The sequence below is a fragment of the Leptopilina boulardi genome, unplaced genomic scaffold (assembly GCF_019393585.1).
Source record: "Leptopilina boulardi isolate dan_hultmark-lab unplaced genomic scaffold, ZJU_Lbou_2.1 LbouV2_95, whole genome shotgun sequence".
NCBI classification, from domain to species: Eukaryota; Metazoa; Arthropoda; class Insecta; order Hymenoptera; family Figitidae; genus Leptopilina; species Leptopilina boulardi.
Genome location: NW_026138044.1, coordinates 10,729 through 260,750, shown reverse-complemented (window position 1 = coordinate 260,750; position 250,022 = coordinate 10,729). Strand labels below are relative to the sequence as shown.

General features: G+C 26.8%; 4 protein-coding genes, 1 long non-coding RNA gene and 1 other non-coding gene across 17 annotated transcripts; 3 read left to right on the top strand and 3 right to left on the bottom strand.

The window, feature by feature from the left end:
* Positions 1-9,937: 9,937 nt before the first annotated feature.
* Positions 9,938-127,427, top strand: LOC127290907 (protein groucho-like). 11 transcript variants are annotated; one of them, XM_051319736.1, is made up of 15 exons: positions 9,938-10,169; positions 15,829-16,547; positions 45,388-45,494; positions 46,120-46,198; positions 62,903-62,947; positions 74,815-74,877; positions 74,953-75,039; positions 76,105-76,161; positions 78,804-79,127; positions 108,391-108,444; positions 108,760-108,948; positions 113,190-113,408; positions 114,158-114,225; positions 117,713-118,592; positions 123,140-127,427. In XM_051319736.1, exons 2-15 carry the CDS (start codon positions 16,512-16,514, stop codon positions 123,245-123,247), a joined length of 2,316 nt encoding a protein of 771 aa, XP_051175693.1. In that variant the 5' UTR covers positions 9,938-10,169; positions 15,829-16,511; the 3' UTR covers positions 123,248-127,427. The 11 variants fall into 11 exon arrangements, with proteins under 11 accessions (XP_051175693.1, XP_051175695.1, XP_051175688.1 ...); XM_051319738.1 differs by having other exon boundaries at positions 9,938-10,246; positions 74,965-75,039; XM_051319731.1 differs by having other exon boundaries at positions 9,938-10,246.
* On the top strand, positions 37,532-37,603 carry Trnae-cuc (transfer RNA glutamic acid (anticodon CUC)). The gene has a single exon. It is a non-coding gene; the product is annotated as a tRNA-Glu (tRNA).
* Positions 127,428-129,681: 2,254 nt separating the features above from the next.
* LOC127290920 (integrator complex subunit 3) lies at positions 129,682-147,689 on the bottom strand. Of its 2 annotated transcripts, none has more exons than XM_051319761.1 (10): positions 147,541-147,689; positions 144,267-144,865; positions 140,995-141,556; positions 140,704-140,899; positions 140,123-140,285; positions 136,764-137,309; positions 136,557-136,650; positions 136,126-136,493; positions 135,445-136,021; positions 129,682-131,723 (listed from the first exon to the last, which is right to left on the bottom strand). In XM_051319761.1, the coding sequence occupies exons 1-10, from the start codon at positions 147,613-147,615 to the stop codon at positions 131,646-131,648; spliced, it is 3,258 nt and encodes a 1,085-aa protein (XP_051175718.1). In that variant the 5' UTR covers positions 147,616-147,689; the 3' UTR covers positions 129,682-131,645. The 2 variants fall into 2 exon arrangements, with proteins under 2 accessions (XP_051175718.1, XP_051175719.1); XM_051319762.1 differs by having other exon boundaries at positions 140,123-140,261.
* Positions 147,690-147,797: 108 nt separating this feature from the next.
* LOC127290923 (uncharacterized) lies at positions 147,798-160,901 on the top strand. Its single transcript, XR_007844512.1, has 3 exons — positions 147,798-148,024; positions 158,527-158,756; positions 159,898-160,901. It is a non-coding gene; the product is annotated as an uncharacterized LOC127290923 (long non-coding RNA).
* A 1,381-nt stretch (positions 160,902-162,282) lies between these two features.
* Positions 162,283-166,792, bottom strand: LOC127290922 (uncharacterized). Its single transcript, XM_051319763.1, has 5 exons — positions 166,569-166,792; positions 165,766-165,975; positions 163,975-164,128; positions 163,572-163,672; positions 162,283-163,186 (listed from the first exon to the last, which is right to left on the bottom strand). Exons 1-5 carry the CDS (start codon positions 166,590-166,592, stop codon positions 162,947-162,949), a joined length of 729 nt encoding a protein of 242 aa, XP_051175720.1. The 5' UTR covers positions 166,593-166,792; the 3' UTR covers positions 162,283-162,946.
* Positions 166,793-168,364: 1,572 nt separating this feature from the next.
* On the bottom strand, positions 168,365-237,415 carry LOC127290919 (RNA polymerase II elongation factor Ell). The gene is made up of 10 exons (XM_051319760.1): positions 237,356-237,415; positions 234,945-234,992; positions 183,445-183,569; positions 182,968-183,084; positions 181,953-182,261; positions 181,741-181,811; positions 181,312-181,521; positions 178,924-179,716; positions 178,366-178,543; positions 168,365-177,358 (listed from the first exon to the last, which is right to left on the bottom strand). The coding sequence occupies exons 1-10, from the start codon at positions 237,413-237,415 to the stop codon at positions 177,140-177,142; spliced, it is 2,130 nt and encodes a 709-aa protein (XP_051175717.1). The 3' UTR covers positions 168,365-177,139.
* Positions 237,416-250,022: the final 12,607 nt, after the last annotated feature.

The following is a 250,022-nucleotide window of genomic DNA, read 5'->3' as shown; positions in this document are numbered from 1 at the left end:
AATTAATACAAAATATTAATAATTATAAGTAGTCTAAATTTTTAACAATATAGTTAATTAGACATTAGATGTAATTTTTTTAACAAAATTTTTTTTACATTTTTCAAACAATTACAAACTATCAACAATAACTTGTAAATAGAAAATTTTAAATAGACAATATAAATTATGAATTCAACTGATAAAATGAAAATTAAAAAATGTACTTAAAAAAATTATTTAAAGAATTAGCTAATTGCAAAATTTTACACATAACACATTATTTAAATAATATCTTAATAATTTTTGCAAAAATTTTCATATAATTTTGAAAATATTATTTTATTCGTATGTTTTTAACACATTAACATAAAATAAATTTAACCCAGTAGCAATAAATTCAATTGTTTAACTTAATTTAAAACAATTTATATATAATAATAATGAAATTAAGAGAAAAAAGATGTGAGAAAGTGGTCATTTTTCATGTAATGAACTGCTCAGCGATTCTATCCACTTGCCTACTCGTTGGCGCGCCACACGCGCAATCTTAAAAATTCAATATTTTTTAAACTATTGAATTAATCTATTTGAAACTTTACAGAAAACTTCATTATATCCTAATACACAAATGTCTCACTGGAAGTTCTTTCAACTATGAACTTCCCCACAGACTTTTTGTCGGCGAAGATAACTGAGTATGATTACCGACAGGTATTTGTTTATAATTAAAAATTGGTCAACAATTGAAAAAAATTCAACATTTTTTTTAGACTATCGTCATCTATGGACCCAAACTCGGAAGTATGCAAAATCTCATTGGATTTGATTAATATTTGTCGAAGATACGATGATTTATGTTTAAAAATTGAATGAAATTTGGAAATAAAAATTTATTAGTTTTTTACATTTATTAATTAAACTATTCATTTGACGAGAAAAATCCAGAGGAAAAAAAGATGCGCCTTTTCATTTCCTACAAGATAGAATTTTTCAAACATCAAAAATTTCGAATTTTATTTTTTCATCATTTTTGTATGTTTGACTGGCTTTGTAGCGTGCAGCCGAGCGCTTGGCGAGTTCTTATTTCCAGGTGCTCATTTTAATTATTTAAAAAATTAAATTAAATATCATTCCCAGAGTGTCAAGCATTTTTTTGTTTTTCTAAAGAAAATCTTAAGGAAACTAGAATTTTGAAACTTGATACTCTCCACTATTCTAAGTTAATATGTTTACTTTTTTTTGCGAATATAATACGGGAATAGTTAAATATTGATAATATAAGATGCCAAGTCTTGAAAATTATTTATTTATTTATTTTTTGGTGGGTGCCAATAAAATTGTACAAAAAAGCAATTGCGCTATTCATTGGCATCCCCGTGCCAATAACTACACGGAAAGAAATTTAGTAGCAATATTTGATAAATTTGATAGGAAATTTTAGTATTCTCTTTTTCAAACACGGAACATTTGGGTTTGATAACGAAAATCGGTATATTTTTACCAATAGTCTTTTTAGTAAATATATTCCAGAAATTGAAATTATTATTACGTAAATTGATAAATTTATACGAAAAACTAGAAGTAAGTTAAACCGACGCGCACTTCGTTATTTACTAAATTTATATGAAAATTTGGAAAGATTATTTCAAAATTTGTTAAAACTATACTAAAAATTCGAAGTGGTTCAGTCGTGACAGATGACGACAGAAACACCAATAGATTCTACGCCAAAGTTTTATCTCTTTCTCATCTCGAGGATAGACGAGGATATGAACTTTTAAATGCACACACACACATACACCGCATTGTTTTACATCGATTGGCTTATTTTTATTCCTAACCTATACTAACGATAATACGTATAACATTCGCAGAATAACGCTTCATATACAAAACGCTCATGTGAAAAACTGATGTGACCATTCTTATATACTAACCAGACATATTTTTCACCGCTTATGAGAAAGGTGAAATTATATGAAAACATGTTTAAAAATATAAATAAAAATCATTATTTATTGGGAAATAATTAAATATTTTATTATTTTTTGAAGAACAATTTTTTTTACTGATTTATTGTAAAATCTTCGAAATTAATTACATAAAAGAAATTCAGGTCTGTATCAAGATAATGGTAAAAAGGGGCTTGTCTAAAGAGCTTCGTCAGTCTTCGTTACCACTCGTTGAGGATCGGGCAATTCCGAACGTTCAACTTCGGCAAATTTCGTCGAATCTCGTTAACTTTGATATTTCTTTTTCAATTTTCATATCAAATATATCAAAATCTGAAATAATTATATCATTTTATACAATTCTTATTACGAAATTTGAAATATTTGGTTAGAAAAATTGATAAAGAGCTTATTAAAATTTGACATTTTTGTGTTTCAATAAAAAGATTTCAGATTTCGTAAATATTATATCAAATTTTCTTTCCAACTATATTAAATATTCTTATTTTAATCTCAATCATTCTTAAAAATAGTATCGAAAATCGTTATCATGCCAAAATGTTCCGCAATTGTAACCAAATATACTAAAAAGTAACACCATAATATCAAATATTGCTACAAACTTTCTTTCCGTGTAGATAAGCAAATTTCATTCATGTTCCAGTCATTGGCACCCTTTGTTTTCCGGAGAAAAGTGTGGTTAGATTCGATGTTTACGTTAAGATAGTAATGTCACATATGTAGAAAAGGTGGAAATAAAGTAAGTAATTTTAACATTTTTGTATTAGAATTAATATATCCACTTAATTTTGGAGTGACTGTTAATAATACATATGGACTTGATACAAAAGTTATAATTTGTTTATATTAAAAAATATGATGCGTCGTATATGACCTTTTATATACATGAAGTTCAATTAAAGTTATTAAGAAAATGTACGTTTATGTCAGATATATTTTCTTTTTTCGTTTCTGCAAAATTCTGGAAATGACATGACAAATTAAGAATTATTTAAGATATGTACATATGAATGCATAATATAAAATTATATTTATGTTTTATGTAAAGTGTTTTAATTAAAGTTTATGCAAAATATTACTACGTTGATTTGAATTATTTTTAAAAATACATAAAAAATAGCTTTTTATTTACTTGTAGGTATTAAAAATTTAGTAAATTTGAAGGTTATCTAGAGAAGTGCCAATAACTGGAACATAGGTGCCAATGACTGGTGCTAGCAGTGCCAATAACTGGAAATTTGTGTTAGCATATAATTATTTAACAATTATAAAGTTGCAGTTTTTATATTTTAAATTAATTCTTGAAATCAAAATTTAGCCTTAAGGTGCCAATGACTGGGTCAATTACCCTATCATTGCTTAGAATTTTCTTTCAGATGAATTTTTATTTGTTCGAATTATTATTTGATATAATTTCCATATAACCGATTTTTCATAATACAGAATTTTCACTTAATAGAAAAATCATTTAACAGAATTTCTAATTGATATAGAATTTTCATTTGTCCGAAATTGCAAATGACCGAAACAATCGATTTCGGCGCGATTTTTAAAATCAACCAATCACAATTTTATGGATAATTTTTGATTGGTTGATTTTAAATATCGCGCCGAAATCTTTCTGTCGATTGTTTGTTCGGCCATTTGCAATTTCGGACAAATAAAAATTCAATCAATTAGAATTTCTGTTAAATGATTGTTTGGTTAAGTAAAAATTCTGAAGTATGAAAAATCAGTTATATGGAAATTATATCAAATAACAATTGGAACAAATGAAAATTCATCTGAAAGAAAATCCTATGCAATGAAATTCTACCCATTGAAAATTCTTTAAAATTCCTATTATGTTAAATGAAAATTCGAACAACTAAAAATTTTATAATATAGAAAACCGTTTTGATGGAAATTCTGCAAAATACTAATTCGAACAAATAAAAATTCGGCTCAAAAATACTTAGGACAAATGAAATTCCATAGAATGAAAATTCTAACTAATGATTTTTAGATCATAATCATGCGCCCCAAAACTAATAGTTAATTTATATTAATATGGCTCAAAGTTCTCTCATGATTTGTCCGCCTGTGAGACCTACAATTTAAAAAAAAGTTTATCCCTTTAGCTGTTATATTATTCGAGATATTTATGAAAATGTAGTGCAGGGTAAATGCGCACTAACTGAGGAGCGATTCGAGTCAAAACACCTTTGAAATCGAAAATTCGACATCTCTATTGTATAAACTCAATTTAAGACTTATTAAACTAAAAGCTTATGTTATTAAGATAGTAAAAAAAAATTTAACTTTATAAAAATCGATTATTTAAACAAATATGAGAAATTAAAACTAATACCGTAATTTTCTATTGCGGCGCGTTTGTATCAGTTTCGGTGACCAAAATTATGTGTATTTTGAAGATACTTTGGTGCACTCGCCGTAATTGGTACACTTACCCTATATACACATACACGGAACGACATTTGAAAATCTTTGTTGAGTGTCTTGTTGCAATATATGTCATGAAAAATTTCATTTGCTACAGAATTAACGTTTTTTTTTAGCGAACACACGAATCTCAAGGGTGCCAATAACTTAAACAGTATGGCCATCTCTCCTAATGTCAGGAGACAAATTGACACAACTAAAATTTAAATAAATAAATTTTTGGAATAAATATAAAGTTATGACAAAGCTTGAGTCATGTACTTTACAAAAAAAAACATGAAATTCAAAATTATTCTATAAAATAACATAACACCAGTGAGAAACGTCAACTCATCACTTTTTTCCGAACTAGTGAAAACAGCAAATCAGATTTTTGCTTACTTTTTGAATATTTTTTGTAAAATTTTTTCTTTTAATTGTGTTTTGCCTGAAAACAAAGCGAACTAATCTTTAATAAGCGATACATAGCAGCAAATTCTATAAAATATTTGAATTGGCCATCTCTCCCGCATGGCAAACTCCCCCGGACTTATTCTACAATGTTTCCTCCATGTGGAAGCAATAAATAATTTTAATGATTTTAATTTTCGAATCGTATTTTGTCAAAAGATCATGAAGTAATTAAGAGGAGCATATATATATATATATATATATATATATATATATATATATATATATATATGTTTTTGACAGATTATACACACATTCAAACATGCGTATATTTCACATTTTTTCCGATTCAACACGTTCTTTCGTATCTCTCATTCTTCCTCTTTGAAATAATTGTGTTCACACTCATTCTGCATGAATATATGTCGATTCTCCTCTTTACCCTTAAGTTTTTTAACAAGTAACGCAGTACATACACACACAATTATGATGTCATCTATATATGTATATATGACACTTGAGTTTACGTACGTATATATTTATAAAATTTTACCTCTGTTTATGTATTAAACATATCTATGTATATGTATATTTACTCGATGCATATTATATGTACTTGTCGGTCGTTGATGCATGCGGATTGTATGTACGCACATTTCGAGTCTGAAAACTATAATCACTCAAGGCGTGATGACATTCCAGTCGAGTTGAATCTTCAAGTAAATCCATACTCTCCACCCTCTTTGAGTTGGGCTGAATAAAAAGAGAGAATCAGTCCTCATTTTATTTTATTTTTTTTTGTCTTTGTTTTGTTTTATTACACTTGAAGGGAAAATATGCCGTTGCACCGCATATATATACAAAAATAATTTCGTTATTAATTATATAGTTCTCTTAAAAATTTTATTGCACAAATTATAAATTGATTTTTTTTTGCGCCGAGAGAAATAAGAATATTTTTTAATAAAACATGGGTATTATGTTGTTGTATAATTTAAGAGTCAAGTTTTTAAACATTTTTTGTGTTTAAGTTTTTTTTTCATATTTCTGCTCTATTTTAATTTTTACTTCAGTAGTTTTACGAAAAATTGAAGCAAAAAGGGCGCCATTTTAATTTCTGTTTCCAAAATTTACGTAAAACTGGAGCAGAAATTAAAAAGCTTCGTTTTTGCTCCAAATTTACGTAAAACTGGAGCCATTACGAATTTTAAAAATCTGACGTCTGTTTCGTAATCCGAATAAGGAGTGTCAAGTGAATACAAATAATTTTGAAAACATTCCTACTCAGAGGTTTGCAATAATCAAACAATATTTACAGTAGGTGGCTTATTTAACCCTTTAACTCACAGTGGTTTCGATCGATACCACTTTTGACTTAACCCTTTCATCAGTCATATATTTTTCTGTTCAACAAAGTTTATACGTATCATTGTACCCTTAAGAGTTTTTAGGATCACTGATTACAAATCTGAAATCCGTTTTTGAAAATTCAAAATGGCGGATCCAATATGGCGGACGACTTTTTATAAAATTGATCCGATTCGTTTGAAGTTAATCGGAGCTTTTCGGAATCGCTGATTACAAATCTGAAGTTTGTTTTTAAAAATTCCAAATGACCAATGAAAAATTAGATTTGGCAAATTTTTCGTTTTTTGCAAGTTTTTTTAAACTTTTTTTTATTTTATCAAAAAATCAATAAAACTATTGTTTTTCTTACTAAAAAACCAATAAAGATTACTATATTTAATTCGTTTTACGTCAAATAGAAATCTTTTTACACAAGTTTCAAGTTGGGGTGTCTAGACACCCCAGTTACCCTTTACAGGGTGAGAAAATTCAGTTACTCCTTCTAGGGTTCAAATTCAAAATGGCGGATCCAATATGGCGGACAAATTTAAAAAAAAATGATCAGATTCGTTTGAAACTCGTTATTTGGGGGTTTTCGGAATTGCTGATAACAAATCTAAAGTTCGTTTTTGAAAATTTCTCTGAAACTTGTTACTTAGGGTTTTCCCATTCGTTGCTTACAACTCTAAAGTCGGTTTCCAAAAATTAAAAATGTATCCAATATATCGGACATATACATTATTAAAAATTAGTTTGTAATATTTTTAATTTCGCAATTACAAACAATGACAAACTAAATTGACAATAGGAGCACAGATTTTCAATTGTTTTCATTCATGATAAAATTTTTGTTACCCTTGCGTAATACGTAGTTTAATCGAATCTGATAAATTTTTTAAAATTCGTCCGCCATTTTGAATTTTAAAAAAACTAACATCAAATTTGTAATCAACGACCCTTAAAACCCCCTAGTAACTATTTTTAGGCAAATTGGATCAAATTTTAAAAATGTCCGCCATTTTGAATTTTGAAAATTGGATTGCTTTAAAAAAGTAGGGAGTTAAAGAGGATTAAATATTAAAAAATAAAAAATTTAATCATTAAAAACTTTTGAGGGGTATTATAGCCCCTCACAACATTTATTTTGATCCACTTAAATTTAAATTATTAAACGAGATTATATTTTTTTTCTTGCGTCATTTGGGTCCTAAAAACATATAAGGTGGTTAAAAACTGAAAATTTTAATTTTTGACCATTTTAGAATTTTTATTTTTTGAAAAAATTAATATTTTTGAAAATCCATGCGAGAAATTATAAAGAATCATTAAAAATGTGTTAAAAAAATTTGACGATGAAAAATACTTAAAATTGTAAAAAAAAGGATACATATTTAATAGAAGAGTGCAATGATATTTTAACTGATATTTTTCTTCCTTTTCTTGAAAAAATTTTGAATATCCATGCGAGAGATTCTTAAGAATCATTAAAAAAGCGTGGAAAAAAATTGGCGGATGAAAAATACTCAAAATTGAAAAAGAAGATAGATATTTAAAATATTAATTTTTTTTAAGAAATTAATTTCTAAAATAGTGAAAAATTAAATTTTTGTTTACCATCCTGTATGTTTTCAGGACCCAAATGATGCAAGATAAAAAAAAATATCTTCCTACGATCATTAAAATGTAAAGGATACAAAATGAAGGATGTGACTCCCCTTAAAAAGCGTTGTATTTTAGAAGTAATTCAAATAGCGCTAGTAGTAGTGTACAATTTTTTTTAGTTTTACTGGACCTATACATAGGTTTCTACACGAAGAAAAAAGAAAAAACGAATAAAGTAACTTTTACTACTTTAAAAGAAAAACCACAACTGTCCGCAGTTTCTGCGCATTTCTGTCAATTTTTACTCCAGAAATAGTAAAATTTATTATTTTTAGAATAATTTTTACTATTTCAGGAGTAAATTATACTATTTTCCAAGTAAATTTTACTATGTTTGGAGTAAGAATTTCTAGAAATGCGCAGTAACTGCAGACAGTTCAGGTTTAACTTTTAAAGTACCCATGCAGAAATTGCCTGCCTTTGCCCTATTTAAAGTAAGGCATTGGTAAGGGCCTTATCAGTTTTCCCTGTTTGAGTAAAATGTGAACAAATTAAATTTTTAAAGTTTTTCCTTCATAAAGTGTTATTAACAATAAAATAAAATCGTTTTACAATAATTTTAGATATTTTTTTATTTTAGTGTTTTGACCAGAATTCCCGACCAAAATCCCAACTAGGGTATTCCATATATGGCCCTGTCAAGGGCCTTTTCAGTTTTCCTGGTTTAAAAAAATTCAAATTAATTAAGTATTTAAAGTTAACATTTCGAAAAATGTTATTGTAAATTAGTTAAATGATTTCGATTTTAAATAATAATTTATTTCTTATTACTAAATTTTCTTATGGGTTCCTGTTATGTAAATTCCCTAAGTATGGAACTCTCCATAGTTACCACGGTATTGACACATTTTTCAGAACGATGGCGCAAAAAAAAATGTTTATGTAAAGTTTGAGAAGTATTAATTAAAAGAAGATAATAACTATTAAAAGTAGCAAATTACATTGGATAAAATAATAATTTATAATTTTTTTTAAGTTACATTGGATAGTAAAATTAACTGGATAGTGACAAGAATGTCCTTAAATATCATGCAAGCCTTCCTAGCGTGCGTGCGTGGTTAGTTGGTTAAGTTGTCGGCTTGCGAATGTTAGGGTCGTGCGTTCAATCCCCAGCGTTTCGGGATTTTTCTCTGTTAGGTATATAAATTTAAATATTTTAGGCATGTACAAACGAAACTAGTAGGGGAGAGGATGAAAAAATGGATCTCAATACTAATACTTATAATAATAAATTTACTACTTTGAATAGTTTTTTTTTACTAAATTTTACAGTTAATTTTACAATTTTTACATAGTTGTTTCAACTATTGTTTGTTATAGGCGCCCCCTGGAACTAGGAGAAATGTAGTCAATGTCAATTAAATGCATCAATTAAATGTAGTCAAATATACCATGAATTTTTTTGAGTTTATATAATATAAAAAAATAGGATATGCGTATGGAAAACTGGTAAGGCCCTCACTAGTTTTCTTTACCTAGGGCATTGGTGAGGAAAATCATTACACCCTTGTGAGGCTCTGATCAGTTTTCTCGACAAGGCCCTTATTAGAGATCGGGAAAACTGGTAAGTACCTCATGAGGTCCACATCACGATTTCTGCACGGGTAGTAATAAAAATTACTTTATTTGTTATTCCATTTTTCTACGTGTATAAAAGTACAACTACATATTTTCTATTTTTTTTTTGTTACACAGTGTTATCAAACTATATTTACACCAGTTATTATCAAATCTAAATATTTTAAAATAAAAATCTTATTCATCAAAAACTATCAATGGATATAATAGCCCCTGGCATGGTATAATTACCCCAGTTGATGGTATATTTGGAGAAAAAAATTTTTTTATTTTTTTTATGTGATTCTACCTTACTGGTCCCTGTATTCTGGCGCCCTTGACTTAAAACACTAACAAGTGAAACGAAGAAAGAGCGAGAGATGAATAAAGATGGAACGAGAGACAATTGTGTATATATGGGGTGGAGTGAAGAGAAGAAGAAGAAGAAGAAACAGCGAGACACCCGTTGCGTCCCGCGAGTATTTGTTCGCGTTGCGCGCTCAATGGTATATCAGTGTGGATGTTCTCCTTTGGTTAATAGTATTGGTGTGGACTTTCTCATTGGTATTGGCCGCGGCGGCAAGCGGCGTTCACACGTTTCCCGTCATCCACTTCGAAACCGGGTCCCTCAGTCGAGCGTCGTTCTTCGCCCGGGGTGGTTGTTATCACGCGATTCCATTAAAAAAAAAAATAATAATAAACCCCCGTTTATAATATTACCAAAAAAGAAAGAAAATATTCTTATCTTGTTATCAGAAAATTTTTCATTAACAATTTTTTTTTTTTTTGACACTCGTCGACAATAATTTCAGACAGGTGTTTAATTATATGTGTTGGTGATTATCTGTGCGCAACAAATTACTTCTAATCGCTGTCATTTACTGTGTGACCTCGTGAGTTTTTAACGTATTGGGGTAAACAGTCATGCCAAAGCTGAAAAACGTATTTTATATTTAAAAAAAAAAAAAATGATTCGTACTCTTTAAAAAGGACCACCCTTTCAAAACAGGGTTTTTAAAGATTTTCTTATCCAATCCTCAGCTGATTGTTCATTGATACTTGCTCTCAAAAAATCTATTTCAAAAAGTGTATTAAAAAATCAATGCGGAAATAACAATATTATTTAAAATTGACATTTGATTGATAAGAAATTCTCATTTATTTGATTTCAATGAACAGATTAGCACTAAAGAACAAAAAAATTTTGAAATAGAGGCAAAAAAAGTGGTCTTTGGGGCTAAGAGCTTAATAGGGGTGAAAGCGGTTTTTTTTTCTTCATATCGGTTTTGTTATAATTTTTACGAAAAATAGCATGTCATTAAATCTATTGGAGCAGGTTTCGTTTTTTAGATAAATGATAGTGCTCCTAATATCTCAATATTGTAGAAGATAAAAATTAGATGACATATAACTAAATTTCAAATTATTATTAAACTAATCGACTAAATAAACGACGTTAATTGGTTCTGTTTTTATCGGAGAAAATTTTCATTAGTCATTGACTCTATAGTTAAAGAAGAAACAATATTCTATATTGTCCTAAAGATTAGAAAAAATGGATTGCGAAAGAGTAATACAGTGTTGGAATAATACATCAATTGTCATCAAAACATTTCTTCTAATGGTTATTATGGTTGGATTTTTTCTTTTAGCATTTCGACAAAGTGTATTTGACTTGGATCCGTAAATTGAAATGTGACAATAATGTTTTATTTTTCCAAATAGCAAGAATGATATACCATAAAAAAAAATTTTGTTACTTTTTAATTAGTATAATTTTACAAACTTACGTTAGCTTTAAATTCTTTTAAATTTTTCCCATAACGTAATAATTTGGATCATAAAAAAGCAAACAATAATAACTATTAAATTTCAGATTTACGATTCGTGTTAATTAAAAAATAGGACAATTTTTGTATTTCGAAAATAATATCATTGCTGTATTATAATATAAGAGGAGTGTGGGTGGAAGTATAAGAGCATATAATCGCAAATCGACATACTCACCTCGTTAAATCATCGAGAGACAATGGACATCGACAAACCGTAGTAGAGAAACTCGCAGTTTTATTATTTTCATTGATTTATTATTATTATTCTGTTTTTTCTTCTTTTTTTTCTCTCTTTTTATTAATTCTCTGTTAGATATATATATATACGAAGCTGCAAAAAGGATCGACTCGTGAGAGTCAAGGGAGAGAGAAATAACAGGAGGGTGAGAGTTCGTAGGCGGCGACTAAATAACTAAGCGCAAACGATCCTTGGGGCGTGATAATACGATTTTTTTTTCGACCGGGGCTATTTGTTTCTTGCTAATGATTTTCTTTTCGCATTTATAATGCAATTGAAAATTTTAAGTTAAAAGAAGATTTTTTAAAAAAAGTACAAAGTTTTACTATTAAAAAATAAATTTTAATACATAAAAAAATAAAATAAATATGTTTTTTAAAGTCTGATTATGTAAAAAAAAAATGATTTAAATTAAATTGTCAGGACAATAGAAAAGTTGTTTTTTTTTAACTTTCAAACACACTTATTACTTTATTACTTAACTCTACTGCCGACGCTATAACTTTATCTAGAGTTAGGAATGTGTTTCCGATACTTCCCACTTCGATTTGACGTTTTAAATCATAATTTAAATTTATTGTTCTTAAAATCTTGAAAATTTAAATATAGAATGAGAAATAACAGTAATTTAATTTATTTAGAAAAATTTTGAGAATTGATCATTGTTTTTTTTCCAATGACGTAAGAACGATATTCAAAGTTATAAACTTAAACTATACTCAATTTTTTGGAGTTTATGTTGGAAAATAAATATTGATTCAATTGTTTCTTTTTTCCACACGGAAAAAAAGGAATTGCTTACAGATGCTCGTTTACTATCGGATCTATCAAAAATTAATAACCACAGCTAAATTTTTTGCTGTGATAAAGAATATTAGTGTTAATATTTAAAAATTTACCGTCACAGCAAACTTTTTTGACCCCACAGCAAAATTTGTTCGCGGTGCCTATATTAGCTAACGTAATATTTGCTGTTACAGCAAATTAGTTCGCTTCTACAGCAAACTTTTTCTATGCGTGCATCGAAAAGTAAAATATTTGCTTCTATTTGAAAATGAAATAAATCTTTTATTTTAAAATTAATAATTAATAACTAAGATTATAAAGTCATTGGACCAATTTATCTATTTTTGTGTATTAGTTTTATAAACATCGAAGATTTTTTTTTGTAATTTTAACACTAAAGACATGAATAAATCAGATTCAAATAAAATTGACGTATAAATAAAAAAAAAGTTAGGTTATGTTACATTTTTATTTATTTTGATTTTTTCCCTTGTTTATTATATACATTTTGTATATATTGTATGTACTTAGTTTTCTCATAGTATAAAGTAAAACAATTTATTATAATAACATTATTATAACGTTATGAAAATTTTCGTCATACAGTCGAGTTAATTCAGCTGTACGAAATAATAGACCTTTTCATTTCAATTCGGAAGTTGATTTTGCGCATGTCCGTTTTCCATTCTTTTCGACTCTGTTATGAAAGAGGAAAAGAGACACCATAAGATATCTGTCTTTTTTGCTCTTAGAGCCAAAACTTTTGGCGTCTGCGCACTAAATAGTAAGTGAAATAAAAAGGTCTATGCGCATGTCTGTGCTAACAAAATACACGGCAAACATAACATTACTTTTTTTGAACAGAATTCTTAACTAAAATGTAAGAAAATAGATCTTTTAATTTACAAAACAAAATTGTAAAAATGAGTTAATTATTTACACATTTACTTTAAAAAAAATATTTACTATTTAAATTTGTTTTTCTTTTTAATAAATTCACTTCAACGTTAATTGTTCATTATATTAATGATCCAAAAAACTATTTTACGGTTACTTGATTTTACTATAACATTAAAATGTTAACATATTAATTAAATGCAAATGGAGTGAAGCAATCACCACTGAGAAATGTAATGAAATTATAGTAATATATTTTTAGAGGTTATGTCGAATAACAAATATTGACTCAATTTTTTCATTAAGAAAGAAAAAATTTGCTTTCATTTGAAAATGAAACAGTCTTCTTTTTTTACAATAACCACATTTTTTTCCATAACTCGTCAAGTGTAAAATTTTCTTTCAAGAAATAATTTTCCATTTTATATTTTCTTCTTTGCTGAATTTGTATATATATATATATATATATATATATATATATTTATATATAGAGCTTGGATAAGAATCTTTCATGTCCCAGCAGGAAATACAAAGGAAAGGGTAAAATAAGTTTGTGCGCAGAACTGCGAAAGTATATAGGTTGTTGTCTTGACGCTCGTGCACGATATCGATTTTGTAAACGTTTCATCGTCGTAAATTTGTAGCAGACATTCTCACGCTATTTATCGCAGCTCATCTTGAATTTTGATTGTTAAGCGATTTTTTTTGTCGCACGCTAACCATGTAGGATGTCTGATTATATTTTGAAAAAAGAAACCGTCTTTCTGTCTGTATATGTGTGTGGCAATCAGCGAAAAAATGGAGAAGAGATAATGAAATGAGTATGTATATATATATATATAGCGAAAAAAAGAAGGCAAGAAAAAGAAAACGTTAATGGAGATGACGAAACTGAACCCCTCGTCGAGGGTAAATGAGTTAAAGAGTCCGCCAAGAGTGGAGATTCTGCCTCATTGGAAAGTAAACGAGAGACCGTCAGAACAACAGAGGGGAAGCAGCGTTGCATTAATATTATAAACAGCACTTTAGGATCGTGTTGAAAATCAATCGTCGAGGGGTGCTATTATACTGATGTAATCCGAATTAAATTATTCTTCCTGGAAAACCCTCTTATTAACATAGATATAAGGTTAAATATAGAGAAAACATACAATTCGGTTTATATATATTTTTGAATTGTAATTTTTGTTTTCTTTTTTTAGATTTTTTTTTCAAATTTTAAGGTTATGTGATTTCACATGTTAATACACCGCAGGTTTTTTTTGCGATTGAGCTAAAATTTTGTGGAGAACTCAAAAATAGGTACAAGAAATTACCAGAATGTTAATATTTTGTTAAAAAAAAAGTTATTTTTAAAAATAATCATATTTCAGAAAAGTTCAATATAGCGGCAGATATTATAGTCATTTCGACAAATATGTAATTTTTTAAAAATAAATTTAATAAAAACTGATTTTAATTTTACAAAAGTAAAAAGAAACTTTCATCAAACCATAAACATAAACTATAATTCGTTTGCTTCTAAGATCCCTTTCTTCAGTGTCACAGGACCTTAATTTACTTCTTTTTTAGAAGTTCTCGTAGATTGAACTTAAATTTTAGTTTAAAAACATGATTTTAATGAAAACGAATGCTTGATTTATTTTCATTATTATTACTTTTTTGTTTATTTTATTCCTTGAATATCATGATTTCTTGCTTTGGAATGAAGAAAAAGAAAACTTACAAAAAAAAGTATAACGTTTTAAAAGTTTTAAGAAAAAAATGTTAATCTCAATTTAATTCTTTGTCTCACGTATATGTAATAGAAGATAGGTATATTAGGAAGGAAGGAAATAACCGAGAGAGAGAGAGAGAGAGAGAGAGAGTGAGACTCGGTGTGCGAAAACGATTTTATATACATGCTCGTAAATCGAACGATAAATCGATAGGTCCAATACCTCGTAAAGTCTTATTCACACGACTATGCGTTTAACATCAATGCTCTTAGCGGGTAAACATTTACTCGCGCAATGGCCCCCTTGCATTTAAAGCCACATATAGTATCTTACAAATCACTAAAAGTGTCACTAGAAAGAAATAATGATTATGCAGAGGGTAAATTATTTTTCTTTTTTTTTTTTTTAACAAAAATGATTCGATAATAATAATAATAGACGACGTAATTTGTAAAATAAGTGACTCACTGCTTCAATGGTAGTTAGCGATATGACTCGTATGTAATTTATCGTGTATTATAACAAAAGTCACGTTAATAATACGTATTACTTTTTTTTTACGAGATAAGCTTCTTCCCTAAAAATTGTATTACTGGAAAAATTGATTTCTAGCGGAATTAAAAACAATTTTTATTTGTAAATACAGACAATAACTAAGAATTATCAAAAAAATAGACAAAAAAGGAACTTAAAAAAGTTACAAGTTTTGTGACTACAAAACTCTTTTGACAAATTGTTGCACCTATAAGGTCCAACATAAAGAGAAATATTTTCTTTTGCGTATACGTCTCTTCCAATTTATCGTAGAAGTAGCTACAATCGTGTAAATACAGTAGATAAGGAATTTAACGGCTTTGGCACGACGGTAGGGAGTTTACGAGTTGAAAACTTTGGTGAACTATAAAAAAAAAAAAAAAAAGTGGGGTTCGGGAGTGAAGGTGGATAAAAAGCACTGGGAAACGACTTTTCCATGACGAACTTTTTTTTTCTTTTTCTTCTTACAGAATATCTTATTATAAAGAGTGAAGATTCACTTCTCGTTTAAAAAAAAAAAAAAAACAGATTCCCCCCCCTCTATATTAAGAAGAAGAGCCTCGCGACATTAGACTGGATATTATAATGTAGTCGCGCGATTATGTAATATCAATGTGGTCAAAAAACCATTCGTTTTTAGAATGCCTTTGTCTCCGATACACGAACTTGTCGGAATGCCGTCGTAACTTTTTTGGGGGAAAAAAAGGGGGGGTCGAAGGATACAGTGAGTTTTAGTTTTGTGAAAGAGGTATATATACATATATAGAGAGAGAAACAGAGAGAAAAGAATAAAGGAAGAGAGAAAATAAAAAAGAAGGAAAGAAAAAAAGAAAGAGAAAAAAAAAAACGAAGAGGAGTATTCTCGAGGTTATAGAGGAGTGGTGGGCATCTCTCACACGTGTATTCAAGAGTGGTGGTGAAGAAGAAGAAGAAGAAGAAGAAAGAAAGAAAGAAAGAGGAGGAGGAGGTGGACCGTCACGTTCCCAATGTTGGTGTGAATTTGAAACCATAAGAAGGTTAATACTTACGGTGTACGGATCTACCGTGAATTTTGTTTAAGATTTTAAAAAAACAGAATAAAAAGTGAAAGATGGTTCGGGAAATTTTTTACCAATATTCATAACCATGAAGTGATTTTACTGATACAATTAAGATGTACCCCACGCCGGCGAGACTTCCAGCCGCTGCCGTAAGTACTTTTTTTGTTTATATTTTATATTCTCTGTTGTTAAATACTACAAAAATATAAAAATATTTTTAAATTTAGCTGAATTGTAAATAAATTTAACAAAAATTGATTTGGACTATTGCTGTACTGTTTTATTAGCAGTGAGAGGTTTTTTTTCCCGTTGCCGATATTGGCGGGAAGATAACCAAACTTGATTATTTAGAGGAAGTAAAAGTCGAAAAAAGATTTTTAATCTACGGAATGATTACTTAAATGTAGAAGCATTGTTTTTTTTTACAAAAAATAAAATTTAAACATTTTCTTTTACCTCAAGATATATATGTATGTAATGCTCGACGGTAAAAGAGACAACTGTAAAAAATTTTACATTATGTTTTAAAGTGAAAATACACAAAAAGCATTAACTTTTAGTACAAACCACTTATTTTTAAGTCTTTGTTACATCCAAAATATTCAATAACACTGTTTTTTTTTGAAGGTATCAATTTGGTACCAAATTATAACAAATTGATACCAATATTTGGCTCAAATTATATTTTGATCTAAATATTGGTATTCGTTGCAATTTGATACTTTCAAATTATCACTAAAAAGCTGATTTGGATTTTATATAATTAAAAATGAACATTTAATCCATGTAAAACTATCACTAAACATAACCAAAAACTTTTTTGCAAGTAAGGTCCCTATCACCCTTAAACGTCAGATATGAAAATAAAATAAAATTTTACTTAATTTATAACCTATTATCGATGAATCAAAGCCTTGTTGGAAAAGTCTTCTAAAATTCATATGAAGAGTTTAAACTCAATAATAACATAAGAAAATTAGGATAATTTAATTTTTGTGGTGAATTTTATTATAGTAATCTAAAACATTATAGTTACACGTAGACTTTGACTTGATTTATTAAACTTATGAACAAGCCCTTAAGGTGTTGTAAATAAAGTAGTTGACCTCTCTATAGTAATTCGCTGTCAGATTTTGATTTCCATCAATTACATTTTATTTTATTTTGTTTTTTTTTACATTTCAATATTTTCATTTAAGAATTTTTAAAAGGTAAAAATTTTAAAAGAAAAGCAAATCTTTTTTCTTGATATTATATACATATATATTTAAAGAATCCAACATTGAAATATATTTAATGTTTACCAATTTTAGAAGTGAAATAAATTATAGGTTATAATATTTTCTAAGAAGAATCAAGTTCAAGAAGAATCAAAATTTTGATATTTAATGAAAATTTGAACAGATCTTAAGTGCGATATATACAGAAAAGTCCCCTTTAATTTTGCGCATTAAAAGATCGATCAAGGTTTGCTCTGACCTTGGGAGCCTATTTTGGCCCAACGGTCTACGAAATCATTATAGTTTTTTTTTTTTTTCATTTTTTTTTCTTATTCGGAATATGAATTTGGATCTTTCGTTCCTATTCCTAATTAATGTTATAATATTAATTTGTGAAGTTGGGATTTTTTTTCACAATAGAAAACGTTAATTTAATTCCAAAAATGTATATTTTTACAATTATTACAATTTTCTATTCTAATATTCCTGATAAAAATTAAGTAAATTAAGTCATTTATTGGTTAAACAATATACGTTCAATGTAGGTCGAATATAGGTTCAACGTTCAAAGTCAGTTCATATTAGGTCAAAGGTAGGTTCAATGTTCAAAGTAAGTTCATATTAGATCGAATATAGGTTCAATATAGGTCTAATATAAGTTTACATTTGGTTCGAATTATCTCTAATATAGGTTTAAACTATAGATAAATATAGTTTCAACAATGTATGTACAATATAAGTTTAATGTATGCTAAATATAAGTCCAAAGGTGATCCAAATGTACGTTTTATTGTATAGGTTCAATATAAGACCTATGTAGAATCAAAGTAGGTTCAAACAAGGTCAAATATAGGTTCAAAGTAGGTACAATGTAGATCCAATCTAAGTTCTATTTAGGTTCACACTATTCAAATATAGCTTCGAAGTAGATCTAATATAGGTTCAAACTAAGTCAAATATAGGTTCAATGTAGATACAATTTAAGTCCTATTCAGATTCAAGGTAGGTTCAAGGTAGGCGAAATATAGGTTCAGTGTAGGTTCAATATAAGTCTTTACCTATATAGGATCAAAGTAGGTTCAAACTAAATCAAATGTAGGTCCAATGTAGGTTTACTGTAGGTTCGAAGTAGGTCATATATAGGTTCAATGTAGGATTAATATAGTTCCGAATTTGGTCTAATGTAGGTTTAATGTAGTTCAAATATAGGTTGAATGTAGGTTCAATATAGGCTCAGACTAGGTCAAATAAGGTTCAAAAGAGATTTAATGTAGATCCAATTTAAGTCCTATTTATGTTGAATGTATGTTCAAACTGGCTTAAATATAGGTTCAGTGTAAGTTCAATATAAATCCTATGCAGGATCGAAGTAGGTTCAAACTAAATAAAATATAAGTTCGAATTAGATCCAATGTTGGTTGTCACTAGTTTCAATATAGGTTCAGTGTATAGGTTTTAAAGTAGGTCCTGTATTGGTTCAAACTGGACCAAACTTAGATTCAACAATGTAGATTCAATATAGTTTTAATGTTGGCCTCATATAGGTCCAATGTAGGTTTAACGTATGTTTAATGTAGGTTTACTGTAGATTCGAAGTAGGTCAAATACAGGTTCAATGTAGGCTTAATATAGCTCCAAAGTTATTCTAATGTAGGTAAAATCTAGTTCAAATATAGGTTGAATGTTGGTTCGAAGTAAGTCCAATATAGGTCAAAAGTAGGTCCAATGTTTCAATGTAGGTTCAAATTAGGTCCAATCTAGATTGAAACTATTCCCAATATAGGTTGAATGTAGGTTCACTTGGTATTTAAGTGAAATAAAATTGAATGAATATAAAGTTTACACCAATATGTCGCCGCATGTCTTTCGTAGACTGTCGGACGTTTTAAAGAGTAAATCTCGCGAACCGTTCTTCCGGTTTCTCTCTTCTTCTCTCTCTCTCTTTCTCTCAGCGCCGTCGAGAAAAGCAATTTCTCTTTACGATAAAAATAAATCGCCGTATAGCTTCGGGAAAGCGGTAAAGAAGAACCGCGAATAGGAAGTGAGAGAAAAACAGACACGTGCGAAATCGGTGGCACTACCACGCCACGTCCGGTACGTAAGACTTTGAGGTCATGTGGTGCGTGAAATTACGAGTGTGGTTATATATATGTATACACAGAAAGAGAGCTCCAAAAGAATATGACAAAAAGTATAATACAGAAAAGGGTTAAAAAAGAAAATGTCTAAATCGATAGAATAGAAAAATATTATATCGAAAATAACGAAATGAAAAGAAAATTTGAAATAGTGTGTATTGGTTATAATAAACAAGCAATTATCGTTTTTGCCCTACCTTTATATATATTTTGTATAATATGTATATAAGGCTCTTCTTCATTTTTTATAAAATGGGCAAACATATATACCTAATGTGAAAAGAACCCCTACTTTCTGGTGAAAGAGGACATCGAGCCCACCAATTAGTTTTTTTTTATATACACCCTATATATGACTTAAGGGGAAGAGTTTTTTTTATGTATTCCCTTCGCTTATATGTACATTTAATCCCTACATATAGATAGAATATATGTATATATGTATATTTGTAAGAGTAAAATACGAGACTCATTGGCACGCGTTAGAACGTGCTGAATGACGAATCGCTCCAAAAACCCGTCATACGTTTCCTTTCGGATCTTAAACATGAAAGAATATCTACCAGGGATTATATATTTCCATTCGTGCGAATGTCAAATGTGCATCTAATTTATAAATCTTTCGTGTATGCGTATATATAGTTTATTTTTTATTCGGTAACTTTGTAGAGAAAAATTCTCTAAAAATAAATATTATTATAATTTTATTTGAATTGGTTTTTTTAGGATATACATTTGAAACTTAAAAATAGTTTCATTTAAAAATTTTTAATTTTCACTTGTTATAAATGTAGGTAACTATTAACGTCTTCCGTTCATGCTCTTTATACCCATCATGTCCAAAAGAATAAAAGTTTAAAGATTTTTGTTTATATTTTATTATAATCAAATAAAAATGTTAAAAAAAATTGAGTCGTGAATTTCGAAAAGGGCTCAACTCTAAAAACCGTAAGAGTCATTTTCACTGTCGATTGTTATGCTAAATGATATACTTACGCTTTTTTGAGTTGAGGTTGAATAAGGTTTGAATAAGGTTGAACATCGAATGAGTATATTATCCCACTTGGAAAGATTCTCCGGAAAATGCCCTCTGGAGATTCCATCAGAATTAAGTCGGAATTTCATCGGAGTTCCAAAGAATTTCCGATGAGATTCCGACGGAATTCCAAAGGAAATCCGATTTTTTAAACTTTTGAGTTATACACTTAATGTAGAACTCTAAAAATTAATAAAAAATTAATCGGAATTCCGTCGGAATCGCATCGGAAATTCTTTGGACCTCCGATGAAATTCCAACTGAATTCCGTTGGAAGTTCCGACGGAATTCTTATGGAATCTCCATGGGGCACTTTCCGGGGAATCTTTGCAAGTGGGATTTTTCACTTAAATTTTGGTATATTCTTTAAATCTGAATTGGTTACTTTTGACTAATTCGCCGATTCGTTTATGAAATAAATTAGTATAACCGTTTTGATTATGTTTTTAGTCAAAAATTACTAATTGATAGTAGTGCGTTCTTTCCGCTAAAATATATCGACCAAAGCGACAACGTCGGTTACCTAAGTTTTTACATCATACGCCAGAATAAATGATTGTTATTCTCTATTTTTAAATTAAATATTCGTATACTGGTAAAAAAATCTTCTATATTAGAAAAAAATAATTGTAATTCAATATCACTTTGCAAATATGCTGCCAACTTGGAAAACTGAAATTCCTGCCAAGAAAATTTTAAGGTATTAAAATAAGCTGCAACGCTTATTATTTTAATTCCTTTTAATTTTCTGTGAGTATTATTTTGACTAACTTGAAGTTTGGCGCTTATTCAATTCAATACCCAACTTAAAATGAATTTGCAACAAAAATGAGACAGTTTTTTTTTGATGATACATTGTTCATAGTACACAATTATATTATAAAAATATTGACCCCGAATTTTTTCAACTTAAAATGCAGAATACAATATATAATATATCATTAAATGTCTTTTTTAAAAAATGTGAAAATTAGAATTTCTCGATATATTTGCTATTAGAGTATGCATTTATATGCAAACATATAATGCTCTTCATTCAGTTGCTATAATCAGTGCACTGTTCAGACAATAGCAATAATAACTTATACAGTAATAATCATTTTGACAAACACTAGTATAACACATCCGTTCATTCAGTCGATTCTAAAATTAATTTGCGTATTTTACCAATGCGAGACAATCATACTACTACCATATACTCTTTATAGTATACATACATATATATATATACTGAATCAATACAAAATAGTTTTCACGTTACGTGCATTGGATTTGAATTGAAATAAGTTTATCTCACACTTTCAAATATCATTGATGTTCCACGGTCGCTCCTAATATTTTGCATGTGGAAAAACCGATTGTGTCCATCATTGAAATTCGGTTGATCAGCAATTGATTGAATAATTTCAATATGTGACAATTAATTTTTGTTGCATGCATTTTTTTGTTATATGTATTTTGTACTTTTTTTTACAGTAGTTTCGAATTTTTTTTTCATTTACTAAAGACACATAGAGTCAATTAGTTAACGCATGCAATAGTAAGTAGGCGTTAACCAGACGGTTATCAGCATGAATCATAGATTGGTGTCAATGAACGTTTATATGTATACAAGCTAACCATACGTGCATATCAAACACTAGTGTAAATGCACTCGGCAATTGTATGAGGCTGGCAAATAAAGTTTCGTGTCTTGCTTTGTTAATGTGTTCACTTTCTCTTGTATAATCAACGTATATATGCATATTATCGAGGAACAAAAGAAAAAATATTTTTCCATTTTCAATTTAGTTTATAGAGGCTATAAAAATAGTACTTTACAATATGTATTCTAACCTCCTAAACAAGAATCTAGTAAACGTATAGCGAAATAATTAATGGAATCGGAACTAATTCTGTGAAACGCAAGATCAAAATTTGAAAATACAACTTAACACAAGCTACGTAAACTTGACAGCACCAAAGCATCAGATCTAATTTAATGACACAAATAAAAATTTTCGGCTCTATTATTAAGGCTACAAGGTTCGACACATATTAAGTCAAATCTCTATTTATAAACAAAAAGGGCTAAGAAGGGACAATAACTATTGTAAACCAGCTTTAAATTTTCTATACATTTTAAAGTTTCACTAAAAATTGCTCAATTAATGTTCACATCAGAAGCGAATTGAATTTGAAAATTTTGGGCTTTTTTTTAAAAAAAACTTTAAAGGTTCTGCTACAATTACTTATTGTCAATAGCACCACTTCAAAAAAGGGTTGAAAATTTATTTATTTTTTGTGTTTCTAACTTTGCAAACAATTTCGGCTCTACTAAAGCTACAAGATTGTCAATTTTTTTTTACGCCCTAAAAAATAATTTAATTCATTACACCGAAAAAAAATCCTCTTGTTCCAAGAGGATTCCTCTTATTTCAATGCATATTTTTCTCTAGTATATGCTGCAAAAGGATGTCCTCTAGGTTTAAGAGGATTGCCCTCTATGTAAAATTATTCCTCTTAATTTAAGAGGATATTCTTATTTTAAGAGGAAAATATCATCTTAAAAAGAACTCTGAAATAATAAAAACGCAATCATCTATAGTTTGTATGTCACATATATAATCTATATTATAATAATAGATATATAATATTTTTATGCGCAAAACATATAATTCATTAAATTTGAAAATTTATTTTAAATAAATTTTAAATAAAAATCGTAATAAAATAAAATTTTAAATAGCATAACCTCAAAATTATTTAAATTTTCTTAAAAATTTCTTTCACCTTCAAAAATGTGTAAGTGTAAGTTGCTACTCTATCAAGATATTTAAAAGATTATTATCCATTTTGGTTTATTCCCTTTTTTCACACAGAAATTAAAACTTTTTCACGCATGATATGCGATTTATGACGCGACGTAAATGATATGACGCAATCATCTGTGCGCATGAGCGATTTTCTATGGGAAATCCTCTTAGAATTTAGAGGAATATTCTTAAACATAGAAGAGTATTCTAAATTCTAAGAGTATTATTTTTATTCTAAAAAGATTATTCTGAATATAAGAGGAATGCTCTAGAATAGTCCTTTTGTTTCGATCCTCTTGAAATTAGAGGAAAATATTCCCATTTAAAGAGTAATACTCTTGTTTTAAGAATAAAATTCAAGAGGATTCTGTAAGAGGAAGTTTCCTCTGAATACAAGAATATTTTTTTTCGGTGTAGGTGAATTACATTCTGAGATACTGGAATCACATTGGGGTCATCGATTAAAGCATGTGATGTATTTTTTCGAAATTTTAACTTGCCTTTCCTTTCGTGATACTTTTTTCATTAATAATTAACATTTTGAGTATGATATTTTGTTGACCCCCGCCCCCCCCTCTCCCTCTAAAGTATTACATGCTTTATGGATGACCCCAATCATATTTTCAACCCCTCAATTTATTGTTTTGAAAAATTAACTTTATGTGACAATAACGTTTTAACAGTTATATAATTTTTGTTTAAGAAATATATAATTCTGTTGCGTGTTTCAAAACAAATATTAGAAATAAATTACTGGTATATATGAGTTTCCAATTATCTCTGCGCAGTTGTGTTAGTCTAATTCAGTAATGGAATAAAGTTTTATGAAAATTAAATTTCAAAATCCATTATATTTATTGTATTGTATATTCTTGATAATTTAACACTTATTCCAGACAATAAAATAAATTATCTACGTAGTCTAGTGTTTAATGATGAAAAATGATATGACATTTACCATTTTTATTATTTTTCCCATATATTTTCGTGTGAATTAAGTGTTACTAATTAATATAGAGCTATTATCTTTTCTTTGATGAAAGTTTTCATATTTATGAATTCAGTTAAAATTGAAACTTTAAAAAAAAAATTGGGGTAAAGACCACAAAAAATATGCTAGAGACTTCTATATAGGCTTAAATTAAAGTTCAAACTGTATACTTTAAGATCCATATGCGCAAGATAAAAAAAATTTTGAAATTTTGAAAAATATGGGTGTAATGACCCCAATAAACTTTTTGGGTCATGGTGCACCAGAAGGAGGTTTAAATAAAAATGAATTTGCACACTTAAAAATTCTTTTTGATTATGGTTCTAAGATGAATAAAAAACTTTTCTCAATAGGTTTTAAAATCAGCTTACGTGCTCAATTTAAAACAAATTATATGTTTTAGATTTGGGTTCATATAAATTTATTAACAATGAAGTTATTTTCTTGTTTCGTTTTTATATTTATGCATTAAGAGTGTCGAACGGTATCTGAAATTCTTTGGCAAGAAGAGAGCTTTAATTATCGTTCTGAACGTGAATTAAATAGTATTGATTTTAAAATACTTTTTTCTCGAAACACGAACACTTTTAACAAAATCAGCCAAAATCCTCATCTTATAAATTTCTTAAATCCAAAAGATTGTACGAATCCATAGAAAAACATGGTTGCAAAACAAAAAGTAGAAAAGTAATCTAATAACAGCTGCGACTTTGTGCGCCCTGCATGCTGCTGCCATCTGACGGCGGCAGGAGGTAATGAACCTGTCATATTACTTTTCGTTTTGCAATCGTGTTTTTGTATGGATGCGCATAATCTTTCGGATTTAGGAAATTTATATAAGATAACGATCTCTAGCTGCTTTGGTAAAAAGTGTCCGTCTTTCGAGAAGAAAGTATTTTAAAATCAATGTTTATCATTTTCACGTTTAGTGCCGTTTTTATAGAGCGATAATTAAAGGTCTCTTCTTGCCAAAAAATTTCAGAGATCATTCGACTCTCTTAAATAAATTTTGCCACTTTTAAAATCGTTCTTTTAAACATTATAATTTAATTTTTTTTAATCGGACACAAACACTACAGCAATATAATTATTTACATGTAAAATTGAAAATAAGTAATTATTTTATCATTTATTCCAGTATTTATTAGATTAAATAAATTCTGATTCCCCATAAAACACTGTTTTTATATAAAAACTCAATTTTATTTAAATCGGGCACGTAAACTGATTTTAAAAACTATTGAGAAATGTTTTTTATTCATCTAAGAATCATAATCAAAAAGAATTTTTAAGTGCCAATTCATTATTATTTAAACCACCTTCTGGCGCACCGTGGGGTATCTTGAAACTAACTTTTTTAAAATTCAAAATATTTTTTTATCTTTCGCATATGAGTCTTAAAGTGTACGATCTACTCTCTAAATTTGAATTAGTGAAAAAGTCACTGGTCTCAAATCAGTCGCTAAATTCTAGCTATTTGAATCAGTAACATTTCACTGATTTTCAGTCCAAAGTAATTAATTCTCCAGTGAAATGTCACTAACTGTCAGTGAAAACCACTGATTCAAATAGCTAGAATTTAGCGACTGATTTGAGACCAGTGACTTTTTCACTGATTCATATTTAGAGACCCAATGGGAAACTGCCACGAGTAACCATTGGCGTATTAATGGCCCAATGATGGGAGCCAATGAAAAAACCATTGGCACCCAATAATGGACCATTATTGGTAAAGTCATGGGCTGTCCACGCCGATGCCAATGATTGGCAACCATCATTGGCAAATTATTGGCAACCAATAATTAGCCAATATTAAAAATTTTAATAATAATTTAAAAAATCAATAATTTAAAAAAAAATTTATATTTTTATTATTTTTTAATAGTTATTATTATTATTATTTTATTTTTAATAATTAAATTAAAATAAAAAAATGGTCATCAAAGTATTAGTGAAACTATTTCTTCCAAAAAAGAGTTTGTCTCAAATCCAATTAATAGGAGAGACATCGGGCAGAAAAAAATTTCGACGAGAAAAAAATTTTAGATCATTGCTTATATACCAATCAAGTGGCATCTCAACTGCGAGAAACAGTGATGTTCGCCCTCCCTTTGCGGCGTTGAGTGAACTAAAGTCCAGAGCTGAGCCATCAGCGCAGCGCGGGAACATTTAAAAAATTTGATTTTATTAGATATTTTATTTTATAATAATTAACGAATTATTAAGTATGACATTATGTTATTAATAATTATTAATGACATTAATTATTTATTAAGTTAATTATTTGTCATATTTAAAATAAAATAAAATATCTAATAAAATCAAATTTTTCAAATGTTCCCGCGCTGCGCTGATGGCTCAGCTCTGGACTTTAGTTCACTCAACGCCGCAAAGGGAGGGCGAACATCACTGTTTCTCGCAGTTGAGATGCCACTTGATTGGTATATAAGCAATGATCTAAAATTTTTTTCTCGTCGAAATTTTTTTCTGCCCGATGTCTCTCCTATTAATTGGATTTGAGACAAACTCTTTTTTGGAAGAAATAGTTTCACTAATACTTTGATGACCATTTTTTTATTTTAATTTAATTATTAAAAATAAAATAATAATAATAATAACTATTAAAAAATAATAAAAATATAAATTTTTTTTTAAATTATTGATTTTTTAAATTATTATTAAAATTTTTAATATTGGCTAATTATTGGTTGCCAATAATTTGCCAATGATGGTTGCCAATCATTGGCATCGGCGTGGACAGCCCATGACTTTACCAATAATGGTCCATTATTGGGTGCCATTATTGGAATTATATTGGCATCCCTGGCTCCCATTATTGGGCCATTAATACGCCAATGGTATTTTTCCCATTGGGGAGTAAGCTTTAATTTAAGCCTATATATAGCAGTCTTTAGCACGTCAAGTTAAGGAGAAAAAAAATACTGAAAACCCTTAAAATCAATACGGTTTTTGGAGACTTTACCCCCACTTTACTCAAAATCCTGACGTGATATGCAATTTTGAAACCCGGGATCGTGTTTAGCATTCAAAAATACATTGAAAACCTCTCTGATATTTCAACAAAAAAAAAACCCTTGTACACCTGAGTTACTATTCTTCATAAAATGTCTTGTTATTTTGTAAATTTTGTCATATTTTTATAAATTGTCAGAAATTAAGTCAGCTTTAACTTTTCCGTTGACTAATTATTCGAAAAATTTAAAAGTGATACAAATGCAAAAAAAAAAAATTCAAAATCAATTAGAGTTTACCTTGAATTTAGTATTTAGAGAAGATATATCAGTTTTAGACGAATGAGTGCGGATCGTACAATAATAACCAAGTTATAAGTTGAAATTTCACTATATGAACTAAGGTTTATTGAGATTTGTCAATTGAACAAATGAACGTACAATTGTAAAGCAAAGTTATCTTCTCTCCACATATATATGAAATTGTGAGAAGAGATGTATCGTGAATATTCAGGAATTCAAAAAGCCGGAAGCGAGAACATTTTGGATGTATATATATATATATGTAGATAGTGTGAGGTTGAACTGAACCAAAGCGTATATAACAAAACTTAAAAAACTAATATAGTATCCGCCGTGTCGCGTCGTTTCGGACAATATTCGCGAGAATGAACGACTTTTTTCCGTTACCTTTTTCCTCCCCCCCCCTCTCAACCTCCTGTACCCCTGAGGCGAGCTTTCCAATTTTCATCCCATTCCAATTCCCTCGGACGATTCAACGAACAATTAGCCGGTGCACAATTTGATTAGCGATTGTCATCGTGCGAATTTTTTATTGAGCCTCCCCCCACGCGCTATATATATATGCGCGCAGAGATCCCAGGTTCATATTTTTTCCTCTGATGTCGTTGGATCCTCTACTGCGCGTCTTTTTTAATCGAACGCACATACACGTAGAAAATATCAAAGTTACATTTCTCTTTAATATATATGGGGCATTCCATTGGAAATTTTCATTAAAATTTTTTTTTGCCCGATACATTTTTTTCGAAATCTATATGAAAAATAAGAAAATACGTAATTTATTTCATTTGTCCGAAATTAAAAATGACCGAACAAACAATTGACAGAAAGATTTAGGCGCGATTTTTAAAAGTAACCAATCACAATTTTCTATGGTGATTTTTGATTGGTTGATTTCAAAAATCGCGCCGAAATTTTTCTGTCGATTGTTTTTTTTAGGTCATTTGCAATTTCGGACAAATGAAAATTCTATCAATTAGAAATTCTGTTAATTGATTTATCGGTTAATAATAATTTCTGTAGTTTGAAAAATTAGTAAAATTCTGACCTTACACTCAGAGAAATGGTATATTTGTCTCCGAGCCTACTAACTCATTTATTTGTTGCAAATATATTTTATTTCATTGAAATAAAAAATTTATTTGAGGCAAAGAAAAATTTATTTGTTACAAATAAAACTTTTATTTACGCCAAATAAATAAGTTAGTAGGCTCTGAGACAAATATACGTTTATTTAACTCAAATATATTTTATTTGGTTCAAGTAAATCATTTCTCTGCGTGTATAAAAATTAATTAAAATGGCTTTTATGTTAATTCGAGTATAAATAAAAATTCTGTGAAGTGAATTTTCGGTTATTATAATTATAATAATCTGTTATAAAAGAAATCGGTTTAATGAAAATTTTGCAAAATAATAAATATCAATAATTTGAACAAAAATCAAATTCGGCTCAATGACAATTATATCTATAATAAAATTCTATTATAAACGAAAATTCTAACAATTGATTTTTTTGGACTTATTCATGTGCGTCCCTACATTTTACTTATATATATATATATATATATATATATATATATATATATATGGTAATAATGATAGTTTTGAAATTATGAAAAACTTATCAGGAAAAAAATAGTGTTTGTGCTCATATATAAAACACCTATCATAGTCGCGTGTCGGACTCTTGAATACGCGTTGCGTCACACTTGGATAAATACCAGCACAAAAAACCACTAACGACAATAAGAGGGAAAAAAAAGTCATAAAACACATGGAAAAAGCAAAAACCTGTACTACTTTTACGAGGATTTGTAGTATCTTTGACAGCTGTCTAATATCGAAAAAAAAATTTTAACAATTGTTTATACGATACGAAAAATAAAATTTTAACTGGAAATTATAAGGATTTTTGAATTTTTCATTTAAACTGGAATTTGTTACACTAAAAAAAAAAATTTCTTAGTAGATTTGACGACATTTTAACTACTCTGCATAATTCAATGGGTCTTTAACTGAAGTTATTGACTTGAATAACATTACAGTAGTTGAAGCAACTAAGAATGTAGTTGGTAGAATGAAATTTTAAAGTTAATTTAATTGAATTTGAAGAAATTACACTAACTAAGATTTAGATAGTAGATTTTACTATACTTGAAGTAATCCAATAGGCTAATTACATTTTTTGCCGAAGAATTAACAATCTTTTGGAATTAAAACTATTAATAAATAGATTTTACTATATGTATAAAGAAGTAAACTTTTTTAAAGTTTTTATTTCTAAACTCAACAACAAAAATGTTGCACTATGACTTATTTATTTCCAAAAGGTATAGTAAAAACTAAGGATCGATATTATTTTGATTTTTCGTTACAAAAATTTTTATAAATTTGGGTGATAATAATAAAAATTGTTGTTAAGTAAATTAAAATTATTAAATTTATTTTGCTAATTTAATTTAATACACAACTTGAGAAAATAATAGAGAATCCACTATATATAAAAAAATGGTTACACCAATTAAAAAAAGTAATCTCTTTTACCACTTTTCATATATATAACTGACAAACGGTAGTTAAATTTATTGCTCTTCAAATGTTGAGTTAACTATAATCATAATTGTTCTTACTACCTTACTTTAGTCAATTTTATAATTTACCTGTTGTTAAAATCTAACTACATATTTCTGTAAACTCAACTATTAGTAGACGCATAAATAAGCTGTAAAATTAATCTGTTCGAATTTACATAACATATTACCTAAAATTTACTTTTAGTTGAATTTTTATTTCTTCGAATTATTATATTTTTACAGAAATTCCATTTAATCGAATTTCTATAACAAAATTTAACTAATTTTCATTTTACAGACTTTTTACTTTATTGAATTTAAATTAATTATTTACTCAAATTTTCATTAGACATCAGATAGTTATTTATCCTAGACGCTTTATGAAGTTGAGTAAAAAGCCTAATTAAAGCGTTAGGATAGCTGCTAAGAAGCTGTTAAATATCAGTGGGAAAGCTATATCAAAAAGTATTTTATGCCCGATTTTTCGCTTTCTAAATACTTCCATTGTTTTTGGAATATATTATAATTCGATTTGAGTAATTTTAGGTTTTGTTTTCCGTAAACGCTCATTGGTAAAAAATTTGCCATTTCTCATTTCGCATTTTTTTTTTCAACCAATAAAAATGCTTTCCCTTAATTCACACTTTCCAAAGGCTTTCCGGACTCTCTAAAGAAGTTTTGGATTTTCGATTGATAAATATAGAAATGTAGCAAAATCGAGTTAATATTTTCCAGTAAATATATGTTAATTCCTAATATTGCGATTTTATTTATAAAATTGGGTTCAATTTTGGCCAGAGTCTTTGACAATCTAAACCCTCTCAACTATACTCTTCGCAAAAAAAAAAAAAGATTCTCATTTGAAAGTGTATGAATAAAGATTAATATATACACTCACATGTGAAAGTAGCGTTAAACCAAATCGAAAGAGGATCACTATATGGCTAGCACCCTTCTGCCATAATTGGTGGGTTTTAGCGGCATAATTTTTGGCCCTGGGGCATATCACGAGACTGGGCTTTAGTCGTACTTGCGAGTTATGAGGGGTAGATTGTGTAAAAGAGAAGAAGAGAAACAGAGACAGAGAGAGAGAGAGAGGGGGGGGAAGCAAGGATGAAGGTGGGTTAGAATCGTCGACAATGTGTACAGGGGTGGGTCAGGCTTTACGGACTGTCGGGATATATAGGCTCGAGGTTTGAGGGTAAGAACGGGTATGACAAGCATTTGATGAGGGGAACACCACCACCGCCCACTCTCAAATCCCGACAGAGGCTTTCATTCGTATATACTTCAATTCTCTGGAAAATATAAATGAAATATGGGAGATTACGCCAATTTCCCATCAGGGCGATGACTAAGAAATCTCTAATATAAAAGCAACGTGTGATATATATCACATGTACAAATTTTTAGGGGAATTATTTTCAAATTGCGCTAGTATTTCTTAAAAATTTTCCCCATATTGATTTTTGTTTTGTTGATATTTCATTTCTAAAATTATATGCACATGGAATCAAGTTATTTGTGAGTATCCGTATTATGGGGTTTATTTGATTAAGAACCACTGGTGACTGTGTGCTGGGATATCCGCAACACTCTTGCCGCACAACAGAGTCCCCGAATATCACAGCAACAGTGATTCTCTCTGGTGGTCTCACCAGGGAAGAGAAATAATGTCCAGATAATTGGATACTAGGAGACAAGGTTGAGAGACTGTGGAGGGTCTGCTTCAACATTTACATTTACATGTCAAACAAGTACCGATCCTTGGCCCTTGTTAGTGAGGATAGGAGAGAAAGAGAGAGAGAGAGAGAGAGAGGGGGGGGGGAGACAACCGAGTCGAGGATTTCATTGGTTGACAACTTATGTATATACATGTATATAGAAGATCTTTGGTCTAGAAGTGTTAAATTTCTCATAAAAAAGGAGCGCGAAAAATAAGAAACTTGTCCTTTTCAATTTTTAAAAAAAACCTAATCAAAGTTAAATGTTAAATCTGTAAATGGATTTTTAGAGGTGTTTAAAAAATATTCATATACGAAACAATTTTGCAGCAGGTGATGTACCTTTTGCACAAAATAGATGATGAATTCTGAACGTTAGTTTTGAACGATTGCTGTTCTATACTTTGGTACTGATATATCATACCAATCTAACTGCAATACCAACGGGAACGTCAAAATTTCTTTTGTTTGGTACAACTAAAGAAATGCTTTATCAGTTACAAAAGTTTAGGGTGTTTTTACTCTAACCTAGAGGAATCTTTCATTTGCTATACCATATTTTTAAGCCATATTATGATGAACTACTTTTTAAAATGAAAACCTCTATCAATTCGTCTATGAACCATAATTTTGTTTCAACTCAAATACGTTACAAACATCAAAGTAGGTCAAATTTAAGATCAGTAATGACTCATTTATTTATTAATAAATTGATATTTCTATATATATATAGTTTAAATAATACATATATAGTCACACATCTATAATAATCGGTAAAAATAGAATAAATAAGAAGTAGATTGTTTCGATGCAATGAAAAGAAGTTTAGGTTTAGAGCAACAAAAACAGAAAATGGAAGAAATAACCTGATGAAAGTGCATGTGTCACGCAATGATAAAAATGATAAAACATTCATGGTTTACACGTTCTTTTTAATGCTCGCGTGCCATTCAAGCTTTATAGAAGAGGACGAGCTTATTTGCTTTTTTTTTCCTTTTATTTCATGGCAGATAATCGATATACAGTTCATTAATTTCACATTTATTGAAAGAACAAAACAATCTAAAGTAGCACTATTCTTCACACTTTGGATATTCATATTTATTTTCTAATCAGTCATTATATTCAATATTGTTATTTTATATTTATGATTGCTATGTATATAGTTATTATTGAAATTTTATTACAATTTCTATTGTAGCATGTGTTACTTTTGGGGTCAAGGATGTGTAGTTTGGTTTCGGTGCCCTAAGAGAGAGAGAGAGAGAGAGAGGGGGGGGTGGTTAAGAGGACGTGGTCGAAACCCCGAGATTAACTGCCCATTGTTGCTGCACTTCATACACTATATACATGTATGTGCTTAATACATAAGGTCAAGCGTACGTAGAACGTATTCGAACATGCTCTCACTTGCTCTTTATCAAAGTGCTGTGAGATAGTTTACAACACCATATGTGCGCCGAGACTTGCCGACAGAACACAGTCGAGTTATATCTGCTATATTCCTGATGTATCGCATTTCTCCTATACATATTGTGTGTATGTCATATCTATACATGCATTATATTCCAAATCAAAATTACAACTATAACCGAACTATTACTATTGTAACTGTACTATGGTACAGTTGTATTAAAAAAAAAATTATCTCAGCTAACATTTAGCTACCTTACCCTATATCAAAAATTACCAGAATTTACTACTTTGCTGTCCAAAGTAAAACCAAGAAATCGCTGATGTTTTATAATTTTGAAAGTCGATCTGACCAAACGGTTTTTAACCTTACGGAAAAGCGATTTACTAGGTTTTTACTTTGTACAGCAGTACTGCGTTAATTTTTGATTGTGTATAGCTAATCCCAATTATGTCATTTTGTTATTATGTTATTAGTATAATTTTAAATATACATTGTTTCGATTTTTAATCATACCGGGTCGTTAAATACATGTAGCATTCGAGAACTAAAATCTGTCTCAAATAGGATAATAAAATATTAATAGTAACAATTATACAATAGAGCTCTTTATAACACAGCAGGAGGGTGAGAAATATCTCCACGGGAGGTGTAAAATTTTGCAGTGAAGGACTACAAACTTTATAATAATAAAAATTCATTACCATGAACCAAGAATTTAAATTTATAAACTAAATTTTTGATTAATTTAAAAATCTCGTAGCAAATAGCGATTTTGTTACAAAATTTGTAACCACTCTCGGAGCAATAATTGTATAAAAATTGTCCAAGAATAGAATATAGGGATCATTGGTCGTGTCAATAAGTCAAGTTCAATGCTGTATATTATTTCACCATTGTTGTATATGTGGCCTTTTGATGCGTCTTATATGACAGGTATTGTCTGCTTGAATGATGTTGGAAAATTTTCTTCATCTAATAATAATGTTATCTTATTCTACTCGTTCTTTATGAAATAATAACATATTCAATTGGAGATTCTTAATTTTTAGAGGATTTAGGGTCCATATTCATTTGTATACTAAGGAAGAACATACACTGGTAAAAAAATTCTAGTTAGAATAATTTTGATTATTCCAACTAGAATTCTGGTTAGGGTATATTTAACATTGTGATTCTGGTTAGGTTAATAAATGCAACTAGAATTCTGGTTAACTCAACTAGAAAGTAATGTTAAATATAGCCTAGCCAGAATTTTTTTTTCAGTGTAGACGTTACCAAATCTGTTAAAATTTTCAGAAAGTTATTTGAACAGACATTAACTAAAAACGTTATAAGTAAATAAATATCAATAAAAAAGTAAAATGTGATCAATATAAAAGAATTGGTAGAAGTTTTTCTCGATATATATATATGTACGTATATCTATAAAAATGTGTTCTAGACCAAACACACGGCGGTCGATCTTCGTTCCCCTCTTACCAATGTGTCGCGAATGATGGTTCTTCTCTCTTGTTCTTTCTTCATGTTCTTTCTTTTTGATTTCCTTTGACTGTCTTCTTCTTTTTTTTTCTTTTTGCTTGTCGTTGCCCTTCTCCCTGCAATATGATTTATGGCGCCGGTTCAAAGGAGGTAGTTACAAGAACCTATATAGGAAAAGGGAGTTTGATATTCTTTGGAAACATAGCCCCACACTGTACAATATAACCCATTAGGAGTAGTTTTTTTTTTCTTACTTTTATACCACTTGATAACTTTTTATTTCAGTCTAATGCTTTGTAAAATAAAAAAAATTAATGCATTTGTTGCAATAAAAATTATAGCTTTTTTGTGCTTGTTTCTAAAATCAGTTTTATCGAGATTGGATTTTTAATTTTTAACAACAATATTTAAATTTTTGTACTTTTTTGTCTCTTAATTTCTTCAGTGACACAATTAAGAACAGCCGAATGTAGCTATTGTACATTAATTGAGGATCCGGATTTTAAAAACTATGCTCGAATTTGCATAAGAAGTTTTGGTATACCTGGTGTTAAAATTTTGGAATTATCATTATTAAATTAACGATAAGAATCAATTGTTTTTCATATTATGAAAAATTTCAAAAATTTTATAACAAAAGGTACCAAAACTTGTGATGCAGATTCGAGTCTAGATCCGGAGCCTCAATTAGGAGTGCTAATTTTTAAACCAGCAACGAACTTAAGTGGAAAGTTTTTAAGTTTTCTTGATTTGGATTAAAAAAACTTTACATTCTCTTAAAATTCCTTTCATTGAGAAACAGATGGGTACAACTCATAACGATATAATTTGCTAGCTAAATTAGAATCAGTATCACCACTAATTCCAATCAGAGTAAATATACGTTAGTGAATATGCTAAATTCCACTTAGTATAGCTAAAATTCTTGATTAAACTGTTAATTTAAAAGTTCCTATCAAATTGCGATGAATTGATATCACTATTTGGATCTAAACATAATTTGATCCAAATACTGGTATCCAGAATAAGCGAAATTTCACTGATTTCCACGTGTACCATTGATTGCCATAAACGAATATAAAGTTAATAACACTTTTTCTTGATGGTATCAATTTGTTACCGAATTGAATCAAATTGATATCATCAGGAAAACAGTGTTATCAACTTTATATTCGTTTATGGCAATCAATGGTACACATGGAAATCAGTAAAATTTCGCTAATTCTGATTTAGAGATTGATAACATTTGTATTGTATATTTACTGTATGTATTTTGTGTACTGATGTTTCTAAGCGTTCTGATTTTTAAAACAGTTGTAACAATTTAATTCTGTTCATTAAATTAGATTTTGTAGTCAAAATCGTTGCTTAAAAATCGACACTGAGAAAAATATGCTATTGAATCAACAGTATTTTTGCCGTAGGCATAAAAATTTATTGATTCAAAAGCATATGCTATAAAATTTGTAAAATATTATATATATAGATTCTATAGCATATGCTTTTGAATAAATAATTTTTATGCTTTTGGCAGAAATGCTGTTAATTCAATAGCATATTTTTCTCAGTGGATGTAATAAGAAGTGTTCTCGATCTCATCTAAGTGGCAATTAATAGTGATTGACTTAATAATAATATTAGTCAAATAATTATAGCGCTTGGTATTTGATAAGCTATTCCTTAATTATATTGTATCAAGTGCGATTATAATAAAGTAGAAATTAAGAATACAGTGGATGGTATAGAACACATATACCGTGACTGCAATAGAGGAAGGAAGGAAGTGTAAGATTATTTGTGTATGAGTGAGAAAGAAGTAGTGGGGGGTGAATTATCTGTGGTAAGAAGTGAGGGGGAGTGATGGGCGAAGATTCCGAGAGAAAGGGAAGGTTCTGAGCACGCGATAGAATGCTTGTCAGCCAGAGGTGCGCAATCGGTATTTCTGAGGATCTGCGTCTGCGACTCTCTCTCTCTCTCTCTCTCTCTGTTTCTCGTTCTCCTTCTATCCTCCATCCCTTCGTTACCACGCGTGAAACATCAAAGGCCCCGTATATAAAACGAAAGGTCACTCGTTTACCACTGTCACGATCTTCATGGATTGTCCCTCCTTTAGTTCTTCTATTTCTACAACGTATATAAAAGTCACTCCTCTCTATATCAGATGTACGTGTTTTGGTTTAATTAAGTTCAGACCGTCCTTTACCGACTGGAACCATCTGTCTTGAAAATAGAGGGGGACCATCACACTTGGAAAATCAATTCTGGCATAACATCGTAACTCGAATCTATCGGCAGAGTGTATATGTTGTGTATATATATATATTCAGATGCTCTTATAGTAGTGGATTTGTTCAATGAATCAGTTAAAGAAGTAATTTGTTCTTTATCATGATAAATTGTTTTTTTTTACCATTTAGAACTATTTCATTGAATAGAAAAAGTTGAATAGATCTTAGTCGACATGATGATGACTACTCTCTTATCCGATATGGTCTAGTGGCTAGGATACCTGGCTCTCACCCAGGAGGCTCGGGTTCGATTCCCGGTATCGGAATTTTTTTTCTTTAAATAATATTTTAATTGTTTAGCAAGTTAGAGTGGAAAAGTTAATTTTTTTTGGATTTAACGGTATTTTTTCGCTATGATTCAATGCGAAATAGATACACTGTTAATTTGATAACATTGAATTGTAACAAATTGATACAAATATTTGTATTCAAATATTCGTATCAATTTGTTGCAATTCGGTATCAATTTGATAGCTTCAAAAAAACTGTGTATTGATTTTGTTTACAGGGTCTCTTGTATAAATTTCTTAAGCAGTGAACATTGCTGCAGCAAGAAATTGGGTATTTTTAGTAATCCTCATACTGTTTATACTTCCTTTTTATTTTGTTATTTCTGTTTTTGTACTATTTAGTTTAACGAATTAGTTTCTAACCAAATAATACTGAAAATTAATATGGTTCTAATTTTCATTATTATTTGATCAGAAACTGGTACGTTAGACTGAATCATATATTAAAGAGATGTATTAATTTTGAAATACCTATATACATTATAATTAAGGGAAGGCAACACCACTAATTTTGACCCCCTTAGAGGGGCAGGCCATGTTCAAGGTTTAAAAAAATCGATTTTTTTGTGCTTTTAGGACTTAAATGATGCAAGAAAAAATAATAACCTCCTTTGATAATTTAAATTTAAGTGTGGGTTAAGATTGGAGATGGTGCCTTCTCTTAATTTTTGAAATAAAAAGTTTTTCAGTGCATATACAAAAAAAATAACATAATCGCTTTAATAAATGTCTATGTTTTAATAGCACTTCATCACATACAAATCCCTTGAGTGCATGTTTGTAAATTTCGAAATCGCATCTCGTCTATACACGTGTTAACATGTGAGCACGCATGTTCACGTGTTTCATTAAGTGGAAAAAATGTGTTAGGAAAAGTGTTTTTAAGTACTTATTCACTATAGTGATATTTGTTGGATGAAGAAAATACAATATAATTCTCCTATTTTTATAATCAAAATTTTATTTTTTTATTGTATAGCATAAAAAGTAAGGTACTTTTAAAAATTTATTTTATTTTCTCTAAATAATTCAGAGAGAGAGAGAGAGAGAGAGAGAGAGAGAGAGAGAGAGAGTCCGTTTCTTTTGTTTAATAAACATGTTGGTCGTTAACACACGAGATGTCATTCATATTTAATAAATACACGCGCGAAGAAAATTGAGATTCGCGCGGGGGTGCGAACTTTATATATACATATATATACCTCCCAAGTAGAAATATCCGTAGCTCGCCGTAATTAAACACCGGCATGGTACTGATCCAATACTGGCTGTCGGTATTGACTTTCAGTACTGGCAGTGTACAGACTAATACACCGAATCAGTACCATGTCGGAGGTAAAAAAAATATTAAAACCAGTACTGTCAGTACACTGTCATTCACACCGAATCAGTACTATGTCGGTGATAAAAAACATTAAATGAAAAAATCTTTAAATTATTTCAATAGGTAGAAAACGATGATTTTTTATTTAAAAAAATGTATATTAATTTCTTTCGAATACTTTCCCTCAAAATTTTGGATGTAATTGTAATGTATTATTATATACCTATATAAAATATATTTATGTTTTTTTAGTTATTTTAGTACTCATTGAAATATGTGCATTAAGTTATTTATCATGCATACAATAACAATAAGTTGAGAATTTTTTTCTAATAGTTTTAAAAATAAAGCAAATGTAATTTTTTCACTGTAATTTTTAAATATTATTAATAATTAAATATTAAATTTAAAAAATTTTTCACCATTCATATTTTACAGTCGTCTTTTATTAACTTATTTTTAATTATGTAATTCATCAATCATTTTTGTCTGTTTTAATATTATTTACGGTAAAAATAATTTATTAAAAATATTTAACTGAAATTGATATCCAGTTTTATTTCATTAAACCTTTGTAAAAATTGAAAAATTTTTATGAGTTTAAAAAATTTAAGAATAAATTCATTTTATTTTCGTGATCAATAGATAATACAAACTTTGAAATCAAAACTTTTGTATTAGGTGAACTACTTCAAGTCAGCACTTCAAGCCAGCGCGGCTGTGTGGTATGCGTATCTGACTTGCGTTCTAAGGGTTTAGGGTTCGATCCCCCATGCGTGCGAGATTTTTCGTTCTTAGTTTTAAGTGTTACACTGAAAAAAAAATTTATTTGATTCAAATACCGGTGTATTTGGTTATTATCAAATAAATATTTACTTGAATCAAATATTTCTTATTTGAATCAAATAAATGGTATTTGCTTCAAATACTGAAATATTTGATTCAAATATTATATATTTGATTCAAATAAGAAATATTTGATTCAAGTAAATATTTATTTGATAATAACCAAATACACCGGTATTTGAATCAAATAAATTTTTTTTTCAGTGTATAAGTACAATATTTGTTCATGTGCAATATCAATTATTAAATAATTATTAAATTAAGTATAAGTGCAAAGTAAAAAAAATTAAATATTATGAATTTAAAAAAATAAAAAAATTTACAACACAAATTATTTTTTGTAAAATAATTTATTAAAAATAAAATAATTTAATTAATATAAATGATAATTATTATTTTAATTATTTATTGTTAATAATATTTTATATATTCTAAATAACATTAACTATTATTGGCTTCACATTACCTGTTCGTGGTAAAAATGGGAGTAATAAGTTAATAAGGATGAAATTTGCATTGGAAAGCGTGTTTTAGCATTTTGTAAAAAAGTGAGATTTTAAGTCCGGATGAGTACTTTGCCAGTATTATGCCAGTATTATTCTAGTACTACGTTAGTACTGGTGAGCGGGACAAAATCAGTACTGGACAGCGTTACCAGCCAGGGTTGGTCCACTACTGGCCCAGTACGGCAGTCAGTACCGTTTTACTGACTGGCAGTGTTGGGTCAGTACTATGCCAGTGGCACATTTCTACTTGGGCTAGTATAGAAAGAGAGAGGTACGTGAAAACTGCTGCGTGAAGGGCAGTATTCAAATATCCAATTGAGTTAACTGTTGAAACAACCTGTTCGATGACTATTTCGTTTGATGATTGCAACAAGTGAAGCGACCCCGATTTTACCCCACCTCTTCTATAACATTCCTCCATATCACCTGAATTCAACAAGTGGCCAAATCATTCTTTTCGTGATTGTTAAAAATTTTCAAAAAAAAAAAAAATATTTTTAACCCTAAAAATGATTTAACTGTTTTTTTAAATATTTTTTCACAATAATTACGGCGGAATGTTGAAGATAATTTTTTCGCAAAATTTAAAATCTTCAGAAAATGTATTCATTTGTCAGTCACAGTATTAAATTATCATGATGAAAATTTCAAAAATAAGTAGTAAGCTACAGATTCTTAAACTTTAAATAAGAAAATTTCTGCAATTAGGTATTTTAAAAAAGAAACAATTATGTAGATAAATAAATATATTAAATAAATAGAAATCCTAAACGTAAAATTAGATAAATAAGTTTTAAAAAATATACATTTGATAATTATAATATTGTTGGTCTCATAATATTTATAATATCCAATAATAATAATATTAGAAATGTGTGTGTGTGTGTGAATGTGATGAAATTATATAGATGTGATTTTAATGATCGAGTCCATTACACTAATTTACGAATACGTGACCAATGTTGTACTACGATGCTTTATATAAATTATATTGAAAAAAAAGAAATACATTCCTTCGTATATATGGTCTCTTTTCATTGCTGTAGGCATAGAGCACGAAATTCTCGCAGTTATAATTAATTTCCACTGTCGTGACCGTTTATCTTACTCACGCAGTTCTCTTGCAACCGCGAACGAATCGTTCTTCCTCAGGCGAAACGAAACGACGAATCACAATAATAATTGTCATTTGAAAAAATATCTTAACTATAATAATAATTTTTACTATATATTTGTATATAGTGAAATAAATCTAAGAGTATGTGTTCTGTGACGATGCTTTTTACATAATAATTATAATTAATTAATTAATTCGATTATTTTTTTTAATATATTATTTACATTAATTAATTTATATTATTCTCACTAAGTTTATTTATGCTTTTTGCTCGAATATTTTTAATTCGAGATGTAGAATTTTTATAACTAAAAGTAATTTATACGTATATTAAAATAATATTCTGAAATATTTGGTAATTGGTTGAAGCTATTTTGGAATTTTATTACCTTTATACCTGCATCTCGAACTGTATGTTTACATTGAAGTAAACAAAAGGCACCATTTAAGCCAGAGATTGTAAGGGTCTAATGATAATTAAATCAGTTGCAATTCGTGTATTGACCTGTTTAGACGTGACTAACGTGAACGTGAATTTTTCTAATTTTCTCTATCGTCTTTTATTTTTTGATACTTCTTTTATTTCAATTATAAATATTGCTTTGCGGAAATGCTTAAATCATTTAATTCGCAGACGAACAAATTTTAGACTATTTTTTTCAACACTAGTATTTTTTTTTGTTCCGAGAGTGTTCGAAATTTTTAAAATCACGATTACTTGAATCTTTACGAAAAGTATTTTGTTTTTTTTATATATAATTAAAATGTTGTTTTCGGAAGTGTGTGACATTTTTTTAAATCACTTGTTTTCCGGCACGTTTTATCGTTCAAAAAAAAAAAAATTATACATCGATAACAAACGAAGGTTAGAGATTTATATTCTTTTCTCATATAATAATTACATGCAAAAAATACTAAACAATTTAAAAATATTTCGTATAATATTTTTCTACAAAAAGTTTAATATATCATTTTAAGGCTCACGAAATCTTTAATTATTTGTTATAACCATTAATTAAATTTAATTTAATTATTAATAAGTAATTAGGTAATTATTATTACTAATATAAGTTTTAAATATAATAAATTTTAATTAATAAAATGGTATCCTTTACTAATAAATTAGCAGCAGCATATTGTTCTCACATACATCAGAGTGTGATATAATTTGATGAATATTATTTGAATAATATATTTAATTTATTTGAAAAATATAAAAAGGGATTAAAATAGGACCGAACAAAGTTGGTTTCCAATTTAAATTTGTATTAAATTATTGTTATATACCTATGATCATTTAATATATTATATTATTATTCAATAATAGAAATGCCATTATTTCCAATCTCTATGCGGTAAATTGTATATCATTATTTTCATTATTAAACTTTGATAATATATATAATCTATTTTATTGTCTGGAATAAGTGTTAAAATATATCAATAACATATAGGTATCTAATAATTGTAATGCGTTTAAAATTTAATTTTAATATAACTTCATTCTTCATATATTCCATTACTAAATTAGTTACAATACGAACACAAAAATTTAATATTGTTAAAAAAGTTATTTTTATATCTAGTTCTTTTTATATATGTGGCAGTCCACGTGAAGTGATCCAGGTACAAATTTGAATATAAAATAAATTTTTGGGATTTTTGTAATTTTTTGACCATACTTTTGATTTTATCAAAAAATAATAAACATTATCTTCTTCCTTATAAAAAACGAAGAAAATGACTTATTAAAAAGTTATTTTACGTTTAATATGAACATTTTAGTAGCAAAACAATTTTGGGGTAGTTTTCTACCTCAGTTATACTTCTACGTATGCTGTAGTGTCAAGGGTTAATAGAGTCAAATTTTAAAATACGAGACCGGCCGCGCGCTTGTGTGCGCATGTTAATTTTTTGTAATTTAATAATATACAATTTTGAACGAATCATAAAATTTATTTATTAATTTTAAATGTATAATTTTGTATATATACAGAATTTTTAACAATATTTTATGTTTGTTGATTTCCAAGAAAAATTTGAGAGATTCCCAAGACCGAATTCGTGAAAGTGCAACATATATAATTGACCATGATTCAATACATCTTTGCGTAGATCGAATCAATTATCTTAAAAGTTTGCTTATCAAATTAGTAAACAGATAATTTCAATTAAATATCACAATAACAAAGAAAAAGAATACAATAAACAATACATTTTTCTTGTCCAGTTCATAACTTCTTTAACACAAAAACTGAAATCACTGTAAAAGTACAAAAAATTATTTTTAATAGTGATCTCACTGTAATCACTGATAATTAGTTACAAATTATCACTCAATTTTTTTTCACCAAAGAAAATTATCATGTATACTGAAATCACTATAACAATTAATTACAAACTAACACTCTTAATTTTTTCTCACTAATTAATATTATTATGAATACTGAAAACACTGTAATTAGAGGACATAGGGGTAAAATAGGATTGTTAACGTTTAAAGCTCAATAAAACTAACATTACTATATCTATATTTTATTATTTATTACAATAATCATCTTTGGGAATCAGTCTTCCATGGCACAATCTTATTAAGAACATTTGTTACATAATAAAATATAAAATTAACAAAACGTAGAAAAGTCAAATATGACCATCTTGCCTCCCCTGGGGGCAAAATGGGATACCCTAAGAAGCAAGCTGGGGTTTACAAAAAAATTCAACCTATTATTGCTTGAAATCTTCAAAAGTGAAGGTTGCATCTTAACCTTTTTTCCAAATTGATTTGAGGGACAGAAAATATTTTTGCTGATAAGTTGAAACCCATTTTTCGCCCACCGCATTTTTCATGCTCTCTTCTGACCAATTTTTTCTACTTGTTTTTATTTTATAATTTTTTTTACCCTTCTACAAGAAAAATGAAACATTTATACAAAACTAATTAACTCTTGTACTTACAATAATATGGTTTTAATTATGTGATAAAATAAACTCCATATCCCATTTTGCTCCCTCATGCGAAATGACACTAAAAAGTTAACCAATAAAAAGTATGATTGAACAAACAATTAAACAAATGTTTACCTGCTAGAGTAGTCAGTGACAATTATGAAAAACAAAAAATGTTATGTAAAATGCTGTTATTTACAAAATAAATACGTTCTGAACAAAATGGATAAGTTAGAAGAAAATCACCAAAAACAGTTTTTTTCATAAAACAACGTGGTAAAAATAAAAAACGTGATATAATCGTTCAATGTTTTTACCACCTGAAAACTGTCATATTGGTTTCACGTTATGTGTAATACGATAATTATTGGTCCATTAATGTGTGAATAAAGGCAACTATCCCGTTTTGCCCCTATTTCTATCCAACCTTGACAAAAGCGAATCGCACCAATTTATAAGTTTACTTATATTTTTAAAGGACTTACATCTTTATTTGTAAAATATTTATTTCAAAGAATGTTAGCTTTATGTCATTTAATGCTTCATGCAAAATATTAATTTTTTTAAAAAATATGAAACTTTATTTTCAAATTAGAAAAATTAACCAATAAAAATTAAAAAGAAAGGTGTCTACACTTGAAGTTAGTTGCAAGTATCTGATGAAAGTATGTCGTCAGTTTTGACCAATCACAATTCATAATTTTGAATTGTACCAATAAGAATAGGTGTCTACGCTTGAAGTTAGGCAATTACACGTTTCGTTTTTAAGATAGGATACATTTCATTGGTGCACGGAAAAAATCTTTATCTAGAAAAACGATATGTTTATCTAGAATAGCGAAAACTTTCGTCTTTTAGTGAAACATATCGCTGTTCTAGGTGAAGATTATTTCCGTGTGGAAAGTAAAACGTTAATATCGTATTTTTTAGTGACATTTGTGCTTGCATATATATATATGTGTGTGTGTGTATATATACATGTGAATACTAATCGAATTTTTCTTTGGTCTTGTTTCAGGGTGGCGGAGGAAGCGGTGGGGCTGCGGGAGGGCTGAAGTTCACGGTGGATGCCACTTGTGAGAGAATCAAAGAGGAATTCAATTACATGCAGCAACAGTACCACTCGTGAGTTTTCTTTCTCTATATGTATGTATCTCTTCTTTCTCCGGTCCGTCTCTCTTTCTTCGCACTCTGGGCTCACCGCCCTCTCTCCTCCTTTCCCCCTTCACCAACGGTTTCGCTTTGCTTATTGACGCCAACGTTTCTCATCCTCTTTTAGCCTCGAAAGCACCTTTACCTCCATCACCGTTCACAACACCCCACCCTCTGATACCCTTCCTCTGCAACCTTATGCAGTTTAACTTTTTCCATTTTATATATATATATATATAGTATGTATTTCCCTCTCTCTCGTTTCGTAAATTTCTTACTCTTTCTATAAAATTTCTTTTTCTATTTGTCATATACTATTTCTGTCTTTCTTTTTCCTCGTGTGTGTGTTTTCTTCGTTTTTAAAAAAGTACTTTCCAACCCCCCGTTTTCACTACCAGTTTCTCTGGTACATTCACCAACGATCACGTTCCCAGGAGGTTACTTCTCTTGCTTTCGAATAATTCGAAACGTTGAAAATCCCCAGAGCAAAACGCGAAGGAACGAGAGAGGGCAAACAGCAGCACCACCAATACACATACATACATATATACTAACCTTATAATACGCGTGTCACTTATCTTTTCTTTTTATGTTCTAGGTTGAAAATGGATTTCGAGAAGCTCGCAAACGAGAAGAACGACTTGCAACGGCATTATACAATGGTTAGAGATTACGTCGTGAGTATTATACATTTTTTAGTACCATTTGTTTCAACAGATTACAGGAAAATATGGTATATATAGAAATTTTTTTTGTTTTGCATTTTGAATGAAGTTGGGATTTATCTTTGAAACGTATTTTTACACTTTGTTAAAAACTGATTTATATAGTTGTATTTTATATTTTTCATATACAAAAGTTCTTTACACGGAAGTTACCGTGTATTTATTAAAGAGGGATATTGAATATTAACGAGACGATAATGAATATTTTCTAAAATTTAATTAGATTGAATTTACATACCGAATTTAATGAAGCGGAATTCTTGTTTATATCTGAATTTTATAAAGTAGAATTAATCTTTATAGTGTTTCACGATGATACGAGAAAACCTCGAATCTCAACCGATATTACCCTGCAAATACGAACTATCAATGAGTATGATATAGTGACAATTCGATCTCGAAATAGTTAGCATCAAAATGTCGAAAAGAAAACAAACTTCAATCGATTTAGAAACAAAATTAAAGATTCTTCGTGTAGTTGATAAAGAAAGGTGCAAAATAGATATTGCATCGCAATTTAATATTCCTACGTTAACACTGTCAACGATTATTCGACAAAAATCTAAGTTATTTAATAAATATTCTTCTAGTGCAGTAAATAGAAAAGTGAAAAGATTAAGAACCTCCAAGTACGATAAAGTAGAAACTGAAGTTTTGGAATGGTATCACGAAAGTGTATATTTTATTAGCGAAACCCTAAAATCCAAACAAGTATAAAATCTCTCTTTAAAGAAAAGTACTTTAATTTTTTTATTTATCTATTAAAAGTATTAAGACATTATTTAAAACTATCAAAAACCTTTTTCAACTCTTCGCAAATAACAAAAACAAATTTACAGAAGCACAAAACTCAAATATTATATATATACAATTCCCTGTAAAAATTCTTCTGTTACATCGAATAAATAAAAAGATTTTTAAAAAGCAGAACACTAAAAAGAGAGTGTTAAATTAGAGCTGATTTTAGGTATCAATATAGAACCAAATGACGATTTAGTACCTAAAATCGGTATAAAATTAATACTTTTCTTTTTATATAGTTACATCTCATCTAGGGATGCTCAGCTGTTCTCCAGTAATCGGTTGGATGTTTTGTTACCAGAAGTTTTATAAAATGTGTCGCAGCTTCATAAAGTGCATGCGCAGTTTAACAACTCGCTGACAAAAAAACATTGATTATTTTTCTAATTACAATTAATTTAACACTTTCACTGTCACAAATCACTTACAATTCCCGAAATTACTGTTAATTAATTAAACGCATTATTACACACCTGAAACGCATTTTAAATTATATTTACGCTTTTGGGGATTCGAACCTGCCTATCATTCTATTTACGACAATAATTTTAGTGATATAGAATGTCTGTCCTGTAATACGTATTCCTAGCGTGACTTTCGATACACCCTATATAAAATTTTACAAATCTCTGCTGGACTATTCACGGCAGACACCGTTGTGAAGACTTTAACCACCTTTTATTTAGATTCTACGAGACATTTATCACCATTTTCTCATACAATATTTTCCAAAAAGTAAGAAACATTTATACAGTCTACTCTCGATAAGACAAAGCGTGATAACTCAAATTTTTCGATAATTCGAAGTAATTCTTGGGTCCCGTCCATATCCTGTATGCATTGCGTGTTAATTTTTTCGATAACTCAAATTTTGATAACTAAAATTTTTCGATAAGTCAAAGTTTTTAGCCGACCCCAAGTGTCGAATAACGTCTCGATAAGTCGAATTTCTGTTAATTATATTTCTAGTAAATAAACAGTTTTATATGAGTCACGCTTCATAGTGTATAGCCATTTAATTAATGAGTCCTTTGTATATTCCTCGAGTACAACTGTTTTCCTCAACTTTCATTTAGTACAGTCAGTCTATTTGAACTATCAATATGGAAAGTAAAAGAAAATTAAAATCTCTCAGCATTACCGAGAAATTAAAAATTATTATTAAGGAAGTTGAATCGGGTGTTAAACGAAAAAAAGATATGTTACCTACAACCTACAACGGCAATACAAGCAAATAATTATTTGTTAGGGCTACAAAAATACTCCCAAAAGCAACAGAATGTTCCTGATGAGATTTTTTTAGCTCTATATGCAATTGAAAATTTTGTTGCAGAAACCTCATCAAATCAAAAAAAAAAAAAACAGACAACTCTGACGAAATACTTTTGTAAACCAGTTTAATTTTAAACAATAAAATTGTAACCTAACGTTAAAATATAAATACATATTTAATCATTTCCAAACAAATAAAAAGTGTTTCAATTTTTTGCATGTACGACCCGAAAATCATCAATATTCGATAACTCAAATTTTTCGATAACTCGAATTTTTTTTGTCTCCCTTCGACTTCGTCATATCGAGAGTAGACTGTACATCCAAGCCTATATCAGAAATTACAAAACTCCTTACAGTTATTCTAAAATTATTTCGCTTAAACTAGTGAATGTTTCTGAGTTTACGAAAAACTTGGTCAAGGAATCATTAATATCCGCTCATCCTAAATTAGTTTTGTAAAATATACTGAAATAATTTTTTCCGTAGGATTGTAACTATAAATTCTGTTAATGAAAGAAAAGATAAAGAAATATTTTCAAAAATTTATTTATCACTTTTTTAAAGTCTTATTCTTCTCATAATATTATCACCTTCTAAGATGTAAAGAAAAAAAAATTTAATTTTTATGAATTTTGTATGCTAAGAGCTTCTTTATTCATCAAAAAATGTGTGGTCTCTCAATTCTGACTGGTAGTGTATTTTTTGTAAAATATAAATTTGTAAGAGGTGTTGAAAACTTATTTTTTAGCCAGTAGAAAATATTTTTCAAAAAACTCATCATTCAAAATATCATCATGATTATATGACTATCTTTGTGAGGGATTAAATATTCCAAAAATTATATTCTGATCCTTTTTCGTTAACATAATATATTTCTTTTTTTGATTGAAAATAGTTAAACGGTATATTATTAATTATCCTATATACTGTTAACTATGACCACAATGTTCCAATTAGATCTTCAAGGTTTCTCCCTGTTCTCTGTGACGTTTCACAGAAGACAGAACTAATTATGTCAACCAATCTTTGATTATTATCAGACTATGAGTAGGTTGGTAAGCACTGTCAGCTATTCAATTAATTTTTTTCGATACCACAATTAACTACTAATTTTCGTTTATATTTATTAAGTGTAAATAACAATATACAGCCTAAATCTACACCGCAAAAAAATTAAATCTCAAAATTAGAATATTCCTTTTAAAAATTAATTTTACATTTTATTTTCAACTTTTAAATCAGGTAAATGCCCCAGTATTCATTACTGCATTAGTTACCGTCAGTTTGGTTGAAAATCACCTACAAGAAATATTTTTAAAAAGGAATAAAGATTACGTTTTTTTTTAATTATAATCTGGATAATACAATTAGGATAATAAAAAATAGTTAATACAGAGTATAATCTGATTAATACCCTTTATAATCTATTAACCAGCTTTTATTATTAAAAAATAATACTAAAAATAATAATAATTAAAAAAAATTAAGTTATGTATAATAGATTGTAAATTTTAAATTCCAAAATCAATAAAATCTATTATTCGCGATTATTACCACAGTAACGGTTCTGTTTGTTTATTTTTTCAAGACATTCAATGACAGTTCATAAATTAAAGTTTTTGAAACCAGTCTTTTGAATTCCTTTTAATATTAAATTGAGATAATTTCTAAAATTTAAAAAGCAAAAAAATTCAAATTAAAAAACTATAATTTATAGTTAAATTACTAATTTTTAATGTAGTAAAAGAATTATAATTTACAATACTCTAACAAAAAATAACTTGACGCATAAAAATTTTTTTTTAAAAATTATTGTCATAAATAATGATAAATTAATTAATAAGTTGATATTAATTATAATTTTAATTTATTTAATTAAGTACAATTTTTTATTTGTATTTCAATTAATTATTTTTTTTAACCTTTCAAAATCATCCGTTACATTTCTCTAATGCAAAATGTTAATATAATTAATGATTTGATATTATTAAATATAATTTTAAATACTTAACCACAACTAGACTGACATTTATTTAATAATCCAAATTAATACCAGGATTAATCTCAAAAGTATATAATTCTTGGTTAATCAGTTTTATTAACCTGGTTAATTGTCCTATAGTCAATGTGCAAATATCATAAACGGTATTAACCAGTTAATACTCTGTATAATCCAGTTGTCTCAGTGCATTCCTGCAAATTATTAAATTATTTATGTGAGGATTATTCTATATATATTTAAGAATCATTGAATATTGGAACTAATGTTTTTTTTAGGGAATATTCATGAGTCTCGTATTTTCATTATGATAGCAGATGTGATCATTTCTCTTTCATCTGGCAATATTTTACAAAAAAAAAAGAAAAAAAAAGATGGGAGTATACGTACCGCGACTAAAGGATCTCTCTAAATCCGAATTAACTCTTTGCGGCAACGTGGACAAAACCTGGGTTAAATGTTAATACCTGTACGGGATTCTGGACCCGCTAAATTCGAATTTGAATTCAAAAAACTGAACTTTCACATTTTGATGCTACTTTTCCATTTGAATAATATAATGAAAAAAAATTTATTTCATTTAAATGTAACTTGGCAATTATTATCAAATAAATATTTATTTGTACCAAATAATTTTTTTTTAAATTAAATAAACAATATTTGGTGCAAATAATAATTATTTAGTACAAATAAATATTTATTTTGATAATAGTCAAGTTATCGATTATTTCAATTAAATAAATTTTTTTTTCAGTATCAAAAGAAAATACTCTTAAATTGAGAGGGGATTATTTTCTTAAAGAGGGGTAAAATTTACTTTTACCACTGATATTAGAATTTTAATAACTCAAGAGTTTTGCCTGACCATAACGGTATTTTACTACTGAATCTAGTCTAGATATAAGAAAGGTGTTAAAAGAGAATCTAACTTTAGAAAATAAAACTCCCTCACAAACGAAAAATATTATTTTCGGTGTGAATTTTGTTTTTCGAAAAAATATTGTACTTTTATGAGTATAGTTTTGTAAACTTTTGATGAATACAATTTAGCTTTGTGTAAAAAACGTTTCAAAATACATCAACTCCTGATTTCTATTTTGTAATTTTATTGAAAAAATTAATGGTGATGGAATACAATTTTTTAATAATAATAATAAAAATAATCATTATTATAATAAACTCAATTTGATTACTATTTTAACTCAATGTAAACTGTTGACTATTGGCACTACTATGTATAAGCATACGTTTAATACTTTTCACTTATGTATGTTATAAATCTATCTTACCTGACATATATATATATATTTTTTTTTGCCTTTTTATATGTAATATATGCATGAAATTTTTTTATTTTTTAGCATGCTCATGTTGTTTGCGGATTTGATTTTTTATAATCCTGCAATATTTTTTTGTATTTCAATCTAGTTAAATTCCAATTCCAAACTCTGATTTTTAGACGCAAAATATTTATATTTTATTGAGAGAAAAATGGTTAAAATTAAAAAAATTTAGAATTTATTTTTATATGGATAAATTTAATTTTATTCGAACCAAATAGTGGTTGAATTAAATGAAAATAGATTTATCTCACAAAAATAAATTTACCCGAAAAATTTTTATGGTATAACTTATAACAAATAAAATTAGAATTAATTGAATATAATATAATAAACTGTGAGATAAATGAATAAACTTTAAAATTAATTTTGTTAGAATTTTAATTTTCACAGAAAAAAGCTGGTGTTATTTTTGTTGCGGGTAATTTTCTCCAATGCTAAAACCCATAAGATTTAACCCAGATTTAGGGTAAAATTTGTTGCGTGTTATTTTAACACCAATTCTGGTGTTAAAATAACACTTTGTTTTTCCTGTGTTGTCAGAATTTCATAGAATTTATTTTTAGTCTAATTTTCATTTTCTCAAATTATTATTTAATAAAAATTCTATTTAATAGAATTTTTATATTAATTGTTACTTGCAAATTATCATTTTATAGTTTATTTTTTGCTTTGAATTTGAAAGAATTATTATTTCTTTCAGTTTTTATTAGACAAAAATAGTCATTTAATAGAATTTTCATTTTACAGAAAAAATATTTAGAATTAATTCTTTTATAGATGAATTTTCATTTGTTCGAATTTTTATTTGACAGAATATTTAAAACGTCGAATTTTTATTTTATGGTACTTTCATTTGTCCTATAATAAACATCCAGCAAAAAAAAAATCGGACGCAATTTTAACATTAACCAATCAAAACTTCGTTCATAAATTTTGATTGATCAATTTTAAAATTTGCGCCCTCCAGATTTTTATTCGGACAAATGAAAGTTCCGTAAAACAAAAATTCGGCGTTTTAAGTATACTGACAAATCAAAATTCAACTAGAAAATAATTTGTTTTCATATTTTTGTCTGTAAAATAAAAATTCGGACCTTCGTAATAAAGAAATTCGGTTCTATGGAATTTATGTTATATAATAAAATGAAAATTCGTCGGCTAAAAGTATTAAATTTTAGATAATAAAATTCTGTGAAATGAAAATTATTCTAACAAATTCATTTTCGAGCTTATTCATACATCTCATTAATGCAAGAAAAATTTTAATTTCAATCTTATCTGCAAAATTTTTATGGTTAAACTTTTGTAACAAGTGAAATTTGAGTTAATTGAATATAGCAAACTATTTTCTGTGGGTGTGTATGTCTTTCCCAACTCTGACGCGGTTTCACTAAAATATTCAACAGGTAATTACCTACAAGTATTTAATATAAAGCAGTTTCGTATAATTAATTCGAAGCAAATTGATTCTTCCAAAATCACAAAATTGTTCTGGCTATATATAATAGCTATATATATATATATACATCTGCATGTGTGTGTGTGTTTATATACAGAATGTTAGAGTCAAGTATTCATTGAACTCTCTCGTGACAGAAAAATTGTTGACCTCGATAAAATACAAGTTGCGTGGGAGAGAAAAGTAATTGAAATTAAGAACTCTGTAAATTGTATCACGGCACAATTTTTTATAAATGACATAGTTTAGAGAAAACATCAAAAGTTCGAAATAGAAGTTAACTTTAAAAAATTTTTAGTTGGTACATATCTAGGTAAGTTTTTGTCATTCTGATATAACAATTTGGTTGAGGACTATCAAATGATTTGTTTATCGTAAGATTGTTTAGAACTATACCATCATATTTTGATGCGGTATTAATATCCTATACAAATAAATTCTAATTTCTAATTTTAAACAAATTAGAAAATTCTACATCGTTAACTGTACACGAGGAAATTCTCAACAAAATGAAATGAAAATTTATTCTACACAGTTAAATGCTACGTCGTAAAACCCTACAAAATAAACTGTAAAATTGAAAACTTTTGTAAAATATGTAATAACTCTACAGAAATAGTTATAAAAAAACCAATTAATTTTTTTTATAAATCTACGCAATTAAATTCTTATACATATAAGAATCAGAAAGAGAAGCTGGTGCAAAGCGCCTTTATCTGCGGTTCTGTGTCTTTTAAAATTCAGGTCTTTTTTTCTTTTGTTTTAAAATTAAGGTCAAAAATTAGTTTGTACATAATAAAAAATAGTTAATGGTTAAATTAAGAACAATTTGGTTGATTCCAACAAATTATTTAGTGGATGACATCAAATTTGGTTGATACTAGCAAATAAGTATTAGGTTGAATCAAAAATCTTGTACAACATCCAAATTTTGGTTGATGCAGTCAAACTGTTTTTTGTTTTAAGATGAACAATTTTTCACTGCTATACATAATAAATAGTAGAAATATTATAATATAAAATAGGTTGATATTTGAAAAAAAGAAAGTTGAATGGTTATAATATTAAAAAGAGGGTAATATTTTCCAAACTATTATTCAGACTTGACTTACCGAGGTTCGAGCTTCGATTTCACGGTGTCGCTTGAAAAGTGCTAATCCCGGAAATTGAATGCTCCCAATGAAGTATTGGATTGGTTGGTGCAGTTCGTTTCAATCGATTCGATCGGAGTGTAACGACTTCTCTTGCATTCGCAGGATCCATCCTCTTTTCCTATATCCTACGATATCTCGTGAGCAAATACAAATGTAAATTCACATCCTCGTATTCTAAATATACACACATGTGTCAGTGTGGCACTTACGTAAGCCGAAGTAGTCTGACAGGATGTTATATATCCATGCTCTATGATTGAAACCATGTACACGCAGAAAATACCAAACACGCTTCAAGCTTATGTATCTCAACCAAATATATATATATCACATCAGCAACATCAATGAAAACTTTAAACAAAAGTAGAATTTATAAATACATGTTTTTTTTTAAATAATGTAAACATAGAAAATATTGGGACCGATTCTTAGTAATTCTAATTTGATCCCTTTTAACTTTTCAACTCACATAGGGTAAGTGTATCAATTACTGCTGATGTCCCAATTACTGCGATTTCTATAAAATTAGTAAAACTTAGTAATTGAGAACATAAAACTGTTTGAAAATGACTTTAAAAATTATTCCAAATTATATCCACTAAAGATGCATATTTCGACTATTATCAAATTAGTTATTCAAGTTTCAATTGAACTTATCGCAATAATTAGAGCATGCGTATATTTTTCTCATGCTGCTATTACTGTGGTCTATCCAATCAACGTAACCTCTAAATCAACGCTATTAGCGATTCAGTAGTTGGTGCACACGATGCGCAGTAATTCATGCAAACCTGCAATAATACCACCAGCATATGCAATTTATAAAAAGTTAATATATTTATTAATATTTTTTTTTTAAGTTTAAAGTATCGTTTTTATTTCAATATAATAGTGAATTAACAAAAAGAATTAAATCATTATTTCAATTACACTTCTATTATTTTATCATTAAAGTCGATCTTGGGTTGTACATCACAGTAATTGGGACCTTTACCCTATAATAAAATAAAAGTTATTTGAATCAAAATAAAATTGATTTAATATATATATAAATATTTGTTTAACTTTGAGACAAATACATTTTCTCCCCATGTGTAAATATTTGTAATAATGTATATATATATATATACATATATTGCTACATGTATTTAAGACATACAATATTTACACAATGGAAAGTAACACAGGCGTACAAAAAAAATTCATGTTCTGAGGTTGGGGTAAAACCATGACTACTTTATATTTTTGTAGTCGCTGAAACTGAATCTGAAGTCACGTCAACATAATCTCAAAAAACCTCAAAATTCGTCCTTAAAATATTAAAATAAAAAAAAAATCAGATCTATAAGTCTTTCTGTGACAGCATTATGTTTTTGGGGTCGCTAAAATCGAATTTGAGGTCTATTTAATCGATTTAATCTTAAAACGTCGGGCTTTTGACTTAACCTCGAAAAAATACCAAAAGACCCCAAAATTTTTAAATAAAAAAAAATTCTGAATTATAAGTCTTAGATGTTTACTTTACGTTTTTGGGGTCGCTAAAACCAAATCTGAAGTCTATTTTACCCCATCACGTCAGAATTTTGACATAACCTCGAAAAAATTCCAAAATTATATTTTTTAAAAGTTTTTTCTACTCTCTAAATCTGAATTAGTAGAAAACTACTAATTAACACTAAAACCGTGAACGAATCGGCCCTATTTTAATTAGTAGAAAATAACTAATTTTTAGTAGAAAACAATTAATTTAACAGTCAAATTTAACTAATTACACTGTAAAACAAAAGGTATTAATTTAATACCTAATAAAGGTATTAATTTAATACCTAATTTAGGTACTAAATTGTCATTTGGTTCTATTTCGATACCTAAAATCGGTACTACATATTTTAGTATTTTCTTTTTAGAGTGTATTTGTAAAAGAAATCACTAAAATATTTGGTAGACATAAATTAACTAATGAATTAGTCATTTTTGACTAAAAATTAATCATTACTGTTACTAATTGCATTTAATAAACGAATCGATGCTATTGAATTAGTCAAAAGTGACTACACTAGAACGTCGGTTATTAGGACAGCTCGGGTGTGTGTCCGAATAATTTGGAAAGGTCACCTTGACAAAAAAGCATAAACTTACAGGGCCGTAAGAAGTTTTTTTTTGCCTTCAATTGAAATACATAACCAAAGTTTGACAGTTGAACAACAATTTTGAGGTTAGGCGTATGAGACGTGAGAAAAGAAAATATTAATTATGTGAGAAATATTAATTGTTTTTTAGAATAAAAACAAATTTTACTTTGCAAAATTGTCACACAGCTTATTAATTTTTATCATATTCATATAACACCAATGAATAATTGCAAAATAATACATTAAATCAAGGCGGGGAACGGACTCTTTAATAGATGCGCTACTGCGTGCAGAGATACTTCTCTTTTCTCCTCACCCCGTTTTAGCATCTAAGCTTTCCAAATAATCCAGTGTCCTAATAATCGGCGTTCCAGTGTAATTCAGATTTAGATATGTATATGTTATGTCAAAAGCCTGATGTGATGGGGTTAAATAGACTTCAGATTTTGTTTCAGCGATTCCAAAAATAAAGTATACTCATGGTATAAGAATTATAGAACCGAATTTTTCTTCAATTTAAAATTTTAATGACAAATTTTGAGATTTTTTGAGGTTATGTCAAATACTTGACGTGACTTCAGATTCGGTTTTAGCGACTTCAAAAACATAAAGTAGTCATGGTTTTACCTCAAGCTCAGAATATAAATTTTGTTGTGTCTGCCTGTGTAATGGAACACACACAAATAGTTAAAAAGACTATGGATCACAAATTTAAATATAGGTATATGTTTAATAAAAATTATTAGATTCAGAGGAAAAAATATAAGTGAGTACACTCCAAAATGTACAGAAAAATATTTTTGAGGCTATTTTTGAATTTTGATTTTACGTATTAGGTTAAAATAACACAGATTCTTTTTCTTTTTGATATTTTAAGATAAAAGAAGATTTTTAATCAGAAGGGAAAAAATTAAAAGTTATCTTTTAATCAGCACACTCTCATGAATCGAGATAGAAAATCTTCTCTCTCTATATATATATAGATTTAGATCCTCTTTTATATTTCGAATAAGAAAGTAATTTTTTAACAGAGTATTTCTCTCATGAGATTGTTTTTTAACCAAACTGTATTTCTGATGGTTGTACAGCAAATTCTATATACGGATCTGTACTGTGGAAGCGATTCTCTTTTAGGAAATAAGTTGAATTCGAGTTCTGAATACCGTCGATGCGATTATTTTCAAATCGACATTTTGCTTCTCTCTCTCTCTCTCCTTCTATTTAAGGTTAAAGGCGTAACTTTAGCGAGTGGTTTGTCCCTCCTCAAAGTATATAGCTCGACCTCGACTTTCCCAAGACTCAGCGAACGAGGACCACGATATAACTTCACCTTAGCCAAGAAAGTACCCTTATGCCAGCGGCTTGTGTACATCCCTGTAAACTACTACACTGATGTGACACCAAGCAAGCAACCAGGCAGCAAGCTGGGTGAGTGGGTGGAGAATAGTGCAGGGGGCATTTGAGCTGATGGTGTGTGGGGTGGGTCATGGGGTTGGGAGTTGAGCCGGTAATCGATATCTCCAAAGTAAACGAAGAGAGCGTTGAGTGAGACTGAGAGAGAAAGAGAAAGAGAGAGAGAATTCAAACCCGGGGACAGACGTAAAGTGGGTAGCACTGTGGAAAGGGGAAGGGTTAGAGAGAGGGAATTCAGCCAAGAGGGGGATAGAGAAATAGATGTTGAGGGTTTGTTAGCCACCGGCAACTAATATACTTGTAGAAACAGTATCTATCTATAACATCTTTCATATACATGAAACATCTCCGATATTCTAATTTTGGGATCAAGTGCAGTCTACGTTCAAGAATTAACATGAATTTAATTAGAATTTCCTCATTGTTCGTAATGTGATTATATATGTTTTTCTATTTTAAACTTGAGTTAAATTGATTTTAATCTGATGCACGTAGAAGAATATTTTTATTTTTAGAGAAGTGTAGGCATCGGTGGGACAACGGTTTTTTTTTACATTCGTAGTGGTATTTTAATTTAAAACAAGTTCTTTTTACATCGATATAAATGTTATACACACTTTTTTACACAATGAAAAAAGTAGCATTTATTAAAAACAAAAACACTTGTTGGTATTTGATCCACCAATTTTATTAATTTGATGTTAATTTTCAAATTTACTGATTTTATTAATGGTTACCTACCGATTTTTTAAATTTTATTTTCCTAATTTTAGAATTTTCTAAATAAATATATATCATTCTAAAAATATACATTTCTGATACAATTTTCCTACTCTAAATCTGAATTTTTCACTTTTGACTAATTGAACTGCGTTGATTCGTTTTTAAATGAGTTAGTAACTGTTTTGACTCATTTTTAGTCAAAAATGACTAATTGATGATATAGAAAATTATTAATTAATTTATTAAACTTTACTAATTGAAATAGTTGCCTTACTAAATGAATTAGTTTTCTACTAACAGTTATAGTTATTTTTTACTACAAATTAGTCAAAACGGTTACTCATTCATTTAATTTCAAACCTAGTCAAAAGTGAATATAATTCAGATTTATAGAAAGTTTAAAAATAAACTTAGTTTTTCAGCTCTGAAACTAATATATATTTTTATGTAATTCAAATACGTTTTATATATATATATATATTTGGTTGGGATAAAAAAATGTCTCTAGGTGCGTTATTAAAAGTAAAAAAGCAATTTATGTGACATCCTTGGAGAATTTAATAAAATTCAATCTTTCTTTGATCATTAAAGTGAAAGAATTTTCAAATGCTTGAATTTTATTGTTATTACTTGCTTGATATAAAAAAAAGAACAAGAATTAGGAAAATTTTTATGTCTGCAACTGTATTTTACTACTGATTGGTTAACAAAACTATGAATTTTTTTATCATTCTAACCGAATCTAACACTAATTTGATATAAAAATAATAATAATTAAAAAACATTCTTGCCTGACTGACACTCTATAAAAGTTCCACCCTTTTTTGGAGTTGAAGCTAAGGAAGTTACCCCCACAGCACCGAAACTTTCCTAAAAATTTATTTGGAATGTTCTGAATATTTAATTGCAATGTTTAGTGAAAATTGTGTAAAGATTTAAATGTCCCGCACTTGAATAAATGTTCAGGAAAGTTTCACACTAAACATTTATTTAATCGGGACATTTAAATCTTTACACAATTTTCACTAAACATTGCAATTAAATATTCCGAACATTTCAAATAAATCTTTAGGAAAGTTTCGATTAATACTCTAAGGAAGTTAATTTAACATTTACTCACTTTTGGAGTTGATATAAAATTCCAAAATTTTTACTCCCAACTCCGATTGTCATTAAGGAAATTTTTTACAATATAGAGTTGTGTTTCTTAGTTGGTATTTTATTTGTTAATTCACAAGATTCCTAACCTAAAAATTCAACTATTTGAATTTTTGTTCTTGAAAAATACACTGGAACATTTAGTGAGTTATTAATGACAACCAGAGTTGGGAATAAAATTTTTAGAGGTAAAAATCAACTAAAAATGTAAGTTAACATTAGATTAATTCCCCCTTAGCGATAATTTCCTACACGGAAAAATTTTTGGTGCATCAGATGCACAATCTACGGTAGAACTGTTGTACTATGGGTTGCGGGCAACTGTTATCCTGATTTGGCGCGTCAGAAGCGCTGTAAGGGACATCAGACGCACTGTACGGGACATAAGTTGCACCAAACCGGGATAACTGATGTCCGTTTTTAAAGTACAAAAATTTTTTAACTAACCAGTACAACCGGTGCACCAAAATTTTTTCCATGTAGGTATAAAGTTAACACCCTTAGCAACCACTTTCTTTGCTTCAAATCTAAAAAGGTGCGACTTTTAAAAAATCCCATTGGTAGTTAAAATATAACTCCTAGACTTTTTTTTTTGACAAAAATTGTCACAGAATCGTGAAAAAAATTTTGAAGCAATTTTCCAGTATTGAATCATAAAATTTCAACCTGGAAGTTATACCTATATATGAATTGGAAGACTGCAGGAGCAGTAGCAGCAGGCAAAACACTACATTGAAATTTGTTTATTCCCATTGACAAACTATAACCTGAATTTCCTCTGGCATGAGGCTCTCTCTAGCTACCTTTTCATCCGCATCATCGAACAAGCACTATGTTTGAAATTCCGAAAAAGCCGAAGCATCATATAGAGAAACAATATTGAATAGAAAACGTATCAAGCTATGCAGAGCTGGTTTGAAGATTCACTTTGGTCTATATTATCATTTGTGTATATCTGAATTTGTAAATATATACATATATATATAGGTATGTCGAGATCTTTTTACAAATATACCTCGGCGAGTGGAATTCAATATAAGAGTACGCGCGTTATTGAAAGGGGTTGTGCTGCTCTGCTGATAATTCCACTCTTTTAGTTATTCAATGAAGATTTCTCTGCAGTGTTTGATAAGGTGATTGAGTCGCTTTCTCCCTCCTTCTTTTCTCTCATTTTTTTGATTTCTCTTTTTTAAATCTAAGAATTTCATACAGTATTCCAATTTTTCTGTTGATTTTCTGCTTTGTTTGACTTATGTGGCACGTGTTTTATATGTTATGCGGATGGTTATTATAAAAACTTGTATGTCCAGGTGGAAAAGTTCACGGTAGTGACTACCGGTAGTAGCTACCGGTACCGCTACCTATACAGTCACTACCGGTAATCGCTACCGGTAGTTATTACCGGTAATTTTTCCGGAAATCGCAACCAAAATTTGTTGTAATTCCCGGAAAAATTACCGGTAATAACTATCGGTAGTGACTGTACAGGTATCGGTACCGGTAGTCACTACCTTCAACTTGTCCACCTGGGTGAGTAGAAGAAATTACACAGACAAATAAAAAAATAAAAAAGTTCTAATTTGGGAGTCTAAGTGAGTATACAATTTACTGTATGTTTTTGTAGCTGAATCCGAATCCAAGGTCTGTTTAACCCCATCAAATTAGGATTTTGACATAACCTCAAAAAACTATTGCTGAATACTAATCCGGGGCCCATTTAACCCCATTACTTCGGAATTCTGCCATAACCTCAAAATCAAAAATATGTTTTTGAGGTTCCTGAAATCGAATCCGAAGCTCATTTATCCCCATCACTTCAGAATTCTGCCATAACTTCAAAAAAACACATTAGAAACACATTTTTTTGAGGTTATGTCAGAATCCCAATCTAATGTTAAATTTTCATCGAATTTGGATTCAGCGACGCCAAAAACAATAGTAAACATAAAGGCCGTTTTTACCGTGTGGATAAATTTAATCTTCCGAGAGGTTAAAGGCAGTAGATATATTCTGCGCAGAAGCTGCATACAAACATTCTGCGCAGACGCAGAATATAACTTCTGCCTTTAACCTCTTAAATTTATCCACATTGTGAAAACTGCTTCATAGTTCAGAATTTTTTTATTTTTTTTATGTGGCTGTGTTATATTAACGAATAGAAAATGACGTTTACACTTATTTTGAATGAGATAAAAAAAATTTTATTTTTAGGAAATTAACAAGAATGTCAGTATTAATTTTATTAGAGATAAATTACTTACTTGCACTTATTAATTCAATCTACTTTTAATTATTTTATCCTGTACTTATTTTAGAGAGAAACATTTTAGAGAAAAATACATATGTGAAGAGTTCTGAAGAAAGGCGAACCTAAGAAGCAAAAATTATAGATTATGTTTGTGATAGTTTTGAATGAAAATACACAATTCTCATTACAAACAATTAATGTTATAAGTCTTCAATTCATCCAAAAACTGATTTTAATTTTACATAATTAAAAAGAATTAAATTTAATTTTTAATAAAAGGTAAAACTGTCATAAACACAAGCTATAATTTTCTGCTTTTTAAAGCCTTTTCTGCAGAGCACTTTACACAATGCTTATGATCAACGATCAACGAAAACAAATTATTTTCCAAGACGGAAAAATTAAAAATTTTGTATCTAAAAAAATATTTTTTTCATAATTTTTTGATCAACAGACATTGCAAGAAATATATTTAAAAAAAAAAATTTATAAAAATATTTCTTTAAAAATCGTTGATCATAAACGTTGTAAACTGGTCGTATTGAAAGTGCCAAAAAATGACTTATTTTAAAATACATTTGATGTTTTAGATGTTTTTTGATTTACCTGAAGTTCTAAAAGTTCAAATGAACGTAATTAGTTTTTTGGTCTATAAATTATTGAAAAATTACTATAGCAATTACTTTATAATGAAATTTGAAGTTAAAAAAGAGTAAACTAATTTTTAATTCATTTGAACGTTCAGATCTTATAAGGCATATGTTTTTTGTACTTTTAATACGGACAATTTTTTGCAATCATTTCAGCCTCAAAAATTGGTTGAAATTAATACTTTTGTTAGAGAGTCTAAATTCCAGAATCTAAATTAAACTCTCTACTTTTATATTTCTCATATATACTATATATAATTAAAAAATATAATGTATTAATAGAACATAATTATTGTTTCAGTATTACGAGATGTCCTGTGGCTTCAATATTGAGATAACAAAACAGGTGAGTAATTTTTAGTATTATTTTTCTAATTCTTTGTATATCGCTAGCAAAATAAGTATAATATAAGTTTTATTTGCCTCTCAAATAACATTTGATTTAGCAAAAGAGATATACAGTTACGATGGAAATTGGAGAAGGGATAATTGGTTGTGTTAAAAAGTGTATATATATATATAAGTATACACTCACACACACTGTTTAATGATCAGGTGACAGGAGATTCGGGTTCAAAGTGTCGGTTATAGCATTGGTCAGGAAATCGTGTAATTTTGGCTAATTAACGACGGTCCCTCGTCAGCAATCTTCTTAAAAGCAGCCTACGACCCTCCAACCCATTACGACCCTATTGCCATATAAGCGCGCAAGCTAAAACTGGAACTAAACCCCGAACACCTTCACCCCACCGTATATATATATATATATATATATATATATATATGTATACACTCTTAGCTGATATTCATTAGCATTAGCGGACGATCATTTCTCACTCGTGTACCCCTGGGGCGCGTTCTTCAATAGGGTGAGAGGAGCGGTGACGAAAAGGGTTCCCCTAAATTCCACTAAATAGTCACAAAAATTATATATATATGTATATCGCTCGAGGGCATCGATAAAACTTTTCTTCTTCATCATCTCATTCTTATTTACATGTAATCAAAAAGATAAAATTTATTTCAAACAAACGAATCTTTATTGGGTCAACCAAATATAAAAGCTACTAAATTATTTAAATTCCATTTACTTCTGTTTGAATGAATCATAAATATATATGTTACCGTTAATGACCGGGGCTATTTTGATGTTTCTCTTAAACATAAAAAAAATTGGTGTTATTTTTGTTGGAATTCAATTTGAATTAGGTTTCGAATTGAGTAAAGGCACTCTCACACCTTTTTGGCTGCCTGCAGGTTACCATGGCAACGCACGAGTGTGAGTGAGACAGAAAATTTGAATATTCAAATTTTTAAATTTTCTGTCGCACTCATTCTCATGCGTTGTCATGGTAACCTGCAGGCAGCCAAAAAGGTGTGAAAGTGCCTTAATAGGGACAAACTTCATGTTATGATATTTAAAATAATTTTAACCGTAATTTCTAATTTATAGGTTGGGATCATTTGAATCACAGTTATTTTTTTCTAATACTATTATTACACAGGCCAACAAACTTTGACCTCAGAATGGACCCAATACATCAGATTTTCGAGGTATTCTAACCTAAAAGTTCAAAAAAGACGTTTTTTTTGACTATATTTTAGGTCACGTAACATCAAGAGATAATTTTTTTTTCAAAAAGATAGTTATAGCATCTGGAAGTACTATTGTAACCCTTTAAAATACATTTTGAAACTTGAAAAAAATCTTATTTTGGCTCTGAGTTATCGTCATTTGAATTACAGATTACAAATCCGATGTTAGTTTTTAAAAATACAAAATAGCGAATCCAATATGGCGGACTGTTTATTCTAGATGAGTTATTTTTCGAATTAACACAGAAAAAACCTGAATTCAAATTGAGTATAGATTCTATACTCAATTTGATTCGCAACAAAAATGAAACTGGTTGTTTCATTTCGAGTTCTAAGGTAAAAGTATCAAAATGAAACAGGCAAGTTTCATTTTGAGAAAAAGAAAAATCGAAAAATATTGTGAAATAACGAATAATTTTGCACAAAAACATGAAATATAATAATTACAAAGAAGTAAATAACACGCTAGACTTAATATATTTGATTAAAAATTGCTTGTAATCGCGTAATAAAATAATAAAGGAAATATGTTTTTAGGTTAGAAAAATGAAAACATGTGTTTTGACAACAGGAACGGTACTGCCAACTTAAATAATAGCGGTAAATTTAAAAACTTATGAAATTAATTATTATCTACGTAAATAATAATAAATAATTTTTATTTAAAAACTTCTAAATATTCGTACTGGTCAAAATAATCTTTCTGGTGTTGTTGAAATATTAGAATCAATAATTGAAATACAAAATTACTCTGCTTATGATGCCAACTTAGAAATCTGAAATTCCAGCCAATATCATTTTGAATAACATGAAGTTTGTCCCATATTCATTTCGATACCCAAAAGAAAATGAGTTGCAACAAAAATGAGTCCAAGTTTTTTCTGTTAACATTTTATAGAATTTCTTTTTAAACGAATTTTTATTTAATCATAATTTTAGCTAACGAATTTTTATTTAACCAAATTTTTAGCTACCGAATTTTTGTTTGGAAAAATTTTTATTTTACAGTCATTTAATTTACATGATTTTTTATTTAAAAGAATTTTAATTTAAGCTAATTTGAATTTAACAGAATTCTCATTCAATCGAATTTTAGGTGATTCAAATTTTTAAATGACAGAAATTCTAATTCACTGAATTTTATTTTTTCCGAATTTTTATTTGTACAAATTTTTAATTAATAGAATTTTTAAGACGCCGAACTTTCATCTGTCCGAAATTACAAATGGACGAACAAATAATAGACAGGAAGATTTTAGCGCAATTTTTGAAAATTGACCAATTAGAAATTATCAAGAATATCCTGCGATTGGTAAATTTTCAAAAATTGAGCAGAAATCTTTCTGTCGATTGTTTGTTCGGTCATTTGTAATTTCGGACAGATGAATGTTCGGCGTCTTAAAAATTCTATTAATTAAAAATTTGTACAAATAAAGATTCAGGTAAATTAAAATTCGGTTTAATTTAAAAATTGAAAATTCGTCTAAAAAATAATTGTTTCTAATAAAATACTTTAAAATAAAAATTCTAATTAATGAAAAAAAAATAATATATAATATGGTAATTACATAAATGACTATATCTAATATGTAGTTTATTTGCTTTAGCACATGAAATTTACTTTGTTGAAAAAGATGATGTTCCTATAGTGCTTGACACACAATTAAAAAAATGAGGGCAGAATTCACTTTAAAAAAAAGAGAGAAAAAAAAATGCGAAGAGGCAGTTGAAAATTGTGTAATTAATGCGCAAGATAATTGTTTAATGACATTTGTGGAGTAGGCACTTGCTTTATATATATATATATATATATATAGAAGGAGGGGTTGAAATGTGAAAATGTTGAAAGAGAGTGGTTGTCGAGACAAATATAAATTTTCGTGGCGCATTTCTGTAATCCTTTTCAATTTAATTCCCGAATGAAAACAATCTTCCCTTGCGAAGTTAGACTTTGCCCTTTTGTACCTTTTTACTCTATTGCAAGTTCCCTCCTCCAACCCCCGCGCGCTAACAATTCTCCGTTTTCTACTCTTGGGAATTTTTGCCACCCTCGTCTCGCTTCATTTCGGCTTCTCCTCTTATTCTTCTTCTTCTTCTTCTTTCTTCTCTTCTTTATCTTCTTTGTTCTCTCATTCTCTTTAAATTTTCTCGTAGTTTAGCTTTTTCATGTTTTAGTATACTACTATTTCTCCTTTTTTTTCCAATTTTCTATTTTGTTGCGCTTTATTTGACATAAAATTATGTTTCAAACGAAATTCACAAGAATGAATAAAATAGAATATACAACTTATCAAATGAAATACAATCCTGTAAAGTTAAAGTTTCTTGATTGTTTGAATTAAATTATTTCAAATAAGCGCGCACTATTCACTTTATTTGATTTAACAAAAACAGTTTATTTAATCTACATTATTTGAAACAGTAAAAAAGTTTTGTTAATACAAATTATTTGATGATATTATATTAAAGTGAAATAAATACCTGTGGAATTTATTTGGCTTCTAAAAGTTTATTAAGTCCAAGTTGTGAAATGTAAACAAACATGAAAATGAGACAAATATATTATTTCAAATAAGCGCGCGCTATTTTTTAAGAAAGCATTACCTATACTTACTTTTTTCACTTTATTAGTTAAATAAGATGTCATTCTGTAGTTTTATGTATCAATTTTCCATTTCCACAGAGAGAAATAAAATTTTTTATTTTGCATTAAAAAAAAGGCGGCTACAAATTAATCAATAATGGCTTACATTTTCATGTTTGTTTACACATTTCACAACTTGGATATACTTTGATTCATTTAACATGATTAGTGTCATTGATTAGATGTATTGTTTAGTTGAGAATAATTTACTTTATACACAATTAAATTTGTTTCGTTTAACTAAATTATTTAATTGAATTTAAATGCTTTACATATAGTTTTAAATAAGTAATTAATTTGATTGTTTTGAATAAATACCAGAGTTATTTGAATTAACCAAACACTTGGTTAAGTTTGTATCAGTGCATTTATTTCGTTTAGATTCATGTATAGCATTTCGAGCTTTTTCGAAACCGTAGAAATTCCCACGAATTCAGTGTGGAAAATATATTCATGCTTCCCAAAATGAAATTTTCAAAGTAATTTTCTAAAAGATTTTTAAAAATCTCTCTTTTTTGAAAAATATTTATTTTTTATAGAAAATATCAGATATAATTTTTGTTTTATATTACTTGAAATTTTCAATGATAGATTTTGAATTTTGTTTCACACTTTTTAAATATTTGACAATTATACCGTGTGACATGATCGTTTTTTTATCAGACTGTTAACAGCATCATTGTATTGCGAGAGTTTGCTTGATATATAGATAAATATTAAAAAGCAACTGCGTATATATATATTGAGAGTTTAATCTCGTATAACGCACGATGTGAAAAACAAAATATAAGAGGATTATATTTTATTGTATTAGTATATAACAAATAGCCACGTTTCGTTATTCAAAGATGAAGGAATAAAATTGAAATTTGACAAAAACTATTTATACGCAAACTAAAAAACAGAAAATTTAGAAAAAATTATCTGGCTAAAAAATTACGTTACTATACTGATACACTAAAATTTACAAAAATTCTATAGTTTTTTCTAACATACTTGACTTATACTGCTGATTTAAAAATAATAATTCGGAAATTGTTGCCTCATCGAAAATGATTAACACCACTGATATTAAAATTAGGAAGAAAAAATACGTTTTTTTTCTAACTAAAATACTGTTTTACTACTGATTTTCAAATTCAATTAATATTATACTTCTTCATGAAGGAAATATTTAGAATATACTGTCTATTTGAATTTTACTTTCAATAATATATATATATATATATATATATATATATATATATACAATAATATAATAAATGTTTGAAAACTTCTTGTCGATTGTTACTGGTATTACTATTGATAATAATATTACATTAATTTAAAACTCATTATATGACTGCAACTGCCTTTTATTACTGACAATAAAATGACAAAAATTTATTACGTTTTGTCCGACCAAAACTTTTCTTTGCTATACCGTCATTGGAATTACAAAAATGTTAAACGTTTTGTATGACTGAATATTTTACTTTTACTACTGATATAAAAATACCAAGAATTCTTAAACTCTTGTCTCACTAATAAATACTTTCCTTACTGATGCCAAAAATAAGAAAATCGTTTTTTACTATACCCATATCAAAATGATGAATATTTACCTAATACGTTTTGAGAATGTTTGAAAATGTTTTTTTATTACAATGGGCTACTAGAAATTAAAAATATCTTATAAATTTTCTAAATCCCAAAGATTGTGCGAATTCTTAAAAAAAAGTAGGAAAGTAGTAGGTATAATGACAGGTTTATTACGTCCTGTCGCCGTCAGATGGCAGCAGAAGCATGCAGGGAGCACAAAGTTGCTGCTTAGGAAATTTATATGTTAAGGATCCTTGGTATTTTTATCGATTTTGTAAAAAGGGTCCGCGTTTCGAAAAAAAGTATTTTAAAATCAATGTTTATCATTTTCACGTTCAGTGCCGTTTTTATAGGGCGATAACGCTGACCAAAAAAATTTTGGTCTATTTCAGAACCAAGAACCAGACTATACTTTTCCAAAGCATTTTGACATGTTAAATCGGAATCTGGCCTTAGAATTGATCTAGCACGTCAGGTTTTCGATATATTCTAACCTAAATATTTTTTGGACATATTTGAGGTCGCGTAACATTAAGTTATAATTCTTTTTCAAGAAGGTCGTTACAGCATCTGAAAGTAATATTCTTACCCTTTAAAATATATTTTGGTTAAAAAATCTTTATTTGCCTCTGAGTTATCGTCATTTGAATTTTTTAAAGCATTATCTGCTACATGAATATTGAAACATTCACCACTCAGAACATTCAAGTAACGATAACTCAGAGGCAAATAAAGATTTTTTAAAGTTTCAAAATGCATTTTAAAGGGTAAGAATAGTACTTTTAGATGCTGTAACAACCTTTTTGAAAAAAAAAAAATTATAACTTAATGTTAAACGATCTCAAATATGGCCAAAAACAGTCTTTTCTGCACTTTTAAGTTAGAATATCTCGATAACATGACGTTTAACTTATGATATTTTAAATTTTGTTATTGATTACATTACCTAACAGTTAGTAAAACAAACTGCTAAATTGATTTAAACATTATTTAAATAACATTTATAAAGTTACTAGCTACAAAAAATTGAAGTTGTGAGTTTTACGACAAAATAAACTGTACGCGAAACTGACTAGGTTCAAGCTATGATACAGCAATAAAAAAAATGTTTTGCAAGCTGAAACATTCTGTATCAAACAAAATAGATATAACAAATCATAAAATCGCCAAAAAATTTGTTTAAAGAATTCGATTTTCTGACTTTTGACCAGCTAGACTCACGTTTCACTCTGTAAAGGACTCCGCACTTTTTACATTGAAAATGGAATTCAGCCAAATCTTTTGAAACTCTGTAGTTTTGTAGTTTAAGGCTTCCTGAACAAAAAATCCTTATGCCAAAATTCAATCCTATGAGTAGTTTTTTAGCTACAGCACTTTAAAGTTAAAAAATAATAACGTAAAAATAATGTATTTATGAATGTTGGCACGCTTTCGAAAAATCACTTGAATTCACCTCAAAATCATTACTCGGGGCTTTTCGGGGTTTTGAGCGATTTTGATTCATTTGTGAAAAAGAAAACATTCATAAATACATTATTTTTACGTTATTATTTTTTAACTTTAAAGTGCTGTAGTTAAAAAACTACTCATAGGATTGAATTTTGGCATAAGAATTTTTTGTTCAGGAAGCCTTAAACTACTAAACTACAGAGTTTCAAAAGATTTGGCTGAAAGCCATTTTCAATGTAAAAAGTGCGGGATCCTTTGAATCAGCGAAAGCTCGCTGATTCTCAGCTATAAGTATACCGCTGATTCCAATAAGCATACTGATGAATTAGTAAAATTTCACTGATTTTTCAGAGTATATACGCTGATTGGTAACAGTGGTATTCTTATCACTGATTCAAATTTAGAGGGCAGACCACTGTTCAGCCGGCCTTAAGCTCGCAATGTTAAATAGTAAAATCTATATAATCATCAATCGGTAAAACAGATTGGACTATTTTAATCCGTATACAGAATTTTATAGATTTTCAATGAAACATGATTAAATTTCAGTGAAAATATTTCACTGAAGTAATTTAGTTTCTAAATACCAGCTATTTCATCAGTGAAGTCTCAGTGATTCAAATTTAGAGAATAGCTTAAAACACTATAGACTAATTCACAATTATAGAGAATAGAAAATTAACAGTATAACGCTATGTGAACATAATGAATGAATTCAGATTTCGAGGGTAATATATATATATATATATATATATATATATAAATGCATCCTCAATTCCCTGCGATGTCACATATGTTTCACAGTTTACTACTACACACAGAGAAAAACTACGATCGCAATCATCGCAGTAACGATTGTTTTCCAGTGTTAGAAACTATTACGTCCGGTGACTATTAAACAACGTATATATATACACGCACAAGTTTTCTCTGTTTTCTGCCAAAGCACAAAGGCCAAACGTAAACATGCTAAGCTCGAAATGGTGCGGCCGGAAAAGTAACGACTGTCATTTCAATTTCTCTTTGCAAAAGCATATATATACATGTATATTCATATTTGTAGTGTTACATATTTCCCTACACAATAATACATATATATATATATGTATGTAGAGGGTGAGTCAGAGGTTGGAGAAAAATAGAGAAAAAGATGAAAACGAGGTGGTAAAAAAGTCATGTGCTCGCGCAAGTATTGTCCGGAAAAATGGTTATTCCTTCACGAATGTGCCCGATGCACATGCACATTACCCGCAGAACGGATGGTGAATGCTTGGTGGGAGAAGAAGGTTGGAAGGGAGAGAGAGAGAGAGAGAGAATGAGAGAGTGAGGTGGGGTTGGTTGGCGGATGGGTGAAAGGGCGGATAAAGGGGGTAACATTGAGATTAGCAACGGGTAAAAAATCGATGTCATCGCTCCAAGCCCAACAGTAACCCCCCTCACTCACTCTTTTTTTTCTCTCTCTCTCTCTTTCTCTCTCTGCTCGACTCACTCACTCACTCACTCACTCACTCAACCCTCTACTGCCATCCCTGGAGGGCCAAATAAAAGAACGCGAGAACACGCTCTCTACGTATATACGAGTGTGCTCGCGAAAGAGAGGAAAAAAAAAGAGTGAAAACTGTCGAGAGAAATAAAGACAGAATGAGAGTTGGAGTGAGGGAGAGGAGGGGGGCAGGAAAAGCGACCCTCCCCCCTTCCCAACCAACCACCCACTCACCCACCTACCCTTAACCGGCCGGCCACCAAGCCCGGACAGATAGATATAGTCAATGTATATATGCATGACAGCAAGAGGAACGAAAAGAATGAATGAGGAAGAGAGAGAAAGAGAGGTGTGGCGGAAAGGTGGGTTATATGCAGCAATTGGTCAGTCCACGAATTTTTTAATCGAGGCTTCTCTCTCTCTCTCTCTTTCTCTCTCGGACTCCGCGCTTATAGTGGAAAAAACCTACATATATATGTATATAGCAGAAAGACATCACCTATCGCAATTTAGCTCAATCTTCAAAAACTGAAATTAAAAGCAATACATTTTTTTTGTCTTGATTTTTGTAAGAAAAATTTAGTAATTAAATTTTTATTTATATATTATTATATACATAATGAAAAATGGAATAATGAATAAAGTAACTTTTACTATACTTTAAACGTAAAACTGGAACTGTCCGGAGTTTTTGAGCATTTCTAGCAATTTTTACTCCAGAAATAGTGAAATTTACTCCTGAAATAGTACAAATTATTCTGTTTCTGTAGTAAAAATTGACAGAAATACGCAGAAACTGCGGACAGTTTTGGATTTATTTTTAAAGTAGTAAAAGTTACTTTATTCGTTTTTCTAAATTTGAAAATTATCAATTCAGTCCTACTAATTGAAGAGTGCGAATTCACGATGAATTTTAGAAGAAGAGTCCTAAAGTTTTGTATTTAGAAGTAGAAACTAGGAATGTAAACCAGTAGGGTTAGACTTAGTAACAAAAAATTATAAACGTAAACAAGTGGCGATTATACTGTTTTGAAAATTTTTGTACTGAATCCCAAACAGTTTTAGAATACTTGATCAAATTTCATCCTGGATTCGCATTCGTAGACTTTTTTAGGACACGATACAAAATTCTAGTACTCAATATTTAAATTTTAATATAGAATTTTAAAAATCAATTATTCACCTTAAAATATTTATAGTGTTCAGTACTTTTCCTGAAAATTTATTTTTTCTTCATTGACATTTTGATTTTATTATGTAAGGAAAAAGTTCTGAAGTGATCAAATTTAAAAATAAAATTTTCTTTTAATCGGCCTGCAATTTGCAATAGTACTTGAGAAAAACCCATATATTTTTATGATGTTTCGATATTTTTTATTATTATTATTATATATTATAATATTATATATTATATTATTATTATTATTATTATTATTAAAATTATTATATATATATATATATATATATATATATATATATATATATATATATATATATATATATATATATATATATATATATTTACGAATAAAACTCCATTTCATTAAATTTAGATTTAAAAATAATTATAGATCTTATTTAATTAAATTTTACATAAATACTCTCTCTATCTATCTGAGGGTTGTACAAAATTTTAAAAGTTTGTTTTTCCTCATTTAGAATCATTAATTTTTAAATATCCGCTTTTATTTGCCCACGAAATTTTATCTCTGAGTAAACCATTAACAAATATTGTAGGAAAACGATATAAAATTAATAAATAAAATTAATAAATTATAAATTTAATTAATAAATTTTTAAATTTTCGCTTTTTCTACATAAACCTAACCTATTAGGGATCTGAAATTATAAAGAATCATAGAAAATTTGACTACGTTGACATCTTAATTTTTTATTACTTTCTTAGGGAGAATGGAGACTCTAACATAACCTCAAAACTGAAACATTGTTTTTAACACAAACAAAAATTTAATTTAATTTTGTTTGCGTTAAAAATCATTTTTCAGTTTTGAGGTTATATTAGAGTGAAAAAGATTTCCGAAATTCAACATGGCGGATCTAATATGTTGGAAATTTTTTTGAACAATTAATCGAATACACTTGAAACTATTGTTACTCTCTAAATTTGAATCAGCTAAAATCCGCTGATTGGCAGCGAATAGTTGCTGATTGAAAAAGCTATAAGTATGCAGCTGCGAATCAGCGACTAACAACTATTTCAATCAGCGGAATACTCCATTTTAAAATTAAATTTATCTTCCGACGAAAAAGATCGACGTTCGCCGATTCATGCTTCGCTATTTTATTAGCTGTATCCGCTGATATGCAGTAAAAACTTTATTCGCTGATTCAAACGAATTGATTACGAATTTAATATCAGATTCGTAATCAGCGACATGAAAAAACTTTCAAGTAGCGAATTTCAAGACAATCTGATGAATTTTTAAAAAATCTTTTGACATATTCAACACAGTTTTCCTAAAAGTCTCAAATTGAGACCAAAAATTGCATCAAATCTTTGCAACGTTTTGATGCACATAAGTTATATCAAAAAGAGTTCGTTTTGTGTATAATTTTTAGAAATGATACACGAAACGGTCTCATTTTTTGATGCAAAAAATTTAATCAATTTATATCAATCATGGCCGAATTGAATCGACTCAAAATTAAACGAATTTTTTTCAGATATTTTGATAATAGTACAATTGCGGAGACCATTTCACTATTTAATTTGAAAATGAAAATAACAGAAAATCAAAGACAATGTGCAATTCGATAATTAAAAAGTGACAGCTTATAAACATAACCTAAAATGCATGAGAAAAAATTTGTCGATAAAATCAATATAGCCGAGCTTTTTAGAAGGTAGATGGCAGCACTCATCTATTTTCTTTCTTTAAATTTTTTCTGAATCGTTTTTTTTAAAAGCAAAACTGTAATTGAAACATTTTTAATATTTCCATTGGCTCCAATTACGGTGGGCAAAGTATCTTCAAAATACACGTAATTTTGGTCACCGAAACTAATACAAACGCGCCGCAATAGAAAATTACGGTATAAGTTTTAATTTCAAATATTTGTTTAAATAATCGATTTTTATAAAGTTAAACATTTTTTTTAACATCTAAATAACATAACCTTTTAGTTTAATAAGTCTTAAATTGACTTTATACAATAGAAATGTCGAATTTTCTAATTCAAAAGTGTTTTTACTCGAATCCCGCCGCAATTAGTGCATTTACCCTATAGGAATATTCTTGTTTTGATAGGGGAAAAAAAATAAAATCCAATATGTATATCAAAGGAGGGATTTTCATCTTAATTGAGGAATTATTGAATTAATTATATATTATAATATTGAATTACAATTCCTCCCATTTGTGATTATATAATATTTTTCTGTTTGTTTATTAAATGTAATATTACATATAAGTGAGAAAAATTTAATTTCTACTTTCAGACGGAGATCGCAAAACGTTTGAACGCTATTATTGCACAATTACTTCCGTTTTTAGCACAAGAGGTGAGTATATAGCTTTATTATTTTTATGATTTTAATTTACCCCGATCGAAAGAGACAACAACGCGATAATAATAGCATGGCTTGCAGCATCAACAACAAGTGGCACGAGCTGTTGAAAGGGCTAAGGAAGTCACTCCCACGGAAATCAACGCCATAATTGGGGTAAATTTTTTGCTAATTTCATCAAAATTATAATTTGAAAATTAAAAAATTAATATTATTATTAAATAAAATAAATTTTTTTATAAACTTAAAAATTTCTTTTGCTTTAAGAGCGTTTACTTGCAGTAAAACTTTTCGACTTTATTTTATCAATTCTTATCACTATTACCGTCAACAGGGGAAATTATGGATAAATAAAGGCGATTTTTTCAGTTTCATTAAAAAAGAAATTTTTTTGACGGAGCTATTTTAAACTTAAACACTGTTCCATAATTACCTCGCATTTCGGATAATTATAGATTATTTTAATTCTAAAAGCAAGTATATAACATATTTTCTTTGTCTGTATATTAAAAAAACCATCTAAAAATATTAAATGACTTAAAATTACTTCTAATAAGCTCTTCAATTAACTTATGAAAAAAATGTTATAAATTAACATTGAAATTGGGTAAATATTAATAAACTGATACTTTTTTTAAGACTAAGTTGAACCCTAATCGAATTAAAATTTATTTTACGTTTTCTAATAGAAAAACTTGATAAAAACTACACAAAAACAAATTGTTCTTTCCTCGTTAGAAAGTGAATTTTTTGTTAATATGCAGTTTTTATTTTGTTCCCTAATTACCCAGAGAATATAGGTTTTTTTGGTTTTAGGCGTTTTATTTTACTCATTAAAAATATGTAAACTAAACTACTTACCGTTAGTATCTTTTAATAACTTTTATTAAATTCGGAGAAATTTATGAATTTTTGTACTTTTAAAAAAAATTACCTTTTTACTTTTTTGAAGTTTGACCATTTTTTTCTTGTTGCCAGTATCAATAAAAATAAAAAAAATTTAAGTTGCTTTGCAGACAAAATATTAAACTATTATTTAAAACCAGAACCAAATTGAAACAATTTATTATCAAAAGTTTACATATTTACCTCTGATGATGTTCCATAATTACCCTTGTCAACAGTATAGTTCTTTGTTAATAAGAAAAGGTAAAAAAAAGGCACGCTACATATAAGAAGGTTTTTGTTAATTAATTATAATGAATTTTGTTTTCTTTTCAGCAGCAACTACAGCAGCAGGGTTTGCAAATGCAACAACAAGGTCTGCAACAATTATTGGTAAGTGAAAATAATTAGAATAATTGATAAAAAAAAATATATTAAGAAGGAATGTGCCATAACAAAAAATAAAGATTTTTTGATGCTTTTGAAATATGTTAAAGCTGAATTAATTTCACGTAATTTTGTAAAGTTTAAACAATTTTCATCGTCTAGTTTTGAAAATATTTGCAATTAAATTTTAACATTATGTCTTATGGAGTTAACATCTTTAATTAACCTATAAATTTAGCTTTTTTAACACTTTCAGTAAAGATATGTGACGCTCCACGATGAAATAGTGCTTAGCTGTTTAAAATTTTAGGTTATGTTTATGGTAGTTTTTGCTTTATTAAAGATTTATTTTTGATTATTTAACATCAAAAGCATTTTTTACTGAAATATTGCATCTAACAAATAATTAAATAATAATAGTTTGTACCGAAAACTATCCACACATCACATAATATTTCCAAAAATAATTTTGAAATATTTCACTGAAATTTTGGAATATTTCAGTGCAAAGTCTTTGAAATATTGCTACAAACAGGAAAATGTCCGCTTATGAGGAAATATTTATGGTCAACTTGAGAAAATTTTTCACTGAAATATTCTGAAAATTTTCAACTTAAGGCCAGGTCCAAGTCGAGTCAGCTGTTCCTTTGAAGTTTCAATGGAACAGCTGACACGACTTGGACCTGGCCTTAAGGAGGGTGGCGGGTCAACATAACCTCAAAAACCTGTAAAAACTAAAAAATTGTTTTTACGCAATCAAAAATATAATAAATATTAATTTCAAACAATTTTAGAAGATCTAGATTTACTCTTTTCAAAAAAAATTATTTTTTTCCAAAATATTTTGTCAATAATTATATTTTTAACATTTAGTTTTTTTTTCTTTTAAATCAGACAAAAATTGTAATTTTTAACCAATTTTTATAAACAAAAGTTCTTATTTTTACTGCAAAGTTTAGTTCTGTCAAAAATAGCTATAAGCACCCTTTCACCGTCGAGCGTGACATGTAGTCCTAGAAATATGATTTTTTAATAAATTAAACCTCTAAAATATTGTAAAAAATTTTTAAATGAGACTTCACCATCGATTAATATATGAAAAATATTTTTAACCTTTATGGGACTAAGGGAAAAAACATCTTCTATGGGGGAACGAGGTACCCGGGTACCTATGTTTAATTTATTGAAGATTTTACATCAAAATGAGCAGTTGAATTAACTTTAAGTGTAGTGGACGTTTCAATGACAGTAGTAATCACATAATATGAATACAAATTAAAAAGAAGTCTTATTTTAAGGCCGAAAATAGGTCTTATTTTAAGAGTCAACATTTTTTAAGCAGCTCTGCTGAATTTCAGCAATGCAATTTCCATTATAACTACTAGCGCTGATTTTAAGACTCATTTTAAAATAAGATTTTCTTTTGCTAATAAAACATTACCATATTAGTTGATTATTAAAAAACTGTCCATTACATATCGAATTAAACATAAATTATTAGAAAATTACTTACCTAAATTTTTAAATTACTAATTTTTATTTAAATTGCTGTTTTAATCCTTTTTTGTACAGTAATAAATTAACTTTTTCATTTTCGAATATCTTCTAAGGAGAAAAATAAAAAGGTAAAAATCCATCTGTATTTATTTTGTAAAAAAAAATTACAATTATTATATTCCCTGTAAAATTTTCATACGGGATCTCGTCTCATTAAAATTTTAAAAACTTTGAAAATATTACAAATTTAATCTAATTTACATTCAATTTCTTTTTAATGTCAACATTGAAGTTAATCAGTTTAAACTTTATTCTATATATTCAACAAGAATTGAATGTAAATTAGATTAAATTTATATTATTCTCAAAGTTTTACAAATTATTAATAAAACGAGATCTCATGAAAATTTCATAGGGAATATAATTGTAATTTTTATACAAATTAAAATCTAATGGATTTTTTAACTTTTTATTTTTCTCCATAGAAGATATTCAAAAATAAAAAAGTTAATTTATCACAGTACGAAAGGATTAAAAACCATAAATTAAATAAAAACTCATAATTTACCAAATAAAAAAAAAAATAAAAAATTTATCAAATAAATGCATTGCTATACAGTTAAATAAATGTTTGGTTGATTTAAATAAATTATACAATTGAATATACTTTTATTTGAATGAACCAAATGATTTATTGCATTTGATTAAATTTTAATCTTAATCGTAACAAAAAGTTTGTTACTTATAAGAAAATGATTTGGTTAAATGGAACAAACACGTTTAAATAAAAATTTTGTTTCTGTTAACTAAATGAATTTTATGCATTTATATTGGAAAGAACCAAATTTTTATTTGAATTTACTAAACTTTTTAATTGTATTAGACAAAATAGGTTAATTAAACTGTTTTGTTAAGTCAAATTAACTTTTTGTCTAAGTGTACAGAGTTTTTTTTTTTGAAATAATTAATCAATCCAGTATAGATACACAGAAAAAACCTAGTCTCATTCTGAGTTGAGTTTTTTTCTGTATAATTTTCGTTGGAGTGACCCATCAGTGAATATTTTTAAAAAGCAGCATTGAAAAATATTATTTTGACTTTTTGAGTAACGCAATTTTGAAATATAAATAATATTTATTGATTTTATATAGCAACAAATCCAAGCTCAACAAATGGGAGGAATGTCGCCTGTTGGATTTTTGGGATTTGCGGGGGCAGCAGCGGCAATAGCTGGGGTGCCACCACATCTTGGCCCCCCTGCTCATCCGGCGGCAATAGCCGCTCAAGCACAGGCGCAAGCTCTTCTTAAATCGGCGGATTTACAACATCGAAGCGCTGCCGCGACGCCTGAGGATCGTAAATCAATTACTATTACTGAACTAAGGCGATCATCTTCACCTCCGGAAAAATTTCGCACTCGCACCCCAGACCTTGAAAGTGATCCTAAAAGGCGGAAAGAAGAGAAACTCACTCACGTAAGTCACTATAATTTACTTGTACAAAATATGTCTTTTTATTGCTATACACTGAAAAAAAAGATTTTGTGTTTGCAACAAAATCGTTTGACTAAGCAATTTTGATTCTTCTAATCAAATTTTGGTTAGCTGAAACAAAGTCGTAGAGTTATCTCAACCAAACATTTGGTTAGGCCAACAAAATTATTTTGTTGAACATTTTTAAATTCCAACCAAAATTTAATTACGACAACAAAATAATTTAGTTAACACAACAAAATATTTTGGTCTAGAAAACCAAATGATCGTTTGTTGTTCTAACGAAAATTCGGTTACGACAACCAAATAATTTAATTCGCTCTCGTACTTTAGAACAATTAGTTTAAATCTCTCACAAAGATGATGGTAGTCCAGTGGTCAGAGCTCCCGACTCGCAGTTTAAAAACAGAGGTTCGATCCCAGGAGATGAAATTTTTTGAAGTCCACAAATATTTCAATTGGATAAATATGAATTACACGTTAAATTGATACTAAATAATAAAATAAATAAAAAAGATAAAATGAAAAGAAAGAAGCTAGAATAAAATTTTTAATTAAAAAAAAAAGTTGGTTTGTTTGATCAATCAAACATTTTTGTTGACCTAACAAAAAAATTTGGTTGCGCTAACCAAACATTTTTGTTATGACAACAAAAAACACTCAACCAAATTTTTCGGTTGACTCAAACAAAAAATTTTGTTGTTTAAATACCGAAAAAAAATTTTTTGTTGGCCCAACCAAATTTGAGTTGCTCTATAACTAAACATTTTTCTCATACGATATTTATAAAGTTGAGAAAAAAATGATAAATTAAAATTTAATATTTGAGAAGAATTAAAAAAAAAAAATATGCCCCAATCTTTTTCTTTAAACATTATTCTATAAAAATATAGAAAATGGAAATAATAAGTTTAATCGGATTTTAATACAAATTGAATGTATACATAAATTATCATATGAAAAGCGATTCGAGCAAATATGAATAAGAGTTAAGTGAAAATGAATGGATATAATAAAGACAAATAGCAATCAGTATATTAATTAGATCACTAGGCTAATTGGATGCTAATACAAGGAACATATTTTTAGATATTAAATTTAGAAAATACAAATTCATATACATTAGGTTATTAATAAATATTTAGTAAAAATGAAAAAATTAAAGAAAAATTTTATTTTTAGAAATAATACAATTTTTTTTAGAAATGAACTAATTTGTTTTAAGGCCTACTTTATGTAACAAAATTGGAATAGTGATCGATTTTTAAAAAATGCAAACATATTTTTTTTTAAAAATGCTAAAACGACGACCCTTGTCAGAGAAACTGACTAGCGCCCGACCAGGTTGTTACGCTGCTTAGAACCAATGTCCTATTTAGAGAAAAACTAGTCAGGTCCTTGTTAGTTTACCCATCAATTACCTTATTTTGTTTGATAATGTTTATTTTAAATAATAAAAATAAACAATTCAATTTATTATAAATTTAGAATATTAATTTGTTCAAAATAATTATCAATTAAATTAATAACTAGAAAGTGTCAGGGTAAAAAGAATTTTTTAGTTTGAGGTTATGTTACAGTCATCATACACCTTAACAAAAGATAATTTTCAAAACTTAACATTTTTTTCAAAATAGGAAAACTGTCGCGACTCAGGCCAAAGACCTATTTTAAATTATAATTGTAATATTATTGTCAAATTATTATACAATACTCTCTAAATCTGAATCAGTCATTATTTCACTGATTAGCAGTAGAAATCTACTAATTGCCATAGCGAGAATTGAGCAACTGATAATTAGTAGAAATTTACTGATTCAATTAGTAAAATATAAATTACTGATTGAATCAGTATATGGTACATATGGCAGCGGCCGCAAAATTTACTGATTTAACAGTTAATTTTAAAGGTTAAGGTTTTATACAAATTCTATTGCTTGCATATTCACTAATTATATTAGTAAATTTCAAAAAATAACTGAAACTTCAGTTAAAATGAAAAGTACTGATTGAATTAGTAAAATTTCTACTGATTCAGATTTAGAGAGTATATAATTTTATATATTATTTAGGGAAAAAACTCACAGATAAATAAATTATTATAAATAATAAAATATAATATATTTTTTGTAAAGCGCGAAAAAATCAAAAAAGTCTAAATATACTGTTGTGGTCAGAGACCCAACACAGCAAACACTTTATGTTTAAAATCGTCAGCAAAGAGTTAAACGAGAGGCAGGAAAATCAGAATGAAAAAGTCGTACCGCATACATATATACATATATATATATACTAGGGAAACGAAAAGGAGCGACGGGACAAATAATCTAATTTAATTCGAGGGCTCCTGGGGCGCGGCCGCCTGTTTTCATGGTTTTAATTATACGTTTTAGTTGATGTGAGCTGCGCACAGTTTGTCGCCTCGACCCGTGTAAAACTGACAAAGAAACCATTTTTTTCACTTTTTTTTTTGTTAAAAAAGAAGATATTTCCTTACATTCTTTTTATCATTTTTTTCACTATAAGAAAAATGAATTAAATTATGAGAAATTGTAATAATAAATTTCAAATAATGTGTTTTTAAATTGTTCTCTTAAGGTACGAGCTGAGAGCAAATTAAATTATTTGATTGTCGTAACCAAATTTTGGTTGGAATTTAAAAATGTTTAACCAAATAATTTTGTTGTCCTACTTTCTAAATCTGAATTAGTAAAAATGTTTACTAATTTAAATTAGTGACTCTCTTTTTGCTTTAGAATAAAGTAAAATTTTACTAATTATTAGTAACTTTTACTAACAATTAGTAAAATTTAACTAATTCTAAAGCAAAAAGAGAGTCACTAATTTAAATTAGTAAACATTTTTACTAATTCAGATTTAGAGAGTAACCAAATGTTTGGTTGAGATAACTCTACGACTTTGTTTCAGCCAACTAAAATTTGATTACAAAAACCAAAATTGCCTAACCAAATAATTTTGTTGTAAACACAAAATCTTTTCAGTAACATAATATTTTTGCTGTTTAAAAATTTGGTTAAATGATAAATTCAATTATATATATAAAAAATATGTCTGTGAAAAGTTAAATTGGCTAAATTAAACAATCAGAGAGTAGTAGAAAGAAGTGAAATACAGAGAAGTGACGAGAAGAAAAGAAAAGAAAAATGGATGAGTGAGTGAAGAAATAAAGTGAAGCAAAAGGTGTGTATGTGTATAGAGTGAGAGAGAGAGAAAGAGAGAGAAAGAGAAAGAACGTTTACCGGAAATGAGTTCTCGCGTGTCCACGCTCGACTCTTGGAACTACCCCCCCCTTTTTTCCACCTATTCAGGGGGTAGCTATAGTCGTAGTTCTCAACCCCTCAGGAAAACATTAATCAAAGGAGCAGCGGTGCACCCCGTTACCGGTACGACGAAAGATGGAAATGCCAAGCCAACACGCTCAAAGTATTGCGGAAGTGAAGTTAGGTCAGGTTGCCTCCTTCTACCAAATAGTTTCCCTCTTTGGATGCTAATGTTATACACCGACATTGAATCGTTTCTTAATGGTGTTATTTCAAAACAAGTTATAATTATTAGAACATTTTGCATCATCTCTGCTTTTCATTTATCGTTAATGTCGCAAAAGGCGCATTGAAATCAAGAACACAATTATAGTTTTTTTATTTTCAAAATATTTACAAATATTTTTATTCTCTAAAATTAGTAAAATTTTTTAACTATTTTGAATTAGTAACCTATATTTTCTTTTTTACTTTTGAACTTTTGTTCAATTGTACTGATTTGTTAGTAAAGAAATTTTTTTAGTACTAATTAATTGAAGATTACCAATATTTTTTAGTAAAAATTTTTTTTAATTAAATAGTTAAACTTTACTAATTCAAAGGCTACTTATTCCAATTAGTTACACTGAAAGAAACGATTTCTTACGATTACCATTTCGTAAGAGTATTTTTGCTAATTTATATTAGTTACTGTTACCATTTATTTAGTCAGCCTAACCATTTTGTTAGTAAGGTAACTAATTTAATAGTTATTCCAACAAACTATTCAGTTAAACCAAATAATAAAATAGTTTTGCTAACTAATAAAAATGGTAACCACTAGTAATAAATTAGCATAAGTATAGTTTACTAACTAAAAATGGTCACCTCAAAAATGGTAACCCCAACAAATCTTTTCTCTCAGTGTATACAATTTTCACTAATTATACCGTTAATTACTCTCTAAATCTGAATTAGTAGTATTCTACTAATGAAAGAGTGCGTGTTCGTTTACCAATTGAATTAGTAACAGTTTTGACTAATTTTTAGTAAAAACCTATTAATTGCTAGTCGAAAACTACTAATTCATGGAGTAAATCGACTTACTATAATTTAAAATAGTATAAAAAATATGACTTACTAATGAATTAGTAGTTTCCTACTAGCAATTAGTAGTTTTTTACTAAAAATTAGTTAAAACTGTTGCTAATTCTATTGGTAAACGAATACGCACTCGTTTATTAAGAGAAAACTACTAATTCAGATTTAGAGAGTAGTTAAATAATTAAAAATAATGATAGCTCTTACAGTTCCCGAGCCTTTTGAGCTTTTACATAGAATGGTAATAAATGACACTCTACTCTCTAAATCTGAATTAGTAAAAGAGTTTACTAATTTGAATTAATGACTCACTTTTTGCTTCTGAATAAGTAAAATTTTACTAATTATTAGTAACTTTTACTAACAATTAGTAAAATTTACCTAATTCTAAAGCAAAAAGTGAGTCACTAATTTAAATTAGTAAACATTTTTACTAATTCAGATTTAGAGAGTATGTAAAACCTCAAAAGGGTCAAGTTTGAGAGACTGTATCTCGGAAACTATTAGAGCTATCACGTTGTTATTTTTTGCAAATTGTCACACTCTAAATCTAAATCAGTGAAATTTTCACTGATTCAGTTTTAGAGTGCAGGAATTTAGTCAGCTTTAACTATCATTAGTTTCAAAGCTATATTGGAAAAACTGAAAAATACCGAATTTTGACTAAAATCACGAAAAAATGAGTTTTTTTTTGCAGAATCTATATCTCGATGAATTTTTGAGCTACATGGTTCATTTTTTTTATCAATTTACTCAGAATTTTATACACTTTCTTTTTTATAATACCTATATTTTTATGCTAAAATGTCATGTAAGGCGGCAATTTGCAAAAAACTGATTTCTAGCACCTATTTCTTACAAAATTTTTATGTTACGGTATAGGAGTTCCAAGTACCAAATGGTACTTTATTTTTACTCCAAAATAAAAGGTTTAAGTAACAAAAAATTAAAGTCCTGAGTTAAAACATAATATGCCTTGTTTTTTGACTATAATTCGACTGGACTAAGGTAAATGTCCCAATTAGTGTCCTACTAAGAATGTAACTTTAGTTAATAAAGAAAAAACTCGATTTATATTCTTCCATGGAGATAATTTTTCACATTAATATAAAGGTAATCATTTTTTGAGCAGAAAATAATTTTTATTTGAGTATTATTATCAAAATATTTTAAATTTTCTTTTTCTTTAAAGTGATGTTATTGTACCAATTTGTGTCCGACGAATTTTAGGTTGCCCCTATTTGTGACCTGAGGTGTACCAATTAGTACTCAGCAGCCATATTTGTGTCAAGAAATGTAACTAAAGGAAATAGATGTTCACTATTTGGTACACAAACATAAAAATATGCTTTGTCCTAATTAGTGTCTTTAAAAAATACTCGATGTTCTTACACTGTCACATTTTTCACATATTTAAATAATTTTAGGTTAAAATATAAAAACTCTCACAATAATTTTCAAAATTAAGAGTTATAGAATTAATAAATGAAGTATTTTTCAGAAAAATGTAATAATTTCTTTAATTAAAGTTGTGTTATTGTATGTAAACACAAATAGAATCATTCTCATTTTAGTGTACGTATTTGTATTTTTAGGTATACATAAAAATTAACTTACCTTTGCATGAAAAAAAACCTCCAAACAGTAAAACTATATTATCTTGAATTATTTACTTAACAATTTAATTCAATATTAGACGTTAATTATCCTGTGCTAACAACATTCTGTTAACCTGTCTAATGACAATCTTTATAAGATGGCGGCATACTTTCCTCGTTTTGGCAGAGAGGGCGGCAGTACAAATTTTCAAAATTTAATTTATAATTATTAAAGAATACTAAGACCCTAAATGCAAATCTACACGAAAGATATATTATGTAATATTCAAAAAATATTTTTTTGAATATTTTTCTAAATTGTTTTTTATTTTATTTCGTGCATAAATGTGCAAGTGGACACAAATTGGGACATTTACCTTAGATACCAAAAGAAAAAAACTAAATTTTTTCCAACAAAGTATTTCTCTTAAAAATTTTTCTCCCCATTAAAATTGCCTTTTTTTGAATTATTCTCCACCGCTGCTATAATTACCAAAAGATAAAAAAAATAACACCCTCCCCCCCCTCTCTCTCTCTCAAGTCTTTTCGGGAATCCGCGCGAAAATATTTCACTATCTTGGCAGTAATTAAAGACCGATCTTATATCTTGAAATCGTTGGAAAATCTAAAAGAAAAGTATCCGCGATTTTCTATTTTCAATTGTAATTCACGACGCGGCCACTTTCTCAACGATTTATGCGTGATATCGCACCCAAACTCCCGAGGCTCGACAGACAGAAAAAAGGAGAAAAAGAGAGGCAGAAAAAAAATCAAAAGAGAGAGAGAGAGAGAAACGAGGGGGCTTTAGGCGTCAGTTTTGTTCGGTGGTAAAGCCGGCGTATAGTAATCGAAAAATGCAGGACATATCCATCAGGAAATCCAGAGTTTTTAATATTATATATAGACACACTGGACAAGTCCTGGATATAGGGTTGACTGTGTGTATGTGTGTGTGTGTGTGCGGGTGAACAAAAAGAGGCAAAGAGGAGGAGAAGGAGAAAAAAAGAAGAATATACACGTCGAGAGACCGAACGACCAACCAACGGTGTTGGACAGTGACGAGCGCGGGTAGGTATAGGACCCACAAAATAAACTGAAACCACCCCTTCTACTCTTTGCCCCATACCCACCAACGTTCATCCAGGATGCTTCAACCGAACCCTACCACCCCTTCTACTTCTCCTACTACTCGGCGGTGGTAGCTCGACCAAATAAATTACACCGCTTCGTGACGCGAAAAAATCCAACGAGTTGCAAGAGCGAGCGAAAGAGCATATATATATATATATAGAAAGAGAGAAAGAGAGAGAGGAAAAGAGAGAAAGAGAAAGGGTCGAGTGCGTGAGGAAGTGAGAGAAAAGAAGCAGCACACTGAACAAAGTGTAGATGAGAGAAGAACAAAGATAGAGATAGGGCGGAAATAAAGGGAGAGGGATGTATATACATATATATATATATACTCTGTGTAGGAGGAGGATACCGTGGTCCGCTTTAATTGGTTCGACGTGGTCAGATGAAAAATTCAACTCCCACCATTCGAGATGGTATCTCTGTCGATGTAGACCAACACCGAAGAGCAAATACATACTATAAATGAGTTGACCTCTCACTATATATTGAGAATAATTAAGGTTTTCGTCTTTTTATTTTTTCACTTCAAATTTTTCTTTTCCGGAGAGAAAGAGATTTCCACCTATATATATATGGGGCAAAATTTCATGCAAAAATAACCACTGTTCAACATTTGACTAAAATTTTAATCACCTTCCCCCGGTCTACAGTCCCAGGTAGAAAAATTAACATTACTAACGTTACTAATATTACTAACGTTACTAATGTTACTAATGTTACTAACGTTAGTACCTATAAAAAAATTAAGAAACTGTTCGTAAATTGTATTTTTGCAGAAACTTGTCGAAAATCGACCACCAGAAAGTATTTAATGTTCTTACCCGCACTTTTTATAATTTTCATTCCTATTATCACTTCCACTTTTTTATTTTCATTACCGTTTCCACTTTCACTTTTTCTAATTCTCATTCCCACTTCCATTCCCACTTCCACTCTTTCTAATTCTCATTTCCACTTTCACTTCCACTTTCACTTTTTTATTTTCATTACCACTTCCACTTCCACTTTTTCTAATTTTTATTCCCACTTCTACTCCCATTTTTTCCACTTCCAATTTTCATTAGCTGTTGCCATTTCGACTAAAACTCTTTATAGTTTCCATTTACATAACCATTTCCACTTTTTTTAATTGCAATGGATGGAAATTAGAAAAAGTGAAAGTGGTAATGGAAATGTAAAAAATAGGAATGGAAGTGGGAGTGAAAATATAAAAAAGTTGTAATGAAAATAAAAAAGTGGAAGATGAAATGGGAGTGAAAATTGGAACAAGTGGAAGTGGAAGTGAAAGTGGGAATGAGAATTAGAATTAGAAAAAGTGGTAGTGGCAATGAATATAAAAAACTGGAAGTGGAAATAGGAATGGGAATGAAAATTAGAAAAAGTGGAAGTGGCAATGAATATAAAAAAGTGGAAGTGGAAATGGGAATGAAAATTAGAAAAAGTTTAAGTGGAAGTGAAAGTGGTAATGGGAAAGTAGTGGCAAAGTTTCCGTGAAAATATATTTTAGAAACTCTTAATTTTTTTATAGGTACTAACGTTAGTAATATTAGTAACATTAGTAACGTTAGTAACGTTAATTTTTTCACCTGGGGTTTTTGATAAGAATTAATAATAATAATTTATAGATGAATTACTAACACTTAGTACTAAATGTTATGCAAATTGCAACCTGATATTTATAATTTTTTTTTTAAATTGGATCACAGAAATTTTGCCTCATGTATCACCGTCCAACACGTTTTTTCACACACGAAAAAATCAATGATTTTCGGAAACTGGGGGCCAAAAAAAATACCCGTGTCTATCCGTTTTTGTCATTTTTTGCTTCTAGGGGTAAAAACAACCCTTAAATGAAACGTGAGAGGACATCTGTTATAAATTAATAATTTTTAATGAAACCTGGTATCTTGAGGCAATCTTGGAAATCGAAATTTATAAAAATTCATCGAACTCTTCACACTGTTAAAAATCGGACTTTAACTTTACACTAGAAAGATTAAATTTATTATAGTTTTAATCTCGAACATTGCGAATGTTTTTATTTAATTAGCTCAAAGTTTTTTGTCCAACCAATGACATGCAAACATTCACACTTTTCGAGATTAAAAGTATTTCAATCTTTTTAGCGTAAAGTTAAAGTCCGATTTCTAACAGTGCAGTTTGTACTTTAAAATTCTGACTTTTGATTCGTATTTAGCGACCCAAAAAAGCCCTAAATACCAAGTTTTATAAAAAATTAATAACTTTTTAAATTGTTGACCGCCATATTGGATCCGCCATTTTGAATTTTGAAAATCTGACATCATTTTTCGTAATCAGTGACCTCAAAAACCCCAAGATACCAGGTTTCATAAAAAATTTTAATTTGTAATAGATGACCTCTCACCTTTCATTCAAGGGTTGTTTTTAGTATTTTAAACCCCTAGAAACAAAAAATGATCTAGTATAACGGACAGACGGGTTGAATTTTATCAAACGGTGTATATGTACTGCGTTTTTAAACATACGAAAGAAAGTATAACTTTTGTCTCAAATTCGAATCAAAATTTTGTGTAATTTCAATCTGTATATTTTTTTAAAATAAGAAATATTAATGGACAACTTAATCTAAATTAAATAAACAAGTAAGAGTCTTTCAGTTTTGCACGGCAGATATAATTTTTTCGAAATTTATTTTTTTTTCTTACTTTTTAAAAGTGAAAAAAAAGAAAGATTGTTAGAGATAAATAAGGTTGTTAGTTTCTGTAGTTTTAACAGCAGTAGTAAATAACAGTTTGCGTCAGAATTACTAGTTTCTATTCCTTTGGAATTAATCGTAAAATACAATTGCAGTGAGAAAACGTTTCAATTTCTTGTAATTATTGTACCAGTAGTAAAAGTCTGTTTTAGCCAGACTTCTAAATTCTTGTTATGCCTCGATATCAGTAGTTACAGAGAGTTATCGTCAGACAACGTTGTAAATTTTTGTAATTTTTCATGATTCAGTAAAAGTTAGTTAGTTATTTTGGTCACAAATACATCCTCAAACACTTAAAATCCTCAACCAAGGCGAGGAAATAGGTATTTAATCTTAGGGAAAAAAATTCTTTTCGTCGAATCAAAATACTGAAAAAAGGGTTTGGTTTTGATAACAAAACGTTTGGTTGGTATTTAAGCAACTGAATTTATTTTGTTGCCTCAATAAAATTTTAATTGTCCAAATCAGAATTCAGTTGACACGACCAAAATAAGAAAAAAATTTTTATTTTTTAACTAAAGTTTGGTTGGGCCAACCAAGAAAAATTTTGATTGCTTAAATACCATAACCAAATGTTTTGTTGTCAAAACTAAAACCTTTTTTCAGAGAACGTTTGTAACTTCAGTTGACCCCTTGTTAAACTTTACACAATTTATTTTTTAAATTCTACACATTTCAATTGTACAATGTTAAAATCTACACAAATTTATTTCGTAATAAAAAATTAATTTTATTAAATTCCACACCGTTAAATTGTGTTGAATTTAACATAATTAATTTTTTCATTAATAAAATACAGTGTAGAGTTTAACATTGTACAATTGAAATGTGTAGAATTTAAAAAATAAATTCTGCAAAGTTTAACGGTGTGCAATTTAACTGTGTATAGAATTTTACGCGTAGGATTTTAAAGAGTTGCAGAATTTAAATCTGTAATATTTGAACCGTCCCAAAAGAAGCTGATTTTTACCATCACGATACCTATACTAAAGATTTTAGATTATGTAATATAAATCTCATCATTGCACCTTCAATATATTATAAATATAAAAGTGTCAGAAGAATGCCCAGATGAAAATTCGATGTAGAGCCCTTGGTGACGATTTGCCGAGAAAAAGATGGGGAGCTGAGCAAAAAAAAAAAAATATATATATATATATATAGTCTATGCGAAATGGGAGCAGAGTATGCAGATCGTCATACAATAAATGCGATATTTGCGCTCTTTTTCGTTTCGTATACAGTAGCTGAAGAGCGAGGAAACGTAGCTGCAGCAGCAGCCTGGTGCTTTCGGCTTCAGAGTGTTGTGTGCGGGAGTGAAGGGGTTATCGGGGTGCTCCTAGGTGCACTGGGATGAAGGACGCTACACCCCCCCTCCCCCTCCTTCCGCCCAGGAGGCAGAGAGGATAGCTCGGGAATGGTATAGATTTTTATGTCTGCGAGAAATACAAAATGATGGATATAAACCTCAACCCCTCACGCCTCCTCGCCTTTCGAACCACCGCGCGCTGTCTCTCTCTCTCTCTCTCTCTCACTAACCCTCCCTCCTCCTCCTGTTGCCCCCCCCCCCGAGCCACCCATCCAACTCTACTCTTTCCGCCTGGCGCTCACGTTTCCCACCCTCACCCTTACCCTCGAACTCACCCAACTCTGCTGCCTCTGACGCACCCCCCCCTCGTCGGAAGCTCAGAGCGAATGTTTTGTCATCATACCAACCCACCAAAGCCTCATCTCTCTCTCTCTCTCTCTCTCTCTCTCTTCCTCTTTCTCTCTTCATTCCTCCCACAGCATCACCGACACCCAACGCTCGTCAAGCGACTCACAACCCCCCGCTCTACTTTTACACTATGCTTACTCCAAGGCCTCAACAAATACCTACGCACTTGTGCCCCTTTGACACTCACCCTTATATACAATTTCTTCTTTACGGCTATCCAAACAATATGATGTCTTTTTTTTCTTTCTTTCTTTCTATCACTATACACATATACATATATAAATATATTCACCGAGATTATTTTTGTTTGCAATTTTCTTTAAATCTGCTCTCGAAATTTAAATCAGTGAAATTTTTAATGATTTTCACTGTGAAATATATCACTGATTGTAATATAGGTGGAATTTTATTGATTTAGATATAATCATCACTGATTGATTCATTCATTAACCCCTTGGCTGTCGACGAGATTTTCTTTGCTTGAGCTAAAAGTGTGTTGAAAAAAATTTGAATGGATTTTTATAAAACTTGGCATCTTAAGCTTTTCTGAGTCGCTGATTACGAATCCAATGTCAGTTTATCAAAATTCAAAATGGCGGATTCAATATGGCGGACAGATTTTTTAAAATTCATCATATTCGCCTGAAACTCATTACTGTAAGCTTTTCGGGGTCACTGATTTCGAATCTCACACCAGTTTTTCAAAAACTAAAATCGGATTCGTAATCAGCGACCCCGAAAACCCCTGAGTAACAAGTTTCAGGTGAATCTGCCCATTTTTAATAATTTTGATTCGACATTTTGAATTTTGAAAAACTGATGTAAGATTCGTAATCAGCAACCCTGAAAACTCATGAATAACCAGTTTCCTGATGATTTAAGATAATTTAAATACTTTTTTTAAGTTGCTAATATATGCGTAAAGAGTACTTTTGGTCAATTTTAGTTTTACGCATATACGCGTAAGCGAAAGGCAACGGGTTAATAAAAATCAGAAAGTAAAGGGAACTCGTGAAGCACTATAATTAGGGGAAACCTAAAGAGAACCCCAAAAAAAAGATTCTCTGTTTCAAAGAAATTTGTGCATTATTGTTATAGGATCAAAGAAAAATTTCTTTGATTTAGAGAATTTATTTCTTTACTTGTGCATTATTGTCATAGGATTAAAGAAAAATTTCTTTGATTTTTGAGAATTTATTTCTTTACCTTTTTTTTAACTCAAGCTTGAGATTCTCTTTTTATTTTAGGAATTCTTAAAATTTATTTATCATTTAATTTTTCAATTTTTTTTATTAATAATAACACAGGCATACGAAAAAAAAATTCATCTTCTGAGCTCGAGGTCAAACCACGACTACTTTATATTTTTGAGGTGTCGCTAAAACCGAATTTGAAGTCTATTTAACTCCATCACGTCAGGCTTTCGAAACAAACTCAAAAAATTCCATTTGACCCCAAAATTTTGAAATAAAGAAAAATTCTAATTTATAAGTCTTACCATGTCTACTTTATGTTTTTGGGGTTGCTGAAGCCAAATAATATGAAGTTTTCTTAACCTCATCACGTCAGGCTTTGGACATAACATAACATAAAAAAATTATTTAAAAAATAAAATTTTGAGATTTTTTCGAGATTATGTCAAAAGCCTGACGTGATGGGGTTAAATAAACTTTAGATTTGGCTTTAGCGACCCCAAAAACATAAAGTAGACATATGGTAAGACTTATAAATCAGAATTTTTCTTTATTTCAAAATTTTGGGGTCAAATGGAATGTTTTGAGTTTGTTTTGAAAGCCTGACGTAATAGGGTTAATTAGATTTCAAATTCGGTTTCAGTGACCCCAGAAACATAAAGTAGTCATGGTTTAACCTTGAGCTCAGAACATGAATTTTTTTGTGTGCTTTTTTAGTTTTAAAAAGATAAAAATTTTTTATGTAATTAAAATAAAGTCGGGGAAATATTTGCAATTAGTATAAGTCAGGGAAAAGTCAGGTAAATTTTTTCTTGTGAAGTTGTTAGACACCCTGTAACAATAAAATTGTTGAGAAAACAAAAAAATTGTGTTTACATTAAAGTGTATACAAAAGGCAACCTTTAAGACAAAGGTAATAAGATCTCAAAAATAATTAAGTTAGTTGCAATTCGTTTATTGGCCTGTTTAGATGTTGTTAACGTGATTATATCAAATCTTTAATTTTCTTTATCGAATTTTATTTTTTCATATATTTTTTTATTTAAATTGTGAATAGCTTTGAGAGTGCTCGAATATTTTAATTCGCGAACAAAAAAATTTGTAAAGTGTTGAACTTTTTTTTAGCATTTTAGTAATTTTTTTATTGCTTCGGGAGTGTTCGAAATTTTTAAAAACGCAATCGCTTAAGTCTTTAGGAAAGTATTTTTGTTTTAAACATTATTTTCGGGAGTGTTCGAAATTTTTTAAATTGCGTATGTTTTCTGCACGTTTTATCATCCAAAAAAAATATTATACATCGATTACAGACAAAGGTTAGAGATATATTTTTTTTTAAATAACAATTACATATATTAAAGTTACTAAAAAAAATTTTTAATATTGTACTTAATTTTTTTTCTACAAATAGTTTAATACATCACGTTTTGAAGCTCATAAAATAATACTCTTTTATGTGCATTAATTGAGGCGGACAGATTAATATTACTATAGTATTACATCGACTTCTGCCAATAGAAAATTATAGCAAATTGAATTTGGGAAAAATACGCTAACCCATAGTAGGAGCAAGTTCTTGCTATGTACTCGATATAGTCGTTACATTTCTTTTATTTCTCCGTCCGATTCGAACGACGAAGTTTATGCATGTATGATTTCATGTATTTGCTGCAGGGAATTTTTTTCCCCCTTTTTTTCCAAATCAAATGGAAAAGGTACGATTCTTTTCTGATTATATCGCTGATATGAACCTTTTTTTTCACTGAAGTCGCATGGTAATCGAGAATATCGCAAATATATATACACGCACTTATAAAAAAGAATTCTTAATTTAAATAATATAGAGATCTGTTTGAACGATTTTGTTTAATTTAAAACAGTTTGTAAGTTTTATATTTTATTATATGGAATATATCTATCACTTTCATTCAAAAATATTATTTGTTTGAATGAAAATTGTAATATATTTAATTTAAACATAAAGGGGTTAGGTTAGAATGGATGCATGTAAATTCCCACTGTAATTCCAGTAGAACATCCGAAATGTGCCGTATTTCTATATTTTTGACACCTGCCTCACCCTGCTTTTTTCTATTTTAGTTCCTCGCCCTGTATCAAAACAAAGCTACCATTCCCTGCAAAGTGTCACAATTCGGATGTTCTACTGATTATTTTATATTTATTGTCAATGAGATTTTGCCCACGATTCTTAACCTAAAAAATTATTTTTTGTGTATTGTTCGGAGATGATTATAAGTTCAAGTTTATTCTGTGTGTATTAAATTTACTGTATTTTTATTTAAAGTGCGAAATATAATACAAATAACAAAATATAGGCAAATTGAAATCAAACGAGCTTTTACAAAAAAAAAATTTAAACAAATTTATAAAATCAGCAAACTAATTTTGAATTATATTTACGTTACTACGAGTCACAAATGCAAAGAATTTAGGATAAATATCGTAAAATTAACGAGATATTGACAAAAGACAATTGTTATACCGAGTGACTCACAAAAATTCATTTAAACTAAAATCATTATAAAATTATAATTATTTAAACGATTTTATGTGTATTAGCTATCGGTGAAGCACACTATCACTAAAAATAACTAAAAGTAAAACCTTTATCAAAATACATGAAGCATTATAGATTCTATCCAAATTTGAAAAAAACGAGAAAAATTTTGAAGAAACGTTTATGTTTTACTGTCACAGATGACATCAGATAAACAAATATGGCGTTAGAAATTAATTTATTTAAAGCTGTTGTGTAGCAATTTTTAAATTTCGCACCAAATTGCGTTTAATTAAAAAAAAATGCAATGTTGCCATGTTTCACGGAACTTTTGCTGAAATATTTATTTAGTTCACTTTAAAAATATTTTTGTATTAATTGACGGTGAAGTCTCATTTAACAATGTTTTACATTATTTTGGAGGTTTAATTTATCAAAAAATCATATTTCTAGGACTATATCTATACTGAAAGTGTTTAAAAAAACTAAATTTATAGGTTAATTGGAGAGGTTAACTTCATAAGACACATGTTAATTTAATTGCAAATATTTTCAAAACTAGACAGTGAAAATTGTTTAAACTTTACCATATTACGTAAAATTAATTCAACTTTAACATATTTCAAAAGCATCAAAAAATCTTTACTTTTTGTTATGGCATAACCCTCATTAACTGCATATCAAAAATTTTCAACAAGTAATGAATTTTCAATGATTAATTGTTGTTTTTACTTCTATTGTGATCAAATTATTCAATTATTACATAAATAATAATTTATTAATTAACTTTTTTCCAATTGATTGTCATTTATTTCAACGGTTTTATATTCAAAAATAAATGTGTAATATAAAACAATTTGTAAATTTTACATAGGAGATGAAGAAAACTATTTTTATTAACATTTTATAAATAAACTATTTAAAAGAAAAACTGTTTTAAAATAAAAATTATTTTTAAATACTATATTCAAAGACCAGAAAAATCTAATTTTTTTGGCTTTTTTATCAACTGGATCTCGAGAAAAAATTATTTTTTTTATTTAAGATAGCTAAAAATTTCAATTATTTATAAAATCAAACAATTTTTTTAGTTCTAATATTTTCAGAAACTTATTTAAATCACAGTAGAAGTAAAAAAAAACCATTTAACAAAAAAAATATTTTTTTTCTCAATTCAGTTAAAACTTATTTCAAATATTTATAGTGAATAGTATAAATAATGAGGTAATAAAAGTTTGTTAAATTTGCAGAGGATTAAAGATGGGTTAATATTACTTAGTATAATTATTACGAATTAAACTAAATTGAGAATTTGATAACTATTTTGGAACTCGAGTGCATCATTATATCTTTCTACATTATATATACACCTATTATTATATCAATACGTTTAGGTAATTCCATATGAAACAGATTTCATACGTTAACGCATCATTAAATATATTAAATCATAATATATGCCACAAGTAATAATACTAAATTCCCCTAATATTTGTAAACTTATACAAATTGATTTTTTACACAATCGAAGAAATTTCAACTTTTAATCATTGTGATAGGGTAAGTCCGGGGGAGTTGGCCGTAGTTTTTTTAAAGGCCTGTAAAAATAAGAAGAAAGTGATTTATGTATTAACTTTTATTGCTAATTAAACATTGAACATTTAACTTACACAACAAGTCTACAAGGTATTTTTTTGAGATATCAGAGTGGTTTCCACTTTATTTTTGTGTCCTGAACACGATCCCGGGTTAAAAAATTTCGTATCACGTCAGGATTTTGAGTAAAGTGGGGGTAAAGTCTCCAAAACCCGTGTTTTTGAGGGTTTTCAGTATTTTTTTTAGCGAACACATGAATCTCAAGGGTGCCAATAACTTACTCTCTTAATTTGAATCAGTGAAATTTCACTGGTGAAATAGCTAGAAGTCGGTTACTGAATCATTTAGTGTAATTTTCACTGAAAATCAGTCATATATCACTGTTTTCCAGTGAAAATTTCACTAAATGAATCAGTCAATCTGTATTATCGGTAATGGGTAAAACAGATTGACTGATTCATTTAGTAAAATTTCCACTGGAAATCAGTGATATATGACTGATTTTCAGTGAAAATTTCACTAAATGATTCAGTAACCGACTTCTAGCTATTTCACCAGTGAAATTTCACTGATTCAAATTAAGAGAGTAAACAGTATGGCCATCTCACCTCGAAAAAACATGGCCATCTCTCCTAATGTCAGGAGACAAATTGACACAACTAAAATATAAATAAATAAATAAAATTTTTGAATAAATGTAAAGTTATGACAAAGCTTGGGTCATGTACTTTACAAAAAAACATGAAATTCAAAATTATTCTATAAAATAACATAACACCAGTGAGAAACGTAAACTCATCACTTTTTTCCGAACTAGTCAAAATAACAAATCAGATTTTTACATACTTTTTCAATATTTTTCGTGAAGTTATTTCTGTCAATTGTGTTTTGCCACAAAATAAAGCGAACTAATCATTAATAAGCGATATCTAGCAGCAAATTCTATAAAATATTTGAATTGGCCATCTCTCCCGCATGGCCAACTCCTCCGAACTTAATTTACATATAATTTATTGAAAAAAAATTACTTCACGACATAAAAATGCATTAATGTATTTTTATTTAGATTTCATGAATTATTAATTATACACAGTTTTCTTGAAAGTATCAAATTGATACCAAAGTTTATCAAATTGAGACAAAAATATGTATCAATTTTTTATTTGATCCACATTTTGGGTATATCAATTCGTTAATGCAATTTGATACTTTTAAGTTAACAATATTATAATTATTTATTATTGAATTTAATATATTAGTTGATGAAAAATAATTCATATCAAAATTAAAATTTTTTTTATAAAATATGACGCTATTATATTTTTATTCTCTATAGCTGCATAGGTACATATGAAAATTAATATACCGTCCTTTAATTTTTCATATTTACTTTTTATTTATATATATATATATATATATGCAATTGAATTTTTCTATCTCAATTATTTCTATGACGTTTACTTAACTAAATAAACAAACACAAAGTATCCGTGGAAAATTAAACAGAAAAAAAAATTTCTCTTGAATTAAATGAAAACACAGAGGATATTTTGATGAATTTTATTGGAAATGTATTTTTCAGTTATATTTGCAGCTGTGCGCTTTCAATGAATCAGGGGAATTTAAAAAATTTTCAAATTATTGAAATCTTATACTGGAATGTTTATATATTATATAAAAAAGTTATTTTAACACGATTTTTTACTCTACATAGAGGAAAAGCGACGAGAGAATAAAATGAAAATTCATAAAAGTTAAATTGCAAGGTTGCTTTTCTCAAAAGTCTTTTACTATTATATCTACTCTTTTCTTTTTATTCTGAAACATTATAATGCACGTATGTGTCAAAAAAAAGTATATAACAATAGTGTTTTAAAAACATACACATATAATATACTTTCATTTATATATATATATATATATATACAAGATCTTGAATTATTCTGTCCCTAAAGTGCAATACCATTATATGTTCCTTTTTATGTCTTTTTATACCTTTCGAGAAAGAATTTTGAAAAATTCATATTTTCACTTTGTTATAGAACAAAGCAATTTACTACTTATGTTTTAGTATCGCTTTAGTGACTTTAAAAAATATATAATAAATATTGTAAAACAATTGCGAGAAAAAACCTCTTAAAGGTCGCATAATTGCTTTAAAAAAAAATTACGACATGGAGAAAAATGGAAAAACGAATAAAGTAACTTTTACTACTTTAAAAGTAAAACCGAAACTGTCCGCAGATTCTGCGCATCTCTGTCAATTTTTACTCCAGAAACAGTAAAATTTACTATTTCCGCAATAATTTTTACTATTTTAGGAGTAAATTTTACTATTTCTGGAGTAAAAATTGCCAGAAATGCGCAGAAACTACGGACAGTTCCGGTTTTACTTTTAAAGTAGAACCCCGCACTAAAAGCATGGAAAAAAGTTCCCGGCTAATTTTTTTTAAACTCTGCACATTTGTAGCTTATGACCTCCTGAACAAAAAATGTTAATGCCAAAAACCAAAAAAATGGACAGTGCAAAAGAAACATAGACTTTTGATGTAAATACAGATAAAAATATCATAGAACATGTATTTAAATATGGTAAAAGTACATTAATGATGATTATTGTTACAACCATAACATTCATTGATCATTTTAAATTCTTTATTCTAAAGTAATGAGCAATTAAATGATTAAATGATTAAAAATGAAAAGGCATAAATATTACACATATGTTATTGGTTGTTCGTGTCATAATTGTAGTTATCATAAAAAGTCCACTTATAAGTATTAATCTTTCTGCGTCATTAAAAACAACTTTCAATACTTTAGTTTAGTCCGTTCACAGAAAATTAAAAGGCATTAAAATAATAAGCGTTGCAGCTTATTTTAATGCGTTTTAATTTTCTGTGTTAGTGATATGAGTCCTTTGAAAACTATAATAGTTAATCAAAACAAAAAAAGTTGATTAATAGTTGTTAATTACAACTACAATCACCATTAATGTACTTTAATCATTTTTTTAAAACAAGTGATTTACTTGTGATGTATCAGAAAAAATCGTTCAATGTATGAATTGTATTTAAATATCTATTATCCAACAATGGTTGTTAAGGTTGTAAGCACAATCATCATTAATAACCATTTTTTGGAACAAGTGATTAGGTAACAGAAAAAATCGTTTAATGCATGAGTTATATTTAAATGAACTGCGAGTCACTATTATCCTACAATGGTTGTTATGATTGTAACCATAATCATCATTAATGTACTTTTACCATATCTAAATACATGTTCTATGATATTTTTAGCTGTATTTACATCAAGAGTCTATGTTTCTTTTGCACTATTTACTGTTTACGTTTTGCCAAGTTTTGTTCGATTTCCGTAATTTTTAGTTTTTTAATCGCATATTACTAAAAAACTGTCCATTTTTTTGGTTTTTAGCATTAACATTTTTTATTCAGGAGGTCATAAGCTACAAATATGCAGAGTTTAAAAAAATTTATCCGGGAACTTTTTTTCTATGCTTTTAGTGCGGGGTTCTTTTGAAACAATTTTGTTCTACGAAAAACTAACTCCGAATTCGTAATCAACAACTACAAAAACCTCTTCATAGGGTGACATATGTACTTTTGATTGTAATGAAAAATCCTTGCAACAAAGGATTTATCGTACACTTTTTCCTGGGTGTGAAAGGGTTAACAATTTAAAAACAAATTTATTTTATTTTTTTAAATAAATTATTTAAAAGGAAAAAATAAATAAAAAAATATATATTGGTATAGTACGCGCAAATTAGGAATATAATTCAGTTGGAAAAATATCTAAATATATTTTTTTTTGAAAAATAAAAATATGCCTTTATTCACGAAGAGCAAGTATATTTTGGTCCTTTTTCTCTCATAATTCTTTTTTTTCTCTCTCTCTCTCTCTTTTTTTTGTTATTCAGAAACGCGACAGCGCATTAAAGCTGCTCAACTGGACGATCGCGAAAGGGGAAAGAGTGGGGAACAGGTAGAAGTTGACGAGAACGTGAAGGGTTTAGAAAAGCAGTGTAATGGTGAGGGAGAGAGAGAGAGAGAGAGGGAAGGGGTGTATGAGGGTTGAAAAGGGATGCAAAAGTGGAATGGGTGAAAAGGACTGCGGCGCTTCACTCAGAGAAAAACGGTAGCTGTGCAGGAGGAAAATAAAGGGAAAAACGGTTCGTATGAAAATGTAATTAGGGGAAGTGTGGAAGCTTGGTTCATTGCGGCCTCTATACCTTTCCCGTACTCTCTCTCTCTCTCTCTCTCTCTCTCTCCTCTCTCTCTCTCTCTCTCTCTCTCTCTCCTCTCTCTCTCTCTCTCTCTCTCTCTCTCTCCTCTCTCTCTCTTCTCTCTCTCTCTCTCCTCTCTCTCTCTCTCTCTCTCTCTCTCTCTCTCTCTCTCCTCTCTCTCTCTCTCTCTCTCTCTCCTCTCTCTCTCTCTCTCTCTCTCCTCTTCTCCTCTCTCTCTCCTCTCTCTCTCTCTCTCTCTCTCTCTCTCTCTCTCTCTCTCTCCTCTCTCTCTCTCTCTCTCTCTCTCTCTCTCTCCTCTCTCTCTCTCTCTCTCTCTCTCTCTCTCTCTCTCTCTCTCTCTCTCTTCTCTCTCTCTCTCTCTCTCTCTCTCTCTCTCTCTCTCTCTCCTCCTCTCTCTCTCTCTCTCTCTCTCTCTCTCTCTCTCTCTCTCTCTCTCTCTCTCTCTCTCTCTCTCTCTCTCTCTCTCTCTCTCTCTCTCTCTCTCTCTCTCTCTCTCTCTCTCTCTCTCTCTCTCTCTCTCTCTCTCTCTCTCTCTCTCTCTCTCTCTCTCTCTCTCTCTCTCTCTCTCTCTCTCTCTCTCTCTCTCTCTCTCTCTCTCTCTCTCTCTCTCTCTCTCTCTCTCTCTCTCTCTCTCTCTCTCTCTCTCTCTCTCTCTCTCTCTCTCTCTCTCTCTCTCTCTCTCTCTCTCTCTCTCTCTCTCTCTCTCTCTCTCTCTCTCTCTCTCTCTCTCTCTCTCTCTCTCTCTCTCTCTCTCTCTCTCTCTCTCTCTCTCTCTCTCTCTCTCTCTCTCTCTCTCTCTCTCTCTCTCTCTCTCTCTCTCTCTCTCTCTCTCTCTCTCTCTCTCTCTCTCTCTCTCTCTCTCTCTCTCTCTCTCTCTGTGGAACTATAACTTGTTTATTAATGTTTTGTAACTCCACCTTAACGTTGAAGGATTTTTGCTTGCTCTATATAAATATTTTACTATTTATTATTCCAAAAAAATGTATATATTTTTAAATTTAATAACTTTAATCTCTTTAGATCAAACTGAGAAAACGATATTTTTAGTTCAATCATATTATGTTTAATTCAATAATACATTTTTATTGTTGAAATATATTTCATTTAAACATAAATTTTGTTTGATTCAGTTAGTAGGGGAAAGTGGGGGAATTGGAGCCCCTTAAGGACAATGATTAAAAATACCAACTTATTGTTATAATAAAATATTGTTCTGGTCATTTTTTACTCCTTTTGTTATTTATCTTTAATTATAATTAATTAAAAATTAAGAACAAAAAAGTAAGTTTGCAAAAAAAAAAAATGTTTTCTAAAAAGATGCATTTTCTCCCATTACCACACCTGTGGGGTATTGGTAGCTTTCACTTTAAATTCTAATAAAATAATATAATTTTTATTTTCTTTAGATATTTTTATTATTTTGTCAATAGTTCTCGACAGATGAACATTTTACAAAATATTTAAAACATAAAAAAGACCTACAGCTTCTTTAGTATTAGAATATCCAATAATAACACATTTTAGACAATAAAACACAAATATGGATTCTCAGCAATTAAATATGCAACAATATCAAATTTTATAAATGAATCTTGTTTAATTTTTAAAAAAATAAGAAAAGCCATATCGAGGTAACGAAACTCTGCTGGCTGGGTGAGGCAGGTGTCAAAAATATAAAGATACCGACACATTTCGGACGTTCTACTGGAATTACAATGGGAATTTAAATGCGTCCATTCTAACCTAACCCCCTTAAGTTTAAATTAAATATATTATAATTTTCATTCAAACAAATAATATTTTTAAATGAAAATTATAGATAAATACACTCTATAAAGAATTAGTAAAAAATTTTAACTAATTTTAATGAGTGACTCATTTTTTGCTTTCAAATTAGTTAAATTTTACTAATTCCAAAGCAAAAAGTGAGTCACTAATTCAAATTTAAAAATCAGTGAACATCATTCTTATATATAAAAGAAAAAATGTATTTGTTTTAAATTAATTTTTAAATCTCATTCAATTTCCCTCGAATCAACGATTAAATATTGTTTGTACAGTACGCGCTATAATGTAAAACATATATGAATAACATTTTAACCTTTCAATTACACATGTATGTCAATGTTGAAGGTGAATATATAATTCCAAAAATTAGACGGCTTTGAACATCAAAGTAATTATATAAAATATAAATCGATAAGAGTCGCGATGACATATATATAATAATTGACACGTGCGTATAAAAGTTGAAGTTGATTATATATATGACTAGAAATTTGACAGCTTTTTACATTTAAGTAGTTATATTATAATAAATAACCCTTATGGCGCTTATATTGATTTGTTATATTATATAACTATACTTTGATGTTCAAAGCTCTTGAATTTCTGAAATTATATTCATCCCGTTAATTTTTACATGTAATTGAAAAAGGTGAAACTTTTATTCATACATTTGTTTTACATCTAGTACCTCGTATTTAACAAATATTTAATCGTCGTCGATTCAACAGCAATTGAATAATTATTCTGGGAAAATTAATTCTCTCTTTGAAAATAATGGAATCAAGTGGAGTGTTTCATTTTTAGTTTTTTTCAATTTTTTAATTTTGTTTTTGTTTTTTAATTAATTGGTCAATATTGAGTTACAAATGAAAAATGATAAATTTAATTAATATGAAAACAAATTATTTTTTCTCTAAAACAACTTTTATAATGAAATATAATTATTTGTTCTTTTTTATATAGAAAATTTTCATTTTTCTCTAAAAGTAGAGAGGTTATAAAAAAAAAGTTCTTTGAAAAACAAGATTCTGAGGGTGAAATTGATTTTCAGTTCCGACCATGTCCAGTGTCTGATTTGAAATGAATTTCCTCAGTAGTAAAGGACAGTTTCAGTCAGACAATATATTAAATTCTTCAATGTAAGCCGTAGTGTTAGTACATCCAGTAGTAGAAGTCCGTTTTAGTCAGACAATAGCTTTTAATCTTTGTTTTTGTATACTATTTTTAAATATTACAATAATTTTTTTTAAAAAATCATTAAATGAAGGAAAATAGATATGGATTTTACAGTAAAAAATGTCGTTTGACATCATTATATCTTTTACGATCTTTTTAAATATTTTAATAATGATCGAAAAGTCTACGAAAAATTGATTTAAAATTGATTTTTCAATTTTCGTATTTCAAATTAATCTAAACTTCAAAAAAATTAATAAAATGAAGTCACACTGAAAAAAAACAGATTTTGTATTTGCAACAAAATCGTTTAGTTAGGCTATTTTGATTCTTGTAACCAAATTTTCATTGGCTGAAACAAAGTCGTAGAGTTATCTCAACCAAATATTTGGTTGGGCCAACAAAATTAGTTGGTTGATCATTTTTAAATTCCAATCTTTGACCTGCCCTTAATAAAATTGTAATATTGAAAAATAAACCAAGATCGGAGTTATCAGCTTTTCGTAAAATTCTCCATATTTTTCGGACCGTGAATTTTGCAATAAAACATATTCTATAGTACACTGAGAAAACGATATGTTTGATTCAAACATAATATGTTTAACCCAAACTTAAAATAGCTTTGTTATACAGTCAAACATATTTATGTTTAAATTAAATATATTCTCTGGTTGATTCAATGTGAAAATATATTTAATTTAAACATAAATTATGGTTGATTTCAATTTTTTCATAATAAATTTTTATGTTTAAATCAAACATACAAATTTTAAACATATTTTCAGTTTAAGCCAAACAGAAAATATGTTTGAATCAAACATAATTATTCAAAGAAATAATAATTTTAAGCCAAAGTAGAAAATATTTTCTATATATTAAAATTAAACATAAAAACTGTGTTGGGTTAAACAAAAACTTTTAAACTGATCTTTATATTTGAAACAAATAATTCTTTTTCTCAGTGTACTTCATATGAAGGGATATTAATTTCATAACTATTTTGAGTGGAAAATATCCTTTGTTTTTTGGATATAGTGTTAAAATGGGGTTTTTGAGGGGTTAAAGTATCAAAAATAAAATATGCTTCGAATCGCCTGAAACTTTTTTCTTGGAGGATTTTGGGGTCGCTGATTACGAATCCGGTGTCCGTTTTTCAAAATTCAAAATGGCGGATCCAATATGGCCGACAATTTTTGAAAAAATTTAACGTATTCATCTGAAAATAGTTACTCGGTGGTTTTCGGGGTCGCTGATTGCGAATCCGATGTCAGTTATTCAAAATTCAAAATGGCGCATTTAATATGGCGGCAGACTTTTTTTTAAATGCTCAGATTCGTTTGAAACTGGTTACTCGGGGGTTTTCACACTCTAAATCTGAATTAGTGAAAATTTTACTGAATTCAAATCAGTGGCTCAGTTTTCTTTAATTCACCAGTGGAATTTCACTGAGAATCAGTAAAAACCACTGATTGTCAGTGAAATTTTACTGGTGAATTAAAGAAAACTAAGCCACTGATTGATTTCAATGAAATTCTCACTGATTCAGATTTAGAGTGCAGGGCCTTTGATTATGAATCCCATGTTAATTGTTTAAAATTCAAAATGGATGAATATTTTAAGTTCACTTTAAAATCACTGGAAACTACTTTAATAAGTTTTAAATACGTTAAGTTTATTCGAAATTCGTCTGCTATATTGGATCCACCATTTTGAATTTTGAAAAACTGACATCGGATTCGTAATCAGCGACCCCAATAACCCGCGAGTAAAAACTTTCAAGCTATTCGGAGCATATTATATTTTTGGTACTTTAACCCCTCTAAAACCCCATTTTAACACTAGGTATATACAAAGGATATTTTCTATTCAAAATAGTTATGAAATTAATATTCCTTCATATGACGCATTTTAGAATATCTTTCATTGGAAAATTCGAGGTCCGAAAAATGGGCTAAAAACAGATATTTTTAGCGTCATTCTTTATTTCAAAATTTTCTTACATAGTCAATTGATTACAAGGGGAGGGGTGGAGTTGTTTTGAAATAAAATTCCTTTTATATATATATATATATAGTATTAAGTAAAATTTTATTTTGTAAAATTGTAAAAAAAAACAATAAAAAAATATGAGGCAAATCGTGGTATGTATATATATATACAAAATGCCGCATAACTGGAATTGAAGCTCTGCGAGGTCAGGTTGCGCTTGTTTACAGAATGAACGAGGCGATGTGATGCGATGGAATAAAGAAGTCGAGAAGCATAGTGGTGGTTGTGGGAGATGAAGCGGAAGGGAAGGGAAAAAATTAGAGGATTCTTGAGGCGGAGAGTCGAGTGGTAGTGGTGAAGGTGGTGGGTAGTCGAATAATAGAGCTGCCCTTAATACCGCGTCGTCCCCGCGCACTTCTCTCTCTCTCTCTCTCTCACCCCCTCTCTTTGTGGGGTTCAGAGAGTATAGAGAAAAAGAAAAAAAGAAGAAATGAAAGGAGAAAAAAGTAGTCAGTGGTTTTTTTTTGAGCGGGAGGGAAGGATGAGAGTTTTAGAGGGTGACTCGTTGCCTGTATACAAGAAGAGAGGAGGAACTGAAATAGAAGAGATGATAACATTTGTATCATATTTAACGCAAGAACGAGCAGGTTAAAAGAAGGGAAGACACCGTCCACACTTCTTGCAGTTTCATTTACTGCGCGTATATATATATACTTTTTCCTCCGTTTTTTTATCTATGTATTTCTAAAAAAAAAATCAGGGCGCATGATTATCCCATTAAAATCATTAGTTAGAATTTTCATTTCCAACAAATTTTATTAGATATAATTATTTTTTAAACCAATTTTCATTTTTCGAATTTAACACTTGTCAAAATTTCTTTTTTAAAGAAATTTTAGGTAATTTTTATTTGGTAGAATTCTTAAAACGCCGAATTTTTATTTATTCGAAATTGCAAATGGCCGAACAAACAATTGTCATTTGCAATTTCGGACAAATAAAAATTCGGCGTTTTAAGAATTTTGTACAATAAAAATTCGTTACATAAGAATTCTGTTAAGTGAAAATTTGTTTAATAAGAAATTCTTCCTTCGTTCGAAAATGGTATCAAATAAATATTTCTTTAAATCAAACAAGTTTTGTTTGGAATAAAAAAAAATTTTGGTTAATAATACCAAAAGAATGGTATATTTGATTCAAAAAAAAAAATTTCTCTGAGAAATACAAACCAGTAAAGAATTTATAATTGTATATTTCTATCTCGAATGAGCTTAAACTGTATGTACTAATATTTTTTAAATAAAAATATTTTCATTCTGATAACCAATGTACAACGTTCATCATCGCCGGGGAGTTATTTTATATACAAACTGTAATTTCGAAATGTGTCATTGGATAGTTAGCTTGTTATATAAATTTGATATAGGTGTGAGAGAAATCAATACCTACTATTATAGGTTTCTATTTACCCCAGGTTCATCGTCCGTGTACAAATTTATTGCGTGTCTCTCGCACATAATCTCTAATCTCTATCGATGAAATCGACGGAAATGTACCGAACAGAATTTGACGAGGGATCCGCAAAGCACCTTGGATCCACATCTATACAATATTATATATATATATATATATATATATATATATATATATATATATGTAGTTTGAATGTTAAAGGTTCTTAGCGAAAATAGTGCCAATATTTCTATTGCAATGTTTAGTTACATTTTTTTCTTCCTAAAAATTAAAAAAAAAAATTTCAAAGTCCTGGGATTGGATGGTGTAATTTCACTTTGATTTTCAATTTTAATAAAATCTTTCCTAAATCCGAAAGATTTGTCGAATCCATAAAAAAAACGCGATTTCAAAACGAAAAGTAGAAAAGTAATATAATGACATCTGTATTACGTTCTGCCGCCGTCAGATGGCAGAAGTATGCAGGGAGCACAAAGTCGCAGATATTATGACATTACTTTCCTACTTTTCGTTTCAAATTGGCGTTTTTTTATGGATTCGAAAAATCTTTCGGATTTAGGAAATTTCTACAATAAGGATCCTTGGTGTTTTGGCCGATTTTGTAAAAAGTGTCCGTGTTTCGATAATTGAAAGTCTCTCTTTGCCAAAGAATTTCAGAGACCGTTCGACACTCTTAGCAGAATTTTCATTTAACATCATTATAGGATGTTAATATGGATTTTAATATTTGACATTATAATGAAAATTGAAAATTGTATTTTATGGTTTGGATAACTATCATATTTTACAATTAACATTAATTTCCTTTGAGCCTGATACATTAGACTTCTGACACAATGAAAATAATATAATTTATCAATGCCATGCATTTTTTTCAGAAATGTGAGTAATAAATATTAAGCTTATAAGGACAATAAGTTCTTAATAGCAGGAAACGAGATTTTCTTGATCCAGTGTTTATAAGAGATTTAAGAGTTTATTTTTTTTACTATTTTCCTATAATAACAATAGTATAAGTTAATCATTCGAATTATTTCCCGTAATGCAGGTATAATAAACAAAATAAATTCCATAAATTGTAATCTTACTTTTTTCCAAATCGTTCCAAATGTTTCTTATGTAATTAATCTTTTATGTCTTTATTTCTTATAATTAGTCTATATATATGAATAAAAAGATAATTAATAATGTTGAATACTTTAATATACAAAATTGCTTATCTAAATTAATAAATTATTAATAATTTGAACATCCGTCTGCAAATTAGTTTTATCAAAATTTGTCTGCGAATCGAAGTCGTCTGCTCAATTTTGAAAAAAATACAAAACAAAAATTAGTACGCAGGTTAACCCACGTATATCGGTCCACCCGCATAATTCGGATTCCCGCTACTCTCTAAATCTGAATTAGTAAAAATGTTTACTAATTTGAATTAGTGACTCACTTTTTGCTTCAGAATTAGTAAAATTTTACTAACAATTAGTTAAATTTAACTAATTCTAAAGCAAAAAGTGAGTCACTAATTTAAATTAGTAAACATTTTTACTAATTCAAATTTAGAGAGTGACATCGGATTTTTTTTCCGGTCCCTTGAAATCCGATATAGGTGGGTTTCACTGTAGTATATATGAATAAAATAATTTTTAAATAAAAAATTGTAAAATAAAAATAATTTTAAAAAATGTTTTCTTTTTTTTTCAGGAAAGTGATGGGGAAAAAAGTGACCAAGACCTTGTGGTAGATGTTGCCAGTGAGGTAAGTTTTTTTTTTATAGTATACGTAACTTTGAAGTCGAATGATTGATTTATATACGACTAATTATACTTTTTTTTGAAAATTATTATATTTAATAATAATGATTTGTTTAAATAAAAATTCAAGCTAATAAATTTCGAAATAGAGAAAAATTTAACTAATGATTTTTAGAAAATATTCATGCCTTTTGAATGATAGAAAAAAACTTTTTTGTTTGACACTCCCTTTCTTTAGCTTTTACCAAAAAAAATTCTGACTACAGAGCTTATATAAATACATATATATATATGTATATTGATATAATTATATACTTAGGAGATAACGTCACCTCATGCAAATGGTGAACATATAGAGCCACGTGAAAATGGTACACTGGAGAAGCATGGCTCTTCTGGCCATGGAGGTCCAACTTCCGGTTCCGGTACAACCTCTGTTAAGGACAGACCCCCGTCGCGAAGCGGAAGTTCTTCAGCACGGAGTACTCCCTCTCTGAAAAGTAAAGATGTAAGATCTTGCGAAAAGCAAGCTATATTTTGCTTACTCAATAATACATATAACATTATTATATATTCTATATTTCATTTCTGCACTGAAAAAAAAATTTATTTGATTCAAATACCGGTGTATTTGGTTATTATCAAATAAATATTTACTTGAATCAAATATTTCTTATTTGAATCAAATAAATGGTATTTGCTTCAAATACTGAAATATTTGATTCAAATACTATATATTTGATTCAAGTAAATATTTATTTGATAATAATTAAATACACCGGTATTTGAATCAAATAAATTTTTTTTTCAGTGTGTCACATGCATAATACGTGACATGAATGTTTTTGATGCGCTTTCAAGAAAGGGACCCAAGGGGTAAAAAAAAATTATAGAGGTTATGTTTATGATAGTTTGGAATAAAAATACACAAAAAAAGAATCAACTCTCAATAAATCTTCATTGAATATGAAATATTCAATAAAAACTAATTTTGATATTATTAAGGAGGGTGGCGGGTCAACATAACCTCAAAAACCTGTCAAAATTAAAAAATTGTTTCCCCACTGAAAATTTCCACATAGGCTCCCATATGGGAAACCACATGGGTCCCTATATAGGAAGCCATATGGTTTCCTATACAAAATCGTATATGTAATTGGAACAGGAATTTGAATAGGAAATTAAGTCGGAATTATTATATGAATCCACATCCACACAGGAATGTACATTCCTATGTATATTCCTATTTCAATTCCTATAATATGAATTTTTTTTCAACTCTAAGATATATATCTTTCAATAGTAGAGGTTCCTGATAGACTACAGAGATGAAAAAAATTTATTGCGCAGCCGAAAAAGTTGAAGAAAACTACTGCGCATGATATTAAGATATAATGTGCATTCATATGATAATTCCTACTTAATTTCCTATTCAAATTCCTGTTCCAATTACGTATACGATTTTGTATAGGAAACCATATGGCTTCCTATATAGGAGCCTATGTGGGGATTTTCAATAGGGTTTTAACGCAAACAAAAATATAATAAATATTAATTTCAACCAATTTTAGAAGATCTAGATTTACTCCTTTCGAAAAAAATTATTTTTTTCCAAAATATTTTGTCAATAATTATTTTTTTTAAATTTAGTTTTTTTTTCTTTTAAATCAGACAAAAATTGCAATTTTTAACCAATTTTTATAAACAAAAGCAAAAAGTTATTTAATAAATAAAATTTTAATTGTTTATAACTTTTTAAGAACATACTTATTACAATATAAAAAAGGTAACAATTGTAGAGAATGTTTCACTGAGTAAAATGAGCTTTTGTTTATAAAAATTGGTTAAAAATTGCAATTTTTGTCTGATTTAAAAGAAAAAAAAACTAAATGTAAAAAAAATAATTATTGACAAAATATTTTGGAAAAAAATAATTTTTTTCGAAATGAGTAAATCTAGATCTTCTAAAATTGTTTGAAATTAATATTTATTATATTTTTGTTTGCGTTAAAAACAATTTTTTTAGCTTTGACATGTTTTTGAGGTTATGTTGACCCGCCACCCTCCTTAAAAAGCAAATTTTAGGCAAGATTAAATTATCATAAACATAACCTATAATTTTTAGGGTTTCGTGACTTAGACACTAGTATGGTTGCCATGGTAACATTTACCAGAACAACGTTTCCATAACAACCGTTGCCATAGCGACCATTTCCATAGTAACCGTTTCCATAGCAACTGTTGCTAAGGATTTTTTTTTCATTAGCAACAATAAAATTACTTCTCAGTTTCCTTTCTTCAAAACATATCACATTTATTTAATTTAATTTTGAATTTGAATAATTATATAGTTCTCTGAAAATAAAAATTAAAAACATTTGGTTATGAATGTATTTGTGTTTTAAATAAAAAAAAAATTCATTATAACCAAATGATTTAGTTGGCATAAAAAATTCTTTGTTTGGAACAATCAAAAAATTGTTTAAATATTTAAATAAATTTTGATTGATATAATTAAATCATTTTATAACTGAATTAAAAAAATTTGTTTGATGCTACTAAAAGATTTTCTGTGAAATTTTTCTCTTGCTTATATCTTATCTTATGAGAACAATTATATTCATTGTCCCAATAAAAAAAAAGATTTTGCCAATCAAATATTCTTGTAATGCTACAAAAAAAAACCAATACAATTTGGTTGCGTTTTACGTATTTGGGAAAAAAGTAAATTGTATATACTTTACAATAAATAAAAAATGCTATATAAAAGTAATTAATTATTTTGAAATTTATAAAATTATAAAATAAACCAGAGACCACTGTATATATATATTCTGCAAAAAAAAATCTACAAAAAATATTGATATATTGTAAATTGCACAATTTACTTTTTATTTGTGTTCATATATATCCACATCAATTGAGATACCTGTTTCGTCGATTCTACATTATACCAGTTTAAGAAATTATTGAAAATGGTTAAAAATTGTTTTAGAACAAAAATAATATAAATAGCCGAAAAAACAGTTTGGTTTAATCTATCAACTATTTAGTTATTATGTTCGTTTATAACATTTACTCTCTAAATCTGAATAAGTGAAATTTCACATGGAGTGTTTCAAAAGTCTTCCACGTAAAAAAATAAGTGTATTATGCACTTAAAAATAAGTGCACTGAAAAAAAAATTCTAGTTAGGGTATATTTAACATTACTTTCTAGTTATGTTAACCAGAATTCTAGTTGAATTAACTAGAATTCTCGTTAAAATAACCAGAATTCTGGTTAACCTAACCAGAATCAAAATGTTAAATATACCCTAACCAGAATTCTGGTTATTCTAACTAGAATTTTTTTCAGTGTGAAACTTCACTTATTCAGATTTAGAGAGCAAATTATCTGTGAAATTAAACAAAATTTAATTAATTTCATCAAATTATTAGTTTCTAAATTTTAATTAGTGAGAATTCGTACATTAATTCAGATTAGTAGAAATTTTTAATAATTTTTAGTAATATTTTTTTACTACAGTTATATATGGGTGATTATCCTGAAAGTGACGCAATTGATCTTCGGTTTTTCAATTTATTTTTTATCGAATTTTTTATTTATTCTTTTTATTTTTGTAATTTACTTTATATGATATTGAAAAGTCAGTATCTAAGTTACGTAAAATTAATTCTTAAAAATACAAAAGTTGCAGCACATTTATTAATTTGTGTTTTGGAAGCGAAAAAGATTTATTTTAAATGAATTTTTCTAGAAGCGATTTTTAAAACTAAAAAATATTTTGTTGTATCATATTGTATTATATGCAGTGAAAAAAAAAAGATTTTGTGTTTGCAACAAAATCGTTTAGTTAGGCAAATTTCGGTTCTTGCATATAAACAAATTTTGGTTGGCTGAAACAAAGTCGTAGAGTTATTTCAATCAAATATTTGGTTAGCCCAACAAAATTATTTGGTTGAACATTTTTAAATTCCAACCAAAATTTGGTTACGACAACAAAATAATTTGGTTAACAGAACAAAATAGTTTGGAAAAAAAGGCCAAATGATCGTTTGTTGTTCTAACCAAAATTTGCTTACAACAACCAAATAATCTAATTCACTCTCACTCTCTAAATTTCAATCAGCTAAAATCCGCTGATTGGCAGCGAATAGTCGCTGATTGAAGAAGCTATAAGTATGCAGCTGCGAATTAGCGACTAACAACTATTTCAATCAGCGGAATACTCCATTTTAAAAATAAATTTATCTTCCGACGAAAATGACCGACGTTCGCCGATTCTTGTTTCGCTATTTTATTAGCTGTATCCGCTGCTTTGCAGTGAAAACTTTATTCGCTGATTCAAACAGTGAAATTTTAGCTAATTCAAATTTAGAGAGCAGCTCGTACCTTAAGAGAACAATTAATTTATAAATCTAATTATTTTAGTAATAAATGACAGTTGCAGTTAGACTTTTTAAATTTTTGTAATTTAAGTATCAGTAGTAAAAATTAACTTTAGTCAGACTTGAAATTTTTTATCCCGATAAGTAGCAAAAATTATTTAAATTAAAAATCTTTTTTTAATTTAAATAATTTTTTAATTAGAGTTTGAAATTTTCGTAATTTTAGATTAAGTAGTATAAAAATTAGTGTAACAGTCAGACAATATATAGTTCATATAATGAGATTAAATCAAACTGTTTTCCATTGGTTTGTAAAAATTGGAGAAAAATAGTATTTACATTTGTGATATATGTTAAGATCGACAAACCGGGTACTCCGTTAGTGGGTGCGAGGGGCTCGCGCAGCTGTACGCCAACTTTGGGTGCAATCCCTGGGCCGTTGGCGTCGCGAGTCCATCAGCCGCCATCCTCGCAGCAAACTCCACCTCAAGGTTTTCAGGGCTTGCCGTCCCGAGGCAATGAACCACCGCAATCACCTTCACCATACAACAGTTTACCCTATGGCAGGTCCACGATGGTAAATAATATTTTATTTTTTTTTTAGAAATAACACTTTTTTTGTTTACTATTAAGTAAATTAAGATTAAAAAGGATGAAGGACCTGACATAACCTCAAAATTGAAAAATCATTTTTAAATTTTGAGGTTCTGTTAGGGCCTTCATCTTCCTTAAGGCAGACAGATGTTCGATTCACTTTGGCGCCCTCTCGAAACATTTAAAAACAAAAAAAATTTGCAGTCTTACGTATGTGACGCTCCACGAGAAAATGGCCCTTAAACGCAAAAAATTTTAGGTTATGTTTAGTGTATTTTCAATTCAATAATCACAAACATAACCTAAAATTTTTTGCCTCTAAGGTCCCTTTTCTCGTGGAGCGTCACATATACAAAAAATTAGTAAAAAAAATTGTTCTCGAATATCAATTTTGTTTTTCAGTAGTAAAAAATTAATTTTAGTCAGACTCGTGACATTTAATGATTTCTCGTTTTTTTTTTTTTTTTTTTTTGTAAATAAAATATTAAAATATTTGCATGAGGCAAAATACATGATTAGAAGTTGAAAAATAATAATTAAAAAAAAAATGAAATTACTGCGCTGGTGATTACTATATATTGGAGAACGTTCCATTATATGACTTATACCGTGCGCGCACAGTTTCTTATCTGACTTGTCTCGAGTTGTTTACGCTTCAACGTGCTTATATGTGCAGCATGTTTCATTACCCAAGTGTATACATAGGAAGATTAAATCTCTTGTGTTTTGCAGCTTGGATTCGACGGTCACGTGCGACTTCCTTCGAGCAATGGACTAAGCAATATTCCAGGCGGTAAGCCGTAAGTGTCACACACTGTAATTAACACGCACGCTGCTCCCGTCTAATTACATACAACATTCTTTCAGTCATTCGAGTCAAAGCGTATATTATTATATTTCATTTTCATTATCCATATTTTTTTACTTCGCCATCTAGATTTTCTATATAAAAATACTACAAAAATTAATGGGGATTTTTTTTTTTAATAAACCTGTCCCTGTTTATAAGAAAAAAAAAACAGGATTCTTTTCTATTTTGTGTCATCATGAATTCCGTGTCAATTTGAATTAATAGCTAAAAGTATTTAAAAATTTCGTTATATTAATATAAGTCTATTCATTAAAATAGTTATAGTTTTTTTCAACAATTTTTAAATTTTGCGCCATTATTCATAGTTTTGTGTTTTATGGTTGGTACACTCTTGGCCGTATATGCCTATACTTTTTTGTCCTTTTCTAACTCACGTGTTGTCATGACAGCACGTGCGTTAGAAAAGGACAAAAATGTGTAGGCATATTTGGCCACAAGTGTACTTATTTTATCAATTTACAAGATTTCTAACTTAAAAATTTTGCTATTTATAATTTTTTTATCCTCTGGATGAAAAAAAAGATTTACCTAGAACAGCTTGTTTTCGTTAAGTTGCAATATTTCCCTCCTTTTAACTCTTTCTAAATCTGAATTTAGTAGAATTCTAATTAATTTCACAGGATCACGAAAAATTGATAAATAGTACCTTTGAGAAGAACGCATGTACTATTTTATGTTATTGGGGTCGCTGAACATGAATTTGAAGTTCGTTTTGCGCCATTACGTCAAGATTTTTTCCTAACCTCAAAAAATATGTCGGATTTTTTGTGGCAGACGATGTTTTATAAATATTGACGGATTTACTTTAATCTCAGTATCTAGGGATTTTTGGGGTCGCTGATTACGAATTTGAAGTCAGATGTTTGAAATTCAAAATGGCGGATCCAATATGGCGGACAATTTTTTTTCAAAATTGTTCGATTTCCATAAAATTTGGTATCTAAGGGTTTTCGAGGTCGCTGATTACGAATCTAAAGTCAGATTTTAAAATTTCAAAATGGCGGATATGTTTTTTAAATTTCAACGAAATCGTTTGAAACTAGATATTCCTGTGTTTTTATGGTTGCTGATTACGAATATGAAGTCAATTTTTTAAAACTATGAAATAGCAGATACAAAATGGCAGATATTAAAAAATTAAATCTCTCATCGAATTTACTGCTATTTGAACGATTCATTATTTCAACGAGTTCTTTTTTCTTTACGCATGAAGCGTGCTTGAAGTCGTTCCTAATATGAAAATTACAATAATTTATTTTTAATTTCTACACTCATTATTGAAAATACATATTTCTGTATTTTGCAATGTGTCCAATAAAATCACTTTTTCTCGAAAAATCGCAAATATTCGCAAAAATTTCAAGCAGATTCAGAAACTTGGAATCAAAACATAATAAAAAATTCAAGAATTAACGCTTGGACTATCTTGGAACATAACTAAAATGATTAATGTTTACAGAAAATTTTTTCAATTTTTGAATTTCAAAAGCACGTTTCTTTTAAGAATTTTAATAATTAAAATGTTATAAAATACGATTTTATCTTTTCTATAATATAATTAAATACCTGAATTTGAAGATTCCATGATAAATAATTCAAAATCTGTCACATTGTACGTTTTAATCAGGTTACAAACCTTACCTTGATAAATAAACAAAAAAGCGCGAACATAACTGTTGAAAATAGGTCGACATTAAAACATATTTCTATGAAAATCCGCAGTTAAAAAGGGCTAAAAATTATATTTCATCAAACTTTGACTTATTGTTTATTGAAATAATGTAATTAAAAGTTGGAATTGAATTTTTCAATTTTTCATTTTTTGCCAACTTTTTATGCATTCTGCCCCACTGTGCGTGTAGTAAAATTACACTGGCATTTTTTGTGTGTGTAAAATTCGCTTTTTTAAGGTTAGTAAAAAATTCTGACGTAGATGTGGAAAAGGAACCTCAGATTCGTGTTTAGCGACCCAAAAAACATAATATACCTGGTCTGGTCAAACAAACTTTTAACCCTCACATGCCTGAGTTCATTTTTTGATGTGCGTGCCTAAGTTGGGTCCGAGGGACCCAGCTGCTTAAATTCCATAAAAAACAACATTTAATTGCAGGATATTCAATATTTTAATTCTAAATTATAATTGTAATATTTTGCAAAAAATATTTAATCTTTTGACACTCTAGGGTACATAAATAGCCCACAAAAAGTCGCGTCGTGACACCTTTTTCGACAGGGCGAATTTGCGTTTAAAGTACAAAAAAAGTAATTAATTTAATTTATGTATTACTGGGTATTCTTAGCTTTTGGGGTCGCTAATTACAAATCAGACGTCAGATTTCGAAAAATCAAAATGGCAGATCCAATATGGCGGACGAATTTAAAAAAATTAAACATATTTGCTTGAAAATTGTTACTCGAGGGTTTTCGGGGTCGCTGATTTTAAATCTGATGTAAGTTTTTCAAAATTTAAAATGTCGGATCCAATATGGCTGACAGGAAAATTAAAAATCAATACAATTTACTAACATCAGATTTGTAATCAGCAACCCGAGTAACGATTTCCAAGCGATATCGAACGATTTTTTTTAAATTCTTCCGCCATATTGGATCGGACATTTTGAATTTTCAATAACGGACACGAGATTCGTAATCAGCGACCCAGAAAACCCCCCGAGTAACTATTTTCAGATGAATACGTTAAATTTTTTCAAAAATTGTCGGACATATTGGATCCGCCATTTTGAATTTTGAAAAACGGACACCGGATTCGTAATCAGCGACCCCGAAAACCTCCGAGTAACGATTTTCAAGCGAATATGAAGTACAAGAAAAAAAAGTTGTCTGGGCCCGAGGGACCCAGCTCAGGCGCGTAAGGGTTAATCGATTTTCTATTTAAATCTGTCAAATTGCAATAATTAAGGTTATGTTCCCTTTTAAATACAACACTTTTCAATTTACGGTATTTTTATCACTTTCAAACTATATTTTTGTTCGTACAATGTGTCAATATTATTACCTCAGTTTTGAAAGTGATAAAAATGTCGAAAATGGAAAAATGCTTTATTTTAAATATGAACATAACCTCATAGAATATGGAAATTTTACAGATTTTAATTCAAATATAAATGATCATAAAGATTTTTTATATAACGTTCATATAAAAAGTCTCTCTTTTGTGGCATGAAAAATGTGTCGGCCAAAAAAACACGTTTAACAGCAGACGATATTATAAATACTAGCGCGCATGCACAAATAACTATTAGTTCTTTTATAATCAATTTACACCAATCATAAGTAAAAGTTAATAAATCTACTAATTCTTTAGTAAAATGGAGCTAATTTGAAAAATAAAAATTCTACTATAATTCAGATTTCGAGATGTTTTCAATATAATAAAGCAAAAAATTGAATTCCAGTGCTTATTCCTTTCACGTAAATGGCGAGGGTCAACTGCAACCAGTGCCATTTCCTTCGGATGCACTTGTAGCTGCTGGAATACCACGACATGCCCGACAAATCAACACCTTGACACATGGTGAAGTTGTTTGCGCTGTAACAATTTCAAACCCAACAAAATACGTCTACACTGGTGGCAAGGGTTGTGTTAAAGTATGGGACATTGGTCAGGGTATTAATGGAACGGCAAATCCTGTTTCACAATTAGATTGCCTTCAACGTGACAATTATATAAGATCAGTGAAATTACTTCCCGATGGTAGAACACTTATTGTTGGTGGTGAAGCGAGTCAATTGAGTATTTGGGACTTGGCAAGTCCCACGCCTCGAATTAGGGCAGAACTCACGTCATCAGCACCGGCATGTTATGCACTTGCAATATCGCCAGATTCCAAAGTTTGCTTCAGTTGTTGTAGCGATGGAAATATTGCCGTATGGGATCTTCAGAATCAAACTCTCGTCAGACAATTTCAAGGTCATACAGATGGAGCCTCTTGTATAGATATATCAGCCGATGGTTCCAAATTGTGGACTGGTGGTTTGGACAATACTGTGAGATCGTGGGATCTCAGGGAAGGTAGACAATTGCAACAACATGACTTCACATCACAAATATTCTCTCTTGGTTATTGTCCCTCTGGTGAATGGTTAGCTGTGGGAATGGAGAATTCGAATGTTGAGGTTTTACATGCCTCGAAACCTGACAAGTACCAACTTCATCTTCACGAGTCTTGTGTATTGTCTTTAAAGTTTGCTTCATGTGGTAAATGGTTCGTTTCCACTGGGAAGGACAACCTCTTGAATGCGTGGCGTACTCCCTATGGAGCCTCGATATTCCAAGTAAGCATAATTTTTTTTTTCATTTAGTTTTATTTTTTATATATTTTCATTTACAGTTTGATAAATTACTGCATTTTCAATTCGCTAACTTTAGATGGTTGCGCTCAAGGTGGCAATTTTCTGAATCAATATTTTGTTCAAAATCAAGCCCTACTCCCACCACTACAGTTGTTAGAAATTTTTCTAAACAAAGTTACGATTGCATACAATAACAGAGGAATACCCAAGATATTATAAAGAACAAGACAAAATTGTAGAATATTTAACTAATGTTTCATATAATATTCAAAATTCACAATAAAAAATTATACATTTTTGGGGATAATTAATAGAATTCGGGCGTTTGGATACGGAACGTTTATAAACTACGTAGCCTGCTAAGGGTTAGGGGGGGGGTTCCAGCAAAATTCTACGGGAGGGGAGGGGGGATCAAGTCCAACTACGTAATTAATAACTAACATTAATTTGTTTGTCTTTTTTAAAATTTTGCTCTAAGTACGTATAGTCCTATCGAAAAAGACAGAGGGAGCCCCGGACAGCACCGAAACTTCCCTGAACCTTGACTGAACCTCGCTTGACGAGGTTCGGGAACTTGAGTCGCGAGGTCCAAACGAGGTTGAGTTGATGTTTAAATGTCAGTCATAGAGGTTGGCTGAATATTGGATTTGAATTTCTGTTAAATATTAAAATTAAAGATTCTTGGCATATTATGAGGGGATATTTAAGGAAATTAAAAATTCAAGATTTGTTAAATGTAATCGTTAAATATTCTGGAAATTTAGAAGGAGCATAAATAAGGAAAAATAAAAAGAAAACAAATGAATTTAAAAAACTATTGAAAATTGCATTTTCTATGACATAGGAAAGCGTAAATAAAACAGAAATTAATAGACAATCATAAATACAGTTATATTTATTAGTAATAAATTATTATTACATTAAATTACAAATAGTGTTTAACTCTTTTGACAAGAAATATTTTCAAATATAAATGTTGTTTACAATGTGTGGTGAAACAAAAACTCAAATAAATGAACGATTTACTTAAAAAGAAAATTTTGTTTATTACAAAATTTGTACCTTAGACAAAAAAAATACATTTTCGTAATGATTTACTCACAAGAAAATTCTTTTGGATGAATTTTTTTTGGCTCAATAAAATTATTGTTGAGAATATTTACTAGGATTTCTGCCAAAAAAAATTCCGATAACTCGTTTTAATAGAATTTGCATTTAATTTTAATTTTATTTTTTTATTAGCACATGAAATGTGCCTGCAGACTCTCAAAAAAACCTTAAAAAATTTAATTTTTATGTAACTACTAATAAATATAACTGTATTTATGGTTTTCTATTAATTTCTGTTTTATTTACGCTTTCCCATGTCATAGAAAATGCAATTTTCAATAGTTTTTTAAATTCATTTGCTTTCTTTTTATTTTTCTGTATTTATGCTCCTTCTAAATTTCCAGAATATTTAAGATTTTTAACAAATCTTGAATTTTTAATTTCCTTAAATATCCCCTCACAATATGCCAAGAATCTTTAATTTTAATATTTAACAGAAATTCAAATCCAATATTCAGCCAACCTCTGTGACTGACATTTAAACATCAAGTCAACCTCGTTTGGACCTCGCGACTCAAGTTCCCGAACCCCGTCAAGCGAGGTTTAGTCAAGGTTCAGGGAAGTTTCGGTGCTGTCCGGGACGTAATTAATAACTAAAATTAATTTTTTTGTCTTTTTTAAAATTTCGCGCTTAGTACGTAGTTCTATCGAAAAAGACAGAAGGAGCTGAAATTGTACTTTTCAAGAAAAAATTCGAATGATAATCATTCACGGTCTTAGCACTTCATAATTATATAAAGCAGCGCCCGAAAAAAATTATTTCAAAGCGAGAAAATGAATTACTCTGTAAGGTAGACATGCCGGAACCAGTAATAGAATGATTTCTTGAGGAGGAAGTTGAAATAGGTCTATGCAATATACCTATTGACAAAGAGGAAGAAGAATTCCCCGTAATTAAGGATTTTCACGACTGGATAGTCGCGTGCGTTTACTAAAGATTATTTATTTATGTACATTTCCCCGCGGACCATTTGTTGGTCCATAAATGGGTAACAAAAATAGTATAATAAAAGTATTAATAGTATATATATATTATGAATAAATTAGTGGTCCGCACACAAAGAGATGACGTAGTCATTAAGAATTTCAAGGAACCAAGACTGAGATGAATTAAACAGATCTAAATCAGGTTTAAATTTACAGAACATTTGATTTATATGGTAACACGCAAAAAAAAATTGGCGCATTAAATAATGTTGGTGATTGAAGATCTTTTAAATTTGTATTGAAAATTCTATGCTAAAAATAAAATAATTTTAAATTTAGAAATAATTTTGTATAAATGTATATAATAATATTTAAAGTTAAAAATTATAATTTCGAAATATTTGAAATGGGTAGAAGCGATTTTGAAATTTTATTACCTTTCTACCTGCATCCCGAGTTGTATATGTTTACATGGAAGTACAATAAAGGGCGGGCAACCTTAAGCCATATAACAATGTGAATTGAAAATACTAGAGATAATTAAATCAGTTGCAATTCGTGTATTGACCTGTTTAGAACTGGACAACGTGAACGACAATTTTTTTTTTTAATTTCATTTATATTGTCTTTCATTTAATATTTTTTATTATTTAAATTATGAATAGTTTCTGGAATGCTCAAATTTTTTAATTCACAAACGAAAAAATTTTTAATTATTAATTTCTTTTTTCACTGTCAATTTAATTAAATTTTTTGTTCCGGGAGTGTTCGAAATTCTTAAAACCGCGATCGCCTAAATCATTGTATAGAAATTAGAAAAAGTATTTTTTTTTAAACACGTCTTTTTTTAGTGTTCGAAAATTTTTTAAATTGTTTGTATATTTCCGAAAGATCTTATCGTCCTAAGTATATATGATACATCAGTTGGAAGCTAAGGTTAGCGATATTTTTTTACAGAATAATTACTTGTAATTTTTTTTCTACTAAACGTTTAAATGTTTAAAAAATATATTAATTTTGTTTACAAAAAGTTGATTCTACCATTTTAAAGCTCACGAATATACAATTTAGTTACAGCTAAATATTATTGAATTATAACTAGGAGAAATATTTTTTATGTCGAGAAAATCGAAAAATAATCGAATTTTATTTTTGATTTAAAAACTCAAACTTTGATTTTGATTATATATGCATATATGAAAATTGCTAATCTTTTATTATAGATCTTTTTCAATTGAGGGCAAAAGTTTAGTTTACTTTAAAATTTAATTCTTGATATGTTTTTCAATTTTTTATGACCCACATATATCTATTTTCTTGAAGTAATTTTTTTTCTATGTTTCCATTTTCTTATCGCGGTTAACTGAGGGTTCTTCTTTTTTAAAAAAAATAAATAAAATATTGAAAAACAAAAAGAATATAAACTAGGTCGGAAACAAAAATAGAATGAAAAAAAAAATATTTATTGACTTTAAAAGAGACATGAAAAATCAATAAAATTATACGTTTCTTTTAAAGAATATTGCATTTCTTTTATTTAATGGATAGAAAGTTTTTACTTAACACACATCCTATGATATATTTATAGGAATTTTTCTGAGAAAAATAATTTTACTATAGTGAAAATCAAAAGTCACAAGGAAAAAACGATTTTTTTAAAATGGATTTAGATCAGGTTTTGTGAAAAATAAATATAACGAATCATAAATATGATAATAATAATGAATAGTAATTATTCTTGAAAATTTTTTATGGAGCATTTTATGAGGGAGGGAATTCTGCAAGTTGAATTGCGATCAGTTGATGGAAAAGATTTTTTTTTTAAACTCACTTTGCGCTCATATATAATAGATAAAGCCAGCTTTAGTCGGTCAATTGGCTGGAAGATATCGTCTTTACCTACTTTCATAATATATATATATATATAACACATTCACATTCACTGGGCCTGAATGTCTTTGTCATTCTTATAAATCTTATGCGCCTATTTTTTTAAAATGATGCAGATAACATTATCAAAGTAATGTTCCCACAAAAGATTAATCTTTCTTTTTATAGTATTATTATTATTTTTATAACGATATATAAATTTTATTTATTATTTCCTCAATTTGATTATTTCAGTTTTCAAATTTATTTGCTTTTTTCACCTGAATAAATTATTATTAAATGAACTCTCGTCTCTAATTTTAATGTTATCTTTATTTTTGTCACTATCAATATAAAATTTATTTTGAATCTTTTTTTTTTTTTTTTTGAAGCATTTTTCATGTAGTATTAAAAAAAATGTTTTCAAAAATAAAATCCTAACTCCACTTTTTTTCAAAATTAACCTTTTTTCATTTTTTTTCGTTATTTTTATTAAAAAGCTGAGATTCTTTTTTTCAAAAAACTATATTTTCATTGTAATAAAATTCAAAGTATTTGCAGCAAAATTTATTGATTTTATTTTTTTTTGTGATTTTTAAATTGTGTTTTTTTTTTCATTTCAGTCAAAGGAGTCCTCGTCAGTGTTGAGCTGTGACATTTCGACGGACGACAAATTCATCGTGACCGGTTCAGGTGATAAAAAAGCAACAGTTTATGAAGTGATTTACTAGACTGAATTATTCATTTTTAAGATGTGTAAAAATTTTTTTTTATTTTTTAAAAATTTGTTTTCAAATGTTACAATTGTTTAAAATATGTATCAATATTATTTGTTTGTTGATGGAATTCCAAATTTTCAACGCTGAAAAAAAAACAATATTCTAAATTTAAGACTATTATTTAAAAATATAATCCATATGCATTTTATTTTTATTTAATGTTATATAAGAACCAATTTTTTAATCAAATTAGAAAAAAATTATTCTTATTTTAACAGAATTTTTTTCTTATTTTAAGAAAATTATAATCTAACTGCATGAAAGTGTATGAATTATTTATTCTTAAATTCAGAATATCGGTTTTTTTCTTTTGTTTCTTTTGGTGAAGGAGAAGACTATATAAATTATTTGAAACTATTGTTTATAAAACTAATTTGAATTTGTTTCTGTACAATTGTCATTGTAGATCAATTTCTATAATGAAACAGATATTCCTACTATGTCCGCACCTTTACTGCGTTGTATTATTAAACACAATAGTCGTTTTGTAATCAAAACAATGACCATCGGCCTATTTGGATTCAATTAATAATATTGTTTGAGGAGTGAAAAATCACTAAAAAAAAAAAAAATATTTGAATTTTGAAAGATTGTGTAAAGTTTTCGTAAAATCTCTTTTTAATAGAATAAATTATAACTTGTACAAATTCTGAATATAGAACATATTTGTAATTGCGTAAAAGCTTTACTTCATTAATTTGAAAATTTTCAACAACTTCAATATTGGAAAATAATTATCAAATTTTTCCATGTAATATTTTATTTAGGGAACAATTTTACTGAAAAGTATAATTTTTCCCAAAATTGTAAAATAAAGATTAAATTTTTGATAATTTTTTTTTCTATTGTGTAAAATTTGTCTTTGCGAACATTTCATGTACATGCTATTTCGACTGTTAATAAATTTTTTCAATATTTCTCTTTTTTTTTGTATTTGATAAAATTAATAGACAATAGAAATTATTGAGAAAAAATATAAATTAAAAACTGTTTTTCTCAAGTGTTATTGAAAGTATCAGCATTAAGGGATATAATTTTATTTTATAATAATTCTTGAAATCATAATACGAGAATGTAGAAAATAATAGTTCATAATTTGTTTCTTATTAAACAGTTCGAAAATCACAAAATACATAAATGTTCATTTAGCAATGACTTAAAAAGGAATTGATATAAGAATGCAAAAAATTGAAAAAATATTTTTAAATAATTTTTGTTTTTATTTCATGTTATTGATTTTCAAATATTTTTTTAATTCCAAGAAAGTATTTGGTAAAAAAGAAGTAAAGAATTTCAAATTGTGCATATAAATAAATAAATAAGAAACGAGAATGAATATTTCCCAAAAAAAAACATGTGTCTAAATGAAAATTCTGTTAAATGAAACTTTTCTAAAATGAAAATTGAAGTTAAATGAGAATTCTGTTCCGAAATTCGGAGTATTAAGTAGATTAAATATTTCATTTTACATTGTAAAATTCGGCTTTTTAAAATTTGATGAAATAAAAGTCTCGTGAGTTTCAGGAACTTTGATCCGTATCAAAAATAAGTTAATTAGTGATAGTAAAGCGGCAGTTAAGAGAAAATGAACAAAAAAATTAAAAAACTCTTATATGTCATTTGAATAATATAAACGAATATATTATTCACTTATAAGATGTGATAACAAGACTTCTTGTTGCCTCGCGATTGTATAATAAGGATGTGTTAATAGAACAAAAAAAAAATATATATATATATATATCTGTAGTCTTTGTATGCAATGAGTGATGATAATATTTACACTTTTGTTGCATTAAAACGCAAAAGAAAATGGCGTACAAAATCGAATATAATAAAATTGAAGAGTGTTATGAGTGCTTGTTTCATGAAAGCGGTGAAGTATGCGCTAATATGTGAGAATATATCTTTGTATAGAATTTATTCATTATACATCCGAATTGTACACTGACGAAAATGTGTAAAGGCTCTAAAATGAAAACATGTTTAAATATGTATAGTAAACAAGTGCACATAAACAGACAAAAACGAAACTATTTCTCTACTCTAGCTAAATCCACTTTCCACGTAGTCTATCATCAGGGGGACAATCATTTTTATTTTTATGTTTATTTTTTTAATTTTACACTGAAAAAAATTCTCCATTATCCAAATAATCGATTGTTTTAAATAAATATTTTCTATTGAACCAAATAATTTACATATTTCGTTTTTTTTAATATTTAAAAAATTTTTTTTATACCTTTTTTATAATTTTAAAATTTGAATTATTATATTTTTTAAACAAAGTACATTCAAGGTAATAATTTTTGTTTTTGAAATAAATAAAATTTAATTAATGAGAAAATCAATTTATTCTATTGAAAAATCAATTAATGAAAAAATTCCACGAATTTAAAAATTGTAACTTTTTGTTTTTTAAAAAATTCTAAAAAAATTGTAAACTATATTTATTTACTTTTTTTAGTTTTTGGGTTTTTTTTTATCTAATTTGAAACTGAAGGGGGTAAGAAGATTTGAGAATTTCAGTAAAACGTGAACATTATAAAATATCTTGTTTATGTAATAAAATGTTGTATTGTAAATATATTTTTCTATACAACTAAATGATTCTTTGTGTGAACACGACTATAAAACATTTTTATGCTTTTTGCTCTTCTGTTGAATATTAAACTACATATATGTATATGTGTGTGTGTGTATAGGGAATTGAAAAGAAAAGTTTCTTTCGACTGACACAAAATCGATTGTCCCTCTAATAATACGCTCCTCGATTTGTAAAACGAAAATTTCTATTGAAGAAAATTAAACTCATCTGCTTTATAAAATATTCAATTGAATTTAAAGTTACAAATTTTTATTGTCAAGACTTTTGAGTAAAACACATACAAGACATATGTGGCATTCTTTCTCAAATGTCACAGTGAAAATTGTGTAGTTATTGAATTCACTTGAAACTTTGGGTAAATTTTTTATGAGAGTAAAAAAATTCCTAAAATATAAGCTCAATTTTTCAAAAATTTGTAAAAATTAATGAACATTTTAAGTTTATGCCAAACTTTTTTTTATTTTAATTTGAAAAGCTGAGATTTTTTATCGAATTTATAAAGAAAAAAAATTAATCCTGAATAATTTCGACAATTTTTTTTTTTAATGAGATAATATTCTTTAGGGTTTTCTTTTTACCCTGAAATATTTAATTTACCAAAGTTTCAAGTCAATTCAAAAACTTTTAATTTGGAGCATTGGAGAAAGAATGTATCATTTTCTACTTTTGGGATTAATTTTCTTCATAACAAACAAACAAATAAACAAAAAATTGTGAGCGTGAAAAATGTTTGTCTTAACCGATAGGCCAGTAAATGAAATAAAAAAAAAATAATAAAATTATATTTATTATTCGCGAAATATACTCTAATAAAGAGTCTTGAAGGAATTTTAAAAGACATTTTGCGTACCGAAAAATTTTTAATTGAAATTGTGATACATATAATATTATATATATACATGTACAGATTTGATGTTTGCTGCTTTTCACTGATATTGTATTCTTTTTTTTTTATCTATTCTCCAGCTTCAATAATTTTTGTCTATTCAATTTGAAAAATAAAAATGAAAAATACCTTTTTTATTATTATTGAAAATATTGCAAAATAAATTTTATTTTAAAAATGACAACAAATTTTTGAAATTTTACTACTTTTTTTAATGAAGAAAAAAGAAAGAATTGTTACAATTTGTTTGTTATAAATAAATTTATTCATAAAAAATTGTTGACCTTTACAGAATAAAATATAATTTTTTTTTTGTAATTTCCATAGCTATTGAATGGACTAAAATTATTTATAGCAAGAAGTAAAAATAGAACAAGAGACTTTACATATAATATATATATATTTAATGTTTGCGAATTTTAAATTTTCTTCTTTACGATAAATCTCGCGGTACGCAATGCGTTTAAATTCTAGGTGCATCCTTGTGTCTTTAGTAAATAATACATGACAAGTGATATTGCAATTTTATTTATCTTCTCGTAAACAAGCCAGTCTCTATTTCTCTCTCAGTGTGAAGAAAAAAAATAAATCCATTTATGCCATAAATAAAAATTTGTCTTTGATGTTTTTTTGTTCCTTAAATTTTATTTAATTATGTGTCTGAAGTTCTGAACGTTAAAAATGAAAGTAAAATTTGTTTTCTACTTCTTTAAATTCTTTATTATAAAATATTGCTTTCTATATCGAAAAATAAATTAATAAATTATTAAATTAATATAATTTTTTATTTCTGTAGTAATTTTTTAAAAATTTATAGAAAAAAAAAATTATTTCGTTCATTTCAACGTTCAGATATTCAGGTACATATTTAATTTGCCAACGCAACATTTTAAATTACATATTATTGTTGATACTTTATAATACAGAATTGTTTATTGAAAAATGCAAAATAAAAATAATAATAATAATAATAATAATAATAATAATAATAAATGTTTATGTGGAAAACAATCAATTTGATACATGCTAAAATATGGTATAGTGACATTTATAAAAACAAATAGTAGATAAAATCAACAAATTAATTATTACAAAAGGTTAAATTTTGATCTTTATTCCTCATTTTAAAGTAAATGAAAATTTAATAATAACTAGTTGTGATTTTTGATTTTTTTAATAACAGGCCTTGGATTATACGACTTTTTTCGACTAATTTTAATAAAATGCAACTTTTTCGACTTTTTCTACATTTTTTTTTTACAAAATTTTTTAAACTAAAAATACGGTCTTTTAGTATACAATGCAGATTTTTTTCAGATCTTCTTTATTTCAATTATTTAACAAATTTTTAACTAAAATTCTTCACTAAATTAATTATTTTTAATAATTTTAATGAAATTTTTCACAAAGTCAATTATTTTAAACTATTTTTCAATTACAATTTTTATGAAATTTAATAATTGTTTATAATTTTTAAAAAATTAACAAATAAAATTACCAAAAATTTTTAATTCAAAATCAATTGAAATTTAATTATTTGCAAAAATTTCAATTATTTTTAATGTTTTTCATAATATTCTTTAAAATTCAATTACCATCTGAAAGCAATTTTCAATTAAAATCTTTTGAAATTCAATTATTTTTAAAAATTTTAATTTAAAAGCTTCTAAAATTTTCCATCTAAAATTTTTTGAAATTTAATAATTTTAATTATAGCTCTCCTCAAATTCAATTATTTCTAATGATCTTTATAATATTCTTCGAAAATTCAACTATCTAAAACAATTTCTCACTTAAAAAACTTTCAAATTATTGTATTTTTGTCTGCAATTTCTAATAAATTTTTTAATGACAGAAATCATCAAAAATTTTCAATTAAAAATCACTTGAAGTTGAATTAATTTCAAAAATTAAAATTGCAAATCAATTAAAAACTTAATTACTTTTAAAAAATTTTATCAAAAATTATTTGATAAATTATTTTTAGTTCTGTAAAATTTAATTATTGTCTGAAAATTAACAAAATCTTTTGAAATTCAATTATTTCTAAAAATTTCAACTTTAACTCTTAAAAAATTATTTTTGAAAAAAAATTTTATTTAAAAATCTGTAAAACTTGATTAAGTATTGCCTCAAATTTCTTGACCATTAAAACTAAAAACTATGACAAAATTTTTAATTCGAATAAATTGCTTAAATCAGACTTCAAAAAATTATAAAAATGGAACTTTAAGAATATTTTTTAGAAATTTGTCCTACCTAAATAAAATTTTGAAAATTTGTCTTACAATTAGTTCGATTCTGAAATATTCGAAAAAAATTTTCTTGATAATATTGTTATAGAATTATTCTCATTACAGAATTAATAAAATTGAATTTAATATCTAATAACATTAGTTATTTACAGTAAAATATTCATTAACCAATTAAATTTTGTTAAAATAAAAAAAATTGACATGTAAAAATCGATTTTTTTACACTTAACGTTTAAAAAAACCATAATTTTTGTTCTCAAAATTGAAACCATTATTTAAAAAAATATAATCCTCACAGTGATAGAACCTTAATTACTTTTTGGTTGTATAAAATAATTTACATATAAATGAACATTTTTACGAAAAATGATGATGGAAATTTTTAAGTTTTTAAAAACATGTTACATGTCATCAACAGCTACAGAATATCAGTTAGCGTTTTGAATATAATTTTTTTTTCTTTTTTTAATCAATAGAACAAATTTTTTCTATGCAAACAATCCCTGTTTTAATTTTATTTTTTAATAAATTAACAATAATATGTAATAATAATTAATAATGGGAAGTGATAGATATAGAAAAACATTGTTTAAATATTAATTTTATGCGATTTTAGGAAAAAATGAAAGAGACAATATTATTTGGTAATCTCTATATATTTACAATTACGTGTATCCTGTGTACAAGGTCGTTAAAAACATTAAATGTTCATATTCGATAATCTATCCATGTATTGAATTATTTACATGTATATATGAATGTGTACAAGATCGTTAAAAACATTAAATGTTTACACTTTTTTTCGGTACCGCGAACTATTTAATTTTTTTTTTTTTTTTTTTAAGTTTCTTGCCAAATGATCATGGCCCTAAATATCATTTAATAATATCGTCGATATTTACATTTAAAAGTAAAAAAAAAAATAAAAATAAAGAAAAATCAAAATTTGTAATAACGTTCATCATAACTACAAGGTTTTTTGCATTGCGCGTTTACGAATAAATTGTACACAGACTCGCGATCGATTAAACGCTATCGATCGTAGTATTTCTTTTTTTTCCACTGTTCCCTATATACTGTATAGTTTCAAACACATTATATTTTCTTTTTTCTCATTCATTCTCACGCTCATTCTTGCAATTCTACAACTGTCAAAAAGTATCATTTATAATTTTTTTTTTTTTTATTTTAAACTTCAATTCGAGAAACGTATTTTCAACTTTTTTTTTTGCAATAACACAAACATCGAAGATGACAAAAAAAATCAACGGGAGATTTCCCTTTATTTTATTTATTGTTGATCTTAGCTTGCGCAATCTTAATATTTAAATATATTTATATATATAATATATATATATTTATTTATTTATTTACAACTTACATAATATATAAATGTAACTGTCCAGTTTGGATTAACTGATTTTACAGAAAATGTACAATACAATTTTTCAAACGTAACTTCAACAGTGAAAGCTCATCAGATCAAGATCAATGTCAAAAAGAATTTTACAATTCATAAAAACTTTTTATTCCAAAATCAATATCAAAAAAAAAAAAAAAAGGATATGTGATTTTTGGGAGACAATTATTTAAAAAAAAAAAAAACTAAAATCTCTATACAAAAAGAATCTATACATTTAAAATAAATTTTCAATAATTTAAAAATAATGTATAAAGTATAATTTTTACAAAACAATATTTAAAAAAACAAAAATGAAAATAGAAATCAGAAAAATTCTCTTCTCTCGACTCGATCGATAGCTTTTCAAGTTTAAGAATCAAGGTACATCGGTGTTACAAAATACAGTTAGGGGACCCTTTTTTTATTTACTGTTTTCTTACACAATAATTTTTTTTTTTTTATAGAAAAAAAGCAACGGTGTCATTAAATTGCGAGATTAATTCATGAGTATGATAAAACATCATTAAAACATTAAATTCTCAATTAATTAACTTGAGATTGTTGTTGTTGTTGTCTTTTTTTTACAAAACAATTTCACTTTTATAATAATTCAATAAAAATTTACTTTTTTATGCTACTTTTGATCGACATTTGGATTTAATTTATTAACGTTATTATAAATGAAATTGAAATTTATTTATTAATTTAATATATTTTCAGTCATAAGAAAAGATAGCGACTCCTAATAAAAAAATTTTTTTTTTAAACAGTTTTGGTATTCAATAATACCAATCTGATAAATAATATTCAAGTCAATCTTTTCGTTGACAAATTCATTTTTTTTTACATTCAATTTTTTTTTAATTTTTATATTTAGAAAAAATTGAAAATAAGTCTTTCTTTTTTTTTAACACTTAAAAAATAAATGGACAATAGTCGAGAAATTCAAGTTGATAATCCAAGAGTTTCAATAGACAAATTGTTTTCCATAATAATAATAATAATAATTAATAATAATAATAATAATAATAATAATTGATTCTCTAAACCTTTCATGATCGAATTCAACATACGTTATTTACAAGATTCACTACATTGACCTATTTATGTATATTATACTACCTTATCAATCTTAAGGCTAGCGTAGCTTTCTGCACACACTTCAAGTGGTCCATGTGACATTTCAAGACACTAGATGGTCAGTCGCTATCCGAATCTATCTTTTTCGTTGTCTTTCTTCTCTTTCTCGCTTGTTTTGATTTCACAATTTCTTCTTCCTGCAATTTAAAAATAATCAATTAATAAATTTACTAAATATAGGCCCTCATTTATTTAATATTTGTTTTATTTTGATCTCCCTTGAAATTTCTTTTTTGGTATTTGCTTTTAGTTTTTTTCGTTAACACCCTATTCTCAGATTTTTTATTCGAAACTCAAATTTAAAAAAAAAAAGTTGATCTAATTCTTTTATTTTTAAAAGTAAATTAATTGTTTCTCGAATTTCACAAAATACAATTAATATTTAATCGGATTTTTACGCGGTAGAGATTTTAATTATTCTTATTTGTGTTTAACAGAATTTTTATTTAAGGTCATGTGATTTTTGCGATTTCCCATGTAAATATAAAAAAAAAATTAAAATAGTATAAGCAATCGCTGTTATGTGACAGATTATTAATATTTTAAAAAATTAATATATTTGACGAAAATTCAATATTGTGGCAATATGATTGTAATTATTTCATAAAATTTGTAATTTTTGACGAAATATAAATGTACTCTGGCACATAATAGCGATTTCTTATACTATTTTTTAGTTCTCCGCAAAATTTCAGTTTCTATTTTACCAAACTTTCATTTAACAGAATTTCCATTTAAAAAATGTTCATCTAACTGATTTTCTATTTGACCGAATTCTCAATTTACAAAATTTTTATATGACGGAGATTCTATTTATCTGAATTTTTATGTTATACAATTTTTATTCAACCAAATTCCCATTTTACTAAAATTTAATTTAAAATTCAATTTTAAATTTTAACCGAATTTTTATTTCACAAAATTTCCATTTAACTGAGTTTCTATATTAACGTTCTGTAATTCATTATATTAAAAAAAAAGATACAAAACTTCGTAGGAAAAAACTTTATGGATTTTAATTTGTCATCAGGGTTTTTTGTCCATTTTTTCATGTACTTTTTAACCCTATTTTTTTCAAAATTAACACTTATTTTTTTATTTTTAACCTCCTTTTCCCCCTAAAAAAATTTTTTTGTTATTTTTATTTGAAAGCTGAAATTTTTTCCAACAAAGCAGTATAACGGCGATTCCACGTTAGATTTACATAAGACATTTTAAATTCGGTAAATATATTTTTTTTCGATCTTTATAGAAAAAAAAGGTTTACGTATTTTTTTATAAGTGCTCAAATTTTCGAGTTATGAATTTTTAAAAATCTGATTTTTTCGAGTTTTTTTAAAATACACCTAATTTCAATGACATCTAACTCTAAAAGCATTGAATTTAGGAATTATGACCAAGATACAAAAAAGTTTCAGTTTTTCATCGACTTTCAAAATATGTTAACGAAATAAAATTTTTGAATTTGTTTATAAAAAACAGCGATTTTATTTAAATAAAAAAAAACGAAAAAAAATAATTTTTTTTTAAAACAAATTATATAAACAAAAGGAACATCAGGCCCACTCCAAAACTTATTACAAAATTTTCCTTTTATTTTAATGTGTGTAAAAATAAAAAAAAAATTTTAAATCGCCCCTAAATTAAAAAAAATTAATTTGTTTATAAAAAATCGCTGTTTTTTATAAACAAATTCAAAAAAATTTTTTTCGTTAACATATTTTGAAAGTCGATGAAAAACTGAAACTTTTTTGTATCTTGGTCATAATTCCTAAATTCAATGCTTTTAGAGTTAGATGTAATTGAAATTAGGTGTATTTTAAAAAAAACTCGAAAAAATATGATACTGAAGTTACCAACGTTGAATCGACGAAAAGAATTTTTTTTTTCCTCAGATTGAATATTTCCCCGTCTTGGTTAAGGATTTTTAGTGTTTAAGGATGTATTTGGGACCAAAATAAAGAAGTTTAAATTTAAAAAAATTGGTTCTTGGCCTTTAAACTAAACTGAAAACGAAAAATTCGTTCGTTGATTCGTCGAATCAACGTTGGTAACTTCAGCGTCATGAAAAAATCAAATTTTTAAAAAATCCTAACTCGAAAATTTGAGCACTTTTAAAAAAATAAAAAAATACGTAAACCTTTTTTTTCTATAAAGATCAAAAAAAAAAATATTTACCGAATTTAAAATGTCATATGTAAATCTCACGTGTAATCGCCCATAAATATAATAAAAATAGGACAACATTGTGTTGTCGAGAAAATATAAAAAACAGGGCAAAAAAATAGGTTTTATTTACATTTTCTCTTAAACCTAATGTTGTCACATTTTTATATTTACATATTTTTTTTTTTTTTTTTTAAATCTCAGCTTTCAAAGAAAAATAAAATATTTTAAGGGGGAAAAAATGGTTAAAAATGAAAAATAGGGTTATTATAAAATTTTTGTTGAAAAAAACTTTTTAGACATTGAAAAGTACTCGAAAAACTGAGCAAAAAAACCCTCATGATAAATTAAAATCTATAAAATTTTGCAAAAACTATACGAATTAGAAAATAACCGTGTTACCTGAATAATAATCAAAACTTCAATCCCCTCTACTTTTTATACTGTTTTGAAAAATAAGTTTATATTTTGAGATTTTGATACTTTCATAAAGGACAATAATTTACCAAAGTATCAAGTCAATCCAAGAACTTTTTTTTGGGGTGGCTGTTTTTAGAGAATGCCTCATATATATAATAAATTAACTGTTTCTTGTGGAAAAATTGGCCTATAATATTTACTTAATTAATATATTAATAAATTTTTAAATCGTTAAAGTGGATATAACTTAATATTACTCATTTTTCAAAAAAAAATTTGTTTTTAAATATTAAGTGGAATAAAATTTTTAAATTTTTATGACTTTTCCAGGTTTTCCAGCTCCTGTAGCAATCCTGAGTAAGGTAAGTGTAAGAATTTAATTTAAACTGAGATTTTTGTAGTATTTTAAATTATAATTATATTATTTTATCAAATTTGAATAATTCAAGATTTTGTTTTAAAATTCAAAATGATTTAAATATTTTCAATGTGCCACAAGTTCTGAACGTTCAAATGAACAAAAAATTTATTTACTATTTTTTTAAATTCAAATTTTATTATAAAATGTTGCTTTCTGTATTCAAAAATAATAATGTATTAAATGTCTAATGTACCTTAATTTTTTTTTTCATTGCTGTAGTAATTTATAAAAAAAATTTATGTCGTTCATTTGAACGTTCGGAACTTTAGACGCTTTATTTTCAAGGTAAAAAAATATATATATATTCAAGGAGAATTCAACTCAATTCAATTGTTAAAAATTACTTTTTTTCATTTTTCATAGTGAAATATGATTTCAGGTTTTAAAAAAATAAAAAAAAAATTGTTACCCATAAACCAAACCAATTATGTTTGGTTTAAATTTTATCAATTAATCCTTAAAAATTCAACTTCTTCTACAATTTTTATTATTTTTTATCGGTAATTTTTTTGTAGGCTTTTTTCATGGTTCTAAACAATCAAAAACATTTTTTTTTTTAAATTTGATAATTAACAATTATTTTAGATCCCAAATAATGACAGAAAAAAAATTGATACCTCTTAACAACATTAATTTCGATGAGTTGAAATTTCACCGGTCTCTCTTTTTAATACATGAACATGTTAGATACCTAATAATAGCAAATCCAGGTTTAAAACATTTTTTCAAATTCCCTGACTTGTAACAACCTTGCTTTATAAAATCAGTTCCACGGGGTAATTCAAAATAATGTTTTTTTTCCTCTTTTGATGGGGGGATATTTATAATGTATAAAATAAAATGAAACTCACTTCACTGCTTTGCTCGCTACTCTCAGAATTTCTGTCACGTGGTGGTTGTCTCTTGAATGCATTTCTTTCCCTTGTACTGGCACCAGCGCGTCGATAATTTTCCTTGGCTGTACTACTTCCAATTGATGTTGACGTATGTTTTCTCGATGAGCTTGTTGGCGGTGGTGGTGGCGGTGGTTGATTTTCTTCATTAACTTCAGCAAGAGCAAAAAGATCACCATAACTTTTTCTCAATGAATCACTACTTGCAGCTTGCGCTTGTTGTAGTGCACGTTGCATTCCCTCCGATTGATATAATTGTAATTCCGTCGCTGACAAACATTGCTGACGCAATTGATCCAAATGACCAAGAACTTGTTCACCAGACGGTGGACCCGACTGTTGATTTTGCTTTGGTCCTGTTCGCTTTCGTTTATTTGGACTTGTGGCAGGATATCGTGTACTCAATAAATTTGCCAAAAGTTCACCAAGTTTCTCTTCATAATCACGACACCAATATCGAAGTGCCGACGCAACAAACATATCACCGTCCGCACTTTGACGCGTAAACAATTGCTTCAATAATTCCAACGAAGGTCTGAGAAAAATATCAATTTTTTAAAAATTTTGTTCTTTCCATTTTTTTTAATAGTAATAATAATATAATAATAAAAATTGATATTTTTTTAATTGAAAACTTACTTTTCTTGTTTGAGCATCAATAGAATTGAAGTGAGTGCTTCGGCATTTTCCTTAAATTGAAGTTTTGGTAAAATTGGAAGTACATAGTCAATGGGAAAATCGTGTGCAAATATTAATTGCCAAAAACAATATTGCTCGAAAGTATCCCAATTTAAGCTCGCTGTCAATAGAGATGAAAAGGATTCTTTCTTAAGCATTTTTAAATGTCCCTGCATTATTTGACACACTAGATCCTGTAGTTGACATGGATCAACAGTCGATACAACTAAATGTAAAAGATTAACATTTCCCAATGCTACATTTTGAAATTCCGTATAAACATCAGGTACAAGGTAACATAGTAATGGTATATTATCTTCATGACAGAGCTGAAAAATAAAAATCAAATTTTATTATTAACATCAAATCTTCAATAAATAATAAAAACTTACCTTTAAATCAGTTACTAAACAAGAATCCAATTTCTTCTCTCGTTGAGAACAAAAATCCTTGTACACCGACGCTTTCACGTCATTCAATACGTTGCTGCGAAAAAAACCAAAAAAAAAAAACAATGAATAAAATGTAAAAAGGCAAAAATTTTCAAGATTCTCTAAAGATAAATAAAATTCTCCACTCTTTTCTTTATAAATATTTACCTTGGTTCGCCTTCTCGTTTCTCTTCTTCTCTACCCCAGACTTTCAAAAAATACAAGAGAAGATAACCTATCCTAGGTTGAATCAATTGTATCTCGGCTAATACTCTCGCTAACAATTTTCTTCGATTATCAACTTCTTTGCAAAGTTGAAATTGATTTCTAAACATAACAAATAGTGGTGTACTTATACTGTCGGCAAAAGCTTCTTCATTAAGATTATCAGCGGGAAATATGTCAGCTGTTATTTGCGTTGTAAGAATGGAAGAAATACAAGTAGCTAATGCCGGTATTGTTTCAGTGTCAATTTCATCTTCAACAATCATTTGCACTATCCTTTCCATTGTTTGGCATCTCGATTCATTATCACTTTCCACATGTAAACTTTCTATTGCAGTCTTCAATTCATCGGGCTCTAAAATTAAATTTAACTGCGTTGTTATGTCTTCTTTTTTTGAAACACAATTCACGTTCTTTTCATTTTTTAATGGTTTCACTTTTGCCAATGGGATGTCAACGTCATGAGTATCTTCAGACTTTGTCACTATCCTGTAAATAAAAATATAAATACAAAATTAGATATTTTTTCCAGGATTGCCATAAGAATACATTTTTTCAATTTCCTGATATTTCCTTATTCGATTTACATTCCGGAAAAAGTTGAAAAACTTGACTTTTTTTATTTTAACCAATTATAATTAGTTGCTAATTATTTTATTTTAAATAACTAATGTTTGTATATATTAAATTCATTTCATTAATTCGAATTAACACAAATTTTCAAAATTTTGATTAAGTAGGACAAATTTCTTAAAAACATTTTTAAAGTTTCATTTTAAAATTTTTTTTAAGTATGATATAGGGTCAGTTGGGGTAAATGGGGATAAAATCGCTATTTTTCACAAATTACGTAAATTTTTTCCTTTAAAAGGTAACATTTGTGGGTTTATTTTTTTTAACTTGTTATTTACGTTCCCAGAATTAATTTTATGCAGCAGAAAACAATTTAGATAAGCTTTAAACGCATGAAACTGACTGTCTCCATTTACCCCAAGATTTAGAAAATTTCATAAAATTTGGGGTAAATGGGGACAGCATAGTTAATAAGAAAGTTTTGAGAAAAAAGTTTCCTTAAGTATATTACTGTATTAAGGGATGAAAAAACTTGAAAAAAAATTTGTAGTAGATATATAGTAGTTAAACCAATTGAAATTTTTTTTATTTTTTTAATTTTTTTTTATTTCAGTATTTTGTCTCGCATTTGAAAAAAAACAGACTTAAAAATCATACCAAATTTTTTTCTTATTGCTTACGACTCCTATAACAGAAATTCACTTGAATTTTTTATTTTTGTTAATTTGGTTAATAATGACAAGCTGTCCCCATTTACCCCAAAAATTTGAAAACTCCGGGTAAATAGGGACAGCTTGTCATTATTAACCAAATTAACAAAAATCAAAAATTCAAGTGAATTTCTGTTATGGGAGACATAAGGAATAAGAAAAAAATTTGGTATGATTTTTAAGTCTGTTTTCTTTGAAATGCTCGACAAAATATTGATTTTCAAGTTTTTATGCATTGAGCGATAATTTTTTTTATCTTGCTGCCAATTGTCAAGATAAAAGCTTGGCAATACTCAAAACCTCTTGCAGGTGATCTGAGGTTAAAATATTGACGTTGAACTTCATTTTAAAACTGTAAATTAAGCTCCAAAACCTCTTGTCCCCATTTACCCCAATTGACCCTAAACAATTTATTCGGGTTAAAAATTTTGGCATACTTTTTAGTTTTAATGGGCAAAAAAAATTTCGGCCAATAATTAAGTTTTACAGATTTTTAAATTTATTTTTTTTAAATAATTGAATAGCAAAAGATTTTAAATTTTAAAAAAATTGTCTGTAAATTTAAACTGATGTACCTAGTGTTTTTTAAATTTCTACCAATAATTCAATGTTAGAGATTTTACTTGAAATTTTTTTAAATAATTGAATTTTTAATGAAATATTAAAATTATTTAAAAATAATTGAATTTTGGAAAAGTTACTGTTAAAATTTTTAGAAATAATTAAATTTCAAAAGATTTTGATAAATTTTAGACAATAAGACAATAAAATTTTGGACAATTTTACAGAATTGAAAATAATTTATAAAATAATTTTAGAAAACATTTTTTAAAATTAATTTTCAAACATTTACAATTGATATTTTTGAAAATAATTGATCTGGAAGTGATTTTTAATTGAAATTTTTGGTGAATTCTGTTACTGAAGAATTTATTAGAAATTACAGATAAAAATTGAATTTCAAAAGTTCTTAAATGGAGAATGCTTTCAGATAATAGAATTTTCAAAGAATATTATAAAAATCATTAAAAATAATTGACTTTGAAAGAATTACAGATGAAATTTTATTTATAAATAATTGAATTTCAAATGATTTTGAAAAAGTTAACTATTTAAGACAATATTTAAATTTTACAGAATTGAAAATAATTTATCATATAATTTTAAATAACCTTTTTTAAAAAGAATTGAATTTTCAAAGATTTACAATTCATATTTTTGAAAATAATTGAATTTTAAGTGATTTTAAATTGAAATTTTTGGTAATTTTATTTGCTGTTTTTTTTTAGTTTTAATCAATTATTGAATTTCATAAATTCATAAAATTGTATTAAAATTATTAAATATAATTAATTTAGAGAAGAATTCTAGTTACAAATTTGTTAAATAATTGAAATAAAGAAAACCTGAAAAATATTTGTATTTTGTTTAAAAATTTTCTAAAAAATGTACAAAAAAAGTAGAATTTTATTAAAATAAGTCGAAAAAAAATCGTATTTTCGAAAAAAAGTCGTATAATCCAAGGCCTGCCTTGGCATTACAAAATTTTTCCTGAGAAAAATTTTTCTTAATGAATTTAATGAATTATAATAGAAATCTAATAATTGAAAGTTAGAAAAACGTGTTTTCCTACTATAGTTTACTCTTTTTACCGGAATAGCGATCGCAGTACCTTTTTTCTCTTGAAAACAGGTGACAAATAGGTGATAAAAAAAAATTTTTTCATCATTGATTGAAGCATTAATAGTTTTAAATTTGGTATAAATTGCATTTTACATAAAAAAAAACTTAAGCCAATCAAAATTTGGGTAAATTAAAATACAAATAATAATATAAAACTTAAATCAATTTAAATTTTAGATAAATTAAAATTCGGTTAATTTGAAACTAATTTGAATTTGATAATTTGAAATTTAAATTCAGATAATTTTAAACTCAAATCAATACCCTGTTTTAGAAAAGAAATGAAATTTAATATATAAAAAAAAATAGAAAACAATTTTTTTTTTCGTTACACACCTCAAGGGCATTTCTTCTTCTTCATCGCTAAAGGCGGGTTCGGCTTCACCTCCCACATGATTGTTTTCCGTCATTGCGTTCCCCGTATTCTCCAACATCAGTCCTGGACTTAGATCTTTACTAAGTTCCTCCATTTTACCTGAATATATTTGAAGCTTATTACCTGTTTAAGAACATCGTGCAAAAACCAAAGTTAGTAAGCGTTGTGATGGTGCTCAATAATGGAGGTGCTAAAACAATTTCTCCTAATGCACTAAATATTAGTTGTGGGTAAAACAAATGAAAGCAATTGATTAAAAAACCACCAAAATGATTTAAGAAAGAATTGAATAAATAAAATCCAAACAAACGTTGGTCCAAGTTATTTTTTTTAAATAAAAAAAACTATCCAATTCTTTCTTAAAATATATAATAATGATGTACCACCAGTGCAGTATTTAAAAAAAAATGATAGTTAACTAATATGACAAGGCTATTCTAATTCACACTCTACACACAATTTTTTTTTTCGTGTCAATTTAAAAACAATATACCACGTGCAAGTGTAAAAAACATTAATTATTAAGAAAAAAACATCTCACCAATATCAGCGTTTGGTGGTAGGCAAAATTCTTTAAACGTTTCTCTAATTTTAGTCCGTAATTCTCGATCCAATTTTGGACTGTCAAACAATGGATTTAGTGTAGGCAAAACTCTTTTTTCCAAAATTTGTCTCAATGATGAAAATATACCATTACGCACTTTTTCCGTTAGCGCTGGATAAAAGCTTGGTATTATCTGAAAAATTAATAATCATTTTTTATTGCTCTTCCAATTACTTTTTTGTTTTTGCCAAAAAAAAAAAAAAAAAATGAAAAATTCTTTTTTTTTACCCTGCATAAAAAGTCTAAAAGTGTGGCAGTGACAGCAGGATGTGATCTCATTGAATTGTGCATAACCAAAATTGCCGGCTCAATATTCATGATATTATCTTTCTCGGGATCGAAAAATAGCCAATCATAAAAGAGAGCCAATTTTGCATTACTTGCTGCAACGGTTGATGTGCAAGTTGTAAAAAGCCAACCAATAACTGCCCATCGGGGAATGATGTCCGAACACAATAGTTCATTCGTGGGATGAATGACGCCAACGATAAAACGTATGAGGTCACATCTTAATGATTGAGATTCGGGGGTGGCGAGATATTGCCTTTGAAACCAGTCCTGATATCGTTTATGATTGCCGAAACGCACCTGACTCGTTAGGAATACCAACTTTCTCTCCATGTCGGGTGTGAGTCGCGACTGTAAAAATCGACGCGATGTTCTTGTTTGTAAAAGTTGTAATACACCTGTAAAATTTGGACAAAGCGACTTCGGATTAAGCAGTAGATCCTTCCATAATGCTTCGAATTCTGGTATTCTTGCGACATTTTGCAATAAGCGTACTAGATCCCTGAAGGAGAAGAAAATTAAATTATTATTCAGAAATTACAATTTAACAACGAAAAATTATTTTACTTATTGTTAAAATCTCTAATATCAATTTCTAAATTTATTATTTCAGGCTTCGAAGCGTAGTAAGAGATTAAGAAAAGTATGAAAAAGTATAATTTAAAAAAAAAAGTATCAAAATAGTGTCATCCTTAAAAATGAAGTAAAATTTAAAGTATAAATATTTTCTTGTCTAAAAAAATTGAAAGAAAAATTCTGAGAAATAAAATTAACATCATTTTTCTCCTGATTATTTAAAAAAAACTGCCTATTATTAAATTTCAATTAATCGTATGATTATTCCATAAATATGATTTCTCACATAAATTTTTATTTTAGAAAATTTTTTTAAACGAATGTAAACGGAACTTTAAAGTACCGAATTTTTATTTGATAGCATTTTTATTTTTACAAAACCCAACTTTTTACCCAACTGTTTCTTGAAAAGAATTCTAATTTAACCTATTTTTAATTTATTAATATTCTCATTCAGTAGAATTTTGAGTAATTTGAATTTTTAAATCCTTGAACTTGGAATCGGAAGCTTCTATAAAATATTTAGTATTTTAAAACAACAATTTTAATTAAAAGTCCTCCGAAAATTCAATTATTTCTAAAATATGTATCTAAAATTCTTTGCTAAATTAATAATTTCAATCCAATTATTCAAAAATTCAATGAAATAAAACATTTTTTATTTAAAAATTCAGTAAAATTCAATTACTGTTTGAAACTTTGTTAATAATTTTCAGCAATTCTAATTTACAAAAATTTTAATTCAAAATCTCCTGAAATTCAATTATTATTAAAAATGATACAAATTTTTTGTTGAAATAATTATTTCTAATAACTTTAATCAAGATCTTGGCATTTCAATTATTTAAAACATTCAATTAAAAATACTCTAAAATTCAATTATTATCTGAATTTTGGTTAAATTAGAATTAATTAAAAAAAAACAGTTTGGTAAATATAGGTAATTTTGCAAAATAAAAATTCTGCCAAAAAAAACTTTGACAAATTTAAAATTCTATTGAGTAAAAGGTCGTTTAAAAAGAAAGTATGTTAAATGCGATTTTAAAAAATGAAAATTCATGTAAAAAATAATTATATAAAGCAGTAGTTCACGCGGCCCATAATAAATCATCAACTGTTAGAAATCAAAAAATTCGCTAAAATTTAAAATTCTGTCGTTTTTAAAATTATTTTTTGAAAAATTTAGCATTCAGTGACTTTTGGCCAAAATTAGTAGTAAAAAAGTATAAAAAAGTGTGTTACTTCGACGCCTGATATTTATATAACAAATTAAATTAGTTAGGTAATAAATATTTCAACATTAATTATTAATAAAATAATTTAAAAAGCCATATAATTGAATAAAAAGTTATTGAATATTAATTATAATTATTAAAAAATAAATTACTTAATTTCATTAATTTAAAAAAAACAATAATTCATACGACAAAATTTCCAGGTTTAAAATTCAGTAAAATAGATATTTAGTAAAATTTCAATTATTTTTTTCCTAAAAACTTTTTCAAGTATTATTTATAAAAATTAAATCATAAATAAATTTCAATCTTATTTCTTTATAAAAATATCCAATTTTTCTTCAATTAGTCAAACAAATAATAAAATTAATTAATTAAATTAAAATTTAAGGTTTTCTCTTGCTAGATAATTCAGAAAAAAAATTATATTACCTTTCAAGGAACTAAAATACTAATTTATATATTTTAGAAGAAAAAATGTTTTCCTTGTAAATCGTCATTTTTTTCTTCTAAAGTATATAATTTAGAAAAACATTTTAATTCTTCGAAAGGTTATATAATATTTTTTTCTGAATGCAAGGAAATACCCTAAAAAATAGAATAATTAAAATTATCTTCAAATATTACCCTAAATCAAAGATAGTAATTATGTTTTTTAATTATAATGAATGATTAATTAATTATTCTATGTTATGCAATATTAAGAAATGAGTTTAGCTACTCCATTTTAATTTGCAGGCCTTGGATTGACTTTTAGGCGCAAATAAAGTCGTTTTAGTCAATTTACTTTAGAAGAAAAATCGAAAAAGTGGAATTTTTACCTTTAATAAATTCAATCAATTAATAAATTAACTTAGTTATTAATTATTATTTTTATTAAAATTATTTTTAAATCTCACTTATGAAAATTATTGAAATTAAAAATTTCGGCAAAGTTGAGCTCAAATGTTAAAAAAAATTCAGTCACTTTTTAAAGCTGTTGTCTAAAGTCAATGTTTGGAAAATTGTTGAGTTCAATAAGATAGAGAAAGTTTTGTGTTAGAGATGAATTCTCAAGATTTGAAGTTACAAACATTTTTAAAAGAACTCGTCAAAACAAAATAATACTGAAGTTAACGATTATGATCAACAATTTTTAAAAAAGTATTTTTTTGAATGAAAAATTTCTATAAATTTTTATCTCAAAGATATTTTTTGCAATATTTGTTGATCAAAAAATTGTAAAAAATATTTTTTACATACAAAATTCACAGTTTTTAAAAACAATTTGTTTTCTAATCGTTGTGGACTTCAGTCTTGTCAATTTTTGGTTAAATTTAAAAATTTTCTAAAACAAAAAACAGTGGTTTAATTCTTTTTAAAAAAAAAAAAAAAAAAAGTTTTGATATAATAAAATAATACCTTCCAATAACTAGACAGTCAATCAATCTCTCTCGAATGAGATTCACCATAAAGGTGACTTCCTTTTGCCTAAGACTTGATAAATGTGCTGCACTGTGATCTTCTATTAATCGAAGATAAGTATAAACAATTGATGCTATTAAAATGGGAAATTTGTCCAACCATGGTCTATTATCTTGAAAAACATCTAAAAGAGCATCGACGAGAAATAAATTACGTGGCGATGTATCGCCTCCGGCCGCGTGCCTCAATAAACTTAAACACAGCGTATCAACACTCACAACACTATTTCTTATCATTTCTCGTAATAACCAAAGTAATTGATTTCTGGCGACATCATTTAATCGTAAATATCTTTCCAACACTAATTGATTGAGATGGCTTAAAACAATATTTAAGCCATCTTTTGAAATCAAATTTAAGTCCCTGTAACTTTTGGCAGCATTTTGTGGTTCCGATAGAATTACCACGAGTAATCCCAATGAAACCTCCTCATATGTTTTCTCCTTACAAACGGCATTATTTAATGTGTCGTGCGCTTCTTTCTCTGATAGTCCTGCAGTTAAATTTTGCAGTACCAAATAGCATCTTTCGAATTTCTGAAAGTAGAAAGTAAATATTGTAAATATTTATCTTTAAAATAAATCATTTTTTTTTCTTTTGGAGTGTAATTGAAAATACACTTTTGTTAGTTTTCTTTTTTTAAAATGTACTTTACAATCAAGGACATTTAAGTGACTGACGAAAAATGTAAAGTTATTAATATAACACACTTAGCAAATTCGTGTAAATTTACACAGTAATCTTTACAGCTGATATACAAATTTAAACAGGCCTGTGACTAAAAATTATCATCTCAGTTCGCTTTACATTGTCACTTGATTTAAAATAAAAAAAAAATAAAATACTTATAAAATTTACCATTTACTAAATCTGAATTATTTGATCGAATCTGCTTTTTAGTTTTTATTTACGAAGCTGAAGTAGGCAACGTTTATGATAAACGATTTTTAAAGGAATAATTTTTTAAAATCAAAAATTCTATAATTTTTCGCCTAAAAAATATTTCTTGTAGTTTTCATTAATCAAAAAATTGTAAAAAAATTATATTTTTCAGACAAAAAATTATAGAATTTTTCATTTTAAAAAATTGTTTCTTTAAAAATCGTTTATCATAAACGTTGCGTACTTCAGCTTCGTTTTTATTTATTAAAAGTTTTTTTCTTTACCAGGACGCGATATTAAAATAAACTTTAATGAAAAAATAATATTTAAATAAAAAACAAAAAAAAAACAGCCATCTTCTTTATTGAAAAATTTGTTTAAATAATCCAAAATCTTTGAAAATTATTTTTGAATATGGAAATAGGAAGAATTATATAAAAAAAATAATAATTCCAAAATAATTTTACAGTATTTTCCTCTAATTATTTTCCTCTCTTGTCAAAAAACTAAAATCATCTAAATTTCTCTAAAAATTTATATTTCAATGGTAAATGTTTGATTTGATAATAGAATTGAAATAGGTTCGACCGATAACAAATAACTCAGTAAAATTTTGGTTAATTTCTTATTATATCAAAAATTAGTTGGCAAAAACCGACTTATTAGTAAATAAAAATAATAATAATACTAATAAAAAAATAAATGAGTAAAAATAGAACAATTATATTTAAATTTGACTAATTGATCTAATTAATAGAAATTTACCGAAATTTCCGTTATTTTGACATAACCTAAAAATGAATTTAACTGACAGTTATTTTTAACTATAAATAATTAGTAGAAATACTATTTAAGTCGGTGACTAAAATTTTCTCATCATATTAGTTATTTTTAACTAATTTAAATTTAGTAAGTACAAAAATTTTCAAACTATTATCGCAAAAAATGCTTTTCAAGTAATATTTTAATAGTATTATAATAGAAATTTCCCCAAAAATAGAAATCTAATATAAAATGTTTAAAGGATGTATTATAATGATTATTTTACACTATTTATTAAAATAAAAGATATTAATCTTTTAATGACAATTTCATTAATATCTTTAATACATTTTTAAAGAAAAAAAAATCGCCTTTAAACTTTTAAAGAGGTTAGAATTATTATAAAAATGTTTTCAAATTTTATTATTAAAAATTATTTTGCAATTAAATATAAAATTTAATGCAAAAGTATTTTTAAACGCAACAATTTTTGTTTAAACAAAAACATTTTCTCTATTTTAATAACAAAACTAAACATGACAGAAATTGGCTAAACTTTCGAGTCCTTCAATTTACATTTTTTTCATTAATTACAAATAAAAGAGGAATTTAATCTTCTTCAGAAAATTTTTATAAATAAAACTAAACTTTTTTCACAAGTTTTGATTATTACAAATATTATATTAATGAGTCATTTCAGATATGATTCAGTAACTATTAAAAAAACAATATCGTAAATTAATAAATTTAATTAAATTACATTCAATTATTTAATTTTTAATGTTTTATTAAAAAGAAACATCGTTTTTAAACAGTTTTAAAAAAATTAAAAATGCTGCAAGACATAAAAATGATTAATGTTTTTTTTTCTTCAATGTTTGCCTATATTTACAAGCAATAATTCAATAATAATCTTAAAAAAATTATTATCTAACATCTTTTTTTATGTCCATGAATGGAAAAAGCACTTTGAAAACAAAATTTAAATATTTAGTTATATATATATATTTATTTTTGTTTAACTGTCAAAATATTATATAAAAAAAACTTTGTGTTTAAACAAAAATTGCAAAAAGTCTCATAATTATATTAAAAATAATTTTCAAAACATTGTTTATCGTATCATTCTTAACCTCAAAATTGTCTAAAAAGCAATTTTTTTTCTTAATAAAAAACTTTACCCAAAAAAAGCATTGAATAATAATAATTATTATTAAATAAAAAATATTTTCTATACATTCAAAAAAAAAAAAAAAATATTGCCATATCTTTCTGGAATGACCCATACACTTGAAAAAAAATACATCCTTTACCACAAAAGTAAATACACTGAAAATACAATTATTTCAATGTTGAAAAACAAAACAATCACAGAAAATGAAAGAAACCACTTTTTTTTGTTTTTAACATTATAATTAACACTTGGCAAATATTTTTTTTATTTAATCAAAAAAATTCAAAGTTCCCGCACGACAAAAAACACGTGGCGCCCCCGCACTATAAAATGGTGTCGCCAAAACAATGGCGTACATAGTACTCGATACGTTATTTATTTATTATTTATTACCTCTTCAAGATCGTCCTTATTCTCAACGCAGGATGTGTTGAGAAGCCGAGAAACTGGCGTTTTCGTTTGGTCCATCGCAGAAGCTTCTTTCTGCCCGTCCCAAAGTACTAGACGAGGCTTTTTAAAACGTCACTGATGCATTCTGATCGTCTCTCCCTGGTCTCTCTCTGCGTTGTGACGACGCGGCTCAAGCGTAGAAATCGTACCGCGTGCGCATGCGCATATCCGATGCTTACCCGCTTTTCTTTCTCCTACCGTTCGTTCGCTCACTTGCTTTTCCGTGATTTCCATGCTGTGCCCCTCGGACTTTTCATATGTCATGAATGTTTTTCCGCGAACATGAACATTATATACCTGTTTACTGCGGTTAGTGACATCGGAAACTGCTTTTACATCAACGGAAGATAACCTAACCTCTTGTATATTAATTAGTTTTTTTTTTCAAAAAAATATTTCTATAATTTTCTTTTTTATAGAATATATGGTAAAGTATTTTTTATTACTTTTATGTTTTTATTAATTTATTAATTGACCCTTTATGGTGATATTCTATACTTATTCCTATGTAGATATGATAATTTTTTCTATACATTTTTTGACATGATTTTTTAGTGATGTGATGATATATCTATGTATATTTAATTATACATTGTAAAGCAGTATTATTTTTGTATTATTCTATGTATAATCAAGATAAGATTACAATCATTGGATGTATTTTGATATTAATGAAGTCAAAGTGTATGGTGAAAGTTCCTATATTGAAGTATAGATATATATATATAGGTATATTATAGTCATTGCAGTACATTTCGTAATAAAAAAAAAAAAAATGTTTGCTAAATAATACATAATACAGAAGAACCCACATAAATCGGATTCCCGTTTACTTTAGATATTTTTAATATCCCCGGATAATCAGAATAACGTCCTCTTAATCTTTAAAAATGTTGAGGGAAAAAAGCTAAATTAACACCTATAAATATAATTAAAAAGTAATAAGATAAAAAATAATTACTGGTGAATGATCATTAATCCAAATGATAATTATGCTTTAAAATAAATAAATAAAGTAAAAAAAAAATAATAAATACATCCCCCCCCAGCACCGAAACTTTCCTAAAGATTTATTTGAAATGTTCGGAATATTTAATTGCAATGTTTAGTGAAAATTGTGTAAAGATTTAAATGTCCCGATTAAATAAATGTTTAGTGTAAAATTTTGTGAAACTTTCCTGAACATTTAAATGAAATTTTCAGGAAAGTTTCGCGCTAAACATTTATTCAAGTGGGACATTTAAATCTTTATACAATTTTCACTAAACATTGCAATTAAATATTCCGAACACTTCAAATAAATCTTTAGGAAAGTTTCGGTGCTATATGGTGGCATTTTATATCAAAGTGATAATTATATGAAATGCAAATTATACTAAATGAACATTATGTAAAATCAAATTTATAACTATAATAATAATTAAAATAAATATTATAAAATAATTATTTATTAATAATGTTATTGTATGTGTACAATAATAATAATTATATTAAATTAAAAATATACTTCGCGTTGTCTCAATCAAATGATCGCATTTATCGATTAAATTTTTTTCTGTGACAAATCGTTTGTATATAAAATTTCAGTTTTTAAAGAATATAACTAGTCATCATTTTATTATCAATAAAAAAAAATTTAATGAAGGGTTTTTAAACTCACTTGTAAACTCTTTAAATATATGTATGTACTTCTAAAAAATCTACCATAAAGCTGAAAATATGAATAAAGCATTTTAAGTTGCATAATACACTACAAGTAATTTTATGAAAATCATAAAAACAGTAATTAATTAGTAAAAAAAAAGTAGGAGAAGAATTTAAAACTGTTTTATCCATTAATATGATTTTCATTTTGTTCTTTTCTATTGTAAAGTCAAATAACAGAGATAATGTTGGAGAAGTGTAATTCAATTTGTAGAACGAGGAGAAGGGTAAGCGATCCGTTAAACGAGACAGCAGATAAAGTAATCGACGTTACGTTAATTAGACTATTAAATTTCAATAAGTATTCAGGATTCGATCACCTGCAATATATACATACAATTAATAAATAATATAACATATGCTATAATTTACGATATAATATGGTCATAAAGATTTTAACACATATAAAATTACTTTATTATTATTATTATTATTATTATTATTATTATTATATTTTATTTATTATATGAATTTAATATTGTTTCATTAAACATAAAGTGAAACAATAGCATTCCGAGAACTAAATTCCATTTATTATTCATTTACCTGAATGCACATGAAAGCAGAGTATTTAAATTTTATCACGTACCTTATTGGAAATTCTAAAATGTTGCATGTGATTAATAATTAATTGATTAATTTAATGAATAAAGTGCATGGATTATATTCTATAATTTATGTACTTTATTTTTGCAATTGAAATATAACTATATATATACTCTAAATTCGAATAAATAAAACTTAGTAAGGTAGGGATTAGTAAAAATTTTAACTAATTTGAATTAGTGACTAACTTTTTGCTTTTGAATTAGTTAAATTTTACTAATTTAAAAGCAAAAAAAGAGTCACTAATTCAAATTAGTTAAAATTTTTACCAATTCAAATTCAGAGAGAAAAAGTATAGACTTATAGAGAGGATCGAGGAAAAGGTTCTTAAAAAGAGCGAAGTTTTTGAGAAGAACACGTTCAGTTAATGCATTAACCGAACGTTAAAGGCCCTACTGGATATTCCTTTAAGGATTCCTTACATTCTATACATAGGATCCTTTAGAAAAAACTTACTGGTTCTTCTTATGATAAATATAACGTTTTTAAATGTTATATACTGAAAAAGAAATTTATTTGATTAAAATACTTTATTACTTGAATATTATCAAATACACATTTACTTAAACCAAATAATTTTTATTAGAATTAAATAAATTGTATTTTAACCAATAATTTCTGCACAAAGAAAAATGGAAAAACGAATAAAGTAAATTTTACTACTTTAAAAGTAAAACTGGAACTATTCGCAGTTTTTGCGCATTTCTGTCAATTTTTACTCCAAAAATAGTAAAATTTACTATTTCCGGAATAATTTTTACTATTTTAGGAGTAAATTTTACTATTTCTGAAGTAAAAATTGCCTGGAATTCGCAGAAACTGCGGACAGTTCCGATTTTACTTTTAAAGTATATAGTAAAACTTACTTTATTCATTTTTCCATTTTTCTTCGTGCAGAAATTATTGGTTCAAATAAAATTTTTTTAATTCTAATAAAAATTATTTGGGTCAAGTAAATATTTATTTGATAATAGCCAAGTAATCGAGTATTTGAATCAAATAAATTTTTTTCAGTGTAGACTCTTAGAAGTCGGACTATAACTTTATACCATAAAGACTGAAATTGAGGGTCCCGATCAAATAACTCGACCAACGCTTGGACGAACGCTCTAATGGTAGTCGGGTAGCAGTGAGTCGCCCACAGGCTATTACTGCTACTTGACTGGTAATAGAGCGTTCGCCCGAGCGTCGGTCGAGTTATTTGATCAGGACCCTCAATTATATATTTCCAATCTTGAAAAGTGGGAATGCTTGCATTTCATTTGGCTTTAAGTTTTCAATTAATCCGCAATGAAATGCAATCATTCACACTTATTGAGATTGAAACTATATAATTTTAATCTTTCTGTTATAAGGTTATATAATCCGATTTTTAATAGTGATACAGAATCCTATAGACAATTAACAAACATATTCGATATTATTATATCCTTTATATATAAAGAATATAATAATATCGAATATGTTTGTTTTAGTAGGATTACGTAGTTTACGTAATCTATTCTATAGAATCCTACGTAGGTAATCATTAAAGGCGTCTCTTACATTTTTTATATATGTGGCATCTATAAAGGATCCTATATACTATCCTATGAAGGATCCTATGCATAGGATACCTGTAAGGAATCCTTAAAGGAATTTGCAGTAGGGGGACGAGGTGAAGAACCTTCAAACCATTATTGAGGAGGCGAGCGCTAAACATCAGGAAGCCTGCATAGTGCACTATAGGTGCAGCTTGAGAAACCACGAGATGCGAAACGAAAGGAGAGAGAGAAAGTCTTCAAACCAGAGCAATAAAGGGTTCAGCCGTGAAGACTAGGAAACGCGAAAGGAGCCCTAGTAGACCAGAGGCAATAGATGGTAACTGAAGAAGCACCTTCTGAAATAAGGGATGTCAAGGAAACGAAGACACCGAAGTCACAATAGAAAGCGTCAAGAGAATCAGCGATGGTGATTAGATTCGCCGAACGCTAACGTTCTGAACAAACTTCATAGTACGCTAAATCAAAACATCAACAAAAGAGTGTGGTAGAAGCGAGACTTTAACAAAATCGAAAACGATTCTGAGAAAGGTGCTTTCACTGCGAAGATCGCAAAAGTGGTTGAAGAAGGTGTAGTACTTGAGATCCACGATTTATAAGTTTTATTACCTAGGAAAAATATGTCTACACGAAGAAAAATATTAAGCCTTTCTAGTAGAAAACTACCCTATACTTATTTTGCACTCACTTTGCCGTCAATTTTGGGTACCACCGAGAACTGTATTTGCATGCCTCCTTGCTATATTTTAAGACGGAACCATGCAAATAAAGTGTTTAGTTGTATCAAAAACTGACGACAAAGCGAGTGCGAAATAAGTATAGGTAGTGTTCTGCTGGAAATGGACATTGAGCCAATGCTAAACAACATAAAACGTGGCGCCACCTACTTGACTAATTTTTTCTGCGGATCAAAATGATCCTGCTAGCTGGATCATTTTGAGCCCGGGTTTTTACTGTGTAGAACCCAACAGTCGAGGGATGAAGCACACAGATTTACGTTTACATCATCTGGCGTAAAGTATAGAGAAAGCTTAAACTAAACCACTTCAACAGTTATAGCGAATTCGATTTACTGCTTTTCATTGCTGCGAGTAGAATCATTCAGTTTTACATAATATGTAAACCAATATAAACTAAATGAATATATATATATATATATGCTTCTGCGCAAAACAATGCTGTGCTTTAAAGTAGTAATCAAATTCGTTATTACGCCCAACGACGGGTAGTACGAAAATGAACACAATTGAGCTTCCGGACGAAAAAAATTCCAAATTTCTACAGGGCGAAAAAAAACACTTCTGAATTCTTCGGTGCGAATAAAAGCCTTGTTCATTTCTCTGGGACAAAAACTAACACTCCTTACTGATTTTCACATTAATTATATGACACAAAGTTAGTCAAAATATGAAATATTTAATATAATTATGTTATTTTTTGGTATCTGACGAATTTAAAAAGAATTTTCGATATAAAAATCGAACGGTATTAAAGAAATTAATATATACATTTTTGTATTTGCCTCTACTAACCTATTTTTTAAGTATAAAACTAAACATTTATTTTATTGATGCACTTTTTATTTTGAAAGAAGAAATTCAAATTTTGACTAGCTTTTGTCATTTAAATGAAGTGAATGAGACAGGTGTGTTTTTGTTCGCACCAACAATTTTTAGAATATTAGTTTTAAACCTTATCATGTTAAAAGTATTTTTTTCGCGCAGACAATTTTAAGAATTTCAGTTTTCGTTTTGATCATTTTAAAAGTGTTAGTTTTCACCCGCAAGTACCAAAAGTGTTAGTTTTCATAAAATCAAAAATTTGCAGTGTTAGTCTTCGATTCACCCGTCGAATATATGTTGTCCTTCCGGTTTGATGGCATTTTGAAAAGTACAGTGATACTTCAATAATTTTATTAGTTCATGGTGTATGGCGTACATATACATTAGTTACACCACCCCTACAGCGCCGAAACTTTACTAAAGATTTGTTTGAAATGTTCGGAATATTTAATTGCAATGTTTAGTGAAAATTGTGTAAAGATTTAAATGTCCCACTTAAATAAATGTTCAGGAAAGTTTCACACTAAACATTTATTTAATCGGGATATTTAAATCTTTTACATAATTTTCACTAAACTTTGCAATTAAATATTCCGAACATTTCAAATAAATCTTTAGGAAAGTTTCGGTGCTTTGGGGGCATACGCCACGAACAGATAAAATTATTATAGAAATACTTATCGAGACATTTTAAAGTGCCGTCAAACCGGAATAGGACAGCATGGGACGCATGATTATGTTCTAAAAATCATTAGTCATAATTTACATTTTATCGAATTTTATTTGTCCTAATTAGCTTTGAGCCGAATTTTTATTTGTTCGAAATAGCATTTTTATTTGTCAGAATTTTTATTTGCTCGAATTTTCATTTAACATAATAGGCATTTTAAAGAATTTTATTGGGTAGAATTTCATTGAACAGAATTTTCATTCAGATGAATTTTCATTTGATCGAATTATTATTTGATATAATTTCCATATAATCGATTTTTCATACTACAGAATTTTTACTTAACCGACAAATCATTTAATAGAATTTCTAATTGATAGAATTTTCATTTGTCCGAATTTTCAACTGGCCGAACAAATAATCGACAGAAAGATTTCAGCGCGATTTTTAAAATCAACCAATCACAATTTTGTGAATAATTTTTGATTGGTTGATTATAAAAATTGTGCCGAAATCTTTCTGTCGATTGTTTGTTCGGCCATTTGAAAATTCTATCAATTAGAAATTCTATTAAATGATTTGTCGGTTAAGTAAAAATTCTGTAGTATGAAAAATCGATTATATGGAAATTATATCAAATAATAATTCGATCAAATGAAAATTCATCTGAATGAAAATTCTGTTCAATGAAATTCTACCCAATAAAATTCTTTAAAATGCCGATTATGTTAAATGAAAATTCGAGCAAATAAAAATTCGAAGAAATAAAAATTATGTGAAGTGAATTTTCGGTTATATAAAAATTCTGTAATATAGAAAATCGCTTTGATGTAAATTATGCCAAATGCTATTTCGAACAAATAAAAATTCGGCTTAAAGCTAATTAGGACAAATAAAATTCGATAAAGTGTAAATTATGACTAATGATTTTTAGAACATAATCATGCGTCCCGACAGCATATATATGCAGTTGGGTTTACTTAAATTCGAGTTTGCGAAAAAAAAAAGTAAACGTAGTATACTTTATTTTTTTTAATCAAGTACACACGTTGTCATCATAAAGAAGAAGAAGAAGAAGAAAAACTGGAGAAGTATTTTCCTTGACGATTTTGTTTATACGAATGTTCTGCGTAAACCCGAATTTAAGTAAATAACTGCGTTTAAGCGGCTTAGGTCAAGCTTTTTTTACTTTACGCCAGACGGTTTAAACGCGCTCACAGTATATAGTTGCACAGAAAATGAAAAGGCATTAAAATAAGCTGCAACGCTTATTATTTTAATTTAATTTTGCTTATTTTAATACCAAAATGGATTAAAATAAGCAAAATTGGATTAAAATAATAAGCGTTGCAGCTTATTTTAATACCTTTTAATTTTCTGTGTGTATAGTCATTAATCAAGAAGAAGTGGATAGGTTGAAGAAATTGGAACGTATAAAAATAAGCTTTATGTCTTGTTCAATCAGGAAGAGTGTGTTATTGGTGCCTGAAATATGGCTTCATACGAAAAGATTGTAAAGCGGAGGACCCAGATCTACCTGAATTCGTTTCAAGTGCAAAGAAACTGATCATAAGTTCGCAGATTGTAAGAAATATTAGTACAGAAGAGTCACAAAAGACCTCACCAGCAAAGTACAGTAGAACCCACAAACTTCGGATATTTTTTATGTTCGTCTGAAATCCGATATTTACTATGTAAAGCCCGACTGTAGTTCCGAAGGTGAATCAATGGGGTTTAAGGGTACAGTATCACACAGAGTAGATTAGTGGATTAGCGGATCATACGTTGATCAATCAGAACACAGTCTCTTGCGGTAAGTGATGTTTTCCGCTAGAGACTTAATTTTTATTGGCTGAAATATATTCTGCTAATCTACTAATTTGCTTCTTGTATCCTTAGTGAGTCGAAGCCAACAAGGGCAGCATATAAATTCCCTGGTTTCTAACTGCTCTCGGAGCTGTAATTACCCTCCAAGGGTTAAAGCAAATTTTTTACATGATACGAAAAAAATACCCAAGTAGCACGGAAAATTGGTTGAACGTCACGGTGATATCAAGTAGGAATATTCCTGTGACATTCAGACGATATCATAATGTCCGCTTTACGGGGACATTCCACGGTGATATTTTTGTGACATTCGTATGATATTGAGGGAATATTCCCGCTTGATATCACCTTGACATTCAAGCAATATTCCGTGCGCTACTTGGGTAGTTTAAGGAAGGGAGAATTATTAATAAAGAAGGAAATGGGTAAAAGTAAAATAAGACTTAAGAGTTATATTTACAATGAAAGAAGGAGTTATTAGAGTTATACAGAATTTTAGTATTTAGGTACAGAAGGTATTAGTTATCAAGAAGATTAGACTTAAATTTATATAAACGGATTGATAGGATATGTATGATGATAATGCATAAAGATATATTGGATAAGTCATGGACATAACGAATAATTTATTGGACTAAAAGAATCAATAAGTATGAAAGAAATATTTAACGGATTACATCGAATATATCAGAATTGAATAAATACTATATACTAACTTTTTCTTTGTTTCGAGTCGAATTTAAAAATTCAATATTGGATTTGTTAATTAGAGAAAAAATATATTTGTCCTAAAGCTAATGAATACATATATTTGTTATACAAATAAATTTAATAAACAGTTATTTAGCTCCGAAACAAACATATCTTAATTTAATTCGAATACATTTGTATATTTATTGGTATACGAATAAAAATTTTCTCTGCTGGTGTATGAGACTTTTAATAATTAAATTAATAATAATAAATTATATATATACAGTTAAAGCGGATAGATCAGATAACGGAAATAGAATAATTGAAACGCTTTAAAATTGTGCATCAAAACGGATAGAAAATTCCTGTATATCTGCTTGAATGCGAGGATACAATTATGAATATAATAAGATATAAAAAAAATCATTTTTCCAGTCAAATATTTTTTTATAAATGAATAAATTATTATTCCTTATATAAAACCTTTTTACCTTTAACTAGTGCGTTACCTAATTGAATTAAAGGCTCTACATTGTCCTCAATATAACCAATATTTATACTCCAGCAATGTCTATAAATTCCGGTCGATAGGCATTGAAAGCTGTTTAAGTAATCCATTGGAAACAAGTTAATCAGAACGAGAGTAAAAAAGATATAAATATAAATATCTATATTTTTTGATATTGAAATCATTTTCTCTGAAAGTAATGATTTTATAAGAAAAAATAATAATCTTTGGCTTTTTTTTATAATATAGGAAAGAGATCTATTTTATATATTAGTTTTATACAAAATAAGAAATTTCCTATAAATATTTTCTAAAGGTATACAAATTTTGAAATAAACATTTTAGTTGCTGTAGCAAAATTTTGTTAGCTGGGTAATTAATTTTTTTCCATTTTGAGTTAATATTTCAAAGATTGCCTTAATATTGCCTGAAACTTTATTGTACAATTTGTTTAAAGAATTAAATATTTCATTAAATGCGGTGAAATTTTAATATATAAATTTAAAATATACGTTATACGAATTTGTCACTTTAAAAGTAATAAATAGCATCATATGTATATAGTTAGAGTTTTTTGAGATTGTTGAGTGTCCTTAAAAAATTTTAACGAAAGCTAAAACCAAGTCTCTTGAATGATCTGTGAAATATATGCGTCATCCCACTCTTCTCTCTCTCTCTCTCTCTCTCTCTTTGGCACCGTCTCCTCTGACACTCAACACAGATTCGCACAATCTAAAAATTCTTCAAGAATATTTGAAATTCGATATAAAACTTGGTTTGAAAAATATTTCTCCAAAAAAAAATTCTCAATGATAAATTCTATTCAATGCAAAACGTATTTAAATTTTGAAAAGAATTTATCGTTTTCAGATTTTAAATGCATTTTTATATTATATATATATATATAGTCTGTGAATACCATTAATATTATATAAAACGACTCAACAGTCGCAAAAAATATTCAATAAATTAACAGTACTTTAAACATGAAAGGTTAACGTGATAAGCATGGAAAAAAAATGAAGAAAAAAAATGTTAGAAATAAGTCAAGTTGACATGATTTTCTTTTAGTATGCGGAAACATTAAAAAGTTTATTGACGGGAAAAAATAAAATGTTATATATATATATATATATAACTAATTCTTAAGTCGAGCTATTAATCCTTTGATTTTATAGATTTTTTTTATTATCGAGAAAAAATTATTATTATTATATTATAAATTAATAATTAATTAAAATTAATAATAATTATTATTATAAATTAAAGAATACACTGGGACTCCAATTTAGTGGTTTTCGAAAAAAAAAATTTGTCCACTAAAATGGGTTTCTAGTGTGTAATCTTGGTTCTTATTTAAAAATATAATCTATACAATTTGTTATTAGTTTTATAATTGTAAATTTTTATTTCTTTATATTTATGTATTTAATTATTGTACTTATTATTATTATTTCAATAGTATAATATTTTTATATATTGGTACAGAATACAGTTTCTTTTGGTGAAAATTTTGTAAGAAAAAATATAAACGGATGTGGTTTACTTCCGCCTTCTTTCGTAAATTCTTATTTAGTTTTTTTTTTTTTTATTTTTATTTTCAAAATACGGATAAAAATTCTTCTGTTATAAAATATTTATCTACAACATCACGTGTTCTTTATTGTTTTGTAAAATAAAAACAAGAATATAAAAAATTAATAATAATAATAAATGAATACTAATAATAATAAATAAATAAAAATTATTAATAATAATAATTTAAATAAAAGAAAATTGTTTATATTTAATTTCTAATATACTGATCCGGTTTTCCAGGGTGGCTCGCGCTGTAAAATACGATGAAAGTTTGATCAAGTGGAAAATTGTCGATGTTCCGTGAAACTGAACGATCCCCGATCCTTCTTGTACGAGGCTTCAGAGAGAAATGAAGCTCCAAGCCAACTTTAGCAAATATGTTTCAATAACAAAGTCGAAGGTTTGTTCTAGACTTGTATAGAGAACGAAGTGACGCATGCGTTTCAACTTACTTCATCAAACACTGCTTGGTACGGATTTTTTTTTTTTAAAACCATTTCACTTTTTTATAATAAGCTTTAAACGAATTAATTGCACAATGTGCAGTGTTAGACGTTTTTTTTTTTTAAAGAAAATATATAATATCCTTTATTCTCTCTTTCACTCTCATCCCAATCACTTCAAAGTTCAAACGACAGATTATATAGAGATTTTAAAAGAGAGATTTTTCTATTCATTCAAGCAGCTGGTGTAAGCATTTTTTTTTTTTACACTTTTTGACAAATCTTTAAAACTAGTTTTTTTTATATAGATATTTTTATTCTTGCAAATTTTAAACTGCCAAAAATATGTTATGGAAAATTATTATTTTTTTTTAGAAAAAAATGTTTATTTTTAATTTTTTTTACAAGAAAATTGCTGGTATATTTGAATTTTGGTTTTCTTTATAAACATAATTTCCTGCAAATTTTAAACTGCCAAAATATATTAATGAAAAAAAAATTTTTTTTACCTAATTTTTTTTTAATTTTTAAGAAGAAATCTAATAATTTGTTTATTTTTCTGGTATTTGGTTTGCATAGCTGATAATATTTAATTTTTGTTTTTTAAAAACAAAAAAAAATACAAATTTTGCTTGGCGCAAACGAAACTTTTATTTGAACCAAATTAAATTTATTTGAAACAAGTAAAATTTTTATTTGAATCAAATTCAATTTATTTGAAACAAGTAAAATTATTATTTGAACCAAATTAAATTTATTTGAAACAAGTAAAATTTTTATTTGAATCAAATTCAATTTATTTGAAACAAGTAAAATTTTTATTTGAACCAAATTAAATTTATTCGAAAGAAATATTCATTTATGAGGCAAATATATATTTTTTTTTTCTCTGAATGTAATAATTATTTGAAAGTCGTAAAAGTTTTAAATATCCATAAAAAAAATACCAATAGAATATTACGTCAATGTCAGATTATTTAAATTTTATTTTATTTAATTTATTAACAGTTGTCAGTTTAAAGAAATGGAAAAACTATATTTTATTGATTTTATTGTATATTGTAATTTTTTTTTTTTTATTTGAAAAGTCGAAATAAATTTTGAATCATCATTTTTTATGACGTATACGCAAAAAAACATGCTTAAAGTGCATAAATTTGTTTGTTAGAATTTCATTTGAAATAGAAAAATGAATATGAGGGACATTAATGAATCATACAAGCATGAGAAAAGTGGCGATAAATGCTGCGATGATCAAAATTGATGGCTTCAATCAACGTGGAAGGTATAACATGATAGTATGTAAATTTAATGAAGTTGAATTTAATTGATTGATTTTCAATGATGAAGAGCTCTCTCTCCCCTCTCTCTGATTTATCATTAAAAGCTCGAATTGTAGCAACTGGTTTTCAAATTACGGAAAATGAAGTAGTTTTACAAAAAGCTCGTTTGATTTCTGTGAAACGTATCATGTAGACATTGAATTGAATTTTAATACAATTCTCTCTCTCTCTCTTTTCTCTCTCTTTTCTCTCAGTACGAGTTTTACTGAAGCGTAAATTCGTGCAATCAAAACTGTTTTTTTTTCACCATATTTTCTCCACTAACGTCAAAAAAAAAATCTCTTTAAAAAAAAATCGAAAATTTTGAAAAAGAAAAAAAAATTATGTTATGTTTCGTTACAAAAATAATTGCTAGAAAATTATTGTAAATAAATAAAATACATATTTTTTACTCTTTAAAATATTAGAAGCCACCATGTAAGTTAAAAAGGTAGTAATCAGGCTTTTAAAGTTTTTCTCGTAAAAAAAATAGACCGTATATATGTAGTCTGATAGCATATACATGGGAAGAAAAACGTTGATCGATCAAAGAAAAAAAAAAAAAGGAATTGAATAGAAAGGAAAAAAAAGAACGACTCTTGGAAAAACTTGAAAATGAAGTTCTATTCAGTGTGTCAAAAATTCAAAAGTTTTGATAGGAAAAGACTTGTTAAAATTTTCGAGTCGACGTTTTATGGGCTACAAATTAAAATTTTTCATGAAAAATGATACTCGAAAATGCAAGTAATTAATTAATTAAAAATTACACTAGACTTTTCGCTAAAATCAAGATTTACAATATAAGTAAAGTAAATATTGAAACTATCAAGAGTTGCAAGCACTCGATCTTTTAAAGTAGGTTATCCTTATTCAAATAAATTTAAAGAATTACAAAATTCATTATTTTATAAGAATTTCAAATATTTAAGCAAAAATTTTTAAATTAATGTAATATTGATAGTTTATTTTTCTCCTTAAGAAAATAGAAACTATAAAAATATATTATGAATAGTTATGTTTTTTTAAGACAATAAAATGTTAATATTCATTCTTTTTTTTTAAGAAAAAGGAACTTTCAAATTCATCTTTTTTTCTTATAATTTTTTTCATAACGTAAATATTAATTGTATTTTTGACTTATGAAAAAACTAAAGTATTACCATTTAATGCAAACAATTTTTCGATTTTTTCTTTTAAGATCGCGGGATTATTATTTTACATTTTACAAATTTAGTAAATGTTTTTTTCTGTTAATCGAATTTTTATTTTTAGTCAAATTGACATTAGCAGAATTTTCAGAATGTTATTTCAATTAATTTTTTATTTAAAAATAATTTCCATGTAGTAGAGTTTCCAATTAACAAAATTTTCTTTTACTCGAATTTTTATTAAATAGAAGCTAAATAAGTAGAAATTGTGTTCAACAAAAAATTTATTTAAATAGAAATTCGATTCAAATCAAAAATTTTTTTAAAAAAAATTTCAATTTACGGCAATTAATTTCTGACTAATGAATTTTAGTAAAAAAAAAAAATATTTATAAAAACTGTTGATAGTGTTCCTGTAAAATTAGGTACTAAAATAAATTTAGAATACTAAAAAATGTATAGCTTCAATAAATCGAAGCCACTTTTAAATGATGTCCAGTTAAAATTTCACTGACTCTTTTTTTTATTAGCATTTTTTAAATTTTGTGTGCATAAGAAGAAAAATATTTGTAAGAATTTTTAATTTTATATCTCTGGAACTTTTAACTTTTCAATGAAAAAAAGAAAAAATATTTTTCGGAGCACGATATTGAAACTGTTTACATATAAACTTCAAATAACTTGCTTTTTCATTTTACAAGTTCTCTCTCTTTTTTCATTTTATTTTTTTCTTTAAAATTAATTTTTATTCATCTATTTTTTCTATGCAAATAAACACTAAAATTTAACCATAAGTTTTTAATGGATTTTTTAATTTTTAATTTTTAAACATTTTTTTTTAATGCATGTTTTTAGTTACTTAATTTACAATAGTTTTTTTTATAAGAAACGAAGCACCTTAATTTGACGTCTTAAGGCCATGTGGAAAAATATATATTTTTTAGTACTAAAAAAATTTCTCTAAAATGAAAAAAATTTTGGGATTAAAATGAAAAATTAAAATTAAAAGTTCCAGAGATATGGACAAATATTCTATATATAATAATATTCTTTAAAGGCAGGCAAAAATAATAATAATTTACATTCAAAGAACAAAAATACAGTATAATTTTTCAACAAATAATACAAATTTTGTTATTAGCATTCCACATATAATAAATAATAATGTATTACATTTATATTTTCCTTCCTCATGGAGGAAGTATTTCTAATCTTGTTCCGGTCCTAATAACTAAAAATAATTGCCAACCTTTGCCAGTGAAATACATGTAATAATAATCCTATCTTTATAAAATAATTATTATATTTATAATTTCTAAAATTATTATTATTTTAATTACAAAATAATTATAAATAATTATTCTAGTTAAACAAGCATTTTATCTTTTTTTTATCGTAGTTATCGACAGAGCTCGCTAGAGAGATGATAATGCGAGAATTTTGTTAACTAAAGATAAACTTAGGTAATAACTTTTTTTAAAACAAATTTACAGTTTATATTATTTAAACTATAATATATTACTTCAGATTTGTCGATTAATTTAAATTAAAAACTAATTTATAAAATTTGAAAAGTGATATACACGCGGATAAAAAGATCAGTTCTTTTATAGAAGATTATACTTCGAATTATTGATTTTATGATGATCATTATATGCATTCAAACGGTTTTAATGAATTGGTGCAACTTATGATTTAATATATATATAATTATAAGAAATATGTCAAAATTTTAGTCAATAATTTGCTATAATTTCCCTTTCTTAAATCTTTGTCGAGCTTGCGCTTTACTATATTTTGGATGTTTATCTTTTTCTGTACTTTTGTCTGAATCGGACGGTGTTTCTTCTTTTTCTTCATCATATAAATCCACCGGCGGTTCAAGCAACGATTTTCTCTGACATTTAACGAAATAACGAAATCCTTTTGCTACTCCAAAGCCAATTATTGCTATTGCCATTGTCAATAAAACCATTAAAATTGGATGCTGTAAAACCATAAAGAGAATTGGACAATGTGAATATGTGACTAATTTAATTATTATTGACAAATTAAATTGATAATAATATAAAAATATTATACATAAGTCAATAATAATATATGTAATTATTAATTATAATATATTATTAATCAATAGTCATGACAATAATTGAATCAGAATTTAATTAACACAATCTAATTGTTAATTTTAATATTTAACTTTATAATTTTAATAATCCTAAACAATTGCTTTTCCATTACTGATAAAAAGGAAAGAAATTTTTTTTTAACTTCTTTCTTTCGTAAAAATAATGTTGAAAAATTCAGGAAAAAAAGTAAAACTGTCCTCTTTTCAATTAATTATAAATAAACGTTTTTGCAATATTTCTCACCGATAGTGTTGGTTTGTTTGTGAATACGTAATCAGCAATTACGACTATCACTCCTAGTATTATTCCAACACCGGCACCAAGCCATGGAATTTGTTGGTCAGCTAAAAAAGTTTTATAATATTTTTTTTTTATTCGTAACCACAATATTTATGAATTTTCAATGATTCTTATAATCTTAACTCCTATATTTATAAGAATACAATCTGTATTTTACTTTTATATAATATATTTATTAAAATAAGAAGCAATTTATTAAATTTAATTTTAAGAATAGAATGAATATATATTCTTTTTAATAGGCAAGTTTGTAATTTTTAATCAGAGAAAAAGATTTTATGGAGAATGCAATGCAAATATTAAAATAGAAAATAAAAAAAAAAATTCATCGAAAATAGAACAATACCTCTTTTATCTTGTATGAGTGACCTGGAAGCTCTGTTCATTGCGTCTATTATGCTAGGATCATCTGGTTGCAATTCAAGAGCTTTTCTATAAGACTGAATTGCTTCACTGAATCGAAAAGTATGAAACTCAACTTCGGCTTTTCGATAATAACCCTGCGAGAAAAACATTTATTTATAATAAGTTTTATAATATGAAATATTTAAGTAATTTATTATCTAAATCTGAATTAGTATGATTTTTACTAATATATCAGTTATATTTTATTATATAAATCAGAAATCATTTCATCACACTATTTCGAAAGAGAATTTAATGCTCTTTTTATTTTTCATTTCTCTCAATTTCATAAAGAAATTCTAGTTTGAAATTTAAAATAGAATAGAAAGTTTAGATTTTCTAGTTTCTAGTTCCATACATTTTAGATGATTCAAAGATAAAAATGATCAAAAAAAGCAGTTTTTGAAAAATTTCATTTTAATATTTCCAACTTACATCAAAGTCGATTTTAATTTTTTTTTTTTTTTATAATTTGGAAGCAAAAATAAAAATTTACAGAAAAGAGAAATATGAAATCATGTTTATTGCAATATTGTTTTTATAGTGATTCTGCTATATTTAATTTCAAATTTAAGGTCAAAAAAGAAAAAATTAAATATCCCGATTTGACAAAAAGTATAAAATTTAAAAGATTTTTTTTTCTTAATTTTAAGATAAACGACTATTCCGACTTGAAAAATTAAATTCGTTGTAACTTTCTATAAAAAAATTTTTTCAACAAAAAAAATACATTTCTAAAAAGCATCGAAAAACAACATTTTGGAGAAAAAAAAATCGACTTTCACCTTCGATGAAATAAATTCGGTCAATAATAAATATTATTTTATAATAATAATAATAATAATAATAATAATAATAAACTTGAAAAAAGTTTCACTAATTTATTAATTATTTTCATTAAGGGGACTTTCTCGTTTAGAATTCAAAAAAAATAAATTTTTTTTTTTCTTGAAAATGTTCCTTAGTATCATAAAATTAATGTCCGAAAACGTTTTTTAAAAAATATGTAAAAAACAAAAGTTGTAATCAAAAATTGCTTGATAGTCCTGGCTCAAAGTATTAAGTTATGAAAAGTTTAAACGCGTTTTTCTCGAAAACACATTTTTCAAACTGGTACACGGCTTTTCTCGAAATCTAGTGAACCGATTTTAAAAAACTAAAAATCATTCCATTCCTTAGTTAAAAAACTAGAGAATAAACCTTTGAAACTTCATTTTTCTACCCCCTGTTTTTTTATAAGAGGGTAAATTGCCCCAAAAAACGCGGTGTTTTTTCGAATTTTTAAGAAAAATGTTAATAAAAAATAAAAGAAACCTTCTAAAAAATCGGTTTTTAGGTTTATTGTCTAGAATAAACCCTTATAAAGAGATTCGCGTTTGAAATTTGAAATTATATATTACAGGTTGTCCGCAATCACCTGTACTAAAAAAAGGCACCTTTTAGAAGACGCAACCAGCAGCTAAGAAATTGAGCTAAATACACTTAAAAATATTTTTTTTAATTTTCTCTATGTAATGTGCAATCATGTCCAAAAAGAATTTTTGCAATTTATTTAATACTTTTCTCACAACAAAAATTTTAAAACGTGTAATTTTTTGTCAATTCTAAACCAGAAAGTCCCCTTAATTATTAATTTCATATTATAGTTTCCGTAAAATGTAGATTGTGAATTTTTTTAGTTAAATTTTTTATTAATTCAGATTTAGATCAGGGTTAGAAGTGAATTTCTTACTTTGGTCCAATCGGGTTTTATCTGAATGGTCATAAGAGCATCTTCCATTGATAAGTGATACTGTTGCATTCTTAAAAAGACCAGTGATCGATTACTGTATAATGAATAATTTTGTGGATCCATTTTAATTCCAAGTGTATAATGATACATTGCTTCTTCATATTTATTCTCCCTTACACAATTGTTACCCTTCTCCTTTAGATCTTGTACCTAAATAATAATATTAATATAATAATAAATAATAATAATCTCATGTTTAAAAAAAAAAATTTCGACGATAATTTAATCGATATTTAATTAAAGGTATAATCAACGAATCAAATTATTTGTTTTTTCTTTTATGTTTCTAGAAAAAAAAGAAGTTTCTTTTTTCTTCGAGAAAATATTGAATGAAAGTAAAAAAATAAATTAATTAGTTATATTAAATTAGGTATAGATTTCTGATATATTTGTAAAAAAAAAAAAAAAATTATTCCTTTTTTTTAAATCATAATTTGTGACAAAAGAAACAAAACATTTTAATTATAATTAAAATAAAGTATTAGTAAATAAAGTATTATTGTATTTGTTAAAATTATCTTAGAAATATAGTTTTACCGATATGGATATAAAATACAAGGACAAATAAATATAGTTTTTAAAAAATCATTATCTGTACACAAATTAAAGAAAATTGCTTTGCAAACAATTTAAACAATTTAATCTTCATTTTTTTGATAATAACTTCCAATGTTTTTTTACATATAGCATAATAATGTACGGTTTCATTATATGTCTTCTATACATGCAATGAGGTTACTTACCGTACATTCACGTTCTGCAGCCATTTTCACGTTATTTTAATTTGTAATTGTTACAATAAATAATTCTTAATCACTATTGTTTTTACATTCAACATTTTCTAGTAGGATTATTTTTTTAAAAGAAATACTTTATTTTCATTATTAAAAAAAAGACAAGCAGACGAATTTTAATCTCACTTCATATTCCATTATCTGTCATGTCTATCACGAGAATATAGTGTATGACCGGCATTTTTTTGCGCATGCGTAACAAAAAATACGCCAAGTTACAAGTTGTAAGTTACAATTTGTAATACAATTGGTGAGGGAAAAAAATGGTTACTTTATTTTTCAACATGGCTGATGAATAATGAAGGAAAAAGCAAATAATTTAATATAAATAAAATAAGACATTGATATTTGTAAAGTTTTTAATGAAATTTGTATTATTTTAGAAAAACGAGAAAATAAAATGTAAATATGTCTGTATCTGGACAAGAAACAAATATTTTATATTGTCAAAGAAATAAAATTCTATTCTAATATAAATAATATGTACTAAAAAGAAGAAATTTTATTTTTAAATATATTTATAAAATTCTTAAATAATAAAAAATAAATTAGAGAAAGTAAGCACCAATTACAGTGCGTTTATAAAAAATAACATATTTATTACTATTATATTTAATATAAATGTTGCAAAATGATTTTAAAAAATTATTTTAATCTCTTTTTTTGACACAATTACCAATAAAGATGCACATTTAAACAATTATTAATTATTAAATGAATAATAATTTGAAAGAAATAAATAATAATATAATAAATAGGGTAAGTGTACCATAGTTACCGATGGTGCTCCAATTGTCGATGGTCGTAATTTTCTTTTTCCGATAAATAGTATATTGTAGAAAATTTAAAAACCAAAATAATTTGTAAATTAACCTTATATTTCCAATGACATATTTACCCCATTAAATTTCATATCGATGGCACTATAATAATTATTCTTTTATAATTATAATTCACTGCTGTCAAATTTACTCGATTCGCCATTTTCTTAATACTTCAAATTGATGGGAGTTGAATTTTAAAAATACAAATTAAATGTATTTCTAATAACTTTTTTTGTATTTAATTATTACTATAGAATTGTAGAAGAACTGTATTAAATTTTTATATAAATATATTTGTTAAAATAAATTTTTTATATTTTTTTAAAGCAAATTATCGGTATCTGGTTCCATATTTTATCTCAGCTCCATTTTTCGAGGTATTGACTCGTTTTTTAGCTGATGTACCATTTGTCGATGCTTCGAACGAAAAAAAATGCAAAATAAAGTTGGTTAAGTTTTTGTTTATTAAACGTCAGTGATGCAAAACTTTTATAGGTTAGTTATTTTTTGTATAAACTATAAACTTATAGTTAAATATAAGTAAAATTGTTTCATGTCAATGTTTTATAATATTTTTATTTAAAAAAAAAATATTTATTCGATTTTGTAAATACTGTTAAAGGTTAATTCATTAATTGTCAGGTTATATGTTAAAAAAATTCAATACCATCGAGAAATTGGTACACGACCATCGACATATGGTGATTTTGCTCAATTTACATTTAAAAACAATTTTTATCTAACACTATAATTTATTTTAGAAAAATAAATAGGAATATTAAACATTATTAAATTCTTCGTCCAACTGCACAAAATTAAAAATTTTAAGTACATTTACTCCTGAGAAAAAACAGCAATAAACTAAAAATAAAAAATTAAAAATTTGGTATGGTTGAGGAACAAAAAAAACTACAATACAAATTTGTTTTCATCATCATTTTAATGATACTTCCATTTCATACAAATTAAGTGGGGAGTTATAATACAAACTTAAGATATATACATCAATATCTCATGAAAATTCTCAATGTCTATATACGTCTCATTCGTTAATCCTTAAAATCTTTCTCGAATTTATCTCTCGATATATACTGTGCAATGAACTTGGCAAGTCGTTTGAATAAATAATTGTATAAATCCTGTCGTTTGCGATGGATGTTTCCATTATAATAATAATAATAATATTATATTCTGGAAATTTTTTCACCGCTCACAAGCTGTGATTTGGAAAGAGTAATTAATCGAGAAATCGAAAATTTTCTTTTCTCCCAAGAGAAAAATTATTTGAATATTTCTTTAATCACAGAAATAATTCTTTTTTAAATTTTATTTTATATCAGAGAAATTTTGTTAAAAATTATTTTTATTTAAAACAAAATATGATTTTAAATTATGGGAGATAAGTTTTCGATGATAATAATAATAATAATTTCACCATTGATTTTTGATTTAAATATTATTTATCAATTTTTATTTTTTCTCTTCGTATATTTTTTGGGGGAAAAAAAAACAATTTTTTTTTTTGAGAATTTCAAATAATTATTTAGAAATGCTCTTAATAATAATCAAAATTCATTTTTAAAAGAAAAATACTTTTTAATTTTCTTTTGAAAAATGAAAATTGTTATTTCAAGGAGAGTTAGAATGTTTTTTTTTTTTTTTTTTTTTGTCTTTGGTGTTTAGCAATCTCAAATAAGAGATTTCACGATTGCCCATTATGGGACGGAAGTACAAGCACAATTGGCATATGAATAAAAATTATTTTATTTTACTGGTCATTGATGAAAATAAATTGTTCTTTAATTGTGTGTGTTTCTTTTGAATTATTCTAACTCAACTCAATTAATTATTTTTTTTTTTTTTATAAAGCTATATACGACAAGAGAAATAAAATGGTATTTCTTATTATTATTCTCGATAAGCTCTAACCAAAACACGTACATACGTATTTTTTTATGCACAACCCACATATGTATTTGTTACTCGTTACCGTTAATATAAATGTAAATTGTTGCCTTGCTTAAAATACATATTATACATACTCCTTTATTTTTCTCTCTCTCTTTCTTTCTCTCTCTCTCCTACATCAGCATTTCATTTCGTTTTATATCAATTAACATCATCATCGTTTTATATTAAATCTAATTATAACTTCATCGACTTATTCACTTTTTTTTCGTGTTTTTTTAATGCTTTTTCGAAATATGCATGTTCTCCAATATTAAAAACAGAAGCGAGTAAAGATAGGAACGTAACAATTGATTGTTAAAATTAAAACATGAGCACCTGTCAGGTAACAATATTTAAATTTCCCTTACTTATTTGTGATTATATAATATAGCAGTCACATTTATTTTTCAGGGCAACAAAGTCAACTAAAATTATTTTTCCCACTTTACGAGTACTTAATTATTATCAATTATCTCTTCACTCCTTTTTTTCTTTCTTTGTCTCTTTAATATTCACCAAATGAAAATTATTTCCATTAACAAAAAAAAAAAGATAAAAAACTGATTAAAAATAAAAATATTAAAGAAACTGGAAAAAAGAATTTTTTTTAAAAAACGATCGATTTTTTTTCTATCAGTACTTCTCCCCCGCCGCCCCGAGAGGGCTTATAATTTTTCGAATCATTCATATACGTTCCTTTCTTTACCAAATATATATATAATATACTTTTTTTTTTATTTTAATTAATGAATATAATAATATATAGATAATAAATTGCAAATACAACTATATAATGGATATACGAGCCTTTGTCAAGGGGAGCAATGCAGTCGTCGTCAATAAAAGAGTCACGGGTACATTTTTTTTTTTTTTGTTTTTTTGTTATTTTTTGTTTTTTTGTTTTATTGTATACGATATAATGTAACTTATTTAAATCGCCTTAAATTTTTATTTCCTTTCAAGCAAATCGACGCCTTAAGGAAATTCGCTTCACAAGGCCCTTTTTGTTTGTCGCACACTTATACAGTCATCCAAATATTACACGCCTCTTATAAAATAATAATCGTCGGTATTTTTTACGCGTGTTCACAATGGCCTATGGATTTCGTTTATTTTTTATCATTTTTTTTTTAATATTTATTAAATTAGTATATATATATATATAGGTAAATATTGTATTTTTTTCCTCCTTGTTTCGCAAATACATATATTTGATATTGGGAAATATTGATAAAAAACCACGTTATTTTGCTATATAAACTGACATTTTTTTTTTGTTTCTTATTTATATATATTTATATATATTTTTTTAAGAAATCCGTGCAAAATAATCACATTTTGAAATTAAAATTTCTTTTTTGCAAAACTCTAAAAAATAATTTTGCACAAGTTTCTTTTCAATATTTTTTTTACTTTTGCTCCTTTTTGTTTTTTTGTCTCTGAAAGATTTATATAATTTTTCTAAAATATAATATTATGTAAATTAAAATTTAATGACTAGGAAAAATCGATGAAAAAAATTTTGTTTTTCGAGTCGACTTTTCCTGGACTTAATGATAAAAAAATTATTTCTTTTTTCAAGTACTAAAAAATAAATTTCCAGCCACACATTCCAACATATATAACAATTTGCTTTTCCTAATGATTTTTTTTTTTTTTTTTTTTTTTTTGAAAATATTCGCATTTTCATTAAAAAAAAAAAAACATTGTTCGTACTTTTTCTCTAATATCATTATTGAGAGAAATTTTATCAACAAAGTAGAACAACGCGACTGAGCTTTAAAAGTTTTTATACAACCAGAGTCGGTTTTTGAATCATAACAAATATTTTTTTAATTTCAACTACAAATCTAAATTTCATTTTCTTTTTATAACATTCATACTTTTCCTAATTTTGTTCCACAAATTCATTGCTTTTTTTTACAACAATATATATATATTGATTTTCAAATAATAATAATTAAAAAATTTATTAAACATAAGATACAAAATGAAAACAAACAAAAAAAATTCTGAAATTGAGCTGCATTTTATTCTTAAATTCCATCGATACGATTTTTAAAATATTATTTAAGAATTAAAATATTCTCAATTTTAGAATATTTTTTTTTGTGGCATAAAATTTGAAACAAATTTTAGTGAAAAATGATCGAAATTTAATTGGAAAATAAATATTATGCGCATCCAACTCTGCCAAGTGACCGATTGAAATTAATTTCAATATGTGTAGAGTAAAACAAAAAACAAAAAACGAAAAAAAACAAAAAAGGAGAAAAGGAAAACAATGTATGAGAGCTTAATATCACATCTAAGCAACAAAATAAAGAAATTATTGAATTTGGTGTCACGGCACAAAAAATGCAAACATCGTTGAAAAGAAGTATTTACGAACGTAATATATGAACTATATATATATATAAAATGTAGCATCACAGTCAAAATTGTAATATTACAACAACGAGCATGCATAATTTGTCTGCCGTCTTTTTCATTTTTGTAAATTTAAATTTTTTTTACATTTCTGAAAATCTTTTTTTTCTAAAAAAGATAAATAAAATTGTTGATGACGAAAAAGTTCCAAAAAATATATAATAATAATAAGGTATTTATTACTTTTCAAAAATAACGTTTACTGATTTTATAAAAACTCGAAATTTCTCTGAAAAAAAAAGAAAATTAAAACAAAATAAACAAAAAATAAAAATTAAATATAAAATTATAATAAAATAATAAATATTGAAAATATAGTACAACCAATATTGATTTTAAAAGGAACTAAATCCGTTTGCTTCTCATGTTAAAATCCATCGGTACTGCCGACCGATTTTGATTTTGAATCTAAAAAGCAAACGTAATTATTGCACTAGATCTGATTGTAAATATTTTCTAAAATATAAATAATAAATATTTTGTTTCCTATACCATAATGTTGGTAACTGTGTGTGATTTAAATATATAAAGTTTTCTCCCTGACATAATTTTAAAATGAAAAAAAAGATAAAAGTTCTGCCAATGACTTTGACATTTTCAGAAAAATAAATACAAATAAAAAGAAATTTAAGTTCAAATTGAAGGAAAAAATTCTAAAAAGAGAATTACAATAATTCATTTAGGAAATTATTTATAAATCCTAACATGCATATTTCCAATAAAATTCATTAAGAAAAAATTGTAAAAATATATGAATTATGAAAAAAATACGTTTTTCATTTTAAAGTTATGTAAATGGATCAAAATTGTATATTTAGTCTCATGAAGTTGGCTATATAAAAAAAAATTTTTTTCGAGTAGAAATTTCGAGTTTTTTTTTCACGCAAAAAAATTAGTAGGACGACTTTGACTAAATTCGCACGCGCGATTATTTAAATTTATTGTTGCTTCTTGTGTTATTTAGCCCTCGAGAGTGAAAAAGTTCTCATTATAATAAGATATAGATATATATGTATTATTGTGCTATTATATGTATATTATGCATGTGTATGTACTAGGTAAAGCATGTATATATTATAATAAAATTGTAGCATTATTTTTGCTATGATTGGCACTTGGATTCTCTTAAAACAAAAAAAAAAGGTGATTATTCTTTTTTTTTATTTTTTCTCGCGTTGACTTTAATGATAAGAAATGCACCGGAAGAAATATGTATTATTAATACAATATAAACTGGAAATTGGATCTGTGCGAATATAACTGCAAAATTCAAAATTAGTTTGCTAATTTTGTGCATATCCAGAAATAATTCTCAGTTCCACATAAAATTGAGAATAATTAATAAATTAATGAAGATACATAAGTATTTTTTTTTTAAATTTGTCGTGATTGCTTTTGATTGCCATTACTAAATCAATTTTTTTTCCACTTTGGTCTTTTGATCCATAACTGTTTTTGAGACTTATTTTTTGATCATTTTTATAATTAGAAAAAAAACAGAAGAATTTTGATTTATTATTTTTGCAAAAACACCATTTTTTTTACTGTGTAATATATGTAGTAAATTATACAATTTTGTAGTTTGTAAATTCATAATATAGTATAAATATGATTTGCCATATATATTATATAAAAGAGTCGCAGATATGTTACAAAAGTGATTTATTTGTATTTAAATAATTATTACATTATATAATTCTTGTCACGCATTTTAAAATGGAAGTTGAAATATAGTATTAATAAGAAACAAAAGGTACTGACTGGTATGTAGTGGTAACTATAAAATTTGACTGGACTGTGTGTATTCAAGAAATAAAGCATTAATAATATTTCAAAATCGAAGACAATATATAGCACAGTGACATAAACAAAAAGAAAAAAAGAACCTCCAATAATTGCAAACAAAAATTTTATTTAAAAATAATTCAGCAACATCTTTTTGTTCTTTTAACATTTTTTTTCCCTTAAGCGCAATTTCAACTTCTCAATTTCTTTAAATTTTTACATTACTAAGCAATTTTTTTATTATTTATTCCTAAACGATATTTTCCATATAGTCAGTGATAATATATAATAATAATAATTTCTATATCTGTTAGTATAATATATATAAGCGAATATAAATATCACTGTGCCATAAGAGCCCACTTTTAATTAAAGTGCGATTTAAAAAAAAGTTAAAGGGTTTTCGAACTTGAAAATAGAAAAAAAAAATTCGCGATGATTTTTTTTTATTTCCCTTTTCCTTTCGCTCTTGGCCCTTTTAAAAAGACGACAGTCAACATTATTATGCTGAGCAAAATTCATTCATCATTTAATTATTTAATTGAGCAGTATCATTTTCATAATAAAACGCAACAAGCTAATATCTCTAATCGTGCAGCAGTAATAGCAGCAGCAACAACAATAGAATCATAATACTACGATATTTTGAATAATAATAATAATAATAATAATAATAATAATAATAATAATAATAAAAACCAAACAACTCGAGAGATAAATAGAGAAAAATTTTTTGAAAAATGAAAACACAAAAAAATATGACTTTTTTAACAATCGAATTTTCTTCATTTAATGAAATTTTTCTAATATCTTTTTCCTTTTTTTTCCACTCAATTATCACTATTCGAGCAAAAATTTTCAGTAGAAACAAGATTTTTGATTTATTTATTTATAGCGATTGATTAAAAATTTAAATCAAAATTTGTTTAGGACATTTTTTTTGCTATATAATTTCTTATTTATTCTCTCTCTCTCTCACTTTCTGAAAAATTTGCAGAAAGTTTTCATTTTTTAATAGTAGCAAAGGGGTAGGGGGGGGGGATTAAAATTCTACAAACTATCTCTGAATGGCGATAGTGAATGATAGTTTGATGATATTACTATGATTATTGCATTCTTAGAATCATAATATCAATATCATATTACATGAATAATTTTTTTTTTTAAGCGAAATATCGCGAGCCTGTACATTATTTTCGGTCGCTTTGAATAGACAAAGACCTTGAATAATTAAGAATTCTGGCTTAACTTGTTTCATTTATTTATTTTTTTTTTAATACAAAAAACCTGTTACGATAAGTATTTTTTCCTATTTATTATTAACCATTAATAACGTTACGTTAAAAGCTAGTGTGTTAAAATTCATAAAAATTTTTTTTTTTATATATACTCTACACGATATACAAGAATTTTGGACACAAGAGTATCCTTTTTTCGATCATTGCCGTGATTTTTTTTTTTTTGTTAATCGTAGGGCGATCTTGAAAAGTAACACTCGAATACATCAGTCGTATTGTAAATTATACTTTTTTTTCTCTCATTACATTCAACATTTTTTTTTTTAATAGCAAAATTTATTTGCTTTTTCGCTTTCTACTCTGCCATTTCTCGTCTTTGCTATACCGACTCTGGCTAGCTTTTTTGAAAATTTTCGAATTTTCTTTTTACCCTTTCTATTTCATCAGTTTATTGATTGAAATTGATTTCAATTTTTTTGATTGAAATTTTTCTTAATGAGACAAAGAAAACAAATTTTAACACAACAAGAGCGAAATATATATACATATATATATATTGTCAAAATCACAAACTCTCGCTAAAGTAATACACATTGTGTTTGGAAATTATGCGAAAAAACAATTTTTGGATTATTGAAAAATAACAATGCGTAAAAGAAAACTTCTTTTTTATTTCAGTTTCCAGATATTTTGGAAAAACGTTCAAATATTTAATTAAAAAATTAATATCAGTTTTTTTTAAGAAATAAAGAGGAAGAAATTTTAAATTTAGTTTCTATATTTTTTTACGTTCAATGTTATTTTACAATTAAAAAAAAAATTAAAAATATAAACAAACAAAATAATCGCATAATGATAGTGTATACTTTTGTAGCTAGACGAGAATTTTTTGTTTACCCCCCTTCCCTCCTTTAAAATTCAAAAGCTCAGATGGAATTTGATATTAAGAAGAAGAAGAAGAAGAAGAAGAAGAAGATTTGAAAGACGTGATATGCAATAACATATTAATTTTTAAGCAAATCGCAATAAAAAAATTTTCTTCTCTTCTATTTAAGAGATGTGGACGTGAAAAAATGTGAATAAAAAAGTTCACACAAAAACTCAAATATTATTGTCTAAATTTTTGTTTTAAAATTAAAAAACAATTATTACTAAAATGTATAATAACCACTAATAAAACTCAACCCTTCTCCTGTAGCACTTCTTCTTTTTTTTTTTGTTTTTTTTTAAAACGCACGGAATCTTTTTTTTCACATTTACGTCTCAAGAATTTCTTTTTTTTTTTTTTTTTTAATAAATTAATTATTTTGTGTGTGTTTTTTTTCTCCCTCTCTCTCTCTCTCTTTCTCTCTCTCTCAAAAATCCTAAGTAAAGATTGAAAAAGAAACTGCCTTGGAAAAACCTTGAACTAAGGCAATACAACTAAGATAAATATCTGGACACGTTTAACATTTTCAATGATATGACGCATCATACTTTCGCAATTATTTCATATAAAGAAACAAAGTGCTCCACTTTCGAGAAGTTAACTTTTTTTCACACTTTCGGAAATCACGAAAGCTTTTATTTTTTCTTTTTCAGTCAAATTATTATTTATTAATTTTTTTTTAACTGGACGAGACACTCTGGACGTGCGCGATGTAAATAAACTTACGTACATAAGACTTAACAATTTTCCTTTCTCTTCTTTTTGCTTTACGTTTGGACAGTCTTTTGGACGAGACGCAGCTTTTTTTCAAGGATGGAGTGTTCCAACATGATAACGTCGGCTTTCTGATTGTCATCAGACTTTTTTTTTTTTTTGCTAATTGCACGTGAACGGACTGATATTGTCGAAGGATCGGTTACAACGTCCAAAGTAAAATTCTTCAGTTTTCTTTTTCTTTTCTCTCTCTCACTCTTTTTCTCTCTTTCTCTCTAAAAAAATTATTGTTTCCCAAAAAAAAAATTTCTTTTTATCGAAAATTATTTTTCCTTCATGGCTGCAGGTTTTCTATCAAAAAGTGAATTCGCCGTCACTTTAAAATTGCACACTTTGAATATTATTTTATATCGGAAAAATAACGTGAACATTTTTTGTTTTCAGTCAACTTTGAAAAATATAAAAAAAGACACATTTTTTTTCGACTAATTTTTTTTTTTTTTCTTTTTTTTGGAATAATTTTCAATTGAATTCTTTTTATTCATTATAAAGATGCCAAAAGAAATGCGAGTTTTGCATGAACATCATTGAGACTGTGGTACTGACAATGGAGAAGAAGCGATGGACGAGATGCGATTTTTTTAGTTTGTGTCAGTAGTTCTGATTTTCTTTGCCATGAAGAGTCGTCTTGTTATTACTACTACTAGTACTACTATTATTAACACCGAAATGCTTCGCATCATATTCTTCAACCAAATTCTTTAAGTGACGCAATTTTCCATGTAAATAATCGTGTCTCGTGTTACGTTGCTTGAAGACCGGGTCATTATTCATTATATTGTAATCTTTCAAAATGTTTATCTTTATTATCTGAAAGCAAAATGAAAACAATTCCAAATCAGCAAAAATTTATTATTTTCTTTTTTTTTAAATAAAGTAAATAAAAACAATATCAATATTCATTGTTAAGAAAAAATTATAAAATTGCTCTTAAAAAAGAAGGGGACAAACAAAAATTGCACAAAAAACTTTTTTTTAAAAATCCTTTGTTTTAAAATCGAAAAAAAATTCTAGAATATTTAAATCGAAATTTTTAGAAGAGTAATTTTTTCAGAAAATAGGATATTTAAAAAAGTTCTAAATATTATGTGAACAAAAAATATTCAAAACAAGTTATGCAAGTTATTTTTTTTATAAACGGAATTTAGAGAAAAAACAAAAAGTTTCGTTGAATAAAATTAAAGAGAATAAAAATGTTTGTAAATTAAAAATTTGATTTTGTTTGAAAGGAAATTTTTTCTTTTTTGAAGAATTTATGTTTAAAATGTTGGTTAAATATTTTGGAAAAATTTCAGTTTTACTTTAAAAAAAAAACTGTTGTACTTCAAAAAGAAAAAGGAACAAATCCAGTTCGTTTCAAAAATAGGTCCTAGTAAGGTAGCATCGAAACAAAAATTTCAGAAAATATTTTTACAATATTTAATTGAAAACAAGAAAATAAAATGCTTTGTCCTTTAGGATAATTGATTATTGTCAAGAAATTCAGCTAAAACTTTCTTTAGTTAAAATAATGAAAAAAAAAAATTAAAAATTAATTTCGAAATTAAGTTTTTGAAAACTTTTAACATATTTTTTCGAAAATAACATGAAATTTTCATTTGGAGAATTAATAAACTTAAAATTAACCTCAGAGTTGAATCATAAATTTACAAATACAAAAAATATCCCAAATTATAAAATTCAAAAAAAAAATATAGGTTTTAACACAAAAAATGGGATTCTGTTTTTCACATCACGTGTCAAAGGATTAAGAAACATAAATGTCTTGAAAATTGACTCAAGTGAAGGAAAAAAAAAAATATATTTCAAACAATTACCTCGAGTTCCTGCAAATTTCCCTGAGCTTTCACTTCATTAAATTGCTGCTGCCACTTATAATATCGACTCTTTACTGGGTTAACGAATTCGTATAATTCTCTATATTCCGAATAAAGATTGTTGAATTCCTCTTTGTAGCGTCTCCTTTGTTCGTCGCTGCTGACTTTCGTATAATAACTGAAAACAGAAAAAAATCAAATCACAAAATTAAAAAATAAAAATATTTTATTTATATGGTTATTTTAACGAGATTTTAGCGTTCGTTCGTTTTTCATGGCAATTGAAAAAAAAGTCCAAAGTCTCTTGTATCGTTTTTTTCATTAATGAAAACTACAAGAAATATTTTTTAGGCGAAAAATTATAGAATTTTTTATTTTAAAAAATTATTTCTTTAAAAATCATTCACTTCAACTTCGTAATTTTTAATATATTCAAGAAAAATCGTTTTTTGTGTAAATAATTTTTGAAATTAACAAATTTTATTTTTACTTGAAAAATAATTATTTTGAAAAAATTTTGAAAAAAAAAATGAAATTAAAGATGGGAGAAAAACTTACGTGAGGTAGTCAGGATATTCTTCATGTGAATTGGAAGCGTTAGCCGTTTGGGTTGAAGCGTTGTTGGTAACATTGTTGGAAGGATCGGGACTCATTGGCGATTCAGTATAATTAATTTGAGAATTTGTATAGGTTACATTTCGAAGTTGGTCACTACTATTCATCACATGGCTGTTGCTACTACGTTCGTCGTTCTTGGGATGTTGCACATGATTTTGATCATCATCGCTATCACTATCTGATAGGCACAAAACTGAAGTGGCATATTGGCCACCACCACCACTATTATTACTACTATTATTATTACGAAGCACTTCGTTATTAGTTGTTCTTTCGGCACTGTTGAGGCGATTCTGTTGCCTCTGACTCCAATTGCTGGTTTCCCCGGCAAATAAATTGCTTCTACTATTGCAACTAGCACTACCACTACTACCACTATTACTACTACTATTAATATTATTATTAATATTTCCGCCGAGACTTTCGACACTATTAACACTATCGGAGACTCTGTCAGCACTATTATTATTATTATTATTAAATCGATGATCGGCACTATTCACACGACTATCGCCACTATTATTATAATTTCCATCAGTCGTCCTTCGATTGTCTCCGTGATTCACAAAAAGAGGTTCAGGTTTTCGATAATGTGATATTCGTGGTTTCTTTGTTTGTAAGCCATCGTTACCCTCATAATATCCTGGTCGTTTTGAATTTAAAAGAGCCGGTGGTGGGGCTGTTATTGCCGGAGGTGATCCTGGATGAACTGAGCTTGGCGACTGACCACTCCCTGAATAAAAAGAAAAGACAACATTTTCTCTATTAATTATCTCTTCAACTATATGTCGGGAAATGACAAAGTTTTTTTTTTTTTTTTTGCTTTTTATTTTCTAGGTGAAAACAAATGAAATTTTAAAAAGAATTACAATTCAACGAAATTAATTGTACGTTTTTGACATTTATATATTAAAAAAAAAAAAAAACGTTTAAATAACCTTTCTTTTTATTTAACGATCTTGTAAAAATTTCAATGGTATTTTTCTGTACAATTGAAATTATTGACAAGAATAATGTTCTCCGTTACTATTTGTGAAAGTTGAATAAAAAAAAAAGTAGAAAAACACTTCTACAAGAATAATTTTTAAAAATCAAAACAAAACTGCATAATTTGAAATTTAACTGAATTTTTCTAACTTTAAAATTTACATTTTTGTTTTCAGAATTTTATCAGTTTTTAGAAAATAAAAAGAAAAAGCTTGTTTTTATATTTTTTTACGTTTAAAGTTATATCTTCCAATTAAATTAAATAATTTTAAAGTAATTTCGTTGCAATTACATATATTTGAATTTCTATTAAGCGAAATTTTTATTTATTTATATGTAGAGAATTTTTTTTTAAAACAAAATTAAATTTAACTTTAAAATTCTAAAACAAATTTCGAAACTAATGAATTTCTATTCTAAACGTATTTTAATATAATAGAATGTTTAACAAACAAAATTTTTATTAAATAGAATTTTTATTTCATAATATTTAAATTTAAAATATGCCCCAAATTTCCAATTAGTAAAATTTCTATTTAAATATTCTATTAAAATACGTTAAATAAAAATTTGACGTAGTATTTAATTTTCCAAGTAAAAAAATTCAAATAGAAATTTTACATTAAACGAAAATTTGATAAAATAAAAATTTGTTAGAATAAAAATTTGCATTATTCAAAATTTCTCCTTTATAAAATTTAGCTAAATAGAAATTCGAATTTTTTAATTTTCTACAAGTTCTGAACGTTTAAGTGAAAGAAAAATTTGTTTACTACTTTTCTCTAAGTTGAAATTTTATTATAAAAAATATTGATTTTTGTATAAAAAAAAGTAAATTAATACATTAAATATTTAATCTATTTGTTTATTTTTCATTGTAGTCAAATTTATGGACCAAAAAAATGAAATCCATAACGTTTACCTTACAAGAAATATCTTTGAGATAAAAGTGCATAGAATTTTTTATTCAAAAAATTATTTCTTTAAAAATCGTTGATTATAAATGTTGAGAACTTCAGCATTGTAAAAAAAATTATTTTGTTCATTTGAACGTTCAGAACTTTAGGCATACAATTTTTTATTTTAAAAATATCGATATAAATTTACCGAGAAAATAATTTAAAAAAATCAATTTTCAATTCTAATAAAAATTGATGATTAGAAAAATAATAATTTTTATCGTCGTGAATAATGATTTTTTTTTCTAACAATTTTCAAGTTTGACATTAGAATAAATTAATTATTTATGTTAAATTCGGGACATAAACCCAATTAATTAAAATAAATTATCGAATCACTTGAAATGATTTTATATAAAGTATAAAATAATAAACAACTCACCACTAGAACCACCGTCACTTGAACCAGGTGGTGTCAAGTTCTGAGGTTTCCGTCTCTTGAGAATGGCTTTTTCCTGCTCGGAATAGTGGATCCAATTGTCCTGTACGTCATTCCAGTTGCTCCTTTTCAAATGATAAGCGTTATCTCTGATGAAGGAAATTTCCTTTAAATGCTCAAACATTTTGCTGCGATCTTTATCCTTTACACCCTCTGAAAAATTCAAATGATAAATGAATATTTATATATGTATGAGTAATTCATTAATATTAATAAATAATTCATTACAAAGTATAGTAATTATTAAAAAAAAAATAAATAAAAATTAGTAAAAACTAATAATTAAAAAAATTAATAATTAATCGAATAATTAAATAAATGTCGATGAAGATAGAAAAAAAAAATGATTGTGAAATTGAAAATACAACTTACCTTTATTTATACGTTCATAGAGTTCAGGTTTCTTGTATGGCCTTAACGCAAGGAGGTGAATAAGTCGCTCTCTATATACAAAAAATAAAAGTATATATTTCACTATCGATGTCATAATAATAATTTTATCAAATTTGTTACACTTTATTTATTCTTTTTTTAAATTTGAAAAAAATATATATATGAAAAATTCAAAAATTTCGAAAAATTACCTAATTGGTGTACGTGCAATGTCTGGAACCTGCTTGTCAGTTTTACTTCGGGAAATAGATGGTGGATTACGAGAAATTGATTTATACGAAGAGGTTGAAGAAGAAGAAATTGTGGTTGTTGTTGAAGAAGAATTAGAAGAAGAAGAAGAAGAAGACGAGAACCTGGACAAATTTATACCGGAAGTTGAATTGCTCGTTGATTCACGTTGTTTAACATTTGTAGATGTTGTTAGAGGTGTTGTTCTAACAGTTCCTTTCACCTTGACTTTACGTCCAATATCCGGTCCATTAGGCTTGATTATCCTTGTACTATAATAATTAAAAACAAAAATTAATCACAATTTTAAAAATCTCACTATCAAACATTTTTCAATAGCTATATATATATATGTACATAATATGTCTTTCAAACTCTCTATTAATGCATTCTTGCAAGTGAAAGTCAATATAGAAAATGTTCTTTTCATATATATATACACCTCAAAATAATTGAAAACCTATTAATTAAGACTATTAATTTTATTTATTATCAATAAATTATAATTTAATATATATTTACAATATAATAATTAATAAATAATAATTTTAATTAATTAACTAATAATTATCTATTTAAATTTATACGAATTTTTTTCGAAAGAAAAAATTTAGGGTACTTTCACAATGAATATTTACAATATTAATTCTTTGGATTTTTAACCTACAAATACCTAGAGAAATATTTTATAATAATAATGATACAAGTAAAATTTATTTCAATCAAATAAAAATATATTTGTCCTAGAGCCTAATAATTTTTTTTATTTTTTTCAAATAAAAAAAAATTATTTTAAACCGAGGCAAAATTTATAATTTCTCTTGAATGTACTGAATATACTCCAAAAAGTCCACAAAATTGGTATTTTATATTATTAATTTTAAAATATCGTTTTTCTGATTTAATTAATAATTTCATTGATATTTGTTTTTCTAATTAAAAAATTATAATTATTTTTTAATGCAATTTTCAACTCACCATTTATTTTTATTATTTTCTTCGGCAACAGCCATGCGATGCCTGGTAGTTTCGTAGACATCATCATTTGCCTGTATCCGCATTTTACATTGTAAGGCACCCAAACTCTCCAAGCTTCTAAAAAATTTTGAAAAATAAAATTTATTAATTATCCAAAAATATTATAAAAAAAAAAATGAGACAATTGATAAATGTACATTTATAGATGAAAATTTATTTTGTAAATAGGGAACCATACCAAAATTTCCTTTTAATAAAAAAGCTAAAAATATTAAATATCAATAAAAATTGTTAGTTATAAAATTAAAATTATTTGTAATTCAATAATAATTTTAATGTAATTAATATTTTTATTAAAAAATTGTTGGTCTCGGTAAGTGAATTATTTCCAACAATAATAATAGATTGTTAATTGGAATGGAATGATAAAATCGAAAAAAAAAAAACTTTAATATTTCGTTAAATAAAACTACTTACTTTTGCCCAGTTTGTTGAATGCATTCAAATCCGCCCTGAGAACCCTCAATGTCCTCACTTCCAGAAAGACTAAAGGTGAAATTTGTGGTTCCATGGCTGGATTGTGATGATGGGAAGGATAATTGCTGTAAATGAAAAAAAATTGACATATTAAATTTCAGTGACATTTATTTGGAAGCATAACACTATTTTAATATTATTTAAAAGAATTTATTTATTTTTATATTAAGTAATTATAATTGTGATATTTCAGTAACAATGGTATGTGGTAGATTTTTTTTTGCCTATAAAAGAAATTATTTTTTAAAAATATTCTTATTTACTCTATTATTATTTAACAGATATATATATTAATAATATATTAATAATAATTTTTTTTAATTTCTTTAAAAAAATTTCCTCTTGAAGTGGGAATCGATCACCAGGCGTTTTCTTTGACAGTGAGGGGCCTTTACCACGGAGCCACTTCATCAATTCAACGTTATCGATCATTTCAAAAATGTTTTATCAAATAAAAGGTATTGTTTCTAACGAATACACTTTTTTTTAACAATCACGCTTTTTTAATAGTACTAAACAAAAAAAAACTACTGTATTAAAATATACTTATTTAATAAATTATATAAAATAAATAAATAAAAATGCAAAATAAATAAATAAAAATATAAAATAATACAAAAATAAATACATTAAAAAATTTTGCTCCCGTGTATATATAATCAACAAATTGTACAAACGAGAGGAATATACATCTTGCTTACAAGAATAAACGCACTTGTCATTCGGTGTGTGCAGAAGGGGGGGAAAAAATGGTAACGCGGTAACCCGATATCTGCATATGGTTTCCACAACGACAATACAACATGCATATAAAATACATTTTACACGTGTGTGTGTATCATTATACACGTGTAATACCATCAGCTGCATATAGATATAGGCTTGTGAAAATTCATATAACTCATATCGCTATCGTGTCCCTTATATATATATATATATATATATATATATATATATATACACATACGAATATATAAAAGGGTCCTTGGCTCGTGGATTTCAAAAGATAATCCACAGGGCTTAAACTAGAAGTACGTAGCGCGTGCGCTACGTCAAAAAGGATTGCAAAGAAAATCTCGGTAATAATGTATGATGTAGTAATGCGACATCAACCAAGCGCTTAATTATCACCACTCTTGACATACGTGCACATTATAAAGGACAATTAATTGAGAGAAGCCGAGGTAGACTGTATATATATAAGGTTGAAAGCAATTTACAGCGCGCAGTAATTGCAAAAAATAATATTCACGTAATATCCACTTAAATATATGTACAATTCTCCCCTCTCTCCCTTATTAATTCCTTTTTTCCTATTTACCAAACCTTTATTATCCCATCAACTAATATATCTTTATTTGAATTTATAAAAATTAATTTATATGTTTGGTGATAGTTTATATAAAGTTTCTATACAATTAACCCCTTCGCAGTCTAGTAGAAAAATTGTTTGTTTGTTTCCAAAAAAATATCATATCATCGTATTAAAAGTTTTTGGGTACGCTGAATCAAAATTTAAGGTCAGATTTAAAGAATTCAAAATGGCGGACCTAATATGGCAGAAAAATTTAAAATTGATTCGATTCGTTCAAAATTCGGTACTAGGGGGGTTTTTTGGGTCTCTGAATCCAAATTTGAGGTCAGATTTAACAAATTCAAAATTTTGATTCATATACTCTTAAAAAAAAACCCCGAGTACCGAATTTTAAACGAATCAAATCAATTTTAAAATTTTCCTCCATATTGAGTCCGCCATTTTAAATTTTTTAAATCTGTACTTCACTTCAAAAATCACAAACATAACCTAAAAATAGTTTGTTGAAATATTTTACATCTGCTTTTAATTATTATGTTGATTAAATTTTTACCAGGCCTTTTTTTATGGAAACCATATAGGTGTTTAAAAATTTTTTTATATCATAGAAATTTTTTGTTTAAGAACAACATGTTTCGACAGCACATACTGTCAGCTCTTCAGGTCCAATGGCTTTTTATGAAAAAATAGATCTTAACAATTAACAATTAACGAATGACAAATAACATTTTCTGGTAATGAAGATGTTTTTTTAGAATCGCTGAACAAGAAACATTAAATTTGAAATTTAAGAAATTTACTGTAAAACGGGGTTATTTCGCTCATTGCGGTAAATACACTCACCCACTTTTATGCTTCATTTCATCTTTAAAATAAAGTTTAATACCTTTATTACCAGGTGAAAATGTTAAATTTCTTAATAGAAATACCAACTTTTAGTTTAAATCAAATTTAAAGCAAAAAAAAAAAGGTAAGCGAATTTACCCGCACTGAGCGAAATAACCCCGTTTACAGTACCCATATAAAGAGGAAATGTGTTTTTAAAAATGTGACATTTTGAATTATTTTTTTTTTAAAAAGAGAAGAGGAAAAAAATAACACGTGACTTCAGTTCTAAAAATCAATTAGGTTAGATTGAAAATCAATTAAGGCCTGAGCAGAATAGAAACGTATAACCGAAATCGTAATCGCAAACGCAACCGGAAGAATGAGTTAGAGAAGGATAGACATATTGTTTGTCCTTCTCTAACTCATTATTCCGGTTGCGTTAACGGTTACGATTCCGGTTACGTTTCTATTCTGCTCAGGCCTTTAGGTTCGATATTACTTGATTAGATTAGGTTAGGTATTACTAAAATTTCGCGGTAAATTCAAACTTGAATTTCGAGGTAAATTTAAATTAAAAATTTGAAATTAAGAATGAATAAGAATTAGAGTCAGTCAAACTGTTTCAGTATTTTGTCTCGTATTTGAAAAAAACAGACTTAAAAATCATACAAAAATTTTTTCTTATTCCTTATGATTTCCATAACAGAAATTCACTTGAATTTTTTATTTTTGTCAATTTGGTTAATAATAACAAGCTGTCCCAATTTACCACCAGTTTTCAAATTCTTGGGGTAAATGGAGACAGCTTGTTATTATTAACCTAATTGACAAAAATCAAAAATTCAATTGAATTTCTATTATGGAAATCATAAGGAATAAGAAAAAATTTTGTATATGATTTTTACGTTTGTTTTTTTAAATGCGAGACAAAATACTGAAAAAAATATAGTAAAAGATATAAACCAAGCAAATTTAATCAATTTATAAGAAAATTTTAAAGTTCGTCCGCCATATTAGAAATTTTTTCAAGTTTTTTCATCCCTCAATACAGTAATATATACTTAAGGAATCTTTTTTCTTAAACCTTTCTTAAAAACTATGCTGTCCCCATTTACCCCAAATTTTATGGAAATTTTCTAAATCTTGGGGTAAATGGGGACAGTCAGTTTCATGCGTTTAAAGCTTATATAAATTTTTTTCTGCTTAAAATTAATCCTGGAAATGTAAATAGCAACTTAAAAAAAAACCCCGCAAATATTACCTTTTAAAGGAAGAAACTTACGTAATTTGTGAAAAATAGTGATTTTATCCCCATTTATTTTTCAAAGATAACTTTGTTCAGTAAAACAAAGTAAGTTTCGAATATATATATATATATATAAATTAAATAATCATATCACGGGATATAGAGTTAAAAATTCAATCAGGTGCAGTTATGAGACCGGAAGACTTTCAATAATACATATGTGCAATCGAGAAATCTAAAGGAATAGAAAGTAACTTTGATAGTCGAAAACTCAATGGAGCTTTTGTATGATCAATCTAGAATCATGTGATCTCAGAAGAATGCAAGTATAGGTGTATATATATATATATATACATATATAGTTGGCAACTCGAGCTCGCGGATATTCCTGCTTTCGCAACGTCGCGTCGCGTCGAGTGCATCGAGCAAACCCGTCATTAAAGTCCTTTCTTTTTCGTTCAAAGAGAGCCGGTTTTGTAATATGTTCGCGGGCTCGTTTCATCATGACATTTGATGATCTGTTTCGAGGACTTTTTTTTCAACCACCTACTCAAACTTGAAAATATATTGGCCTCCTTCATTCTAAGAGGCTTTCATCAAACTTGCAAAAAGTCCTTTTGCTAGAAATCAGATATATAATTGCCCATGGCATTCATTTTTCTTTTCTTATAATAATTAGAATATAACGACTTTGATTTCCTGGATGCGTTTTAATTAATAAATTAAGTTTGCGATTTCACTTTTATAATATGAAAGTAACAGTTGTTTCTTAAATGTTGAAAAAAAAAACCGTCATTGATCTAACATAACCTCAAAATTTACTAAATCTACATTAAAATACATTAAAACGAAAAACCAACAAAAAGAAAAACTTCTTTTCTCTAAGGTTTGAGCGAACATAACCTCCAAAAATTAAATGAGACGAACATAACCTCATTCTTGTATTTTATATTAATTTTAATTAATTAAAAAATTAATAATTAACATTTTTTGGGAATAAACAGTGAAAAAAAAATGAATCGCGACTTTTGCAGAAAGAGAAGGAGAGGGGAGGAGGTAAAAAATAAGAACTCGACTAAACGTCCCTGGCTAAGGATAAAACGCCATTTGGCACAAGGTCATCCACATTGGTACACGAACATACTTATATACATTTTATTTATACGTATATACAGAAATGGATATGTGCTATGGGAATGCGTGTTTGTGTGCACATCACAACAAGAAAATTAAAATACTGAAGAGACCTATACAAGATTCGCAGCATCCACATATATCGTTAAAAAAAAAGTTGTCGAAATAGTCTATGTCATATATTTATTATATTCATCTATATAAAAAAAAAAATCTTGAGAGTTTTACAAAAAAAATTGTTTGCTCTAAAATCAATATTTTATAAATTGTTTTTTTTTTAAATATTCGATTTTTGAATTTCGTTTTCTTTTTTGTCATATAAAATTAAAATTATTTATACGAAATAAATAAATAGAATTGTATATACAGTTGTTGAAAACTAGAACGACTATTGAGAATCTGACCTGTAAATGCTTAACGTTGATATATTGCGCCCACTTAGAAGCCCTTCGAGAACGGCTTACATCGGTTGCTAGTAGTGTTTAGTGTAACGAATTGATGTTCTCAAGCAGATAACAACGTTCAATAATTTAAATATTAAATTCATATAACTATAAGTGAACTTTATAAAAATACAGCGCCACGAAAAAAGATATTTTATAACATACATTTTTTGTCTCTAATAGGCAAATAATTTTAGGTTATGTTTAGTGATGGTTTTAGCTTGATTAAACGTTCAGTTCGAAGTTTTTTTCGGAATGCTCTATGATTGGTTAAACTATACGTTTTTTTTTAAATTAGCGCGTGCATTTTTCACCAATCAAGCATGCAGAGAGCTACTTCGTAGAGAACAGACGTTGCAGAAACTATTTTTGAGGTTAGGTACAATTTCAAATTTATCATTAACAATTCAATTATCTTTATACAAATCAGTTCTGCTCTTTAGTTTTATTTTATCATTGAAATTAAATATAAATAACAATTTATTCCACAAAATTTCGTTTTTTCTTAAACATTAAAATAAAAAATTGTAATATTTGGAACGTTAAGTCTCTTAGTGTACTATCGGCTCCCATGTAAATCTTTACAAAAAACTTGAGTTTCCATCATAATCACTATACAATATATACTCTTTCCTTCGTGTAATTTGCCAATTAATTAATTTAATTTAAATGCGTTTACAAAAAGAAAACTGCGTAAAATTGACTAGAAATCACAAAAGTGAGGTTAAATTTAAATTAATTAACGTTACACACATAAAAATTAAACATGTTTAAATTAGAAGATATGGGAGAAATTTATAAGCACATTAAATTCGATTTTAGGTATATTTTCATCCCATAATATAACACCCTATGATTCACAATAAGATTAAAATAACAAAAACCATAATTTAATCTTTGATTACAGGAAGGAAAATTTAATACGTTAAAGGATCGATGGCCAAGTAGCCACCTGCGCTCAAATTACAGGATTAGTGTATTAAGCATATATATATATATATATATATATATATATGGGCGGCGACGCATTTTGGTGATGCAATCAATTCTCCTCGATTATGAAAGAGGCCAACCTTTTCCATGGTGGTTGCCAGTTCGGATTTCTAATTTTTTTTTTTTTTTATTTTATTCGTCAATTATAGCCCCAGTCTTCACGGCTCCGAGTCTAAAGCACATTTTCAACGGTACCAGCACACAGCATGAATCGGTGCGCGATGCGGTATGGCGCACAAGAATTAAATACCTCTCACTCTTGTCTTCTATATATATATATTGTATAAAAAAAATAATATTCAAGTGTATTGCACCTCCTGTGAAATTCATGTTACGTATATAACTACCGCAATTTCACAATAAAAATCCCCCCAAAAAAATAACAACTACTGAAATTCATATTAAATGTTATTGCCTCATTATAAGCTTTCAAATATCAATTTATTTAAAGTATTGTAAAAATTTATAATTTATTTAGGGTAAATGCACTAATTACGGCGCGATTCGAGTTAAAACACCTTTGAAATAGACAATTCTATTGTATAAAGTCAATTTAAGACTTATTAAACTAAAACCTTATGTTATTTATAGATATTAAAAAAAAAATTCTAAACTTTATAAAAATTGATTATTTAAACAAATATGAGAAATTAAAACTAATACCGTAATTTTCTATTATACGGCGTGTTTGTATCAATTACGGTGACCAAAATTACGTGTATTTTGAAGTTACTTTGCCCACCGTAATTGGAGCCAATGGAAATCTTAAAAATGTTTCAATTACGGCGAGGAAAAAAATTTGATCTCAAATAATTAAATTAATAATAATTGTTTAAAATGTGCATCTTTATTAGTAATTGTATCAAAAAAAAAAGATTAAAATAATTTTTTTTAAATCATTTTGCAACAATTATATTAAATATAATAGTAATAATAGTTATTTTTTATGAATGCGCCGTAATTGATGCACTAATCCTATTTAAAATTAATTAAATTTTCTCTTAACATCATTTTTTCTTAAAAATATTTTCCAAAATTGATTAAAATTTTACTTGAGTTTGCGTTGAAAAAAATAATTTTTTAATTTGATGTTATTTTATTATTTATTATTCATAGTTCACTCCTTTCGTCTTTAAACAAACTTCGGGTACACGCACAAATAAATTTATAATATAATATTAAAAAAAAATTGAAAAATAAATACAAATTTAATAATTTGAGGTTATGTTACTGTCGCCATTCGTTAAGTTCATACTTTAAATAAGTAACTTTTCTATTTTTTTTGATATATTTTTAACCATATATTTATTAGAACCATGTGTCAATTATTGTCTAGTTTGAAAGTGTAATAAAACATCGAAAAAATGGAAATGTGACTTATTTAAAATGTAAACATAACCTTATTGAATATATGTTAATTTTACAAATTTTCATATATAAATACAAATCATATATTGATATAATTCCAATATAAAGGTTTTTTACAGTAATAACAACATAACCTATTACTTTTTGTTATTTTGTGAACCCTCACTAATCGCAAATGAATTCTATTGGTCAAAATAAGGCGCGCTTAATTTAAAAAAATTAAATAAAAAAATATAATTTTCATCATTATAAGAACTTACTGAATGAATATTTTGCAAATACGAGTGCATCAAATTAGTATTCTATTTGTATAAGTTTGGAAAAAGCCTAGACCCACTATATATAAGTATCAGTGTAGAATTGCCCAATACCTGTATAGTAAGTAATGTTTCGATTGAAATTAGGTTACACAATGACTAATCCTAACCTTCGATTCAAATCGTCATACAACTGTTTTTATTTAATGATTTTACATTTCCTTATGTAATGACAATTACAAAATTATAATATTTTTGTCCCTTCCCCTCCAGTATATTTATAAAATGGACTCTATTTTTATATGTTTTTAACCCTGATTTTGTGGATTTTTTTTTACATAATTATTACCCAAACAATGATAACTAAATATTAATTACCCATTATTAATTAGTATTTAGTTATTAGTTATTAATAACAATTATAATAGTAATTAGTTATTAATAATAATGGTAATAGTAATAATAATTAATTGATAATTAATTAAATAAAAATACAATAATAAGTTAAAATAAATACTTTAATTTTAATACAAAAATTAGTTATAATTTATATTATTTTGGAAAACAGAGGTTGTAATTTTCATTATAGTGGTCAGAAGTTTTTATGTATATATACATATATACCGTTATTAAGAATTCTTGCGGGAGGAGGATGGGACATGACGTCTTTACGATGCAATTTATTGGAAACCTTGGGGAGAAAAAATACATTCTGAATAAAATATAGCAACAAAGTTGTTGTTAATTATCCAAACAAAATTCAATGTCCTTTGTCACATTGCGTACAGCTCAAGAAAAAGGGAATAAACTTTTTTATATACAGGGTAATTTTTATGTTCCGGACCACTAAAAAAGTTTTTTCCTTTTAATCTCATTTTTTTTTTTCGTTTTTTAAACAAAAAAAAAAAAGTGGAATTAAAAAAAAGAACTTTTTTTTAGGGGTCCGGAACATAAATATCACCCTTTGTATAAACAGAAGAAAGTCATTTTTAACACGAGTAATTTTTAGGATGATCTGGACTTCATAGTGAGACGATTTTTAGTCGCACCTACACATTATTAAATCACTTTTTAAGATGCGATGTAAAAATTTATTAGGGGCATATTTTAACTTATCACACAGAAAATTATATATATAAATATGTGCGACAAAGTAATGATTTAAAGTCCAAAGTGTAACACAAAATTAAAATTTATATCTATACATTAAATTGTTCCCTTTTTTTCCCAATGGCTCAAGGTCACAAACTACGTAAAATTTAACCTCGATATTTTTTTTTTTTTTTTAATCGAATTTAGAAAAAAAGAAACATTTTTGCACATGGATTCTTTTTAATATCGTCTCCATTTGTGAAGAAAGAAAGAATATTAAAAAAAAGAACTTAAAAGAACTTTGATAATTTTAATATAAAAAAATATATTTCATTCATATAATTAGTAAATTTTTTTTATTTAAATCAAATAAATATTTATTTAATAATAAAGTAACCAATAAAATAAATTTTTTTTTCAGTGCAACAATAATAATTATTATTACTATAGGAATAATTACTATATAACTATAATAATATGATATATAGTAAATAATATACTAAGAATTAAAAAATAATTATAATAATTATGCATTTAATAATAATAATAATAATAATTGTTTATAATAGTTAGTGTGAAAAGAATGTTATGCAAGTAAAGTTTCAAAGATCTTATCGCATTCGTTTTACAAACCCGGAAGTGATCGTTGCAATACGGAAATTAGCATTATATCGGTTGGCGATCGACATCCAGCAGTGAAAATCGCTAAAACATTACTTGATTAATTTTATAATAAAATACAATTTACTGTTTCAAATATCTCCATGAAGATGGCATTGACTGTTAAGAAAAAAAAAGAAAGAAAACAAAAATTCTTTTTACACTGACATTTTTTTTTTTTTTTAAGTAGAAGTCATTTTTATTATATGTAGAGGTGCAGTTCATATTGGAAAAGAAAATCACAAAAATAGTAAAATGGTTATTAAGAGAAAAAAAAATTGTTGTATACATTGTGAAACATTATTTGAACATCGATGTGAACGATTAAAATAACTTTCTTCCATGTGATTCAGACACAAGTTCGTTTAAATAGCACTTGACTCATCACATCCCTTCTATATTCTTCTTCCTTAACAGTTTAAATACAATTTTTTGTTATATTATAGATTTTTAATTTCTGACTACTAAATAGCATTACTTTTCAATAAATTTAAAATAATTACAATATATATTGACGCTCTACGAGAAAAAGGATGGTAGATGCAAAAAATTTGAGGTTATGTTTGCTTTTTTTCTATGTTTTCATTCCAAAAAATTCAATAGAAAGTAATTTTGATTTTGTTTAATTAAAAATAAACGTTTAATCAAGCTCAAAATCAAACTTTTAAAGTTAAATTAATTAAAACTTAAAATTACTACACATAACCTAAAAATTTTTGTCCTTTAAGGTCCCTTTTCTCGTGCTGGAGCGTCACAAATATATATAATTCTATAATAATAATAATAATAATAATAATAATAATAATACAACTCTCGTGTAAATAAAAATATATTAATATATTGTATATTATACAAAAGTATATTTTAAATGATTTAAAAAAAACTCGTAATTTTTGAAAGCTACCGAATTTAAATCGCATTCCGAAAGTGGATGCTTGTTACAACTTTCACGCGACGAATATTTTACCGAGTTGCGAATGAAATTATCGCAGGACTATTTGCACGTTTATATTTTCGAAATTTATCGAATTTTTATTTTTTTTATCGATTGTTTCTTTGATCATTTGAAAATTCGGACAAATGAGAATTACGACAAGAAAGAAAAACAAATAATTTTTAAATTTCAATAAAAAAAAAAAAAAAAAAACGACAGTCGAAACAATCATATTTCTCTATTTAAAACAATACCGTTTAATTGACAAAAAATAATATATTTATTTAATACAAATAAATGTTTATTTGATATAAATTAATATTTATATAAATAAATATGTATTTGATAGAAAATAAATATTAATTTAATAATAGTCAAATAAACTATTATTTAAATCAAATTAATTTTTTTTTGCCATTAGTGTACATGTCTATTAATTTATTCATAGCCTATGTACAGTCCTTGTATAATAATATAATAATTCTGTCTAGACTATATGATATTTAATTCGTGCGTGATTATAAGCAAAGAATGTCAATGAATTCAGATAAGAATTTTTTTTCTTATCTGTCTACTTTGTCTCCTCTAGTATAGTTCTTCCATTGAGCACGATTTCGTGAAGGTGTGCTCGATAGTGTGTCAGTAGGTTGTTGATGCCAATTGCAGGCACCCAAATTTGGCATTCGATAATTGAGGCCGGGCGCACTATGCTCCCCATACGGCACTGGCGATATTTACATTATTTCATTTAACAAATTTTTTTTTTTATTCTTCTTCGTACAAATAAACAATTTTTCGTATTTAAATAAAGTTTTTAATAGTGAATAAAATTTTAAAAATAAATAAATTTTAGATAAATTTAAATAAATAAGGTAAATGCACTAATTACGGCGCGATTCGAGTCAAAAATCACCTCACTGTAAAAAGAAAGTACTAAAACAGTACCGATTTTAGGTATCAAAATTAGAACCAAATGACAATTTAGTACCTGAAATCGGTATTAAATTAATACCTTTCTTTTTACAGTGCTTTAAAATAGAAAATTCGACATTTCTATTGTATAAAGTCAATTTAAGACTTATTAAACTAAAAATTTATGTTACTTAGATATTTAAAAAAAATGGAAATCTTAAAAATTTTTCAATTACGGCGAGGAAAAAAATTTGATTGCAAATAATTAAATTAACAATTGTTTAAATGTGCATCTTTATTAGTAATTGTATCAAAAAATGATTAAAATAATTTTTTTAAATCATTTTGCAACAATTATATTAAATATAATAGTAATAATAGTTATTTTTTATATGAATGCTCCGTAATTGATGCACTCACCCTATAGTATTTTTTTATGTCTTCAATATGACAGAGAAAAACGTGTTTTAAAAATTACAATCTGCTACTGACGACGTTAAATTTAAAAAAATCATAATTTGCATAATTTTTATAAAATAAAAAAATTCGTGTTTTCTTATTTTTCGTAAAAATTTGAAAAAAAAAATTTTTTTTTTGAATGAAAATTTCACGTGGAATGCTCCATAAATCTTTGTTGGCTCCTATAATATAAGGTTATGAGGTCGCATTGCAAACAAGGAAGTAAAGATTACATATAGAGGAGTAAATGTTAAAACTAAGCAAAAATGTAAAAAAAAGAGAAATTATAGACAAAGATAAAATATAGAGCAGCGTAATTATGATATGTCATCTAAAAAAAAATTTTTCTTTTTCGACAACTAATTTCTAAAATTAGGAAAAAAATCCTAATTTCCTACTCTTAAAACGCAATACCTATTCAAATTTTTTTTATTTATAAATAAAATAAGTTATTTTATAGTAAATATTCGCGAGAAGAAATTTAGTGCAAAAAAAAAAAGATGAAAATAAATATATTTTAGCGTTACAGTGATTCTGATGTGGGGTTAAACAAATTCAATATGAATCAGAGCTTACTCTATTATATGCTATTTGCAATTCAATAAGTTTTGACTTGTGTTCACGATTTTCCCGGCGCGAGAACACATTTTCAATTAACTGTTTGGAGAAATTAAATTAAAAGTATTTAAAAAAAAAAAAATAATATATTAACTAGAACAAATGGGAAATAACAATTTTTGGTCTTCTTTGCAAAATGTAAACAACATTTTTTTTTTTTACAATGGTTTAAAAAATATCACCGAAACTCGAAAGAAAAAAAAAACTTTTTTTCCAATCGGATAATGGGGAAAAAATTATTAAATTATAATAATATAGATTAAAATTCTAATTATATTAATTAAAAATAATTATAATGCTTAAAAATCTGAAAATTAATTGAAAAATGTCAATAACTTGGCTATAATTATAATTATTGAATAATAGCATTAATTAATTGAATTATTAGAAATTTCACCTAATTTGACATAACCTAAAGCTGAATTTAACTGTGATGAGTTTTTTCTATTTTTTGAATTATTATTTAAATATATGTATGAATATAAAGAATATTGTTGTAATTATATTTTCATATACATATGGATTTATTAAGAGGCATATTTTATCAGAGTCTTAACCAAACATATTTGTTTTCGCTAAGAGCCTCGCGATACCCGCAGGCCCTCTTTTCACCGTCTCTCTGTCCCGATAAAATGTTATTTGGCCCCTGTATTTTTTTTTATTTGTTCTCTGATATCGAGTATACTGCAAAGATATCATTTTCCTTTGTTAATATTTTTACATTTTTTTTTTAATTTCGTTTAATTTTTTCTTAATAAAGTTGTACTGAGAAAATTGGAAAAGAAAATAAAGTAACTTTTACTATACTTTAAAAGTACAACCGAAACTGTCCGTAGTTTCTGCGTATTTCTGTCAATTTTTACTCCAGAAATAGTAAAATTTACTTCTGAAATAGTAAAAATTATTACAGAAATAGTAAATTTTACTATTCTTGGAGTAAAAATTGTTAGAAATTGCGGACGATTCCGGTTTTACTTTTAAAGTAATTTTTTTTCTCCCTCAAAGAGTTTAGAGAAAAAAAATCATTCGTTAAACAAATAAATAATAAAATATAAAGTTCAGGCCTCGGATTATACGACTTTTTCGACTATTTCCAACTTTTTTTTCAAAAATACGACTTTTTTCGACTTATTTTAATAAAATGCGACTATTTCGACTTTTTTTTTACATTTTTAAAAAAATTTTATATTTTATATTATTTTATATTTTTTTTAGTATAAAATGCAGATCTTTTTCATATCTTCATTATTTCAATTATTTAACAAAAATTCTTTACTAAATTAATTATTTTTAAAAATTTTAATGAAATTCATCACAAATTTAATTTTTTCAAATTATTTTTCAATTAAAATTTTTATAAAATTTAATAATTGTTTATAATTTAAAAAAATAACAATTAAAATTACCAAAAAATTTTAATTCAAAATCATAAATCAATTCAAAATCAAATAAAATTCAATTATTTTCAAAAATTTCAATTCAAAATCAAATAAAATTCAATTATTTTCAAAAATTTCAATTCAAAATCAACTAAAATTCAATTATTACCCAAAATTTCAATTCAAAATTAATTATTATCAAAATTTTCAATTAAAAATCAACTAAAAATGAATTATTATCTAAAATTTCAATTATAATTCAATTATCTTTAAAAATTTGAATTTAAAAGCTTTTAAAATTTAATTATTATCAAAATTTTCAATCAAAAGTCAACTAAAGTTGAAGTATTATCCAAAATTTAAATTATAATTTAATTATTTTTAAAAATTTGAATTTAAAAGCTTCTAAAATTTAATTATTTCTAAAATTTTCCATCGAAAATTTTTTGAAATTTAACAATTTCCATTATAACTCTAAGGAAATTAAATTATTTTTATCTATTTTTATAATAATCTTTGAAACTTCAATTATTTCCAAAAAATTTCAACTTTAACTATTCCAAAAGTATTATTATTTAAAAAAAAAAATTTATTTAAAAATCTGTAAAATATTTTTGTTAAAATAAAAAAAATCGACTTTTTTTGGAATATAAATCGATTAAAACGACTTTTTTTGTGCCTTTAAGTCGATCCGAGGCCTGAGAGTTTCTAAGACATTGTAACGATAATGTATAGTGTTTTAAAATTAAGCCATATAACTTGTCACTAAGTATTTAAAGAACAAATACTAATAAATTTAAAGTACAATTTGTGTGTTTACATAAATTTTTTTTTCCCCCAACATATATATATATAGAAATTTTAAAATCATTGTAATTTAAATAACATTCACTCATACGATTTTCGAAAATATATATATAAAAAATATTTATCACCATTCAAACTGTATACACAAAAAAGCTATATATATATATATATATGTTGCATTCAATTTTGTTACTCGAATAATATTATTAACTTGGAAGGCAATAGGTAGAGATATTTAAAAAAAATCATCGTAATGGTAATAATAACCACAAAAACAAGAAAATTATATTAGTGTATGATGATTTTATCTTAGTAAATATATGTATTTAAATATACGTATATATGAATATGTGTATGGCCTTCGATTCGTGTCATCGTGTATTTGCCAAGTCGTGCGTAATGTCAGAGAAAACACTTTACCTCCTATATATAGGTATATAGTTACAAAAGAATATTTTTTTATATACACTAAACTAACAAGCAAGTTGTTAACAAAGTCATCTAATTTGTAATTACTTTTTCCTCGTATTTATATTGTCATCCTGGGCCACTTGTTACAAAATAACAATTAATATTGAAAACTATTTTTGCATCATTAACATTAACAGAAGAAAAAATTTTAAAACTCAATGGCATATTGTAAAAGGTTATCTGAAATTTTTACTGTACCTTTTAAGGAGGAACCAAATAAAGAATCGAAACAAAAGTTAGTGTATTTTTTTAAAAGAAAAAGATAATTTCATTTTTTAAAAAAGCTTCGGAGAAACTTTAAATAATTCAAAAAAATTTAAAACAATTTTTTAAACATTATTTTTAGGTTATGTAACCTAAATCGTTTCCTATGCATAACATTTTTTTAATTTGAATGCAATTTCTAATTGTATAAAATGTTAAAAATTATTTAAATTTTCACCGAAGCATTTTTAAAATTTAAATTATATATATATATTTTTAAAATATACAAAAATAAGTTAGACTAACTTTTCATCCGATTCTTTGTCTGATTCTTCCTTAAGGAGGTTCAACCCCCATTAACATAACCTCAAACTTAAAAGTAGTTTTTAACAGAACTAAAAATATATATTTAAAATTTATTACACCCAAATTCGACAGATCCAATTGTACAATTTTGGAAAACAAATTATTTTGAATTAAAATTTGTTGTTAAATAATAATTAATAAACATTTTGTATTTTTTCTTAAATTTTAGTGAACAATTCTTATTTTTATCCAATTTTTATAAACAATTGCTCATTTTTCTCTTTGAAAGATTCTCGACAATTCTGATTTTGTCTTTTTGTTAAATAATTATTTTGTTTAAAAAATATATAAAAATTTTATTTGTTTATTAACTTTTGAACAAAATATTTTTAATAAAATTCAACAAACAGAATTGTAGAAAATCTTTCAAAGTGCAAAATGAGCTATTATTTGTAATTATTTATTATTATTTAACAACAAATTTTAACTCAATTTAATTTTTTTTCAAAAATTTTACAATTGGATCTGTCGTATTTGGGTGTAATAAAATTACAAAAATTAATTTCCAAAAGGAAATTTTTTTCGAACTGTTTGTAAAAAAAAAAAATTATTCCATTATTATTATTATTTTTTTTTTTTGAGGAACCGTATAGATTGTTTAATTTTAGATTTAATTATGAAAAATATTTATAAATCAATTAATTAAATCTGAAATTATTAACAAATATTGTTCATTGGTATTTTTAACAATGCTTGAATTCCCCGTAATCTAGTACGATAAACAAGAGAGTCGATTTGGGTCGTTTGTCTTCAGCGATAATGAAATGTATAAATTTTTTTATTAAAAAATTGCGCTATCAAATGTAAAGTATAATATAATGAATAGTAATGAAAATTTAATAAGTGATATAATATATATTGAAATTGTGTATATCAATGAAAAATATTAGAACTACAAATCTATTTTAAAAAAAAAGTCTTTCTCTCCACTTCCCAATAACAACGTATAAAAAAACCAGCAGATTATGATAAGCAATAAGTGAATTTCCAATATATATATATATATATATATATATATATATATATATATATATATATATATATATATACTGTAGTTTGATAATGATAAATTTACTGTTTATGACTAAAGATAATCTTAAAACGAAGAATAGCGTATATAGTTATAATTGAATAATAATGATTTTAATTTAAATATATGCTTTCATATATACATATATACAAGCACATAAATTAAATAAGACACGTGTGGAGGTGAAGTCTTTGCAAGGACAAAAGTAAAATTCCGTATATTCAAGGTTTCTTTTTAAGGAAAATAATAATAATAATAATAATAATAATAATAATAATAATTGAATTATAAAAATAATTATAGATTTTTCATTATAAAAGTCTCATATATATGTGACATTGATCTTCATTAAAATGATTGTGTAATATTCCCAACTTTTTTTTTTTTTAATGATATAAGGATAGGTACTTTCTAAATTTGAATTAGTAATAAAAATGTTGACTCATATAATTTTAATTAGTGATTGAATTTTTACTGTGAATTTATAGATAAATTTCCCTTTATAAATTATAGTTAAATTTATAGATATAAAAATTTTATAGAAAATCACTAATTAAAATTTTTTTAAATCTTTTATTTTTATTTCTAATTTAAAGTTTGCGAGTAACCTTGGATTTAAATAATTAAAAAAAAATTTGTTAATATAATTTATATATTATTCATTAGAGAGATAATATTTACGTATTAAAAGAAAAAAAAAGACGATTTATTGTAATTTTTTTTTTTTTTTTTTTTTGAAATCATTGTTTAATTTTTCACATCTGTCAACCTACGACTCAATTATATTTTTAAAATGCCGATACAAATTTTCATGTCGAAATATGTATTTCATTTCAATTTCATTTATATATAATTAATTCATATTTGTAAAAAAGTAAGTCACTTATTTAAATTTAAATTAAATAAAATATGTAATGTTAATTCGAATTTTTCAATATGTTTTTGAGGATAAAATTTATATTGTAAAAAAAAATAAAACTTCAGTAGCTCAAAATTAAAATAAAATAAAAAAATAGAAAAAATTTTTGTAAACTAATTTTGTTTATCAAATTCTTGTTTTTTATACTGAAACAACATTTAAAGTTTGTAAAATATAATAATTAAAATAGTAATATAAAAATAAATAAAATAAAAATAAATTGCGTATAATAATAATATAGTAAATAAAGTAACGTAAACAAACATCGTAACGACATATGTTAATTAACAGTCGAAATAAACAAGGTTGCAAATCTTATAGTTGCGCATGTGTTTGAAATTCTGAACGTTCAAATGAATAAAAAAAAATTTGTTTACTGCTTTTTTAATTTTGAGTTTTATTAAAAACAATATTGCTTTCTGTATCCAAAAATAAATTAACAATTTAATAAACTTTTTTTTATTTTTCATTGCTGTAGTATTAATATATTAATATGTGCAATGCTTTTTAATACCTCATAGTACCAAAAAAATAGTTAACAGTGATAAAAAATTGTTTTAAAATTATTTTTATATTATTAATTGGATTCTATTAATTGATATCGAGAGTTTGAAAAAAAAGGTTGATAAAAATTTTGATAAAATTAGGTTTGGTAAAAATCTGTTTTTGGTAAAAATGTCTTGGGAAAGCATTATTTCGGGAAAATAAATTTTGGGTAAAATGGTCCTTACTGGTATATTGGTAAAAGTGATCCCAATCCATAAACTGAGGTTCCGGTTTTTAAAATGGTCCTAAAAACTCGAATTTGCATCACAAGTTTTGGTGCCTGAAGTTAAAATTTTGAAATTGAATTTTAAGTGTTGATTCTTATAGTAGGAATTTGTTATTGAAAATTTAAAAATTTTAACTCCATTCAAAACTTGTAATGTAAATTCGAGCTTTTAGCACCCTTTTAAAAAAAGGAGCCTCAATTATAAATCCACTGTTTCTATAAATGGTTGTTATTTATTGTTTCTAAAACAAAATTATGGATGTAGGGTCAGTTGGGGTAAATGGGGACAAATCCCTATTTTTCACAATTTACCTAAGTTTCTTCTTTTAAAAGGTAATATTTGATGTTTTTTTTAAAAAAAGTTGTTATTTACATTTCCAGAATTAATTTTATGCAGCAGAAAAAAATTTAAATAAGCTTTAAACGCATGAAACTGACTGTCTCCATTCATCCCAAGATTTAGAAAATTTCTTAAAATTTCGGGTAAATGGGGACATCATAATTTCTAAGAAAGGTTTAAGCAATACTCAGAACCCCTTGTAGGTGATTTGGGGTTAAAATATTGCTTAATTTTAAAATTGTAAATTAAGCTCCAACACCTCTTGTCTCCATTTACTGTTTCTAAATAGATATATTTGTTTCTAAAACCAAATTATGGATTTACTGTTTTTTTAAAAGTAGGATTCGGATGTAGTGTTTTCAAAATGAATCTAAAGTTACCAATGTTGATTCGACGAAGAACATTCTTTTTTTCTCCAAAATCTGAATTTTTCCCCACCTTGGTTGACGGGTGTATTTGGAACCGAAATAAAGAAGTTTCGTTTAAAAAATTCTTGGTCTTTAACCCTTCGAGGTCAAATTTCGTTTTTTGATTGCAGAGGTCACACTGGGTGGTTGCCACCTTTAATCATTTTTAAGTGGTTGTAATTTAAAAATGGTTAATTTACAGAAACCAACAAAATTTGTGGATACATTTCAATGCTTTAAAAATCTGTTTTCTTATGCTCTGAATAAAAATCTAAAATCCGTGTCATCGAAAAAATTTCATAAATCTTTCAAGTTTTTCAGAAAAATATAAAAAGTTGAAAATATTGATGGGTGACATCCACCCAGTGTGACCTCGAAGGGTTAACGTAATTTGGTAGCAAAAAATTCGTAAAAATTTTCATCGAATCAAACGTTGGTAACTCATTTTAAATTCATTTAAACGTTTTGGATGTATTGTCATTAAACCACCGTATGATTTTATTTGCATTTGAAGATAAGGTATAAAAAAAAAACAGTAGCTGTTTATTAACGATTGTCATCAAGTCTTGGGATCATAAAAAAGGCGAGCAAGGCCAGAAACAATATGCGTATACTATTTCATATATATATATATACTATTACAACTACTGTTTATATGTTACCACCTCTCCTCTCTTACAGGCGCTCCTTTTCTCTCATTCCTCTTATTTGTCATCGACTACGCAACAACTAAACAGCATGTATACATATATACAGTTGACGATTGTGCAATACTCTTTTATTTTAGAATTAGACTAGAAGAATTTGGGCCAGAGCGCACCTCGTATAATTAAATCAAAGAAAGCAATGATCGTGTCTAGGTCGTATCTATTTTATAAATTCACCGATATCAAAATAATTCGGTCATTGCCCGATAAAGTTTCTTTGTTCCTTTAAAATTATTGCGTTATTTACATAAATAGTTGAAAAAATTTTCATTAATGATTTTGGATGTATTTATAGAACAATGAACTGAATTTTTTTTTATGATTCATTCTTGATAGGTGACGTGTGCATTTATTTACAATGCATGTGAATCGCACTTGACTTGATTTTTCCATTCTCGTCTCGTTGCCAGGGGGCAATGTTTCTTGATATTGTATATATATATATATATATATAAAAGAAGGGGATCTTCTTCTTTTTTTTTTCCTTCACAATATTCCAATATTTGACCTGCCTCAATGAGACAATTTTCACCGGAAATTTATTCTCACTTTCCGGCTTAGAATAGAAGAAGTTCCTTGATGATGATTGTGATCAAAGAATGGGTTCAAGAAGCAACACGTGTTCTTTATTTCCCTTCTTGGTTGCTATCGTTGGAGCCAGTTGGTGAGTGGCTGATTTGAGCCTCGATCCGGTCTGCTTATATATCCGCGAGTCTATGTCACGTGATGTCTTCCTCTTATACTCGGATTGCCCCCTTCTAACCCTCTTCCCCTTCCCCCACACACACATATCCGCCTGACACGACAATTCCACTAAACAACGCCCGCGCGCCTCAACCTCGACACCAAAGGACCGCGAAGCTTAATATATGTTGCCAGCGCATGCGTTTTATATTCTATCTTGTTAACTATATACATACTATATAATATTACATGTCGAGTTTTTTTTTTCTTCACCTTTTAAATACCGGAAATGAAAAAAGAATACGTTGTTTTTTATTTTCAATGAAAATTTTTGTTGCATTTTCTCATATATAATATCGAGAGAGAGAGAGAGAGATGAGAAGGGATTTAGAAAAAAAAAATTATATAGATAATAAATAAATTTATTGATAAAGATGACTAATATTGTAAATGTCAATAAAATTTATATTTGTACGATGGAAATTTACTGTAAAATAAATCTACAAGAATCAAAATCACAGGAATAAATAATAATAATAATAATTTTTAGACAGAAAAAAATAAATGATAATTTATACCTGTACTTAAAGGGGAGAAAAATATGCATTTTTTTTTTTTTTTTATCAAACACAAAAGAAATTTATATTTGGCTTCTGAAAAAATAAAACAGTTGCGGTTAATGCAACCAAAATAATACTTTTTGTAGTGAGAATAATAAAATTTTTGTTATCGCAATTTTAAGCTTTCTTTTCGGTGAATTTTAAAATAAACAATGATAACAGTTTTAATTTTAAACAATTTTATTTTAATAATTATTTTTAAATAATAATAATATTTTTAAGTATAATTTATTTTTTTGTATTTCTCTCTTTTGTAAGACCATTTATACAATAAATAATTCAAATAATCGATTAATTTATTATAGTAAAATTTAACTAATTTCTAGAAAAAAAGTCAGTTATTAATTTAAATTAGTGATAAAAATAAAAATATTATTAAAAATTTTTTTTTTGTCACTAATTCTTTAGAGGAATAGAGAATAATAATGTTTCGCTCAATGAATTAAATATATGCTTCTAAAAGGTAACGAGAGTAATAGCTTTTCCAGTGTATTGGTTCTGGGTATTTTTTTTTTTTTTTTTTTTTGTGAGCAGAAACAAATTCTACATTTGTTCTTTAGAAAAAAAATAGCACGAGGTCACTGACAGATACAAACAACCTTCAATCTTAACTTATACCAGTTGACAACATCAAATAAGTCACTACTCAAGCAATTTCATCCAAAAATGACTATTTGACATCACACACCTAGAAATTATTTTTATTTTTAATTCTCAAATAAAATGGGGTTTATTTTAGTTTTATGCCATTTTTATTTTTTACAAATAAAATAAAAAACAAAAAAAATTTTCTTAAAAATAAAAAAAAAAATTTAATTTGAAAGAATTTAAATTTCAAATAAATACAATATAAGTAATTAAAACAAAATATTAACAAAACAATTGTGAACAGAAAGAACAGAATTTTTTACATTTTTCCTAAAGTATTAAAATTATTTTTCAAATTTCATATATGTACGAGCCTGTGGCCTGTGTTTTAAATAAAAAAAAAATTTAGTTTTCGCGAAAGCAACATTTAATTTCTTTCCTGAACAGTTTGTACATAAATATATATATATATGTGAAAGACGAAACACACAATGCGGTGGATGTATATTTCTCTCTCTAACGTATTATTTCTTTTTCTTTTTCGTATAGGGGAGACCGAGGAGGAAAGTAACAGAGGAGGAAAGTAACAAAGCTTATAACTTTTAAACAAATTATCGGATAGACATGGTTCAAACATATTTTTAGTCGGCACTGTTCCCCCTTCCTCCTCCATAGTGTGTCCGAGCCTGACAGAAAAGGCTAGGTCTGATTCCGGTGTGACGTGCAGAAAAAACGTCAAAAGTAAGTTTTCGTTCAAATTTTCAAAGTCTCGTATTTCTTTAATTTTATTGTTTTTCAAAATGTGCCTTTCGTTATTTTGTAGCCTTATTATCTGTCTTTAAGTTGTGCTTAAACAAACAATTTAACATTTGTGTAGTTTTAACTTTTTTGTTGACATACAAGAAAAAAGCGACCGAGGAGGAAAGTAACACGCTACTTTTCTCCTGTTGTCGATATTGTCCATGTTTTAACTAATGATTGAAGCAAACCGTATTTAATTTTACGAATAACAGAGATTTATTTAAGAAAAACCTGTGATCTAGGTAAGCATAAAATATCTTTAAGAAAAAAAATGAGCTAAATTCATAAAATGTTCGAAATATGTGCTAAATATGTGCCAAATATGTGCCAAATAAGTATAAAGTGTACTTAAACTTTTATGTGTTCCTAATAAAAATATTTCTAATTAATAATAGTCATTAGTCTAAAGAATTTTACATAATTTTATACTGTTACTTTCCTCCTAGGAGCTTGTTACTTTCCTCCTCGGGGTGAGGAGGAAAGTAACAGATGAAGAGCTTGCGTAAAAGTTATACTGTGAACTGTCAATTTATTATAAATGTTTAATTCAAATTTTATTTAAAAGGTGAATGTCCAAGCTTTCATTTAATATATTGGACAAATTTATCCGACAAATATTTTTAATGTTAGCATAAAAAAACTGATTTTTGTTACTTTCCTCCTCGGTCTCCCCTACACTCACACATATAGAGACAGCAATCGTAATTTATTGTTTCGTCGTTAGTTCTAAAGCGCTACATTTTCCCATATTGCATAAAAGGCTAATGCGATAAGAGTGCTATGTCAGTAAGCACACGATATATATACGTAAATGTAATGCCTCACTTAAATGTGAAAATGCGAAGTAATTGCAGATTCCCATACGTGAACGTTCAATAGAAATAAAGTCAATTTTTACAGACTTTACAGACTATATATATAACGGCATTGAAAAAAAAACGGAAATTAACAGAACCGTTTCAACACACACACATACACATAAAAGCTACAAAAGAAGGACCGAAAGCCATTGTGTATATTTTTCAACATTATCAGTTTGATACTTTTTTAAAAATACCAAGATGAATATTATAACCCTTTGATCTTTGATAACAATTTATACAGAAAATAGTTTGGATAAATAAACTAAATATTTGACGGAATTTATTAAACATTTAGTTGAATTAACTAAATATTTAGAGGAATTTATAAAACATTTGGTTGAATTAGCTAAATATTTAGCGGAATTTATAAAACATTTGATTGAATTAACTAAATATTTTGTAAAATTAATCAAACGATTGATAGAATTAACCGAACAATTGATGGAGTCAACCAAACAATTGATAGAATTAATCAAATATTTGACAAAATTAATCAAACATTTGGTAGAATTAACCTAATATATTTAGCCAAATTATCGAAATATTTATAGTTTAATTAAGTAAATATTTGATTAAATTGATCAAATATTTGATTAGAAAATTAACCAAACATTCGAATAAATCAATAAACTGAATATTTAATAGAATTGCCAAATTAAACTAATTAATGATATTGGTAAAACAAATGGTAGATTTATAATTAAAGATTTGAGTAAATATAATCAAATATTTGGTAGAATTAACTTAATATTTAGCAAATTTATCCAAATATTTAGTTTAATTAGCTAAAAAATTGATTGAATTAATCAAATATTTGATAGAAATAACAAAACATATAGATAAATTAATAAACTGAATACTACTAGAAGCGACTAGCTAAACTAACCTAACATTATGGTCAAAACAATTTGTAGATTTAATCAAATCTTATTTGAAATCAAACATTTGAGTAAATTAATCAAATATTTAGATTTAGCCAAATGATACAAATATTTAGCTTAATTAGGTAAATATTTGCTTGAATTAACCAAATACTTAATCAAATCATCCAAGTTTAATTAGCTAAATATTTTATTGAATTAACCAAACATTTGGTTGAATTAATCAACTACATACTCTCTAAATCTAAATTAGTAAAAAATAATTTAAATTAGTGACTCACTTTTTGCTTTAGAATTAGTTAAATTTTACTAATTGTTAGTAAAAGTTACTAATAATTAGTAAAATTTTACTAATTCAGAAGCAAAAAGTGAGTCACTAATTCAAATTAGTGAACATCTTTACTAATTCAGATTTAGAGTGTAGAATCTATTTTCATGTATAGAAAAAAGATCCTTTGACGCACAGTAAATATATGTGACGCACTCTAAAGAAAAGAACGTAAAAAGCAAAAAAAAAAATTCTAGGTTATGTTTATGATTGTTTTACCTTTATTAAATGTTTCTTTTCAGTTTTGTACAAATCAAAATCAATTTTTGGATAAAATAAAAATTCCAAACATATAAAATAGTTTGTATTTTAATTGTTGATCCTCTTTCTGTATTATCAGAAACATAACCTACAATTTTTTGCTTTGTTTATATAAATAAATAAATATGTTTACTCACGTGATTTTTGCAAACAAAAGATTATGAGTACTCACCTGAAACAAAAACAAAGACATTGGAGATTAATTATAACTAAATAATAATAAAATATATTTTTTTTTTCATGGATTATATTGTTTATGAGATGGTATGCGTATGCATCATTTTTACGTTTAAAATCGCATTTTTCTCTAAGTATGGAAATGAATCAATTTATGACAGCCTTGTACCATATTATTACAAGTCGAGGCATCTTGTCAGATATGCATATAGCAAACGATAATATTTTATTACCACCTTTTTAAAACAAGGAAAAATTCCCTCTGAATCGCATTATAACCCGCTTAGTCACAAGTTTTACTGAAAAATTTTATATGGAAACTTTTAATTACAATAATTTCTTACAATTAATTCTTTAAATATTTATAATTATTTCAATATACTGGATATGTATATGAATTCTGCATTTTTTATTTAGGTTATTTAGTTCGGTCACAAAATAAAGTCAAATTTCACATATTTTTTTGCAAAGAATCTAAAGAAAGGGATCTAAGAAGCAAAAAATTGTAGGTTATGTTTTAAAAATTTTTATGAATAAAAAAGAGAATTAATTCTCAACAAAACCAATGAGCATTGATTAAACTGATTTTGAATTTAACATAAATAAAAAGAAACTTAATCAAAGTAAAACTATGGTAAACATAACCTATAATTTTTTTATTACTTTGATTAAGTTTCTTTTTATTTATGTAAAATCAAAAACAATTTTTATTTAATATTTTTGATGTAATCAATGGTTTGTATTGAGAATTGATTTTGTTTCTTAAGAATTTCCAAACATAACCTACAATTTTTTGTTTGTTAGGTCCCTTTCTTTAGATTCTTTGCAAAAAAAAGAAACTATGTGAAATTTGACTTTATTTTATGTATATGTATAAAAATGACATAACCTATCAAAATGATAATTAAAATGATATATTTTATAAAGTTTGATATGATAAATGATGATTATAATAATATATAATAATTCTTTTACATAATTTACAGATAGTGAAATAATTATAAAATTTATTTAAAATAAAAGAAATAAGATGCGAATATATATATATATTTTTTATAAATTACTCGGAACATTCTTAAAATATTTTTGTCTTTTTTTTCGTTTTTAATGTATATATATATATATATATATATATATATATATATATATATATATATATATAAGAATAATAATAATTATAAAGAAATGAAAGAAAAGTGGGTTCGGGTTACGACCTTCTTTAAAAGAAACAACATGAACATGGAGACTCTCAAAGGCCGTTGCAATAGTAACCTACATCCAGAGAGGAGTAGAAAGACATCGATGATTAAGTCTGTTTACAACTTGGGAACGATGTCGTTACGATTATGAATCCGCGAAACGGTTATAACTGCCACATCACAATCTGCATTAATGAAAATACTATGAGAGGAGAAAGGATATTTATACACAAAGTAAATTCCGCAAAAAAAGCAAGTAATCTTAATTCAAACATTTGTAATATATTAATATTCACCAAAAAAAAATCTTTACCTGCAACACCGATAAGTTTCTTTGGAATAGCGATATATTTCTCTAGAATAGCGAAAACTTTCCCTATTTTTGTGAAACATATGGGTAAAGATTTTTTTGCGTGTTCGATTTTTGATAATGAATTTTTTTTTTTTTTTTTTTTATTTTCTTGCTAATGACAATTTGAAAAAAAATTTGTAACTACAATTTCTTTTTTTTATTAATTCATTATAATATAGTAAAATTTAATAAAATACAGCAAAAATTCAAAAACTAAATAAAATTAACAATTTTCACTATATTATTTTATATATTGAGAGAATATTTTAAATATGTTGTGTCAGGGGCAGCTAATAAAAATTGCTCTATCGGAATCACGTGACTTAACCTCAATCTTCACGTCATAATGACTTAAATACAGGTTCTATACACATTGCTCGACTAATTTCCGGTAGCCATATTGAATTCAATATTTCGAAATTTACTGTTTCGTTCAAGTTTCGCTCACTTTACTTTTCTATCTATTGTCAAAAATATACATTTTACTTTTCTTAATTAAATTTTTAATGACAATTATTATTTTACTGTAAAAGTATATAATATAACAATATCTAGAAATAAGTTTTTAGAGATTTTTTTCATTAAAATTTAAATATTTTTTAATCGAAATTTTTATAAAAATTAAAAAAAATATTTGAATTTTGTTTTCAGATAAGAAAAAAAATTCAGCTTTCAATATATACGGCATTTATAAGCATTTAATTAATGAATGACAATGAGTAAAATTATAGAAATTTCTACGCAGGTGTTTTGTCATCAAGAATTACGTTTATATGAAAAAACAAACAAAACAAATACATAAAAGTGTTAAAAAAAAAAATATTACAAAACATACATATTGATATAAAAGTGAATTTGTTTGTGTTTCATTATTATTTGATCCGACGCTTTATATATGTAATATAAATTTTAATAGCTGACAGTGAAAAATTTCAAAAAAGAAAAAAAAAGTTTAGAAATGAAAGAGTTATAAAAAAATAATAAATATAGATTCCTTTACTTGAAAAGTCCACCTAGAAATCTCATTATTTCACTTGCAGAAATGAGAACATGCTCTCGTTTGTATGACAGCAGCAGACTGCAGACGCGCAATACGTAAAGTGAACCAGTCAATGAATTTAGTTATTAAAATAATTATAATTATCGCAAAATTTATATTAAAAAAAAACACAATGAAAATAAAAAAAAATCTATTTCATTCAAATAATCGAATACTTTAAATAAATATTTATTTCCAATTGTATATCATTTTGTGTTTCAAATACAGAAATTATTGGTTCAAATACAATTTATTTAATTCAAATAAAAATTATTTGGTTCAAGTAAATATTTATTTAATAACCGATTATTTGAATCAAATAAATTTTTTTCATTTCTTCAAATTAGGCATATAATTTGTATATATATTTTTTACTGGAAGAAAAAATTCTTAATAATAATTTATTCTCATTTTAAATAGAAAACATTTTGGTTCAATGAACAAAAAAAAAAAAGAAGTTACGAAATTTTGACGTCAATCTACTATAAAAAAAATTTTATACTCGCCATGAAATATTGGAAACAAAATTTTGTTGAATAATCAAATTTGCATTTATAATAATTATAATCCTCAGAATAAAAAAAAAATATAAATAAATTTGAAAGTTTTAATTGGTGGAAACGAGACTTTATATAGTTTCGAATGTAAAAACTTAAACGCTCTCTAAATTTTAATCCGCATGAAAAACACATTAAATGTCACACACACACACTGAGAAACAATCAAAATTGATTACATTTGAAAATAACCAATTAATTTTGAAGATTTAGATTGGATTTAATAAAGAAAAATTTAATTTTGTCACATTGTAAAATTTATATTATTGAGAAAAATTTATTTTCTTATAAATATTCGAACAACGTGTTATATATTTTATATTCGCATTTATAAAATGTACAAAAGGAATTCTCTCTGACATATACAGGAATAAAGAGACAAACGTTGAAGACAACTTACAACTCGTGTACCTAACCTTCTTTTCCAGTTTCATCTTCGTCTCTCTTTATTCATATAAAAAAAATTTGTATATACATATATTATGCGTGTATAGACATAGAAATAGAATAATAATATGATCTCCGTTGACGATATACACGTCTAGAAAGACGACCTTGGGACGATAAGATGAGAAATGAACTGGTTTCTAACAGGATTTCAACTGTTATAATCATATTGCCAACTATACAGAAAAATATAGAAAAAAATTATCAAATTTACTTGACAATCTCTCTTTTTTTTTTTTAATTAATATCTATTTTTTCTTATTTTTTTTTGCGTATATCTCATTTTTATATTTATAGAACTAACCTTCGGAATATTTTTTATATTCTAATCCAGTCAATTTCAGATTCCAAACATTCGATTTTCAGTTGAAAAACATTTATTAGTTTTCGAAAGAAAAAAAAACGTTAATTTGTATTTTTTTTCAAAATGTCAAAAATTCTAATAAATTTTTAGATATATTCTTAATAGAAGAAGTTTGCTGTGGCAGCGAACTATATTTGCTGTCACATTAAATTATTACAATTATAATATTTTATTTTACTATTATTATTATTATTATTACATGGACAAAAAGGAATTGCTGTCAAATGATAACTGATGTTTGCTATCGGATCTATCAAAAATTAGTAACCACAGCTAAATTTTTTGCTATGACAACAAAAAATTTTGCTGTGATAAAAACAATATCAGTCTTAATTTTTTTAAAAATTTACTGTCACAGCAAACTTTTTTGACCCCACAGCAAAAAGTTTGCTGTAAGAGTTAATTTTTAAAAAATTTCAATGATATTGTTTATCACAGCAAACTATTTTGTTGTCATAGCAAAAAAAAATTGTCTATGATTCCACAGTTTGATAGATTCGATAGCAAACATTAGTTAACATTTTTTTCCGTCTATATTTACATATATATATATATATATATATATACTTAGTAAATACATACAAAAAATGTATGTCTCAAAGAATTAACAAACATATATTCCAAATGTTCAATTCTTTAAAAGTTGCTCATAAAACTTGAATAAGAATCTAATAAATACATATCTGTCTCATTATCGATAAAAAAAAAAAGAAAATCAAGCAAACAGGTTTTATATAAATGATAAAAATGAAAAACGAACAAATAAATGCCTGAATAAAGTTGATTAAACGACCTCTATGATTGACAAAGAAATGTTAAAGAAAAGGATGTGCAGTACACTCGTCTGAAACAAGACTCGATTATGTCGCATCTGACTCAAAGAGGTCGACCTTGACTCACCAAAAAAGAAACAAGAGCATATATATACAAGACATACTCATTCTATGTCCAATGATTCTCTCTCATTCCACAGCAAGAATATAAGAAGAGTCAAATGAACTTTTAATTAAATATTATTTTTTAAATTTTTTAATATTAGTAACGCAATTTTTATTACCAAAAAAAAAATTGTTCAATCTTTTGATAAAAATCTATCAAAAAAAATTTGACAGAATTAACCAAGCATTGGATCGAGTCAATACAAATAGTTGGTTAAATTAACTAAATATTCTGTAGAATTTATCAAATTAGCCAAACAATTGATAGAATTAGTCAAAAATATTTGACAGAATTAAACATTTTTTAAAAGAGATAAACCAAATATTTGGTAAAATTAATCAAACGTTTGACAGTATTACTGAAATATTTGATAGAATTAACCTTATAGTTAGCCAAATTATCTAGATATTTATAGCTTAATTAGTTAAATATTTGGCAGAATTAACCCGAAAAAATTTGACCAAATCGTTAAAATATTTAAGTAAAGTTTAATTAGATAAATATTTGATTAACTTGATAAAATATTTGGTAGAATTAAACAAATATTTAAATAAATTAATAAACTGAATATTTAGTAGTATAATTGACAATCGATAGATTAAACTAACCAAATATATTGGTTAGACTAAATAATTGGTGCATTCAATCAAACATTTTGTGGAATCAAATATTTAAGTAAATTAACCAAATATGGAGCAAAATTATCCAAATATTTGTAATTTAAGCAGCTAAATATTTGGTATAATTGATCAAATATTTAGTAGAATTAACCAAACATTTGGTTGAATTAATAAACTGAATATTCAGTAGAATCGACAAGCATATTTAATTAAACTATAACCAAACAGATTCTTCACAAAATTGGTAGATTCAATCAAACCTTACGTGGAATCAAATATTTGAGTAAATTAATCGAATATTTAGCCAAATTATCCAAATATTTGGTTTAATTAGGTAAATATTTGTATGATTCTATCAAATATTTGGTGGGTTCGAACAAAAAATTTTTGTAAATTAGTCAAATATTTAACTAAATCCAAACGTTTGATTTAATAAGACAAATATTTGATTGAATTAACCAAATTTTCTGGTGGAATCTTTGAAAAATTTTTAACAGAAATAATTTACTTGTGGAAATTATTTCAATCAAAAAATTGCTGTATCAAATATGGCTCAATTCAAGCTTGTTTTAAAAATTAAACCAAATGTTTGGTTCATTTTACTAAATGTTTGATTGTTTCTACCAAACTCTCTGATGGAATCGATAAAAAAAATTTGGTAGAAACAATCAGACATTTAGTAAAATGAACCAAACATTTGGTTCAATTTTTGAAAACAAGATTGAATTGATCCATATTTGATACAGAAATTTTTTGATCGGAATAATTTATATACTTGTTGCAGCAAGCAAATTATTTTTATTCAAAAAATTTTCTTTTTTTTTTTTAATGAAAATTCAGTTTTAAAATAAATTACAATTTCACCTATACATATATGTTTATATGAAAGTTTGTTGTATAAAAATATATTTATAAATGTTTGTATGTATGTATGTAAGTACACATATTTATATGTATATACATTAAAGTGAGAGCAGTAACGGGTTGTGCGCGATACGGAACTTACGTCAGCGGTATGTGAAAATAAAAATAAGAAGGAAAAAAAAAGAACATTGAATTTATCTATCTAGGTGTAATAATGCGTGTAGCAGTTGTTACGTAGGAGTATTGATACAAAGTGTCCGCCTACGTTCAACAAATCTGGACGTAACATGAACACAAAATCCTTCCCTTATCACAATCACACATATGTATATATATATGTACTCACCCCAAAAAAAAAATTTATTCAATAAACAATTCACGAGTTATCTAACATGAAACAATGAATTTAAATCGAAACGTATTGAATTCTATATATATATATATTCTATTTCCGGTTGGACATTTTCTTATAAAAATAAATTCTCTCTCTCTCTATTCTCTTTATAGATTCAAATTCATCAATTCACTTTATATAGTGCAAGATTATTTATAGAAATTTATAAATTCATTCAAAGACAATAATAAATTTAGGTTTTCTTCAGAAATAATATTACAAAATTAATACAATAAAAACAGATTTATTTAAAGTTTAATAAAATATTTATATATCAAAAATTTCTCTCTTCTATTTTCTTTTCTCTTTTTTTTTTTTAATATTAAAATTAAACTTAAATAGAGAGGAGCATTAACTGAAATTTATTTTGAGACATCTCGCGTTTTCAAATCCATGCATCGTTTACTAAATTTAGAAATTTTACGTTTAAAATAATCGAGGGTGCAGCGATAAATGATGACATTTTTACTTGACATTGCTATCTTTGGCTCTGAGACTGAAATAAAGTTTTTGCTCAACTCGAAACTCATTATAATGTAAATTTATTTATTAAACAAAGAGAAAACAAATGAAAACAAAAGAAAATTGCACACAAAGAATTAAAAACGAATTCATATTATAAAAAAGTTAATAACAATACATCACGTATTAATATAATAATAATAATAAAAAAAAATAATAATAATAATAATAATAATACATATTTGATAAATTATTAATTATATCTCGGACAAAATAAATAATAAACATTTTTAATTTTGGATTCGAGTGTAATAATAACAATAACTATTATTAATATTATTTCACTCAAATCCAGAATTAAAAATATTAATTACTTATTTTGTGCGAGTATTTTATATGAAAAATGCGAAAAATCACGTAAGGAGGAATCGAACCCCGAACCTAATGCACATTAATTGAGAGTGCTAACCACCTAACCATTCCAACTTCTTTCAAATATTAATTTATTTTTCGAAAATTAACTGTCATTTCGTTAATTATAGAGATTTTTAAAAATTCTAAAAGAAAATTTAAAAAAGCATAATATTGCCTACAAAAAAAATTGATTATTCTAATGAAAAAAAAAAAAAAATTATAATTAAATTTTCCCCCCATTTTGTTTGAACATTGAAACTTTTAAAACATTCCATAAAAATTATTAGTGTGAATTTTCATTGTCAAAAATTTTATTAAATATAATTATTTTTTACAAGAATTTTCATTATTCGAGTCAACATTTGTCAGAAATTCTTTTTTAAAGAATTTTTAGGTAATTTTTATTTGGTAGAATTCTTAAAACGTCAAATTTTTATTTGTCCGAAATTGCAAATGGCCGAAAAAACAATCGATAGAAAGATTTCGGTGCGATTTTTAAAATCCACCAATAACGATTTTATTCACAAGTTGTGATTGGTGGATTTGAAAAATGGCGCCGAAATCTTTAATGTCGATTGTGTTTTCGGTCATTTGCAATTTCGGACAAATAAAAATTCGGCGTTTTAAGAATTTTACCAAATAAAAATTGTCTAAAAAATTAAAAATTCTTTAAAAAACGAAATTCTGACAAATGTTAATTCAAATAAATTAAAATTCGTGTAAAAAATAATTATATTTAATAAAATTGTTGAAAATGAATATTCTCACTAATAATTTTTATGGGATAATCATGCACCCCGATAATGGTCAATATGAAATAAAAGAATAATTTTTTTCTTTTTTTTTTTTTAAGAGAAGCATAATATGAGGGAAGGGGAGGTGTCTTCGAACCAGTAGTGCTGGTCTGTGTAGGTCTTTCCTTTTTTTCCTCTCTCTTTCTTTTTCTTGTTGATAGCCCCTTCTCTCACTTCATCCTTCTTTCTCTCCTACTTGGTGTGCCGAAGGTATGTAGGCTGTGCCACATCCTTGCCCGGAAACCGTTATAGCTGCCTTTACACTCAATGGAGCTCGCCATACCGTTGTTCTCGTACACGAATTTCCTTTACTTTGCCTATTTCGCCTATGTTAAATCAATTGCACTCAACCAGTGCATATAATTCTAAAGAAATTCTATGATGCGAAGAAGAGATTTTCTCCTTTGGAAAGTCGAACGTCAAGTTCAAATATTTCCGCGCGCACTAGTCTTCACTTATATATATATATATATATATATAAATTTTTTCCATTCCTTTGGAATGAAAATGACGTTACATATATATAATAAAATTCTCAACTATATGTTAAAATAAATTTTCCAATTCTTAAAATATTCACTAAAAGGCTAATATATCGATATTTTTTCGGGTCGATCATTGCCCCCCCCCCCCCTTGTGATACATCTTGGAAAAGAAATTCTTGTTAAAAATTTAATTCGAGGTTGGTGTGTGTCGCAATGAACGCTATATAGCTTTCGCTCTGCCAGTTGCACTTCACGAAAAGACCATAAAGAGTTAAATAGAGCATTGCGTGATTCTGAAATATGTTTTAAAAAAAAAAGAGAAAAAGAAAAAGAATCACTTGCCAAAAAGCCAAGAAAAGGTGTAAAATTATGTCAGAATATTCTTGGATTATAAAGTGGAAAATAGGGTCAACGAAAGTTCTTTGATTATGTAACAAACTGTAAAATATAATAGAGCAATTCTTCTATATGTTTGAAAAAATCTTCAATAAAGTGGGATTTATTTATAAGTCAAAATCAATATAGCTTACATCTCTAAATACTACAAAATAATAAATACAAAACTAAAAATTCTCTTGGCTTTTTACTCCTAAAATAAAATCGAAAATGTTTTTTATAAGATTTAAAAAATTCTTGAAGTAGCAAAAAAAAAATTTTGATCTATGTTAAATTATGATTAGTTAAAATTAGATTTATTCTCGAAGACAAAAAAATTACTTTTCTCTCACGATAAATTTTAAGTTTATATACATAGATACGTTTATATGAAGATATAAGCCTATATGTAGATATACGTTTATACGGTTTATACATATGAGAAAAATTAATGTGTGTTTCACATTGTGAGATTAAGGAGCAACTTGTGCATACGGTGTGAGCATGATCATATATACAAGTCGCATGTTTGCCGTTCATGCTTGTTTATCTGAGACCACTTTGCAGAAGCTCACAAGCAACATTCCACAAACGACAATTTCCGAATTCCCAAAGCGAAGGCTCATATACACACCTCTGCCCATCTTTGGGGATCCGAGAAATCTCAATCTTGACTCGTTTTTCGTCTATACTTTATGTACTTGGCAAAAGCATTTCATTTTCTATCATCAGACATTCATATATATTATAAACTCGTTTAAAAAACTGGGATCAACAAACATTACCAAAACATATGGAAATTTTTAATATTTTAGAATTTAGTAGTAAAATCGTATATCTATAATCGAATATTAATCCATTCGATAATTAAATACATTTTTAATACCACATTCACAGGAAAAATAAAGTATTGTTTTAATCCAAACTTTGGTGTTAAAATAATCTGCAACAAATTCTACCCTAGTTGAGGGTTAAATCTTATAGATTTTGGACAAAATTACCCGCAACAAAAATAACAGCAACTTTCTTCTGCGTTTACAAAAGTCAAAACTTGTAAAATTTTAAGAAGGTCCGTATGCTATTAAAAAATGCAATTAAAATTTTATGATGATCCATATTCCGTTAGAAAGTTATTAAAATTTTTAGGGATAAACCATATTCCATAAGGAAAAGCTTGAAATCTTTTGAAATGAACCATATTCTATTTGATAAGTATTGGAAAATTTAAAATGATCCATATTGTATTGGGTAAACATTGAAAATTTTAGGATAGAACCATATTCCACTATAGATAATCATACCTACGCTGTGTAACTTTTCCTTATGTAATAATTCCCATAGTGCCGAATAATTTTGGGATAGTTGATAACTATTGTCAAAAAAAAAAAAAAAAAAACAAGAAAAGTTTACCAGAGTTATGGCATAAATTCTATGTGACGGAGTAGTAGAATTTACCGTAACTATGGTAAACTTTTCTAGTTTTTTTGACAATAGTTATCAGTTATCCCAAATTATTTAGCACTATAAGAATTCTTACAAAGGAAAAGTTTCTCAGTGTAGGTGTGATTATCTAATACAATAAATTCTAAAAATTACAATGTTTACCCAATATCATATGCATCATTTTAAATTTTCCTAATGTTTATCAAATTGAATATGGTTCATTTAAAAAAATTTCAACCTTTTCCTTATGGAATATGGTTCATCCCTAAAAATTTTAATGATTTTCTAACGGAATACGGATCATCATAAAATTTTAAATGTATTTTTAATGGCATGAGGACCTTCCTAACATTTTACAGGTTTTGACTTTTGTATAAGTGAGACATTAAAAAGGAAGGTTTGATTATCTAATGGAATGTGATTCTATTGTAAAATTTTTAATGTTTACCCAATTTAATGTAGATAATCTTCAAATTTTTATTGTTTTTCTAACGGAATAGAAATCTTAAAATTTTGAATGTACTAGGATACGAACTTTTCTAAAATTACCTTTTGACTTTTGTAAATGAGGTGTTAAAAAGTGTCGGTAGTCGATTATCTATTGGTTCTATTTTAAAAATTTCCATGTTTATCTAATGCAAATGGATCATCCTAAAATTTTCGACGAATAATCTTAGAATTTTGAAGATTTTCCTAATGAAATACGCAGATCATAATATAAAATTTTCAATGTTTATTTAATAAAATATGATTAATACCAAAAATGATAATTATTTCCTAAAATTTCGGCAGCAACCATAAAATGTAATAAAGAAAGTCTAAATTAATTGTGCGTTTGTGGTACGTGCTTGGTATCAGGCACTCGCAACGAACCGTGTCTTTTCTTTCATGGTATGTGTCTCTAGATTTGTGCATGAGAGCATGTATATATACATATATATATAAACAAGTTTTGTGCAGGTACAAGTATTTTATAAATATATATATATATATATATATATATATATATATATATATATATATATATAAATGTGCGTTCTTAGTGAAAGGAAGTATAACGCGGTAGGTATAGTGGTTACTTAACCTCCGTTTGACAGAAACGAGGTCATTTTTATTGGGGCTTGAGTATCGCGTTATATTAGCAAAGTACGCCCTAGTATCATTTTTCCAGTTCCAAGCAATCAAAGAGATTTCCTGAATAATAATTTACAATATTTATAACAAGCTATAAGAAATAAATAAGATCCTTAATTTTCTCGTGAAAGCAAAATATAAATATATTGTACATAGTGAAACTTATAATTTACAATCCGAGAAAATTGACAAATTCCTTAATGTTTCAACTTACATTTCCGTAAATAAACAACTTTTTTACATTTTGAATGTTATATTCTTTCAGACGAGAAAAAGATGCGCATTAACATATTAAATCAAACTTAAACTTTTTTCCATTACATTTAAATAAATATCTTATTTAACAATAATAGTATTAATAGTAATAAAAATATAAATAATAAAAATTAAAAAGGTGGCCAGTTATATAACTATATATTAATTATAAACAGATAAAAAGAAAATTACAACAAAATAAGTGCATTCTTACATTAACCAATCAAGTTAATTTTAAAGATTTTATTTATTAGACATAGGAAGAACGAATATATCTATATAATTATATGCATCATTATATCTGTAATATAATTATTTTGTAAAATAATCCATTTCTTACGCAATTTGACTATATTATTTTAAATTTTTAACGTAAGTGAAAATTGGTCTATTTGCATAAAAAAGAAAAAAAAGGGTGAAACAATAATATAATATATATTATATTTCACAAGGAAATTATTTTAAACCCTGAAATTTACTTGTTATTAAATTAGAACCCCGCACTATATTCACTCCCTGCATATAATTATTTTTGCTTTAGAAGCAGGAGGTATGAAATTAATATCGATATATATATATATACATACATATAGCAATTATAGATAATGGTCTTTTAATATTATCTATACCTACTATATACACATTCAATTATAACTTACAAAAACGGTGGTAAGTGTAATAACTGACTACGTCCACAGAAGTTACAATAGACTATATAAATTTCATATATGACAATATATTGAGAGAATACACGTGTCTGCGAACATATTATATATTTCCGGTTTCGTATATGCTCCTTCGTTAAACTACAATTATGAAACATGATACCATTTATTGAATAACAATTAAAGTGTTAAACGCTATTAATATTTGGGACTCAATTTAAAATGAACTAATAATGGGTTTATTAAGGCAGGTTAATTTTAACGTTTCTTTTTTTTGGTACGTGGAGAACAAAAACTCTTTCACTTTTGAAGAGGAAAAATTTTCTATTATACAATTTTCTTTAAAAAAAAATCTATGCTTTCTAAATTTTGAATTAATTAAAAATAATGTCACATTTGACAATGCTTTTACTTACTTTTCCTCAGAAAATTTAGTTATTTTTTTTTTTTTACTAATTATTACACTGAGAAAAATGGAAAAGAAAATAATGTAACTTTTACTACTTTCAAAGTAAAACTGGAACTGTTCGCAGTTTCTCCGAATTTTTGACTTTACTTTATTCGTTTTTCTTATTTTATCAAAATATTTGTTTTAATTATCTAAAAAGAAGTTATTAATTTAATAATTGTTTAATTTATAGTTTTATTTTATATTATGTCATCATAATTTTTAATAATTTATAGATTGAAAAATATATTTCGTTCATTTGAACGTTCAGAACTTTTGGCTCATTACTGATTGCTGAAGCTAGATAATTTAATATAAATAAACATAACAAAAAAGAAAAAAAAAAGATTTCAGCGCAATTTCAAGAATTGACTAATCAGAAATTGTAGTTAATAAAAAAAAATAGTAAAATAAAATTAATTTCTCCATGCAATTACGATTTGGTCTTCAAAATAAATTTTTTTATTATATCAGATTATATTCACTTTTATATTCATTATTTACACTGCACTGAGAAAAAAATGCTATTGAATCAATAGCATTTCTGCTAAAGGTATAAAAATTATTGATTCAAAAACATATGCTATAAAATTTGTAAAATATTTTATAGATTTTTTAGCATATGCTTTTGAATCAACAATTTTTATACCTTTGTCAGAAATGCACACAAAAAAAATCTGATGTTCTGAGCTTTTGATCAGACCATGACTACTTCATGTTTTTGGGGTCGCGGAAACCGAATCTGAAGTTCGTTTAACCCCATCGTGTCAGTGTTTTGAAATAACCTCAAAAAAACCCAAAATTTGACCCCAAAATTTAGAAATAAAAAAAATTCTTATCTCTCTGCCTCACTATGACTGCTTTATATTTTTGGGGTCGCTGAATCCGTATCTGAAGTTTATTTAACCCCATCAAGTCAGGGTTTTGAAATAACTTCAAAAGACACCTAAATTTTTGTTTTTTGAGGTTATGTCAAAACCTTCACATTGTGGGGTTAAATAGACTTCAGATTCAGATTCAGTGACCCCAAAAATATAAAGCAGTCATAGTGAGACATAGAGATAAGAATTTTTCTTGATTTCGAAATTTTTGGGTTTTTTTGAGGTTATTTCAAAACCCTGACATAATGGGGTTAAACGAACTTCAGATTCGGTTTCAGCGACCCCAAAAACAAAAGTAGTCATGGTTTGATCAAAAGCTCAGAACATCAATTTTTTTGTGTGCCAGTGTTATTAATCATTTCTTTCATTGTTTATGGTTAATAATAAAAAGGTTTATTATAATTATATTATATATGTGTAATTACTTATACTAAAAAGTTACAAATTTTGATCAAATTATTTTTAATTCAAATTTAGAAATTATACTATGTTAAAGGGAAAATTTTTGTATAAAATCTGGTATGTAAATTACTAATAATTCTCTCTCTTTTGCATTCTTGAAGAATCCGGATCTAATTCTAAAGGTTCGCATAAACGAGTACAACGTGTTGATCTTTTCAAAAGCATTACTTGCTATTTCTCTCAATTCCTCTTTCACTCTAATATAGATATATATATGTTATTGTATAAATACAATAACCTAATTTCTATTGTATACACACTTCAGTTCAATAATAATCATTTTCACTGCAAGGTGGAAATGCCAAATGAGACTAAATGTGATTTTTTTTTTCATGACCGAGGCAAGAAAATACCGCTGCCTAATTGACTAACAAATCTGAGATGCTTATGGGTTAAGGCCGTTTAAGGTCGCCTTTGGAAAGTCGTGAATGCGTTTGAGAGACGACAATATGTATGGGAGGCAAAATTTCTGAAGCGATACAATTGAAAAAACATTTTCTCAATCAACATAAAATTTGTTTTTGAATTTTTTTTTTTTGATATTTGTGGGGTTAAAAAATCATTTTTTCAATTTAAATTTGAATAATTTATTATTGAAGATTTTGAAAATTATAAGAATTTCTTTTTGTTCTGATCTTGCACAATTAAATTTTTATAAGTTGCATTTGTACAAATACTTTTTAAAATTTGAATCCTAATTATTAAAATGTTTTTTCACCTTGATCACTTCAACTGAAATCCCTGATATATCGTCATGATGTTAACGCCACCGCGTACCACACAATATATTCTCTCGGCGAAAGGGAGTGCAAGACCCAATAGGAGGAGGATTGAGTTTGGCAGGCATATATGCCAGGTATAACTTCGCGTAGATATTTAAGTAGTTTAAGCAGGTGCGGTCTGGCATGACTCCGCGAGTTACGAGTTTATTGTTACGAAACATATATATATATATATATATATATATATATGTTGCATTAATATTATATCAATTTTTCTGTATATTTTTATAATTTCTTTCTTTGTCTGCTAATATATAAATGTCTTAATTCGATTTTTACATTTCATTAAATATATACATTTTTAAAATAATAAGTTTTTGAAGGTCAACATTTTTCAATATTGAAATATTACATTCTAAAATGGATAATTTTTGTTAAAATTTTCCGAAAATATAGTTAAAAGTCTTAATTTTAACTGGCGAAAATTTAAAAATAATAATAATTAAAGGAAATTAAATTCTTCTTTAAAAGGAAATAAACAAAAAGAAAAATTTCTCAAAATTAAAAATATGTAATCCTTAAAAATTCCTAAAGGTTAAAAATGTTGTTGACGCTATACGAGAGGAGAAGTAATGACGCAAGAAGTTCGGATGTTTTCTGAATAAGATATATGATTATGAAAACTGTTTAATGTAAGTAGTATATGTATCGTATTGTCAAATAAAGAGTGCCAATCATCATTATTTAATCTTTTTGATAAACTAACGATGTCAATGATGATTAATTAGACGTTCTCATATTTCTTGTTCATTTTAATTGAAATTGAAGGACATTGAGGTACGCATCAAAATTAATAATGCCATCAAACCAGTATCAACATTTTCTTCTAATAGTAAAACTGATCCTAATCTTTTTTTGTTTTTTCTTTATAAATATTTTTTACTTTAACTTGTACGAGTATATAATTTGATCGTTATAAATTTAAAGAGTATATGTTAAGGATACCCACATGAATACTAAATTGCAAATTATTTTTGAAACTGACGTGTGCGAGTGAAAAAAATGAAGATTTAATGTGTCTGCGTTGTTGAAATTCCAAATTCAATACTTTCACTTGGCTCGAGATCCACTCTAATTCTACAATTGTATATAGAAGGCATTTATAAAGTTTAATACTTTTGTTTCAAGAATTTAGAAATAAATATAAAAATATTAATTAAATGAGAGATTGTTTTCGGTCAAAATTCTCTCTAAAAAAAAGACACGCGCAAAAACTTTGTAAAATATAGATTCGATGTTGTTAAAATTTTCAGAACTTTCCTTTCTCCGAATAAATATTTGGCAGAAGAATTTGAGAGCAAATTTTAATATTAACCAATCATAATTTCGTGTTAATAACTTGATTGTTCGATTTTAAATTTTGGGTACAAATTTTTTTGCCATATATATTATTCGAACAAAGGAAAGTTCTGTAAAATTATAAATTCGACCTTTTAATAATTCTGTCAAATGTAAATTCAAACAAATAAAAATTCGGCTAGAAAAAAATTCAATTAAATGGAATTTCTGTTAAATAATAACACTGAATTTGAATATGCTGTCTATTTACGAAGCTGAAGTACGCAATGTTTATGATAAACAATTTTTAAAGAAATAAGTTTTTAAAATGAAAAATTCTATAATTTTTTGCCTAAAAAATATTTCTTGTAGTTTTCATTAATCAACAAAATATAAAAAAATATTTTTTAAGCAAAAAATTATAGAATTTTTCATTTTAAAAATTTATTTCTTTAAAAATCGTTTATCATAAACGTTAGGTACTTCAACTTCGTTCTATTTTACCCTATCACGTCAGGAATTTGACATAACCTCAAAAAACCTTCACAGGAACACAAAAAATAGAAAAATATTCCAACTCTGGAATTTTTTTTCTATTTTTCTATTTTTCGTGTTCCTGGGAAGGTTTTTTGAGGTTATGGCAAAATCTTAACTTAATGGGGGTAAACTGGATAACGGATTCGTTTTTACCTTTTTCCTCAAAAAAAGTATAATTAACATAGAGCCGTTTTTCACCTTGTAGGTTAAATTTAATCTTCCGAGAGGTTAAAGGCAGTAGATATATTCTGCGTTTACGCAGACGCAGAATATAACTACTGCTTTTTACCTCTCGGAAGATTAAATTTAACCCACAAGGTGAAAATCGGCTCATAGTTTTAGAACTTATGCGTATCGCATTTGTTTTTTTAAAACAATATTGAAGAATTTTTTTTTTGGTTTTTTTTTTAAAAAAAAGTGTTTTTTGTATACCCTAAAAATTACTCGAAACGAAACAATTGGAGTAAAATAATGACTTGTTAAAGTGCCTCATATATATATAATAAATAGAAGATGACTATCTATGCATGACGCAATGTTTTATATCGCGTTTTATTTGTCTAATGGCTAATAACGTATTCAAGTGCGCGGATTTTCTAACATAAGGTCTATAAACTCTGTGAAGTAAAGACGTAGGTCAGGGTTTTGTGACCCCGTTTCCTTTATAATATATATATAGAGGAAGATATTCACATCTGTAGAGACGACGTTTAAAAAGTCTTCTATCGAGAAAGTGCATGTTTTATAGTGTTCGACGGTCAGTATATGAGGGTGACTCGAGGGTTCTTATAAGGGTGATTCAAGAGAAGAGGGTAATTCTCGTTTTTATAGAGAAAGAGAGAGAAAGCGCGAATATTATACTACGAGGAAAATGGATAGAACACGTGCTATTCACCAATTTTCAGCGACGATTTCATATTAAATATGTATATGCGTTTCACTCCCCTTATATCTATTTTCTCTCTCTCTCTCTCTCTCTCTACATTTTATACACAATACTAAGTCTATTCGTGTCTCCTATCTTACAAACATACCTGGTAAAACCCCACCTGAATGTTAGAGACCGTGAATATTTTAAGGCCTTCTCCCCAGAGTGTTTTACCTCAGAGAACTTCTATCCCCGCACAACTTCTCATGACAAATAGATAAGAAAATGCTGAAGCAAAGACTCAAAGTGCCATTTATCGTCTATTATAAATGCCTTTAATCATTCTCTTTCCAACTTTCAAAGTTGTGCTTAAAGTTTAAATGTTTTTTTCTTCTTTAGCCACAAAAGTTTCTAAATTATAAGCCTTCGTGTTTCAACACTATTATCATTATATTATGTAACAGTTTTTTTAAATTTAAAATGTAGTCGCATAAGTAATAAAATAAATTTTGTTTATTTGTTAATAAAATTATTATTATTTATTAACTGTGAAGTACAATAATTATATCACATCTAAGAGACCGTTTTCACCGTGTGGATATAAATTTAACCTCTCGGTAGATTAAATTTATCAACACAGTGAAAACGGCTTCTAAGGCGAACATAATGGAACATTTTCTTAAAATTTTTAATGAATCTTATATGTATAGATAATATTTGGGAGGTATAAACAATTTAATATTTTGATTCTATAATGAGAGAAAAATGAGAATGAGAAAAAAAAAGATGAAGAACCTTTTTTTTTTATCTCTCATTTTCATATTGGTTGAGTGCGCTCAAAAAGGTCAAAGATACCTTGGAACGTAATTGTAAAGCTCTTTTCTAGAGAATAGCAGAACAGCGCCTTTGATGAGCAATAATGGAGATACGTGTATAGTCAAAGAGAAACAGTGCTTGTGAAATATGAAGCATAAAGCTTTTTTTTTCTTCTTTTTCTTTCATTTTAATGCATAGTTTACTCTTTACCATTGAGAAAACACCACAGTTTTTTCATAATACAAACTATATAAAATTAATTGCAACTTTTCGAGTTTCTATAAATTTAAAAAGACGCATATATATATAGAATATTTGACACATTCAGAAAATATTTTAGAACATCTTGCTCTAAAATGCTTAAAAATTAAAAAATATTCCATAGAAAAAAATAAAGAGTGGAAATATTTTTAATATGAGTAGTTTTTTAAATAAAAAAAATTATTTTTAATTTTATTTGTAAACTCATGCTAAATAAATAACGAAATTACAATATTTTTCAGATAAGGAGATTTCGATTAAAATATATATATATGTATATATATATATATACAATATGAACTCAATGGAATAATTTAAATTCGGATGCGGGAACTATCAGAAATATAATTGCTCCATATGCGGGATGTGTTATTAGTTTATTCACACGTTTTGTGTCATTGAAGTGTGATAATTTGATAATTAAAAAAGTACTATTATTACTCTCCAAATTTAAATGTAGTGAGAATTCCTTTGCTAATTTAAATTAGTAAAAATTTCTACTAATTTTGAATTAATCAACGAATTCTCATTAATTTAAATTTAGAGAGTAGGGAATTCATAAATTATCATCAATTTTTTTTTAAATGTATTTTTACGTAATAAACATTTTAGAGGCTGAATTTTTGTTTGATACATTTTTTATCTGTATAAGAATATTTATATTTTACAGAATTTTTATTTGCCACATTTTTATTTTAAAAATTCTACTTTATCCATGAATTGGCCGAATCTTCATTTGTCCCAATTTTTATTTATATACAAAAAGTAATTTAACAGAATTTTTGAAACAATAAATTTTAATTCGTCCGAAATTTCAAATAACCGACAAAAATATTTTGGCGCGAATTTAAAAATTAACCAATTAGAAATTGTAAAGAGGTTAATTTTTAAATTCGCTCCAAAATATTTCTGTCGGTCATTTGCAATTTCGGACAAATTGAAATTCGACGTTTCAAAAATTCTATCAAATATAACAATTTGTGATAATAAAAATTCGGTCAAATGAAGATTCGTTGAATTAAAAATTCTAGCATTTAAAAAATTCGAATCACACAAAATTCTGCTAAATTAAAATAAAGAAAAAAATTATAAAAATGTGTACTTTTTCTTACTTTTTTTAAAAAAATTGAATTCATATCGAATTCGAAATGAAACTTTAATTTAGCAATTTTAGCAACGTAGGGTAAAGTTTTTGTTATTAAATTAGGATCGATTGTATTTAACTCTCGAATATTCTGCATTGTCGCCTGGCATTTGATTAAGTACAGTGGCAAAGTTCAACTAACTAAAAACACGTTTACTTACATATGAACTCATATCGCAATATACACACACGGGAGATGATGAGAAAATTGACTGCATGAAAATTGTTGGAGACGAGTTTTCATATAAAATAAAAATTTCAAAGTATCAGTAAAATAAAAACGACCATCCAATATTTTTATACTGCTATTTGACATTATAAAAAATAATAATTTGTTTTTAATTATTCTCTTAAATAATGTTTACATATGTACGTATATATAATGTAAGATAAAGTGATCTAAAAGTGTTTCAATGATAAACTGGAAAATTCCATTTCTGTTTTTTCCTTGTCATGAAAAACATTTCGTTTTTTTTTCATTTTTTCATTTTTTTTTTTTTTTTTTTTTTGATAAAGTTTTCCTTGTTAATTTAAATTCAGGGGAATTTTTTATTTATTTTATACAGAAACAGTTTAAGCCAGAGTTACTTTTTCAAAAATTAAAAAGACAAAAAAAATGTAAACAACTTGTATTTATTTTGACGCGATTTCTTATCAATATAATTGTAAATTTATGTTTGAAATTTTGAAATTAAATTTTATACTTAATTGAATAAAAAAAAACAGGTATCAATGCACCTGGATTGTAATATAGTGATAAATTAAAAATGATACATAAATAAAAAAATATATTTGCCTCAGAACTATGTAAATATTTTACATGATTCGAATTAATTAATTTAAAATTTATTCTATATTTATTTAAAATGAATTGAAAGAAAAAAAAAATTTTAAATAAAAGTTGGAGGAATATTTTGAATTTAATAAAAATTTGAATTTGAATAAAGATTACAAACTGCGAGTGCGCGTAAGATAAATGTTCGTCAAATGTTAGGTTATGTTACCTAAAACACTAACAGCTGTTTTTTCTACTTTACCGTCTGACGGTAAAGTTGAATTTTTTTTTTCTAAAATTTTAAAATTTCTTTATTTTATTTAAAACTTTTGAAAATTTTAAATTAATTGAAAAGTTCCTGACTAAAAACGAATAGAAAAAAAAACTAAAGGAGTAGTTTTTTGAAAAATCAAAAAAAAAATACGATTTTTACAAGTGGGTAGATATAATCTGATCTTTTTCTTGTTTATAGAGTCTGGGCATATAATTTTGTGGTTCGGCAATTATTCTAGCATAATTTCCTCACTTAGCAGACGTCCTTGCGACTGACGTGCATCTCTCTCTCTCTCTCGTGTGTGTATATATCCCGGAGAACCGACCGACCGACCGGCGGCAGCGACCGCTTTGCTTTTTGTGTATTGGTGCGCTCATGTCCCGATAAGTGACAAAATATGTGGTAGTAGTGAGCAAGCCTTCACATTGTTGCCTTTCACTCGGCACTTTACTGTATATATTCATATATACATATAAAATATACACACCACTACCAAACGACGACGCAGACTCTCTGCGCTTGATAATCACTAAACTTTAACTCCATATTTCGAAATATATCGCCCTTTTGATATGCATAGAGTACAAACTTTCTGTTTTCCGATTAGTTCAAAACTTCGTTTGGCCAGAGGAAGTTTTTAATTTGTTATTAATATATAGTTTCAATATTTGAGCTTATTATAGTTTAAATCTGTATTAAATATTCCCAGTAAAATTATTATTGAACATTTTTAATTTTATTTCTTTACAATATAGAGGAAATATAATTTTATTTTTACATTTTTAACCTTTAAAACTGCAAGGTGATGGAAAATTTAACTTTTTCCGGTTTGGCAGACCGATATTTCTTTTTATATTTTTCTACACAAAAAAAAAATTTATTTGATTTAAATAATCAATTGACTATTTAAAAATAAATATTTATTTGTAATAAATTATAATAATAATAATAATCACGAAAACGTTAAAACAATAATATTTTAGGTTATATATGACTGACAGAACTAGTTGCGTAGGAAGATGCGCAGTAGTTACCTTTACAAGAATATACCGACTGATGTCGGTATTACAGGCCGCTATATGTACGACATTTGATATTATAAAATTTAACGAATTTTAAACTTTGAAATCTTTTTCTTTAGAAATTCAACAAAAATCATTTAAAAATACCTATTATGTTCTTAATCTAATAAAATTCTTAAAGTAAGACAAAAGTTGACAAATAATTTTATTATGTCATTAAACACGAGTGTATAAATATAAATAAATATATATATATAAACTTCGGTTATTAAGATGAAGAGAACAGGCTTAAACGAAGTGGTAGGAATAGAAAATATAGAGGGGAATCCCCGCGAAGAATGACAACCACTTCTAAGAATAACTATATACGTCAAACAACTTGAATTTTAAAGACCAAATTATTTTACACGAACAAATTATTATCAGTATAGTTGGAAAAAATCTCGATTTTTTTTTTTAATAAAAAAATAATTTCATTAGAATAAGAAGATGTATATAATTTTTATTTATTAGGAAAATATATTTTTTTAATTTCAGAAAAATAATTTTCTTCTCTTCTTAAAAAAAAGAAGAAAACAAATAAATGACACATAAAAGAAAACAAAGAAACTTTTGAATTAAATTGAATTCTGATATGGAAAAGTGAATTTATTATGAAATAATATATTAAGAATATTATTCATTATTTGGCCCTAAGCAAACACGTCTTTATTCTTTTCATAAAGGTCATATCATCCAAGAATCTTATAGATCTCTGGCGCACGTCATGTCACTTAAAATTCTATATACTATGTAAAAGATCAACGGAAAAATAAGAGGATCACGAAAAAATTAAATATAAGTATTTGATTATATTTAATCACTAGGATAAGGTTAATTACAATTGAAAATTGAATATTAAATTTAACATTTCGTATATTTTTTTCGTTAATTAATTATTAATTATATAGAATGAAAAATAAATTAAAATTCTTAAATATGCATTTATCACTAAAAAAAAAATATATATATATATATATATATTTTGTAAAATCACGTTGATTGTTTCATAAGAAATTTGAATTACTATCAAAAAACTTCTTTTTTTCAAGACAAAATTTTTTTTTAATTTAAATAAAAATGAATAAATATTGAACTGCTATCGAAATTTTTCTTTTTTCAAAGTGATAAGTTTTTAAAAAATTTGAATAAAAATGAATAAATATTGAATTGCTATCGAAATTTTTTTTTCTTCACAGACAGAATTTATTATTATAAAAATTTAAATAAAAATGAATAATTAATACTAAATTGATAAGTATATATAAAGTTTGAATTTATAGAAATTATCGTTTGACAATAAGTGAGATTTTCACACATTTGACAATATAATATTATAATATATAATAAAAATTTTTCTTCAAAATTTAAAAATATATATATATATATAATACAGTATTATTGCTTTAATGCTCTTTGTTTTAAAAAAAGTATTATAAAAATATACGCGGATAAATAAACAAATTTCAAAAATTAAATATAAATAAATACAACAGAAACAATATATTATTTATAAATAAGAAAATGTTTCTTAATTTACTTAACAAAATGTTTTCCTGATAAATCGTGATAATTGGTGCAAAATAATTAATTTACAAATAAAAAATCTTGTTGATAAAAGAGATATAAAGATCCTTATTTTGAATTATTTTTTTTTAAATTAAAAAAAAAATTATTGAACGTGACGATTTTAAGAAATCTTTTCATCATTATATGGAAACAGTAAGATTTGGTTTTTATACTTTTAACCCTAAGATTATGTCCATTTTCACTTTCTCTTCAATTGATTCTAATTTTCACTATAATTTTCATTTTCACTTTCATTGATTAGAAATTTGTGAAAATGAAATTCAAAGTGAAAAATAGAATTAGTTGAAGTGAAAGTGAAAGTGAAAATGAAATACTTTGGGCAATAATTTTTTTGCCTCAGAAATATGACAATTATTTTTTATTACTCTAATTTGGATAATATCAAACTGCAACAATGTGGTGAAAATAATTTGAGAGGAGAGCTACCGATATTATAAAGAAAATGGAAAAAGCCTTGCGACAACATAAGTACGACCTCGATCGCCTTCACCAATATAAAACCTTCGGATATATAATCGAAAAATATATATATATCCCTTGCATATGCAAGGGATTCGATTCACATCTCGAGGTTTCCAGTTTACTCTCACTTTTTTTCCCTCAAAGTCACCAAGAATTACTTCATCTTGTTTTTCAAAGTACAACCTCAAGATCCAAGGTTAATAATAGCCCACACAACTATATATGTACGTTTTCTTTTGTTTTATACAATAAACAATATTTATATATATATATAACTTCATTTATTTCGAGACAATATATTTTTTGTCATAAAGTATATAAAAAAAATAACACTCTTCCTGTTAATTTATATTTCTACAAAAATATAAAATGATAGACATTTTTTTAAATGATCTTAATACCAAAAGCTGAAGTAAAATCTAAAATTTATGCTTAACTCAAAGGAACGTTTAATCATTTGACATAACCTCAAAAGTAAACCTTGGTTTCATCAGCAAATAATTTTTTTAACACACGGAGAAAAATGGAAAAATGAATATAGTAACTTTTACTATACTTTAAAAGAAAAATCGAAACTGACCGCAGTTTCTGCGCATTTTTGGCAATTTTTACTTCAGAAATAGTCAAATTTACACTATTTCCGGAATAATTTTTACTATTTCAAGAGTAAATTTTACTATTTTCGGAGTAAATTTTACTATTTTTAGGGTAAAAAATTGACAGAAACTGCGGACAGTTCCGGTTTTTCTTTTAAAGTATAGTATAAAAGTTACTTTATTCGTTTTTGCATTTTTCTCCGTGCAACTTTGAAAAATCCTTTTTTTTTTACTTTTTACTTTGGAAATTTAATGTTTTTAGAATGAAGGAAAATTTTGTTTGAAATAACCAAAAATTTTGATTAAATTAATCGTATGTTTAAATACATAAAGTCAACCAAATATTTGAACATCTGTATAAAAAAAAAAAAATTTTCTCAAAATTTTGCTTTTTTCAGCATAAATTTCCAAAAATAGAAAGTCGATTTTCATTGCACAAGATTTTTTTTTTATCTTTTTAGAAATTATGAAGAAATTAGTTTGACATTATAAAAATTTATTTATATACACAATTTTGAAAGAGTTTATTATTATATCATTGACGGCCAATTACATATTTATGAATATATAATTTTTTTATCCTCTCTTTTTTTCGGAAAATGTTTATAACAATAAGTGTTATTATATAATTATTGTGCAGGTAATGAAGGGAAGTAATATTCGCATATTGTATAATTATATAGTGTCACGAAATTCGCAGAAACGTAAAAGTCTCAATATACAAGGTTACGCCAATATATATATATAAGCGCTCTTGTTGGCAGTCAGATTAATGAGGTTAATTACTCGTGCGCTTGATTGCCTAGCAGATTCTGAATTTACTTATATATTGTCAACAGGGAAGTTCTATATCTAAAAATATATATATGCATATACTGATAACACAATTTCAACATTCCCGCAAAAATTCTTTTGTCTTTTGTGCGCGCAAAGCCACATTCAGATAAATATATAAATAAAATTAATTCAAATTTTAAACGTTCAATTATTCTTTAGAGTCAATGTGTATGAAAATTTTCTATATTCATTTCAATATTCTTAATTTTTGTGAAATTTTATATATATATATATACATAACATTAAAATATGTTGTGAAGAGATTAAAAATTTTAATTAATGCTTTAAATTACGTAAATATAAAAAAAAATTTTAATTTAAAATTATCCAAAATATATTGAAGTAAAGAACTTTGATGTGTTATAAGAAAAATATAAAAACTATGTTTAAAAAATAAAATTATGCGTTTAAATTAGAGGCCATTTTCACCGTACGCAGAAATTTAATCTTCCAAGAGGTTAAAAGCAGTAGATTCTGCGTCTGCGCAAAAAATTTGCTTCTGCGCAAACGCAGAATTTACTGCATTTAACCTCTCGGAGGATTAAATTTATCCACACGATGAAAACGGCGTTATAATTAAGTGTTTCTTTTTTTGTGATTAAAAGAATTAAACATATTTTATGCATGCAGTTGTCATAAATCATTTTTGAATATCAAATTTATTGTTGTTTTGAATTTCTTCGATATTTAAATAAGACTTACCCCTTCATTTCCTAGGAACTGTATCGTGGGTTTCTGTTTGAGCTGATTCTGAAACAAAAAAGACAATGGAAAATTAAAACAATTGTCATATTAGATTAAAGTTAAAGTATTTTTTTCCCTGGCATGACAGAATCGATCTTCTATAAATTAACTTTAGATAATATTTATATTGTAGCCGTAAAATATATTTATATAATAATAATAATTAATGTCACATAATGTCAAAACATATTTTACGAAACAGCTAGCAATAATTTTATATAAATATATTCAAAATGTATAATAAAATAAATGTCCATCAATTTTTGAATAAAATGACGGAAATTTAGAAAATATACAGGAAACATTGAATTTTATATATAAATCCAATGCTATTGTGAATATTTGATTCTCAAGAGATGTAAAAGCACTTACAAAACATTTATTGCAGTCTTTTTTTTTTTGAATGAGAGAAGATTAAAGCATGTCACAAAGATTTACGTTCATATTTGACGGTTAGAAGTTTCAGTAAAGGGGAATAAGGCAGACATTAAAAGGCAAAGCATATATACCCCTTACAAAGTATTTGTAGTTTTTAAAATATGACTAAAATTCTCCCCCATCAATGCCATTATCAATAATAATAATAATATCATCAATTTTCATAATCCTTCGAAATGAAAGGTTAAGGTTGAAATTTATTATTATATTATATATTTAAAAGGACATTTTCGATTCATTATAAATGTTGCAAGTCAGATATAATTTGAACCGTCTCGTGCTGAACTAGAGAGAGAGAGAGAGAGAGAGAGACACTGTTCTTATTGGCGGAGACAAAAGAGAAGTTTACCCCCTGCTTGTAAAATTCATTACACCGTCGCCAGTCACGTACATTTCAAGGGATGCGGTGGTTGGCAACAATGGCGTCCTATTTTCGTTCAGACGGTCGATTATACACTCCAGTCTTCGAAAATCAAAATGTCCTTAACTTTACATAATATTAAAAGTGATTTCCTTCATAAAATTTATATTAATATTAAAATTATTCTCTTAAAACGATTTCGAAACAATAAAACAGGATATCTTGAAAGATTTTTTAAATTTTATTTTGAATATTTCGAAATTACAAATTATTGTCCAAGTAGGATAATGGAGGTAAAACTTTTATATTTACATAATACCTATTCTTTTATACGATTATCTTTTTTTTACCTCAATATAAAGTTGTCTAATACGTTAAATTTATTATTACATTACAGTGTCGCTCTCTTTCACAATGTGGAGATTTAGCTTTTCTTCGAGTTCACCTGCATATCGGGATTGATCAAACGATAGAAGACTACTACTTTCCACAATTGATATTCATACAAAAAAAAAATTTCTCTTTTATCTCCCCAAAAATTAATATTCATTTTATAAAGTTTAGAATTTTCAAAAATCATGTTTCGAAAATTTCAACATATATATATATATATATAAATCGAAATCATATATTTTATCCTCGTCCTGAAAAAATAGGCTCCCATATTCAAATTTCACTACTGGAAAATAAAGAAATATAAAAATTTCAAGAGGATTTATTAAAATTTAAATTAGGGAATTTTAAACTAGAAAAATAGGAAACGGATGAACAAGTTCTAAAAATCAATTGTTAGAATTTTCGTTCAATAGAATTTGATTAGATAGAAATTTCAATGAGTCAAATTTTTATTTGTTCAAATTATTATTTTACAGAACTTTCATTAAATCGATTTTCTATATCACAGAATTTTTATTTACTCGAATTTTAATTTAACATAATAGCCATTTTAATGAATTTTTATTAGGTCGAATATAACCGATTTTTCATACTACACAGAATTTATATACTTAACCGAAAAATTATTTAACAGAATTTGATTTTATTACAGAATATAATAATTTTGTAATCAAAAAAATCGATTTAATGAAAATTCTGCAAAATAATAATACAGAACAAATAAAAATTCAGTTCAATAAAAATTCTATTTAATGAAATTCTACCAAATGAAATTCTATTAAATGAAAATTTTAATAATTGATTTTTAGAACTTAATCATGCGTTCCAAAATTACACAGCAATTAATTATTACAACAAGAAACTCTTATCGGGAAACAATTTTAAATAAGTCAATGACGCGGATTTGATATGACTATCTATTTTTTACAAAATTGTTAAATCTGTTTACAACAAAATTGACAAAGAATAATTACATATATATATATATATATATATACATATATGAGAAAAGGTTGATGATATCAATATATTTTGTGTCGTCAATTGTTTGATAATATTTAACATATACATATTATATTTAATTAAAATGAGAAAAAAGATCCCCTTTTTTTCATATTTTAAATAAAATTTTTATTTGGGATTATAAATTTGGCAACACTGTAAACTGGCTCACTTTCTCCTGAATGAGCGAAACCTTATATTCTGCTGTTTCTTTTAATGAAACTTGGATCATTCTTTTTATATGCGAGATCGATAGTTTGTCAATAAATTATTATTCTTTTGATTAAACAAATATTAGTAAAGAAATCACTACATATTTTACTTATAATAAATTTAAAACCTAATTTTCAATAAAGTAGAAACAAATTTTGCGATTTCATATTTTGAAAAAAGACGTTCTTTAGAATAAGTTTTTTTTTTTTAAATGGATAAAAAATATAAATGAAATAAATAAAATTAAATTTAAAAAATAATATCAGTGAAGTTCACAATGTTTTTGATTAACGATTTAGAAAACAAATTTTTTTGTGCAATATTAAACAAACAACAAAAATTTTTTGGCAAAAATAATCACTTGCAAAAATAGCCCAGTATTCAACCGAATAACATTTTTTCTGCTAATATGTAAAAAATAGGCACCGAAAAAAAATATTTTGCAATTTAGAATACATATATGTACTTAGCACCTATTTTAGAATATTTTATACTTAAATTCAGTATGTAAAATTCTAATTTTAAGAATATAACATACTAAATCAAAAATTCCTAATATCTTTCACTTTTTCTGTCAAAATAATCACTTGCAAAAATAGACCAGTATTTAACCGAATAATCTTTTTTTCTCGCTAATATGTAAAAAATACGCAACGAAAAAAAAATATTCTGACATTTAGAATATATATTTGGCAACTATTTTAGAATATATTCTAAATTTCAGAGTATTTTTTTCGTGTAATAGTCAAACCAAAATCAAATAAATTTTTTTTCCTATTTTAATAGTACCTAGAAAGAAAATTAGAAATATTGTTAATTGTTACGATATATTGTTAATTATAATTAATAAATAACAATATTACGAAAAAGATCAGTTCGATGATGCGTATTACATATTATCCAATATATCTTTGTTATATAAACAAACAAAACTTTCTCCAAAAAGTCGAATAAAAAATCGAACGATATTCTACATATATATGTAAAAAAATGACCAATTAAGTCACAAAAGTAATAACAATAAATATATAAGTGTGTAAAAAGAAAATAAAAGAGGAAATTATATTATAAGCGTTTTGGCGAAGGATTAATATCTCTCAGTATATGCCCTGAAATGTCAGGGACGTTCATTGCTCCCAATCCGTCTCTCTCTCTCTCTCTCTCTCTCTCTCTCTCTCTCTCTCTCTCTCTCTCTCTCTCTCTCTCTCTCTCAGCCTCTCTTGTCGTAAGTTTAATTAATCCTCCGACTGATTTTATCATTCTCTCCATATAATTTTAACGTTTCCAGTAGATGAACAGACATCGCACAAAAAGAAACGTGTGCCTGGAAGTAAATTAAATTCATACACTGTGCACATTCGATCTAATATTAATGCGCGGTTATTTTATGTTACGTTAAAGAAAAACTTACAAATTTAATTGTTATCCAATACAAACAAAATTATATTAAAGTTTATAGTTTGGATCCTAAAATAAATTTGTCGAAAATTGGAAATATTATTGTGCAAAGATAGTAGATAAAGAATTAGACGCATTTTATTTACTGTATTAGTGATTATTTTTTTTCATTAATATAGCTATTAGCAACATTGTGAAATAGATATTAGCGACGAAAATATTTTATCGATTTTGTAAACACATGTAGTAACACTATTTTTTTTGTCACTTGATTAAATTACAAAATATTGATAAATAGATGAGACAATATGAATCACATCCTGTGATTAAGAATATTTCCAAATGACAATTTTTCTTCATAAAACTTGAGAAAATATTCTGTTTATATAATATATGTTTATTAATAATTCAATTAAATTTTTGTTTTATCAAACAATTCTAAAATACCAAATTTAAAGCATAAGCAAAATAATAATTTAAAACAAACTAAAAATGCAAATTGTCACTTGTAAATTTTTTCCGTACAGTAAAATTAATAATGTCGATTATAATTATACGAGGATATGAATAAGCAAATAATTATACATTTCTGACATTCTAATAATTTTAATCCTATTTTACGCGTTTGTTGGAAAACTTGTTGGAACTTCCCGTTTCTCTTTTCTTTCAAGTTCTCTGAACTCTATTCCACTAAAGACCTCGCCGCAACGGAAAGACCATCATATATAAAATAATCCGAACAATCCATTAAAGAAAGAATAAATACAAATTCAAAAAATATGATTTTTGAAAAATCGAAGTGAAACAACAATTTTCGTTTTTTCAATCAATCCTTAAATCAAATTTAATCATCCGCTACTATTTGCGATCCCAATTTTAGAGAATTAAACAAACTTTCTCCAAGAAATAAAGAATCTAAATTTTCTTTAATATCCAAGTGTTAGAAAATCATTATCTATATTTAAAAGTAAAATATTTATAAATCATTAAATTAATTGATAGAAGAAAAAAAAATACTTTATCAAATATGAATTTGCGTACAGAATAATTATTGTAAATGCTCACACAATCTGTGTGCATATATAAAGGCGGTGAATTATTTTGAAATCAGACAAGCTTATAGAGTGCACTTAACTGGGCGCGTACTCTTAAATGTCAAACGAGTTTGCGTCTTAATATAAAAAATCGGGCATCTGATCTGACCACTATATATATACATATATCTATATACTGGAATCGATTCCAGGCCGAAGGAATTGAGAGGCGAAAGGACTTTCCTTCGTTTTAAACTTACGACACGAGGCCTTAAAAACTCAAATAACCTATTCAGAAACGACTTTGTTCACTTACAAATTATTATTATCTATATATACAATGCAATAAAAATTTTCGTATCGAGAAAAACACAATTCTACACAAATACAAGTTTTCAGAATATTAATTAAAAATTTTATTTTTCTAATTACATATCGTGAAATGAAAAATTCCACGAAACAATAAATTTTATTACACTTATATATTGAGAACTGTCTTAACTATTACAAAACGATTTTTTTTCTAAATTTTATGGCTATAAAACAAAATTTTTGTCTTTCAAACATAGAATGTAATTTTTTAAAAAAATTTTATAGTTTAAAATTTGTGTACGCTACGATATATGTATGTATATGTATCATCGGCATTGAGAGAGAAAGGACTTTCAAGAAGAATATAGCTCAGGAGGATGTACAGAAGGAGAAAGGACTCTACGACCTTCGAAGCTATGCGAACATGCGATCAGGTCGCAAAGAAGCTAGCGTATACAATCTAGAATCTAGATCATATTGTATAAACTCTAAAAGTAAACCATATTCAATATCTTTAAAAATCATTTTACTTGAATTCTCCTCAGAAACAGAATTAAATCGATTTTTTATATTACAGAATTTTTATATAACTGAAAATTCACATAATTATTTTTATTTGTCAAAATTTTTATTTGCTTCGAATTATTATTTGACAGAATTTCCGAAACCGATTTTTCATACTACAGAATTTATACTTAACAGATGAAATTGTCCGAAATTGCAAATTACCAAACAAACAATCGACAGAAAGATTTCGGCGCGATTTTTAAAATCAGCCAATCACAATTTTATGAGTAATTTTTGATTGGTTGATTTTAAAAATCGCGCCGAAATCTTTCTGTCGATTGTTTGTTCGGTCATTTGCATTTGCCTTCTTCATTTTAGGGTAAAAAATAAAGTACCTAAATTTGGTACTTTGAACTACTACGAAAACCTAAATTTTTTTTATGAAATAAGTGCAAAAAATCAGTTTCCGTATAGAATTTTGGAGAAGGTACCAAATTTAGGTACTTTTTTTACCCCGAAATGAAGAGTTTAACCCTTTAACATCCAAATGTGCTACTTTTTGACTTGTATTTCAATTTCGTACAATTAGCAGAAAAAAATTTACTCGAGGGTTTTTGGGATTCTTGATTACGAATCTGAAGTCAAAATTTAAAAATTCAAAATGTCCGATCCAATATGGCGAAATTTTTTTTAAAAATTCATCAGATTCACATGAAATTTGTTACATATAACCTCCATGAAGTTGGCGTCGACGCTCAGCGCCGAAAATTATTTTTACAGGCCAAAAAATGTCAAATTATTTTTTTAAAAATACTTTCAGTCCAAATAATACCTTAAGAAATACTTTTCAAGGTATTATGTGGACCGAAAACGTTTTTAAAAATGATTTGATATTTTTGGTCCCATAAAATATAATTTTCGACGCTGAGCGTCGACGCCAACTTCAGGGAGGTTACATATAGATATATTTATATTGATTATAAACGAAATTAATTAAGTTAGAGCACATTATAATGAATGTTATAACCTGCTTTATTATTTATGAAACAATTTCCCTGTTTGCATTCCTCGAAGAAATATATTATATTGATAAACATGGCTGATGAGCAAAAAAGCAATAAATAAAACGAGTCTTCAATAATAATAACAACAACACCAAGTTTAAATGATAGATGATTGGAATAAGTGGAGAAAAAGACATATAACATAAATTTAAAACGAAAAAAAAGAATCTTCTAATTGAATATTATATATTGTGAGAGAGAGAGAGAGAGAATATAGCAATACTTTCAGAAATAATGAACGGTCATTTTGCTTTAACCTGAAAATGTTAAGTTCAAGGAAGCTTTTAAAAACGGATAATGTGTATATAGTTTTGTTTTTATCACTGAAGTTCAAAAAACAATAAAAAAAAGTGAAGAAGAAAATATTATGTTCAAAGAATTCATTATTCTATATTCAATAATATTTGTAGTTAGAGTTTTTTAAACGAACCAAATATAGTGTAAATGTTTAAAATTCAAATTTACATTAAATAAAAATATTTTTTAATTTTCACAAATAATTTAATTATAAATAAATACATTTTTAAAAAATTTATGTCTAAAAAATATTTTTTATCTGCTAGAAACGCAAAAAAAAATTTAGTTCAGTTAAAGGTAAAAATAAATGCAACCTAACCTCAAATTTAGCGTTTCTTGCGCCTCAATAAACAATTTTGATCATTTTTGCGATCTTCTTTAAAATATGCGTATTTACGAAACAACTTTATTTTATTCCTAAAATTATCATTCTTAACAATAATAATCTTTTTCTTTCTCATGCAAATCAGATATAATCACTATAAATGTTAATAAGACTTTATGTAAGATTGAGAAATTAACTTCTATGGAGTATTTGATATAATTGATATATACAAATCGGGATATAAATGTGAATAACATATGTATCAGTTAAAACTTGATTAATGCGGTAAGTATATAGGATTCATGTATTATATATATACGCGAATTGTAAGTCGACCTCCGATTCAGTGAGAGTTTCATCCATGTATATATATTATGTTACTTTCATTATAGACATTATAGCTATATATTCATTTGTAAAGCCAATAGGAACTGAAGATGCGTCGACAAACTTCCAATTAACTTATACAGTTGAAACACCATTCTCTTTGTGATAAAAGTTTCGCATATATATATATATATATATTGCATAAGTTGTGTCTTGATCGATCATCATTAATCGCGAACTTGTATAGTGCAAATATTGTCATGTAAAAAATAAAAAAAAATTTTTTTTCAGAAAAAGTTATCTTTATGAAACTTGCAAAAAGACTCGTTAATGAAATCATGACGATGATTCAATTCAATATATATAATGTGGCTTGTGATTTATCAAAATGACACATATTTTATTTGTGAGATGCTTTCCGTATGTTTATCCGACAATTTTTATGCAGTGCATAAATTCCTAAGAAGCCTATAACAAGCTTTCTTTTTTCATTTATAGACGTATAAATACGCGCGCACGCAACCTGCATCGCGCGAGCTCGTTTTAAAAAGATTGTGAAATCACCGATTTTAAATTGTCGCTTATTTCAAAAACACAAAGTTCGGACACTAATATTTTACGTAGAATGAAATTTTGCTTGCAAAAATAACATTTAGAAAACGGAATGTGAATATATAAACCAAACACAGAAAAATGAAAACATTCTGAAATTTGGAATATTATATACATATACTTGGATCCTATTTTAGAACGTTTTATACTTAAATTCAGTATGTTAAATTCTTATTTTAGGAATATTACATACTGAATCAAAAATTTCTAATATCTTTCACTTTTTCTATCAAAATAATCACCTGCAAAAATAGCCCAGTATTTAACCGAATAATTTTTTTTTTGCTAATATGTAAAAATTACGCACCGAAAAAAAATATTCTGAAATTTAGAATATATACTTGGCACTTATTTTAGAAGTCTTAAAATTAGAATATATTCTCAATACTAAGAATATATTCTAATTTTAAAAATGTTACATACTGAATTTAAGTATAAAATTTAGATGCCAAGTATCTAAATTTCAAAAAAAAATTTTCAGTATAACAGTTAAGCTTCATTTATAAATTAAATATATCAAACTAAGTAAAATATGTAGAAACTAATGGAAAATATAATATTATTAAAATGAAAATTAATTTTCAAGAAATTCTACCACCTTATCTGTGGGGGTCTCGGATGTGAGACAATACAGAAACGAGACGAGACAGTTGAGAGACGACGACCTTACGCCACTATCGATTTGAACGAGAGTGCTGCCGCGGTTTTCGCTGTAGCAACACAATATATATATATATACAAACGTGAGCGTGAATCGCTCCTATACAGTTTGCTAATATGAAGATCATTATTCTCAAGATCACACATAAAAAGAAAATGTAAAAATCACATTAATCAAAAAATTTTATTTGTCTTAAATAATCAAATTGACTATTATCAAATAAATATTTACTTGATCCAAATAATTTTTATTTAAATTAAATAAACTATTTGAATCAACAATTTCTGTATTTGAAACAAATACCATATTTAATTGACTTAAATAATAATTATTATTTAATAGAAATAAATGTTTATTTAATAATAAACAAATAACCGATAATTTCAATCAAATAAAGTTTTTTTTCAGTGTAGGTATATCATAAAGTGCAATATTTGCAAATGAATATTTATTTGTTTCCGTAAAAGCATATTAACCCTTAATAAAATATGAACGCCGATAAGAAAAGTGACTAATAAAATCTTTGATTAATATATTTTGATACCAAAATGTAAGTCTTCCTTCTGATTATAAGATATGTAATTTTTATTTAAAAATGATAATTGAAATACAATACAGATAATATCCATAGATATTATCAATAACAGAATATAAGAAGTGCAAAATTCCATCGATTTCTGTCTCTTTCTCTCTCACTTGTATTTGAAAACGTATTGAAGACGATTATTTTTTTTTAACAAAATATTTAAATATAAAGACAAGAACACTGCAAAAACATAATGCTGAAATTTACAACATTTATTATCAACGATTTTTGTCAAAGAATCATTTTTGCAGTAAAGATGTTTTTTTAATTATGACACGTTGAAAAATAATAAAAGAGGTTTCTAGAATTTCTCCTTCAGGTTATAATTTATCATCATTAATTTTGAAATTTTACACAATGTATTTAATATTCAGATATAAAACATTCATTTAAAAAAAATCTTTAGTTATTTAAAATTGCCATTGTTTTAAAACAACGAAAGGGGAAAATATGCAAGTTAGTAACAGGGTGAAAAGGAAGTTTAGATGACCAACTAATGATGATGATGATGATAATGGTGGAGGGGAGGGTCACTTAACAACATAGCACGAAGCGGACAGACGCACTGTTCTCATATAATCTCTCTTTCTCTTTCTTGTCTCGACATAGAGCCTTTCACTCTGCTCTCTCGAGATGCCGAGTACTCGATCCCGATACAAACATTCTCTCTAAAATACGTCGTCTCTCGTTTATATGTCATATGCTACATTCGCATATTGTGAAACAAAATCCTATCATAATGAATCATATATATATCTATATACACTAAAGGGGTGACATTTTCATCGATATGTCCCTATACCTACAATAGTCGCCCACATTTCCTGCACCAAATGGACAAATCAACTATACTCTCGAAAACTGCCTCGACATTTGAATATGATATATCCCTCTCGGAATAATCTACATCAAAAGGTGGCGCGTCGACATTGATTGTTTCATACATATACCAATCATTTACATTTTTGAGCATCGTTGCAACTTGACAAATGCATTTAAACTCAACAAAAATTCTTGATATAAAATTAATCATGAATTTTCATTATTTTTATCACGAAAATGGAATGATGGATATGTTTTTCCCTTTTTTTATAAAAAAAAATGTTAGAAAATCTTGAATAAAAATTGGTTAATTCAACAAGAATTTGTTAAACAAAAAAACAACCTTATCAAAAATTGACTATTGGTACTGTGCCATGCGAGTATTATAAATTATTTGGAAATTGTTTCAGTAAAAACATTCACTTGTTGTTATGTTATGACTTAGGAAAAACACCAATAATAAATATTTTTTTTAAGTTTGTAGCATTTCACAATTTTATAATAATAAAAAAAAAACATTTTAAATTGAAAGTACAAACTCAAAAATGTCTCTTAAGACACAAAATGTAGTGTGTCTTTTGTTTTATTGTAGAATTCACACTGTGCAAAAATTGTCATCACCTTTGGGCAACTATCCAATTACAATCACAATTGTTGCATAACAAATTTATGTACAATATCTCCTCTCCCACAATTTAATATAAATCACTTGTAAATTAGAATTTATAAATTCAACATCAATGTGTAAAACGCAAAGTTAAACATGTGTATAAAATTTTTTTCAATTGTATGTAGTATATTAAGTCAATTGTATTATATAGATTATCAAAATCATTTGATATTCATATATGATTAATTTTTGAATGAAATACACTTTATTTAATACACATATATTAATAGTTTTTAATATTTAATTAGAATTTAAGAATATTGAATATTCTTATATTATATATAATTCAAATTTTCAACCTCGATGATAATCAACCCAAGAATCTTGAGACTTAAAATCGTCGTTTAGATATTACCTTGTCCATGTATAATATATAAATCCACTACTACTAATAATAATATATCTTTGATGAATAAATTACACGTCCTACCGTTATTTGACTATTTAATCCGGCATATACGATTTCTCTGACCAATTGGAAACCTTGAATATACTGGAATATAATTTCAATTTTATGATATATACGACAACAGATTGACCTAAAGACTTTATAGAATATATCTTAACACACATACGTTCATATATGTATATGTGTATTAAGTTATATTCTATGAAGTCTAAATATTCCGTAGTTTGCACTTAAAACTTTAATAAATGTTCAGTAACAGTTTAAGTGCAAACTACGGAATATTTAGTTGCTTTTGTTTGGCGTGAAATTAAATGTTCGGCAGAAAAAATAACTTAACTCAATGCGCAATTCTAAAGTAAAGCGCAATACATTTTTTGGGCCTCCCAAAATATAGTACTCAATGTATATTTAAATATTAATTGGTTACCATAAAAAATATTACTAAACATTGCAACTAAATATTCCGTAGTTTAGACTTAAACCTTTAATAAATGTTGAGTAAAGTTTCAATCTAGTGCCAATAATGAAATATAAATTCATTAACATTAATATGTCAATTAGAAAATATTGAAATTGAAATTTAATATATAAAAGAAATCTGAAATTGAAAACCAATTGATTTCACAAATATATAGATATATAATGATAACAGTGTCAAAAAGTTTGACTGACGTAATGCGAGAAGAACTTTTAAGTGAAATCGAGACCGTTGTGTGTTGTAATGTGGCAACACTGTCGCGATTAATATTGCTTTTGGCGTTAAAACTGCGTTACTTGTTTTTTCGAAAAAAAACCGGCTTCCTCTTTCCATGGTTTTTCATAAATGGAAAATGGATATACATATACTGTGATAAGAGTAAATATTTTAAAACAAACGAAACGTTGACGAGTTAACGTACTTTTACTATATATACACTAAAAAACATTTTATTTCAAAAATTAACTATAATTTGTTTCAAAAATGAGAAAAACTCTGTTTTTGTACTATTTAGTCGTATAAAACGTACTAGTTTCTGATCAGATAATACTGAAAATTAGTATGGACCATATTAATTTGTGGTATTATTTGGTTAGAAACTAGTAAGTTTCATATATACGATTAAACAGAGTTTTCCTCATTTTGAAACAAATTATATTAATTTTTGAAATAAAAAGACTATCAATGTACCTCTGTTGTAAATAAATTAGGATACTGATACCAAAGTGCGCGTACTTTTATGAAGTACACAATTTCATATATATTCTAAATTTTTGTATGTATAGTAGCTAAGCGCTGAACACAAGGAATCAATTATCCGTTTATTTATTATATATATCTTTTTTAAAAATAACTTTTGCGTATTATAATATATTATTTTTGTAACGAAAAAAAATGTTAAGAATGCCAGTAAACGAATTCGATAACGAACATGCAATTGAGTAACTATATAATGAGATTTATGAGTTTGTTATTTAACGCTTGAGTGCCGAACAACTGTTACTTTATTTCCAACAGAGAGAATAACATAGAATAATGTGAATTAAATTTATATATAGAGAAAAATTAACTGGTGTGTTCTTTTGTCTGGTCTGATTAAGAAAATATAATCTGGTATACATAATACACACTGAATGATAAATATATGATAAAGTGTTGAATTTTTAATAAACGAAATTATATATACCTACATATAGTGAAAGTTTATCGATTGTCGTATAAGTTAGTCGTATTATTTAAACCGAAAGTATTTTTAAAAAAATAATTTGACATTTTTGGGCCTGTAAAAATAATTTTCGGCGCCGAGCGTCGACGCCAACTTAATGGAGGTAGCATTTTTAAACAGTTTCGCAAGTGCTCTCTCTAAATATGAATCAGTGAAAATGTTACTGATCAGTTGCTAAATTTCAGCTATTTGAATTAGTGGTTTTTATTGAAGATCAGTGACTTTTTCACTGATTAAAATTTTGAGTGTTTTAGTTGGAATTAATTATAACCGACCCAACACTAAGGACGGAGTCCAAAAACTGTTCTGATCCAAAGTAACAAATGTTTTTGCACATATTTAAATTTGTAAAATATATATATAAATTTTAGGGGTAGAAATTAATTCTTAAAAATGGAAATATAATTCATTTAGAAGTGAAGGTACACGTGTATATTATATACTGCAACCGTTTCGTATACGTTTGGTCTCCACGGTTCGCAGAACTTCCGTTAAATCGTTTGTATGTGTGTGTGTGTGTGTTATGTCGTCAATTTTTAATGTCAACCGAAATTCAAACTGAACCTCTTTTATTCACATTTTTAACACGAATAAATAAATAAATAAATCGGTACAATGATTGGCACCTTATAAGAAACTATTTATGTTTGACATATTGTCAAATTTGTTGAAAGTTTATGAGGCATAATTCCGCTATATAAAAATTCGATAATTTTTAATTCGACACCACAAAAATTTCCAACAGGTCTAATGTGCGGAAATATTCTCATGTTTATCGAAATAAAAATTATTTCCGATTATTCTCAAGTTTATTAACAAAAGACGCGCAACTATTCAAGTTTGTTTGCTTATTTTATCTCTTTATAATATATTATTGATAATTTAATGCGTCTGTTCATTTTCCTTTTTTTAATTTATTCAAACGAACTCTAATATATGTCTATATATGAAAAGCGATTATTATCTTTGCCAGAACTCAAGGTACTAATACAGCTGTACACTGAAAAAAAAGTTCTAGTTGAAGTTACTAGATTATGGTTAAAAAATTTATAGTTTTATTTTAGTAAGAATCAAATAGTTAATAAGACTAGACTAAATAATTCTGGTTAATTTCTGGTAAAATCAACTAAAATTTCTAATTGAAATGACCAGTAATTTAACTAGATTTTCTAATATTTCTAACCAAAAAAAGTAGTAATGGTATATTTAACATTTTATTCTACAGACTAACCAGAATTCTAGTTATTTTAACCAGAATTTTTTTCCAGTGTACTAAAATGATGTCTATCACTTTTATTATCTATACTCCTATATATTGTATATTATAAAGAACCCAAAGAATATTTTGACTATTGTACAGCTTAACATTTCCTGATTTTTGATGAAAATTAATTCCAAAAAATGTTAGTTGATTTATAAAATACGTGGAAAAAATCATTATTATCTGACAAAAAAAAATTGAACAAAATTGTGCCGATAAAGAAAAAGAGAGAGAGAGAGAGAGAGAGGGAAAAAAAAGAACGAAATAAAGACAGTGAGCAGTAATTAATCTTGTAAACCAGTTTCGAAGAAGTTTTTCAGGCGTATCGAATACACACAGCACGTGGGTGCTACTTCGAAAGCCGGAAATGTCGGCTGCGCTTCTAGAGAGAGAGATAGATCGTTACAGACAGGAATATAATTCATTGGAATGATTTTAGGTTTAATGGGAATACTAAAAGTCTATGTCCAGTATAGATGCTCTTAAATAAACTATTTCACTAAAATTCCTACAATCGTTTTTAACAATTCTTTTAAGTTTTAATAATTAGTTTAAAATTATTGCTTTTTTATAAACTAATGAATGAATTTAAAAAAATATCTGTAAAGTTAAATTTTAAAAATTTATAATTAAATTTA

What these genes read in the sequence shown, in the direction of transcription:
- LOC127290922 (XM_051319763.1), bottom strand. Translation starts at nt 166,592, where the DNA reads ATGGCTGCAGAACGTGAATGTACG. An exon ending in TAAAACCCGATTGGACCAAA is followed by an intron (nt 164,129 to 165,765) that starts GTAAGAAATTCA and finishes TTTTTCTCGCAG; the next exon opens with GGTTATTATCGAAAAGCCGA. An exon ending in CAAACAAACCAACACTATCG is followed by an intron (nt 163,187 to 163,571) that starts GTGAGAAATATT and finishes ATGGTTTTACAG; the next exon opens with CATCCAATTTTAATGGTTTT.
- LOC127290920 (XM_051319761.1), bottom strand. Translation starts at nt 147,615, where the DNA reads ATGGACCAAACGAAAACGCCAGTTTCTCGGCTTCTCAACACATCCTGC. An exon ending in ACCACCAAACGCTGATATTG is followed by an intron (nt 140,286 to 140,703) that starts GTGAGATGTTTT and finishes GTTCTTAAACAG; the next exon opens with GTAATAAGCTTCAAATATAT. An exon ending in TTGATGCTCAAACAAGAAAA is followed by an intron (nt 136,022 to 136,125) that starts GTAAGTTTTCAA and finishes TATTTTTCTCAG; the next exon opens with ACCTTCGTTGGAATTATTGA.
- LOC127290907 (XM_051319736.1), top strand. Translation starts at nt 16,512, where the DNA reads ATGTACCCCACGCCGGCGAGACTTCCAGCCGCTGCC. An exon ending in ATGCAGCAACAGTACCACTC is followed by an intron (nt 45,495 to 46,119) that starts GTGAGTTTTCTT and finishes TTTATGTTCTAG; the next exon opens with GTTGAAAATGGATTTCGAGA. An exon ending in ATATTGAGATAACAAAACAG is followed by an intron (nt 62,948 to 74,814) that starts GTGAGTAATTTT and finishes TTCTACTTTCAG; the next exon opens with ACGGAGATCGCAAAACGTTT.
- LOC127290919 (XM_051319760.1), bottom strand. Translation starts at nt 237,415, where the DNA reads ATGATCCAAGTTTCATTAAAAGAAACAGCAGAATATAAGGTTTCGCTC. An exon ending in CTATGAACGTATAAATAAAG is followed by an intron (nt 181,522 to 181,740) that starts GTAAGTTGTATT and finishes TGAATTTTTCAG; the next exon opens with AGGGTGTAAAGGATAAAGAT. An exon ending in AAGTGACGGTGGTTCTAGTG is followed by an intron (nt 179,717 to 181,311) that starts GTGAGTTGTTTA and finishes CTTTTTATTCAG; the next exon opens with GGAGTGGTCAGTCGCCAAGC.